At 43.5% G+C, this 265,394-nt stretch overlaps 1 protein-coding gene and 1 long non-coding RNA gene across 3 annotated transcripts; one reads left to right on the top strand and one right to left on the bottom strand.

Moving 5' to 3' along the window:
- Positions 1-10,410: 10,410 nt before the first annotated feature.
- LOC129474620 (uncharacterized) lies at positions 10,411-14,278 on the bottom strand. Its single transcript, XR_008654592.2, has 3 exons — positions 13,988-14,278; positions 13,250-13,359; positions 10,411-10,552 (listed from the first exon to the last, which is right to left on the bottom strand). It is a non-coding gene; the product is annotated as an uncharacterized lncRNA (long non-coding RNA).
- Positions 14,279-84,220: 69,942 nt separating this feature from the next.
- On the top strand, positions 84,221-262,587 carry CTNNBL1 (catenin beta like 1). Of its 2 annotated transcripts, none has more exons than XM_055265460.2 (16): positions 84,221-84,373; positions 122,262-122,450; positions 126,744-126,850; positions 135,800-135,939; positions 146,877-146,974; positions 154,521-154,614; positions 157,257-157,348; positions 167,178-167,250; positions 167,487-167,545; positions 169,028-169,176; positions 192,644-192,825; positions 229,986-230,083; positions 232,942-233,022; positions 250,345-250,482; positions 250,714-250,786; positions 262,394-262,587. In XM_055265460.2, exons 1-16 carry the CDS (start codon positions 84,344-84,346, stop codon positions 262,480-262,482), a joined length of 1,692 nt encoding a protein of 563 aa, XP_055121435.1. In that variant the 5' UTR covers positions 84,221-84,343; the 3' UTR covers positions 262,483-262,587. The 2 variants fall into 2 exon arrangements, with proteins under 2 accessions (XP_055121435.1, XP_063489636.1); XM_063633566.1 differs by lacking the exon at positions 84,221-84,373 and adding an exon at positions 102,232-102,335 and having other exon boundaries at positions 135,800-135,941; positions 146,879-146,974.
- Positions 262,588-265,394: the final 2,807 nt, after the last annotated feature.

The following is a 265,394-nucleotide window of genomic DNA, read 5'->3' as shown; positions in this document are numbered from 1 at the left end:
ACTGAGATGATCACTGCTTGTTGTTTCAGATGCTAAGTCTGGGCTAATTTGTTATGCAGCAATAAATAACCAATGCATCTTACTGGGCTTCCTTCCCTTTCCTGTCCTGCCTCCTGCACTTTCTCGCCAGCCTTCACTGGGAGCACTCTTTTTTTTTTTTTTTTTTTTTTTTTTTGAGATGGAGTTTCACTCTTGTCGTCCAGGCTGGAGTGCAATGGGGTGATCTCGGCTCACTGCAACCTCTGACTCCCAGGTTCAAGTGATTCTCCTGCCTCAGCCTCCTGAGTAGCTGGAATTACAGGCACCTGCCACCATGCCCAGCTAATTTTTTGTATTTTTTTTAGAAGAGATGGGGTTTCTTGGCCAGGCTGGTCTCGAACTCCTGACCTTGTGATCCACCCGCCTTGGCCTCCCGAAGTGCTGGGATTATAGGCGTGAGCCACTGCACCCGGCCTGGAGCACTCTGTTAATACACCACTTGCACAGATATCCTTGTCTGCTTCTGGGGAACCCAACTTAACACACTCCTATAGGCTTGTGCTAATATACATTGTTGGCATTTGGAGGGGGAGGAGCTGTTTTCCCCATGGCTTCACCTACACCATGCACATCAAACTTTTACACGCAAATATAGCCTCGAACTGGACAAGCCAAGATAACTTTAATCCCAACGAGAGTTCCACAGGGAGGTCTGGGTTTGGGGGCTGCAGTCACTGACCCACTGCCCCTGACCCGCCTGCAGCACCTCCTGTACATTCCCACCTCTCTGACTTTGCTTAGCCTGCATCTCACCCTCACTTCACCTGCCTATCTTGTCATCCTTCCCATAAGGCCCAGATCCTAAATACTCGTCCTCCAGAGCATCTCCTGACCTCTCCATCTGGAAGTGATGCTTCCCTCCCCTTGAGCTTCCTTCACCCTCTGTGCTCCTTCTGATGGCTTTCTGATGGGTTTTACCCAACTTATCATTATTTCTGCTCAAGTATTATCTCCCTGCCTGCACGAAGAGCTCTTTGCAGGCTGAGATCCACCTCCCCGGAAAGTGGTTGGTACAGAGAAGTCGTGGAGATACTGTGTGAATGAACACCCAGACTCAGGGATGTCCTGGTGGGCTAGATGGCAGCCATCCTGAACTCCCTAGTCTCTGCCCCACGCCCAGCAGCCCTCCTCACTCATCCTCCTCCCTAGCATCCCTCAACCACTGTATTAGTCTGTTTTCACATTGCTATAAAGAACTACCGGAGACTGGGTAATTTATGAGAAAAAGAGGTTTAATTGACTCACCGTTCTGCAGGCTTCACAGGAGGCGTGACTGGGAGGCCTCAGGAAACTTACCGTCATGGAGGAAGGTGAAGGGGAAGCAAGGGCCTTCTTCACATGGTGGCTGGAGAGAGAAAGAGCGAAGAGGGCAGTGCCACACATTTTTAAACCATCACATCTTGCGAGAACTCACTCACTATCACGAGAACAGCAAGGGGGAAATCTGCCCCCATGATACAGTCACCTCCCGCCAGGCCCCTCTCCCAATTCGAAATGTGATTTGGGCAGGGACACAAATCCAAACCATGTCAACCATGCTCTGGTTGAGACCTCATTACCTGTGCTGACAATCAAGGCCCCCCCGTGCCACTGCTGCTCCCCCTCCCCCCTCACTCTTGCTGCCCGTGCTACCCGCACTGTCTTTTCCAGCCATGCAGAGCTGCCCATAGTTCTCTAGAAACCATACTAGCTGCCATTTTCGGAGCCATGTCTCAGGCCCTGTGCTAAGCATTTTACATCGTCGTGGTTGCTGTGTGGGGGGTACCATTTTCAGCCCCATTTTATAGGCAGGAAAACCAAGGCACAGAGAAGCTAAGTGTACACAGCCGGCAAGAAGCTGAGGCAGCTGCTCTTGGTGCTCTGCTACCTCTTTCATCTTCCCTGGGGATCACCAGTAGACGGCTCTTGGACATGCCTCACCCAAGGGCATTCTTCGGCCTCCTGAAGGTTGCTCAGCCAGCAGGGCAGGCCAGAAGTGACAGAGTTCAAACCTCAGGAGCAGCCCTCAATCAATGGGGAGGAGTCCCGCTTCCTCGTCCCTCGCAGGGACAATGTTGCAAGCAGTTTCTCTGAGTCCTCAGCAGCACGAGCTCCAGTTGCCTGCTCACGAACACATCCGTATTGATCTCTTTCCCTTCCCAGTCTCACATCCCCACTCTTTCAACATGCTGGAAACAACTCCCAGATAAACCATGTGCACCCAAATCCTTGCCTCAAGATCTGTTTTGAGGAAAGCCAACAGGAAGCAACAGCAGAGTGGAATTTGCACCCAGTCTGCCTGCCTGGGGCCACTCTGCTGCCCAGATATCCAGACATGACTGGCTGTGCCAATGGCTTCATGCTCCTGTCCATCTTGCCCCAAACCCCACCCATCTCTGCCCACCCTCCTCTGTTTAAAAGACCCTACTTATATAGATTTTTGTGTTTTCTGGAGACAGAGTCTTGCTCTGTCGCCCAGGCTGGAGTGCGGTGGCATGATCTTGGCTCACTGCAACCTCTGCCTCCTGGGTTCAAGTGATTCTCCTATTTCAGCCTCCAGAGTAGCTGAGATTACAATACAATTTTTTTTATTTTTAGTAGAGATGGGGTTTCGCCATGTTGGCCAGTGTGGTCTCGAACTCCTGACCTCATGTGATCCACCCGCCTTGGCCTCCCAAAACGCTGGGATTACAGGCGTGAGTCACTGCACCTGGCCTTACATAGATATTCATAAGAAAATTTCTCTGACATCCTTTTTCCCACTTAGAATTGACCACTCCCTTAGGATCTCAACAGACAGACTTCTCCCCAGCCCCCATCATATCCCAGTGCCCTTATTTGTGGGCTTTGGGCACAACCTACCAACCTGGGAGGTCCTACTCATGGAGAACTTGCTCTCGTGTCTTCTTCATTATGGAAATACCCAGGTCCACCCAGGACTAAACACAGCAGGTGCTAATCCACCTTTGAATCCACTGTGGCCCCAACCACAGACCTCTCCTCCTCCTTCTGCCCCCCACCCCTTTCCACCCCACCGCCCACTCATTTTACATCATTTCCAAGAGGTACACCACTGTTTCCATCTCTTTGCTGGCCTGTTTGGCCACCCTCAGGGTGTCTCACCCTCTCGTTCTCTGATACATGGTTTCTCTGTCTCTCTTTCTCTCTGCAGACTTCTATCTCACTCTGTCTCACTCATTTATTTTCCTATCTGCCTCCCCAACTGGATTGTGAGTCCTTTGAGGTCCTAATGTATCTTGTTTATCGCTATATCCACACTGTATCCTTAGTGCATTATCTACTACAGAGTGCATGCTAATAAATGTTTGTTGAATGGATGAATTAATTAATTACTTGATACACGTATCCCCGGATCCCTCAATGGAAGGACACAGGAACTGATATAAATTCTTAGGATTGTAAGTGACAGAAACCCAACGCAAGCTAGCTTAAGCAAAAGAAGAAATGTATTGACTTAATTATTAGGAAGTCCAAGTAGACTTCAGGCATGGCTGGATCCAGAAACCAAACAAAATCAACAGTTGACTCTCACTCATCCTCCTTCTCTCTGTGTATGTCTCTTTGCCTCTCTGTATCTTTTATTCATGTTGGCTCTGGTTCTCTTTCAGTTTTGACCACTTTCTCCTCTATCATAGTCAAGTGCAAATGCAAGACTTAGTCCTCTCTCTCTGGGCCTCAATTTCACTCATCTGTAAAGCAAAGAGTCAATTCAACCTCTTGCTCTCTAAGCCTCCTTCATAGCAATGTAGTCTTAAAGGGGATCTAAGATAACTTTCTCATTTTCTAGTTAGGAAAAACTGAGGCCCAGAGAAGCAAGTGATTTGTTCAAGGTTACCCAACAAGTTAGGGGTGGGGCTGACACCATAACCCAAGTCTCAAACCTTCATGGAAAACAAGGACAGTATTATTTTTGACACAGAGAACCCCAGAGAGAAGGGCCTTGATACTGAGTCAGAGCCACCCACCTCCTCTCTGCTTCCATTCTATCCTATCCAAATGCTGAGAATCCTAGACCACTGAAGGTTTTGTATCAAGTGCTTGTACCTCCCATACCCTCAGACCTGGATTTGAAAATCAGCTCCACCACTTGGCAGCTGTGGCTCTGGAAAGTCATTTCTCATCTGAGCCTCTGCTTTTTTCATCTGGAAAATGGGACAATGAGCCCTACCTTCTGGGTTGTTGTGAGGACTCCAGGAGGAGATGAGAGTAAATCTCTTAGCAAGGCCTTGCATGAGGTGGTAGGTCATAACTCATCCCAGTTAGACCGGGATCTTCCCAGTTAGACTGGGATCATCCCAGTTTTAAAACTTAAACTCTTGGCTGGTTGTGGTAGCTCGTGCGTGTTACTCCAGCACTTTGGAAGGCTGAGACAAGAGGATCACCTGTGTCCAGGAGTTCAAGACCAGCCTGGGCAACATAGTGACACCTCATCTCTGCAAATTATTAAAATATTAGCTGGGTATGATGGTGCATGCCTGTAGTCCCAGCCACTCAGGAGGCTGAGGTGGGAGGATCACTTGAGCCTGAGAGGTCAAGGGTGCAGTGAGCCAAGATCTCACTACGGCACTCCAGCCTGGGTGACGGATTGAGACCCTATCTCAACAAACAAACAAAAAACAAACTTAAAGTCTTACATCCCAGGAAGCTATTTGTCCTGGGCAAATCTGATGGTTGGTTACGGATATTGTTTGGATGTGTGTCCCTTCCCAAATCTCATAGTGAACTGTAATCCCCAGTGTTGGAGGTGGGGCCTGGTGGGAGGTGACTGGATCATGGGGGCATATTTCTCATGAATGGTTGAGCGCCATCCCCCTTGGTACTGTCCTTGTGATAGTGAGTGAGTTCTCTTGAGATCTGGTTGTTTAAAAGTGTGTAGTACCTCTCCCTTCACTCTTTTGCTTCTGTAAAGATGCCTGCTTCCGATTTGCCTTCTGCTATGATTGTAAGTTTCCTGAGGTCTCCCAAGAAGCTGAGCAGATGCCAGCATCATGCTTCCTGTACAGCCCTCAGAACTGTGAGCCAATTAAACTTCCTTTCTTTATAAATTACCCAGTCTCAGGTATTTCTTTATAGCAATGTGAGAACAGACTAATACAGCTATCCTCTCAGTCAGGCACCTATACCAGGCAGCAGGGAGGAAGCAGTATTCTCAGAAGATCCCGTAAATCAGGCCTGAACAAAGCCAGATCTCTCAGAAAGTTGGAGGAATCTTGCCCAAGACAATGCTGAGAAGCATCTTTCTGGGCCTTTGGGCCCTTTGAAGTTTGGAGCAATTTGTACAACAAGAAGCCTGAGAGGCTGTTTCTGCCTCCTCCATCTGTCTGTCCCTCCAGCTTCTTGGACATTCAGGGGCTCTCAGAAACTCTGACTCCAAGAACATGTAGCTGGAGAAAACCCTGATTCTCACCCAATCTCACTGGGTACTCTCCCACTGTACAGATGGCAAAACCAAGGCCCAGAGAGGGAAGCCCCTTGCCCAAAGTCTCATGGCAGACTGTCTCCAGCATGGCTGACCGTCTCCAGCATGGCTGACCTTGCAGATATGCTCCTGGATGCTTTCAGTGAAAATTCAGTTTACACCCATGCTGGGAGTAGGGGTTGGGGGAGACAAGTGAGTGATGTCTGTGCGGCAAGGGGAATGAGCACAGGCTCAAAGCCCAGCTCCCCAAGCCACAAACTTGCTGAGTGACTCCCCTGGGCCTCGGTGACTCATCAGTGAAACGAAGGCGATAATCTTGCCTGGGGTGCCCCAGGGGCTGTGGCTAAGTGACAGAAAGCAGTGGGCAGCGTTAGTCCTTGTATGGCTAGCAGAGCAGAAAGAGCCTTCAAAGACTGATTTTAGTGTGTCTGGAATCTTGGGCATTCCCAGATCACCCCTTAGCTACCATCTATACTATTAGTTACTTAATATATTTCTTTAAAATAACTTAAAGTATTTTAAAGGAATATGAAACATTATTTGTTATGATGTACTAGTTATATATATATCTATATATATATATTTTTGAGATGGAGTCTTGCTCTATTGCCCAGGCTGGAGTGCAGTGGTGTGATCTCGGCTCACTGCAACCTCCAACTCCCAGGTCCAAGCGATTCTTCTGCCTCAGCCTGCCAACTAGCTGGGACTACAGGCACACGCCACCACGCCTGGCTAATTTTTGTATTTTTAGTAGAGACAGGGTTTCTCCATGTTGGCCAGGCTGGTCTCGAACTCCTGACCTCAACTGATCTGCTTGCCTCAGCCTCCCAAAGTGCTGAGATTACAGACATGAGCCACCACTCCTGGCCTAGTTATATATTTTTTTTCTAGCACTATTTAAAGTAAATTCAAAGTATTCAAACAAAAAAGTTGGATCCTGGAATGCCTCCAAACCTAGGGCATATCCCCAGGAGCATGCATGTTGTACCTAGTTAAACATTGATTTCATCCTATCCCCACTCCCTGCATCCCATTGTAAACTCAGATCCGGAGAGGAACAAGGACAGAACCAAAGTCACAGAGAGCGTTAGCCACAGGGTGGGTGCTAGAGTCTAGACCCCTCCACTGTTCCCACCATTCCAAGGCAGGAGCCCTTGCTGAAAGGAGCCAGGGCTTTTCCTGCTTCCAGATATTTTCATGTCCTGTGTCCCCACCCGGAAGGCCCTTTCCCCTCAATTGTCCCAGGCCAACTCCCATTCATCCTTCAAAACTCAGTGTAAACAGTCACTTTCTCTGGGGAGCAACCCTGGCAAGCAGAGCAAGCCTGTCTCCCTCATGTGACACCCCACCCCACATTAGAATGACCTGTTTGGGAATCTTTCTCCACACTGAGACAGGGAGACCCAGGTCTGATTCATCTCCGCCCTGAATGTGTTCCCTGGGGCTGGACATCCAGGAGGCTCCAGGCAGCACTGATTAATTAGGGAAATCTGAAAACAGTGGAGCCCAGAGCCCTGGATCAGTCCTGTCTGGGTCCCAAGAGGGACAGGGCCACCAGGCTGGCAGCTTGTCCCAACTGATGAACTAGTTCAGCCAGGGCCCCCATCACTCCACTGGATACATTTCAGCTGCTGAGAAAAAAGTTCAGGGGCTCACCTGGGTCTGTTGCTTAGCAACAGGAGGCTGTAAATGACATCGCTCCTGACACTTTAACTAACCCCTCCATGGCAGGTGGAGGATAATGAAGGCAAAGGCAGACAGCAAGACGGAATTGAAAGCCAGACTCAGGAGTGAACAGAGGCAGGTTCTGGGAAATATGGAAGCCTGCAGCAGGCAGTTGTGGGCCTGGGGATATGGGAGGGGTCTTTGAGACAGTTGGTGGCTGCTCTGTTCCTGGGAGTTCTGTTCAGGTGTCCTGGGCTTATGTGTGCCGGCCTTTAAAGGAGATTTGCTAGGCTTGGTCACTAATAACAGGTTAATAATTCCAGGAGCACTATGCCTGTAATTCCAGCAGTTGCCGCTAGGAGGACAGCAGCAACTTCAAAGGTAGATGACTCAGGGTAGACATAACTATACACCTATCAAATCTATGAGTTGGCAGGGAACCTAGTCTAGGAGGGAGCTTTTATTAAGCACCACCTTACTTTTGTTAACTCACAAGATCTTCATAATACCTCTCCATGATTACAGAGGTATTTCCACGTTAAAGATGAAGAAACTGAAAGCTATTCCTTCAACAAGTATTTGTTGAGCTCCTGTTATAAGGCAGTAACTGTTGTAGGGTCTGCATAGACAGCAGTGACCAAGACAGATGGAAATCCCTGCCCTATGGCATTCTAATCAAGGGATAGATAATAAAGAAGAGAAATAAGTAAAATATATGGTATATTAGAAGATGACAATGGCTGTGGAGAAAAATAAAGCAGAAACAGAGATTGAAAGGGACCCGGGGGAATGGGTACATGGAGTAGTCAGAAAAGGCCTTAGGGAGGGGCATCTGAGCAAAGACCAGAAAGAAGTGAGGAGGAAGTCATGTGACTATTCAGGGGATGTGCATACCAGGCAAAGGTCTTGTGGTAGGTGTAAGCTTGGTATATTTCAGGTTTGGAAGGAGGCCAGCATGGCGGCTGCTGGATTAGAAAGGAGGAAAGCAGAAAGACATGAAGTAGGCCATTGTAAGAACTCTGGGTATTTCTCTGCATGAGATGGGAACCACAGGAGTATGAGTGTTGAATTTGCTAAATAAAAATACAGGATGATGACTAGGCGAGGTGGCTCACGCCTGTAATCGCAGAACTTTGGGAGGCTGAGGTGGGCAGATTGCCTGAGCCCAGGAGTTGAAGATCAACCTTAGCAACATGGCAAAACCCCACCCCTACAGAAAATATGAATGTGGTCGCATGTGCCTGTAGTCCCAGCTACTCAGGAGGCTGCTGTGAGAGAATCACCTAAGCCCAGGAAGTTGAGGCTGCAGGGAGCCTTGATTGCACCACTGCACTCCAGCCTGGGCAATGATGTGAGACCTAATCTCAAACAAAAAAATCCATAAAAGGATATCCAGTTAAATTCGAATTTCAGATAAAGCACACAAAAAAATTTTCGTATAAGTATGTCCCCAATGTCGCATGGGATATGCTTATAATAAAAATTATGTGCTGTTTATCTGAACTTCAAATTTAACTGGGCATCTTGTATTTTATCTGACAAACCAACATGGGAGGGTCTTGAGCAGAGGAGTGACATGGTCTGACTTGGATTTCAAGTGGATCTCTCTGGCCAGTGTGTGGTACACAGTCTGAGGGGTGTTTTGGTGGAAGCTAGAGGCCCCACGAAGAGGTCGTTACAAATGATCCAGGAAAGAGATGATGGAGATTCGGAGCAGGGTGGTGGTGGGGGAGGTGGTGAGAAGAAGTCAGTTTCTAGACACATTTTACAGGTAGAACAAGCAACGCTTCCTGTTGGATTAAACGTGGAGTGTGAAAGAAAGAGGGGTCAAAGCTGACTCTGAGGTTTTGGGCCTGAATGGCTGGAAGGATGAAGGAGTCATTTACTGAGATAAAGAAGGGTAAGGAGGAGTAGATTAGTGGGGAAGAAAGGGGAAAATCAGGGGTTCGGGTTTGGGTATTTTAAGTTTGAAATGTTATGAGGCGTTCCACAGGGAGATGTGGCATGGGATGATGTACTGGTTAAATAGTGTCCCTCTAAAATTTGTTCTTACCCAGAACCTGTGAAGGTTTTTGCAGATATAATAAAATTAACATGAGGTCAGACTGGATTAGGGTGGGTCCTAATCCAATGACTGATGTCCTTATAAGAAGAGGGAAATTTGGGCATAGAGAAATACACAGAGGGAAGATGCTGTGAAGACACTAACACCATGTGAAGATGGAGGCGAAGACTGGAGGGAAACATCAAGCCTAGGGATGCCAAGGGTCGCTGGGGTCTGCTAGGACAGATCTAGAGGTCTGCAGGAGGGGCTTTGGGTGGGGCTATGATTTAGGAGACATCAGGGGACAGATGATATTAATATATTATTTTTTAATTAAAAATTGTTTTTTTTGAGACAGAGTTGCGCTGTGTCACCCAGGCTGGAGTGCTCACTGCAACCTCCGCCTCCTGGGTTCAAGCGATTCGCCTGCCTCAGCCTCCCAAGTGGCTGGGATTACAAGCACATGCCACCACGCTCAGCTAATTTTTTGTATTTTTAGTAGAGACGTGGCTTCACCATATTCGCCAGCTGGTGTTGAACTCCTGGCCTCAAGTGATCCACCCTCCTCAGCCTCCCAAAGTGTTGGGATTACAGGCATGAGCCACTGCACCTGGCCTGACATTAACATTTAAAATCATAGATTGGATAATATCACCAAAGCTGTGAAAGTAGATGAAGAGGAGAGGAGGACCAAGGACTGAGCCCTGGGGCCCCAGACTGAAGAGGTGGGAAGTTAAGGGGTAGCCAAGGAAGGGTACAGAGAAGCAGCTGCTGGTGAGGTGGGAGGAGCACCAGGCAAAGGCAAGTGGAGAAAGTGTTTCCAGAAGAAGAACATGATCAATGTTTTTGTGTCACTGCACTCCAGCCTGGACAACAGGGTGAGACTCTGTCTCAAAATAATAAAAAACAGAGAGAATGGAAGATTCTTCCTCTTCTTTTTCTTCTTCCTCTTATCCTCTTCTCCCCTCTCCTCTCCCTTTCTCCTTTCCCTTTCCTTCCCCTCTCTTGGAGGTGCCAGCATTACCAGGGACTGAGGAGGCAGCAGGACCAAGAAGGCGGCAACCTGGCTGGAGACCGTGGATGTAGGGGGGCCATGGTCATGGTCATCATGGTTGGGGTATTGTTTGCATACAGGAGACTGAGCAAACATTGAGAGTAATGGGAGCCAGCTCCCCCTCCCCATCTAATCAGTACCCCATTCCTGTCAATTGCCCCTCCATAATCTTGTGATCCTCATGCAGTATGCCTCTGCACACGTATTTACTGCAGTTCTATTCATTCATTGATTTAACAAATAGTTTTGAGCCTGCTACTGGCTGCTGGATGGAGATCTTAGGATATAGCAGTGAACAACACACAGTCCCTGCCCTCATGGGACTCACATCCTAGAGGAAAAGATAGACATTAATCCAAGAATCACACAAAGAAATGTCAAATTTCAACAATGATAAGTGCCTTACAGAAGAGGTCCCTTGGGCTTTTAGCACATAATAATGGGAGGTTGACTTGCATTGACCTGAGAAGATAACTTTTGAGTGGAGACCTAGTGGTGGAGGTGGTAGGAGATAACTAGGCAAAGAGCCAGAGAGAGTGGTCCAGGCAGGGGACATAGGTGGCCGAGGTCTATTGGGCGTGGGGGGTTGGGGGTTCAGGGCAAGGAGGAGTGGTGAAGAAGATGAGGGCATGTGCTGGGTGCAGTGGTTCACGTCTGTACTCCCAGCTACTTGGAAGGCCAAGACAGAAGGATTGCGTGAGGCCAGAAGTTTGAGACCAGCCTGGGCAACACAGCGAGACCCTGTCTCTACAAAAATAAATCAATAAATAAGACCAAAGGATGAGCAGAGCCCAGACCATGCAGGACCTCGTAGGCCATGATAAGGAGTTTGGTTTCTTTCTAAGAGCACTAGGAAGCCAGCATAGGGGTTTAACCAGGTGCAACATGGTCTGGTTTGTATTCTTCAAACAATTTTTTTAAACTGACACATAGTAATTGTGCATATTTATGGAGCATTAGTGATGTTTTGATACATATAATGTATAGCAATCAGATCAGAGTAATTAGCATATCCGTCATCTCAAATATTTATCATTTCTTTGTGTTGGGAACATTCAATATCCTTCTTGCAGTTATTTGAAACTAATATATTATTGTTAATCCTAGTCATCCTACACTGGTATAGACCACTAGAACTTGTTCCTGTTATCTAGCTGTAATTTTGTATCCTTTAACAAAAGTCTCCCTATCCCCACCCCCTTAACCCTGCCCAGCCTCTGCTAGCCTGTGTTCTACTTTTTACTTCTATGAGATTCGCATTTTTTAGCTTCCACATATGAGTGATAACACATGGTGTTTAATTTTCTGTTTCTGGCTTGTTCCACTTAAGATAATGCTTGTATTCTTAAAAGATTACTTGGCTGATGTCTGGAAAATGGATTGTAAGAGTGTGAGAGTGGAAGCGGGGAGACCACAGAGGTGGTTTTTGTCGTGTAGGAGAGACAGGATGGTAGCCGGACTAGGGCATCGGATATGGTGGTAGAGAGGAAGTAGGAGATAGAAGTGCTGGGATGAGTGGGATGAATGGTATCTTGACTGGTGGGGAGGGTGTGTTGTGGAGTCAGGCTTTGGGCTTAGTAGCAAGGTGGGTAGTGGGGCTGATCCCCAAGAGCCCAGAAAACAGGGAGAGAAACAGGCTTTGAGGGCTGATAGGGCATTTGGTTTGAGACTTGCTGCAAAATGTCCACACAGTACATTCAAGCAAGCTGTTGGTTGTGCAGATCACAGTTCAGACTAAGGCAGCGACTTCAGCCTCAACTTACCAGCAACAAGCATTTGAACAAGCCTAATTATTACTTATCTCAATGCACAGATGAGAATGAACTGTCCAGGAGAAATGACCTCAGGCTGGATCAATCAGAGAAGGTGTCATGGAGGAGGTGGGACTGGAGCTGGGTCTTGAATGATGGGTAGGATTTGAGGAGGGGAAGGGAGGGTGTACCAGGCAGCATAAACAAAGGTACTGAGGTGAGAATAAGCATGGGGCATGCCGAGGGTCACAGAAAATCATGAACAGCCCATTTTGGGTGATGGCCACTTCTATGGAGGCAGGGAAGGAGGAATGAGTTCCAGGAGGGGGAGATCAGGAGCCCTCAGAGTTCCTCATAATGTTCTAGTGCTTAAGCTGTGTGCTGGGCAGATGAGCATTTGTTATGTGATGAACTCTATTTTCTTGTTCTTAGATAGAGTCTTTCTGTCACCCAGGCAGACTCATTGCAACCTTCTCCTTCCAGACTCAAGTGATCCTCCCATCTCAGCGTCCTGAGTAGCTGGTACTACAGGTGCATGCCACCACGTCTGGCTAATTAAAAAAAATTTCTTTTGTACAGATGAGGTCTCACTATGTTGCCCAGGCTGCTCTCAAACTCCTGGACTCCTACCTCCTTCGGCCTCCTAAAGTGCTGGGATTACAGGCATGAGCCACTGTGCCTGGCCTGATTGACTTTCTCTCTCTCTCTCTCTCTCTCTCTCTCTATATATATATATATATATATATATATATATATATATATATATTTGGTTGTTTGTTTGTTTTGTTTTGTTTTTTGTTTTTGAGATGATCTGTCGCCCAGGCTGGAGTGCAGTGGCGTGATCTTGGCTCACTGCAACCTCCGCCTCCTGGGTTCAAATGATTCTCCTGCCTCAGCCTCCTGAGTAGCTGAGATTACAGGCGCGCACCACCATGCCTGGCTAATTTTTGCATTTTTAGTAGAGACGGGGTTTCACCATGTTGGTCAGGCTGGTCTCGAACTCCTGATCTTGTGATCCACCCACCTTGGCCTCCCAAAGTGTTGAGATTACAGGCGAGAGCCACCGCACCCGGCTGATGGATTATATTTTGTATGGTTCAGATCATTTTTTATAATTCGTGGTCTAGAGGGGCGAATAGAGGGGATAGTAGAGAGAGGTCTCTTAGGCTTGAGTTTACATTGCAGCTTCCTAATGGTGTGACTGTGGGCCTATGGATAAGGGACTTTATGCATTTGAACCTCTTTTCATCTGTAAAATGGGCATGAAGAACTCTTACCTCATCATCTCTCCTTCCCTGTCTCCTTCCCTTTCTTCCTTCTTTACTCCCTCTCTTTCTCTTCCTTCCTTCTGACAAATATTTACTAAATGCCTACAGTGTGGAAGGCCCTGCACAAGGTCCAAGAGATATGCTCCCTTATGGTACTTACAGTCTTTAGAGAGAGACATGAATCAAACAAATACACGAATGCACCACTGCAGACAGTGATAAGAGCTATGAAGACAACAAACGAGAGCTTCCGTGGTGAAGAATAAAAAGATACTGAGACAGGGTGGTCAGGGAAGGTATTTCAGAGGAGATATGAAGGAGTTTGCCTTGGAGGGGGTGAAGAGAGCGGGCAATGTGTCAGTCAGAGGGCACAGCATGAGCAAAGGTCCTGAGGTGGGAAGCACACAAGGAGCTTTGAATGTTGGTGTTAGCAATCCAGCCAGAGAGGGGCAGGCAAGGGGGAGAGAGGCATGGCAGGAGAGGCTGGGAAGACATGTGCATTCAGGAACATGGGCTTGCAGAGCACGTAGCACGGCGCTTGGTGTGCGTGCTCAGGAAATGCTGGTGGCCTTTCTTCCCACCCCTTCTTGGGGGCCATGGCTAGGGTGACAAATGGACGTCTGAGGTCAGAAAGGGGGCTTGGAGGCCCAGGAAGCCTCTAAAGAGCACCTATGGTAGCTATGACAATGAATCCAACTCCTTACTTCCTCTCCAGCATGCCGCCAATTGTATATTCCCATTCTTTACCATGTTACTTTGCAGTGCCCTCCCACTGTGACTTGAGTGGACGTTGCTCGGCCATGGGTCTTGCTCTGGCCAATGGGATGAGAGCAGAGGTGCATCAAGCAGGGGCTTGATAAGCACTTCCGTGGTTGGGCTTGCCTGCTTGTGCCTCAGCTACTGCCACAAGAACATGCCCAGCCTAGCCTGCTGGTCCTGGGAGGAGGAGGGGGCAGAGCTGAGCTACCCCAGCCAAGCCAACCCAGCTGACCCACAGACTTGCAAGTTAATTAAATGCTGCTTGTTGTTTACCACGGGGATTTTTCTGGCTGTTCTGTGTGCAGCACTCAGTTCTTTGCTCCAGTGAGGTCCTTGGATCTGGGTCTTTTCTGCCTTCACCCAAGCTCAGGAATACTAGAAGAGAGATGGTTGGGCCAAGCCCAGGATTCTGACCTTGGACCTGCTGAAGCCTCACTCTAGGCACCAGGAAAGCCCTTCTCCCTATGGGGTCTCAGTTTTACCATCCATTTAATGAAACATCTGGCCCTGATTGCCAAGGCCTTCATAGGGACTAAGAGCTCAGGTTGTCCAAATATGACTATGTCCCTCCCTTACTTAAAACACTCAGTGGCTCTCTATAGCTTTCAGAGAGAAGTCGAAGCTCCCTAGGCTGGCATTCAAGGCTCTGCGTGGTTTTCCTCCTGTCCACATCTGCAGTACAGCTTCTACCACTCACTCTTTGCTTCAGCCATGCCTTATTGGCTCCAGTCTTCTTATCATGCTGTGCCTGTTCATGCCTCTGAGTCTTTGCACCTGCTATTCCCTCTGTTTGCAAAGCCTGACACTGCATTTCTCTGCTTTGTGAATTCCTATGCATGGGCTGTGGCTTGTTTTTAACTAACTTTCATTTCCTAACATTTGCTGAGCTCTTACACTATGCCAGGCACCTTGCTAAGCCCTGTGTTCTAGTTTAGTCTTCCTGGAAACTCTATGAAGTAGGTATTATTATCATCTCTATTTTAAATATGGATAAACAGAAAAGTAAACTGACTGATCCAAGGTTACACAGCTAGTAAGTGGTGAAGCCAGGATACAAATTCATGCATCAACAACAGATTTGAACCTAGGTCTATCTGTTTCCAGAGCCTAGGTCCTGTGGAGTCACCCCTCCGTGATGCTTCTTGCAGAATTCTCATGCAAGTGCATGAACTATATTCATTCAACTCACAGACATTTTCTTGAGTGCCAGGCACTGTGCCAACCTATTCATGAGCAATGACTTCCTTAATCCTCATACCAGCCCTAGGAGGTCATGATTCTTACCAATCCCATTTTGCAGATGAGAACAACTGAGGCCCAGATAGGTAAAGGGACTGGTCTAAGGCCGTGGAACCAGTAAGTGGTGAAGCTGGGACACATACCCAGGCACTCAGATGGATGCCCAGACCCAAACTAGACCTCTTGGCCACAGTGACTTTCAGTTTGCCATAAACTTCAAGATCCAGTTTGGGCACCAACTCCAGGATGCTGAGTGGCTAATTTATGGCTCTGGGGAGCCAGAAGACTCATGGCTCTGGCCTGTCCAGCCTCCCTACCCACCCCCAAGGACTTCAGAGCTGACAACCCAAGATGCAGTATGGTTTGGACAGAAGTCAGATGCTTCACAACACTGTTGGGCATCCCCCATCTCCCCAGTTTTCAGCCTGATGCCTGACCCCAGCCCCCACCCTTCCCCCTGGGCCTCAGGCTCTGAATCCAAACAAACACAAAAAGCCAAATGACTTTCACTCTGTCCCTTCCAATTCAGTGATTTTGGAGGAGAATAAATACCGAAGCCACTGGCATGAATAGAAATTAATATAAAACTGTGCTAACGGCACAGGGATGTTTTTTAAAAAGAAAAAAATTCTCAATTTAAAATCTCTACACAAATAGACTCTTCTAAGGTCAAATGAAAGATAAATGCCTCAGGAAAGCAAAGAAGTCATCATTTAGGCTGAATTTTTTTTCTCTCTCTTTCATTTCCTCTCTCTCTCTTTCATTCTGTCCCCTACCAATATTTCTTTCTATCCCTGTCTTTGCCTCTCTTATCTGACACTCGCTCTTCCTGTCTGCATGTTTGTATGTGTCAATCTGTCACTTTTATTTCAGTGGCAGAATTGCAACTGCAGGTGAGTAGTATGACCTTGGTCAAGTCATTTCCCAGCTTTGTGCTTCTGTTTTCCTATCTTTACACAGGAAGTACAATTACTTTTTGCAGAGGGATATGAAGCAAAGCAGGACCTCATGAAGTAAAATGATGTTTCTAACCAGAGCTGGCAGTCTCACTCACCCTCTAGGTCTGGGCCTGGAGGATGGAAAAGATTAGGAGCAGGCACCATCTGGTCACAAAGTGATGCCAATGAACCAATGGAGTGAATGGCCTTCTGACCTTGGCCTCTTTACTGTCCATCTGATTCAACCTAAAGTTGTCTTAAGAAAATGATTCTGGTTTGAAAAAAGGAGAAGCTGAGAAACATGTAAGGCCAGAGAAGTAGAAACCATTTTAAAGGTGAGATAAGAGTCACCTTGAATGGGAAAACAACCATATGATGAATTTAAATCAAAGCCAGAGGGATTGTAATTAGTAGAAGGAAGATCTCCTTGACAACTGAGGGGGAATAAAGCACTGGGGAAAACCTACCGGAATGGGAGGCACAAGGCTGTGATCTTTTTAGGGCAGAGATCACATCTTTCTCGGTTACCATTATCTCCACAGGGCACAATAGAGGGTCTCGGTCCATAAGTATTAGTTGAGTGGCTGACTTAATGAGTGAGGGTTTCTATTCCTGGAGGCCCCTAGGACAAGGCTAGATACCATTTCCCCAGAACACAGAGCCTTGCTCACCAATGAGCAATACAGTATTGCTCACCAATCATTGGATGAATGTTGAATATGAGAGTTTACTAGCTGCAAGTATTGCGTGTGCAGTATTGCTGCTATTGCACACGCATCTCTTAAGGACTGAGTGGATATTGAAGGGGAGGGGGCATCTCCAGGGTGGAGCAGGAATCAGGGGTTGGGGGGATTACATGAATGACACTTTGTCAAGTAGCCTATGAATTTCTGCCTTGTTAGTTTGAAGTATTCTGCTACCTAGAGGCAGAGTATTGGACTAAAAAAATTCTGACAGCCCAAGTATCATCTCCTTCTGAGACGGACTAAGCCAGTAGATGGAGAGGAGAGACCTAGGACAATGGAAAGACTGGAAGGAATAGCTTTTTGTCCTGGGAAAACCCTTGATTGGGAGTCAGAAATCCTGGTTTCTAAACTCAAATCAATGTAAAACAAGAACACCAGCAAGATACCCCAGAGCCTTCTAACCAGCAGGAACTGCTCTAGTCATATAGCACAGATTGGATTTCCTGGGAGGTGGACTTAGAGATGGAGACTAGCATGTAGGGTGCTTATTATGGCATGCTCTTAGTCGCAATACCTGCAGATGAGAGGGAAGGAAGTGGGACTGAGCAAAGGGAGAAGTAGAGTTGTGATACAAGCTCAGCAGGGACCTTAGCTACCCCTGTAGATGGTTCTGAAGCTAGGATACTTCGGAGTTGTCCAGAGTTGGAGTGGGCCTTTACATTGCCATATCAATCAGTTGTTGGATACAGGCTAACGCAGGAAGAGGTGTTACCTTGAATGAAGCAACTCTCTTCAGCTGAGGCAACTCCTGTAGGGGACTGACAGCTGATGGCTTCCCGCCAGTGATGCTACCAGTAGCTGGTGGAAGAAACTCTTCTATTATGGAGGGGGATCTGGGTGTACATTGCAGTTCCCACCATAGCATGCTACTCCCATTAACACTAATCCTTATTGCAATCCTACAAGTTAGATATTATTATCACAGTGAAAAACTGAATTTTGGAGTGTGTCAACTTGCCCCAAGCCACACAACTGTTAAGTACTAGTTGTGGAGCTAATTCAAACCCATGTCTTCCTGGCTCTTAATTCCTTCCTTTTTTAACTACACCTCATTGCCTTTGATATCTTCACCCCTTCCCCCAACCCAAATTCCACCTATCACTCTCAAGATCTTGACAAATAGCTCCCCTCCCTGAGGCTCAGACTCTTCATCTGTAAAAGAAGGAGATTAAATTATATCTGAGATTCTTAACCAGGGGTCCATGAACCCTATGAAATAGAAGGCTAATTTTGGTATTTATGAGCAAAATTTTGAGTTTTAAATATTTTTCTTAGTAAAAGACCCATGAGATTGTTTATATCCTAAAAGGTTTATGACTCCCCTAAGAGGCTGAGATACAACAGGACCAGATGGTCTAAGGTCCTCTTCAGCACACACATGCTGTGATTTTGCACTCTTACAGCGGAAGCACGACAGACAGCGGCAATACCATTCAGCACCACGGACAGAGCCACGCTCCGACGTCTTCTGCAGAAAAGTCCCATCAACTATTACACTGACCCAAAGAATGAACGATGCAAGACCCCTGAGTGCCCAAAATCAGTGGGATAGGAAGTCAGAATCTGCAACAGACGCAGATGGCTTTCCCTCTCCCCCCTGCCTTTTCTGTAAAAGAGTCCCAAATGTTGCAATTGTCCTCACAGTGACATTTCCCCCATCCTGGGGGCCTCCAGTCCCTCTCCCCACAACAGTTACGAAGAGGGTATCGAGCCGGGCAGTGGAGTACCCTGGTGACAGATTAGCACTGCCAACCACCGACACAAAACCATTTGGTGTGGGGAAATGATAGATGTTAACACTCATTTTAAACACAGGCAACTGAATTCCTGCAGACAGGCGCCACGGCTGGAATTTAGGGCACAGCTGCTAGGTTCAGATAAGGTGCAGAATCAGCCCAGCATACCGCGATGTTACTTAATAATGAAAATGTGGTGATTGATGCTGCTGTCTCGAGAATATAACCTCCCCATTTGGAGGTTTTCAGCTCCCAAATCATCCATTCCACCGTTTTTTTTTTCCTTTCTTTCTTTTTTTGGAAAGGCAATGTGTGTGTGTTGGGGGTGTGGATACAGGGTTGATGGGGCCTGGCAACATGAAGCTCATGATCCTAAAGAATTTTTTTTAAAGTCCAAAGCGCTTAGTTTGAAAGAATTCAATTCTAGCAAGCTCACCTGGGACAGCAAGTTCAACATGAAAAATTGGTTTGGACAAGTTACCTTCCATATTTTTATGGTCAAAGGCTTCTTTTACTACACTACTCCCCATTTCTATGATGTCACAAAGAGCCAATCAGAGTTTTTGATACAGGACCTCAACTCCCACCTCTTCCTGAGCCCCAGGAGAGCTGGACCATTTATCTACTGCCTCCTGAACAGCATCCCCTGGAGAAAACCTCAGATTCTGCATGTCCAAAACTAGTCTAGGTTAGAATATCCAAGCAAGCCCTTTTTGCTCACTATGACAAGTGACACCACTCAAGGCAAACACCTGGGCATTATCCAAGACTCCTCCTTCCCCCTCATCTCCCAAGTCGAGCATCTCAAACCTGCTATTTTTATCTCCCAAACCACTCAGTCTTAAATTCACCTACTTTTTTTTTTAGCCCTATAGCATTAAAATACAACCTCACCCCTTTCCCCTAAATAGCCACTGGGCTCCAGCTCTTTTCTCCAATTCATCTTTCATCCTGATCACCAGAATAATTTTCCTAAATGGAAATATGTCATGTCACTCTTCTGCTTAAAACCCAATATCCTGTAGGCATTCAATGTCCTGTAGGACAAAATCCAGTTTCCTTACCATAGCATCAAAATCTTTAAGGATCTGGTTTCAGTGTATCCCTCAATGTTACTCACAATCTTTACCAAAAGCACCTGAAATATATGCTTATTTCTGCCTCCTTGCCTTTGCACATGCTGTTCCTTCTGTCTTACAAGCCCTTCCTCTCCTTTTTCTACCTGAAAGGCATTCATTCTTCAAGATTCAAGGCTCAAATTGTTTCTCCTTTGAGGAGTCTTCCTTACCATCTTCCCCACTCCTGACAATGTCAATTTCACTTTCTTCTGTGCTGTTACAATTATAGTCACCCTGTATAACAGTGACAGGTTGCCATCATTCCCTCACTTGCTAGAATTGGATTCAAATCCCTGTTCCATTATTTTTCAGCTCTATAACCTTCAGCAAGTCATAGGACTCTCTCTGGCCCTCAGTTTCTTCTTCTATAGCCTGGAGATAATAATAATACCTATCTCATCATTAAATGATAGATGTAAAGTATCCAGTGTGTACCCTGGGACACAGTAGGAGCTTAATAAATATTAATTTCCCAGTAGAGAAAAGTTGTTAATCTAGAGCCCATGGAAGACTTGGGAAGTCCCTATCTCAGGTCAGGGTCCTAGAAGCAGAGCCTCAGAAGAATTCTGTGCAAAGGGTTTATTGAGAAAGTGCTCTCAAGGAAAGGAGAGAGGGAAGCAGGAGAGGGAAGGGGACAAATAAGGATGTTGTTTAGGGTAAAGTCTGTCCTTGGCCTAATCCAAGGGGGGTTTGGAGCATAAGTTACACCACAGAGTTGTCCCTACCTAGAAACAAGGGAGTTGCCATCTGTACCCCCTTGTCAGCCATAGCTGGCTATGGGCTGATGCAGGGTGGGTGGACATGGGTGTAAACTCCCAGAAGAGAGGACCCTCATCAGCCGAGAGTGATGCTACAAAGAAGGGAGCAGCTATTTAGGGGGCATTGAAGCCTACAGCAAGAGGGCAACAGGTGTGCCTGCCAGTGGGAGGGGGTCTGAATGCAGTGTCAACAGAATCTACTAGTCCTGAGAGACAGTTACTGCTTTAAGGAGGCTGAGAGGTTGTTTTGCATGGAATGGAGGCAGAGTCCAGACTTCATAGATATCTCCATTTTCATTCATGCAATAATTCATGTATTCATTCAAAAGATCTTCATTGAACATCTACTCTGTTCCAGAGACTTTAGTAGGCCCTGGAGATACTGGAGAGCAAAAAAATGGCATCTTTAGGGAGCTCATAGTCTAGTAAGGGTGAAGATATTCATCAAATGGTCTGTCTTCAAAGACAAAGGTTTCTGAAGAGAAGGAACTCAGTTCTGGGAGAGCATATAACAGAGGGACTCAGTTCAGCTTGGGGCACTTAGGAGGGCTTCCCAGAGGAGGAGACTTTTGAGTGAAGGTATGAAGGGTAAGAGTTCACGTGAAAGAAGGGGTGATAATTAGGAGGGGAAGGAGAGACGTGTGGCTCTCTTCTTGCTTGCTTTTGGAAGTCCTGCTAAAAAATGGGAGAGAGCATCTCTAAGGCAGGGAGCACTGCCTTAGAGCTGTTGTTGGTCATTTACCCTTGAGTATAAATGACATTTTAGTATTTTTTTTCCTGCAGATAGCTTGTTGAAGGGGAATGAAGAAAAAAGCCTGAGGGGCACTGAATGCTTTGGAGAAATCCATAAAATGGCCCAAAATAAGAGTTGGGGAGAAAAGGGCTTTGAGACAAACTTGCTGATTTTGAATCTTGCAGCCACCTCTCCTCCCTCTCTCAGGGCCTCTCTCCCTGTCTCTCACAGAACTTGGAGCTGGAGGGAAGAAGCTTGGCTTGGAGCCAGCCATGTCCAGCCTCTGCCTTTTTTGAAGCTAGAGGTAGCAGCTGCCTATGCAACATGATCTAAGTGCCCAGCCCTACTCTCTCTCTGCCCAACCCTACTGCCAACAGCCACTGTTCATTGCCTGAAATTCCCATCATTAGCATCTCAAAGCCTAGGCTGGGGGTCCTAGGAGCTCCATTCTCATTCTGGCTGTCTTGTTCTGACCTTGGGCATGTTCCTTCACTTCTCTGGATGCAAGGGCAGGACGGATTCGGCTCCTCTGAGGTCCCTGCAGCCCTAGCTGTCTATGTGTTTTTTCCTCACCACAGTTAACCTATTAAGGTTGCAAACTCAAGGTGGTGTTCTGGAGACCCCCAAGAGAGCTGGGGGATGTCTGAGCACCTGGAATCCAGGCTGGGCACCTTCCTCAGTCTTCTGGCTGGCAGAAGCTGTGGCCCAGGAGTTGGGAGGGAGAAGGGCTCTGGAAGAGGCCCTCAGCCCCTTGTGGCCCTTTAAACGCTGCCAAAATGACTCCTGCTGCCCAGATTGCTGCCTGGAGCTGTCAGACACGCGTCAAGGTCAGGGGTGTGCATCTGCCCCAGACACAGCAATAATGGCTTCTAATGGACTGTAAACAGGTGAAGTTTGCTGCAAAGACATTGCTGCTGCTGGAACAATAAAAGCTTCTTTCTTCTTAACCCTCTCCTGGATTTTGATTATGCCACAACTATGCTGTCTTTAAACAGGGCCTTCTCCAAAGACATTCTTGCCTGGAATCTCATCCACCCTTATCAACAAGAAGGTTATTATTAGTCCACCTTTCAGCTGGGAAAACTGAGGCCCAGAAAGGGAAAGAGACTTGTGTGAGGTCTCAGACCTATGATGAGACACAACCGCAAGTATAACTTAAGGCTTGGTTGGTCTCATAGCCCAAGCTACTAACCACTACGCTACCCTGTCTGCAGCTACTGATGATTTGCGCTGGACTTTGCTAAGAGATGTAAGAGAGATAAAAAGTGACCTTGGAGCTCAGAGGTCCAGAGGGAAAAGTGAAGACCTTCGAATCACACTAACCTGAGTTCTTGATCTCTTTAACTTGCTGCGTGACCTTGGGTCCGTTAATTAACCTCTCTGAGCCTCAGTTTCCTTATTTTTAAAGTGGAGCAATAGGATGATTGTCAGCATTGAAAGAAATTAGATGCATGAAATGCCTGGCACAGAGGTCTCAATAAAGGTTAGTCCCCTCTCCTACACCCACTCCCCTTGAGTAAATCTGGGATATTTGAAACTTCCTAGAGGAGGTGATCTTAGCACTGGGACTGCCAGATGAAAACCAGTGATCCAGGTCCCAAAGTCCAGCCCTCCTCTCGGGGATGCTGTCCCCAAAGTCATCATGTGCCAGGCAGGCAGATAGCAGCCCCCTCTCCCTCCCTCCCAGCCCTGGGCTGGCGGGCAGGAGTGAAGACAGTGAGGACCATAAACAAGGCCAATGAGAACGCGGTAATTCCACGGCGCCACCATTTCCCATCATGCTGCTACTTTTAGTGCCAAGGCAGAGAGGTTGGATGGCTCCTCCCCTGGGCCATTTTTTCTGAGCCTGTTAGACACCAGGTAGGGAGGTAAGGAGAGTGAGGGCAAGGGAGATAGGGGAGGAGGGAGTGGGACTTCACCCTGGCCTCACCCACCCTCCACCCAGCCACTCTGTGACTCTGTCCTTTCACCCGCTGGCTAGAGAGCGCCTCCTCTTCGATCTGCTTCCCTGGTGGACCCCAGAATAGGACCTTCACCCTCTACTGTGAACTGCACCTGAGGACCCCAAAATAGGACCTTCACCCTCTACTGTGGACTCCACCTGAGGCTCACATTCCTGCCCTCATTTCCGTCCCCACTCTATCTCTCTCCAGAGCTCTTGTCACCTTCTGACATGCTTGAAAATTGATTTACTTACTTTTTTGTTGTCTGTTTCTCTCCAGCAGACTGATTCTCCACACTAGCCTCTCTGAGGGCAGAGATTTGTACCTGTTTTGTTTACTGCTCTATTCCTAGCACCTAAAACAGTGCCCAGCACATAGTAGGTGCTCAGTAAAGTACAGAATGTGGTTATCCACTCATCCACTCTTATTATCTAATATTTCATTCAAAACACATTGAGGTGAATAAATGAAGCTACCTGTTCTGGGCATGGGGTTAAGTGCTGGTGGAGTCTAAATGAACCGCACAGCCTCCCCTTTGAAGTGGGGGGATCTTCAGTGAAGTGGTGCAATCATGGAATTACGATTACTGATTGGAGTCAGGATGCCTGGGTTTACTTGGTGTGTGACACTGGGAGAGCTTTCTATACCTCTAAGCCTCTGTTTCTCGATCTGCCAAGTGGGGATGGTGAAAGGGGTTGCAAGGGGGCAAGGAGGCCCTGCATTCAAATGTGCTTTAGCACAGTGCAGGTGACCAGGGGAGCTCCATGGACGATGGCCATGGACCTGCGATCACTACTACAACACAGCCCAGAATGAAAGCAAGTAAGCAAGTGCTCTAATGGAGAAAGAAACCACGTGCCGAGGGTCCGCAGGAAAGGAGGAAGTGATCCTGATGTGGAAGGTCTAGGACACAGTCTCAGAAGCAGCAGTGCAGGAGCTGGGCATCCTGGAGCTCCAACGTTCTTGGTGGAGGAAATGGCAGAAGCAAAGGCACGAGGTGTGGGAGGAGCTGCAGGATCCTTCTGTGTGTGTGGGGGTGGGTGCGGGTAGGAGATGAGGAAGGAGAGGAGATGGAGGGGGTGAGATCAGGGGATCCTTAAATGCTGGAGGGAGGAATTTGAACCCTGTCCCAGAGGTGTGGGTGCCACTGAAGGATTTCGAGCAGGGGTGGGGCATGGCCCACTGGGATTTAACATGTCTGTCTGAGGTGGCTTGGATGTGGGGACAGGAAGCAGAAAGGGTAGCCAAAAGGGGGCTGATATTTCAGGTGGGAGATGCTGAAGCTTATACAGAATGTCAAGGGGGGAACTGGGTGCTGACCATGGCACTCAGACCCACACTCCCTGCTGATGGGCAGAGGCCACCTGTCTTGTTCACCCTCATGCCCACCCCTGGTCTCCAAGAGGGTTCCAGGGAAGAGCAGGGGGAAGAAAACTCAGGGCCTATGTCCCTGGCCCCTCCTGAAATATCTCTGACCCTCAGATCCCCCAGCCATTCACCTATCCTGATGGGTGAAAATCCCAGCTCCTCTATCACCCAACGCTGTGATCTTGGGCAAGTCACTTAACCTTTCTGGGCAGGCTCCTTTACGTAAAACATGGAAAAGGCTGAAATGAGAATAACCCCTGAGTCCCTACTCTGTATCAAGCCCTGCCACTCATCGGGGGAAAAATTCTAAGTGAAACCTCCAGAAGGAGGCTGGTACCCAGAGGGGGTTCAGTCAACATCCTCCCGCCTTTTTTTTCTTAGCACTTCAAGGGGGCCTGCTGTGTTTTCAGTGATGCTCTGGAATATCTGGCCAATGAGAGCAATATCTTATGAACAGGACTTTATAGTTTATGCAGCACCTTCAACCCTATTATCTTACTGGAAGCTCTGTCTTAGAGGAATGTTAGGTTCCATTGTATGGATGAGGAAACTGAAGTTCAGAGAAGTTAAGCAACTCTCCTAAAATCACGTATGGTTTGAACCCAAGACTATTGCGTCCAAGCCCAAAGGGTTTCCCCTCCAGCCTCACCACCTCCCCAGTCGTATGAGTTTCCTGAAGGCAGGACCCTCTTCCGGGATTGGCTTCTCCAAAGTACCTCCCCTAAGTGTATGTGGGAACAGGCAGACAGTGCCCCTAGTATCTTCCTGGGATTGTCAATACCTGCTACGTACCACATTTCTCACGTTCCTTCTCTCTGACCTTCATGTTGGACCTCGTGAGCTGCGACTCGTTACCTCCATTTCACAAATGCAGAAAACAAGGCCCAAAGTTCTGCCAGCTCCAGGGGGCGGGGCTCACATTAAAGCCCAAGCTGCCTGAATTCCCTGACCAAGCTCTTCCTCCGTGGGAGGCTGGTGGCCGAGCTCACCAGGATGCCACAGTCAGTGGGGGAGGAATCGCAGGGCAGAGACAGGCTGTGCACACAGCCCTGTGCTTGGGTAACTGATGGTCAGCATCTCCAAAACTTTCCCATGGCTCACCTTTCAACCCCTGAGCTGACCCCCTCTTTCTGCACATTGCTGGCACAAGTAGGGATGAGACTGGGAGCCTGCCCGAGAGGGTTTGAGGACACCTGAACCACCCATCAGCCTCAGCAGATCTCATGGGAGCTGAGGGTTGGAACTTACCCTCCACTAAGAGATCTTCTGGTGTCGCCTCCTGGTTTTGCAGATGGGGAAACAGTAGCTGGAGCGACTTTACTGGGCACCAGGCATTGTCACACTCATTACTGTTTGAGTTCTCATTATTTTGCAATAATGCACAATTTATGAGTGAGGAAATGGAGGCTCAGAGAAGGAAAATGTCTTGACCTGGACTACAAAACTAATGAATTGTGAGATGAAGACACAAGTTGGCCCAAGCTAGCTGGCTCTTTCCATCACATGAGGACACAATGGGAAGTCAGCAGTCTGCAATCCAGAAGAGGGCTCGCACCAGAACCCAACCACGCTGATACGCTATTCTCAGACATCCAGCCTCCACAACTACGAGAAATTAATGTGGCTGAAGCTACCTAGTCTATGGTACTTTATTACAGCAGCCCAGACTGACTACGGCTGTCAGTCAATAACCTGCTTGTGATACTGTACTATAGTTTTGCAAGACGTTACTAGTCAGAGAACCTGGGTAAAAGGTGCATGGGATCTCAAATCCCAGTTCTGCTCCTTTCTCACTCTATGACCTTGTGCAAGTCACTTCACCCCTTTGACTCTCAGTCTCCTTATTTGTAGGAAATAATATTTGTAGGAGGTAAAATGCTAGCCATTTAGAAGTGAAAGGCAATGAGAGTATGTCATTTCCAAACTGATGGCATGCAGGCAAAGTAGTATTCGGAGGGAAATTTATAGCCTTTGATGCATTTATGAGAAAGCAAGAGAGATTAAATATAAATTAATTAAAATTTCAGTTCAAGATACTAGAAATATAACAAAGTAAATTAAAAGAAAATAGAGAGAAGGAATTTTAAAAGACAAAAGCAGAAATTGATGAATCAGAAAACAAAATGGAGATAATCCCTACAACACAGTTGTGGCAAGAATTAAATAAGATCATTCATTCATTTGCTCACATACTATATTCCAGGCACTCTGCTAAGTACAAGGGGTATAACAGTGAGCAAAACACACAGCCCTGCCCTCATGGAGTTTTCAGTCTAATGACAGAGGCAGATACATGAGTAAATGCAGTACAATGTTCAGTGAAATCAAGGCAAAAGCAGAGGGCACTGTGGGGTCTAGCAGAGGGGTCCTGACCCATCCTGGGGAGAGGGACTGTCCCCCAGAAGGAGGTGTGTAAGGTAAACATGAGGATGAACAAGGTTATTGTGAGAGTGTTCTTGGCGAAGAAAATAGTACATGCCAGTGTTTGATGCAAGGGAAGTTGTGTCAAAGTGGAGGAAATGCAAGCATTCCTGATTTTCGTGAGTACTTCCAACAACCTTGTGAGGTGAGGATGATGATCACCTCCATTTTATAGCTGAGGACACTGAGGCTCAGAGAGGTTCATTAACTTGTCTCAGATCTTTCAGCAAATACGTGATGAAGTTGAGATTGAACCAGGTGGCTTAGCCTGGGTTTCCTAAAACACAAAGTCTGGAGCAAAGTGTACATACTTTATGGGAGGTGCAATTCTTGGGCAGCAAGAATGAGGGGGACGGGGTTGCAGATAGAGAGGAATAGGAAGCAAACACAAAGAGCTATGTTTCTGAGCTGGCCATAGAAACATATCTTTTCGAGCCAATGTAACTGGGTGCTGGGTCACTTGGAGTGGCAGATACACAAGCCACGTGGAACCTCCCATTTTTGGAATAGTCCATTTGTCTGCGGCTCCTTCCTGGCTCATGATTGTCAATGTTCCCGATTTGCTGCAAGGAGTGCTGTTATTCGGCCCCTCCAGAAAGCCACTAGGGAAGCCTGATTCCCTGCCCTAAGCATGGTGCTCTATCTGAATGTGAAAGTGGTGGAAAGAGCCTCCCTCAGATCGAGTTGGACCCAGGGCGTCAGCTGCTGCAGCTTGACAGGCTTGATGGGGTGTCTGCAGAAGGCTAGTCCTCACCTGGGGGAAACTTAGGCAGCTGGACTAGAAGAAGAGCCAAAGACAGCAGCCGGGCTCTTCATTGAGCAAGAGGGGACAGGTGGATCGAGTCAATCTGGGACGATACACGAGACCAGGCCTGTCTGATTCCAGAACTTACACACAAGAGGCCAGACCTAAGGCTGGCAAGGTGGGCAGGGGCCAAAGTCCAGAGGGCTTATTGACAGATGGAAATATGGGGCTCTGTCTGCAGGGTAATGAGAAGCCATGGGAGGATTCTCAGCACCTGGCAGGACGGCTGGCACCAAGGGCAACAACCCAAGAGAAGCTAGATCCCACTGGAGGGTGTGGGTCCAGCAGCCTTATATTGGCAGGGTGTAGGGGGCTGCCCGTCACCCCCCTGCCCTGCCACTTCTCTGAAGCCCAGGTCCAGAGGCTGGCAGCGGGGTGCTGCCCATGACAACTGCAGTGCTCATCCTTCAGCATGACATTGGCACATCACTGGGGGAGTGGAGGGTGACGGAGCACCATTCCGGGCGGTAATGGCTCCAGCGCCTGGAGGAAAATGACATAAATAATATCCCATTAGAGGCACTGAGCGGCTCCGCTGAGTGCCTTGTGTTGCTGGCAACATTATGGGCTTCATAAACAGACTCATTCATTTTCCACTCCCTGCTCTGGTGGATGGGAGATGGGGGGGCTGCCAGGGAAGGTGCAGCTGCAGAGGCAGTGAGGGGCAGGAACAGCACAGTCCACCCCTCCAAGCCTCAACTCTCATGCCTGCAGCTTGGGCCACCAGACTTGCTGGCCCCGCCCACCTCTAGACTTTTGCCCACACGCCCTGCCTCTGCCTGGAACACGCTCTCCCCAGCTCAGTCTTTGGAAACCACACTATTTCTTTCAAGGACTAACTCAGGTTGCTCCTTGGTGCTGAGTTCTCCGTGCAGCCTTCGTAATTCCCAATCCTCATTTTTATTTTATTTTATTATTATTATTTTTTTGAGACGGAGTCTCACTCTGTTGCCCAGGCTGGAGTGCAGTGGTGCGATCTTGGCTCACTGCAAGTTCCGCCTCCCGAGTTCATGCCATTCTCCTGCCTCAGCCTCTCGAGTAGCTGGGACTATAGGTGCCTGCCACCACGCCCGGCTGATTTTTTGTATTTTTAGTAGAGATGGGGTTTCACCGTGTTAGCCAGGATGGTCTCGATCTCCTGACCTCGTGATCTGCCCGTCTCGGCCTCCCAAAGTGCTGGGATTACAGGCGTGAGCCACCGCGCCCGGCCCCCAATCCTTATTTTTTTATTTTCTTTTGAAATGGGGCCTCTATCACTCAGGCTGGAGTGCAGTGATGCAATCACAGCTCACTGCAGCCTCTACCTCCTAGGCTCAGGTGATTCTCCCACCTCAGCCTCCCAAGTAACTGGGACTACAGGCACGTAACACTATGCCTGGCTAATTTTTATATTTTTAGTAGAGCTGGGTTTCATCGTGTTGCCCAGGTTGGTCTCCAACTCCTAGGCTCAAGTGATCCACCCGCCTTGGCCCCGCAAGGTGCTGGGACTACAGACATGAGCCATCGCGCCTGGCCCATTCCCCATGGCCTTGAGGCTCCCTTAGCTCTGGTGAGACAGGCTGGCACACTGGAGGGCATCCTGGAGACAGACAACTCTGGATTCAAATTCTGAGCTGGCAATTGTAAGTCTGGTGACCTACAGCAGAGCCCTTCTGAATCCCTGATCCACAGAAACCACAAGCATCAACAATGATTGTAGTTTTAAGCTACTAGGTTCATTTGTTATACAGCAATAAATAATCAGAACAAGATCTCAGCTCATGTGCCTCATGAGATTGTTAGTCCTCGAATCTCTCTGGGCCTCAGTTTCCTCTTGTGAAAGGATATCTCGTGAGGGTATCTTACAGGCTTGTCATGAAAAGTGTCTTTTAGGCTTGTCTGGAACACAGTTGATTTTCATAATTGCTCTGCTTGTCCGCTTTACTATGTAGACATTTGAGTTTTCCTCTCCCCAAAGGGACCATTGATTTTCTTGTGTCTGTCCCTCCTGGAGTCTAGTCCTGGGCTCCGTGCATGGCAGGCGTTGAAGGCAGGTTTGAGGGTGCACTGGGAGGAGCTCTGGGTAAAGAATGTGGGGCCCTGGGTCTTGTCCCACCTTGAATGTCAATGAGCTGTGTGACCTTGGGCCAGTCCCTTCCCCTCTCTGGGCCTCTTTCTCTGCAAGGGTAAGACAGAAGGTTACATAAAAGGACATCTGTGGCCCTTCTCAGCTACCACTTAGAGGACCTCAGGCTAGTACCCCATCCCTCCACCTGTCAGGAGGTGGGCTCTGGCTTTCAAGTCAGAGAGAATCAGACTAGGATCCTGCTCTGCTGTGTGGCCTTGGGCAAGAAGAGAACATCTCTGAATCTCAGTTTCCTTGTGTGAAAAATGGAGATAATAAAGCCAGCATTACAGGGTGGTTGTAGTAACTTAGTGAAATTATCGAATCAGTGGTATTTGCTGAACACTTATTATGTGCCAGGCACTATTCACTGTTGGGGATACAATGATGAACAAGATAAGGATTCTTCTCCCCCTTCCCAGAGCTTATATTTAAATGAGAGAGAGAGAGAGACAAAAATCAGCCATCACATAAATAACTATGTAATTACCAACTGTGCTATATGTTATAAAGAAAAAGTAGGCTAGGCATGATGGCTCACACCTGTAATTCCAGCACTTTGGGAGGCCAAGGTGGGAGGATCGCTTGAGCCCAGGAGTGCTAGACCAGCACGGGCAACATGGGGAGACCGCGTCTTTACAAAAACTAAAAAATTAGCTGGCCATGGTGGTTTACACCTGAAGTCCCAGTTACTCAGGAGGCTGAGGTGGGAGGATCGCTTAAGTTGGGGACATGGAGGCTGCAGCGAGCTGCGATCATGCCACTGCACTCCAGCCTGGGAAACAGAGTGGGACCCTGTATCTAAATAAAGTAAAATAAAGTAAAATAAAATAAAATGGAAGTACAGGGTCCTGACCTAGTGCTCCTAGTTATGGAGGGCTTCCTAGGGAGGTGGCACATGAGCTGAGATCTTGTTCTGATTATTTACTGCTGTATAACAAATGAACCTAGTAGCTTAAAACTACAATCGTTGTTGATGCTTGTGGTTTCTGTGGATCAGGGATTCAGAAGGGCTCTGCTGTGCAGCTCTAACTCAGGGTCTCTCATGAGGTTTCAGTTAGATGAGGGCTGGAGCTGGAGCAGCTGGAAGCTGCTGGACATCTCTTTCCCTCTCTGTAAGTGATCTCAGGGATTCTCCATGTGGTCTTTCTGCAGAGGCCAGCTTGGGCTTCCTCATAGCATGGCATCCTCAGGACAGTCATGCTGCTTAAATGTAGCTTAGGGCTCCAGAGCCAATGTCCTTGACCTCCTTCCAGAAGTGTCCCGGTGTCACTTACAAGGCATCCTATTGGCCACAAACAAGTCATAGCCTGCCCCAAATCAAGGGCAGGGAACATGGGCCCCACCTCTTCCCAGTATGAGACTGAAGGTCATATTTTATAAAGAACATGTAGGATAAAAGATGCTGTTGTGACTATCTTTGCAAAATATGCCCTGACATAGATCTGAAGGGTGAGTAGGGGTTAAATAGGCAGAGAAGAGAGTTCCAGGCAGAGGGACAGCTGGCACAAAGGCCCTGGGGTGGAAGAGAATGTGTGGTTTTGTACTGAGGAAGCACTCAGGGACACAGTAGTGAGTAAGACAACAACCCATAACGTTTGGAGCTTCCATTCTAGTGGGAGAGATAGACAATAAACACACAAAGAAACAAACAACACAATTTCAGGTTGCAATCAGTCCCAGAAAGGGAATACCCTGGGGGCCGTGACAGAGTGAGATTGGGAACTGGAGTAGTACTTCAGGCTGGCAAGACCTTTCTGAGGGGGTAGCAATTGAGCTGAGAGCTGCAGATGAGAGGGAGCTGGCCAGCCACGCAAAGGGCTGGGGAAGAGTGTTTGCATCTGAGGGAACAGCATGTGCAAAGGCCAAGAGGTGGAAAAGGGATGGGTGGCGTGGTTGAAACTTGGTACACAAGAGGGCTGGCAGGTGTGACATGAGGATGGACAGGGTGGGAGAGGCCAGGTTTTGCAGGGCCCTGGCAAGGAGTTTGGACTTATTTCTAAGTGTGACAGGGAGCTATTAGAGGGTTTTAAGCAGGAGAGTGATGTGATCTCATTTTGTAATAGAGATCCTCTGGCTGCCGTAGCACTGACTTCTGGGCATGACGCCAGACTTCCATTCCTGGCAGTATCATGAATGTGCTGTGTGACCAGAGGCTAGTCACTTAACCTCTCTGAACTGTAAAATGTGAAGAATGGAATATAGTGGGCAGGAAGGAGGGAACCCAGGTAGAAGGCTGTAGCATCATCCAGGCAGAGATGATGGTGGCCTGGACCAGGGTGGTTGCGGTAGGGTTGTTGGTAAGAAATGGGTAGGATCATGACAGACTGGGAGGTAGAATGGACAGAACCTGGTGATTGGATGTGGAGCATGAGAAGGAGGAAAGCACAACCCCCAGGTTTCTGGCAAGGCTTAATCTTATTTTACAGCTCAGAGAGGTTAAGTGACTAGTCTGTGGTCACACAGCACATCCATGGTACCCAGAATTTAGTGCCACCCTCTGGGCCAATCTTGGGCCTGGGGATGGTACTGATACTGAGCCCTTGGCCCTTCTCTCTGTGTCTCCCCTGCCCTACCCCACCCCTCCCATCACCTCCCCTTCTTCCTCCCAGGATGCTGGTGGCTCTGACGCAGTCCCAGAAGGTGTGCCTCGCCAAGCTGTCGGCGTGATGAACAGCTTCCCTTGGCTGAGCAGATAACAGTACACACACAGGTCGGGGGGGCCCATGTAACCCATCCATCAGGCCCGGGAGTGAGCGGAGGGCCAGCACACCCTCATGCCTGTTATTTGCCACAAATGTGTTTTTCCCCCAAGGTTAACAGGAAGAGTGACGGCCAGGCGCCTGACATCAGCAGGGATGGTGCTCGCAGGAGCCAGCCAGACTCTCCCTCCTATTCTCTCCCTTGGCATCTGAAGAGTCCTGGGTGTGGAGACGCTTAGAGCCTCAGAATTGCAGACTTTTCAAGTCTTGAGCGCTGAATCTTCGAAACTTAGATGCGTACAGTCCTCCATTCCTTGAGGCAGGATTGTGCGGTGGTTAAAAGCAGGGACTCTGGATCCCGCCTAACCTGATTGGGTTCAGATCCCAGTTCTGCCACTTACTAGCTGTGTTATCTAAGGCAAACACCTCAGCATCTCTGTGCCTCATTATGAGGGTGGTAATAGTGTAATAGTGTCTAGACCACGGGTGGCTGTGGGGATTATAGGAACTAATCTTTGTATCTAAAGTGCTTAGAACAATGCCTGGCACAGAGCATGTTGCTCATATTGGTAGATATAGAGTTCTTAAAGACACAGAATCTTCAAGTCTAAGTCTTAGAGACACAGAACTTGAAAACCTTTGAATCTTCTTAGGGCCACAGATTTTCAGAATCTTACTATTTTAGGTGATTATAGTCACACCTGCAGTGGTGGCTGCAGGGGCTTTAGCCGTCCATAATCTCTGTCACTTCTTTCTCATTTCTTTCACATGGGCAATAGCTAGTTTCTCAATCTTATGTAAAGTGTTCTTTACATAAGACCATATAAATATGGTGGCAAGCCCACCTTCTAGCCAGATTGCGGGCCCCAAATAGAAATTCTAGAGTGTCTACTGCACAGCATCTCACGGTCTCTATAAATACGTTTATCTAACTATCCACCTCAGTCCATCCATCCATCCATCCATCCATCCATCCATCCATCCATCCATCCCTGCATCCCTTCATCTATCCGTCTTCCCATACATCCATCTATCCACTCATTCCATCCATCACATTCTCACATCTATCAATCAATCTATTGTCTAGCCATCTATATGCATTTCCCATCCTTCCATCCATCCATACATTCTTCTATCTATCCATCTTTTCATCCACCCATTGATCCATACTTTCATCATCCATCTGTCCATCCATCCATCCATATTTGCTCATCCCTCCTCCCCCATCCACTTATCCCTTTTCTCTCTCTCTCCTTCCTTCCTTCTTCCTTTCTTTTTAAAATTTTCTCATCCATCCATTATCTGTCTATCTATTCACCCAACACTTATTCACTTATTGAGTATCTATTGCATACAAGGTACTGGATTGGGCTATAAAAGGAGGTCTGTGCATTGGTGTCAGTTTCTATCTTCCCTGAGCTTCCAGGCCAGCAGGCCATAGAAGACCAAACACAAACCAGATAATGCAAGCTTGGCTCTATTCAGCAGAGATAAAATGCCATGCTGAGTGACAGAAAGGGAATTCTCCTTTCTGCTGGGGCCCCTGGGGCAGCTTCATGGCAGAGGTGGTATTTCATCAGGATCTCCAAAGACCCTGTCTTGATGACATTACAAGTGGCTTCATCTTTCAGGGGACCGGGAGGAGAAGTCTGGGGAGCCTTAAACACCATCTGGTTCACCTGGATGACCACTGCTAGGAGGTTTGCTTCCGTTTTTTTTTCAAATTTAATATTTTTCATTTTGGTTTAGCGAAGGGGACCAAACGAAAGGAGGTTCCCTTTAAATACCATGTGAAGAAATGCTGCAATCCCTCCTCGCACACCTCCAGGGCTGAAAAGCTCACTACCAGACAAGGAGAAAGGTCTCTAGAACTCTACCGTGCTCCAGGAACTGAAAGGCACAAAGGGCTCTGTTTGATCTTCCTGACCCCCAGGAACTGTCCATTACTGTTATCTGGGGGGTGTGGGGTAGGAATAGTGCTCTGGACCCAGTGTATCTGGCTCACATCCCAGCTTCCCATTCATGAACTGTATGACCTGGAACAGGTTACTTCACCTCCATGGAGGTGAAGTTTACTCATCCATAGTACGGGGATGGCAATTAGAATACCTCTCATGGGATTGTTACAAGGATCAAACGAGCTAACACATTCATGATGCTGAGTGAGTGTTTGTGAAATTATTGCTATTACTGTTTTAGGCGATTGTATTAGTCAGTGTTGCATCAGGCAGCTCAGTGGAGAGCACGAATCTAGCAAAATCATGATAGTGGTTTGCAAGAGTTCAAAGTGCAGCGGCTGGAGATTATCAATAGCAGAAAAGATGCTACAGACCATATTCACCATTTATTGAAGGCATCCTCTTTGGACTGGTGAGTGCTGCACAAGTAAACAGGATGCTGTGAGGAACAGCTGGGACTACAGGCATGCACCACCATGCCTGGCTAGTTTTTTGTATTTTTTGTAGAGATGGGGTTTCTCCATATGCCCAGGCTGGTCTCAAACTCCTGGGCTCAAGCAATCCTCCTACCTCGGCCTCCCAAAGTGCTCACAGGCGTGAGCCTCCGTACCTGGCCAAAAGAGGAAGCAGTGTCACAAGAAAGAGCCCAGGAGTTGGGGCTGCCTAGAAGGAGCTGGGACCACAGAGGGAGAGGCTGCCTTTCCAAAGACTAGAAACCAGGGAGGAGATGCAGCTAGTGGAGACCTTGCCCTGAGTAGAGGGAGCAGAAAAATACCCGCTTCTCCCTCCCTCCTGCCCTGCAGTCTCTATGCACCATCATCTAGGGAGACAAATCAGAGACAAGGAGGCCTGCCCTCCCAGCTTGCAGAGCCCAGAGGATCATTTCGTAGGGTATGTTCCTCATGATCCTATTCTGCAAGATACTTCTTTAGAAAAAGGTTGTTAGGCAAATCAGGCTTGGAAATGCTGTAGGGAAGAACTCCGTCCCGCAGATCTGCCAGGCATGTTACTACAGTGAAGATGAGCAGCAACAGAGTTAAAAAGCTCAGGCTCTGTAGTCAGACTCAGTTCCCTCCTCTATCAAATGGGAATAGTAACAACATGTACTTTACAGGGCCATTTATTCATTTGTTAATTTCTTCATTAATTGAGTAGATACAATGTGTCAGTCTCCAGGGATATGCTGGTGAACAAGACAGACATGGTGTCAGTCCTCAAGAAGTTTACATTCTAGAGGAATATAAGCTAATGAGGTAATGAATGTAAACTGCTTAGCACACTGCCTGGAATATAGTAAATGCCCAATAAATGCCACCCTTAAAGGCTCTGAGAAGTCCTGCAATGGATACATCTTAAATCCAAGGCTTTCCAAGCATATCTGGCCATGAAATCTGCCTCTTTTCCCCCCAGTAGTACCCTATTCCTATGCTGCAGCACTCACTGGTCCAAAGAACATAGTTTAGAAATGCTGGGTGGGCCGATATGGTCTTTACACACACTTATACACAAAGACACACAAAGATACAAATATCAACTACTTCTGGTAGCTAATGAAATATTAATAGGGCTTTGAAGAAATGGGAATAGCTCATCTCTTGTTTCATTTTAAAGTGACCACATTTTGTATAAATCTTGTCTTGGAGGGTAGTAAGTGGAATTCACTTTGATGAGTTTGTTCTGAAAAATATGGAGTCATTAATTAATTGATCCACTCAACAAGCATTTACAGCAGCTTCTGTCATTCTGTGCTGCCTGCATGGCACTGGGGACACAGTGATTCTAAGGCAATGTGTAGGATCAAGATACGCCCTGTATATTGTGGCAGCCCCAAAAGAGGCTGCCTATGACCATCTGGGAGGGCTTCCAGGAAGAGGTGCTATCTGAGTTGAGTCTAAAAAGGTGAATGGGAGTTTAGCTTGGAAAGGGAGCCCTATAGGTATGGGTATTCACTGTTCTTGTCCCTGACTCCTTGGGGTCAGAGTCAATTTTAGGTCCAAGAAGGGAGAAGATGGTCTGGCCCTCAGTGGTTTCTCCTCTACTTGTGTTGGGGGCTTGGGGGGTCCTGAAAGGAGCACTGGGCTGGGAGTCAGGCAGCCTGGGGAGCAAGTCCAGTGTCTGTCACCGCCTACCGTGCGAACTTGAGTAACTCACTCCCTCTCTCTGAGCCTCAGCTTTCTCATCAGTGAACTGGGGCTAGCAGAGCTTACCTCACTGGGCTGATGTGAAGAGCAGGGGAGGTGATGGATGAGGAAGTGCTTTGTTAGCTGCTGAGTGCTGTAGACTGCAAAGCTCTATGTATTTGCAACACATTGGCTGCATGTCTTGGCTCAAGACCCGGTTCGCAGTAGGGGCAGAAAGAATTGAACCAAATTCTTCTGCCACCTTTTGGGCTCTGTTCCTCTGGCTCTTGAAATCGTTTTGGTCTTCCTAGGTCCCTTATTAATATACCAACACTCTGAAAGGTGTTAATCCTTATTAGCTAATATCTTAGTGCTGGCACTTTCATTAGCAGTTAACACCTGTAGTTAGCAGCTAACTCCTTAATGGGAATCATCTGGCATTCATCTGCAAGAATAACATTCAGGAATGGAGCCAGGAGGGGCTCTTGGTGGTCTTGGAGCACAAGGGGGCTATGAGAGAAGAAAAGATTGTCCAGGAGAGACATCTCTGACAGAGCTATTTTGCCAAAGGAAAATTCCGTTACCTGTCCACTAGACTGAGACCCCTAGAGAATGGTACCCTGAATCATCTCTACTGCCTTGTCCAGCAGAGAGGCTTTGGGCAAACTACTTAACCATTATAAGCCTCAGGTTCCTCCTCTAATAAATGGCGATACTCAATCATACATTTTTGGGTCACCATGGCTAATGCTATGTTTCTCAAATTTGCTGTATATTTGCAGGTGGTATCTAAAATTTTTATTTTAAGAGTGAAACGTTTTGCATCCATCAACTTAAATAAACTTATGCTGGGTATCAAACGACCTTCCCTTAAATCTCAATGACTTTCAACAATAAGGATTTATTATTTGCACATGCTACTTGGCCATCAGGTAGCTTTGGGTCTGCCTTGATTCTGCTCCACGTTGTCAATCTGGGAACCAATTTGAAGGGGAGGCCCTGCCTAGAACATGCTGGTAACACGGCAGCAGAAGGAACAATGGCGGAACCCCACAATGGCTCTTAAAGCTCCCATTCAGAAGTGGCATCCAACAGTTCTGCTCAATTTCATTGGCCAAAGCAAGTCACATGGCCAGGTCTGATGGTGACGAGGTGGGAAGCATACACCTTTGCAGGGAGGCACCTGGTAAGGAGGGGCCATGAGTATTGTTGAATAATAATACAATCTAGTGCAGTATTGATTTTCATGTATATTAGAAAAATAGGCATGTAATTCCAGAACTTTGGGAGGCCGAGGTGGGTGGATCACCTGAGGTCAGGAGTTTGAGACCAGCCTAGCCAACATGGAGAAACCCGTCTCTACTAAAAATACAAAAATTAGCTGGGTGTGGTGGCGCACACCTGTAATCCCAGCTACTTGGGAGGTTGAGACATGAGAATTGCTTGAACTTGGGAGGCAGACGTTGCAGTGAGTTGAGGTAGAGCCACTGCACTCCAGCCTCGGCAACAGAGTGAGACTCTGTCTAACTATGGAGCATGTTGGCTCATGCCTATAATCCCAGCACTCTGGGAAGCCAAGGTGGGAGGATCATTTGAGTCCAGGAGTTTGAGACCAGCCTGGCCAACATGGTGAAACCCCATCTCTACTAAAAATACAAAAATTAGCTGGGCGTGGTGGCAAACACCTGTAGTTCCAGCTACTTGGGAGGCTGAGACAGGAGAATTGCTTGAACATGGGAGGCAGAGGTTGTAGTGAGCTGAGATTTTGCCACTTTGCTCCAGCCTGGGCAACAGAGTCAGACTCTGTCTCAAAAAAAATTAAAGACTGTACACATATATAGTACAAATATATAGAGAGAGAGCAAGAGAGAGAGAATGATAAAACGAACATGGCAGAATGCATACAATTGGCAGGCCTGGGTAAAGGGGTGTATGGACATTCTTTGCAACTTTCCCATAAAGTTTGAAATCATGTTAAAATAAAAAGTTCCTTGTGGGTAATGAAAATGGAGAAAAAAAATCCCCAATAAATAAAATAAATTAAGTTCCATATATATTTCATATCGAACCATGATGTCATGGATCTGATTTCTTTCTTTCTCTCCTTTTTTTTTTTTTTTTTTTTTTTTTTTTTTGAGACGGGATCTTGCTCTGTCACCCAGGCTGGAGTGCAGTGGCATGATCTCGGCTCACTGCAACCTCCACCTCCTGGGTTTAAGCAATTCTCCTGCCTCAGCCTCCTGAGTAGCTGGGATTACAGGCATGTGCCAACACGCCTGGCTGATTTTTATATTTTTAGTAGAGACGGGGTTTCACCATGTTGGCCAGGCTGGTCTGGAACTCTTGACCTCAGGCGATCTGCCCGCCTCAGCCTCCCAAAGTGCTAGGGTTACAGATGGATCTGATTTCTTAAGGTGAGGCAAAGGTAGAGAGAATAAAAACTAGCTGAGCTAATTTAAAGAATATTAAATAACAGTAGCCAGGTGGGACATTGGCAAAGTGGGACTTGCACCTCCCATGAGGCATTTGATGTTCCTCACACTTCATCAGAGGTCCTCTGGCTGGCAGCCCCCTTCTCATTCATTCATTCCGTATCCCCTTATTGAGCACCTACTGTGTGCTAGGCACCTGTTGGGCACTGAAGAGTCAATAGTGAATGATACAAGGCAGACACAGGTCCTCCCTGGAGAGGCTCACAGCCTCATGGAGGTGTTGGGATAGGAAGACATGCAGTGAGTGGTCTAGGGAGCCCTGTGCCAGCTGCTGTTGTCCCTGTGGGGAAAGACAGGCTGTCTAATGGCTTACCATGGACAGTTCGTGTTGGGGGAACCATCACATGCTATGCTTCCTAACAAGAGACAGTTGTGTCACTGGGTCCACATAACAGTGTCTCTGTGTGAGCAGGGGGTAGGGAGCAGATAGGCGAAGTCACAGTATGCACTGAACACCTTCCTGGATGCTTATTTGTTGCCGAAATTTGTTGTCATGGGGGGTGAAGAACTTATTGTTTTTATATTAAAAGAATCAGAAGGACTGGGAAGGGGCACAAAAGCATGTTTTAGAATGATTAAAATGTTCACTTTTGTAGGCTGGGCACGGTGGCTCATGCCTGTAATTCCAGCACTTTGGGAGGCCAAGGCGCGTAGATCACTTGAGGTCAGGAGTTCAAGACCAGCCTGGGCAACAAGGCGAGACCTTATCTCTATTAAAAATACAAAAATTAGCTGGGCATCGTGGCAGACGCCTGTAATCCCAGCTACTTGGGAGGCTGAGGCAGGAGAATTGCTTGAAACCGGGAGGCAGAGGTTGCAGTGAGCCAAGATTGCACCACTGCACTCCAGCCTGGGTGACAGAGCGAGACTCCGTCTCAAAAACATTTTTAAAAAGCTTATTTTCTTGATCATGGTGGTAGTTACATGGTTGTATAAATTTTAAAACTCACTGAAATGTACACTTTAAATGGATAAGTTTTATCATATGTAAATTATACTCCAATAAAGTCGATTTACAAGAGAATTTTTTACAGGATTATGAAAATTATACATTACTTTAGAGAGGCTCAGAGAAGTTGAGTAACTTGCCCAGGATCACAAAACTACTGACAGGAGGTGCAGGAAAAGAGACCCGGGTATGCCTGACCCCAGGATTAACTACAATTTGTACATGCCTTTCATTCATCCACATAAAAAAAAAAAGCGACTTCCATTTTGAAACGCAACATTCTCAAACAGCATAGAATCTATGCCAGGGATAAAGATTTCAGAATTAGAAGGGAATTAAGCGGCCTCAGAGTTCTGTCTCCTTCCTCCTCTGCCCAGTGACACACATAGATGCCCTGCCCTTGTCTTTGGCCTTGACTGACCTCTGGGTCAAGCCCTTGAAAGTCACCCTGGACACTTCCATCTATTCTTTTTTTTTTTTTTCTTTTTTTGAGGTGGAGTCTTGCTCTGTCTCCCAGGCTGGAGTGCTGGGATTACAGGTGTGAGCCACTGCGCCTAGCCCACTTCCATCTATTCTTGTATTCTTGTACCAGTTAAGCCTCCCTCACAGCTTCTGTCTCCTCTTTTCTGCCCTGGCCCTGGGGTTTTGGAGGCTCGGCCCATCTCGTCCTACCCCAGCTAAACATCTTTGTGTCACCCTTGCTGTTTATTCTTCCACAGTCTGGGACACCAGGAGGGGACCCTTTGATCTGGGTAGGAAGCAGGGACCAGTTGAGAGGGTTTGCCATTGACCTACTTTATAGATGAAGAAAGAAGGTTCAGGGAGGTGGAGGACCCGCCTAAGCTTAAACAGTTTGCACGGGATAGAGCCTGAACCCACCCAGATCTGTCTGATTCCAGATCCCGGGCCCTTATCCAGGAAGACAGGAGGAGGCCAAGTCATGAGGCTGAGGGCTGGGTGGGGGGAATGCAGAGGGTATGAGAAGTCTCTTTCAAACTCCCTTCATTCCAGAATCAGCTCTGTCAACGGCTTAGAAAACCCAAGTCCCTGAAGGGACAGGGCTGCCAGGGCCTCTTGCCGAGTGACTGCGGACCACATTTTTCTTAATCTTAATTGAAAACTGTTCAAGTAGAAAAACCATTTCACTGCTTCATCTCAGAAAGGAAAAGAAGAAGGGAGAAGGGAGGGCTCGGGTTGGGTTGGGGGATGGAGGATTTAGCCAGAGAGGAAAGGCTGTGGCTATCGAGGGCTTGGTCCCTACCTGCCCTGGGCCTGCCTCTAGGCCTTGCCCCATTGGGCGTCCCTGAGCCCCAGGGCCTGGGGGCGGTTGGGTCTGCCTGGCTACTGATGCAGTCAGTCATAAGTACAAGGGTCCCACCAGACACCACGCAGACCCTTGGTCGGGGTCCCAGGACAATGAAACACCGTCAGATGCAGCTCCTAGGGGCTGGGAACTAGAGGCTTCTAGTTCCTCCCCTCCTCCTCTTCCTCTTTCATTCATTCCTTCCCTCCTTCAATATTTATTGAGCATCTGCAATGTGTCTGCTACTGTTTCAGAATATATAAATAGCCCCTGCCCTCCTGGAATGCACTGTCTAGCAGGGAAGGGAAATGATCAGATAAATAGAGAATAACAAACTGAATTTAGCCTCTGAAGAAATGGGGAGGGTGGGGTGTGCAATTATTCTACAGGCACAGGTGGGAATTGTGATTTAGGCTGAGCAGTCAGGGAGGGTCTCCTGGAGGAGGTGGTATTTCAACAAGGCACAAAGGGTGGGTAGGAGTTATCCAGGCAAAGGCAGAGGTGGGGTCAGTGGTGGGAGTGGGATAGCACCCCCAGGACAGAGGGAGGTGCTGGAGAGGCTAGACTCTTAAGCAAGACTGATTGGGTTCAAATTCCAGTTCTGTCACTAGCCAGCTGAGTGATCCCGGAACAAGTTAACTAACCTCTCTGTGCCTTAATTTTCTCATTTGTAAACAGAGGATTATTGTGAGGATTAAGTGGGTTTACATAGATAATATGCTACAATGGTGCCTGGACAGGCTATTTAACTAAGCAAGCAAACAAAAAGCCCCAGCATGTGAAAAGGCACTAGGGCAGGCAACTGCAAAGTGAGTCATCGAAGTCAGCAAAGGAATAGGCTTTATCCCAGGGCAAACACAGACTGGGTACACGCCGTGGAAATCCATGCTGTGCCCCCCAAAAAATGGAGGCTAAAATCCTATGTCTGCCGGGTAGTCAGAGCAAACCTATGTTGGTACCTTCTACCCCTCTTTTCATGGCATCCCTGTAACCTTGGGAAGAATCCTTGGTTATCCTCACTTTACAGATGAGTGAAATGAGGCCCAGAGAGGCCAAGTGACTAGTCCAAGGTCACGCAGCTGGGGCTGAGCCCAGGTTTGGCTACCTCCAGAGCCCAAGTCTCTTACCACTGTTCTCTACTGCCTCAATTCTGAGATGTGACAGAAATGGCATCTTATCTAGGTTTGACTATTTGTTGAGCACACGCTGTGTGTTGCATCTTGGGCTACACGTGCCACACAGGAAGCAATTTATAAGACGCAGCCTAGGTAGGGCAGTCATACAATATTTTCCCTAAACTGAGTCACTTTGGACAGTGAAAGTGGCACTCTTCCAGGATGGCATGTGACAAATGGACCCTAGGGTCACCTAAGACTGGGGCAGGTGATCAAGAGCATGGAATCAGGTAGACCTGGCTGGCTTAGTGCCCTTGGGCAAGTCACTTAACTTCTCTGAACCTGTTTCTCCATATGGGGGTAACAATCCGTAGCTCCTAGAGTTGTGAAGATCAAATGAGACAATGGGATGACAAATACTAAGCCCAGTGCCTGGCATGGAGTAGGCCTTCAGTGAATGGTAGACATTATTACGTAATACGCAATCAGTGGATTTCCCTCTGTCTCTGTCTGTCTCTTTACCCATCTCTCTGTTTCTCAGGTTTTCCCCTCCAATCCCCTTACCCCTTCCAGGACCCAGGTCTAATCCGACTTGCTGTGTGTCCTTGGGCAAAAATCTCTTCCATTCTCTCGGCCTGCTCTCTCCACCCAGCTAGAATGCTTCAACAAGCCTGCTGGGGTCCCACCTCTTCCGCTTTCTCTCTTGGCTGGCCTTGCTGCCCCGCCATCCATCCCCAGGCTCATTTTACAGGTCAGTTCCCTTTAATGAGCAGGGCTCGGAGCCTTTTCCCTCGCAAAATGGAAACTGCGGGTTCATCAAAATCTCATTAACCTCCATTCTCCTGGTGGCCCTGCAGAGGTCAGGCCTGTCTCAGGGTGGGGGTGCCACCTCCCAGTGGGCCAGGGTCCAGGGCTGTCTGGGGCTAGGGGTGGGTGGGGCTACTGGTTTGCTGGTTCCAGACAATATTCAGGCCACAGCGTCCAGTCCTGCCAACCTTGGCCACCTGAAGGGAAGGGGAGAGAGGGGGCCTTCGGCACTTTAATTTGAAAACTTGCCATGGGACTGAGGGATGTTGGGAGCAGAGGAGAACGGCTGGCTTCTAGTGAATTAATGTTTTGCTTGTAACTGGTAATTTTCTCCACTTTCATGTCACCTGGCTCTTTCTTCTTCTTCTTCTTTCATTTGATCTTACTTGGAAGGGTAATGTGGCCCACCACTGTCTCCTCCATTACAGTCCTAATTTTTCATCTAGGACTTGTCTGAGCCTAGCCCTGCTCATGTCCATGGTCTCTGGAGGAGCTTGGTAGTGAGGGTTTCCGGGATCCTCTTACTAACCAGGGGCTTGTGGGAAAGTTGCTTAGGCTCCCTTAGCCTCACTTACCTCCTCTATTCTGAGAATAAAATGAGATAGTATATTTAGTGCCTGGCAACCACTTTGAAAAACATGGTGGCAGTTTCTTCTAACCTTAACTGTGAACTTATTTAGTCAAGAGAAATAAAAACACATGTCTATCAAAGATCTGTGTGCAAATGTTTGCAACAGCTTTATTCTTTTTTTTTTTTTTTTGAGACAGAGTTTCACTCTGTCACCCAGGCTGTGCTGCAGTGGCATGATCTTGGCTCACTGCAACTTCTGTCTCCTGGGTTCAAGTGATTCTCCCGCCTCAGCCTCCCAAAGTGCTGGGATTACAGACATAAGCCACTGTGCACAGCCTAATTTTAAAATTTATTTTGCTTTTTAAATTGAGGTATGTTGTACAAATAGCACACTACACCATAAAGAGCCCCAATCTTGTGTATACATCTTGAAGACTTTTTACATTTTTGTACATCCCATGCAGATCAATGCATGAAACATTTCCAGGTCCTCTCACTCCCTCACTCCCCATCCAAGGCCACAACCCTGAAAGTTAACTAATATTTTGACATCTCTCACCACAGGTTAGTTTTGTGAGATTTTGGATCTCCTATGAATAGTCATTCTGAATGTAATTGTTTGTGTTTGGCTGATGGTGAGGTATTGAAGTCATCTTCTAAAAACACAAATCAGATTGTGTCATGTCTTGATTAAGAGCCTTCCAATGTCTTCTCAGTAAGCTTCAAGTAGAATCCCAAGCACTCTCCCTGCCCGCTAAACTATGCATGTCCTACCCACACCATGGGCCAGCTGCGCTGGAGTCCTCTCCAGCCACACAGAGCTTCCTTCAGTTCTTTGAGCGCTCCCAGCTCTTTCCAGCTGTGAGGTCCTCACCTTTGCCGATTCTTCTACATGCAATGAACTCCTGAGGGCCAGATTTCTCCCTGTCCTTTGGGTTTCTGCTGAGTGGCCTTCCCCAGACTCTACCCCAATGGGTTCCTGACTTCCACTCCTTGGTTATTTGCCATCTCTGCACCTGTTGGTTCCTCTGTAACCCTCATCATGGTTCACAATTGCTCCTTTGTTTGTGGGTCGATTGTCTTTCTCCCTGCTTAGGTTGAGAGTTAGACAAGGCTAGGTCTAACCTGTCTGCATGACCTAGGTGCCCAGTCCGGTGCTAGGCACATGCATGTGCTTAACACGTGTTGGCTGAATCAATACATGAACATCACCATCCAATTCAGAATGTGGCTTCTCATGCACCTTCTCATTTGTTTCTCACAATATCAACAAGGGAGCAAGGTGTCATCAGTGCCCTCCTCAGCTGAAGAACTTGGAGAAGTTGGCCGGGCATGGTGGCTCATGCCTATAATCCCAACAATTTGGGAGGCCGAGGCGGGCGGATCACCTGAGGTCAGGAGTTTGAGACCAGCCTGGCCAATATGGTGAAACCCCATCTCTACTAAAAATACAAAATTAGCTGGGCATGGTGGCACATGCCTGTAGTCCCAGCTACTCAGAAGGCTGAGGCAGGAGAATAGCTTGAACCCGGGAGGCATAGGTTGCAGTGAGCTGAGATCATGCCATTGGCCGCTAACTCCAGCTTGAGCGGCAAGAGTGAAACTCCGTCTCGGGGGAAAATTAAAAAAAAAAAAAAAAAAGAACTTGGAGAAGGAGAAGTTGATCTGGTTGCTCAGGTCACGTACCAATCATGGCTGAGATGGAAACTATCGCTCCCTTTCTTCCCCCTTTTCAACACCCAATGCCAGCAGAGCCTGCCTCTGGCTCTCACGCATCATTCTGTGGTGGTTATTGTTAAATTAGAACTTGAGCACCATAAAATCTCAAGTGCACAGTTTGGTGGATTTTTGCTTAGGTGTACACTCACAGAACACCCACCTAGACCAGGATGTAGAACCTTTCTAGCATCTTAGAAGGGATTCCTCATAATGGACCCCTTCTAGTCAATACCACCCCCCTCCCAAGGGAAACAGTTATTCTCATTTCTATGACCATAGTTTAAAGTTGCCTGGTTTTAAACTTCATATTCAGGGACTCGTTCAGTATGACCTCTTGTGTCTGGCTTCTCTCACTCAACACAAAATCTGGAGAGTCATCATGTTGCTGCATGGAGCAGTAGCTTGTTTTTTAAATGCCACGTAGTATTCCAGTACATGAATATATCACACTTTGTTTATATCCATTCTGTTGATGGGCATTTGAGCAGTTTCCAGGTTTCGGCAATTATGAAAAAACCTTCTGTGAACATTCTTTTGGTAGACATATGCACGTATTTCTCTTGGGCATATACCCAGGACTGAAGTGGTTGTTTCTTTCAGTGGGCATGTGGTTAGCTTTCCTAAATACTGCCAAACAGTTTTCCTAAATGGTTGTACTTCATGCATTCTAGGAACCCAGCAGCCAGAAGGTTCAGTGCTGACTTCCCTGCAGCTCCAGCCTTGATGAGATTGAAGTCACCATGGCCACAGTTCCACCAGGTGCTGGGACGCTGAGCCACCCTGCTCCATTAGCAATCAGAGCAAGGAGAAGGGGCTCAGTAGTCCAACCCTTTCTGCTGAGAGGCTGGCTGGTTTGCTGAGCCCAGCAAAGGTTAGGTCACTTTGCATTTTCCCCTCCAATGATCTCAGATCTTAGGGGCAATTAGCCCTCAGTAGAGCAAGGAGCTCAGAATACTAACCAGATCTGGCCTAGCTGGGAGAGCATTTTTTTCCCTCTGCCTGGACTGAGGCCCTGCCTTGCAGATGGAGAGGCTGAGTGGAGAGCTAGAAGAGGAGAGCATCCTTTACTACTGACCATGTGCACTGTGTTAGTGTTTTGGGTCACCAGATGCTCTTCAGTGGGGAAACGGGAGCAGCATCTGGTGCCACCCTGCTGATGTATGCCTCAAGAGGGGCACCATCACTCCTGGTTGCTGTTTACTTCTTCAGGCAGCTCTGCCCATCACACAATACCCTGTTCAATGTAGTGCTGTTTGTAACAGTCCTAAGGTGAAAATAAGCTAAAAGACTGGGCACGGTGGCTCACGCCTGTAATCCCGGAACTTTGAGAGGCTGAGACGGGCAGATCACTTGAGGTCAGGAGTTCGAGACCAGCCTGGCCAACATGGTGAAACCCCATCTCTACTAAAAATGCAAAAATTAGCTGGGTGTGATTGCACACACCTGTAATCCCAGCTACTTGGGAGGCTGAGGCAGGAGAATCACTTGAACCAGGGAGGTGGAGGTTGCAGTGAGCTGAGATCGTGCCACTGCACTCTAGCCTGGGTGACAGAGTAAGACTCCATCTCAAAAAAAAAAAAAAAAGGAAAGAAAAGAAGCTAAAAGTCCACTGGAAGGGATTGATGAAGTAAATTACATGTTACATCCTATTAAATATACAATGGATGCTCTGCAGCCGTTATGGACAGGAATAAGGCATATTAACATAATGTGTCCCTAATATGACACCCTGAGATGGGAATAATATCACTCTTGGGTTATGCTTGCCAAAAAGGTATAAGCTCAATCTAATTATGAGAAAATCAGACAAACTCAAATTGATGGACACTCTACAAATTAACTGACCAGTACTTTTCAAAAGTGTCAAGGCCATGAAAGACAAGGAAAGTCTGAGGAATTATCACAGATTGGAGGAGAGCATGGAGACATGACAATGAAATGCAGCGCAGGATCCTGAACTGGCTCCTGGAACAGAAAAAGAACAGTTGTGGAAAAACAAGCAAAATTCCAATTAGATCTGAAGATTGCTTAATGATATTGTACCAATGCTAATTTTCTGGCTTTGATGACTATTCGATGGTTATATAACATGTTGACATTAGGGGAAGCTGAGTGAGGAATACATGGGAGCTCTCTGTTTTTTTTTTTTTGCGACAAAGTTTCACTCTTGTCGCCCAGCCTGGTGTGCAATGGCACGATCACGGCTCACTGGTCAACCTCTGCCTCCTGGGTTCAAGCGAATCTTCTGCCTCAGCCTCCCGAGTAGCTGGGATTATAGGTGTTCACCACAACACCCAGCTAATTTTTGTATTTTTAGTAGAGACGGGCATTCACCGTGTTGGCCAGGGTGGTCTTGAACTCCTGACTTCAGGTAATCTGCCCGCCCTGGCCTCCCAAAGTGCTGGGATTATAGGCGTGAGCCAAAGCACCTGGCTGTAGCTTTTCTATAAATTTAAAATTATTTCAAAACAAAAAGTTTAAAGTAAAGGTGATGGTATAGATCAGGACTTCTTAACCTTTGCCGTGCCATGGGCCTTTCGGATGAAGCCCATGAATCTTTTCTCGGAATAATGGTTTTAAACATATAAAATAAGATGTTTAAGATTTCCAAGAAGACCAATTATCTTAAAACACACTTATCAAAATATTTTAAATGTTCTTATGTAGAAATATACATGCACCTTTATTAATATATTCATTAACAAGATGCAGTGGCAGGTGTAAGACCACTGTAATTTCAAAGCAGTGATGAGTGTAAACAGTATTTCGAGATAGCTGCAACAATGATAATTTGGTACAAAAATATCTACAATCACTATGGTAGTGAAGTCACAAATAGTGTTAATGCTACTGTAGCTTGTTGCTTACATTCAAATGGAAGGAAATGAGAAATTTCAGTTAGAAGTTAGTGAAAATAAGGGTATAATTTTGTCCCGTTCAAGTTCACAGACCCCAGAATTCTGTTTGCAGTCTGGCAGTATCTATTACATCCCTGATGTAAATGTATATTTACTGAACTGGAAAAAGGCTCATAATATACTAGTAATGGGGGTGGGGGAAGCAAGTTATCAATCAATATATACAGTAGAATCCCATTTTCGTAAATTAAAAATGTCAGTGTGTGTGTGTTCATTGCGTATTCATTCAACAAGCATTCCATGATCACCTACCATGAGCCAGACTCTGAGAATATAACAACAAAAAGAAAGACACGGTTTTTACCTTCCCAGAGCAGTGCAGCTAGAAACATGAATAACTTACAACAAAATGGTGTGTGATTATTTGTTTTTTTTCTTCTTGTTTTGCTTTTTGAGATGGAGTCTTGCTCTGTCGCCCAGGCTGGAGTGCAGTGGTGCGATTTTGGCTCACTACAACTTCTGCCTCCCCAGTTCAAGAGATTTTTCTGCCTCAGCCTCTAGTAGCTGGGATTACAGGTGCCCACCAACACGCCTGGCTAATTTTTGTATTTTTAGTAGAGATGAGGTTTCACCATGTTGATCAGGCTGGTCTTAAACCCCTGACCTCAAGTGATCCACCAGCCTCGGCCTCTCAAAATGCTGGGATTACAGGCGTGAGCCACTGCGCTTCGCTTGTTTTTTCTTTTTGCTTCTGTGTATTTCCTAATTTTTTATGAACACGTATTTTGGGGAAAATATTTTTTAAAACAAAGGATAAAGCTCATCTTTATCCCAAGCTGCATGCTGTCTGCAGGTAACACTCCCTATTGCCCCTAGGTCTGCCCCCTGGTGTCCCCAAAAAACTCATCCCCACTTCGGTGTCCCACCATAGCCATTAAGATCAGGCAGATGGCAACCTACAGGCCTTCCTTTCTCCAAGCTGACCACCCCCAGATTCTCTGATGGTTTCTCACCCAACATCATTTCAAATCTTTTTACCATCTATCACGGTGACCTTTCTTGGGACCTGCCCTGTTTTTTTTCACATTCCTCTTACAGTGTGGCATTCAGAGCTGAGCTCCAGATGGAGTCTGCCTCACTTAGATTGCAAAGAGACTATCACCTCCACCCTTCCAGACGTCATACTTCCATTTGTGCCGCCTAAGAAAACAATCATTTTTTTAAACAGCTTTATTTACATATAACTCACATACCGTATATATTAGTTTTCTACTGATGCTGCAACAAATTACCACACACTTAGTGGCTTGAAGTAACACAAATTTACTATCTTGTTCCATGGATCAGAAGTGTGACACAAATCTCACTGGACAAAAATCGAGGTATTGGCAGGGCTGAGTTTCTTTCTGAAGGTGCTAGGGGGGAATGGGTTTCCTTGCCCTTCCCAGCTTCTAGAAGCCACCTGCCCTCCTCGGCTCATGGCTCCCTTCCTCCATCTTCAAGGCCAGCAACACTGGGCTGAGTCTTTCTCAAGATGCTGCCTCTCTGGTTCTCTCTTCATATTCTGTCTTCTACTTTTAAAGTCGTTTGTGATTACATTGGGCTTACCTGGGTAATCCAGGCTAAACTTCCTGTCTTAAAGTCAGCTAATTAGCAACTGAATTAATTTCATCTGCAAACTTAATTCTTCTTTGCCATGTATCCTAACATATTCACAGGCTCTGAAGTTTAGGACATAGACATCTTTAAGGGGCCATTATTCTGTCTACCACATCACACAATTCATTCATGTAAAATGTACAATTCAATGATTTTTAGTATATTCACAGGGTTGTTGGCAACCACCACGATCAGGTTTAGAACGTTTTCATCACCTGGAAAAGAGACAGGCAGCGATTAGCAGCCACTCCTATTTCCTCCCACCTCCCCCAGCCTTAGGCAGCTGCTAGTCTACTTTCTACCTCATAGACTTACCTATCCCAGGCATTTCATATGAATGGAATCATACAATATGCAGTTCTTTGTGACTGGCTTCTTTCACTTAGCATAATGTTGTATCATGTAGCAGCACTGTATCCCTTTTTATTGCCAATAATATTCCACTGTATGCATATACCACATTTTATTTATCCATTCATCATTGATAGACAAATGGATTGTTCCCACTTTTTGACTATTGTGAATAATACTCCTATAAACATTTGTGTACAAACTTTTCTGTGAGCATATGTTTTCATTTCTTTTTTTTTCTTTTTCTTTCTTTTTTTTTTTTTTTTTGAGACAGAGTTTCGCTTTTGTCACCTACGCTGGAGTGTAGTGGTGTGATCTCAGCTCACTGCAACCTTTGCCTCCCAGGTTCAAGTGATTCTCCTGTCTCAGCCTCCCGAGTAGCTGGAATTACAGGTGCATGCCATCATGCCTGGCTAATTTTTGCATTTTTAGTAGAGACGGGGTTTCACCATGTCGGCCAGGCTGGTCTCGAACTCCTGACCTCAGATGATCCACCTGCCTCAGCCTCCCAAAGTGCTGGGATTACAGGTGTGAGCCACTGCGCCTTGCCTGTTGTCATTTCTCTTAAGTGTACACCTAGGATTGGAATTGCTGGGTCATATGGTAATGTTATGTTTAATATTTTGAGGAACCACCACGCTATTTTTTAAAGTGGATGCACAATTTTACATTCCCATCAGCAGTGAATGAGGGATCCAATTTCTTCATAACCATGTCAACACTTGCTATCTGTTTTTTTTTTTTTTTTTTTTTACTTATAACCATCCTAGTGGGTGTGAAGTGGTATCTCGTGGTGTCGATTTGTATTTTCCTCATGATTAAGGAAGTTGAGCATCTTTTCATGTGCTTAGTCATTTGCATATCTTCTTTGGAGAACTGCCTATTTAGATCCCTTACCCATTTTAAAAAACTGAGTTGGTTATTTTATTATTGAGTTGTAAGAATTCTTCATCTATTCTGGATATGTTACAGGAAAGGGGTCCCGATCCAGATCCCAAGAGAGGGTTCTTGGATTTCACACAAGAAAGAATCCAGGGCGAGTCTGCTGTGCACAGTGAAAGCAAGTTTATTAAGAAAGTCAAGGAATAAAATAATGGCTATTCTATAGACAGAGCAGCCTCAAGGGCTGCTGCTTGCTCATTTTTATAGTTATTTCTTGATGATATGCTAAACAAGGGGTGGATTATTCATCCCTCCATTTTCAGACCATATAAGGTACTTCCTGATGTTGTCATGGCATTCGTAAACTGTCATGGTGCTGGTGGGAGTGTAGCAGTGAGGACAACCAGCGTTCACTCTCACGGCCATTTTGGTTTTGGAGGGTTTTGGCCGGCTCCTTTACTGAAACCTGTTTTATCAGCAAGGTCTTTATGACCTGTATTTTGTGCTGACTTCCTATCTCATCCTGTGACTTAGAATGCCTTAACCATCTGGGAATGCATCCCATTAGGTTTCAGCCTCATTTTACCCAGCTCCTGTTTAAGATGGAGGTGCTCTGGTTCACACGCTTCTGACAGATACAAGTTCCTTATCAGATGTATGAGTTGCAAATATTTTCCCCCATTCTATGCGGTGTCTTTTCACTTTCTTTTTCTTTTTTTGTTTTTTGAGACGGAGTTGTGCTCTGTCACCCAGGCCAGAATGCAGTGGTGCATCTCAGCTCAACCTCTGCCTCCCAGTTTCAAGCAATTCTCCCTGCCTCATCCTCTCAAGTAGCTGGGATTACAGGTGCCTGCCACCACGCCCGGTTAATTTTTGTACCTTTTAGTAGAGACACGGTTTCACTATGTTGGCCAGGCTGGTCTTAAACTCCTGAGCTCAGGTGATCCACTTGCCTCGGACTCCCAAAGTACTGGTATTACAGGCATGAGCCACTGTGCCTGGCCTTTTTCACTTTCTTGATAATGTGATTTGTATTGCAAATGCTTTTTAGTTTTGATGAAGTTAAATGTATCTATTTTTTCTTTTGTCATTTGTGCTTTTAGGTATCTATGGGATCATTGCTTAACCCAAGGTGAAAAAGATTTATTCCTGTGATTGTTTTCTAAGCGTTTTTATAGTTTAACTTTTACACTTATGGCTATGATCCATTGTATTAGTCTGTTTTCATGCTGCTGATAAAGACATACCCAAAACTGGGCAATTTACTAAAGAAAGAGGTTTAATGGTTTCACATGGCTGAGGAGGCCTCACAATCATGGCAGAAGGCAAGGAGAAGCAAGTGACGTCTTACATGGATGGCAGCAGGCAAAGAGAGAGAACTTATGCAGGGGAACTCCTCTTTATAAAACCGTCAGATCTCATGAGAGTTATTCACTACCACGAGAACAGCATGGGAAAGACTTGTCCCATGATTCAATTATCTCCCATCAGGTCACTCCCACAACACATGGGAATTCAAGATGAGATTTGGGTGGGGACACAGCCAAACCATATTCACTTTGAGTTAATTTTGCATATGATATGAGTTAGGGGTCCAATTTCATTCTTTAGATGTGCATATCCAGTTGTTCCAGCACCCTTCGTGAAAAAGGTGATTATTTCTTCACTGGCACTTTTGTTGAAAATCAATTGATCGTAAAAGTAAGAGTTTATTTCTGGACTATTGATTCTGTTCTGTTAATCTATTATTTGAAATCAGAAGGTGTGAGTTCTCCAATTTTGTTCTTCTTTTTCAAAATTCTTTTGGTGATTTGGGACAATTTGCAATTCCATATGAATTTTAGGATCAGCTTGTCATTTTCTGGAAAAAAAAATCCAGCTGGAATTTTGATAGAAATTGTATTGAATCTGTAGATCCATTTGGAGAATATTACCATCTTAACAATATTAAGTCTTTTGATCCATGAACATGGGATATGTTTCCATTTATACAGGTCTTATTTAATTTTTTTCAACAATATTTTATATTGTTGAAATATAAGTTTTGTAGTTCTACAAGTTTTGTAGTTCTTTTATTAAAGTTATTCCTAAGGATTTTATTCTTTCTGATGCTATTGTAAATGGATTTTTTTAAAATTTCATCTTGTACTGTTCATTGCTAGAGTACAGAAATACAATTGATTTTTTATATTGATTTTGTATCCTGCAACCTTGCTGAATTCATTTATTAGTTCTATTTTTTATTTTTGTAGGGATGAGGTCTTGCTATGATGCCGATCTCAAACTCCTGGCCTCAAGTAATCCTCCTGCCTTGGCCTCCCAAAGTGCTGGGATTACAGGTGTGAGCCACCATCGCTTGGTCCATGTATTAGTTCTAATAGGTTTTTGTTTTTGTTTGTTTTTAGATTTCTTAGGATTTTCTATATACAAGATCATGTCATCTGCAAATAGAGATAGTTTTACTTCTTCCTTTCCAGTCCAGATGCCTTTTCTTTTTCTTGATTGCTATGGCTAGGACCTCCCATACAATCTTCAACAGAAGTGATGAGAGAAACATCCTTGTCTTGTTCCTAATCTTAGGAGAAAAACACCTTTAGTCACATTAAATATGTTGGGTGTGGGTTTTTTTTGAGATAGCCTTTATCAGATCGAGTAAGTGCCCTTCTTTTTTTAATTTGAGACAGAGTCTGGCTCTGTCATCCAGGTTGGAGTGCAGTGACATGATCTTGTCTCATTGCACCTCTGCCCCATGGGTTCAAATGATTTTCCTGCCTCAGCCTCCCAAATAGCTGGGATTACAGGTGCGCACCACCATGCCTGGCTAATTTTTTTATTTTTAATAGAGAAAGTATTTCACCATGTTGGCCAGGCTGGTCTCAAACTCCTGACCTCAGGTGATCTGCCTACCTCGGCCTCCCAAAGTGCTGGAATAACAGGCATGAGCCACCGCACTCGGCCTGGAGTTCCCTTCTGTTCCTAGTTTATTGAATGTTTTTTATCATGAAAGGGTATTAAATTTTGTCAAATGCTTTTCCTTCATTTATTGAGATGATCATGGTTTTTCATCCTTTGTCCTATTGATACGATGTATTACATTAATTGATTTTCATACATTAAGCCAACTTTGCATTCCTGGAATAAATCCCACTTGGTTATAGTGTCTTATCCTTTTTGTATGTTGCTAGATTTGTGTTGTTAGTACTTTGTTGAGGAGTTTTCCATATATTTTCCATCTTTATTTCAATAAAGAAATTAGTCTATAGTTTTCTTTCCTTGCAATGTCTTTAATCATCATTTTTATAAAGCCACATCATACTATCTTTTTTTTACAGTTGATTTTATTTTTGGAAATTTTATTTCATTTCATTTTTTTGGCTGTGAACACATCATACTGTTGATGGCAATTTTGTTTGTTATCTGCAGTTCCCTCCTGCACTGGCCGAGATGTTAGAAGACCTGGAGTGAACCTGAACCTATGTTAACACAATCGCATGGTGCAATTTTGAATTTGTATTCTCTGGACTTCAGTCTCCTCTTCTGTAATTATGAGATTGTAAGCTCTTCAAAATTGTAGTCTTTTTTTTCCTTTCTGTTCTCACAAGCTGTTCTCAATTTATAGAGTTTTATAGCTAGCATGTATTCCCAGTCCAGGGCTCTTTGCCTGGGATCAAGTCTGAAAGGGTCTTCAATGTCCTGCTGATAAATAAGAGAGATCAGTGCTTTTAAAACAGTGCGCACATGAACATGCGTATGAATCACCACGGACTCTTAAATGCAGATGCTCATTCTGTAGATCTAGATTCTGCATCTCTCACAAGCTCTTGGGTAATATTAATGCTGCTGGTCTATGGACCCACTTTGAGTAACAAGGAACCAGAATATTGTTTCCTAAGCTTCATTCACATAAGAGCCAATTTCATATTTTTTTGCCATATTCTTCTTTCATCTATACAATTAAAAATATATTTTTCTTTTAATTAACCAGCAATTAAATCCCATCTTTGGGTAAAAATTAGACTAATTCTAGGCAATAGCATACATCAAACCACAGGTGTTAGATTATATATATATATATTTAGATAGAGTCTCGCTCTGTCATCCAGGCTGAAGTGCAGTGGTGTGATCTCAGCTTACTGCAACCTTTGCCTCCTGGGTTCAAGCAATTCTCCTGCCCCAGCCTCCCAAGTAGATGGGATTACAGGCACCTGCCACCATGCCTGGCTAATATTTTTGTAGTTACATATTTTTAATGCACATTAAAAATGTCTATTCAAATTTAAAAAGACAGTCATCTGGGTACCACCAGAAATGATCCCACATACCACTTGACCACGCATCCCCTGTGGTAAGCATTGCTTTAGAACTTCCTAGGGTCTGAGAACATGGTTCTTGCCCTTTAAACGCCATTACACTTTAATTGGATGCTTTTGACTTGCCTCTCATAATTTTGCCCCCCAACCCTTTTTTTTTTTTTTTTTTGAGACGGAGTCTCGCTGTGTCATCAGGCTGGAGTACAGTGGCATGATCTTGGCTCACTGCAACCTCTGCCTCCCGGGTTCAAGCAATTCTCTTGCCTCAGCCTCTGGAATAGCTGGGACTACAGGCGTGTGCCACCACGCCCCGCTAATTTTTGTATTTTTAGTAGAGACGGGGTTTCACCCTGTTGGCTAGGATAGTCTCGATCTCTTGACCTCATGATCTGCCCACCTCAGCCTCCCAAAGTGCTGGGATTACAGGTGTAAGCCACCGCACCTGGCTGATTTTGCCCCATTTTTCTCTGCTGCAATTTGGCCAGTGATTCCTGTCTTTCCCTCTATTATCCACCCTGATTAACTCAGCTGCACCTGTCAGCCTTTATTCCTGCGAGCGAGAGTGGGTGGAGCGAGGCGTGCTGAAGAAGTCATTAAAATGCATGAGTTTGATCATATTCACTCTTTCCTGTCCGGAGCATAGGGGGCTAAGTCCTTAAGTCCCTGGGTCCCACATCTGAGCTTCATTTGGCAGGCCTGGGGCTCATGGCCTGGGGCGAGGAGGCCTATGGGAACCAGCAGTGGCAACATGCAGGCTTCATCTGGTGGACACTACTGGGGGCTGGGTCTCCGAGATCCTGTGAGTTTCTCCTGGGGTGTCTGACATCATCCACTGCAGGAAGCAGGGATGAGGTTGTTCAGTGAATTTTCCCTGTATTCTCTGGAAGACGTGCTTATAAAGATGGAATAAGGCTGGTTTAGAGAATTTTGATTCCTCTTGCTGCTGCTTGTTTCTTCCAGCCTCTTTGTCTTCTTCTGTAAAATAGGGATAATAATAACTGCCCACATGAGGTGGGAGGTGCAGTAGTGAAGAATTCAGGTTTTGGGCCCGGAGTGGTGGCTCACGCCTATACTCCCAGCACTTTGGGAGGCCAAGGCAGGCAGATCACCTGAGATCATGAGTTCGAGGCCAACCTGACCAACATGGCGAAACCCCGTCTCTACTAAAAATACAAAAATTAGCTGGGCGTGGTGGCTCACACCTGTAGTCCTAGCTATTCGGGAGGCCGAGACAGGAGAATTGCTTGAACCTGGGAGGTGGAGGTTGCAGTGAGCTGACATTGAACCACTGCACTCCAGCCTGGGTGACAGAGCAAGACTCCATCTCAAAAAAAAAAAAAAAAAAAAATCAGGTTTTGATGTCCAACAGGCTGGTTCTGTCATTTATAATGTGTAGGACCTGGAGCAAATCATTTTACCTACAGGAGTCTCAGTTTCCTCCTCTGTAAAGTGGAGATAACACCTACTTTCTAGGGACAGTGCAGGAGGATGAAGGCACGCTGAGCTGGTGGCTAACATAGGCTGAGCACTCAGTGGATGGCAGCAATTGTCATTATCATCATTATCACATCACCATCATCATTACAATATAAAATATTGAGCAAATCTGGGATATTTTGGTACTTAACATTTGTTTCCTCTTCCTTTCTCCTTACCTTTCTCCCTCCTTTTCTTCCTTCCTCCTTTTTCCCTGTCTTCTCACCTTCTTTTATTCCCATTCTTCTCACTTTCTTCTCATCCTTCCTTGGTACATCTGGTTGCAGCTGCAAGGAGCAGCAGGAGCTTACACAGGAAAAGGAGGTGTGGTCAGATCCTTGGGGGACCTGAATGTCAGAGGGAGTCTGATCTTTAGCCTAGGGGCAATAGTGAGTCACTAAAGCCTGCAGTGGAGCAGAAACAAGGTGTGGTGAAAGTGGGGAAGTGAGCCTGGCAGCAGAGATTGGGAAGGGGCTGTGAGGGCAGAAGCTGGAGCCAGAGAGATGAGTTATTCAGGGAGCCTAAAGGTCAAGTGAGAGAGATGGGGAAGCAGAGGCTGCATCTCTGCCTAGAGCTTGCCTGGGAGAAGCAGCCTCATTCTCAACGTTCCCCTTGCCCACAGAACCCAGCCGCTCCGAGCACCCACCTCTGTGTGACCTCAGACAAGTGCTTAACCTCTCTGAGCAGCAGTAAGGCCATCTTAAGTCTCGGTGACACCCCTGGCTTCCCAGCAAAGACACTTCTGGATCCTACAGGCTTCCATCATCTTCCAGGCTGCTCTCTGCTCAGAGATTAATTTGTTTACTCCCTTGCCTGGAGATGAACCGAGGGAACTAATCGTCCATCAGCGCAGGCTCCTCCAACCTCGCCCCGCCCCAAATGTCCATTTTCTGGCAAAATATGTCCTTGCTGCCGACAAGGCTGCTTGGAAAATGCTAATTTTATCCTCGAATTAAAATTGTTCCCTTACCCTCATTTTAATAAAAATGAAGCATCCGGAAACATTGCACGGTGCAGAAGAGAAAGATCTGACATAATTTTTAAAATGCCTTCAATCACGCTGCCTTCTGAAAGGTCTGTCCTCTAACCCTGACCCCCTCCCCATCTCCCAACCCCCTGAGGCAGCATTTACATTTCTTAATAACCCCTCATTAATATTCATCAGAAGGGGCGGGTGATAATGGCTGAGCACACCGCACTAATTCAATTTCCACCCGCCTCAGCGTGTTTACTTAATCACCAAGGGACCCAGGTTACTCAGTACAATTATTTATTCGGAATTAGATCTGGAGGCATCTGGACTGGAAACAGGGAATCAAGAGCAAAATGAAAATCGAATTCTCTTCGTCCTCCCCTCCCAGCCGCCTCTTCCTGACCATGTTCCAACGCTCAGGCAGCCAGCAGGGCTTAGAGGACAAGGCTCCGTGCCTGCCGGGCAGCTCCTGAAGGAACTGGCTCGTGAGGGGCTGAATGTGTTCCAGATGCTCTGGCCCCGGCAGGAATCTCTCTTCAACAGTAGCCTAGGAGTTATCGCAAGGCCCAGCAGTGGGCCAGTTGCACTGTCCCAGCCAAGAGCATGGCCAGCCAGAGTTAGGGTGTTCAGGAGATGCTGGGGTATTAGCCCAACCTGGACATGCAGTGTGGACAGACTCTTGATCACAGGCCCCTGTAGAGGAGAGAGTTTGTGACATGGAGTCTAAATAACACCTGCTCATCCTTGAAGCCCCGCTTAACTGTCACCTCCTCCAAGAAGCCTTTCCTGGTCCCCAAACAAGGTTAGCTTCTATTACACACACCTTCTGTTACAACCAGGATGGGCTTGGTCATAGCACCTTGCCCACTGTGGGTGTTCACACAATGGTTTCTAATTAGTTGTTCAGGGTCTGTTTCTCCCAATAGTCAGTTCTGTGGGAGTAGGTCCCATGGCTGTCCTGGTCATGTGTCCCCAGCATCCAGCAATGCCCAGCACAGCGATGCTCAACAATATTTGTTAACTTCTTGACTGATTGATTCTACTACTGACTCCTGATTCTCAAGCCTCTGTTTCCTTATCTGTAAAATGAAGCTAAGAACATTCATCTTGCAGGATTGCTGTGGGGACTCAGTGTTTTCCGTGTAAAGAGGATGCAGAGGATGTTGGTGTAAAGTGTTGAGCTCAGTCTCTGACCCACGATAAACACCCAGTTCACATAAGATGTTATTATTATTACTGTTATTTCTGATGGTGGCAGAGCACAGACAAGTTAACTGTGGGAGGCCTAGGTAGACCCAGAAGAGGCTGGGCTTGGAGGGAGCTCTTTCAGAGTCTTGAGACTCTGAGATTCAAAGTCTTGAAATGCCTTTCCCAAGTTCACACAGCTAGTAAGGTCAAGCCTCCATCCTGCTTATCCTTTTAAGCATTGGATGACCTTAGCAAGTTGTTTAACTTTTCTGAGCCTCAGTTGCCTCCTCTGTAAAATGAAAATAATAATGGCACCCGCCTATTGGATTGCTAGGGAAGATTCAGTAAGGTCCCTCGTGCAATTTAGCATGGAAGCTGATACATGAACTTAATGAAAAGGGGTACTGGTACGGCAGACGTGGTGAGTCCAGGCAGAGGGAATAGCATGAATGTATTTATCTATTGATTCACTTACTAATGTATTCAGTTATGCATTCAGCATGCATTCATTAGCCCCTACCAGGTGCCTGCCCCAGTGCTAGGCTCTGACAGGGAGCAGAGAGGTGCAGAAAGCACAGCTCGCTCGGACCGGGAGCTCCCGGCTGATAGAAAAAGTGAGTCAGGAAGGCCCTCACTGACACATCAGCAAATGCCAAGGCTGTGAGGGGACACTGGAACCGTGGCTTCCAGCTCTGAGGTTTAGGAACAGGTGACTGAAGGGGTGGCATTTGGGGCAAGAAGAAGGATTTGGGCCAGAGTGAGGGAGCGGAGCATCCTACGAAGAGGAACCAGCAAAGGTATAGGCCTGGCAGTGGGGATCTTCTGTTACAGCCAAAGCATCCTCAATTGATACACCTTTGTGTATGTTACCCCTACTACTTGGACTACACCCTTCTACCTTGATGCTCAGCAAACTCCTGCTTATCCTTCAAAGCCCAGCTCCAAATGACCCGATTGTCCAATATTCTGACATCTCTTGGCAAAGCCGCAGTTCTTTCCTTGTGTTCTCCAGCACTGTGCTCCTACCCAGTCCTCAGACTTCTCATGTAGTATCATCTGCTTACCCACCTATCCCTGGTTCTCACCCTTCTGCCCCTCTGTTCTGTATTCCAGGGGGCTGGGTTTGGCCAATGGGAGGCGCTGGTGGGGGGGCTACAGGGCAGAAGGAAGGGAGAAGTCCAGGTATTTCTCCTCTCCATCTTGGGCAGCATCTCCAGCAGTGGCTGTGTCTCCTCCACGTCTCTAGCTCTCCTGGAGCTACACCGTGGTCCCATATTCCACCAAGTGACCCTCCTCCGGGGCTGGGGTGGTGGCAGCCTCTTGCTATTACTCATCTTTGGGCTGCTTTGCCATGTCCAGTTGTCTTCTCAGACCTTCCGCCACCTTCCATTCCCTGGATTAAAGTTCCTCTTTTGTAAATACTCAAGTGTTTCCTGGTTAGACACTGACCCATACACTTCGCTACCAGGAGACAAGCTTCCTCTTGTATCCCCAGGGCTTGGATACAGAGAAGCTACCCAAAGGTAAATGAATGAATGAATGAATGTCTTTTGATTACACGGCTTGTCTAGCCAGATTCTACTCTTGTTTAGCAAAAGAGAAGAGGCATAAGGGAATGAATTGCTCCCTGGGGTTGACAAATGTTTGTATGAAAACATCAGGCCAGGCGCAGTGGCTCATGCCTATAATCCCAGCACTTTGGGAGGCCGAGGCAGGCGGATCATGAGGTCAGGAGTTTGAGACCAGCCTGGCCAATATGGTGACACCCCATCTCTACTAAAAATACAAAAATTAGCCAGGCGTGATGTCACGCACCTGTAGTCTCAGGAAGGCTGAGGTAGAAGAATCGCTTGAACCTGGGAGGCAGAGGTTGCAGTGGGCCGAGATCGCGCCACTACACTCTAGCCTGGGTGACACAGCAAGACTCCATCTCAAAAAAAAAAAAAAAAAGAAAAAAGAAAGAAAAGAAACAACATCAATAATAATAATACTAAAGAAATGATCCGTAAATAAGAAAATGCTTTCTAAATAATGCTAAGCCTGTAAGCTTCTTTGTAGACTGTAAAATTCAGCATCCACTTTGGACTTCCCTGTTTCAGTCCATATCAGTGTTTCTGCTGAGGTGGCTGCAGAGTGGGAGGCCAAGAGATAAAAGAGACAATAATGGATTGGGGGCCATGTCTCAGCCCAAGAACAAAAGGCAGAGAGGAGCGCAGGGGACAGCAGATGATTTAATCATTACGGACTCGTTTAGAGAGGCCCCTTCCCTCCCTTCCTGCCTCCAAATCATCTGGACCCTCAAGTGCCCAGATAAGTTCCCAGAACTGGGCTGGGTTGGAAGACAGTGAAGGCCTGCCAGCCTGTCTGCCAGAGAAGTTCAGAGGACTGTGGGAGCGGGTATTTCTCTAGAAGTCAAATGGGAACAGCGGGATGGGTGGATTGTGGGATTCAGAGAGGAGAATGAGTGAAAGGGAATTTTAGAGATGCAAGGAACTGGCACAGCCTGTCTTAGGTTGGGTTCCCTGAAAAGCAGAGACTAAAACAAAGACTTGAGTACATGCTTGGGTACATATTTTATTTGGGAGATGCTCATAGGAAGCAGAAGTGAGGGAACCGAGAGAGCAAGACGGGGAAGGAGCTGGTTGCTGCAGTGGATAATTGGGATTCGATTCTGCAAATAGCCTCTGAGTGTTATGCAGAAGGCATCTCAGAATTGTTCACCCAGAGGATAGAAGGCTGGGGCATTTATCCTCTAACTCCTATTCTCCCAAGGGATAAGCATTACCCCAGGTAGGTCATTAACTTTCCACACCTCTGGGCTGTGCCTATGAGTCACAGAACCAGGGACCAGGACTTCCAAGACAGCCTTGAGGCTGCAAAGCTGAGAGACTAGGCAGGCACTTGAGATGGGAATCTGCCAGCATTCATGGGAGCTGTGCAGCCCAGCTGCAGTTGAGGTCAGAGGTGGGGCACAAGGCTGTAGCATGGTGGCACTCACAGCATCTGTCACACTCCACTATCCCTGCTGCACACAGCCTGAGTCCTCAAGCTCCATGGCCATTCTTTCCCTCCTTCATTCACTCAACAAACACTTTCCGAGCACCTACTCTGTGCCAAGAACTGTGCTAGGTGCAGGGAAGAGTGTGTGAGAAAGACAAACATGGCCCCGAAACATACGCTGCTTATATTCAAATTCAGAAGGCAGAAATAAATAAATATATGTGCAAATTAGTAAGATGCCTTCAGAGAGTGATAAGTGTTCTAAAACAAAGAAACAGGGGTGATAATGGTTTGGCTCTGTGTCCCCACCCAAATCTCACCTTGAATAGTAATAATCCCCACTTGTCAAGGATGGGACCAGGTGGAGGTAATTGAATCATGAGGGTGGTTTCCCCCATGCTCTTCTCATAATAATGAGTGAATCTCGTGAGATCTGATGGTTTTATAAACATCTGGCAATTTCCCTGCTTGCTGTCATTTTCTCCTTCCCGCCACCATGTGAAGAAGGACATGTTTGCTTCCCCTTCCACCATGATTGTAAGTTTCCTGAGACCTCCCTAGCCATGCTGAACTGTGAGTCAATTAAACATCTTTCCTTTATAAATTACTCAGTCTAGAATATGTCTTTTTTGTTTTTGTTTGAGAAGGAATTTCACTCTGTCGCCCAGGCTGGAGTGCAATGGTGCGATCTCGGCTAGCTGCAACCTCTGCCTCCTGGGTTCAAGCAATTCTCCTGCCTCAGCCTCTTGAGTAGCTGGCATTACAGGCACGTGCCACCATACCCAGCTAATTTTTGTATTTTTAGTAGAGATGGAGATTCACCATGTTGGTTAGGCTGGTCTCGAACTCCTGGCCTTGTGATCCTCCTGCCTCGGCCTCCCAAAGTGCTGGGAATACAGGTGTGAGCCATCACAACCAGCCTCGAATATGTCTTTATTAGCAGCATGACAGTGGACTAATACGAGGGAGATGGAATAGAAAGAAAACATAGGGAAAAGGAGGGGACCTGCTTTAGGCAGGGCCATCAGGGAGGGCCACTCTTGATCGGTGACCCCTGAGCACAGCCCAAATGTTGAGAAGGAATATACACATCTTCTGCCACCAATGGCTTCTGACTCAGTGGTTCTGAAAATGTGAGGTTTCAGGGAATATACAATATAAAATTTTTTTTTGAGAAGTAATATAGGGTTGCTAACTAGTTTGCCAAATAAAAACAAAAAACAATTCAACTATGAATGGCCATTTACTATCTCCATGATTTCATAAATGAAAGCACATTTAAAACACTCCCAAAGTAGAAAGAACATGACCTCAGAATAAAGACGGTCTTTTAAGTGAAATAAATTTAGCTTTATTAAAAACCCTCTTCTTTTCTTCATTTTGTCCCCAAACTCTTGGAAACTTCTCTCCATCTCAAGGTCTACCTTGAAGGCTCAGGACACGTTGTTATTCTCTTTGTTTTCTTGGCTTGGGGATTTTGGTAATGGGAGATAAAGTGTGAAATTGCATGTATATGCCCATGTCCATCAGTTTTTCCATTTGCAAAGTTGGGTAGTTGCTTGAATTATTTCTGAAGTATAAACTGGAAAGTCCGGAGATCTTAGCCATTCATTCATTTAACAGTCACGGAAACTGCATAGAATTCCTTTCTTCTCACCACCACCTTCTCTGCCGGGGAAACTCCTCTTCTACTCTCAAAACCCAGTTCAAATATCCTGTTCCTGGGCTTCTCTCTGCAATCAGTCAGCCATCCTCCCTGCAGAGAGTCTTGGCCTATATTAAGGACACGGCCCCTATGTGTCCTATGTGATAGGTGATTGTTTCTGGGTGGGGGAAATTGGTCCTGTATCTCTCTTCCAGAAAATCTTTTCATTTCTCAGAACTCCTCAGTATAAATGTGGATAATGTAGAAATGCAGGAAATAGAGATTTGTGAGCAGAAGAGAAGGGGAAGGGAAGTAGCATTTATTAAGTATCTGCAATGCACCTGTCAGGTGCTTCACGTGTGTATTATTTCATTGGAAGCTCTTACTTACTTTAATACAGTCCCTCCTACCATAACTACTGCTCCTTATCCCATTCCTACACACACACTGCTCTTTCCATCTGTGACACCTGTGTTCCCGCCATTTCTCCTGCACAGGAAACCTCGCCTCCTAAGTCCTCCTGGATTCTTCCTGTGTGCTCTTGACTCCACACCTGCGACCTGGCAGCCTGGGGGTTTGTCTGCCGTTTAGAGGAAAATGGTCATTGCATCCAGGCCACATATTTAGGGTCAGAGTTCAGGGAGACAGAAGCTCAAATGAAGAGCCTGCCTGGCCCTTTCTAGCCTGAAAACACTGAGATCCTTTAAACCAGAGACTCCCTTGATCCAAGACTCTAGAGTTGTTCGCAGTTTTGTGTTCATGGCTGGTCCTGGAATGCTGATTCTCACTTCCAAGATTCTAGAACTCTGAGATTCTACAAACAGGGGAGAGAGCCTCTGCTTCAGAACTTGAGCTGTCTCTGCTGCCTCTCCAGGGGCCACCTGGCCTCAGGACCCCAGGCAAGCACCATAGGTTGGGAACCAACCTGGTGGAAAACCAAAATCAGCCCGTCTTCAGGTCTACTGCGGTGGCTGAAGCCTCACGCAGAACAGATACAGTTGCTGGGCAAGCAGGGGCTGCAGGTGTGTGGAGGTGGAGAGGATGTCCCCCGAGAGACCTTTCTCCCCTCTGAGACAGGAGCTGCTGTGCCAGCCTGCAGGCCCTTTCCATGACAACAGTTGCTTAGCGCCTGCCAGTCCTCACACCAACTTCCCTCACCTGCCCCTCTTTTCTTTTTTCCTTTCCTCACTCAAGGAGCTAATTTTCACTCAGTAAACTTTCACCACTTCATCCTGCGTGCCAAGTGCTGGGTTAAGCATTTGGCATCTATCACAGATCGGGCTCTCATAAGCCAAGATTGCGCCACTGCACTCCAGCCTGGGTGACAGAGTGAGACCCTGTTAGAGAGAGAGAGAGAGAGAGAGAGAGAGAGAATGGTCACAGTCCTAATCCCAGGTACTTGTGAATGTGATCTTATTTGGAAATGGGGTCTTTAATGATGTAATTAAGTCGAGAATCTCGAGTTGAAATCATCCTGGATTTAGGATGAGCTCGCAATCCAATGACGGGTGTTCTTATCAGAGGAAGGAGAGAGGGTTGAGACACAGACACAGAGAAAGGCCATGTGAATGTGGGGAGCAGAGGCTGAGGCAGGAGAGATATATCTGCAAGCCAGGGAACACCTAGGCTTGCCCACAGCCACTGGAAGCTGGGAAAGAGGCATGAAACTGATTCTCCCTCAGGGCCTCCAGAAAACCAACCCTGCTGATCTCTTGATTTTAGACTTCTGGCCTGTAGAACTGTGAGAGAATACACGACTGTTGTCTTAGGCCCCCAAGTTTGTGGTAATTTGTGACGGCAGCCCTGGGAAATGAGTCCAGAGGCTTAGTGTATGCTGTTCCATTGCCTGGAACATGATCCTCTTCTCTTTCCCAAACATTTTCTCAACTTTGCCCTTTGGTGCTTGTAAGTGGACAAATATGCAGAGAAGAAAGGAGACCTTTTCAAGGAATTGCTCTTACTGCCTCCTCTTTGTCCTGTGGCTCTCAGCTCAAATGGCACCTCCTCCAAGAAGCCTTCCCTGATTTTCTACCCTTCTCTGTGCTCCCAGTTTCCTGGACTGCCCGTGCCACAGACGTGCTGGCACTGTCTGTTGACATGGCTTGCTCTCTTCTTCCCCACTGGACTGGGCACTCTGCAAGGGCAAAGACTGTGTTTGGCCCCTCTTTGTGGCTGCAGCTGTACCTTGCACAGGTTCAGGCACAGTACGGGCATTCACTAATGTTTGCTGAATGAATTAATGAACAAATGTTTCCTTTCAGTTCTGCTCTACCTCTGGACTCCTGCCCCACAGGGGAGAAACCCTGTTTGAAAGCACCTGTGACATAGGTCAAGATCACCAATGTCGGGCGGGGGTGGGACACGCACCCTGGAGTCCAGCCATACCTCAGCACAGCCCTCCTGCCCACATTGCCGAGGCCCTGTCAGAGGCATGACGAACAGCTTGACTGTTGGCTTATAATGTCAGAGATGATGGAAACAGGGAGGCGACGGCTGAAAGAATGGGTTGGGGACGCTTGTCATAACTTTATTTGTGGGAGGTGAGTTTCTGTCGGCTGGGTGATGGATGGTGGCAGGGCAGACACAATACAGACCCTGCTACTGCTTCTCTCCCCTGTCTCTAAGCCAAATGACTTTGGGGATGAAAAATGACTTTCTTGGGAGAACCCGGGCGAGGGGAACTTCAGGGTGAGGGGGCTGTCTGGTCAGCACGTTGGAGTGACTTTTTTTTTTTTTTTTTTTGCTGAGAGTTGACTTTTTTCTGGGACAGCCTGATCACTTCTTTCCTTCCTTCTTCCTTCCCTTCCTCCCTTGACAATAATCCCAGACACATTGTCTGCCTTGATTCTCCAAACTGCCCTAAAAAGAACATATAGTTTTGCAGAGGAGGAAACCGAAGCTTGAAGAGGAGAAACGACATATCCAAGTTCCCCATGAAGTAAGTGGGAGACCTGGGAGTTGAACCTGGGTCCAGTTGCTCTAAAACCTGAACTCTCTCCACAATCATGTGATAAAAAGGCCACAGGGCCAGGCACGGTGGCTTACGCCTGTAATCCCAGCACTTTGGGAGGCCAAGGCAGGCAGATCACCTGAGGTCAGAAGTTCGAGACCAGCCTGGCCAACATGGTGAAACCCCATCTCTACTGAAAACACAAAATTAGCTGGGCATGGTGGTGCACACCTGTAATCCTAGCTACTCGGGAGGCTGAGGCAGGAAAATCACTTGAACCCGGGAGGCGGAGGTTGCAGTGAGCCGAGATCATGCCATTGCACTCCAGCCTGGGCAAAAAGAGCGAAACTCTATCTCGAAAAAAAAAAAAAAAAAAAAAAAAAGCTACAGAAGTAGCAGCATGTGCCATGTTCCCTGGAAGCACAGTGAAGACAGCAATTAATCCAACAGGAGGAAGTCAGGGAAGGCTGCCTGTCAGAGGTGACATTTGAGTTGGTCCTGAAAGGGGAGTAAAATGTTAAATGATAGAGAAATAAGGCAACAATTTAGGAAGAGAGGGTTTTGGGAGTGAGAAAAGAAATAGAGAGGATTTGCATACATTTTTGTTTGCTTACCCAAAACCAGGCACTGTCCCCTTTCTCCTTTCTATTTTTTTTTCTGTGTGTGACAGTGTGACAGAGTTTTGCTCTTGTCACCCAGGCTGGAGTGCAATGGTGCAGTCTCAGCTCACTGCAACCTCTGCCTCCTAGGCTCAAGTAATTCTCCTGCCTCAGCCTCCCAAGTAGCAGGGATTACAGCTTACAGGCGCCCGCCACCATACCTGGCTAATTTTTGTATTTTTAGTAGAGACAGCGTTTCAACATGTGGCCAAGCTGGTCTCGAGCTCTTGTCCTCAGGCGATCTGCCCCCCTCAACCTCTTAGAATGCTGGGATTACAGGCATAAGCCACTACACCTGGCGTCTCCTTTCTAATAGAGCCACCATTTTGGGGGAGGTGGTAATCTAGACTTCTACAAAGAGCCATGGGCTTTACCAAGCCATTCATGAGGTTCAAATTCCCTTGTGAGTAGCTGGTTTGGAAACAGGAATGAGAACAATTCTGCTGAATGAAATAAGAGGAATGTTTGCTCAGGGGCTTCTGGAAAAGACTTTTTGTTTGTTTGCTTGTTTTCTTTTTTTTTTAACAGGATCTCACTCTGTCACCCAGTGCTGCAGAGGCACAATCACTGTTCACTGTTCACAATCACTGTTCACTGTTCACAATCTCCTGGGTGCAGGTGATGCTCCGCCCTCAGCCTCCTGAGTAGCTGGGACCAAAGGTGTGCACCTCCACACCCAGCAAATTTATTGTATTTTTTTTGTAGAGGGGGGGGTTTTGTCATATTGCCCAGACTGGTCTTAAAATCCTAGTCTGAAGCAATCTGCCTACCTCAGCCTCCCAAAGTGCTGGGATTACAGGCATGAGCCATTGTGCCCAGCTTTTTTGGTTTGTTTTCTGAAAGAGAAAGCCCCTCCTCTTTTGCAGGACATGGTAAGATGCAAGCACGATGCCTGGAAGTGTGGCAGCCGTCTTGTGACTACATGATGGAACTAATACATGGGTGATGACTCAGTGGGAAGACGGGAAGGACATCATTAAGCTTCTGAATGAATGACTGCTACAGCCACTGTACTACAGAACTTAATCTTTGAGTTGATACATTTTTCTCACTGTTAACCAGCTGGATTGGTAGTTTCATTTTTGCAGCCTAAAGTATTCTGGCTGATAGAAGAAATAAAGAGGATGTCAAGACTCCCAAAGGCCCCCACCTCTTAATACCATCACACTGGTGATAAGGTTTCAACATATGAATTTCAGGGGACACAAACATTTGGACCATAGCGGAGGGCATGTGCATCGGTCACATTGCCTTGGTCCGAAATCTGACTACACCTGGCTGTGTGACCCAGACAAGTTACTTAACTCCTCTGAGCCTTGGCCCCATCATCTGTAAAATGGAAATAGAGAGGATGTTAGGATTAAATAAGTGCTGAGCATAGCACCAGCATGTGGAACAACCACCAAAAAATTGAGATTTGAGGCCGGGCGCAGTGGCTCAAACCTGTAATCCCAGCACTTTGGGAGGCTGAGGTGGGTGGATCACAAGGTCAGGAGTTCAAGACCAGCCTGGCCAAGATGGTGAAACCCCGTCTGTACTATAAATACAAAAAATTATCCAGGCATGGTGGCAGGTGCCTGTTATCCCAGCTACTCGGGAGGCTGAGGCAGAGAATTGCTTGAACCTGGGAGGTGGAGTTTGCAGTGAGCTGAGATCAGGTCACCGCACTCCAGCCTGGGCGACAGAATGAGACTCCATTTCAAAAAATAATAATAATAAAATAAATAAATAAATAAATAATTAAGATTCGAGTGTCTAAGGAGTTAGTCAAGGTCACAGAGTCAACCAGTGTGGTGGAAGCAGTCTGCATCTCAGGCCTGAGCTCAGAGCTCTGTGTGTAACCGCTGCATCCTCCTGCCTCTGGAAGGCAGATTCGCGGAGCCAGCACCAAGGCCAGGGCCCAGAGCTCAGGGTTGGATTTCTGGCTGCTGAATTCTTGCTGTACTCCCTGGCGTTGGCTCAGCCAAATGTGGCTAAGAGTTGACTTTGCTTCCCTGCTCTGCGTACCTGCCTTCCACCCCTCTCCTGAACAGTATTTCCCTGGGGCTCCCGTTACCAATTTGCAGAGCAAAGACACGCACAGGCAGTTCAGGGGTGGCACGAGCTCAGCGGCTCTGGTATTGTTTTTAATTCAATATTTTGTCCCTGTGCGCCAGCCTCCTTTATTGGATAGAACACTGTTATTGGATCCTGCCCTGCAGGAGAAAATGCAGGCTTCCCCGGACGATGGCAGCTACGTTGTTCTACAGTCTGATGAGTCAAGGCAGGGCAAGAAGACAGAAGAGAGTTCCAGAAAATCTGGTGGTTACAAGCTGTTCTGTGACACGCACAAAAAAATTAACATATGTATTATTGACCCTTCTCCTTCCCCTCTCTTCTAGGGAGGACAAAAGCCCAGGAGGCAGCTGTCGCATCATCCTCTTCCTTTCCCTGCACATCCGCTACATCCCTTGGTCCTACTGATTTCACCTGCCGTTTCCTCTATGTCCAGTGTTACTCAGTCTAAGTCCCCAAGCATTTCCTACCTCGACAGTTGGTCTACCCCATCCTCCCCTGCTACTCTCAAACTCATCCTTCTTCTTTTTTTTTGAGACAGACTCTTGATGCCCAGGCTGGAGTGCAATGGCGTGATCTCGGCTCACTGCAACCTCTGCCTCCCAGGTTCAAGTGATTCTCTTTCCTCAGCCTCCCAAGTAGCTGGGATTACAGCATGTGCCACCACACCCAGCTAATTTTTGTATACTTAGTAGAGATGGGGTTTCACCATATTGGCCAGGCTGGTCTTGAACTCTTGACCACAGGTGATCTGCCTGCCTTGGCCTCCCAAAGTGCTGGGATTACAGGCTTGAGCCACTGCGCCCAGCAAACTCATTCTTCTTCTTACAGACAGTCTTATGTGAGTTCACCTAAAAGCCTGAGATAAGGAATTGGATGTACAGAATTTATTTGCATGGCCATCCCAGGAAACACTTGGAAGTAGGGGAGTGGGAAGGGAAGACAGGGAGGGATAGGCTGCCAGGAAAAGGGTTATTGAGCAGGTTACACTGTGCATAACGGGGGCTTGATTCCACCAGACCTCTGGGAGCCCATGAATAACACCTCGGAGTTTTCCTGCCTATGGAGTTGGGGAGCAGGATATTTATCTACTAAGTCCTACGGGGTCAGGGGTGTTCATTCTCAGGCACCTCTGACCTGCTTCACAGGCGGGAAGAGTGTTCTCCAGAGTTGTTAAAGAAAGTCTTTAGGTAAAGAGACACAATGGGCTGGGCGCAGTGGCTCATGCCTGTAATCCCAACACTTTGGGAGGCCAAGGCGGGTGAATCACCTGAGGTCAGGAGTTCAAGACCAGCCTGACCAACATGGTGAAACCCCGTCTCTATTAAAAATACAAAAATCAGCTGGGAGGGGTGGCGGGTGCCTGTAATCCCAGCTACTTGGGAGGCTAAGGCAGGAGAATCACCTGAACCAGGGAGGCAGAGGTTGCAGTGAGCTGAGATTGTGCCACTACACTCCAGCCTGGGTGACAGAGTGACACTCTGTCTTAAAAAAAAAAAAAAAAAAGACACAGTGCTGGCAATTTGAAGTCTGCCCAGTGCACACTTAGGTGTGAGGGTCGGGGGTATGGGCGAGGAGGCACTGGCAGCATCTCTTCCATCAGACACAGCCTTTGACTTAAAGCCCGCTAATGGCTTCCCTCTGCTCTTTGGAGTAAAGACCCAACTTATTTGGGTTTTTGTTTGTTTGTTTTGTTTTGTTTTAGAGGGAGTTTCGCTCGTTCACCCAGGCTGGAGTGCAACGGCGCGATCTCGGCTCACTGCAACCTCCACCTCCCAGGTTCAAGCGATTCTCCTGCCTCAGCCTCCTAAGTAGCTGGGATTACAGGCGCCCGCCACCACACCCGGCTGATTTTTGTATATTTAACAGAGATGGGGTTTCGCCATGTTGGCCAGGCTGGTCTTGAACTCCTGACCTCAGGTGATCCGCCCGCCTCGGCCTCCCAAAGTGCTGGGATTACAGGCGTAAGCCACCGCGAAGACCCAAATTATTTGCTCCACTCTACCAGGCCTCAGTGGGCCAGTTCCTGCCTCCTCCCCTCATCCCACTCTCCCCCTCACTCCCTGGGTCCCAGCCTCATGTCTGCTCCACAGAGGTGCTTTCTCTCACCACTCCCTCTTCTTCGTGGGCCCATGGAGAGACTACATTTCCTAACCTTCCTTGTCCTTAGGACTGCTTCCTGGATAACAGGATGAGGGAGTAAAATACACCACTTGCAGGCTATATACCTCTCACATGATCCTCCGTGTGCTCTTTTCCCACCCACAGATTGGAAGCAAAAGTCTTCAAGGTCCTAGAGGATGGTGAAGCCACAAAGTGGGAAGAACCTGGATGCCTGACCCGACATGTGGACGGCCACATGCCAAGCATCTACATCAGACTATTGCATAAACAAGAAATAAACATTGATTTTGCTGTTTATTACAGTAGATGACTCGACTAATACAGTATTTCTATCCACATTTTACAGATGGCGGAAAAGAGGCTCAGAGAGAAAGTGGCTTTCCTAGGTTTGTACAGCTACAGCCTGCAGAGCTGGGATTCTGACTCCAGAATATATGTAAAATGTAGCTGAGGCTGCTTTTCATGTTGTAGGCCTTCCATTAATATTTGTGGAATAAACGCAATTAAAAGTCTTGTTTCCTTAGCCTTTACATTAAGAACCTAGAGGAAAAGTAGTTCAAAAATAAATCACAGTGACCAAAAAATAAAAATTAAAAAAAAAGATGTATTGATCTCCTGCATTAGATGGTAGGTTTCTAGAAGACATATGCTTCTTTTGTACTCATTTTTAAATCTTTCACTCTGCCTAGCACAACACTTGGTACACTTTGGGTGTGCAAATATGGCTGCTCAACTGAATTCTCAGACAGCATGGACTGGGTATTCCTCAGCTTTTTCAGATGGTGGTGAAGAAGTACTTTTTTTTTTTTCTTTTTTGGAGCTAGAGTCTTACTCTATTGCCTAGGCTGGAGTGCAGTGATGTGATCTCAGCTCATTGCAACCTCTGCCTACCGGGTTCAAGTGATTCTCCTGCCTCAGCCTCCTGAGTAGCTGGGATTATAGGCACATGCTACCACGTCCCACTAATTTTTGTATTTTTAGTAGAGACGGGGTTTCACCATGTTGGCCAGGCTGGTCTCGAACTCCTGGCCTCAAGCGATCCACTTGCCTCAGCCTCTCAAAGTGCTGGGATTACAGGCATGAGCTACCATGTCTGGCCAAGAAGTACCTTGACATCATTGTCTGTCTTGCAGAGTACCATGAAATAGTGACAAATTAATGTTAAAATAAGTAAATATATAACTTTATATGAAATCAAATGATATCTTGTACTGGGCTCCACCAAAAAGGTGGAAACAGGTGCGAAAGTTGGGGAAGTGCACTGGAGAATAATCACAAATGAAGGTACTTCTACTTTCCATCCTTCCGTCCCATGAATTGGCCTAAGACCACCAGTTCTCCACTACTGGATTTTAGTGGTAGAATGGCTGGGTTCAGTTCACATAAGTATTCTACAGGCGCATAATTTGAGACCAGTAGATGAGCTGGTTAGAGTAGAAGGGATCAGTTAATTAATAGACAAAGTTCTGTTTTCATATTTGCTCATCAGCAGCTTAAAACCAACTCGTGACCTCCCCAGAGCACACCAACAGGACTCCCTGCAAGCGTTTTTATATTAGCTCCACTTCCGTCTCTGTTTTATGCTCTTCTCTGAGCTTTCCTTTTTTTTTTTTTTTTTTTGAGACAGAGTCTCATTCTGTTGCCTGGGCTGAAATGCAATGGCACAATCTCAGCTCACTGCAACCTCCACTTCCTGGGTTCAAGCGATTCTCCTGCCTTAGGCTCCCAAGTAGCTGGGATTATAGGCGTCTGCCACCATGCCTAGCTAATTTTTTGTATTTTTAGTAGAGACAGGGTTTTGCCATGTTGGCGAGGCTGGTCTCAAACTCCTGACCTCAGGTGATCCACCCGCCTCGGCCTCCCAAAGTGCTGGGATTACAACCATGAGCCACCGTGCCCAGCCTTTTTTTCTTTTTTGATATAGTGTCTCACTCTGTCATCCAGACTGGAGTGCAGTGGCTCAATGTCGGCTCGCTGCAACCTCCGCCTCCCGGGTTCAAGCGATTCTCCTGCCTCAGCCTCCCGAGTAGCTGGGACTATAGGCACCCGCCACCACACCCAGCTAATTTTTGTATTTTTAGTAGAGACGGGGTTTCACCATGTTGGCCAGGCTGGTCTTGAACTCCTGGCCTCAGGTGATCCACCGCCTCGGCCTCCCAAGTGCTTACAGGCGTGAGGCACTGCGCCCGACCAGCTTTTCTTTTTCTTATATCTTGTTTTCATTTATGCCACCTTTTTGTGCTTTATGTATCTTTGTCAGCAATCTTAAATTCTTTCTGGAATAATGTGGTGGTATAAATAAAAACATACGGCCGGGCGCGGTGGCTCACGCTTGTAATCCCAGCACTGTGGGAGGCCGAGGAGGGCGGATCACGAGGTCAGGAGATCGAGACCACGGTGAAACCCCGTCTCTACTAAAAATACAGAAAATTAGCCGGGCGTGGTGGCAGGCGCCTGTAGTCCCAGCTACTCGGAGAGGCTGAGGCAGGAGAATGGCGTGAACCCGGGAGGCGGAGCTTGCAGTGAGCCGAGATTGCGCCACTGCACTCCAGCCTGGGCGACAAAGCGAGACTCCGTCTCAAAAATAAATAAATAAATAAATAAATAAATAAAAAATAAAAACATACAACATAAATATAAATAAATATAAAATGTAACAAGCTTTATAAAAACCTGTTCCTAAAATATCAACAGTGCTTGTTTTTTTGCAGAAAGAAATAAGATGATTAGAGATGTGTTGGGGGGGAATGTGCATCCTGTGGGGGCTGATGTGTGTGATTTTACGAAACCCAAAGTGTAAGCATTACAGATCACTTCAAGAAATACCAGGGAGATTGAAAAAATTATTTTTTTCCTACTTTATTTATTTATTTATTTATCTTGAGGCAGGGTCTCAGACCCATCAGTCAGGCTGGAGTGTAGTGGTGCAATCACGGCTCACTGGAGCCTCAACTTCCTGGACTCAGGTGATCCTCCCACCTTAGCTTCCCCAGTAGCTGGGACTACTGGTGCGTGTCATGACGCCCAGTTAATTTTTTCTGTTTTTAGTAGAGATGAGGTTTTGCCATGTTGCCCAGCCTGGTGTGGAACTGCTGGGCTCAAGCAATCCACCCGCCTTGGCCTCCCAAAGTGTTGGGATTACAGGCATAAACTGCCACATCTGGCCAAAAATTATTTTCATTATTTACTTTTATCGATATAGATTTAATATATTTCTTTTATTATTTATTTCTCTAATACTTGTTCATGGTAGAAATTGAGGAACTGCAAAAAGGAACAAAATAAAAGCCATCTGTATTTCACTAGTCAGAGATCACCACCACTAACTTCTTTAGGTGAAATTTGGATGGGGGTAAAATTTTTGTATTTTTTTTGTAGAGATGGGGTTTTGCTATATTGCCCAGGATGGTAGCGATCCTCCTGCCTCAGCCTCCAAAAATGCTGGGATTACAGGCATGAGCCTTTGCACCCGGCCTTTTCATTTTCTTTACTCAAGATTTGGAGAGGGGTTCCCAGCAGGGCTTGGAGTAGGGCTTGGGGTCTGAGGGATTAATGCTCCCCCGCTAGGTAATAGGAGATGATGAAGAAGAGGAGGAGAAGGAAAAGGAGTACAGGAGGAAGAAGAGGAGGAGGAGGAAGGGAAGGAAGAGGGAGAAGGTAATGATGGGAACAGAAAGAATCTTTGAGGCTTGTGTGTGTGCCTTCGAGGCATCTGAGGGTAAATTGGGAATTGAGAGGACCAGACAGTATCTGCTGCTTGGTCTGATTCAGGGATGAAATCTAACCCTCCTAGGGTGAGATGTTGTGGACAGAAGAGGTGAGAAACAAGATAGAAGCAGAACCGCCTTGGTGCCCAGACAACTGTAACTCAGCACTGAGAATGGCTGCCTGTACCCCATGTTTCTACAGGTTACAGTATGGCTCTGCTGCTAGGGGCACCCAAGCAGAAGGCCATGCCCCTTCAGGGTCCTGCAGCTACTGAAGTGCCTGGGATCAGTGCCCTAAGTTGGGCAGCAGTGGCAGGGGTGAGGCTCCCCTTTCAAGTGACATGGGGGCTGCAGATGTCAATGCAGCGCCTGAGCAGAGGACCCCTGGAGAGGAGTATACATGAGACAGGAGTATACATGAGCTTAAGCACATCAGAAAGAACGCGGTCATTCATGACAGCTGGGCTCAGATTCTTTTACTGGTGCATGTGGAAGCTCTTGAGTCAGAGAAAGTTAATGAACATCAATGTAGCATCATGTATGTGCTCAGAATGTCAGGCTTGGAAAAATTTAGATCTTTTAAATATATACATAGGCATTTAATTAATTACTTTAGAGACAAGGTCTCACTCTGTTGCCCAGGCTGGAGTGCAGTGGCACTGCTAGCTTTAACCTTGACTTTCAGGCTCAAGCCATCCTCCTACTTCAGCCTCCCGAGTAGCTGGGACTACATGTGTGCACCACCACACATGGCTAATTTTTTTCTAAACAAAAACTTGTGATTTCTTTGTTTTCAATGTCAGGTTTATTTTTAAGAAAATGAAAGAACAGGAAAAGATGCGCAATTTTCTGAAACTTCTGAGGTTGAGGTAGATCAGTTTTTCTTAAGGTGTGTCTTTCATAACACTAGTTCCACAGGATGCTAATAGGTGTTAGATGAAAAATGGCTTCTGTTATCAAATGGGCTTGGAAAACATTGGGTGAAACAGTTAAACAGTTTTCTTCCTGCAAGACTGCACAGAGCTTCTCATATATTCATGTGCATAATGAGTCTCCATGAGAAGATGTGAGTTTAACAGCTGCCCCTCTTCCCAATCTGGGGCACAGGAACATTCTTTGCTTTCATTGTTGCTGGTGTTAATTTCACTGATAGCTCCTGGGAATGATTCAGGGCATCTAACTGGTATTTATCAATTGCTCTGTTTATCAATAGGTCACAGAGGCTACCAATAACAGAAATGTCACTTTTTGATACCTAACCTGCTTGGACTTTGTATGTCTCTTGCTGCACAATAAATTGCCTAAAAACGTAGGAGGTTAGAAACAACAAAAAGCATTTATTATCTCACTGTTTCTGTGGATTAGGGATTTAGGGATGGCTTAGATGGGTGATTCTGGTTTCGTTTGTCTCATGAGGTTGCAGTCACCTGAAGGCTTGACTGGAGTTGAAGGCTCCACTTCCAGGATGGTCCCAGTAAATCTCACCTCCTGGTATTCATGCCCTGTGTGGTTCCCTCCCGTAATGAACAGGCCTGAGCTGTGCACTCCATAGGATATCATAGAAATGATGGACTGTGAATTCTGAGGCTAGATCACAAAAGACACTGACTTCTGTCCTGTTCTCTCTTGGATCACTTGCTCTGGAGGAAGTCAGCTGCCACGTGAGAACACTCAGCCAGCCTGGTAAGGAGACCTACGCATCAAGGAATTGAGGTCTCCAGCCAACAACCATTACAACTTGCTTGCCATGTGAATGAGCCATCCTGGAAGTGAATGACATCGTGACTACATCATTATGAGAGACCCTGAGCCAGAACTATCCTGCTAAGCTGCTTCTAAATTCCTGATTCACCAAAATTGTGTAACATAATACATGTTCTTAGTTATTTTAAGCCACTAAATTTTGGGATAACTTGTTACACAGTAATAGATAACTAATACACATACTTAGTGCCAAGGCTGTGTAATAAACAGCCGATTCAGCTCACTAGCTAAGGAATCTGCTTACTTCCCAAGCCAAAAGTGGTCTTGACCAATGTCCTTTGACTGGCCCCAAATGGTAATAGCACAAATAGTTCTCCCTATCCTTTCATACTAAAGCATCTCTGAAAGGTCTGACTCATGAGGGTCATTGGTATGGGGCATTGATGACTGGCATTTCTCAGAATTAGGGGTTTATGAAATTTGTTTGATTCTTATGAGTCATTGTGAGTCTGGTTTCATGGTTTTTCCAGCTCAACATCTTTTTTAAAATTGGCTTTCTCGGGGTTGACAGCCCAACTTTTTTTTTTTTTTTTTTTTTGAGATAGGGTCTCCATTGCCCAGGCTGTAGTGCAGTGGTACAATCACAGCTCACTGCAGCCTCCACCTCCCAGGCTCAAGTGATCCTCCTACTCAGCCTCCCAAGTAGCTAAGATTACAGGTGTGCACCACCACATCCAGCTAATTTTGGTATTTTTTGTAGAGATGGGGTTTTGTCATGCTTCCCAGGCTGCTCTACAGTTCAACATTCTTGGCCATGGAATACTTTCTTTGTGCAATGGACACAGTTGGTCCTTACCAGCATTCCTTCTCCATTCTTTCTAAGAGACAGCCCCAGGAAAAGATGATCTTACTTATTCTTCTTGCTGTTGTTGTTCTTGGAATTGCTGCTGCCATCCTATTTCCAGAATAGCAAAATGAGCTCCGATGTATCTGTCACCCACCTTCAGCAGTTACAACTCACCAATAATTCTTTCATCTATGCTTCTACTCAAATCCATACCTATCCCACCTCTGACAATTTTGAAGCAAATTCTAGTCATCACATTATTTCATACATAAATTTTAGTATGTATCTTTAAAAGTTGAGGTCTCTTAACACAATCACAATTCCTTTATCATACCTCAGACTCTTTTTCCCTCCCACACCAAATAATTCCTTTTCGTTGCATATCCATGACTATTGAGTTTTTACTTGGCTCACAGTCTGTCTAGGAACATAAATTCTCCTTGTGTCTAATTGAGACCTGTGCCTGCTGGGAGAGATAATTACTCGTTAGCAGTCAATAATCTCCTGTGCCTGGATCATAAGTGTCAGTACTATTTGAGAGGTTAACTGAGCCCAAATCCCTACTGTGAAACGTGTAGTCAGACAGACTTGGATTGGAGTCTTGCCAGTTACTATGACTGTGGGCAAGTAGCTAAACTCCAGATCTCAGTTTTCACAATTATTTAAAAATATGACAGTACAGGGGACCCATGGACCTGGATGTTGGGAAAAAGAGGCAGAGGGAAAGACTCTTCCTGAGCCCCAGAAATTGCATTCTGCTCCCCAGAAAACAGGTTCCTCTTTCCATTGCCCACTCTGTAACTCTTCCCCACCCATTCAGGCACTGATTGGAAGAGTGAGGATTTCTTCGGCAGTGTCGTATGTTTCAAATCAACCCAAGATTGTAGGGTAGGAGCTCGATATTGATGACAAATATATTTTATGAGTGTGTTTTTGAGAGTATTTTCTTAAAGGCTGTTCCAATAGATAGTTTATTGGGCAATGAAAAATGGAGAAGGTGACTCTGATTACACTTTGGAGCATCTAAAGCGTGAAGTTTAAGGAATCTAGGCAGCCCATGGCTATTTAAAAGCTTTCTGGAAGGGGTAATTCTTCCACATTTTTTTTAAAGGTTCCAGCCCAGCAGTTGGTCTCCTGAATGGTGCTCTTCTAACTCCCTCCTGGATGCCACTCTGAAATCATTATTGTCACGATTTCATTCTGCTTGGTGCATAGCACATAGCTCTTCTGAGCATTCCTTTTTTTATCTTTAAAATTGGAATAGTCACATTGTTAGGATTTTGGGTGAGAGTAAAAAAAAAATTTTTTTTGAGGCAGGGTCTCGCTCTGTTCCCCAGGCTGGAGTGCAGTGGTTTGATCTTGGCTCGCTGCAGCCCCAATATCATGGGCTCAAGCGATCCTCCCACGTCAGCCTCCTGAGTAGCTGGGATTCCAGGCACATGCCACCCAGCTAATATTTTTATTTTTATTTTGTAGAGACAGGGTCTAACTTTGTTTCTCAGGCTGGTTTCAAACTCCTGGCCTCAAGGGATCCTCCTGTCTTGGTCTCCCGTAGTGCAGGTATTATAGGTAGGAGGCATCACACCTGGACCTTGGATGAGAATTTGAAGGTATCTGAGATTATTATGACCAGGAATTAATGAACCAATCAGTAGATTAATTGGTTCATTTATTAAATCAACAACTATTTAGTGAGTAACAGTTAAGCGCCAGGTACTGTGTTAGGTTCTGAGGTTACTGTGGTAAATGATACAGCAATCTTTGGCCTTCTGGAGCTTAGAATCTGGAAGGGAAAGCAGTCTACAAATGAGTAAAAAGCAAACAAATATAAAAACAAAAACAATAAGTGTTCTGAAGATAATAATGGTCAGGAATACTGATAGAGACTCTTGAAGGGGAGGAATTGTCTTAAATCTTGTGGTCAGGAAAGATTCTCTGATGTGTGCAATTAAGCTGAGACCTGAAGAGTGAGCACCCCAAGTCTCATTCCTGGGGCTTCCCAAAGAATTATTAATGGATGCTCTCATCAAGATAAAATGAAAATATCTTAATCTGGCATTCAAGTTTCTCCAAGATTAGGGTTGCCAGATAAAATAAATAATGCCCATTTAATTCTGAATTTCAGATAGGCAACAAAAAATTTTTAGTATGTTATTAAACACTGCATGAAACAAATTTATGAAAAATTCATTGTTTGTCCGAAATTCAGATTTAACTGGGTGTCCTGTATTTTTATTTTCTAAATCTGTTAACCCTCTTCATGATCTTCTCCAGCCAGCCTCTCTTGCCTACTCTCCACCTTTTCTTCCACACATTTGAAGCTCTGTCCACAAGGAAGGGTCCAATTGCCTTGTCTTTGCTCATGCTGTTCCCTCTGCCTGGGTCACCATTCTCCCACTGTATCTTCTTGGTAAACTTTTCTTTCCCTTTAAACCCCTGTCCAGATGTTACCTCCTCAGGGAAACCTCTAGCAGAGCACATTATCCCCAGTTCAGGGTGTTCACCAAACCTGGTTCTTATAGGATTTTGTCTTATAATTCTATGTTTTAGAACTGGTCTCTACAAAAACAGACAAGACTGAATGCCTAAAAAGGAAAGGTTATAAGGAATTCTCTCATTCTTCCTGCCCTCTGCTTGCCCCCATCCCACTCAACTTCATTTTTTTTTTTTTTTGAGACAAGATCTTGCTCTGTCACCCAGGCTGGAGTGCAGTGGCACAATCTTGGCTCACTGCAACCTCTGCCTCCTGGGCTCAAGTTATTCTCCAGCCTCAACCTCCTGAGTAGCTGAGACTACAGGCACGTGCCACCACATCTGGCTAATTTTTTTTTTCTATTTTTTTGTAGAGACAGGGTCTCACTATGTTGCCTAGGGTGGTCTCGAACCCCTGGGCTCAAGGGATCCACCCACCTTGATCTCCCAAAGCTCTGGGATTACAGATGTGACCCACCATGCCCAGCTGCCAACTCCTTATAATATTAATATAAGACATTCAGCACTTTTCTGTGCCAGGCACTGAGCCAAGTGCTTTGCGTGCAGCATTTCATGTAAACCCTCCATAACCTCATGAGGCAGATTTGATTGAATCTCCACTTTGCAGGTGAGAAAATCAGGCATGTAAAGGTGAAGTTCCTTGCCACTGTTTCCACATCTGTAAAATAAGACTCATATCAACATTTTCTCCATGAAGTTTTCTCCCAAACTAGAATGTAGGTTTCCAGAAGGCAGGAGCTTTGTTTTATAAACTTGTATATATCCTCAGAGCCCAGAATTGTGCCTAGCATCGATTAGGCTCTCAGTAAATACTTGTTAAATGTATGAATGAATGAATGAATGAATGAGTCATGTTACAGATAAGGAAAGTGTAATTTAGAGACAGAGAAAGTAACTTACCCAAGGACCCATAGCTAGATGTGGTGGAACTTCCACTAGAACCAGAATCAGGCTGTGTTGGTAGATGTTTAACAACTGGCTCGGCTGGGTGCAGTAGCTCATGCCTATAATCCCAGCACTTTGGGAGGCCAAGGCAGGAGGATTGCTTGAGCTCATGAGTTTGAGACCAGCCTGGGCAGCATGGTGAAACTCCATTTCTACAACAACAACAACAACAAAATAAGCCAGGCATGGTGGTGCACGCCTGTAGTCCCAGCTATTTGGGAGGCTGAGGTGGGCTTCAGCCCGGGAAGCGTAGGTTGCAGTGAGCTGAGATCCCGCCACTGCACTCCAGCCTGGGTGATAGAGCCCGAGCTTGTCTCAAAAGCAAACAAAGAAACAAAAAAACCCTGCAAGTGGCTCTCTGGAAAAACAACAACATTAACAACCCTGATTTGTAGTATTTGCTGATTTACAGTCTATAAATACTCCTAGCATGGCTGATTTCAAGCTATCAACCTGGTGTCAATCAGCTTGCAAGTTTCCTGCAAATTTAACCATGGGCTTTTGTAAACCTGTCTATGCAAGCTGGCATCAACATACCATGAACTAGAACACAGGAGTCTGGGTCCAAAGGATACACCCTCACTATTACTCTCTCCTGTCTTCCCGAACAAGGCACAGTCTATATTCTATGTTTTTTCTTTTTTTGAGATGTAGTCTTGCTCTGTCGCCAGGCTGGAGTGCAGTGGTGCCATCTCGGCTCACTACAACCTCCACCTCCCTGGTTCAAGTGATTCCCCTGCCTCAGCCTCCCAAGTAGCTGGGACTACAGGCGTGTGCCACCACATCCAGCTAAATTTTTGTATTGTAGTAGAGATGGGTTTTCACCATGTTGGCCAAGAAGATCTCGATCTCCTGACCTTGTGATCTTCCCTCCTCGGCCTCCCAAAGTGCTGGGATTACAGGCGTGAGCCACTGCACCTGGCCCGGCACAGTCTATATTCTTATATAATATAAGTAGAGGGGGAAAGACACCCAAATAAACTGAATTCAATGCAGATTGCACAGGTGATCCTTTAAAAACATAAGCCCAATCACAAAACTACCTTGCTTAAAACTTTCCTTATGCTGTTAGCATAAAATCCAATCTCTTGCTCTCTCTTTTTTTTTTTTTGAGACAGAGTCTTGCTCTGTCACCCAGGCTGGAGTGCAGTGGTAGAATCTCAGCTCACTACAGCCTCTGCCTCCTAGGTTCAAGCGATTCTCCTGCTTCAGCCTCCCAAGTAGAGGCATGTGCCACCATGCCCAGCTAATTTTTGTAATTTTTAGTAGAGACGAGGTTTCACCATGCTGGTCAGGCTGGTCTCAAACTCCTGACTTCAAGTGATCTGCCCGCCTTGGCCTCCTAAAGTGCTGGGATTACAGGCGTGAGCTACCACGCCCGGCCACACCTAGCCAAAATCCAATCTCTTTACCATGGCACACAAGGCCCATTATGAAACCTCTCCCTCTCCCAGGCACTGTACTAGGCTTGGGGGATACAGTGGTGAACATGACACACACGTGTCCTGCTTGCATGGAGCTTGCAGTCCAGTAAATGAGGCTGTCAAGAAACAAATAGTCAACCATTAAGCACAAAATTACGGAATGAGATATATACGTAGTGGAGAAGGTACTTGGAAAAAGAATAATGAGGAGAGAGGTTGATTACTTGGACCGAGGGTGAGTTGAAGAAGCCCTTGTGAGAAAGTGACATTTGAGACCCGAAAGATGAGAGTTGGATGAGGTGTGGTGCTGATGGCCAGGCAGAAGGGGAGAGGATTTGTCATTTTGAGGAATAAGAATAATTTCTGTATAATTGGAGCCAGTGCAGATGGGATGGGGACCAAAATTATAAATATGAAGAGCATATTAATATATAAATATAATTATAGATATAAAGGGCAGGGGCTTATGGAAGGAGGTTTAATTTCCTTTGAAGATGGAGCCTTAAGTCCCAGGTGCATTCTGATCTTGTTTAAGATCAGATGCACTCTGAATGATTCTTTTCCAATTATGGGCAACTTTCTCCTTCAGAAACCTTTTTATATCACCGGGGTAGCAACGGGATCATCTAGTGACCGTTAGACTTCGCATAGATGTACAGACACAAGCCTAGAGAGGGACATGTGATCACCAACAGTTTCTCAGCCAGTAATAGTTGTACAGCCTTGGGACAAGTCACTTTTTGAGCCAGCACTATCTGATAGAAATTAATGGGAACCACAAATAAGAGCCACATGTGTAATTTAAAATTTTCTACTAACCACATTTAAGAAGTAAAGAGAAACAGGTAAAATTCATTTTATAACATATGAATTTGACCCAGTATATCCAAAATATCATTTCAACCTGTAATCAATATAAGTCTTAGAAATCTGGTGTGTATTTTATTTACACTTATGACACATCTCACTTCGGACTAGCCGTATCTCAAGCGCTCGGTAGCCATCCTATGTGGCTAGTAAGTAAAGTATTGGATGGTGCAGTTGGGAGCGTCAGTTTCCTTTTCTGTGAAATAAGGATAAATCACTGGAAGCTCATGAGAGCCCACACGAAGCACCCGGCACTCCGCCCTGGACACTGGGGGCGCGCAATCAAATTTGGTTTCTTCTGGTCCCTGCTCTCCCCTCCCACCCCTCCTCTAAGTCTCCGCCCCCTTTCCCCGCCCCCTCAGGCTCCAGGCGGAAGTAATCCTGTTCCAAATGCAGCGCGCTTTACGGCGGCGCGTCCTTTTACCGCGGTGTGGCCGGCTCGCTTGTCGCGCGCACTTTTGCCCTATTGGCTCTGCGGCCCCGCTCGCCGCACTTCACGGCAGTGTGGCTGGAGCCGCGGCTGACGGGCCCGCGGTCTGGGCGTGAGTGCAGGGAACCGGAGTATTTGCTGGGCCGGGTACCATGGACGTGGGCGAACTTCTGAGCTACCAGGTATGAGGGGCAGGGAGGGCCGAGCGACCGCGTTCTCACCTGGGCAGGGGTCGCAGGAGCCAGAGCCCCTTCATCTCACTTCCTCTCGTCTCACTCCCGGGCCCTCTAACTTCTCATGCCACCCGGGGTCTCAGCCCCTCGTTTTACTTTCCTCTCCGAAGCCCTCCTGGGCCCTTTCGATTCATCCCTTCTCAAGACCTGAGCCCTTCACCTCCTCTTCCTCACCCTGGGGCCTGGCTCCCTGCAACTCCTCTGAAACCCCTGACTATCCTTTTTTTCACAACCATGTCCTCTCAGCTCTCATGTCCCCCCAGTCATTGAGGTGATGGTGGTGGTGGCGGCGGTGGGAGCGCACTGATCTCTCTTGGATTTGATCTCCAGCTTCTCCACTGACTGGCTATGTGGCTTTTGGACAAGTCATTTCCCCCCTCTTTGAACCAAGTTTTTCTATCTACATGGTGGAGACACTAATAACTGCCTTAGTGGGGTTGTTTGAGGACTGTACAACTGATGTGTATGAAAGCTGGTTTTAAAGTGTGGAAAGCTGTGCTTGTGTTTACTGCGATTTGGAGGAGATGTTGGGAATTCTAGCATGGAATGAGTTTCTAGGAATCTTGCTCAGGGTCCCCCTTGCCTAGGATACTTGTGGGGAAACTGTATGGGACCTAGAGAGCAGAAAGGACTTGTCCAAAGTCACTCAGAAACAAGGAGCTGGAATTTGAGCTCAGGCGTACTGACTTCCACCCCAAAGTTTTCCCCCCGCTTTGATTCCATAGGAGAGTCATTGTGAGGAGCCGTAGAGCTGCACTGCCGAATGTGGTAGCCACTAGCCACACAGGCTGTTGATTGCTTGAAATGTGACTAGTCTGAATTGAGAAGTACTGTAAGTGTGAAGTCACATTTGGGTTGGAGACTAGTATGGAAAGAGTGAAATTTTTATATTGATTACATGATCGTACTGATTATATCAATTACATTGGTTATTGGTCATATTGATTAAATGATCATATTTTGGATAATAGGTGAAATAAAATATACTTAATTAATTTTTAAAATTTTATTTTATTGTTATTTAGAGACAGGATCTTGCTCTGTCACCCAGGTTGGAGTGCAGTGGCACAATCATTGCTCACAGTAGCCTCAAACTCCTAGGTCTAAGGTATCCTCCCAAGTAGCTAGGACTGCAGGCGGGCATCACTATGCTTGGCTGATTTTTAAATTTTTCGTAGAGACAGGGTCTTGCTATGTTGCCCAAGATGGTCTCAAACTCCTAGCCTCAAGCAGTCTTCCCACTTGGCTTCCCAAAGTGCTGAGATTACAGGTATGAGCCACCACACACCACACCCAGCCAATAAAATATGTTTAAAACCAATTTTAACTGCTCCTCTTGACATTTTAATGTGTTTACTAGAAAATTCAAAATCACACATGTAGTTCAGCTTATATTTTTGTTAGACAGCTCTGCAGTCAAGAATAGGTCATTAAGAGCCATGAGTCTGGACCCCTAGGTTGCTGGCAATCTCTGTTTTGCTACTAACTGGCTGCTGTAACCTTGAACAAAATACTTAACTTCTCTGTGCCTTGGTTTCCTCATCTGTAAATGGGGGACAATGACGGTACCTGCCTCACAGGGCTGTTGTGAAGCTGTTGAGAAATGTAAAGTGCTTAGACAATGCTTGCCAAAAAGTAAATATTCAGTAAATATTAGCAGTTATTTTCATACCACTCCCTCAGCCAACGTACATACCCTGGACACTTAAGACATCATGGGAAAGAACAATTCAGCAATGGGGAGCTATATAACCAAGAGATTTTTCTTTTAAAGACAGTTTAATTGATAGTGAAAGACGAAGGGAAATAGGCAAGTTATTAAATGAGTGATTGTATGCCTGCTTGGAATTTCTAGAATGGCTAGCCCATTAAAGCTAGAAAAGGTTCATCCATTTGCTCAACAAATATATATTGAACACCTACTGTGTGCAAGGCAGTCTATCCACTGGGTATACAACACTGAATAAAAGACAAGATTCTTGCCTTTGTGGAGCATCTGGTGGGAAGTTACAAGATAATAAGTAAGCAATACATTGGCGTTATGGTAAGTGTTAGGAAGGGAATATAGCAGAGTATGCTATAAAATTGCACTGCTTTGTATAGTAGCCACTAAGCACACGTGATTATTGAACACTTAAAATGTGACTAGTTTCGAATTTAGATCCGCTACAGGTGTCAAATACACACTGGATTTCAAAGATTTAGTATAAAAATAATGTACAATATCTTTTTTTTGTTTTTTGAGATGGAGTTTCGCTCTTGTTGCCCAGGCTGGAGTGCAATGGTGCGATCTCAGCTGACTGCAACCTCTGCCTCTTGGGTTCAAGCGATTCTCCTGCCTCAGCTTCCCGAGTAGCTGTGACTACAGGCGTGTGCCCCATGCCTGGCTAATTTTGTGTTTTTAGTAGAGACGGGGTTTCTCCATGTTGGTCAGGCTGGTCTTGACTCCCAACCTCAGGTGATCTGCCAGCCTTGGCCTCCCAAAGTGCTGTGATTACAGGCGTGAGCCACTGCCCCTGGCCACATGAAAATAATGTACAATATCTTAACTTTTGTGCTGATTACATGTTGAATAAATGATAACACTTAGAATATACTGGATTAAAGAAAATATATTACTAAATTAATGTTGCCTTTTTAAAAACTTTTAAAATGTGGCTACTAGAAAATGTAAAGTGGGCCGGGTGTGGTGGCTCATGCCTGTAATCCCAGCACTTTGGGAGGCCGAGGCGGGTGGGTCACCTGAGGTCAGGAGTTTGAGACTAGCCTGACCAACATGAAGAAACCCCTTCTCTACTAAAAATATAAAAAATTAGCCGGGCGTGGTGGTGCATGCCTGTAATCCCAGCTACTTGGGAGGTTGAGGCAGGAGAATCGCTTAAACCTGGGAGGTGGAGGTTGCAGTGAGCTGAGATCGTCCCATTGCACTCCAGCCTGGGCAACAAGAGCGAAACTCTGTCTCAAAGAAAAAAAAAAAAGAAAATGTAAAGTTAGGTGTTTTGTTTGTGGCTTTTGTTGTATTTTTATTGGACAACAGTCCTGTAGAAAATAACCGCTGGGAGTTGGGGACAGGACCTTTTACTTTATGTAATGTGGTCGAGGAAGGACACAGAGGAATGGACATTAAAGGACTGAAGGTTGAGAGGGAGCCACTCATGTGAAGGAAGCAGAATGATGGAGGCAGCGAGAACAGCAAGTATGGATATAGGCTATTGGTAGAAGCTGGTGCAGCCTTGTAGGGGACCAGAAAGAGGATCTATGTAGCTGAAACATGGGAAGTGAGCAGGGGAATGGTAAGTGGCAAAGCTGAAGATGTAGGCACGTGACAAGACTATGTAGGCTTTCCTTGTGGGCCTTGATAAAGACCTTGACTTTTGAGAGATATGGTAGATACCTTCGTTCAACCCACTTGTTCACGGATGAAAAGTGAACCTTAGTCTGATAAAGGGACTCACCTGAGATTGTGGGCCAAGGTGGTGCCAGAGTTGAAACTAGAATCCTGGTCTCCTTATTATTATTTTTTAATGTTTACACATCTTACCACATTTAATCTTAATGGCAGTACTTAATATGTTAATATAGGAACCTTCATTTTAAAGATGAGGGAATAGGTATAGAGAATAAAAAACGTGTCCAAATTCACACAAGTGAAATGTACCTCAAGGATTCCAATCTAGGTAGCTTTGCTTCATGATCATAAACATTTGTTTATTGTGTTATTCCAAAAGTATTTCACTTTGTCAATCTGACCCCTTTCCCCCTCACCAAGAGCAAATATGCCTAGCGCCTACAGGTAGTTTGGGGTTGCCACAGGCTAATTTTCCTGAACTACAAAATATTACTTGCCTTCCTTATCCTGGATCTTAGCCTTTACATTTTCTTTTATATCTGAGGGTTCAACCTAAGAGTTTTAAAATGCAAATATGTTGGTTGCACAATAAGGAACTACAATAGTAGAACTCATTTAATTCAGGTTGACAACAGTGAACTGAACCGGGTAACAGGGCTGAAACCTCCTAAGTCTGCTACTGGAGAGCACTTTCATCTCGCCAGCCTAGGCAGGCATGCTCATGTCCAGCTGGCCAGCCAGGAGCATCTCCTTTCCCATCACAATTTCCCCACTTTGGCTAATTGGCCGGCCAGAACCATTCGAGAGGTGAGAGGCCCACCCGTTAGGCACCAAAAACCAGCTCTAGGCCTTTTCTCAGCAAAATATCCTCAATTCAAGGCTAAGTTCAGAACCCAAATTCAGAATCATGGTCTAAGGCTTGGAAAGCAGCACCGGTCCCAAAATCCACCGCAGGACCTTATTCAGGCCCTGGCTTCCTTACACCACCTGGCCCTTATCTCAGAATCCTGGTCTCTTTATTTCCAGCTCTGTACATTCCCCATGTGTTCTGTTCATTTAGTTTCCTTTTTGTAAGATCCATGTCCACTCTTCCTGTTCCTAAAAGATGGTAAAGGCTGGAATGTAGTTCATAATCAGTTGCACCCATCCTCTTGGAGAAAGTCATGAGTTTATGGATGCAAAAGTTCTTTGAGGCCAAGCGTGGTCGTTCACCTCTGTAATCCCAGCACTTTGGGGCGGATTGCTTGAGTCCAGGAGTTCTAGACCAGCCTGGGCAACATGGTGAAAACCTGTCTCTACAAAAAGTATAAAAATCAGCAGGGCGTGGTGGTGTGTGTCTGTGGTCCCAGCTACTTAGGAGGCTGAAAAGGGAAGATTACTTGAGCCTGGGAAGCAGAAGTTACGCTGAGCCAAGATCGTGCCACTGTGCTCTAGCCTGCGTGACAGAGCGAGACCTTGTCTCAAAAACAAAAAACAAACAAACTCCTTGAAAACAGTAACATTTTATAGACATGAAAGATGTCTATAACTATTACTAACTATAACTATTATATATATATATATAACATGAAAGATGTCTATAACTATTACTGACTATAACTATTACTAACCCGCATGATCTATCTAAATCCTCATAACAACCGTATGAGGAAGGTACTGTTGTTAATCCCTGTTGTACAGATAAGGAAACTGAGGTACACAAAAAAAGCACCTACCTTAAGGCATCTAGCCAGGTAGAGGCAAGGCCAGGGTACCCGGGCAGTCTTACTTCATAGTTGGAGCTCCTAACCACTGTGCTGTACTGCCTGCCTGCTCTATGCCAGATGCAGAACCAAAGTGTTTGCAGACAAGTTATCACATTTAATTCTCACCATGCCCTCTGAGGTCGGCAGCATGCCTGTATTATAGGAAAGGAAACTCAAGCTAGGGCGGTCAAGCTGCCTACCGAAAGCCAGACAACCAGTAAGGAGCAGGGCTAGAACTGAAACCAGCTGAACACTCAGAGGTAGTTTTCCATTTTGTTTTCAGATTTGAAAACTTTTTAAAGTTGAGGTATAGTCCACATGTCGAAGAATACATACATCTTATGAGCCTTTGGTTATAGTTATCATTTACAAAGTAGACTCAGTACGACCACTGAAGTTTGCTTCTCAGGGACATAAGGGAACAAAATTTTCTGATTTGAACATCCCCATCTCTAGAGTTTGATTCAGTCTCCTATGGGACTTTAGATTCTGCATTTCTAACCAGATCCCAGGTGATGCTGACGCTGTACTTTGTGATCCCCTGGTCTAAAATGATCTACCTTCCTTGAAAAATTTTCCCCAGCTGAGACATTCTCCTCCCCTCTTGTGGGCATTGGTTTGCAGATTTTTGAGCTGAAGTTGTACTTTTTCCCTGCCATTCAAGATATTGAGAGCAAATCACTTAATCTTCCTGGGCCTCAGTTTCCTCATATGCCTAATGAGGGGATTAAGTACGCGACTCTCTCTGAGGCCCCTTCTAGCTTTAAAATTCTGTGGTACTAATTATTTAGACCGGGGCTCCAGAGATTTCAAGGGATAAAAACGCTTCATGTGGTAGACTGAGTGGGGCTGAGAATCTGGGAGATTTGGGTTTTAATCCCACTTTTATCATTACTTATCTGGGTACTCAGGACAAGTCATTTTTCCTTTCTATACATCATTTTTTTCAATCGCTTGTAAAATGAGGAGACTGAGCTATGACTTCTGGTTCTTTTCATTTCCAAAATTCAGAGACTAAGATGGATGCCGTTTCTAAAATTCAGAGACTAAGCCAGGAAAAATATCATGCAGTGTCAAGAAATGTTTATTAAAAGTATTTAACATTTTTTGGGTGCTTACTACATTTCATTTCTGGGGCAACTTGGTGGGAAGATTCCAATTTTCTGCTGAGATTGGTTCTTCTACAAGTAATAGACATAGGCACTAAGCGCCTCAGTATATGCCGTATATCCTTGACATATGTTAACTATTCATTTGAGAAGACAGGAGAATTACAATATGGGCAGGAGGTGGTGGAAAAAGTCTTCAAGAGGAAACCAGTTATGTTCCCAATATGGAAATGTACTTTTTTGGTGCCTTCAGGCTTAGACATCTCATCAAGAAGTGTGCCCAGCAGTGCCTTGGCTGAGAAGTTTCTGCTGGCATAGGCGTGTGTATGAACTCCAGGGCACTCTCATTAAATCTAATTCCACAGATGTCTGGAAAAAGTTCTTACCTCTGAAGTTTTCCAATAAAGAATTCACATTTAGTATGGCTTGTGACATGAGAGGTATTCTTTTTGAGGCAAATTGGGGTCAGGGACCCTTGGTTTTGGTGATATTGCAGACACCCACTCCTCTTGTCCTCTATCAGTAATATCTTAGTATATCTCTTGGATTGCGGGGGCTTACAGAAATATCTAAACTTGCTCCTTTCCCCCTCTTAGTTTTTTCTTTTGAAATAAAATTTTAAATGATAATAAAGTGATAGAAATAGTATTAAAGAAAATACGTGAGAAGAGGAAAACTATTATCCTAATTCAATCAATATTTTTCTGTTCCCACAGTCCTTACGTATTTTGTGAGGCTGGAACCATTGCATATATACTATTTTATGTTCTATGTTTTTAATTTAACATTGCCAGAAATATTTTCTGTGTTTCTACATCTCCTTCATGTTATTTTTAATATTTGCAAAGTTTTTGCTTGAGTGATAGACCATTTTCCCTAAATTGTTCTTCTATAATTGGATATTTAGGTGGTTTTCCGGTTTTTGTTCTTGGAGATAACATTGTAGTGAAGTGCTTTGTTCATGTAGCATTTTTTTCCTTCCCATCTGTCATTAGTAATTACCACGTGCCATCTCCTGTGCCAAGTATTGCATGCACTAAAATTATTATGACATGGACCATGGACATTAAAGAAGAATTCATAATGTAAGGAGCAAGACAGACATTTAGAAAACTAACTGTATGAATAAAAGTATTATGGGAGCACAATGGAAGGAATGATTGGATATGGAAAGGGGATATATTGATAGGGATGGATTTGGTTTGGTCATTGAAGAAAAGGGAGATGACACTGGAATCCTAGCCTTGATGAATGGGTAGGGATTCTGTGGGTGGTAAAGGACACTGGGGACAGTGATTCTTGACTGGGGTTATTAAAAGCAAAAGCAGGGGAGTGAAATGTTCAGAGCATTGGGTAAATGCAGCAATGGGTAAAAAGCAGGGAGTGGCCGGAGACGATGGGGGTCATCTCAGCTGCAAATGTGTGGCGTAATACATCGTACTCACGTGGAATGAATCATTGTTTTACAGTGCTAACAGTATACTGTTTGTGTGTGTTCCAATTTTATTACAATCTTTTTTTAAAAAAATAGGATCAGGGTTTCCCTATGTTGTCCAGGCTGGTCTTGAACTCTTGGACTTGAGCTATCCTCCTGCCTAAGTCTCCCAAAGTGCTGGGATTACAAGCGTGAGCCGCTGTGGCTGGCCCCAGTTTTATTACAATCTTGATGGTACTAGTTGTCATAATTTATTTTTTCCACTAATCTAGTAGGTATATAAAAGACTAGTTCAAGGTTGCTTTAATAAGCTTATTTTTTTCTTGTATGAGTCTATCATTTGTATTATTATGTGCCTCATAAGGTAGTAGTTGTAATTTCATAATTGAGTTTTTCTGTTTTATGGGTTTTTTGGTTGTTGTTGTGTGTATAAGAAACATTACTGAAAATCTGAAAACTGGTACTCAGATACATACTTCATTCTGTGAAGGCCTCATCCCAGTAGCCCTAAGAATATGATTTTAATCATGAAGTCATTTTATATAGGCTCTTTTTGCATGTCAGTTTAGTACATTTTGAAGTTACTTTTTGTTGGAAGTGTGACTATAACAGATAAGGAGGACCAGAACAGATACAGAGCTATTCTCATTGATAACATTTCAGACTGTTTTTCTCTTTCATCTCATGAGTGATTTTTTTCCTTAAGTTCACTTCCTCCCTTTGCATTCTTCTCATCATCTCTTTCTTGTGGCCCATTCTTCTCACACTTACAAAACACATTCTATTTATATGCCTCCTTACACACATTCTTTACTGAACTGTAGACTTAGAGGCAAGGACCAGCACCTAGCAGAGCATCTCAACTGTAGTTAATGTCAAATACATGGTTGTTTAATGATTGAATGAACTGGGACATGCCTTTGTATATGCTCTGGTTGTTGCCCGTTCTGGAAAGCTCTTGCTCTACTATCTTGTTAGCTTGTTGGCCTACATCTTTGTGCTTTCATGTCAGACTTCAAGAAAATTGGGTTCACACCTGATACTTCAGTTGCTTAATCATTTTCCTCTTCTTTATTATCATATCTTGCCACTCTTGCTACAAAACCTATATTCTTTGCTTCTTAACTTTTAATTTTGAATTTTAAACTTATAAAAAATTATAAAAATGGTAGAGTTTCCATATATTCCTCATCCAGCTTCCCCTAAAGGTAACATCTTATATAACCATTATGTAAAGATCAAAACTAGGTTATTAACATTCGTGTAATACTAGTAACTAAACTGCACACTTAATTCAGATGTCATCAGAGATATCTGGTCATTTTTCTGTTTCAGGTTTCTATCCAGGATCCCACATAATGTTTGTCATATTTCCTTAGTCTTCCCTTGTCTTTCAGGTTGAAGAGTACTGGTCAGCTATTTTGTAGAATGTCCAAAACCTACATTCTTGAAGTTGTCAGTGCTGTCTTTTGCCAGAGATTTTCTTGGGCCTCATTAGTCTGGAATCTTCACTAGAATTGGACTCTGTAACCCTCTTCTTCATCATTTTAGAAGAACTCATTCATTCTTTTCCTTTTAGCATCTTTTTGCAGACAGCTCTTAGTTCACCATCCCTGATTAACGTTTCATGTGTGTACTGAACATTCTGGCCAGATGTTCAGATATCACGTAATTCTCTGCTTCCTCCCCTGCCTATCCCCATGGCCAGCTTTGCATTTTAGTCAGGGGTGTCGATGTTCAGCAGACTTGAAAGGAGCCTTGGAGCTGTTTCTCAAAGATGAAAGGGCTCAAAGATGAAAGACAAGGTTCTTTACTTTTTTTTTTTTTTTTTTGAGACAGAGTTTCGCTCTTGTCACCCAGTGCAATGGCACGATCTCGGCTCACTGCAACCTCTGCCTCCTGGGTTCAAGCAGTTCTCCTGCCTCAGCCTCCCGAATCGCTAGGATTACAGGCATGCGCCACCACGCCTGGCTAATTTTGTATTTTTAGTAGAGACGGGGTTTCTCCATGTTGGTCAGGTTGGTCTCGAACTCCCGACCTCAGGTAATCTGCCTGCCTCGACCTCCCAAAGTGCTGGGATTACAGGCATGAGCCACCGTGCCCAGCTGTGGTTCTTTTCTTCATGGGTTGTACAGGCTTATGAGCACAGAGCCTGCCTCTCTCTCAGAGTAAAGAAGATGTTAGGATATGAAAATGATTAACTCACAGTTTTTGCTCTTCTGGAGCTTGCAGTCTAATGAGGGTATACCCCAGATATGAAATCCAAGTACAGAGTGTCAGTGCTGTCAGGGCTGTTATGGTGCCACGAACAAGATGTGGTGGCACAAAGACCCAAGCAGCTCTACTGCTGGGAAGTTGGGAAAGGCTTTATGAAGGGAGCGCTGCGCCTTCAGGAGTCTTCTCTCCATCCCTTCCTTTCTGTTCCAACCACCACCACCTTAGTTTAGACTCTTAAAACTTTGTTGACAGAGTGTAGTGGTTCACACCTATAATCCCAGCACTTTGGGAGGCTGAGGTGGGAGGATCTCTTGAGCTCGGGAGTTTGAGACCAGCCTGGGCAACACAGTGAGACCTCGTCTCTAAAAAAAAAAAAAAAAAAAAAATTAGCTGGGCTTGGAGGTGTGTGCTTATAATCCCAGCTACTGGGGATGCTGAAGTGGGAGGATTGCTTGAGACCAGGAGATTGATGTTGCAATAAGCGGTGATCACACCACTGCACTCCAGCCTGGGTGACAGAGCTAGATCCTGTCTCAAAAAAAAAAAAAAAATAGAGAAGACTTTGTCAAATAAGTAGCCTCCTGGGTGGTCTTACTTTTATCATTGTGGATCTCATATTGGCATGGTGAGATCCAACAGAGGCCAACAGAGAACACTGTTCTTCAGTCATAGACTTCAGTCCTACCTAGTTCAGCTTCCTTGGAGACAGGTCTTCTTACTAAGTTGCCTTGCTAATTTTGAAGGTGAATTTGATGAAGACAGCCATGCCTTTCTGCAGTCTCTCAGTAGTTGTCATTGTTTAAATTGAGGGATTGAATTTATAAAGTTTAACCGATTAGAGAAGTTTTCCTGTATAAAAATGACTTCATTGGAGAATGTGGATGGTTCACAATAGCTTGTCAGCACTGTCAGAGAAAATACTTCAAAGCCTGTTAGGCATCCCTTAATGTTTAGCGTAGTGAGTGAACATGAACCCTTGGTCAGACGGCCTGCATTGGAATCTCAGCTGTGCTACTTGCTAGCTATGTGACCTTGGGTCCGTTAATTAACCTCTTTAAGCCTCGGGTCTTCATCTTTAAAATAGAGATTGTATAATAGTGTCTATCTCTGCCCAACCATCTTTAAAAAAATTTCTGCTTTACCATCTTTCTTAAAAATAAAGGATTAAATGAGACAATTTGGATAGTGCTAAGTAGTACAGTGCCTGACACATAGTGAGTGCTCAGTGAGTGTTAGCCATTAATTTTCATTATTTATCTCATTACTAACAACACACATGCTACAGCAACATGGCAAAAAAAAAATTTTTTTTTTAATTCTAGAGAACTGCCTCAGTATTCCCAAGGTCATTGGTCCGTTGGAGATTAAGGTTCAGAATCCTATACAAAGAAATGAGAACAGTTTGTTACCTACACATGCCACCGTATAGAAATGTTCACAGTAGGTTAAAATACAACCTTATTCCACCACAGTTAGCAGTGATTGATATCAAGAATTATGTCATCACCACAGTAATTATTTTCCCCCAGTCTCTTTAATATTACTAAGATATCTCAGTTTTCCTATTTTCTAGCGCCAAGAATCTCATTTACGAATTACTCCTTCCTTTGTCTTTTTTTCCCCTTAGTGTACTAAAGGAAGTGGTTGGGTTTGGTCTGAGTCTTGTGTAGCTGTAGAGAAATTGGAATCAGGAGAAGATGTAGTAGGAACTCTGATACTGCTTTTACCTTCTCTAAGGTGAGCCATTTAGCTCTTTAGTATTTCAGCTGAATATTGGCATCCCTTGGAGATATTAAGGGTTTGGTTCCAAACCACTCCAGTAAAGCAAGTCACACGAATCTTTTGGTTTCCCAGTGCATATTAAAGTTCTGTTTATACTATACTGCAGCCTAATAAGTGTGCAATAGTATTATGTCTAAACAATGTACATACTTTAATTAAAAATGCTTTGTTGTTAAAAACTGCTAACCACCATCTGAGCCTTCAGCAAGTTATCTTTTTGCTGGTGGATGGAGGATCTTGCCTCCTTTTGCTGGCTGCTGACTGATTAGGGTGGTGTTTGCTGAAGGTTGGGGTGGCTGTGGCAATTTCTTAAGACAACAAAGAAGTCTGCTCCATCTGTTGGCTCTTCCTTTCATGAGATTTCTCTGTAGCAAGCTGTGCTGTCTCATAGCGTTTTACCCACAGTAGAACTTTTTTCAGAATTAGAGTCAGTTCTCTTAAACCGTGCTGCCAATTTATCATCTAAGTTCATGTAATATTCTAAATCCTTTGTTGTCATTTTAACAATGTCCACAGCATCTTCACTAGGAGTAGAGTTTATCTCTAGAAGCCACTTTCTTTGCTCATCCTTAGGAAACATTCCATTCAAGTCTGATCATGAGATTGCAGCAATTCAGTCACATCTTCAGGCTCTGCTTCGAATCCTAGTTATCTAACTGTTTCCACCACATCTGCAGTTACTTCTTCCACTGAAATCTTGAACCCCTCAAAGACATCCACGAGGATTGGAATCAACTTCTTCTAAGCTCTGTTAATGTTAATATATTGTCCTCCTCCCATGAATCATGAATGTTCTTGATGGCATCTAGAATGATAAATCTTTTCCAGAAAGTCTTCAATTTATTTTGCCCAGATCCATCAGAAGAATCACTATCCATGGCAGTTATAGACTTCCGAATGCATTTCTTAAATATTAAATAATAATACTTGAAAGTTGAAATTACTCTTTGATCCATGGGCTGCAGAATGGATGCTGTGTGTGCAGGCATATAATTAACATTCATCTCCTTGTACATCTCCATCAGAGCTCTTGGGTGACCAGATGCATTGGCAATGAACAGTAATATTTTGGAAGAAATTTTTTTTTTTTTCTGAGCAGTAGGTCTTAAGAGTGGGCTTAAAATATTCAGTAAACAATGCTGTAAACAGATATGCTGTCATCCAGGCTTTGTTATTCCATTTCTAGAACACTGGCAGGGTAGATTTAGCATAATTCCCAAGGGCCCTAGGATTTCAAAATGCTAAATGAGCATTGGCTTCAATTTAAAAGTCACCTGCTGCATTAGCCCCTAACAAGAGCATCAGCCTGTCCTTTGAAGCTTTGAGGCCAGGCATTGACTTCTCTCTAGCTGTGAAAATCCTAGATGGCCTCTTCTTCCAACAGAAGGCTGTTGTGTCTACATTGAAAATCTGTTGTTTAGCGTAGCCACCTTCATCAATGATCTTAGCTAATTCTTCTAATTAACTTGCTGCAGCTTCTGTATCAGCACTTCTGGGTTCACCTTGCGCTTTCATGTTGTAGAAGTGGCTTCTTTCCTTAAGCCTTATGAATAAGCCTCTGCTAGCTTCAAACTTCGTGTGCAGCTTCCTCACCTCTCTTAGCCTTCATGGAACTGAAGAGAGTTAGGGCCTTGCTCTGGATTAGGCTTGGCTCAAGAGAATGTTGTGACTGGTTTGATCTTCTGTCCAGAGCACTAAGACTTTCTCCATATAAGCAGTAAGGCTCTTTAGCTCTTTTACTATTCATGTATTTACTGGAGTAGCACTTTTAATATCCTTCAAGAGCTTTTCCTTTGCATTCACACTTTTCTGTCTGGTATAACAGGCCTCGCTTTCGGCCCATTGGCGCTTTCAACATCCTTTCCTCACTAAAGCTTAATCTTGTATAGCTTTTGATTTAAAGTGAGAGATGTGAGACTCTTTCTTTCACTTGAACACTTAGGGCCATTGTAGGGTTATTAACTACTTAATTGCAGTATTGTTGTGTCTCAGAGAATAGGGAGACCTGAGGAGAGAGAGAGAGAGAGAGAAAGAGGAAAGGCTGGTTGAGGCACTCAGAACGCACACATTTATTCATTAAGTTCGCTGTCTCACATGGGTGTGTTTGTAGTGCCTGAAAACAAAGTAGTAATATTAAAGATCACCCATCACAGATTACCATAGCAGATATGATAATAATGAAAAAGTTTGAAACATTGCAATAATTATCAAAATGTGACACAGACATGAAGTGAACACATGATTTTGGAAAAATGGCAGCGATAGACTTTCTTTTCTTTTTCTTTCTTTTTTTTTTTTTTTTTTTTTTTTGGAGACAGAGTCTTGCTCTATTGCCCAGGCTGGAGTGCAGCAGCGGGATCATAGCTCATTGCAGCCTTGACCTCATGGGCTCGAGCAATCCCAGGGTAGCTGGGACTACAGGTGTGTGCCACCATGCCCAGCTAATTTTTGTATTTTTTGTAGAGATGGGGTTTTGGCATGTTGCCCAGTCTGGTCTCAAACTCTTGGGCTCAAGTGATCTGCCCGCCCCAGCCTCCCAAAATGTTGGGATTACAGGTGTGAGCCACCGTGCCCGGCTGATAGACTTTCTTGATGCGGGGTTTCCTTTTTTGAGACGGAGTCTCGCTCTTTCACCCAGGCTGGAGTGCAGTGGCGCGATCTCGGCTCACTGCAGGCTCCGCCCCCCAAGGTTCACGCCATTCTCCTGCCTCAGCCTCCCGCGTAGCTGGGACTACAGGCGCCTGCCACCTCGCCCGGCTAATTTTTTGTATTTTTAGTAGAGACGGGGTTTCACCGTGTTAGCCAGGATGGTCTCGATCTCCTGACCTCGTGATCCTCCCGCCTCGGCCTCCCAAAGTGCTGGGATTACAGGCGTGAGCCACTGCGCCCGGCCGCGGGGTTTCTATAAATCTTCAATTTGTAAAAAACACAGTATCTGCAAAGGGGGAAAAAATGAGGTATGCTTGTAGTTCAGAACTGGTTTCTTTTCCATAGAATTCCAGCAGTGACTGATCTGAAAATGTTTTAGCCTAAACTTTAGAATTCCAGCTCCGTTGTGGGTTGGTAAATGGAAATTAGCTTTTCTTCATCCTGGAGTTCAGTGAAGGATCTAGTGAGACTACTGCAGTGCCTTTCCATCTTTTAACTCACTTTGGATTATCAGCTGCTTGTAAGCAGATTATGTGCACTGGCTCTTTGAACGTCCTTTTAACAGCTACTCAGCAATATCTAGAGTCACTGAACTAAGAAGGAGTTGAAACTGGCCCGGCGCGGTGGCTCACACCTGTAATCCCAGCACTTTGGGAGGCCAAGGTGGGCGGATTATGAGGTCAAGAGATCGAGACCATCCTGGCCAACATGGTGAAACCCCATCTCTACTGATAATACAAAAATTAGCTGGGCGTAGTATCATGCACCTGTAGTCCCAGCTACTCAGGAGGCTGAGGCAGGAGAATTGCTTGAACCCAGGAGGTGGAGGTTGCAGTGAGTCGAGATCGCGCCACTGCACTCCAGCCTGGCAACAGAGTGAGACTCCGTCTAAAAAAACGAACAAACAAAAAAAAAAAAAAAAAAAAAAAGAGGGAGTTGAAACCAAGCAGAGTATCATGATGCTTCTCTCTGAATATATCTGACTTTATTCCGAAAGCAGGCATGATTGATTATTGAACAGTTTTGTTGGCATTATTATTTTTAGTGCACGTTCTAGCTTCATGTTTGGCATTATTCATGTGCTCATTCTCTTAATACATAAAATTGAGGGTTGATGACATTTCTTTATTTGAATGCCCTATTTCCAGTTAAGAGCATCGCAGTTTAAAATTTCTTTTGGGATCCTTGATAGAGTTAAACATTAGCAGCACATCAGTCCTCTGCTGGTACATAATGTTGGAATGTGATTTTCTTTGCAGCTTTGCATAAAAAGAAACAAATTTTAGCTATAGTTTGTCGTGTTATCTTTTAGCAGACGCTCTCAACATCAATGCTTCCATAATAGGATTAATGATGGGGGAAACTTTTGAGCATCTCAGGCTTGCATAGTTATTCACAGAGAAGCTGAAACATGGAATGGAGGCTCTGGCCAGGAGTACCTCTATTGGGCAAGGGAAGGTAGAGATGCTGAAGAACTAACAGAATAGTGAAACTTGACAGTAAAGGAGGACACGAAAAAGACATTGCGATTGATTGAGGGTTGTAACTGAAACCCATAATGAGATTCCTTTTTTAAAAAAGGTGGCACAGGTTGTATTGAATTGTACTAACTTCTTGTTTCTCTGGTGTCTTTGGAAAATGTGATGCCCTTCAGAAACAGACTTTCCAGGTAACTGAAGCTTTTAAGCGGTGAGATGATCGATTCCAGCTTCTTCTTTGTATACATGGGTAAACCAGAGAGCCCAGAGAGGGAAATAACTTTAGGACCCCAATGACTTGGTGACAAAATGGGGGTCAGGCAGTGCTGTGTCCATGATGATGCTTCCTCTTTTCCATGTGCAAAACATGTATTTTTCATCATTTTGTATGGAGATCTTTCTAAAACATAAACATTCTTGCCTTTCTCAGTAGGACACACTGTGATCTCAGGAGCATCATTATGTAATACATGTTAGTTGTGCCTGAATTCTCTCATGACCTTTTGAAATGTGGAAAGCTTTTACTCCTGCACTGTGGAATAGTAGGGATTTTGAGTTCTTGTGCCTACTTTGTGTAGTTTGCATTCTTTTCCTTGGTGTCAGCTGTCACTCCTTAGTGTTATTGTTTGTTCGATATGATATCTAACCTCTAAGGCCTCTTTTGCCCATTCTTTTAATGGTGTTTTGAAAAGTTGAGGGTGTTGGATGAATGAAGCATTAGTATTCTTAGTCATTTTTGGATGAACTGCAAAACTTTTTAGAGCTCTGTTGCTAGATTCCAAAGTCTGTGAGATACTAGAAATCATTTTAGCCTGACTAGTCTTTATTTTCCGTGTAGCTTTTCCTGTAGCATCTCTTTGCCCCCCCACTGCCATCCTGGGAACTAGAGAACATCTGAGCAATTACTGTTGTCCACTAATCATGACTCTTTCAAGAGAAACTACCACTCACAAATAGGGGCTTAACCTGGCCTTCTATGGGGTGCTCCTTTCTTTCATGATTGCTTATCTTTCTGGAGGGTAGCCATTTACCTGTCTGATTGCCTTAACCCTGTATCTTTTAGTCAGCCTTATATCCAAATACATACACCCACAGGCCCATGAAATCTAATTGTATCAATCACCTGAGACCCTGTATGCTTGTTCTTCACCAGTTTATGCCTCTGCTCACTTCTTGTCTTGTGCCTGACTCTTGGCTCTCTGTCATGTCCTACCTCTCCTTTCCTCTCCTCTCCAACACACACACCAGTTTCTTTAGGCTTGGTATGTACATGTGCTCTGTGGCTCCCAACCCAGAGTCTATTATTAAGGGCTCTGCATGGTTGGGATGGGAGCTGCCATATACAGTGTGCCTCATATGGTGTACCCTACCCTAGCTGGACCTTTAAGACCCAACTTTTGGCCCTAGCCCATTATCTGGCCCATCTGATCCTCCTGTGAAAGGACAGTTTGAGCAAAACCCTGCTTGAGAAGCTTACAGACTTTCCAGTTCTGCAACTTTGACAGTCTGTGAGTTCTCCATCTCTGTCTTATCTCCCTTTGCCATAGTTTCCTAGTCATTCACCAGGCGTTGGTAAGGAAATAGGATGTTGTTTACCATTCTTTCTAGGGCATTGTGACATATGCTGCTAGTCAGGCTGTGAGACCATCCAGATTTTGGGGGGGGTTAGCAAATTTCATTTGGATTAGTGCTCCATATTGAACCTGTCATTCTTTAATCATTCCACACATATTTATTAAATGCCTACTAAATGTAAGGTATTATACTAGACATTGGGAATAAAGTGCTAAACAGGACAGTTATAGTCCCTGTCTTTATGGAACTTACATCCAGGGAGGCAAGACAGACAATGAATAACAATACCTAAACAAGCAAACACATACTAGATAAATAAAAACAAGATAATTTCAAATAGGAATATGAAGGAAAAAAATAGGCTGATGTAATAGAGTGTTGGGGGAGCAGTGGCTGTTTATTTTGGAAGGTTCTAGAAGGCCTCTTTGAGAGGTGACATTTGAGCTGTGAACTAAACGATGAGAAAGATCCAGACAGATGAAAAGCTATGGGACTAGCAGTAAAGATCAAGGGAAAAGCCAAAACAAAAACTCTGAGGTGGGAACAGACTTGTCATGTATGGCCAGAGCTTGGTGAGTGAAGAGGGGACAGTTGATAAGGACAGAGGGGTCAGCTTCGGGGAGGAGGGAGAATCCTACCATTTTTTAACTTTATTCCTAGCACCGCGGGAAGCCATTAGGGGTTTTAAGCTGTGGAGTGACACAATTTGGTTTACGTTTTAAAAGATGGCTGCATCTACAGAATGGAGAATTGTAGAGGAGCATTCTGGCCAGCTTAGCTGTTGAAGGGTGTGGAATTCACCTTTGTGCTGCAGAGGGCCTCAGCTGAAGCCGTGCTGTCCCTGGGATAATTGCTTTCCTGCCTAGGTTGTTTTCACAATCTCTGCTTCTAAACATTTAATCTGTGTTCTGGCTTAATCAAGAAGCAGCGCTCTCCTTGTGCCAGGCTTGGCTCAGAAAATGTGGGCATGGTGCCTTTTGTTGAGCGCCCTGGCCTGGAGAGAATGAAGAAAGCAGCCCCTCGTAGCCTGAGGACAATGCAGCTGACCTTCAGCACCTGGTAACTTGTAGGAAGCTTTAGAATCTATAAACTTGATGTGCTTCTGCAAAACAGTTGCAGATGGTCTGAAGTGATGATTAAATATCACTGCCACTTTGCCCAGATCTGCTGTGGCCATCCTCTCCATGTCTGGTTTTACATTACAGTGGGTAATTAAGGGGGCACAACCATTTCTAGTTACTTCCAGGCTATCTTTTTCAGTTGGCTTATGGGGAAATTATAGTTGCTGTCAGTTGTGTAAGTGACTGCATTGAGCAGCAATTGTGAATGGCTACTTTTTGTGTTCAAAATAATACTAATACAAAACACCCAAACTTAAAAAGAACTGTCCCTAATGAATGGGAATAATTGCCTGCCTCTGCTGTCTCTGCTGGATCTCCAGTGGGAGTTCTGCCATCAGACTTGTCAGAGTTGGTTGGCAGGGACTTTTTATCCTGAGTTAGCACATAGAGATCTGAACGGGCAGAGATAACACAAATTAGCAAAGATACAAGCATATCTGCAGAGGAACAGATTTCCTTCCTACCAGAGGTGCTGTTGGTGGGCACCACCCTAATTTTCAATGCATCTCTTAGTGCTGATGACAGGACTTTTCAGCAAATTTAAAAAAAAATGGCGTAAGCACCACCTGAGCTGGGCAGTTTTTATAAGATTTTAGAGTTTCAAAGGGCTGCTAAGCCTGCCAATGTAAAGTCACTGAATATTATCTCCCCGGCTGCTCACTGGGGATCCTTACACCTCACTCAGCATAATGAACTTGGAGACAGAAATTCGTAAGCTTCTGCCCCATTTTTTTTGACTGAAGATTTCTTCTTCCATTCCCACAAAACTTGCAAGGACACAGAAGGCTCAGTGGGGGAAAAAGATGGCGTGTGCCTCTGGCTGACATGACTTGTGCCAGTGGTCACGTGGGGATTCCATAATGAAGATTGCAAATCACTTCCCATCCTCTTGGAGCCTGTCCCATAATTAGAAGATTAAACATTTTGTTTAAATTGGTAATTTTTTTCCCCACCCCTCTCTGAGTGCTTAAAACCACCATTAGAGCAGGATGGAGACTGGTTAACTGATTCTTGGCTCCATGTTCTAGTTGTGATTGTCAGCAGGCGGTTGAGGAAGTCTTATTTTAATTAAAAAAGCAATTTTTAGCTGTGCTTCACCTTGTGTGAGGCAGAGGCACCTCTGACCATGTGAACTTTCTGATTGCTGAATGTACTGAGCATAGCTTTTCTCAGGGGCATGACACCAAGCCTAGCCAGATAATATCATGGGGTGGGTGTGCAGCTGGCCTTGAGGTATTGCCTCTGCACTAATGGCAGATTTGCCCTTCATTTGACAGATTGACTTTGTGTTTATGGGAAGGGCGTCACTTACAGGGATGGCATGTTCCTGAATTGAAGTGAATGCAAAACAGCTCACAGAGGAGCATGGAAATTTTCCTGCTTTTAATGAAATAAAAGAATATACGTTTTCTCCTTCCCATGAAACCAAGCCAAAAGAACAAAACAAAGGGCTGGGGACTACTCGGTATCAAAGCCCACTGAGAGCCAGGCTTTGTGCTGTTCGACTTATGTGTGTTACCCCATCTCATCCTAAAGGCAGCCCTGGGAAGTCAATATCCTTAGTTCCATCTTGCAGATGAGAAAAGGAAGGTCACAGAGGTTTAGTAACTTGCCCAAAGATACCCAGTAAGTAGATGGTGGAATCTTCTTCCTAGAAGAGGGCTCCAATGGATGAACGTAGGTTAAAAAAAACAAGAAGAAGAAGAAAGACCTTCGAGAATAAACTGCCACAGAATCCTACCATTACTCTACCTTGTACTTGCCTCCAAGTCTACTCTGCCTGCCACTTTCTATTGGAATTTCTTGATTACATACTTTTCTTATTGGACTTTGAGTTGCTCAAGGACAGTGACCAGATCATCGCCTGCCATTGAGTAAATGCTCAATAAATATCTCTTGACTAAAGAAAGGATGAGGATGAATGAATGAAGCAGTGAATCAATGATTAGGTCACTGAATTTGAGTCTTCTCTAGGTATCTTTTTATACTGAGGCTTAGCACCTCCCCAGTTGCCTTTTTTCTTGCCTTTTCCTTGATGGGAGCAGATTAAGGTGTTTTTGTGAATGATAGTAGCCCTGGTCATAGAAAACTTGGGGTTGAGTGAATCTTGCTTTAAGTAACAGTAGATGATCTTCATAAAAGCCTGATTCTATTATTTTGTAATCTGAGAGTTGACTGGCATTTCTTTTAAAGGCTATTGTTGTCTCTGACTCTAAAGCAGGAGATTGATTGATTCATTTATTTGCCAGAGATTTGTTGCAAGTCTACTGTGGGCCATGATTGCTGTTTTCTCTTTACCCAGCCTTATAGGCAAAAAATAAGAGGTTGTACAGAACAACCAAATTAGGTTTTATTTTGTGTTGGTTGGATCTGGCCTATCCATTTCCATTTGATATTTTTCTTTCTTTCTTTAAACATTTATTGAGTGCTGTTTTTGAGTTAGGTACTTCCACAACACTACTACCCCACATCAGTAGGATGGCTTTTTCCAAGGATGAAACTAAGGCTGAAACGGTGGTTATTTGTCCAGGGTCACACACTAGTGACAACAAACCCAGGGGTTTTGACTACCAAAATCCATTCTCTTTTCACTGCACCACACCCCCTGTTCATGGGACTAGTTTAGCATCAATTTCTTATGTGTTTTATGTTTCTTACAGACCTAGGACAAACATGGGTTTCTAAAACAGAAAGTACTAGAGCCGCTAACAGTTCACTTGAGTTAAAGGAGCCTCAGGAAACAGAGCTGTAGTAATCACAGAAACCAGTTACAGCAAGATGATTTCTTAATCTCATGGTGGTAGTATGATGTCTTAGAAAGAGCCTTAGGCTTAGACTGACGGGCAGCATTTGAGTCCCATCTCCACTATTTTCTAGCTCTTTGGTCTTTGGCAGTTCGCTAAGCAAGCCACCGCACTCTGGCTTCCTTACTTGTAGAAATGAGGAATGGTATCACCTACCTAGAAGAGTTGTGTTAAGGTTAAAAAGATAATGAAGATGTTAAGTTCCTGGTACAGAGTAGGCACATCGTTAATGGTAACTGTTGAATAGTTTGGATAATCGTTTGGTGAGGAAGCTGTAGGAGGAATTCTTTATGGTTTCTGTAAACCCCACAATGCTGTGACCTCGGTGCCTCCTAAGAAGTTATTTGTGAGATTTATATCTGACTTTGCTTTGTGAGGCCCATTTTGGCTCACTTATGCAGCTTTATTTAAAAGAAGTGGCCGAATTCCCTTGTGTACAGGGTTTTTCAGGCCGTGCATCTTTGTGTTTTTTTGGTATGTTTACTGGAATTCTCGGGTTTCTAAGTAATTTCAGTCTGAGACAAGTGAGTAGAATTGATGTCAGGCTGCTTTAACACAGGTGTTATAAACAAGATTAAGAGGTTGTTGAAAAGGTATCAGTGGAGCTCTGAGGCTAGCTCTCTGAAGTCATTCTAAATTGACAGCTAATGGGTAGTTTGCCTTGATGGCTCTCTTTGAGTTGGTTGTAACTGACTGGAGATTCACCCACAGAGGAAACTTGCTTATGAAAATTCACTTTACATTCCTTTATCAGAAACTAAAGCCATAGTAATATGTAGTATTGTCTGTGCACTGTTTTTGGGTATTTTTTTTTTTTTTTAAAGGCAACCGGTTCTTAAGTATTTTTGATACCTTAAGCCTGCCAAGCTTCAAAAAAAACTTTAAATAGGGGAAGATGGGTCAAAATAATTATTTTATTCTACTGTTTATTTTTATGTATAAGACACTTATTTTCTTATTTATATTACCTTTGGTAGAGCTTCTTCCTGCCCAGCAAGGTATGCGTTTTGCCTATTTGGTCTACTAAATGCGCTTGCTAGGAAATTGAGTATCTTAAAATGTTCTTGAAGTGAGCAAGTATTAATTAAAAATCACTTTGAAATCAACTTTATAGGTTCCTTGAGAGAAAGTTGTGATGGTGTGGATAGAGCTTGTAGGGAGAATTTGTAGGTGGCCAAGACGCATTTGCCCAGGCTGCCAGAGGATTCCTTTTGATCATCCACATGGCCAGGAGGTCAGGTTTCTCTTTGTTTTTTTTCCGGGTGGGGAAGTATTTCTGACCCTGAATTGTCTTATCTAAGAATAACTCATTCACCATCCTTGTCTTTATTGGAAATGGAGGTATTTTACTGACTTTAGTGGTTTGTAAAGCTTCTAGAAATAGTAAAACCTTTGAGTTGAGGAAAATAAAGTTCTTCTTACACAAAAGCAGACATGAAACCATATCTTTTCGTTGTCTTCGATGGACCCATCAACAGGCATGTTTTGAGGCCGTAACACCAGATACTTAATTCAAGCTGAGAGGGATAGGTAAATCAGCACTCAAGTGCTGGAAAGTATATTGTATAATCTTGCTACATTTTCAGACTCTAAAGTGTTGCCCATAATGTTGAAAAATATTCTTCTTTAACAAGATACTCAAGGGAAAGTTCCATGTGCGTTCTATCTTCCTTGAAATAAATGTGGCAGCTACTGAATAACAGACTTAGATGGATAAGTTTTAAGTTTTTGAAGAAACAATGGCAATGTCTAAGGTCCCAAGCCTTCTGATACCAAAACCATATAAGAAGTCTTAAGGAATGAATGAGCAGGTGTTTGTAAGTGAATAAAATGGTTAGTTTCTCACACATAATCCGGTTCTCACTCATTCAGTCCTGGATCATTTATTCCCCCCTTCCCATTTTTCCAAAACATCTTCTCTTTTTTTCCTGTCCCTACTCCTGGTAGTATACACTCTTTTCCCCCGACCACTCCTATTTGAAAAGGGAATGCAGCTTTACGTTTTTAGTCTTGGCAGTGACCTCAGAGACAACTTGTAGAAAAAATAATTAAATATTTCTTTGCCCACTTTGGTCTTAATAAAATCATGCATTGCTAGAGGCAGTATTCCACTGGCTGGAGACTTCTATGTTAATAGGTATGTCTTGTAACCTGCAGAACCATTGTGTGAGTTCACTGGTTGTAGAATGCATACTCCACCCTCCTCTCTTAGAAACTTACAAAGTATCAGCATTTGTGTCATCCTAAATAGCAAAGTAAATTTATTGTATCTGAGCCTTGGTTTAAACCTGTAAATAATTTTAAATAGCTTTCCCATATTAATTTGTTATTTAATGTATAAAGGTTCAGAATGGACTGGCGTCAATAGTAGGTGACCCAGTGCTCAGTGTGGGTTCCTCCAAGTGATATGGGGGAGGAATTTCTTACTGAAATCTCCATTTAGACAGATGACACTAGTCTCTTCTGGATAGCAAAATTGCAAATAGGCAAGGAAAAACTGCAGAAGGAACTCACCTGACTAAAAGCATGGGCAGAAAAGCAGCAAAGGGATTTTAGTGTTGGCTGAAAGATGATGGCAGCAGGGAGAGCTGATGCAAAGTATGCCTTGAAGATGATAATTTCTGAGGTCTTGACTGAGGAAAGGAGTCTGGAGGTTGTGTAATACTGCTCCTCCTAAGATGAGAGTTAGATTCCAGGCCCAGTTCTGTGGCTTCGGGCTCAAGTATTGTCATTAATTTGAGTCTCAGTTTACTCATCTGTAAATTACAGGGTTAGACTAGTATTCTTTGTCTGAACCTGAGTTTTACTATACTTACTTAGCCTCTGAATATCCTTGATGCCACCACTGGAAAATTTACCAGATTATATATAGATATGGCCCAGTGTGGTATAAAGTAAGTCGACAGGTAGATGCAGAAGAGATGAATTCTGCTTGGAGAATTTACCCTAATGGCCCAAGGAACTTGGATGAATTCTGCTTGGCTGCAGTCACCCTAATGGCCCAAGGAAATTGGAGAATTTGCATACATTTGCTAATAGTAAATTATGATTCCTGGTGAGTTCATTGGTTTAACTTGTCCTCTCCCCTTGAATTATGCCACCTTCCTTGATCTCCAGTCTGATACAGATGCCCCATCCATGGTCTCTTTGTTCTCTATGCCTTCTCAGCCACAGCGCTAACCAGAAGGTTCAATAATCCTCCATTGACTTGTCAGTGTTGTGGTTCTCACAAGATTGAAAGCGCCTTGAAGGAAAGAACATGCCTTTTTTGTTTCTTTGTTTCTTAAACCTTGTACTCCTGGCATGGAGCTGGGTAGGTGCTTAGTAAGGGTGCCCTGTAAAGCTCAGTGAGGACAGTTCCTTTCTCATCTCCATGTTCACAAGGGCCCGTATACATGACACTCATTGGCTATCAAGTGGGATTTATCTTACTTTTTAAATGTAATAACCTTAGAAAAATGTTAGAAGATATTTTATTTTATTTGAAATGAGATATAATCTGTAGGCAGAAAGATTTTGTTTTGTTTTCATCCTGCATTTGTTCATGGCTGACATTTATACAACTTGTTTTTCTTTTTTTCTTTTTTTTTTTTTTTGAGATAGGGTCTTGCTTGGTTGCCCAGGCTGGAGTGCAGTGATGTGATCTCGGCTCACTGCTGCCTTGATCTCCTGGGCTCAAGCAGTCCTCCCATCTCAGCCTTTTGAGTAGCTGGGACTACAGGCATGTGCGTGTATCACTGTGCCTGGCTAATTTTTTAAAAATTTATTTTTTATTTTTATTTATTTATTTTTGAGACGGAGTCTCACTCTGTTGCCCAGGCTGGAGTGCAGTGGTGTGATCTCGGCTTACTACAAGCTCCACCTTCCAGGTTCACGCCATTCTTCTGCCTCAGCCTACCTAGTAGCTGGGACCATAGGTGCCTGCCACCATGCCCAGCTAATTTTTTTGTATTTTTAGTAGAGAGGGGGTTTCACCGTGTTAGCCAGGATGGTCTTGATCTCCTGACCTCGTGATCCACCCATCTCAGCCTCCTAAAGTGCTGGGATTACAGGCATGAGCCACTGCGTGCAACCTGAATTTATTTTGTGTAGACACAGGGTCTCACTGTTTCCCAGGCTGGTCTTGAACTCCTAGGCTGAAGCAATCCTCTTGCTTTGGCCTGCCAAATTGCTAAGATTACTGGTGTGAGCCACATTGCATGGCCTATACAACTTAAAAACTTTTTCAACAGGATGAATAAAATAAATTATTTTTCAAATTAAAAAATGGTGGTGGTAAATTATTGTTTTGAAAAACAGAAAAATAGTTTTCATTTAAGCTGGGTTAAGGCCCAGACATTGACTACGAGAATCTTAGAGGTCTAAAGAGTCCAGCCAGGAGGGCCTGTTGACAGCAGCATGACATATAATTTGGACTCTATTGGGACACTTTCAGTGAATGTGTCTTTTTCTTTTTCACTTTAGTGAGTATATATATGCTAATATGTATGGAGCCAAAAATCTGTCTCTCATTGATTTAGGATTAAGTGCCTGCTATGAACAAGTCACTCTTAGGTGCTGAGATACTTGTTAGGAGCAAGGGTCAAATCCTAGGATCCCTACTCTTGAAGACCTAGCTCATGATTTAGTAGAGGAAATAGAGACTTATTCACACATACATTGTGTGCCGGAAGAGATCTGACACACTGCCGAGGAAGCTCACAAGTCTTACTGGAGTATGTGGAGGACTCTCAAGGGAGGTGACATTTGAGTGAGGGCTTAAGACTGAGTAGGACTTCTCTAGCTGCAGTGAAGGGGGATGGAAGGTGATCTGCCATTTTTTGTAGCACTGTTTGCACTTACTGTATTCTAAGGCATCCATTAATAACTGATGGTGATTCACTCCTGGGTCCCTTCATGAATCTTCTTGGATTCCTTTATTGATTTTTCCTATAGCAAGGCTTCCAGACCCTCTGCTATCCTGCTCATATATTCTCCTGTTGGTAGTGTGTCTTTTAATGCACAGTAGTTAACTCACTGCTGTTGAGCTAAGGTGAATTGAGTTTTATACTTCTAAAAGTGCACACTTAATATGCATTAGCTTTAAAAATAATTAAAGCTGGTTATCCTGTTGACTCATTGAATAACTCTGTGAGAGATCTTGTTGACTTTAAGGTACCCTGTGAGTATTATAAACCCTTAATCTTAATCAACAGTAACAATATCAAAGAAGCACAGCCAGTTGGGCATGACTTGGTCTGCATGATCCCTGCTAGCTTCTGGTGGTACCCCCCAACCTTTTTCCTCTTCAGTGTGTGTATAATCACACCATTTTGCCAAATTTACTTCAGATCTTACTTTAAGAAATAAAACATTGTAAATACAGATAAAGTCTCCTTTGCACCCTTCCCTAATCTCATTTCAACGCATACTCCTCCCTAATCCACTTTCTCTCTTAGCCTCCTTTAGAAGCAATCAGTATCCTGAATTTGGGGATTATTATTCTCATGTACTTTTTTCTTACTGTCACTATTTATGCATGCATCCATGGATCATTTAACTTTGTTTCTTATTGTCCAGTGATCATTCTTTAAATAACTCCTTGTGTATATGTGTGAGCATTTCTCTAGTGTCTATGTCCCTAGGAGTAGAACTACTGGGATAGTCGTAGAATATATGCATCAGTGGTATCAGGCCTCACCAATTTGCTCTGTACTCATTTATACTCCTCTGTCAGCAAGTATCAACAGTTCTTGTTTCCCCATATCCTCACCAACACTTGGTATTACCAGATTTTTTATTTTTTCATTTTTGTCAATCCAATGATAACTAATGGTTTTTATGTACATTTCCCTGATTTCTAATGAGGTTGGGCTACTTTTTATATGCGTATGGGCTACTCATTATTTTTTCTTCTACGATCATCTTATGTTCTTTGTCAAAAGCTGGCTTTAAGTGATTTTAAGTCTGGTCAGGCATGGTTGCTCATGCCTGTAATCCCAGCACTTTTGGAGGCCAAGGCGGGCGGATTATTTGAGGTCAGGAGTTTGAGACCAGCCTGGCCAACATGGCAAAACCCCATCTCTACTAAAAATACAAAAATTAGCCAGGTGTGGTAGTGCACGCCTGTAGTCCCAGCCACTTGGGAGGCTGAGGCAGGAGAATCGCTTGAACCTGGGAAGTGGAGGTTTCAGTGAGCCAAGATCACGCCACTGCACTCCATCCAGGGAGACAGAGTGAGACCGTCTTAAATAGATAAATAAATAAATAAATAAAGTCTGTTGTATATACAGGGCTTTGCAGTCATTAAGAGAAATTGAATTCCGTGCTTTCTTTTCAAAGTCCTGTATTTTTATCTCATTTTAATCTTCTTATCCCTTAGCTTACTTTAAAGTAAAGTTAGTTTTGTGAGATAGCGAAGCAAGAGCTTAGCATTTTTTTATAAATGCAGCGTTGATAAGTCTAATGACTTATCCAAGGTCACGTGGCTCTTAAGTGATTTACCACTAGAACCCAGATTTTTCTGATTTTTGGTTTGCTGCTGTTTGCATTGTACCACCTTACTTCTTTTAGATCAGTGCTGTTTTGTTGTTAAATTGATGTCTAATAGTCCCTCCAGCACCTAATAGAGTGATGTTCAGATTCTTTTATCTCAGTAAATACTTCCTTAATGAATGAATGGATGCTGATGGTTCTGGTGTAGCTAACAAAACAGATTCATAAGTGTGCTAAAATGGAGATAGTTTGCCTTCCAGTAACTTTACAAGTAATCTGCCTATGTTAGTTTTGATAAACTGAATCAACATTCAGCTTTCTGATGTAGCTGTAGAATCAATCAGAGCAGATGTCAAAGTAAACCATGGACATTAAAGTATAGTTTGTACTTCTGAAAAAGAAATCTATACACCTTTATGGCGGTGAGATGAATATATATTCAGGCTTTAACAAGGAATAAGAATTTTTTGGTAGGAAAAGTGGATTAAGTAGTCTTTATGGCTAGTGATTTAAATCGTAAATCACATCCATCTTAGCTGTCAGCCAATCAGATTACAGATCATAAGTGAGACTGTTTGTAATTTTGATTTTTGATACATTGATATTTTCCCCTTCATTGTGAACATTGATAAAGACCATAGTCTCCAGTAATTACTGTGGTCTTGCTGCCTGTAATTTTTTTTTAATTGGGAATAAATGGTGCTTCTCTTTTATATTTTGCAAAGGCTCTGCTTTGGGATTTTGAGAAGCTCTTGATACCTATTTTTTCCTCCAAAAAAAAGGTAGCAGGTTGACATAATTCATTGATCTTTTTTTTGAAGCTAGTCTTGCAAATTTGCAGAGGTGTAATATGTATTTATATACGAATATCTGGCATTTTCACTCAGACATTTCCTAAAAATGTGATGATGATAACACCTTTCATTGGTATAGCAATTTATAGTTTACCTAGGGCACCTTTGTAAGGTGTATTGTTTAATCATCACAACAACCCTTTGAGGTGGGTGGAATTTTCTGTCTCTGATTACTTTGATCTCTAATTATGAACTTTGGCTGATGATAGTTGCAGCATTAGAGTGTGAGCTTTTTCATTTGTGGTGCCTTAAGCAAATTTGCAAGGGAGCCCTGATGTTAACTTTGGCAGGTTTCATGCTTGCAAATATTGACTGAGCCAGAAGTCCTAGTTGTAAAATGTCACCAGTGAATGTGCAGCCAGTAAAGGAAAGGGAAAACTCATTACTGCAACTCATCTGTAACTTCTGGGTCAGGCCACTCACTACCATCTGGTACAAATGAATGTTTGAAAACTCCCTTTTATTCTGACAAAAGGTAATCAGAAGAGGTTAACAGCAGATGATTTCTGAGCATTTCAATTTGGTTAGACCAATGCATCCACAAGCGGATTTGTGACATTCCGTATGTCTAATTATTCCAAGAGGTATTAGAAAGCTTTAAAATTATGAAATTCCAAAATAATGCTAGGAAGGAATGTAATTATGTGTATACCCCCCTCCTCTCCTCTGTTGCCCCCCTGCCCGACCTTCTTATTGAAAGTGTTTATTCTGAAAAAGAAAAGGCAATTGGGAAGGAAGAAATAAGAAGAATTGCTGTCTTGAAAAATGTAATTTTTTTTTTAAATGTGAGTGAGACTAGACATGTTTTACATTTCCTTAAGGGGGGAAGTATTAGAAGTATTAGGAACCATGGAAGGGGAGTGTAAGTGGAAAGGTTTCTCTTCAATTGAATGAGCTTCCTAACTGAGTGATTCAAAGTGGAGGGGGCACAGTTTAGGGAGGAGATGAGTATCTGGTCACTGGAGGTGTTAGGAAAGCCCTGGCATATGCCTGGGCAGAGATATGTTAAAAAGGATTCAAACCTAAGATAGATGACTGGGTGAGATCAAGGGTGCCTGATGCCAGAACTGTCTCTAGAGCCTCAGAATTATTGCAAGAAGTTGTGGATCCAGATGTACACAAGCATTTTCTGAGAAATGAGTACATAATCTCTCTCTCCCCTCTTTCTTTGTCAATGTGGACATTAAAAACACAAATTCAATGAAAAGTATTACCAAATAATAGTAATTTATTTATTTGTCGTCATTGTGTCTTAATCATTGGGTACCAAAAAATGGAAGTCCGAAGGTGGGTGGTCCTGTCAATTTTTTTTTTTTTTTGAGACAGAGTCTCTCTGTGTCACCCAGACTGGAGTACAGTGGCACAACCTTGGCTCACTGCAGCCTCCTGGGCTCAAGTGATCCTCTCACCTCAGCTTCCTGAGTAGTTGGGACTACAGGTGCATGCCATTATGCTCGGCTAATTTTTTAAATTTTTTGTAGAGACAGGTTCTCACTATGTTGCTCAGGCTGGTCTTGAACTCCTGGGCCCAAGTGAGCCTCCCGCCTCTGCCTCCCAAATTGTTGAGATTACAGGCGTGCGCGACTGCACCCGGTTGGTCTTGTCAAATATTTTGACATTAAAAAGGGGACCCACATTTAAAAACCTAACTATTAATGGTCAGAGTTCTTTCCAACCTTGAGCCTCTTTGATTTTTTTTTTTTTTTTTGAGGCGGAGTTTCGCTCTTGTTGCCCAGGCAGGAGTGCAATGGCACGATCTCGGCTCACCGCAACCTCCGCCTCCCCTGTTCAAGCAATTCTCCTGCCTCAGCCTCCCCAGTAGCTGGGATTACAGGCACGTGCCACCACACCTGGCTAATTTTTTATTTTTAGTAGACATGGGGTTTCCCCGTGTTAGTCAAGATGGTCTTGAACTCCCGAACTCAGGTGATCCACCCGCCTCAGCCTCCCAAAGTGCTGGGATTACAGGCGTGAGTCACTGCGCCCAGCCTGCCTCTTTGATTTTTTAATCAAGTATGTCAGGAGAGAGAGAGAGCTCAGTGTGTTGTTTTCTATGGCCAAACTGCTCTGTACTTTAGGAACACAGGCCTTTAGGCTGGGCGCAGTGGCTCATGCCTGTAATTTCAGCACTCTGGGAGGCCGAGGCAGGCTGATCATTTGAGGTCAGACATTCGAGACCAGCCTCGTCAACATGGTGACACCCCATCCCTACCAGAAATTAAAAAAATTAGCTGGGTGTGCTGGCACGTGCCTGTAGTCCCAGCTACTTAGGAGGTTGAGACAGGAGAATCGCTTGAACCCTGGAAGCGGAGATTGCAGTGAGCCGAGATCGCACCACTGCATTCCAGCCTGGGTGACAGAGTGAAGCTCCGACTCTAAAAAACAAAAGAAAAGAAACATAGGCCTTTATGTACATGCATACATATATGCATAAATGTCTGTGTGAAAGAGGTGATTGTTCCCAGCTTATAGACTGAGAAAACTGAAGCGTAGAGGGAGTAACTTACTTTCCAGGGCTGCTGAGTAGAGGTGCTAGGATTTGAATTGAGGAAAAACTGACTTCAAAACTCATTCTCCATACAGGATATCACCATTGCAAACAGGTTAGGAATCATTAACCCTAGCAATAATGAATTGAAAGCTTTTCCTGTTGATGGTGGTTTCTAGTTATATCCTGTCTAAAATAGCCACTAGTCTGTGTTCTTATATTTTAATAGTAGCTTTGTTTACTTATTTACTAGTGAGTTCTTCAGGGTCCTCTTATTTTCTTTCCAACCAGTTTTAAGTTAACATGGAGAAAAAGGAAAAGCACTATATTGGGATTTAGAAGCCTTGTGGTCTTGCTCACCATAGGCAAGTTGCTTAAACTCACTGGCCTCAGATTTCCCTATTCTATTAATATATAGAGAGAGAGAGACTAGATTATCTCTTTCTCCTAGCTCAAATTACTAAGTCTTTCCTGTTGTTTGATATCTAGGAAACAGTACTTCATGCCCCATTTGGAAGATCATTTTCTGAAGTTAGCCAAGCTCCTAAGTTCTAGATGAAGAATTCTTGGTTTATTACAAGGTTTAGAAGTTTCCTTTGACTTTTTCCATTTTCTTATTAGAATTGGACATCTTTTTTCATAAAAGTACCTTTTACAAATTATCCCCTTTCTTAGCCAGGGAACTTGGAATGTTGAGCTATATTTAGACACACACACATGCACACATTTACACTTTTATATTCTGATACAAATGCGCTCTTCACATTAATAATTGCATTGTGTGTTTTCATAATTTATCATAATGATACCATTATTGCTCATTATAGAAGTTCTCTTTTTCCCCCACTGCCCCCAAGCCTAATTGAGGTCGAGACAGCCCATAAATGTGATAATATAGATTGCATGCTCAGAGGAAATGGGGTTGCTTTCATAGTGGAGTTTTAATTTAGGATTTGTTCTGGTGATGTGGCCTCTTCCTATGGTACATTACTTTGAGCTCAATATAACTGCATGTTCCCACAGCCCCTCATTATAGCTACAGCTTCTCACTGCTTTTTAATTAAAAAAAAAAAAGAGGGAAAAATGAAACCCAAAGCTTAGGTTGGATATTGTCTGGGTACGCAGGGAGTCTCCTAGGCAGATTGATTATTTAATTTTTTTAACTCCTTCGAAGCTTTCCTGAAGATGTCTTGATTTCTGTTTTCAGGGGCATGGAGGGAGACACACACACACACACACACACACACACACACACGCAATAGGCCTCAAGATTATTGGCGAGTAAAGGCATCTATCTATTATCGTGAAGCCTACTCTGAGCTTTGAGTGAGTGGGAATCCTTTATCCTAGAAAGGCTGCCAGCTGTGTGGTTGGATGGTGGGAAATGCTTAGCTTTTATACCACTCACCACCTATTGGGAGTAAGGCAGGGAATTGTAGAAGATTGTAAAAACCCTTAAAGGCCGATGTTCAGAAGTTAAGAGTTAAATCATTTTTTCTCTAGTCCTGTGGGCAGCAGAGGCAGAGAAATGACTTTATTAAGAACAGTTGCTTTTGTCATTCCTTCATCTTGAGGGATTCCAAATACCTTTCAGATACCAAAACAAATTAATCTCCAAAGGTGACTGGTAAGAATGGCTTAAGCCTCTGGGGTTTGGTTGTGTAAGACACAGGGAGAGCACAGCCTGAACTGTTGACCTCTGTGACAGGCTGTGAGTGTTACATTCTTTTTGTGGATCAAGAGCCCTTTGGCTTCCCTTTGGTGAAATCAGTTTGACAGCTCTTTCTTCCCTGCTTACAATTCTTGTTTTGTTTTGTATAAGCAGTCACTCTCTCAGTGGTGAATATTGGGTAAATATAAATTAGGAAGTTTATTTGTTGGTCAGGGTGTTGAGTTAGCTTCATAATTTTTAGTGTGAATCTTTCACAAACAAACAAGACTTCAACTTTTTGAGTCCATATTTCATTCAATGTTGCTGGAAAGGCAAATCCATTTTAGCTTGTATCAGGGAGCTGGAACCCCTCAGATGGAAATCCCCTAGGCCTGTGCTGTTCAGTACTATAGCCACTGGCCTCATATGGCTGTTGAGCACATGAAATTGGGCCAGTCTGTATTGAGATACACCATAAGTGTAAAATACATACCAGATTCCGAGGACCTAGTGTGAAAAAAAGAACGTAAAATAACAAATGAGTAATTTTTAAATAGAGATGACATGTTGAAATGATACTATTTTGGGTATGTTAGATTAAATAAACATATTACCTGTGTCTTTTTAAATGTGGCTACTAAAAAATTTAAATTACATCTGTGGCCTGTACTATATTTCAGTTGAACACTGTTCTAGATTGTTAAGCTCTGATAACAAGGCAATGTTTGTTTTGTTCACACTTACGTGCCCAGTACTCATCACAGTACCTCATACGGTTGGCACTTTGTTGAAGAAATGAATCCTAACTCTGATTATTCAGAGTGGTCAAATCTCTGGAATGATTCAAAACTTCCCTATTTGCAGTGTTAGTGTTTGAAAAAGAGATGTTTGAGGGTTAAGAAGAGAAATGAAGAGAAGTTGTTACAATTTTTGCCTTTAGAAGAGAAATGTGGAAATAAAACATATCAGGGCCTTTGCATGGCTTATTCTCTGTTGGAGGGGGAGGTGGGAGCTGCTGAGTTGCCGAGGGAGCTGTAGCAGAGCATTGTAATGGGTTCAGCTCTGCCATAGAGTTGTCATGAGGAGCTAAAGCTAAAGCTGAATACTGTGTGTGAGGGAGAAGGTTGGAGAAACAGTTGGTGAACTTAAAGGTAGCCCTATCAGGGATGGTATACTTACACTATCGATAAAAGTTAACAGTTATTCTTGTCTCAAGAATCCACACTGGCCCTATTAATCCCTGTGTCCCTATTTATACATGACCCTGTTGGAAGCCTGTGACTGGCAGCTGATTACTTGAAGACCCTTCAAGCCTTTTAACTCTTCAGTAAGTTATTTGTTGAATTAATGATTTAAAAAGTATTGTTTTAACTTAACCAGGGTCTTATATGACATATTTGTAGGTGGGTGTTTTTGCCTGAAAGTTCCTCAGATCTGTCTCAGTTAGGGTCCTGGAATCTTGGTAGATTAGCAGTTTTCCAGAGATCAGATTCAACTTTGAGAAGGGACCAGGTTGTCTTTGCAAGAGTTTATTAAATGATCTTAGGCATCCTGTCTCCCTGCTTATGAAATAGAGCTGTTAACTACTTCTCATTGCCAGAGATGTGGTGAAGATTGAAGTTCTGTAGAAGGAAAGTGCTATTTTAATGGGAATTTAATAAATGAAACTCCTCCTCTGACTTCTGAAATGTTTGTTTTAAAGAAGAGGATTGGAAGATGTGTTCAAAAGAGACATAGCTACTGTTTTTTTTTCTATTTTGCATTTCTTAACTGTGGCAATATTTAGCTTTCTCCTTTTAATTGGGGCCCACTGCCTTTTCTTTCTCTCCTTGGAGATAAACAGTCTAGAAATCTCCTTTCCGTGGAGAACTATGGAGCTCATGCCTTGACTTGGCTGCTGCAGTAGGCTCACGCTAATCAGAATCGCAGCAGGGCTTATTTTATGAGCTTGAAAGAATTAGTGTTCCCAGAGGGCTGAAGTTCCTTACCTGCTGAGGAGCTACAGATTTCCAGTTGGAAGCCTGCCATCCTTTAGGATGAATCTACCTTCACTTCCTCTTCTTACATGAAAACCACCACCTCCTTTTTTATTATAGCCTGTTTGTGGTTACTGGCATGTTGCTTTCCTTTTTATTTTTCTTAGGGTAGAGCAGTAATGATGATAGTACATTTTTGTAATTTTTGTCCTTATGGAAAATAGAGTGTGTTCATATGAAATTATCATCTAGCTCAGGGAGACGAGGAAGAGAGTGAAAAATAGCAGGTGGTACCCTACAAACTAAATTGTCGAATGTGAGTTTTCTAAGCAATGTCATATGCTCAGACTTACTAAAGCACCTGGTATGTGGAGCAAGCAGGAAACATGAATAAAGAGGGTAATGACTTTCTACCACTGGCAGAGTACTGTTCAATACAAGTCAAAAGGGGAGATGTGTAACATGTATAATAGAAAATTTGCTCTTATTACCAAACAACTTAGCAGGCTGGCAGTGAAGGTGGCATTTTCTTTTGTTTGGTAGTAACATACCACATTGCACCAAGCATATCGCTGGTGGGCGTGATTACTATATCAGATGAAGAAATCTCATTGAAGAATCTAACACAAATGTTTTGTTGGAGAAGACAGAATCATGTGGATTACCTCACAGTGATTTTATGTATGGTTGAGTTCTTTCACTTGAAGTTCACAGAGAAAAGAATTATAATGTCCATTTACAGATGAGGAAACTAAGGTTTAGAGAGGTAGGCGACGGGCCCAAAGTTGAGCCAGGAGTAAGTTGAGCTGAATGGAGACACTGGGCTGTTTGGTGTCTGTGCAGTGCTGTGTCTCTTCAGCTCTGAAGCCCCTTTCACTACTGCTCTGTTTTATTCTAATTTAATGGAAAACAGCAGTAAGAACTTCTTCATGGATTGCATTGTAAAAGGCAAAATGAGCTGGCTGCAGTGGCACACACCTGTAGTCTCAGCTATTCAGAAGGCTGAGGCAGGAGGATTGCTGGAGCCCAGAAGTTCAGGTCCAGCCTAGGCAACATAGTAAAACCTCATCTCTAAAAAGTAAACAACAACAACAAAAGGCACAATGAGGTCCTAACAGAGTACGGTAGAAAGGTCCTTGGACTAGGAGTCTGGAAGTGCCAGTTCTATTTTCAGTGGTGCAGTAATGGTTTTGTGATCTTACGTAATACTTGGCTTCTGGGCTTTTATTATTATTATTATATTTGATTTTAAAAACTTTTATTTTTAATTAGCAAATAATTGTATATATTTATAGGGTACAAGGTGATATTTTGACATGTTTACAGTGTGGAATGATTACATCAGGCTAATTAACAAATCATCTTTAATACTTTTTCTGTGGTGAAAATATTTAAAATCTGTTTTATCAATTTTTAAATGTACAGTTCATTATTATTTATTATATTCAGCATTCAGGGCAATAGCTCACTAAAGCTTATCTTCCTGTTTAACTGAAACTTTTTTTTTTTATGAGATGGAGTTTCACTCTTGTTGCCCAGGCTGGAGTGCAGTGGCACGATCTTGGCTCACCACAACCTCCGCCTCCTGGGTTAAAGCGATTCTCCTGCCTCAGCCTCCTGAGTAGCTGGGATTACAGGCATGCACCACCACGCCTGGCTAATTTTGTATTTTTAGCAGAGACGGGGTTTCTCCATGTTGATCAGGCTGGTCTTGAACTCTTGACCTCAGGTGATCTGCCCACCTCTGCCTCCCAAAGTGCTGGGATTACAGGTGTGAGCCACCGCATCCGGCCTTACTGAAACTTTATACTCTTTAGTCAACATTTCCCTCCATCTCCCTTCCTCCTCAGCCTCTGGTGACGATCATTCTACTCTCTACTTCTATGAGTTCAGCTTTTTTAGATTCCACATGCAAGTGAGATTACGAGGTATTCGTCTTTCTGTGCCTGGCTTATTTCACTTAGCTTAATGTCTTCCAGGTTTATCCAGGTTGTCTCAAATGACAGAATTTCCCCACTTTTTAGGGCTGAGTAGAGTTCTATTGTGTATATGTACATTTTTTTATCCATTCATCTAGTGGTGGACACATAGGTTGCTTCCATATCTTAGCTATTGTGAATAGTGCTACAATAAACAGGGCAGATATCTTCTCAGCGTACTGAATTCAATTCTGTTGGTTACATACCCAAAAATGGGATTGCTGGATCATATGATAATTCCATTTTTAATTTGTTGAGGAACCTCCATCTGTTTTCCATCATGGCTGTATTAATTTGTGTTTCCACCAACAGTGCACAGGGTTCTCTTTTCTGCACACCCTCAACAACACTTTATCTTCTGTCTTTTTCATGATAGCCATTCTGATAGGTATGACATGATAACTTAGTGTGGTCTTTCTTTGCATTTCCCTGATGATTAGTGATGGTAAGCATTTTTTTCTCATGTATCTTCTGGCCATTTGTACATCTTCTTTTGAGAAGTGTCTATTTAGGTCCTTTGCCCAGGCTCTGGGCCTTACTCAACTCTTCTGTAAAATAGAATTGGGAGTGCAGTAGACATTCAGAAGTTACATATGTAATATTTTATGTTTGTACTATTTGTGAGTAACTGTAAAAAAGGCTTTGTAATCTTTTGTAGATGTGAATTAAAACCAGGTGCTAAGAGGCTGGCATAGGGAGTTATATCTTGACTAGTACATGAGCTTAACCCAGTGTCCCCATCTTAAGATAGCTTTGTTGCTATTTCTGTATACATAGGAACTTTTGTGAAATGGCAAAACTGCATATAAAAATATTCCCACTGACTTTCATGGTATATTTATAGAATCATTAAGGATCTGAAAAATGACCACATAGAGCTTTACCCCATGTGGTGGGAGAAATTGTATGCTGGATGCTTTTGAGTCAGATAATTCTTGAAAGTTTTTAGGATATTTGCTGTCTGTGCCTTGCAAAGCCTTTTTTTGTAGAGTCAGGGTTTTACCATGTTGCCTCAGGCTGGTCTCAAACTCCTGGGCTCAAGAGGTCGGCCTGCCTTGGCCTCCCGAAGTGCTGGGATTATAGGTGTGAGCCACCACGCCCGGCTTCTATGTTGTATCCAGCTCTAAAATCCTGTGTTTCTTTTCTCTCAGCCCAATAGGGGCACAAAACGTCCCCGAGATGATGAAGAGGAGGAGCAGAAGATGCGTCGGAAACAAACTGGTACTCGAGAACGTGGCCGCTATCGGGAAGAAGAAATGACTGTGGTGGAGGAAGCGGATGATGACAAAAAAAGGCTGCTTCAGATTATTGACAGAGATGGGGAAGAGGAAGAGGAAGAGGTAATGTGGCAGCGCTGGGTGGGAGCTGAGATGGCTGGCCATATAAAACGTAATTTTGGGCCAAATACTCAGCTTGTCTGAGCTTCCCATCTTCATCTGTAAAATGGGGTTAAGAATTCATATTTCATTGCATTAATGTGAAGGTTAAATGGGCTAGTGCAGTTGGGAAAGCATCTTACGAGATGTAAAGAACGTGACAGAGTTTTAAAGTTATTCCATATTATGTACTGTAGGGGAGGATCAGGGCAGGCTTCCTGGATCTTACTGAGGACACATAGAAGACACTTGCATTATTATCTTTGAAAGAGGGGTCAAATTTCACCAAGTGGAAGGAAGGGCTTTTTGGGCAGAGAAAATGGTATTAACAAAGCAACAAAAGTGGAGAAGTTTAAGGGGGTGCCACAGTATTAGGTATTTAGGTGTGACTGCAAAAGTACAGCTTAGGGAAGGAGATTCCTCAGGGCCTTTCTCTTTGCTGTTCCTCAAGATGCCTTGGGGGCCTTTCCACTCATTCCTGCCTCTGGACCTTTGGACTTCTGTGTCCTCTGTTGGAATGCTCTTCTCCTTAATGCTTTGTATGACTGGTTTCTTCACATTCAGGTCTCAGTTCAGATGTTTCCTCCTCCAAGAAGTCTTTCCTGTGTAGCCCTGCAAGCCGTTCTCTCATTCCCTCATCACTGTATTCTGTATATTGTCTGCACAGCACGTATCATGATTTGAAATTCTAGTTGTTTATTTTGCTCATTGCTGTCCTCCTCCCAACCTCCCATGAAAACAGAGACTGGCTCTGTTCTGTTCACAGCTCTATCTTTGGCACCCAGAGCAATACCTAGCTCTTGGTAGGCCCTTAATAAATATTTATTGAATGAATGAAGCTGGGAAGAGTAGAGGTAAAATATCAGTGATTAAAAACAAAATGACCTTACCTCTGTGTCTTTTTAAATCTTTAAGTGTTAACTTGTGTGTTATTTCACTCTGGCATTTTGTTCAATATGAATTATGGAAATAGAGTCTTAAGAGCCAGCTGTTTTTTGGTTCTCTCAAAGACACGATGCTAAGTTTGGATTTAAAAAATGAGGCTGGCGTGTGAATCTGAGAAGAAGAAAAAATGGATTCATATTCCAAAAAGGTCTTTACTGTGTTGTGACAATAGCTCTGTCCTTATTAGGATTTGTACTAGTGCTAATTTGGGGGTCTGCCCCTAAAAGATGATGGCACTTTAGAAATACATGGTGGGAGACAGTCCTGAATTTTTGAATTTCCTCTCTGAGGGCAGCAGCCTTGCCAGGGCTTAGACAAACAGTGTGTGTAGCACATCCTCCCTCCCTTCCCTCCTCACCAGCTTCTGCTCAATCTGTTAGCCCTGCAGCAGCAGTTAATTGGCAGGTATAATTCCCATGTAGGGCAAGGCTGGTACTGGAGGATTAGGATAGTAGCTGTCATGGGTAAGTGGTTTCTAGCCTGAGAGACAGAAATGTAATGTGGGACCAGCCCTTCTGTTAAGGGACAGGGAAAAAGAGATCACTTTGTAAAAATGACACATGGAAGGCTACAAGTCCAGGAGTTATTTTCTCACTGCCACCAAAGTCCCATTTGATGAAAAACAAGTGATGTTTGCCCCTGTAAAGTCACATGAACTTGTAAAATATTATTGTCCTTTTTGTGCTACATCACCAGCATTCATCTTTCTGAAATCTCCCTCTGGTTTCTGACATTGAGCTATTGGAGATACTGCTGTGGCTGATGACTAAGACTGATAATTCAGTTTTCCCCCAGTGTTGGAGAGAAATTAAAGGAGGGAAGGCCAAACCCTGGAGAGGCTAGGACTTCGGAAATCCCGTGAGAGCTGTGTTAACACTAATGTGGTTTTTCTCCAGAGTGGGGCAAGATGTTAGCTAAGAAAAAAAAAAGTAGCAGATATTGAGCTTGCTTGAAAGTGATTTAACCCTTTCCTAGAAATGTTTTGATTATTTTAGTCAAATTCTAGTGGTATGTTGGGTACATTGTGCCTGTTGCTAATAATAACCATAACAGCTTGTATTCATGTAGTTTACAAAGTAGTTTTATGTACATCCTTTCTTCAGGTCATCTCTATGACCTTGAGAGATAACAGGTAACATTTTCATTCATCCCCTCCCTTCCCCTCCTCCCTTCCTCTGTTCCTCAGATCTTCACTGAGTACCTGCTGTGTGCCAGACACTGGAGAGTCTACTTATGCCAGAGAACAAGTAGACATGGGCTAGCAGTGGGAGTCTTTGCCCTGGTTTGGGATTGGAGAGATTATCTGGGCAGATCCTGCCAGATCCTTACATAGATCATGTGAGGGATTTGGGATTTTATTCTAAGTGTGTAGTGGATGAATTCAGGAAAGACCTAGGAGATAGAATTAGCTGGACTTGTTGAAACTTTGAGGAATATATTCAGCAGAGTAACATTGTCACATGGCTAGTAAGTAGTGAAGCTAGGCTCTGAGTCTTGACTGAGCCAGGACTCTGACTTGTTTTTACCATGTCAGGGAACCTCTCTTTAAGCTGTAGACCCTGGGGAGGAGTTAGGGGTTCAATAGAGAACCTTGGGATCTAGGAGTCATTGGTATAATCTAAGAAATGTGTCATGCTGAAAATGAATTTATGGGTAGCTCCCACTCAAAGTCCCATATGTGGAAATAGAAATTTAATAATAGAATAATAGCTAACATTTTTGAGTACTTATAAAATTATGGGATGATTCAGTGCTTTCCAAAAGGATCTATTTCAGGTTCTCTTAATAGCAGTTTCTTTATTGCTTTTAGGTGTGAGTTATGGTCAATGACTACAAAGCTGTGAAGCTTTGAGTTGGGATAGTGTTAAGAGAAGCAGGGTGCATTGCAGCATGTTAATTTAAACTGGAAGGGAAACTGAAGATAAAACGTGTGAAATTTCGGTGTAGATTTTTTGGAGAAAAATGATTTAGTTTTCAAATATTCATTTTATTTGCTTTCATAGGTATTATTCCAATGTATGAAGCCAGAAAATTCTGTACGGTCTACTAGCTTTTTTCTGCATTCTCTAGGCAAGGTTACTAAATTCTTGATGCTACTTCAGGATTCAAAGTACCTGTCTGAATTCCTTCTGAGCATCTAGTAAGGACCAGGCAAAGTAATATATAAGAAATGCTAAGCAGTGACTATAGCTAATTAACAACCGTTCTTAGTTTACGCACTGTGCAAAAACAGGCAGTAGGTTGGATTTGGCTCATGGGCTGCAGTTTGCCAACTTCTGCTGTAGGAAAAGATTAAGGGTCACTGTCACTGACTCAGAGTTTGACCTTAAACAATTCTGTTAAACCTGTCAGTCTTATCTTACATGTATAGCAAAGGATGACAAGGTAAATGTATAATAATATCATCTAATATTATTGCTTACTCTGTGCCATACAGTATGCTCAAGAAATATTTGTTGAATGAGTGAGTCTTTAACACCTTTTCTTTTTTTTTTTGAGACAGAGTCTCCCTCTCTCACCCAGGCTGGAGTGCAATGGCACAATCTCAGCTCACTGCAGCCTCCGCTTCCCAGGTTCAAGTGATTCTCATGCCTCAACCTCCCGAGTAGCTGGGACTATAGGCATGTGCCTGTATTTTTAGTAGGGATGGGGTTTTGCCATGTTGGCCAGGCTGATCTTGAACTCCTGACCTCAAGTGATCCGCCCACCTTGGCCTCCTGAAGTGCTGAAGTGCCCAGTCTTTAACACCTCAAACTGAATTTCCTATGTTACAGATAGTGGGCATTATGTGAGACACCCAATGTGATATACCCGAAAAGAATCATGTGATTACAGGCCCTTACTGCTCATTGTAATTGGAGAGATAAAGTGTGTACTGTGGCCGGGCACAGTGGCTCACACCTGTAATCCCAGCACTTTGGGAGGCCAAGGTGGGTGGATCACGAGGTCAGGAGATCGAGACCATCCTGGCTAACACGGTGAAACCCTGTCTCTACTAAAAATACAAAAAAATTAGCCGGGCATGGTGGCATGTGCCTGTAGTCCCAGCTACTCGGTAAGCTGAGGCAGGAGAATCTCTTGAACCTGAGAGGCAGAGGTTGCAGTGAGCCGAGATTATACCACTGCACTCCAGCCTGGGCGACAGAGCAAGACTCCATCTCAAAAAAAAAAAAAAAAAAAAAGTGTACCGTACATTTAACCCAGAAAGGTCAATGGCAGAGCGAGATGGGGTATAAGAGCCACAAGAAAGTAGTGACAATGAATGTGAAACCCCTGTGGACTGAAGTTTTTGCATTTGTCTCTTTGTACCAGGAGGAGCCATTGGATGAAAGCTCAGTGAAGAAAATGATCCTCACATTTGAAAAGAGATCATATAAAAACCAAGAATTGCGGATTAAGTTTCCAGACAATCCGGAGAAGTAAGATTCTGTTCTACTGATACCCTGTCTCCTCTGTGGCGTTTCGTTGGCTAATTTTGTTTTGGTTTTGGTTTGTTTTGGCTTTTGTGATTTGGGCCAGGAATCCCAGGATGACCCCCATGTTTGGGAAGTCACTAGAAGGACTCCCAGGACTCAAAGTCAGTGATACTCAGGGCTGTGGTTTATTACACAGGGCACACACCAGGATGAGCAAGGGAAAAAGACACATCAGGTGGCATCTGGAGAAATTCAGATACAGGCTTCCTATGTTTTCTCCTTCCCAGTGGGTGGGATTATACAAACATGCTTCTTTCTTCAGCAATGAAATGCATCAAGCAACATGTGTGCAGTGATGCTGTCCAGGGAAGCCCATTTCAGACTCTGAGTTCAGGGTTTTTATGGAGGACTGGTCATGTAGGCATTCTCTGCCTGTAATAACAACTAAAATTGTAGGCTCCTGGAAGGAAAGCAGCTGTTCAGTGCCCTGGGCTGACAAAGCAGCAACCTTATCACTTAGGGAACATTTCAAAAGCCGAGTTCCTGGCTGCCAGCCTAGGGCCAGCCCTGTAAGCCAGCCCTTTTCAAGGTCAGCCCTGCTATTAACTCTCCTGCATTATTCTTTTCAATGCCCAAAGAAGACTGATCATCCCTGCCATTAGCGATAGCTTTACTGTGGAGATCATGTCAGAGGCTCTGAAGTTAGACAGATATTGGTGTGATATGCACATGCCTTTGAATAAGTTACTTCCCTTTTTTTAGCCTTGAGTGTCTCATCTGTATAAGGAAATAATGCCTTCCTCACAGGGTTGTATGAAGATTAAAGGAGAATAATGGTAAGTGTTTAGCTTAGTACCTGGCACATAGTAGGTGCCCATGAGATGATAGTTAATGTGACTTTTGCTACACTGGCACCTCGGTGCACTATGAAGTGCTATATGAGGAATCTGGCATCTTTCAGTCAGTCTTGAATCCTAACCAAGGGGACTTTCACATTTATACGATTTTAATGTTCTAAACCTCTCTTTCTCTCCCTATCTTTGTCCCTCCCAGGACATACAATTTTAATGAATCAATATGCCCAAGGCCCCCAGGCAATTAACAGTTGAGTAGTACAGGCTTTGCACTGAAGTTCATAGGTTACTAGGGAGACTGACTATAAAGGCAAGGTAGAAGGAAACACACTTTAAAAGAGATATAAGCAGAGTTCTGTGGGTGCTTAGGAGAAGAAACAGTAAATACCAAGTTGGGGGCTATTGAAGATGTCACAGAAAAGATAGTAGTTGAGCTTGGCCTTCAAGATTCATTTGTATTAGGCAGAAAAGAACACAGGAAGGCATGCCAGGCAATATGAGAAGCATGAACAAAGGCACAGAGGTGTCAGAGGGCACAGAGTCTTCATGGCAACCTAGAGAGGCCAGTGTGGTCAACTATGTTGTCCCTGTGCTGTGGATGAGAAGGCAGAGTGGGGAGAATGTGGTTACTGGGCCTAGGGCCACAGCCCTCTTTGATAGTAGGAGTAGCTATTAATAGATCAGGGCCCAGCTTACCCAGCACCAGAGTCCTATCAGGTTTTGTACTGATCTCCACCATACAGGAGCACTGTGTGTGTGTGTGTAATTACACAAGTAATGCATGAATAGATTGTCATTCTGAAAATACCAGTGGTACATGAGTAGAGTGAAAAATGAAAGTTCTCCTTCACTACTCTGATCCCTTTCCATTCCTCTGCCTAGAGGAACCTTGTGAACAGTTAATTATGCAAATGTATTTGTTTCTACTTAAATCATACTGTACATATTCTACACCTTGATTTTTTGGGTCATCTAACAGATCTGTCCATAGTGGTACATGCATATCTACCTTGTGTTTTTTTAATTGGTACATAGTATTTCATGGTTTGGAAATACCATGACCTATTTAATTACTTTCTATTAATGGACATTTGATTATTTTAAATATTGGCTTTTATGGAAAATGCTATAGTGAACCTACTTGTAGATGTGTCTTTGTGTGCATGTGTTTCCATAGGATAGATACCTAAATTTTGAATTCCCAGATTGAAGGGTATGTACATTTTAATGATAGCTACTGCTAATTTTCTCACTATTTTTAAATTCTCCCTCCAGCAGCAGCATCTCTTTTCTTGTGTTCTTGCCCACAGTGCATGTGATCAGTATTTAACATCTTTGCCATTTGTTTTGTTGTTATTTCTGTACTCAGTGGTTCCTGCATTAGACTCTGTTCCTTTTAGGAGATGGACTGTGTCTTGTTTGTCTCTAGTGCCTACCACAGTACTTGCCTTGCTGTAGGTGCTCAATAAACATGAGAGAGCTTATGTAGTCCCTGTCATCTTTATTACGTCCTCATTGCCTGAACCTAAGGATACGTTATGAGGAAGCTATGCTGCGGGTTAATGACACTGGAAATTTAAGAAATTCAGTTTACTTCTTTGAACACCAATATTTCCTTCGCCCACTTGGTAGATATACGTCTCTCAATTTGGAGTAGAGTTTCTGCAGGTTATGTTCACCATCTACATCTTAGGTACCTTAGTGTTATGGTTCATTAACTGGTTTTAAGACAATGTGATTTTATTTAGTGTTTTCCATTCAGACAAAATGTATATACTATTTTAGTTTTAAAATCTGAGCATATGAAAATTGAAATTATGTACAAAGAACTTTTTTTCATGTCAAAAAGCAGTTAGGAAACTACATTGTGTTTTAACCTTGAGTTCTTGAATTCTTAATGGTGCAGTGTCTTTCATAATTCTCTAGATCAGCAAGGTGCAATTAAGATGAAAATTGCTAGAGTGTATTCGGATGAAACTTTCCGGTTGAGATCAGAAACATTCAAATTTATTTTCCCATATATCTAATTGTCATTTTGATCGCATACCCAAAAATGCCTCTATTCATTTGACTACATTTGAGATTCAGTTGACAGTTCTCCTTATGCAGCCTCCAATTTGCACTGCGTGATCTTTCTCCTAAACACCACATTGATTAGAGTGTGCTGTTTCCTTAGAAAGTCCTTTAATAGTTCTTCTCTTCATTTTTGCAGGGACAAAATTACTTCGTTTACTGATTTTCAACCTTTTTGGTCTCAGGATCTCCTTGTACTCAAATTGTTGAATATCCCAAAGTGCTTAGAAAATTCTGGAAAATACAAGAATAGACAAGCACACATTTCATTAGCCATCAGGACAATGATGTCATCATATCATGGAGCCCTTCAGAAAATCCCATTGTACACTCCTGAGAGAATGAGAGTAAAAAAGGCAAATGGTGTCTTAGATTTATTATAAAATAGTTTTGATCTTATAGTTCCCTGAAAGGATCTCCAACCACCCCGCTACCCCATCCTAGGGTCCTAGGACTACACTTTGAGAACTGCTGATTTAGTTGGATAGAGGGAGCATCATGTTCCCCCAGCAGTGATTGCATTTAGGACTTATCAATTTCCGTGGCTTTCCCAGTGTTTTTGAGCTTTGCTGGTCATTTGCTGATATTCACCCTTGTGGTTGAAGGAGAATATCCTGCTGGTCTGAAGCAAATGCACATGGGCAGCCTAGGAAAATATTCTCTGTCATATTAGATGGAATCGATGACCCCATCTCAGCCTGGGTTACTGTTTTAATATGTTACTCTATTGCTTTCCCGTCACCTCTAACTTGATCCTTTCCCCCAGCTGTGAGTCATCTATTGCTGAAGATATGCCTAATTCCTAAAGACAGTTCTCTGCAAATAGTAGTGTGTGCTTTAAATGAGTAGGCTCATGAGTAGGCTGTGCTTGGTCAGGCAAAACAGAAGATGACTGTTATAGCATAACAAACTTGAGGGTACATAGATTCATTGAGTACTTACTATGTGCCAGCTATTATTAGGCACTGTATATATATATTATCTCTTTTAATCCTCACTATAGGAAGATAAGGAAATCAGGGTCTAGCAATAAGTTAGTTAATATTCTGTGTCTTGCTTGATCAGTTTGGGACACCGCGCTCTGTGTTCCAGTGACACTTCTCTTGGGTAGTACCAGGCACGCTTATAATTAATGGTTTGTGATAGATTATTTATATTTAATGGAGGCCAGAAACTGGGATTATTTTATCTGTTATATCCTAAGAGCCTAACACAGTGACTGGCACCCAGTATGTGCCTAGTAAATATTTGTTAATTCACTGTTCATGGCCACACATCTAGTAGACAGCATGGCTGGGAGTATGACCCAAGTCAATCTCATTCCCAAATCCAGCATTTCTCGCGATATCTTGTTACTCACGTAACACTGGACCCAGTATATTTTTGTAATATTTCCCTGCTTGCAGTTTTATTCTGTGCTTGTTTTGTTTTGATAATTTTCTGACTTCCTAAACTTAAAAGCATTGGGTTAAGACCATATTTGGAAGAAGAATCTCAAAGTTGGAAGGAACTGAGAAGCACAGTCTATTCTACCATCTAACTCTTGGTATTTTTTTTGTAATATCATCCTTTATTAACTATCCCAGTGAGAAGGATCTAACTTTCCAAAGGAAGCTATTCCATCATTTGGCAGCTTTGACTCTTAAAATTTCAACTCAGAATGAGAAAGCATTTCAACAAATTCTTATATGAGATGTGTCTAGACTCCTTAGAATCTTGGTTGTTTCCCTGAATTGGTTTCCACATCCCTTCTAAAAGATGGTTCCTTGAACAGATGTCACAAAGTTTTAGGGTCGTTGAATCAGCATAACTCTGTATTGTCCTCTTTTAAGTACCCTAAAACCACCGTAGCACTTGTGGCAGCTGTTTTCATCTGTGCCCCCATTTACAGGCATCTCCCAAGTTTCTGTGTTGGACCAAGGCCTGCGTCAGGTGCTGGATGTCCAGAGATGAATAAGAAATTGTCTCTGGCAGAACTGTCTCATGTTCTGATTTGTATTACAGTTATGGTTCACTAAAGCCATCAAGTTCAGAAAGAAACACATGTGCCCTTATGAAACTGTATCTCTCCCAGCCTTCACATTTGTACTTGACTTTTTGGTTCATTAGTTTTCTGTGTGGATCCCAGGTAATTTTGGTTAGATTTGGCACATCATTATTGCCTGTCAGGAACTTTTGAATTGATTCTGTCAGCTGCTGTGCTTACTGTCTCTTTAAGCTTTGTGTCATATAACATTTTTTCATTTTGCCTTTTATATATCTTTGCTCATGTTATTGATTAAAAAATAATAATAAAGTACTTGATCTAAACAGGCCTAAGGACAGACCCCTCCAGGTAACTAACAATCGTTCACTTTATTTATTTATTTTTTTTGAGACAGAGTGTCACTGCATTGCCCAGGCTGGAGTTTAGTGGCACGATCTTAGCTCACTGCAACCTCCACCTGCCAGGTTCAAGCAATTCTGCTGCCTCAGCTTCTCGAGTAGCTGGGATTACAAGTGTGCGCCACCACACCTAGCTAGTTTTTGTGTTTTTAGTAGAGACGGGGTTTCACTGTGTTGGCCAGGCAGGTCTCAAACTCCCGACCTCAAGCGACCCGCCCACCTTGGCCTCCCAAAGTGCTGGGATTACAGGCATGAGCCACCACATTTGCTGTCGATCACCTAAATCACCAGATCTTATACTGCACTCAGCACAATTTTTCTTTTTTTTTACTGTTTAGGGCCCAGTCTCCCTTGCCAGTTCTTCCAAGTGAACTGGAAAAACCTCTTGTCAGGTTGTTGTCCAGAAATCTTGTATACACACACTCACATAAGGCAAATAAGCCTTAGAGGTTTGTTGAGGTCTTTGAGTTCAAGGATTATGTAGATCTCCTGGCCCATGGAATATTTGAATCCTTCTGCACCAGCCTTACTGAGTCATGATTCTGATTTAGCTTCCACACTTCAAGTGATCTAAAAAATTAATCTATTTGCAAGCAGAGAAGGAAGTCTTTTAAAAAAAAGGTATTGGGGGAAGATCTTGCTAAAATAATTATGAAATTTACTTGGAATAATAAGTGAGAACAGGCAAGGAAACACTGAAAAATAAAAACAAGGGAGTTTTTTGCAGTAACAGACATAAAACATACTATAAAGCTATAACAATGTGGAAGTGTGGTCCTGACTCAGGAATTTACAGACGAATCAATGAAACGGAGTGAAAAGCCCAGAAACAGAATAAAGTACACATTAAAGTTTAGTGTATGATAGATGACATTTCTTTAAATCTCTGGGGAAAGATAGATTATGGTATTGGAGCACTTGGCCAAACATTTGTAGAAAATAAAGTTAGATTTGTGCCCTATATCAACACACTAAAATAAATTTCAGATAGATTAAATATTTAAATATATAAACATAAAAGTACATCTTAAAATATATCTTCTTTTAGCACAGAAAATATTTTGCTCAGGATACATGTAAAATAGAGTTCATAAAGGCAAAGATTTTGCTACTTGAACTTTTTAAAACCTTTATGTCAAAAGGAAAAAAAAAACCCTTTATGTCAAAAAGCACAATGTCCAAATTAAAGGGCAAACACTTTTCTCTGATTTATTTTTTTGCAGCATAGTATAGAGATTAATTTCCTTAATATACGGTGTTTATAAATCTATAAACAAAATGAGCATCCTAATAAGAATGGGCAAAGAAGAAATACAAATAGTAAACATTAGAAGAATGTTAACCATCTTACTATCAGAAATGCAAAATACAAAATGAGTTGTCTTTTCTATCTCAAATTGGAGGAAATACTGTTTGTGAAAACGGTAAGGGGAAATAGGCACTTCATGCACTATTTGTACTTTTCTGGCAAAATATATCAAAATCTATTTAAGTCATGCTTACTCTTCGACTTGTCCCTTTCCTTCCTGGGAATTTATCCTAACACAATAATTAGGAATGCATATATCTTAGTGTCATTTGTTAAAGGGAAAAAAATGGGAATTATCTGAATGCCTGACAAAGGGGGATTGGTTAATTAAATCACAGTGCGTCTACTCAAGGGAATATTGTGTGGCCATTAATCTATGATTTAGAACAGGGATTGTAGATAAGCTTAATCTGCCACACCCAGCCTTTGATTCATTCATAGTCTCTTCTTGGAACACTGTGTTGAGAAGGATTCTGAGGCCAGCCATGTCGGCTCAGCGGGGAAGAGTGCTGTGGTGAGTGAGGGATTTTGCCATGGAGAAGGAGAAAGACCCATAGCAGTTTGTCAGGTATTGGCTTCTCCTATTGTAGTAGAATAATGATAAGGGGAATTATTTAGCCTATATTAACAACAACAGCAAAAATTGAATATAGAACTATATACTATATATATAGGCTTACTTTTTGGGGGGAAAGTCTGTGAGTTGAGAAGAATGACTTAAACATACAGGCAAACATACATGGTATTGAAGCAGTTGGTCAAACATTCACAGAAAATAAAGTTAGACCTTTGCCTTATATCATACACTGAAATAGAATTTAAGAGTCTGTGAGTTGAGAAAAAGGCTTAAACATACAGAGTATTATCAATGGTTATTTTTGGTTAGTAGGCTTATGGATGGTTTGTTTACATTTTTGAGGGATTGCTTTTCTTTCCCTGGTTTTCTACAAAAAGTATTCTGTAATTGGGAAAAAATATATAAGCCTGTAATTAAAAATATTAATGGAGAAGAACAGTAATAGATATTGTTTAAAATATGGGCATGTTTTAAAGAATTCTAAGTCTCTAGAGTTTGTTCCTTACCGAATCCAGATTTTTGGAGAAGCTGTATCTACCCAGCCCCACAGCATCTGAAAGTTGATGAGTGCTGTGTGACTTCAAGAGTCCCTGCTTGTGTTCCTTTTCTTTGTGCCCTCAATTTAATTCAGTAGGCATCTGTGGATATAAGAGACAAAGATATATTTCCTGTCTTTAAGAAGTTTACTTTCTAGAAGAGAAGATAGACATATTACAGTAATAGTAGCAGCAATAGTAATGAGAACAAATACATACATCGTGCTTTTTATATGCTAGACATTGTTTTCAGTGCTTTATATGTCCTTACTCATTTACTCTTTACAGTGGCCCTGTGAAACAGATAACCTTATTGTCCCTATTTACAGAAGAAACTGAGGCATAGAGAGGCTAAGTAGGTGGCTAAGCCAGGTTCAAACCCAGATAGTCTGACGCCAGAGTCAGTTTAACCACTGCTTCCTCTCAGTCACTCTGTGTCAGGTATTGTTCAATTGCCTTACACCAGATTAGCTCATTTCCATCTCAGAACAAACCTTCCTGTCTTGTTCATCCAAGGCTTAATCAGCATTTCTTATATGTCAAACACCGGGGGAGGGCATGCAGCGTGAATGCAAAATAGTTCTGTTCTTAGTGCCTGGGCATAGGTTTGTTGAAAGGTTCAGGTATAGAGATGTGAGTAAAGTATCATGCTGTGTAAAGTTGGTGGTGATTGTAAGATGCCAGAGACTAGGTCTGCTTTTCTTAGGTATCTGCCTCTGAATCAGCTCCAAAGAGGAGGAAGAGGGAGGGTATTTTTGGATACAGAAAATCTTATCTTCCTTTGGGTAAGGAGAATAACTGGCCCTTGATCTGAAGTGGGAAGTAAGAGAAACCCTTTTTTGGATGGGTAGTAGGATAACTATGTTCAGGGCAACAGAGTGAATTGCCACACCAAGGGGTAATGGTAGCTAATCTATAAGACTGGTGGGCAGATCGTTTAGTGCTGCAAAATGCTTTGGGAGCCTCTGAAAGGCAGCTTGTGACTGCAAGAGTAAGGGAACCCTGTAATGAGATCTGAATCTAAGATTGATTTTTGTAATGAGGAAATCGATTTCCCAAGGAAATTGTGTGACAGTATGATGTTTGGATGAGTGTACTTCTTGGTTGGTCTGTTGTAGACACTTTGACAGATTGTCTTGATGTCTAGATTGTTGCTATTTGCTCCTCATTGCTGATAGTGCCCCTTTCCTTCTAATGATATCTTGTTTTCCCTCCTAGGTTCATGGAATCTGAGCTGGACCTAAATGACATCATTCAGGAGATGCATGTGGTGGCCACCATGCCAGACCTGTACCACCTTCTGGTGGAGCTGAATGCTGTACAGTCGCTTCTCGGCTTGCTTGGACATGATAATACAGATATCCTTTCAGATCTGACCTCAGTAGGAGAGATGACATGGTGGGGAAGTGCTATTACTCTCTCTCCTGTCTCTCTTTGTAGATGTGTGCTATAAAATCTGATGTTCTGTTTCCATTCTAATTATCTTCTATCTTGAAACACACAATGCTTTTTACTCATTTAAAAATCTGGTTTTTCTCTATTAACAAATCTTGCAAATCTTGGGCAATCCTTAATTGTCCTATTTGCTCTTATTAGTACTAGAATTCATCATGATATATCTGTTCATACATTAACAGCTTTACTTTTCAGGATCTGGATTGGAAGGCCCCTTTTGGGGGCAAAGCCAGACAGATTTGAATCTGTAAATCTAGGCATCTTTCTGCTAACTGATGGTCCAGTGGACTTGAGACTAGAGGAGGTGGTGAACCATGGTAGAAAGCACATTTGGATGTATAGGAGGACAGGGGAGGTGTTCTGTTTTGTTCGTTCCTGTATTTCAAGTTCTTAAAAACAAGGCTGGGTGCGGTGGCTTGTGCCTGTAATCCCAAGACTTTGGAAGGCCAAGGTGGTTGGATTACTTAAGGTCAGCAGTTGGAGACCACCCTGGCCAACATGGCGAAACCCTGTCTCTAAAAATATAAAAATTAGCTGGACGTGGTGGTGCACACCTGTAGTTCCAGCTACTTGGGAGGCTGAGGCAGGAAAAGCTCTTGAACCTTGGAGGCAGAGGTCGCAGTGAGCTGAGATCGTGCCACTGTATGCTACCCTGGGCAACAGAGTGAGTGGGACTCCATCTCAAAAAAAAAAAGAGACTGAGTACACAATAAATAGCATTTAATATTTGTTGAGTGCATGTTAGACCTAAACAGACAATCTAGGTTTGACTCTCAGCTGCATTTTTGTGTGAAAGACGGTGCCCCTCCACAGCTTGTATTCTTCTTTGCACAGGTAGAGTTAATAACTTTTGTCTTTCAGTGTTATTTTTATTTTTATTTGTTTTTAGAGACAGGGTCTTGCTTTGTCACCCTGACTGAAGTGCAGTGGCATAATCGTAGCTCACTACAGCCTCAAACACCTAGGCTTAAGTGATCCTACTCCTTAGCCTCCTGAGGAGGGACTACAGGTGCATACCACCATGCCTAGCTAATTTTTTTTTATTTAATTTTTTTGTAGATGGATCTTGCAATGTTCCCCAGGCTGGACTCAAACTCCTGGCCTCGAGTGACTTTGCCTCAGCCTCTGGAGTAGCTTTCTGTGTTACCGAGAGGATCAAAGGAGTGTATAAGTGCTGAGCACAGTTCCTGATACATAGTAGGCACTTGGTAAATGTTACTTGTCACTGAATCTGATTCGTGACTTCCAAAACCATTTTATACTTTATCTTGGCTATCAGGTGTGCAGTAGCTTTATTGCAAAGGCTTTTGATGTGCCTATGGACAGGGTTATGTTCATTAAACCAAATTCTCTTCTAGTAGTTGTTCTGTTTGAATCCAGATTTCCAAAGGTAAGAGACAAATGTAGTTAGTCTGCTTGAGTGATATTCACAGGGAATCTGCTGTTGCTTCATGTTATTTTCATCTTTCTGATAATCTCTCTCCTGAGAGCGTGTCTGACTTAAGTTCTTGCCTGGCTGATAATTCTCATAGAAATAAATCAGTGAATAATTTTAATGCAGGCTTCTTGAAGGGCAGTCTTATGACATTTCTGATACTTCATGTAATGTTAGATAGCATCAAGAATTGATCTGTTAGCTCCCAGATTTATGACTTTGTTCACCAGGGTTTGCTGTGGGGTTCTGGGTTGTATAAGAACCCTAGTTAGCTTGTTGCTGAGTGAGCTCAGTGTATGGTCTCATGAAATTCATTCAGTAGACCTGCTGTGAGTGCTCGTGATGTACCAGGCACTGTGCTAGGCCCTTAGGAACCATAAGCTGTGCTGGTTGCTCAAGCAGCATCAGTCAGTAAGTATATATTGGGTATTGTCTTGGTCTGTTTGGGCTGTTATAACAAAATACTATAAACTGGGTGGCTCATAAATAACAAAAATTTATTTCTCACAGCTCTAGAGGCTGGGAAGTTCAAGACCAAGGCACCAGCAGTTTTGGTGTCTGGTGAGGGTCTGCTTCCAGATTTGTAGATAGCTGTTTTCTCACTGCGTCCTCACATGGTGGAAGGAGTGAGGGAGCTTGCTGGGTCTCTTTTTAGAAGGACACTAATCCCAAGGGCCCCACCTCCAGGTACCATCACACTGGGGATAGGCTTCAACATATGAATCTGTGGGGGGGTATAAACATTCCGTCTTTGGCAGGTAACTGCCATATGCCTAGCTGTATTCAGGGCACTAATGGTCTTCACAGACTCAGTGACTACGAGTTCTAGTTGTTACTTCACATTTCAGTTTACCTACAGAAGGGTAGATTTCAGAATCTGATCAGACTTTAGAGAGGACTTAGCTCAGTACCTTGTTTGTTTCTACTTAGTGACAAGCGTGAGGTCCAGATGTTGGACAGCTAACCTGAGGTTAAGACAGGCACTCCAGGTCTGTGATTTTCAGTCCGGTGTTCCTCCAGTGCACCTCGGGTCTTCCTGTGGGATTTACAACATTGCTGACAGAGTCGCATGGTCACCTGTTACCCTGTATATTAGTGCAGAAATGACTTATTTTCTTTCTGGAAACACCACTGTCATTCTTTTTTCTATTCCTGCTAACTCAAAATAATAGTAACAGCTTTTGGAAGATACTGACATTTTGCTGATTCACCAGCCTGGCTCCTGCTGGGGAGAAGACTGACACAAAAAACGCTGCTCGACATCGGCATATTTGGGAAAGGCAAGGGCACAGATGTTCCAAGTTGTTAAGTTCTGGTCTTTAAAAAGGGAAAAAACACATCCCCCTATAATAACTTTGACAGATTGCCATTTCCCTCCTGTTTTCTGAGAGCTGAACTGTTTTTTTTTCCCTCTTGTATGCCAACCTGCACCCAACTGCCCTAATGATATTTTTTAAAATCTGATTTTTTATTATGTCTTACATCAAATTTAAAGTGCATTTGAAATTTTTTAAATTACCTTAATTTTAATTAGAGGCAGTAATTAGGGTAAATGTCATCCTCCTCAAAGTACGATTTTTCTTGAAAGTGATTTCAGGAAAGGATAGGTCCTCTTGACTTGCATCTGCCACATCCTCTGTTGGTTGGAATATTGCTCTCCCTGCAACATTGCACTCTGCTGCTTGTCTTATCTGTGATCTATAATGGAAATTTTTCTTCAGGAAACGGTTGTTAACAATTTACTGTTGTACAGCTGTAACTGCCCAAAACACCTTACCATGAATAAACAATTTCATGGCAGTCATGACTTAAATTTTTAATCTTTTTTAACTCTTCATTTATCAACCAAGACCATACATGGTTGGTTATGTTCCTAGCAAGCACAGGTCATCTTTGCTTTGTCCTCCTCTGTGAAAACATAAACTGCAGGGATTTTAATTGGATCAGAGCCTGGTTTGTTGTAACCTTAAGAGGCAGAGGATGTGAGAAAACAGCTTGTGCCTCATCCTTTCAACCGTGAGAAGCAGCTTCAGAGTTTATTCTGGCGCTCTGCATCACTGCTGCTGGTGAAGGCTTGTCAGCGCTTCTGTGCCTCATCTGCCCCCTTGAGAGGCTGGAGCCCAGCCATCGGTTGGCTGCAGAATGGATTCTGATCTGTGGAGAGCATATCTTGGGGGTGGGGAGCACACACCTCACATGGTTTTGGAGGGTTATTCTAAATGCAGTCAGAGGGAGCAGAAGGTGGAATCCAGCAGCTGCTGCCTTTCCAAAATATGCTTTTTAAACAGTTTTTCCTTTAAAGTAAATCATTAAACGTGTTTAGAGCTCCTTTCTTGTGAACCTTTTAGAGTGTTTCTATGGAAAAATAAAACCAAAGTTACACTTAAAGATATTTTCTTAAGGTATTGCTAAAAAATCCATTTTTGTGGACTGCTTTAAGCCAGATTTACTCAGTTGGCCCAAAGGAACAAGGAGGAATAAAAGGGAAAAAAACAAACCACAACAACAATCACATGGCACCAAATTGATAAATATTCTGTTTTTGTATGTCTTTTGCCATGTTCTTAATTTGAGTGGTCAGTTGAGTCCTTTCTAAAGTTTTTTTGGTAGATCACTGTTATTTACTGATCCATATGTGTTGGATGCTAATAAAAAAATAACAACTCCAGTTTAAAGCAAAAGCTCTCAAGTTACCACCCTCCCCAACCATGGTGTGCGTGGAAGGTGCCTTTGGAACAGTATGCTCAGGAAACGCCACTGATTGGAGCCCTGAGAAGGTGTGGGTCATCTCTGGCTTGGGGGTGTGGGGAGTGGAGATGGGTAAGCTTTTGACAGACATAGAGATTAGCATGCATTTCAGGTTTATTTTTGTAGTCTCTCCCTTTGCAATGGAAATTGCCATTCCTCATACTCCGGATAGAAGCTGATGTGGTCTTGCTGGCTGCCCATGTAGTCACTTCAAATTTATCAAGGTATCGGGTCCATGGCTTAATTAAAAAAAAAAAATCATGACTACTGCTTCCCAGCTAAATGCCTTTATTCTTTAATAATAATAATAATCCAGTAATCTAAACCCAATTTATTCAAAGTCAGCTTTCTCTCCACCCCTTTGTGAGACAGAAAAATGAGGTCTCATTGTAATGTTAACTTAAGGCACCAATACATTGGGTTGCATGCTAATATTTAAGCAGGGAAAAATTTTTAAGTGGCAGAGTAGATCATTATGCTGATGGGGCAGCCCTTTTTGGTGTGGAATAATTTAGGGAGTGGTCATTAACACTGTTCTTTTCCAAATGACTGTTTAGTTTTCTTCTGATTCTAGAAAACCTGGAGAACTTACAGAGTTGTCAAGTGAGTTTTGTGTACTGTGGGAATTTGGAAAATAAGGAGGAGGCAGGTTTTTTAGACCAACAGGGATCAAGATCTGAACTTGAGTAGTGTGGGTCTGAGAATACTAAAGTGGAACAAACTGACTGAGACTCACCGTGTTATCCCAGAAGGTATGTACAATAGTCAAGGGTGCCTTGTGTTACAGACCCAGTGCTAATGAGCAAGAATAGGGCTGGGAAGGGTTTGAGCCTCCTAAGGGGCTTTCTTCTAATTGGACTGGGAGGGAGTTGGTATTTGCTCCATTGCTTTCCTGTAAGCACTGTCTAACAAGACTTACATATTTTGAGCTGTTATTTTGCTAGGAGCTATATTTGTCTTGATATTTCCAGAATTAAAATTACATTTAGAATAATTTACTTCTTTTTCTCATCTGTCATCTGACTTCTTGATATGTATTGATAAGCCACTTATTTTTTTGGAACCAATTAAATGTGCTCTGAAGATAAACACCTTAGGTTAAAAGTGCCAAAATGGCAATGTAGAAGAAGGATCTTTTAATGTAACTTGAAACAAACGGACAAACTAACAAAACCTGGTACCAGATTAATGTAACTTTTGGTCTTGTTTATGGGTTTTAGGTGAAATCTATGTCCCTGGAAGATGAGGGTGGTTGTAGCCTGCTTTGGACATTTCCCCTGTGGCATATTACACCCCACTGGCATTTAGTAAGGACTTACTAAATGTTGAATGAGTACATTTTCTCCTTCATATTAGTTTGATCTAGGATTGGGATAAGAGTCCAGGTTCATTCTAGGTAGCTTTGTGCCAGCTGCTTTAAAAGGAGAAAAAGACCATTTTGTCTGTTTTGAAATTCGTCTGCATTAATTGAGCTATATCTAATTACTGTCCTAGTCTAGAAATTAAAGAAAATATATTTTTTAACTCACATTTATTGCATTAATCAGTTATATTCTCTGAATCTATAATGGTTTATTTGTCTTAAGAAAGCCTTTTTGAAATGACTTTTAAAAAGCCATCTGCTTAATACATCTTATTTCCCTGTCTTTGTTGTTGTTGTTTTTTTTTAATAACTTTGTTCCTTGTGGACTCATCTCATTGGAGATTAATGAGATTAATGCTTAATTTCTGTACCAAGAACTCTAAGTGGGATATGGCTCCAAAACAAATATCCACAGCCAAAAAATAGAAGTAAACACCACTCTTTTTTTCCAAGAGTCATTGTGTTATGGACCATTTCGTGCCCAGCTGGTCTTTTCTGGTTTACCTATTATTACACTAACTTATTGCCCCAGTAGTGGACAGGTACAGAGGGAGTGTGTGGGTGGCCTTTCTACTCGACATGACAAAATAGGCTATCAAAAACTGTGTTTTAGTAATTCGCAGGGAGACAGGCTCTCTCTTTTCCTATTATACTTGGACAGAAGAGCCTTTTACCTTGTGAAATGAAATTGTAACTACAGTGGAAAAACCTATCACCCATGCCCAGAGTCTGCTTGTGAAGAAATGCTGGAGGGATGGCCAACCATGCTGAATTTTCTCATCAAGATTGAGAGTTTGTCTGTCTTTAGTTTTGATTCTCATTCTGCTTTCTGGTCTTCAAATGACCTCTGTCTTCTGGGTCATATTATGTTACACAGGAGTTGATGATGACAATTACAGACTGATTACTGCCTTGCTGAAATGCTATTTTGTGAAAGTTGGGAATTTATATAAAATCAGTTAGTGGTAGGATTGATGAGATGTTTAGCAGGCCTGGTAGGTAGCTGATTTCTTGTTTGACTTCTCAACTGAGGCAGGAAAGTAGGCAAGGAGATATCCACTGAAATATGATAAGAAACAAGTTTTCCTGGAAAAGCCATTTATGCTCTTCTATAAAATCACTTTTGTCTAAAATGTTTCTTATTTTTTAAGTTTCTAGGTTTCATGTGACACATTTGTGAGCATGGTATAAGACTAATCAAAGAAAAATGTGATATCTGGCCCACAAGACCTTAGAGGCTGAAAAAGGACTTGATCAATCTGAATCTCTGTGGCATAGCTGAAATATAAAATTAGATCTTCCAGCCCATTGTGACCCAGAAAGGGGGGACCATGCTCTTGTTAGCTTAAACTTTAGATTTTAGAGGCTTTTGGAAAAATGAAGGCAATAGTGAGGGCTTTGGGCATTCTGTGGGAAGACAATCTGTATTATAGTGCTTTCATATTTCTTGAGTATTTTAACTTCATTGGCCTTTGACATACCTGATCTCATTTATTCCTTATAGCTACTCAGTGGAAGAGGCTGGGCAGAGACTATTACCCCAGTTTTACAGATGAGGAAATTAAGCTGTAGGGAAATAAAGGGGCTTGCACAAGATTACATGGCTGGTGATAATTTTGGGACCATTCAGGTCACTAAAGATGGGAGGCAAAGATGGATATGACATGACCCCAGTTTTACAGATGAGGAAATTAAGCTGTAGGGAAATAAAGGGGCTTGCACAAGATTACATGGCTGGTGATAATTTGGGGACCATGTGAGGCAAAGATGAATATGACATGACCCTTGTCCTCAAGCGTGCATTGACTCTTCATCTGTTGGTCTTTCAGATGTACTCCACTTGTCTTTTTGAGGCTATTGTTTAATAATCATCCCGTACTAGTTAAGAAGTATTTAATCATGCATGGTGTTATTCAAGGGATGTAATGATAACACTACTTATAGCATTATTGCATGCTGATTTAGATCCTTGTTCTATGGACATCTTATTTATGTATTATTTATTTGCTTTTTTTTTTTTTTTTTTTTTTTTTGAGAGACTGGGTCTCACTATGTTTCCCAGGCTGGTTTCAAACTCCTGGACTCAGGCAATCCTCCTGCCTTGGCCTCCCAAAGTGCTGGGATTACAGGTGTAAGCCACCGTGCCCAGCCCAGTTGTCCTGTAGACATCTGACTCCACAGTGGGTGGATGGGTGGATGGATGGATTTAGGTGAATGTTGCCATGCATATTAAATAAGCATTTGAATGGATTATGAACTTTTCAAGAGAATAAATATGGGAGTTTCTTGCAAGAGTGGGGAGGTGTTAACATTTTTATTCTTTTCCCTGAGTCTTTTACTAATTTATGGTGGAATTAAATGATAGTTCTTTTCTCTGTGGTTACAGCAGGGTCAATAGCTAGAATTAACCTGAATGTAGCCGTGTTTAAACTGAGTGTATATCCCCTTATGCATTAATATGAAGTATAGTTGGCAATAGCATTGTTATTGAAATCAGATGGACCTAACATTCTCCCTTACTATTGCAGTGACCTTTAGATAACTTTTTTTTTTTTTTTTGAGGCAGGGTCTCGCTTTATCACCCAGGCTGGAGTGCAGTGGCACAATCTCAGCTCATTGCAGCCTCCACCTCCTGGGTTCAAACAATTCTCCTGCCTCAGCCTCCCAAGTAGCTGGGATTACAGGCATGTGCCACCATACCTGTCTAATTTTTGTATTTTTAGTAGAGACAGGTTTCACCATATTGTCCAGGCTGGTCTTGAACTCCTGACCTCAAGTAATCCGCCCACCTCGGCCTCCCAAAGTGCTAGAATTATAGGCGTGAGCCACCACAGGCCAGAGATCTTAACCACTACTAGCTTTACCTTTCCTATCTGTTAAGTAGTGCTTACACCGAATCTTATAATGCTGGTGAAAGAATTCCAGTAGCATAGCACCAGACATGATGCTGTGACTTTTAAAAATGGCGGCTATTATTATGACAACTATTTTAATTTTAGAGAGGGAGAACTACTAATTCCTACTAGTCAAGGGTAGCTCTAGGATTTCTAGGGGTGGTTATTTTTGCTGTTTTTTTATTATAATTGATTCAAATAATTTGTGTGTTTCGGTTTACTCTATATCAGGCATATATGTTGACTCAGTCAACAGCTTTCTGATTATTTTTTAGATGAAGATGCTAAGCATGAAGGATTTTTGTCCAAAGACCTTTAAGCTCTTTACTCATATTAAGTTTTGGGTAAATATCACCTTTAAGAGTGAAGGAGTAAGACACAGAAAGCGTAATTACTTATTCGTGATGGTCAGCTGGTCAGTTAGAGATGAGTAAAGCAAACCTTCAAGTATTTTTTCTTTCAGCAAAAGACCTGCATGTAATACCCAGAACATCAGTCATCAGCTAGCAAGTCCAGTCATTCTTGTTCGTATGTTCTGCATCTTTTATTTTTTCTTTTGAGTGAAACTGCCCTGATTCTGACCTTTGTTGAATCTTCTGGATTCTGTTGTATGTAGTAGCTTTGGAATAGGTCTTTCTCCTTCAGGCCTGGGTCCCACAACTACCCACACATGCTGTCCACATGGTGGCTCCTGTGTGCCACCCCCATCCCTCACGCTCACCATGCTTTAGTGCATCCTGCACACAGCTTTTAGCTTATTCTTTCAAAATATTGTTTTCTTCAGCTAGTTACAATTTTCTCTCCCCTTTCCACTTCCTTCCCCCTCCTCCAATCCTCTCTTCTCTTCAAATGCCTTTGTACATTCCAGTCTCTCTGCTTTTATTCCTGTGGTTTTGCTTTCTAGTCTGCCTGTCCTCATTTTTAGTTGCCTGTTTTCTGAGCAGTCTTCTTCTAGCAAGTCATTACTAATTCCCCAGCTCCATCTGATTGCTCCTTTTCAGGACGTGTGCAGTTCATATTGTCTGTGTGTATTCTTCATTTGTTACATGCTGGTTATGGCCTGTGGTGTATGGTTTTTAAAATTGTTTTAGATTATCTGTCTTTTCTCATTTTACAGATGAGGAAACTGAGGCCCAGAATTAAGAATGGATTGGCCTTTATCATGTTCAGTGTTTTAGTCATCATGGGCATTCAATAAATGCAGTTTGCTGGAGCAAGGTGTCTGTTTCTCTCTCTCTCTCTCTCTCCCCCCCCCCGTTGTGTGTGTGTGCACCCGTGTGTGTGTGTGTGTGTGTGTGTGAGAGAGAGAGAGACAGACAGACAGACAGACAGAGAGAGAAAGAGGGAGTTTTAAGGTGAGGGAAAGGAAGCTTAGTTATAAGTTTAGTTCTGCCACCCAGTTTCCAAATATAACTCTTTCTGTCCTTCATGTTTCCCTTTCTTTATACTTCCCTTTCTTTTCTTTTCTCTCTCTCTCTCTTTCTTTTTTTTCCTTTGAGACAGGGTCTCACTCTGTTTCCCAGGCTGGAGTGCAGTGACGCGATCATAGCTCACTGCAGCCTCGATCTCCTGAACTCAAGCAAGCCTCCCACCTTAGCCTCCCAAGTTTCTGGGACTACAGGCATGTGCCACCACGCCTGGCTGATTTTTTTTTTCCTAACTGTTTAGTAGAGACAAGGTCTTACTATGTTGCCCAGGCTGGTTTCAAACTCCTGAGCTCAAGCAGTCCTCCTGCCTTGGCGTCCCAAAGTGCTGGGTGTTATTACAGGCATGAGCCCACTGTGCCTGGCCCTGTACTTCCCTTTCCTTTTCCTATTTTTGCACAGTTTTAAATTCTGTCTTCTTCCTTTTATATTCACAGCAGTGTGACATTTGAAGGGACAGAGGTTGGTGGGGACTAGCCCAATTCCATATAAATTTTTCCCTTTGTTTTCAACCAATTATATCAAGTCCTGATCTCTGAAGACTCCTTGGTGAACATCAGCCACCTCTTCTCAGAAATTATTACTGCCTTCAAAGGTGAACTGTACAAAGTAGTTAAGATTATACTGAGTTTCAAGAATTTAAATTATGAGATGAGGTTGAGGGTGTTGGCCTATTTCTCACTGGAAAGTGACTTCCCAGGTGATCTATTTAAAATTTTGAAATCTGTGAAAATTCAGTGAACCTGTGGACTAGGCAGCCAGGAAGGCAGCATAAGGCAAGAGACTGAGTGAGTCAGTTAACATTTAATGAACACCCACTGTGGGTAGAACCTTGTTGAAGAGATGTTAATAAAACCGGAGTCTATTAAAGGTAGATGGTGATGAAGCAATTAATAAGGAAACGGAAGGGAATCAAGGATTAAGAAAAATACCGGTACCGTTTCAGTGTGTGTGTTATACCCTTAACATTTTTCACATGTGTCCATAGCCGTGGTCGATTTGCTTCAGGAATTAACAGATATAGACACCCTCCATGAGAGTGAAGAGGGAGCAGAAGTGCTCATTGATGCTCTGGTAAGTTGCACATCCTCTGGGGTTTTGCAGGTTTGTATAAGTTGTTGGCATTACCACCACCATCGTCTCGGAGAGTGGGCACCAGGTGGAACTCCACGGCAAGGCTGGAGTGTGGTGAGGCTGGAGCGAATAAGGAGAGTAAAAAAGTAGAGATGTGACTGGGGCAGTGCTTTATGCTTTGGAACTGTGTCAGGTAGAGGCCTCACCCTTATTAAGTCTCTGCCGTGGGCAGGGCCATTTCTCATTCTTCTCACCACATCCTCTCACATGGGCATTATTGCTATTATTCCCATTTACAGCCATGAAGCTGTGGCTTAGAGAGGCCAAACAAATGGCCCATGGTCACACAGCCAGGATTTGAACCTGTGGTCTCCTAGACGCTATATTTTCTGCCCCTTTCTTTCCTCCTCTCTTTTGTTGCTACTGACCATTTTACAAAGAGCTTTCACAAATGTTTTTCTCATCTGGACTTTCTAATCCCAAGTGCCAGTGAGAACAGGTATTATTATTATTACTTATTTTACAGATAGGTCATCAGAGAGGAATTGGAGAATGTTAAAAATAAGAACAAACTTTATAGATCATTGAGGCCAGAATGGCATTCCCTGCCTGTAGACAAGGCAGTTGATTTCTGCCGTCTTTTGAGGAGCCCGGGCAAGGCCTCAGAAGTTCCTCAGCTATTGATCCACACAGCAGCCAACCCAGAGGAGTTGGTCTGTGAGGTGCAGCTGTGGCCAGGTGCCAGCTAGTCAAACTGCCTTACATATGAGGAAACCCAGCTGCAGAAGTGAAGCCTCCCGCTGGGTCGCTCAGCCCGTCCTCTGACAGCTGATAAAAGAGCCTGCATGTTCTGATCCCTAACACAATTCTGTTTCCACTGCCCCAGATTCCCTGGTTCACTGGTGATCAGAAAGGGCCACAAAGCTCAAAGGCACCCCAGCTGGCCAGCGGCAGAAGTGCATCTAGTCCAGCCCGTACCCTGGTACCACCCTGTGGAGGAGCTCTGTCCACCTGCAGAGCTGTATCCCTCCTCAAGGCTCTGTGGATTGTTCTTCCTTCTGTTGTTTCTCTTGTCTTTTCTCTCTGGTAAGAATGTTAGTATTGGTTTTGACTCAGTTAGCAGTTGATCAAAGATCACTCCAGCCACTTGTATTAGAAGCACCTGGGCTGCTTGTTTGGCTACTTTCTAGTCCTACCCAAGACCCACTGAATCAGAATGGCTGAGCCTGGAGTCCCAGATGATCCCGAAACCGCACTGCTACACTGCCCACCTCCTCCTCACCCTTTCTCATAATGTTCTCGACATTAGAAATTTCCCATGTGCCGTGCTCGCTGCTGGCATTTGGTGTGAATGAAGGGGTTGTGAACCCACTGATTATGAAGAACTGGCTCTCACAGAGAGTGAGGCTGGAGTCCAGCAGGGCCATTTATGACCAAGTATAATGAAAATTTCTATGGCCATTTTTCTTTCAGGCTCCTTTAGAGAGCAAACTGCTACTTTTGTAGAATTCAGGGCCTTTATTTTTCCTTTGAACCACTGTGCAGAAAGAAAAGGATGATGTTGGGATATCCTTTTGTTTTGAGGGGTGTCTGAGGAAAGACTGTGGCACTTGCTCCTACTCTGTGTCCCCGCAGTGTCGTTTGTGCAGTCTTACCTTCCGGAGGTTAATTACATGGCCCTGAATGAGGCTTCCTGCCTGGTCCCTCGGCTGATTTTAATTACCATCCTTTGCCTGTCTGAGTAGGGAAGACGAGAGAGGAACAGCTAGCCTGGCTGTTGCATGTAAAATGTACCCAGAAACAGCAATTCACACAAAAACCCCCTTTGTTTTTTCCATGTTGCCAAGCCTACCGACAAAAGATGCATCTTGGCAGATTTTATTGTTTGTTTGGAAAGAAACAGTTCACCCTCAGTCTGGGGAGCCATTAGGTAACTGCTATACAGGATGTTCTGTTTGTTTAGCTTGGTTTTTATTTTTATTATTATTATATTAGTTTAAGATTTTGACTCTTACAGGTTTATCCTGGTGGGGCTGGTAGGAATCACAAGCATTGAACATTCCTGGACTCCAGTAGATTATTTGCTTGTCTGCAACCAGTTAGAAGTCATCAGTAAATATCAGAGAACAGAACCAGCAGTGGTCTTCCATTTACTTTTTTTACTCTTGGCTGCATTCAGGAAGAAATTTGATAAGTACTCTCATATTACAAGGGTTGAGTTGTCTTTGTAGTTTTAATTTGGGGCCAATATCTGAGGCCTAGAATTGCATGAGCAGAGGCTAGAGGGCATGTGGCAGAATTTATTGTGGTGTGCAGTTTGCAGTTATTGCTTTGGTCTTTTTCCCAGTTGGAAGTCCTAAGCAATAGGATAGCACATTTGTGGGGAAAGAATGCTGTCCTGGCATTCTCAGGGGTCTTCAGGGTTTTAAAATTTGATTCATATCTGCTGCTGTTACTTACGCAAAAGGCAAATATTTGTGCTTTGTAACAAGTTGATCTGGTAGCCTGGAAAATGGACTCTTTTCTGAAGAGTGGTAAACGAGAGGGTATATTGCTTTGATGGCAATTCCCTGGCCATCAAAGTCCACAGATGACTTTGGACTTCTTGAGAATGATGATTAAATTACAGTCATTTTTCTACTTGCCAGTCCCCAAACTTGCCATGAGCTAGGTAGTCCCATGCCTTCGCTCATGCTTTGCCTTCCATTTGCCTAGCCTTGCTTCTCTGGGGCTACCTGGAATACCACCTCTCATCCCTTTATCTCTTCCCTTTTGAGTTTTTTCCAGACTTATCACCTCAGCAGGATGTGTTGTTCTAGCACTTTGTACATTCTGGCACTTGTCACATTGGATTATAGATGTCTGTTTATAAGTTTGTCCTTCCTGAGGTGTGATCCCCGTCAGGGGAGTGGTCAGAGCAGTGACTTTGTCATTTACCAATTCTGTGTCCTTGGGAAAGTTACCAACCTCTCCATACTGTTTCTTTTTCTGTAAAATGGAGATAACAGTAGTGCCTATCATACAGTACCAAAGTGATGAACAAGTGAGATATTTAATAAGTCTTTAGAACAGTCTGGCACAGAGTAAACACCTGATAAATGTTGGCCATTATCATTATAAAGGTACTATGCCTGGCAGATATTAAGCACTTAGCAAATGTCAGGTTAAAATTGTATGTGTCATCTACCACACAGTAAGATGTCTGTGAATATTGAGTTCACAAGTATTTTTTTCAGTTTAAAAAATATTTCAAAAACATTTTGAACAAACACTCAATAAAACCACATTTAGATGGGGTGGGCCTAAATAAGAAATGGGAGTATAGAGCTTTAGTTTAAAAAAAAAAAAAAAAAGGAAGAAGTAAGTAATGATAATACAAGGCAGAACATTGAAAACAGCTATGAGAGAGGCAGGCTTCTGTGGACATGAAGAGAGAGCACTCGCTTCTGATGGAATAATCAGGAAGGTCTGCAGAGATGCAGGCATCGGCGATGGCCTCTGAAAGGGGGCTTTAATATGAGAGCATATGGAGGTGTCCCAGCCAACGGAGATGGAAGTGTGGCTGGTTGGTGTAGCTGGCCAGTGTTTAGGAGCCAGCATTTGCTTTATAGAAACGCTTTATAGAGTTCCACAAAAAGTGGCTTTGATGTGGACTGCCAGGGGACTACCCTCCATACCCCTTCCTGCACTCAATTAACTCTACTGAAATGTTAAACTTTGAAGCCCTATCTCGGTTTGCCTTGGACTTGGTTGGCAATGGATTTGTGCCGCCCAGGTGAGGCTGAGGTTGGCCAGGTTTATGTTGCTATAAGGGTACTTACTACGAAAATTCCTGGATCCTATTCCTTCCCATTTCCATTCATGTTCTCACCTTCATCTGTATTTGTTCCAAAGCAAAATTCATTTGTTCATTTGTTCACTAAATGTTTATTGAGTGCTTGATGTGTTCCTGATTGTAGGAACCAGGTATATAGCTGTGAGCAAGCCTGACAAAGCCTCTGCTTTTGTGGCGCTCACATGGTATGAGTGTAGGGAGAAACAGTAGATACATAAACAAGAAAACTATCAGAGAGTGGTTCTCTGTTTAAGAGAATTAAAATAGAGTGATGTGATGTAGAGTAGCTGGAAAGTCAGGTTGGATTAAATAGTCGGGCAAGGCCTGAGTTCTGGAAGAAACCAGCCATTCAGAATGATCAAGAGCAGGATGGGAAACGGGCAAAAGACCTAAGGCAAGACTGAGGTTGACATATTCAAGGAACAGAGAAGGGGCCAGTCTTGGTAATGTGCAGCTGAGGTGAGGGGAGAAAGCAGAGTCAGGGCCAGACCACGTTGGGCTCTGTGGGCCTTGATGAAGAGGTTGGGTGGCATTGCCAGGGTGAAGGGAAGTAATTAGAGGATGTAACCAGGGGAGTGCTGTCGTGGCCTGACCAGCGTTTTAAACAGAGCATCTAGCCGCTGTGTGGATAATGGACTGGAGGGGCAAGAATGGAAGCTAAAAAGTTACAGCTAGGATACAACAGGCCTGAGTTTTGCATTATGACCATGTTACCATATTATTCTCAAAACTTGTTTGATCAAGATTCAGTGGGTGTGGGGTTTTATTGTTATTACTGTTTTTTAAATATGAAATTCCTGAAACTCCTAGTAGGCAGAAAAATCCCAATCTAACTCTTGAGAAAGCTTACCGGCAGATCGTACCAGATAGAAAAAGAAGCCTCCTTCAAACCCTCTCATCTGTCTCTTTTTTATTTCCTCCTCCTCTCTTGTATCCATCCTCTTTGGTCAAGTGGAAGATGATGTGTGATCATGTCCTTGAACTTTACCTCCCAGAATATTGTTTGGGATGCCTGCTAACAATCAGAAATAACAAATGACTTAGCAGAAAACATCACACCCAAGACAGCCCTGATTTCCAAGGCAAGGGTTGCTCCGGCTGATGCTTTAATCCCTAAGCAGGATTTGTTTTTAGTTTCAGACTTTGTCACAGGTCCAGAAAATTGAAGGTAGACCCAAGGGGTTAGAGGGAATAGAATAGAATGCTAATATGTACTTTTCCTGAGCGATATCCAGATATGCATAATATAAATATTTTTCGAAGGGTTTTCTGAGCTAAATGTATTTTGACTGCTTTTGGCCTTCCTGCAATCAGATAAAATTGCATTTAACCCAACTAAACATAAAATTTCACAGTTTGCAAGCTTAAAAAGGGCTGCCTGTTAGAAGTTGGATTTCCGTATCAAGAAAAAAGATTTTCCTCCAGCCAGAGGCCCATTATCCTAACCATTCAGCTCTAGGACTTAAATGCATTGCTCACTGACAGTGTCCCCACTACCTTCTAGACAGCAGAGATGGGAAACATAATTAAGAATCAAAGAAAGGGGAAAAAATAATGCAGGTAGAGCGGCAATAAGCAATTGAAGTTGGTGTAGCAGTTTGCACAACTGGCAAGCAGTGTGATACCCAGTGGAGTGGCGGTGTCTGCTGCTTTAGGATTCAGGGAGATTATAAGTCAATCAGGGTGATTTAGGGAAAAACATACTGTGACATGGTTCATATTTTCCCCCCAGATGTTTTTCTGTTTTCTCTCACGTACTCAAAATGTCCAGTTAATTAAGGAAAAACACTGTAGTAGATTTCTTTAGTGAAGCTTTTGCTGGCTGTGAGATTTGAGAGCAAGATTGTATAGCTCTTGGCACAAGATGGGAAAACAGCACCTTCCTGTATTTACAGGCTCCCAAATCTGGCATCAGTGTTTCTTCAAATGGCATCCCCTCCTTTTTCCTCATACCAGGGCATAAAGGAGAGCCTAGAAAAATCTAATTCATTTGTGATTCAGGTATCACAAATTAGTCAATAATTTCACCTTTGCCTTGTCCATATATTTCCCTTAAGCCTTACCCAGACAGAGTAAAGAGTCCATGTTTCAAGATCTATGCCGCCTACCATTGCCTGCCTCCTCAAGCTCCGTTTGAATTGTGTCTATAGAATACCTTACACGCAAGTGCTCTGGAAGTACTGGTTGGATGAGATCATTTCCTTCTTTTTTCTCCCTCCATTCTCTCCCATCATTGAATTAATGGGGGATTATGGGAAAAAGTAGAGTTGGAGTTGGGTACTTCTGCCACCAGCTTTGTGACTTCAGTCAGGCTAATTAACCTCTCAGAGCCTTTACTTTCTCGCCTGTGAAGGATGTGAGAATTACATGAGGATAAATGGAGCAATTACAGTGCACAAACTATGTGTTCCATCAGTTTATTTAAATCTAGCAAGATTTACTGAGTATCTGCCGTATATGGCATTGTAGTAGACTTGGGGTATACAAAGATGAATGAAGCAAGATGCCTGCCTTTCAGGAACTTGGCTTTTTCTTAGCCAGTGGAAGAGAGGAACAGTGAATAATCAGGTATCAACAGGGTAAAGGGCTAGATTCAAACCTTCTGCTTGATTCTTTGAGCAGCTGCTGTGAACTAGACCTAAGGTAAGGCCTGTTACATATTTTCATTTACTCTTTAGCACTTATCCCCATTTCATAAGTGAGGAAACCGAAACACTGAGAGGGAGGATAACACAAATATGCAGCAGACCGTGTCTTCAGATGTGTCTTTACTTATTGGCTGTGCTTAAGAATCCATTACCAGATGGATCATCCCTTCTTGATGATAGAAAACTAGGTGTTTCCTTAGTTATCTTCCTTGGTGTGCCTCAGGGCTACCTTAGGGCAGTCTCCCTAGAACACAGATTGTGCACAGGAGGTAGCATGAAGTAGTAAAAGCATTATTTCACCCAAGGAGAAGGAAGCCTGGTTTTTGCCTTTGCCTCCACTGCTCCATAGCTGTGTGGTCTTGGCTGAGTCACTAATGTCTTGAACATCAGCTGTATCATGTGGCTACTGAAAGTTTCCTATCTGTTTCAACATGTGTGACTCCATTAAGAGAAATACAGTAGCTTTCTGTGCATTCAATGTCATACAAATAGAAGATATTTTATTGTGTTGATTATTCCTTTTAAGAGGGAACTGTAATTCTTCATAAGTAGTAGTTTCATAAAAGCTTAGCAAGGAAACAGGAATGTTTTGAGGTCAACATAAAATGTGACTGGTGCACATTCCAGTGAAACATCTTTTGGTGCATTGGCCTAAAAATGTGTTTTGGCTTGAATGAACCGTTGACCTGACTTAAGATGGCATTCTCGTAAGGTAGTACCACAGAGAAGGAGAAAGAGCACAGGGCTTGGTTTCAGATGGTCTGTGTTCAAGTGCTAACACTGTCACTCACCAACCTTTTAACCTTGAATTTTACTTTGTCTCACTGAGCTCCAGTTGACTCATCTGAAGTTAGAGATAATGATGCCTGCCTTTTACTTACCTCTGGGTCACTTTAAGACTTAAGAGAGATAATGGGATGGGAGAGCACCTTGTAAACCATAGATTGCTGCTTATTTACTTACTTTGTTTATTCAAATAGTGGAGAAGTAAGTGTGCAAATGGGAACATTTTGGGGACCATTTTGTGACATCCCTCTCTCCTTTTGCTTCGCTATTCTTGCAGGTGGATGGGCAGGTGGTAGCACTGCTGGTACAGAATCTGGAGCGCCTGGATGAGTCTGTGAAAGAGGAGGCAGATGGCGTCCACAACACTCTGGGTGAGAGGAAGGGTGCTTGCCATTGCCTGAGTTGCTTCGTGTTTGTTTTGGGACTCTGCGCTCATTTCCCTTCCTTCTTCATAATAGAGTGAATAGCAGGAGTATTTTCCTTCCTTCTGCTCCCAAACTGCCTTCTCAGAAATGAAGACCTTCGTGTAAATTTCATATAACTGCAGCTTTGGTTTGGCTTGTAGGTAATAAAAGCAGAAATCCACTAAGTAGGTAACCTTCCTAGACAAAAACCGCTGGCTCTGGTTAGCAGGCCTTTGCCTCCAAAAGTTAGGATGAAGCCTATGCTGGTTAGTTTTGTTTCCTTTGGAATGTGTATATTTAAAATTTTAAATCCTTTCAAGTCGGTTTTTCTTATCACTTTCCTTTAATGGAATTGCAAACTTTTGGACCATTCTGTACCTTTGTAGGACATTTTATTTGAAAAAAAGTTTTTCTTTCTCTTCTTAGGTATAGACTACCACGTGAACTGTGATTTGAAATATTGCTACTACTTGGCTGTCCCTACATCAGATTTTTATTTAAGTGGATTCCTCTGTAGTATTTCTCCTCTTCCTTCTCTTCCTTGAATCTCCCCAGTCTTTCCTTTTGTAAAGTTGTTGAACCAGTATCCTATTTAAAATTGTGTTTTCGGGGTAGCTCTTTTTATTACTGGTCACTGTCTTATAAAACCAGAGATGACATATCTGTAAACAGAGCTTGAGAAATGAATGAGGCCCAGTGGAAGCAGAAAATTTGATGAGATAATAGATTTTTTTTTTTTTAGCTTCTTTGTGTACCACGGATTTCTATTGTAGTTCTGGACTCTGTTCCATGAGGATTATCATAAAGAAGGGGAAACATGGGCACCTGGGGGGAAGAGGAGGAACACAACACTGTAATTTGGGTTGGCTGTAGTCTAGAGCCAGAATTTGGCATTGCCATTTGTTAGCAGAGTGCTGGATTTTGCGGTATCAAAAGTCTGTTAACTGACTGTTAATAAAAAGTACCAGCCTCCCAGTCTACAGAGATCTATTTGCAGCTCTGTCAACTACTAACAGCTCAGGAGAGTCTTCCCTCTCTCTCACTTATTGAGTGCCTGGTGTTTGTCAGGCACTGTGCTAGGTACTAGGGTAGATTATGGTGAAGTAGGTATGGTTCTGCTCCTGACAGGGCAGACAGATAGGTAAGTCTTGAAAAAGGAAAGTCAATGCTGGGTGACAGATGGTATCATAGGAGTCAGTGAAAAGCACTGTGGGAATGAAGAGGAAGAGCCTCCAAATTGCTGGATAGGAGCAGCTAGCTCCTGTGCATGACTGTGGCTGAATATGAAGACAGGTGCATTTTGACAGGTGGAGGAGTGGGAGAAGGGCCTTCATGAGGGGAGTATCATTTGCAAAGTCATGAATGGGGCTGGGATTTGAGGAAAGACTAGAAATGGCCTGTGACAGTCAGAGGTGGGAGATGGAACTGGAGGAGTAAGTTTGTCCAGACAATGGAAGACCTTGTAAACCATGGCAGGAAGCTTGGATTTTGTTCGAGTGAACAATAGGAAGCCATCTAAAATATAAGCAGAAGAATAGGATAAAGTCATGGAAGATTAAAACGAATGAGTTGATTTTTGTAGGAAATGGCAGAAAGTAATTCAGGGTGTCATTGTACTCTTCATCTCTTAGGGTTTCATTGCTTCTCTGCTCCCACAGCTTCGTGCTTCCCCTGCCTGGTCATCCTTTAACTTGCCACTGGGGAGGCTGATGTGGGCAAAGGAGTAAGAAAGAAGATAGGAGGTGTGGTGATTTCTTCAGCCCTTTCTCCTTCAAAATTCACACCCAGTGTGTTCTGGGTATTGTGTTTAGGGAACACAGAAGTGTATCTGTTTCATGATCGTAACATATTCCAGGATACGGAGTGGAAGGGGGGCTGAAAGAAATGAGACCATTTGATATTAAGGACTCTAGGTGATTAAAAAAAAGGTCTCGTTTTTCGTACATAGTCATGCAGTAACTTTTTTTCCTCCTAATTTTTGATTTTTCTATTAAGCAACACTTTGGCTGTTGTAGGAGATAGCAGGACCAATTATATTTGCTTCCTAGTACCTGGGAGTTACCTCTGCCAGCATGGCCTTTTCTCTCTGTGCATGTTATTTTGTTCAATTAAAAAGACCATGCTTGCCTGCTTTGCAATATTCTTGCTTCCACCTGATGCAGGGAAATAGAACTGCAAATGGATGAATCAGGAAAGGAAGAGACTCTGAGTTCACCAGCCCCTGATTTTTCCCTAAGGCTTTTGCCCAGCTCCCTATCTGTTTGGTTATGGGTTTCTGGGACTCATTCGGGACTGGGTGGGACTTCTTAGGCAGATACCCACCCTTTTGTGTGTTCTGCTCTAGTGTTGTTCCCTATTAGCATGGAAAATCTATCACTTAGCTCTTTTGTGAGTTCCATCATTTTCAGTTATAAGTTTTACCTGTAGCATAACTGGAAGAAGAAAACCATAGCAACTCCCTGGTTAATCTGAAAATGACAACCCAGCATCTGGCTGGGAGGAATGCAGGGAAGTGGGGAGAGGAATAACATGCCTGTCATGGGAAGCAAGCTTGTTGCAGATGGAAACAAAGTTGTCCTCCCAAATGACTGGTGTCTGTCTCCCTTCAGCTATTGTGGAAAACATGGCTGAGTTCCGGCCTGAGATGTGTACAGAGGGTGCCCAGCAGGGTCTTCTACAGTGGCTGTTGAAGAGGCTGAAGGTGAGTTTGGCTGTGGGGAACTGCAGCTCACACCTGTCTTTGCTCTGGGCGTAATTGATGCTGGGTTATTAGCATAGACTGTTATGCTGGGCTGTATGATCTAGTTTGGGAAGCTTCTGGTACCTCTTGCTTCTTTCTTCTCCATTTTTCTTTGTTTTAAAACAAGAGGCTTTAAAAATAGTCTTTAGTACCTCTGAAAATACAAACATGTTATAAATACAAATTCATGAGATACAGAAGGTATAAAACTGAAAGATCCCCTCTGCTGATCCCTTGTAGTTCCACTTCCCAGAGGCAGTCACTGTTAACAATATTATATGCTGCTATAAAGACACATGCACATGTATGTTTATTGCAGCACTATTCACAATAGCAAGACTTGGAACCAACCCAAATGTCTAACAACGATAGACTGAATTAAGAAAATGTGGCACATATACACCATGGAATACTATGCAGCCATAAAAAACGATGAGTTCATGTCCTTTGTAGGGACATGGATGAAGCTGGAAACCATCATTCTTAGTAAACTATCGCAAGGACAAAAAACCAAACACCGCATGTTCTCACTCATAGGTGGGAATTGAACAATGAGAACAGATGGACACAGGAAGGGGAACATCACACACCGGGGACTGTTGTGGGGTGGGGGGAGGGGGGAGGGATAGCATTAGGAGATATACCTAATGCTAAATGACGAGTTAATGGGTGCAGCACACCAACATGGCACATGTATACATATGTAACAAACCTGCACGTTGTGCACATGCACCCTAAAACTTAAAGTATAATAATAATAAAAAGGACAATATTACATCCATTCTCTCAGAAATTTTCTGTGTATATGAGAGAGTGTATGTTTCACAAACAGAATTATATAATATTTTCTTATGCAGGTTGATTTTCTCACTGAACTAATTATTGCCTAGTTAGTATTCCACTATACTGATGTACCAAAATTAATCTCATCATTCCCACTGGTAAGTTTATACTGTTATAAACAGTGCGGCTGTGAATACAGTAGTCCCCTCTTATCTGTGGTTTTGCTTTTTGCGTTTTAGTTACTCACAGTTAACCATGGTCTGAAAACAGGTAAGTATAGTACTAAAAGGTATTTTGAGAGAGAGAGACCACATTCACAAAACTTTTATTACAGTATATTGTTATATTAGTTCTATTTTTTATTGTTGTTAATTTCTTACTGTGCCTAATTTATAAATTAAACTTTTTTTTTTTTTAAACTGAGTCTCACTCACTCTGTTGCCCAGGGTGGAGTACAGTGGCATGACCTTGGCTCACTGCAACCTCCACCTCCCGGGTTAAGGTGATTCTCCTGCCTCAGCCTCCCGAGTAGCTGGGATTACAGGTGTGCGCCACCACGCCTGGCTAATTTTTGTATTTTTAGTAGAGACGGGGTTTCACCATGTTGGCCAGGCTAGTCTCAAACTCCTGATCTCAAGTGATCCACCCGCCTCGGTCTCCCAGAGTGCTGGGATTACAGATGTGAAACACTGTGCCTGGCCTATAAATTAAACTTTATTATAGGTACATATATAGGAAAAAACATAGTAAATATAGAATTTATCTGTAGTTTCAGGCATCCACTGGGGGCCTTGGATCCTATCCCCCACAGATAAGGGGAGACTGCTATATACAGACTTTTTAAAATACACATTTGTCTCAGTTTATCTGTACGATAAATTCATAGAAGTAGAATTGATAGGCCAAAGGCTATGCACATTAACATTTTTTGTAGTATTGCAAAATTATTCCCACTGATAAATCAGCTGCCCCACTGATTTAGCGTTATCTGTTTCCCTCTGCTTCTAGTTAATCTGATAGTGAAAACTGGTATTAGTTTAATTTGTAATTTTAAAATCAAGTGAAGTGTGTTGGCTTCTTGTTGTTGATTAGCCATTTGTATTCATGTCTTTTAGCTTCATATTTGTGTTCTTTGTCCATATTTCTATTGAATTGTTCATTCTCTTTTCTTCTTAGCATAGTCCTTGTGATTGTCTTAACAGTTAGTATTGTCTAATAGAGTAAATGAGAAAAAGAAGAGGCAAGAGCTCCTCTCACAACAGTTTGAACCAAAGGTGTGATGGGAGGCAGTTTGGAACTGCTTATATGCTATTGAAATGGCCCTTGGGCAGGCAAGGATCCCAGCTTCTTGGTGAGAAGGAGGCACTTGTTTGTAGCTAAAGTATGCTCTAAGTAATGGCCTTGCTCTGCTTCAGAATGTCATAAACATCCAGAAAGTCTGGGGTGTATCAGGTCAGATTTGTCCTCCACTGTCTTGGCAGGGCTAAAGGAGAAGGTTCTGCCTAAGATATCTTATGCTGCATGGTTTTCTCCATTTCTGACACTCTAGTCTTCTCCAATCCTACTTATTCAACCATTTGTTCTCATTAAATCTGTAACCTTGATTTACATAACATATTGGCCCAAGGATGCTCAGGTAGCCCAGCTGCTACCATCAGTGGGTATGGGCACATTTGCCTAGCGGAGGTCAGTAAACTCTAACTCCCTCCAAACTCCATCCCTCTTGCCTTTCAGTCTTGCATCCTGCAAGTAGTTAATTCATGCATTGTCATTTGCAACTTCCTTTTGACCTCCTCTCTTGAATCTAAATATCCTTTGGTTTTAGAACTAGACTTGTTTCTCATTTAATTTCCTTTACATCTCTCTAAACTCAGTTTCTTCTTTCCTCAGTATTCTACACGTTTTTATTCTCCAAAGCCTTGAGAAATTTTGGGAACAGAGTGGAAGAGAGGAAAGTAGAGCACCGAGTTTTAAGGGGATGGCATAGATGTCAGGGACCTGAGTTGTTGGGGGAGTAGCCACAGGTTAGGGATGCAACCTTGAAATATACAAAATAATTCAATAGTTTTTTTGTCTCTGTTACGTCAGGACAGATTTTTCCAAGTTACTTGAGACTTAGTACTGATTCAGGGATCTTCATTAAACTAGAATGTCAGACCTTCTGCCTTTTGTTGAAACTTGCCAGTCTTTTTTTTTTTTTTTTTTTAATTGGTAACATAGGAAGGGAGGTTGACTTTTGAGTGTTTGGCTTGGATGCCATTACCCTTATGATCATAATGAAGGGGCCCATTTGATAGTTTAGCAAGCTATTGACTCTTGCCACATAGGCACTGCATTGATGTAATCCTCGGGGCATAAATAGCCATGTTGCTGTGTCTGAAACAGTTTTCAGGCTTTTAAGGGATATTTAAACATCAAAATGCTATTTGGGTTTTTACTGGTAAGCAAGTGCTTTTAGAAGAAAACTGTGCTGCCCAGGCTTAATTAATTCTTTCATTAATTAGTTAATGAAATAAAGTCCTGCTTAAGGGTGAGGCCAGCAAGAGGGCATGTCCTTCACAGCAATGCCTTGCTCTTATTTCTCATAATCCGGGGAATGTTATAATCTTCATTCTCTTCAACGTCATGGTGACTCTTAGTGAGTACTGGACCCAGATCCTGACTTTCCCTTATTAGCTGTGTAATTGTGAGTAACAGCCTCTTAACTGTTCTGGCCTGTTTTCTCCTTTGAAAAATGGGGGTCATACCCCCTGCCCTTCCAATCTCACAAGGTTATTGCGAAATCAAATATGATAATGCTTTTAAATTGTAAAGATGTTATAGCAATGGGTTTCAGCTGAGGGGTTGTATTAAGATCACCAGTGGAACTGAACAAAAACAGATTCCCACACTGTACCCTAGACCTACTGTCTCAGTCTCTGTCTTTGGTATATTTTAGAAAGGTTCCAAACACATGTGATTCTAATGTACAACTCTCACTAAGATCCACTTGTCTCTGGAAATGTAGACCTTCTTGTTAACCATTTTACTCTGGAGACTAATTTAAAACTCCATTTTCGTTATGCCATTACCCGTTCAGAAACTTACCTGGAGTGATGCTGTGTCTTCTACAGCAGATCCCACCTTCTCTGCCTCTTACCCTGGCCCAGTTTGACCTTTTCATTTTTCAGTTTTGAAACATTGGCCTTTGTTACCTTTTAGATACCTTTTTTTTTTTTTAACCTATCTCCTGCTCTGCAAAGGTCAAAGTTATCTTGACCTCTGTGTCTGGCTTTGTTCACACTCCTGACTCTACCAGGAATGACTGGCTCCTCTCTTCCATTCGTATTTCTAAATTATACACACCCTTCATAAAACAGCTTAAATCCCTAATCTTCTGTGTAGCCTCCATCACTTTTAGAACTGAAAGGAAATCTGTAAGTTCTGTTGTAGATAAAAAATTTAAAATTGGGACCTATCGATATTAAGTGCCTTGCCCAAACCCCTATAGCTAGTTAGAGATAGAGCTAGGATTAAGACCCAAGCCTCCAGAATTTTCTTCATGCCCCCTTCCCATAGTACTTTGCCTCCAGCCTATACTGCCCACTTTCTTTTATAAAAAATCAACCCCTTCATCTTTTTCCAATGGGTTCTCTTGCGAGAGTTGGCCTATCTGGGTTCTAGCATCTACCCATAACTGTGTGATGCTCACCCTCATGGAGCACCTTCTCTCCATCTGTAAAGTGGAGATGACTCCATCACCTGGCCAACTTGAATATTCTTATGTGTGCTGATTTTCTTTCTCCAAATATCTCTAAATTTTATAATTACAAGGACCGTGTCTCTGTCATATCTGTATCTCCTCCCAGCTGTTCTCAAACTGTGGTTCCCAGCCAGGAGCATCAGCATCACCTAGTGCCTTGTTAGAAATGCAAATTCTTGGGTCCACCCAGACCCACTGAGTCTGCAAAGTTGGAGTGGAGCCTGGTAGTCTGTGTTTATTGTTGTTGTTGTTGTTGTTGTTGTTGTTGTTTTTGAGATGGAGTCTCACTCTGTCGCCCAGGCTGGAGTGCAGTGGCGATCTTGGCTCACTGCAAGCTCCGCCTCCCGGGTTCATGCCATTCTCCTGCCTCAGCCTCCTGGGTAGCTGGGACTACAGGTGCCAGCCACCACACCCAGCTAATATTTTGTATTTTTATTAGAGACGGGGTTTCACCGTATTAGCCAGGATAGTATCAATCTCCTGACCTCGTGATCTGCCTGCCTTGGCCTCCCAAAGTGCTGGGATTACAGGCGTGAGCCACCGCGCCAGGCCCAGTCTGTGTTTTAATAAGCCCTCAAGGTGATTCTGTTGTAAGCTGAAGTCTGAGAACCAAGGTTCTAGAGTAATTATGTCTAGATTGCTTGATAAAACCTTGCGATTTGACTGATCATCTCATATTTATTCAGTAATCCTTGAGTAATTCTTAAGCGAGTGGCACATTGGTGACAGCATTCCAGTGTTGGATTTCTCCTTTTTGTACTGTTAGCCTAGCAGTATATAGAGATATTCATGGATCTCTTCATCCAACAAATCAAACCTCACTAATTTATTCTAATGAGGATAAAAACCACTGCAGATGATTGCATTAAATGGATTAACAGGTAAGTAGGTAACAGTAGTGTGAGAGATGCTGTATCACAATGTTTTTAATGGGGAATACAAGCTTATTAGGATATTACGTACTATTGAAAAATAACAGCAAAACCAAGTTTTATTTTTCTTTTCTAAAGAAACAAAATTAAGATTCCCTCGTTACCCAGTTAAATCAATGCTTCAGAAACAGTTGCAGCGTTCAGTTAAGTTATATTACATGTATAACTGGTTGATGCTAAAGTTCTTAGCCTCTGTGACCAGAGGTTGGGATTTTGTAGGGCACAATCTGCTTTGACAACTGTACAGGGCTGTAGATATGTCTGAACCTGCCCCATGTGTTCCAGGTACCAGAGGTGAGCTACAGATATAACCTGCAGCTTCTGGCTGTGGGTGGTAGCATAATTGTTTTGTACTTTCCAGAAAAGCAGCAGCTCCCAAAAAGGTGAAGTTTAATTTTATTCAAGGCTAGTACATGCTGAGTACAAACCTATGCATGACTCTATAATTACTCTGACAGCTGAAAGATTTAAGAGAGCCAGGCTCCTGGATAGAAGAGAGCCCTACAAGTTCCAAGTCCTGCTGATTAACTTTGCAGAATCCAAGAGACTGTACCTGCTAAGTAAAATCTCCTTTCTCTTGATTTTGATTAAATGTCTTTGCAATTTGGCAGTTTGGTATTGTACAATCTCTGGCTGAGATTTAAACAGAAATAAAATATCCTTTGTAAGTTTTGTCTTTGGCTAGACATGAAAGATTACTTTCCCTTCTTCCCACCTGGCCTAATTTCTTCTATTTCTCTTCTACCAGATTAAAACATTTGGTTGTCATCATCATCATCATCATCATCATCATCACCACTAAGTTTTCACCATCTGATATGAGTTTCATGTATTGACTGCTCACTACATGCTAAAGTGTTTTTCTAGAACCTTCTTTCCTTCCTGTCTTTTTCTTCTTTTCCTTTCTTTCTCTTCTTTTTTTTTTTTTTTTTTTTTGAGGTAGGATCTCATGCTGTTGGCCAGGTTGGAGTGCGTTGGTGCCATCACTGCTCACTGCAGCCTCAACCTCCCAGGCTCAAGTGATTTTCCAACCTCAGCCTCCCAAGTAGCTGGGACTTCAGGTGCACACCAGCACACCCAGCTAATGTTTGTATTTTTTTGTAAAGATGAGGTCTCACTATGTTGCCTAGGCTGGTCTTGAACTTCTGGGCTCAAGTGATCCTCCCACCTCAGCGTCCCAAAGTGCTGGGAGTACAGGTGTGAGCCACTGCCCCTGGCCACATACATTATTTCTAATCCTCACAAACAGCCCTGCCAAGACGGTGCAGCTATCCCCAATTTACAGATAAAGAAATCCCAGAGAGAGGAAATGGTGTTGCCCAAACCACATGGGAACCACATGGGAGAGCCTGTGAGCAATGGGCCTTGGCATCTCTGAAGCCACCTCCTCTTGCCAAGCTGCTTCCCAGCTGGCACTGCTTTTAGGTTCTGAAGCTTTGCAGAGCTCAGTGTTGGGGAGTTACCAGGCCTCATCATTTTGGTTTCCTGATTAGATTCTTCCTTCATGCCAATTTCTCAATCAGAACTTATATTTTAATTAAAAATGATGAAGTTATCAGTCTGTTTTTTAAAAACTTAGTTTGGGTAAATTGGAAACTCTTAGTAGTGTCTTACAGCAAAAGGTGGAGATTTCCTGCAGAACCAGGAATTCTCAATAGCAAGAAACTCAGCTGGTCGGTGCCTGTTATGTATACACTAGTTCCCTTAGTACAGCCACTTCATGAGGAAGATATTAATTTGGCCAGTCTCACAGCTGGTAACTGTTAGAGCTGAGATTCTAATGCAGATATTTCTGGTTATGGTTGTCAGAAAAACTTGTGGTACCTACTGTGTGTTAGGTACTTTCATATTATGTTTTTAAATTCTCATAGTAACTCTCCAAATAAATGGGATTTTTTTCTATTTCTTTTTTCTTTCTTCATGTCAGTGCCCTTAATCAAAAAAGTGCTATTTTTTATTTTCATTTTACAGATGAGGAAACTGAGACTGAGAATGTTCCTTGGGTCGTAGATTCCCATTGTCAGTTCACGGCATTCTTAGTGTCTCAGTAATTCTGTTTTTACAGCACCGCTATGCCAAAAAGTACCTAATAGTCTCATTTATTAAGTAGTTATGTCCAAACCATTTAATATATATTTATGTCCTTACAACTTATTAGCTATTTGAGAAGATAATACACACAAATTGAAAGAAAAAAATACCTTTATTTCATTCTTAAATACCATAGTTACTTCCTAATGGTATGTGTGCCTTTTGGTACTGCTCAAATCCTCAAACCTTAGGATCAGATTGAATGCCATGACCATCATTCTGATTTCACATCGATTTTCACAGTTATTTTTGTCAGAGCAGCTATCCAAACGCAGCTCCACAAAGATATGATGCCACCAGAAGAAGTGTAACTTGAGCTCCTAGTTAATGCAGTGTTCAACAGATGTCACATTTCACTGTGTTCTCCTTGGTGAATTCAATATGGCACCCCAGTTGCCACAGCACAAAGTTGGAGAACTGCAGATTTGAGTCAACCTTAGGTGTGTCTAATGCCAGATCCGTGTTTTTTTTTTCTTTTTTAAAATTTGATATTTCTACAAAATTAATTTTAATTCAGTGTAAGGTTTTTAAATGCCACAACAGTGGACAGAGTTCAGATCTAAGTCACCCCTGTTTGTTCTCTTGCTTAATTCTGTGTCTTCCCTATAGCAGGTGCCTAATAAGTATTTATTGAAAGGAAGAAAAACTCCCCCCAACTTGAAAACAGGAGCTTACAAAATTGAATAAAGGACAAGAGGCATTAGATCCACAGAAAGGCCATGGCTCTACTGACCTATTGTCTTTTGGCTTCTTTCAGTTAAGTGTCTTGTTTTAAACAAGAACCATGGCCCTTGCAAAGCTAATGTATAAGCTGGTGTGGCTTAAATCTTTTAAAATATAATAGCAGCACTTGGAACTTATATAATTTGAGTGGGAAATTTTATTTGCAAATCCTTGATTTTGATAGAGATGCTTACTTCTTGGCTTTTCACCTTCATGTTTTGATTTTCGTTAATATGAAACCATTTTTCTTAAAGTGAAACATACCACAGGTTGCATTAAGCCCTGACTATTATGCTGAATTTCTTAAAACAAGGCTTCAAGCTTGCCCAGGGAGCATACCTTACATTTAGCACATGTAAGACCTTGCATTTATAGATCTTTTAACCTAAGATGGTCATACTTGGTCGACCTCCTGAAGCCCTGTAGGCTGCACTTAGCTTGATGAGGAAGACGTGCACAGAAAACTGAAATGATGCTGAATATTGCTTGATTAGGTACAACTCTTCCTCTTTAAGTATAAAACCAATGTCTAAACAGATCTGTAAATGGCGGTAAGGTGACGGAAGTGTTAGTTGCAAGATAAACACTTCGCTTGTCTTTTCCAAGTACAGAAATTCTTTGTCATTTCAAAAACACAGATAGGTAGCAAAGGTTGCTGCTGATTAATAGTTATTGTTTACGTGCCTGCATTTTAAGGATCATGGGCACCATAAATAAAAACACATCACTGAGACTCACTCCTCTCTATGCACCTTTATCCAAGGGGCAGTGATAATGGTGAGATATTTAAGTCTCACTACCAAAGCAACACTGAGGACAGCCATGAAAGATAGTCTGTGCAGTAGATGTGTCCCCTCTGAAACTTCCAAATAGCAGAGCATGCAGCGGGGAAAGAATTGTGGGTAGTAATTTGGGTGTTAAAATATTAACACATTTTTGCATATTTAATATGGTTTCCTTTTTAAATAGTAGGCAGATTATGGCATGCAAGCAGATAGGTTTATGATTTTAAATTAAATTTTAAGCATTAAAAAAATTCAGAAGGAACTACTTTGTGATAAATACATTCAGTTAATCAAGAATTGCTTTCTTTTCAACTTCTCTGCTCATATATTAACTAATTTATAGCCTAATTTCATGATTGTAACTTGTGAATTAAGCTTCATGGTGAGTTTTAATCTTAAAAGCTCAAAACTCTCATTCATCTCGTTCACATTTGAGTACTATGGGCTAGACATATATAATCTCTGGACTCAAAATGGGAAATCTTGGAAGTCCTCACCGAGGAGGTAACCTTAATACCTGGGCATTAAGAGTGTGAGAGCCATTATTTCAATCTGTCACTTTACTTGGTTCTGGTCTCTTGAGAGCAGAGGCAGACATTTTTACCCTTAACTGCCTTTTCCCTTTCTAACTTCTGCTTCTCTCTAACTCAGACCGTAGTACTCGTGAAAAATTTGTCCTGGGGAAGGAAGCAAAACCCCTTAACATTTTTCTCATTTCTCCTATTTCCCCATAGGCAAAGATGCCTTTCGATGCCAACAAACTGTATTGCAGTGAAGTGCTGGCCATATTGCTCCAGGACAACGATGGTGAGGCGCCCTCTCAGTATTGATATTCTGTTAGGATAGGAGCCAGGCTTGTTTCAGATCATGACAGCAAGCTCTCTTGCCTTTGGCATCCCCTTGCTCTCCCTCTCACTCCCTGTGCTGCTTTTGTACTCTGTCAAGCTGTATTGATTTTGTTTGCTGATGTATCAGTGTTAGACGGCTGTAAAATCTGACAGTTAGGTTCATTTTTTTTCTTCCTCTATTTTTTTCCCTTTTAGAAAACAGGGAATTGCTTGGGGAGCTGGATGGAATCGATGTGCTTCTTCAGCAGTTATCCGTGAGTAATTCTTATGCTTCCTGTCTGCTGTAAGATACATGGTCTGCTTTGAATGGGAGGTGGAGCTGGAAATTGTGGGAAGGAATAAGCCATGTGCTGCAAGCCATATGGAGCATGTTGGCAGGTTTGAGGGTTATATGGAGGGACATGGTTTGCCTCCTTTTCTTAGTCATTTGCTCTTTATGGCCAGACATGACTGTGTATCAGATATGAACTTTCTTCATCTTCTGACATGATATTGTCAACTCAAAAAAGATGTGCCTCCTGCTTGAGCGTGTATCTTCTGGGCCAAGCATGCCAAATTATTTTCATTTGACCTACTCCCAAGATTATTCACCAACCTTCCTTTCAATCTGCTGTGAAAAAGGAGTATGTTCATTTAGGATCTGAATAAGCTCAAGGAGTACAAGTTCCACTGCAGTGGGATGGGGGTCAAGGGGAGGATAGGGGAGGATGTGGTGCTGAAGGCTGGAGTGAGAACTTGGAAACTGCCATTTTCTCACTGTAAGAAATGTAAATCCGGTTGAAATGTTATTCTGCTGGCATTCTGAAAATACTGTTAAGATTTCCTCTTACAAGTTTCAGCTGTGTTATTCTAAAAACAGGACTGAAAATAGATCATTTAGATAAAATCTTAAGAGTGTTGGGAGAGTCTGAGATGTCAGTTTGCATACAGCTTCCATCTTGGTGCCAGCAGCCTGAGTGGCTTGGCCTCCACCCCAAAAATAGAGCTTTGAAATGTGAATCTATTTCTAGTTCTGGGAAGGTGCTTAGTCCTTTTCCTGTGAGATTATTGATCTTCTCGTAGTAGACTGTATGGGTATGCATATACCGTTTAAAGGCTTCTCTTAACATGCCTTACGTCTCTGGCAAAAAGAAAACTAATGCTGTAAGCCCTTCCCATGAATTAAAGCCCCAGCTCCCCTGTGAGGGAATTAAGTAGCCTTGATTGTCCGGAAATGCTTCCTTATATTGAGCCACAATTCACCCCTCTGGATTGCGATTGCTTTTAGAAGGGAAAGAAATGAGATATGGTTGGGTTGGGCAAGTGGAGGGCTTCGAGGGTAGTTGGCAAAGTTGTTTCTCATCCTAGATAATGATTTCAGGGATGTTCACTTCATTCATTTAGTTTTACATGTCCTTTATGGAGTTTTTCTGTATCTGTGTTATATTTCACAATAAAAAGGTTTTGTTTTTTATTTGGGTTTTGGTTTTTAAAAAAATCTGCTTGCCTGGAACTGTCAATTACTGATGGACCCAGTGGTCAGTTGAGTGTTTTGGCTTTTTTTTTTTTTTCATTTATTTAATATATGTGAATTATTTGGTTTCTCTAAAATGAAAACTGATGAGAATTTTGTTTGGTGAGCTTCTGTTTCCTCAACCGTAGAGTTATGACCCACAGGTTTTAGGAATTGTTGGATGGAGGCTCATGAAAAGACATTCTCTTATAGCTCTGTGCTTTGTGCTGTTTTTGCTTGACAGGTGTTTAAAAGACACAATCCCAGCACGGCTGAGGAGCAGGAGATGATGGAGAATCTGTTTGATTCCCTCTGCTCCTGTCTAATGCTTAGTTCCAATCGTGAGCGCTTCCTGAAGGGCGAGGGTCTTCAGCTGATGAATCTCATGCTCAGGTATGTTTCGAATGCCCTAGTTCTCCCACGTTTTTTGCCTGACTTTTCACTGTTAACCTGAATTCAAGAGCATGTAGCTATGGTCATTTATTCTGTTGGGTTTCCTAGACTTTACCCTGAAGAGTCAAGTCTTCAGGCATGGGAGTGTGTTTGTGTAGGTATGTCGTCTTTCCTAAAGTTAGAGTAGATGAATAAAAAGTATATTGTGTTCTGTTTGTGCCCTATTGTGGTGGTTGCTAATATGTCCACTCCATTGAAGGACATTGGTGTTTTTCCTCTCCTTCCCATAGTGTGTTAGTTTTGGGGAAATCTAGCCATTACTTCTAAACTTGGACTAATTTTCTGTATATATCACATAGACGTATCTATGCCATATGTTTGTCTGTATTTTTATTGAAAGCAGTATATCATTGGTATTTTTCACTCCTCATTAAGTAATGAGTTGTACATGTGCTGTATGCCTAGCTTAGGAAATATGAAAATGTGCAAGACAGTTCTAGAAACTTTTATTTATAGTACTTTCCTTGTGTGTCTTATTATTTATACTCTAATTCCTGAAAGTGGATCTTATATTAGTTTCACAGTTATTTTATGGAATCCTAAAGTTAGAAGCAAAAAGGGGAGAGGAAGCTTATATTGATAACTCTTGAGACCCCGTCTAGGAAGGGGAGTAGAGAAGTGTGTGGGCTGGCCGGGCACGGTGGCTCACGCTTGTAATCCCAGCACTTTGGGAGGCCGAGGCGGGCGGATCACGAGGTCAGGAGATCGAGACCACGGTGAAACCCCGTCTCTACTAAAAATACAAAAAATTAGCCGGGCGTGGTGGCGGGCGCCTGTAGTCCCAGCTACTCGGAGAGGCTGAGGCAGGAGAATGGCGTGAACCCGGGAGGCGGAGCTTGCAGTGAGCTGAGATTGCGCCACTGCACTCCAGCCTGGGCGACAGAGCGAGACTCCGTCTCAAAAAAAAAAAAAAAAAAAAAAGAGAAGTGTGTGGGCGAAGGCTGAGGGGATAACCAGGGTGTGGTACAGGGTCAAGGGACTTTAAAAAAAAAAATTGAGCATGTTTATGTGGTTGGAAGATTCTAGTCATTATGAAATTGTGCCCTACAGAAGGAGCAAGTTGAGATTTAAAAAAAACAAGAAAAAAAGAAATGGAGCCAGAGTCTACTGTCTTAAAACTTCAAGTATACTGAAAGTTCTGTTGAACTAAGATATTTCTTTAGAAAGGTTTTTCAGAAATGTGATATATATTTGTTAAATAGAATTTAGAATACTAACATACAAAACTGCTATAAAACATTGACAAGGTACTATGTTAAGTACTGGGCATACACAGAAATACCTAAGACAGAATTTCTGTCTCCACAAAGTTGGGAAAACAGTTCTGTGACCTAAACATAGCCTGTCTTTGGGTGTATATTTTCTTCTAGTCTTTTTTTCTATAATTTTTAACAATTTTTAAGCCTGCCACACATACGATTTTCTATATTGCTACATTTCAAACATAACATGCTGTTTCCCATGCTGTGAACAATCTTCATGAGAGTTTTCAGTAACTGCATCATGGCCTCTAAGGGACTGTAGCTTACTTAGTATTCTTCTGTTGTTGGCATTGAGGATATTTCCAATGTTTTGCCGTTATAACAAATTCTACAGTGACCATTTTTGTGTTTAAAATGATGTTAGGATTATCCAGGTACAGTAAGTCCTCACTTAACACCATCAGTAACATTCTTGGAAACCACAACTTTAAGTGAAATGATGTGTAATGAAACCAGTTTTTCTGATCATTGTTATAACGATGTTATTTGAGGATCTGACCTCCTATATCCCGTTTTACTTAAAGTTGCCATTTCCAAGTCTATCTATGATGTTAAGTGATGACTTACTGTGTATATTTCTAAAATACCTTATCTTTAAAGGCTTCTGGAGGACTGGAGGCACGGTAGACCTCTTCATTTGTCCAGTGCGTACCAGACCTTGCATTGACCAAAAGTCTTCCTTTGAGGAATTGCTTTTAAAAACAATTTAAAAAAAAAAATGCAGAGAGGAGCATGAGAAATTACTCAGAGGCCTTTTGTGTTTAGCTGATTTTTGCTAGCTTTACTCTCTTGAGTCTTTTGTTTATCTCCCTTACCCTTCTAATTGCTTGTCCTTTTGTTGAAATGACCCACCTTCTCTCAAGTAAATAGCATAAATAGAAGATGCATTTGGCTTCTTGGGTCTTCTACCCTTAACACAATGTTCTGAAGGGACTTTTCCTTAAGCTTCTTAAAGGTCTGAATTGCCAGTGTCTTTGGATGGTTGAGTGCAAATATGAAGTGATGTATTTCTGCAGCATATGGCTTGGTATTGCGTAGCAGTGGGGAGCTGAATAAATAACCAGAAATATGGATTATTCAAACAGGAATGCTGAGATTCAGGGAGGCTAATTAAAGGAGAGCTCCAAAAAACTTAGAAATTGTACCTCTCTAGATCTCCTAACTTTTCATTTTTGAATGCTGAAGTTGCTGTTACATTCATTCTTTTGTATTAATTAGCTATATTAGCAGATTCAGCATTTCCTTTTTTCTCTTTCCCGTACTCTTTGTTCTGTGTTATTTTTCTTCAGACTCCCAAATGGAAAGTTTAATTGGGATGGAATTTTTTTTCCATACTATAGTCATCCTTTCTGATCTTCTAGTAAGAGCTGCCAGGTGGCTCTTTGTCTAGAGAGAGCCTATTCAAGACTATGAAGCTGTAACACTGGAAGTTCAGGAAAGTTTCTGTGGTTCCATTGCCCCTAAATACAAATCTTTACTTTGACTCAGTCATTCATCAGATACAGTTGTGAAATGCCCATGTGGAGAGGTGGCAGTATGGAGCAGGGTGGAAGAATGGGCCTGGGACTTGTCAATGTGGGTTTGGAACATGCTCTTTTACTTACTAGCTCTGGATATTTGGTGAGTTACTTTAACCTTTGTGACCTTCTCACCCTCAGTTTTTCATCTGAAAACTGGCACTAATAATACCAAATTTACAGGGATTTTGACAGAATTAAACTATTATAAAGTATCTGGGAGAATTCTCCAGTTGCAAAACACTGCTAAGGTACGATGTTAACTTTCTATGTTAAGTGCTAGGTTTATACAGAGATGAACAAAACAGGGTTCCTGCCTCCAAGAAGCTCAAAGGCTAGTGAGGGATGCACACATTAAATAACTATAACATAATTTAATATGGTGACTCTTCAGGAGAACAGTTACTTTTGCATGTATATACTCAGTGAATTTTTTTCCTCTCTGATTATTGATGAGGAAAGATCACAAGCAAGATACTCATTGATACATACTCCCTCCTTCCCACACATATGTGCACACACACACAAGCATGTATTCACTACCAATTTAACATTTTTATCTACTTTATTGAGGCATAATTTTTATACAACAAAATGTATGCATTTTAAGTGTACAGTTTTGACAGATGTTTCCACCACCACAGTGAAGATGTAGAACAGCACTATCCAGTCGAAATGTAATGTGAGATAGGTAATTTTACATTTTTTGGTAGCTACCACATTTAACGGGTTAAAAGAAACAAAAATAATTTTAATAATGTATTTTATTTAACACAGTAAGTCAAAAATTATTTCAACACGTAATCAGTATGACAAAATTGTTAGTGAGCCATTTCACATTCATTTTTTTGAGACTAAGTTTTCAAAATCCAGTGAACATTTTACATTTACATCCCAATTCAGATGCTAAATTTTCATCAGCATACTTGATTTGTATTTAGATTTCATAAAATTTAGAGTTGAAAACATAGATTCTCATACTTAAGTTTGTCCAAAGATACTTAAACGTTTTCCAATAAGTCCAGTATCAATTTTTAAATTTAAACTTACATTTATTTAAATTGTATTTAAAATTTAGTTTCTCAGTTACAATAGCCACATTTCAGATGCTCAGTAGCTACACAGTGTCTACATATAGGATGATGTATATACAGATCCTTTTTGTCACTCCCAAAAGTTCCCTTGCATGCTGCCAGGCCCGGCTAATTTTTTAAAAATATTTTTGGCAGAGACGGGATTTCACCATGTTGCCCAGGCTGATCTTGAACTCCTGAGCTCAAGCTGTCCACCTTTCTTGGCCTCCCAAAGTGCTGGAATTACATGTGTGAGCCGTTGCACCTGGCCAAATGCCTCCTTTTTCATTTCTGTTTTTATTTATTTGATCTTCTCTCTTTTTTTCTTAGTCTGGCTAAAGGTTTAATGATTTTGTTTATCTTTTGAAACCTAACTTTTTCATTTTGTTGATCTTTTATATCTTTTTTTGTTTCATTTATTTCTGCTCTGATCTTTATTATTTCCCTTCGTCTACTAATTATGGGTTTGGTTTGCTCTTGCTTTTCTAATTCTTTAAGATGTATTGTTAGGTTGTTTATTTGAAGTTTTTCTACTTTTTTGTCTTAGGTGCTTATTGCTATAAACTTTCCTCTTAATACTGCTTTTGCTGTATCCCATAAGTTTTGGTATGTTGTGTTTCCATTTTCATTTGCTTCAGACTGTTTTAATTTCTTTCTTAATTTCTTCATTGACCCGCTGGTTATTCAAGAGCATATTGTTTATTTTCTGTTTGAATAGTTTCTGGAATTCCTCTTGTTATTGATTTCTAGTTTTTTTCCATTGTGGTCAGAGAAGATACTTGATAGAATTTCAATTTTCTTGAATTTTTAAAGAATTGTTTTGTGGCCTAACATATGAACTATTCTTGAAAATGACCCATGTGCTAAGGAGAATAATGTGTATTCTGCAGCTTTTGGATGATATGGTTTGTCAGTATCTACTAAGTCTATTTAGTCTGTAGTGCAGATGAAGTTTGATATTTGTTGATTTTCTGTCTGGATGTTTGATCTAGTGCTGAAAGTGGGATGTTGAAGTCTCCAGCTTTTATTTTATTGGGATCTATCTCTCCCTTTAGCTCTAATAATATTTGCTTTATCTATCTGGGTGCTCCAGTGTTGGGTGCATATATATTTACAATTGTTATATTCTTTTGCTGAATGGGCCCCTTTACCATTATATAATGACCTTCTTTGTCTCTTTGTCTAATTTTTGTCTTGCTATCTATTTTGTCTGATTTAAGTCCAGTTCCTCTTGCTCTTTTTTGGTTTTCATTTGCATAGAATATCTTTTTCCATCCTTTTATTTTAAGCCTATATGTGTCTTTATAGGTGAAGTGTGTTTCTTGTAGGCAATGGATTGTTGAGTCCCATTTTTTTAATCCATTCAGCCACTCTGTATCTTGTGATTGGAGAGTTTCGTCCGTTTATATTCCATATTATTGTTGATAAGTAAAGACTTACTCCTGCCGTTTTGTTATTTGTTTTCTGGTTGTTTTGTGGTCTTTCCTTCTCTTTGTGAAGGTGATTTTCTCATATGGTATGCTTTAATTTCTTGCATTTTATTGTTTGTGTATCTGTTGCATGTCTCTTGACTTGACATTACCATGAGGCTTGCAAATACTATTTAATAACCCATTATTTTAAACTGATGACAGGCTTAACACTGATTGCAGAAACAAACTGACAAGCAAAGAGAAAACTAATAAAAACTCTACACTTTAACTTCACCCCTCCACTTTTTAACTTTTTGTTGTTTCTGTTTATATCTTATTATACAGTCTATGTCTTGAAAAGTTGTTGTAATTATTTTAATAGGTTCATCTTTTAGTCTTTCTCAAGGTATGCGTAGTTTATACACCACAATTACAGTGTTATAATATTCTGTGTTTTTCTGTGTACTTATGGTTACCAGTGAGTTTTGTACCTTCAGATGATTTCTTATTGCTCACTGGCATCCTTTTCTTTCAGATTGAAGAGCTACCTTTAGCATTTCTTGTAGGATGGGTCTGGTGTTGATGAAATCCCTCAGCTTTTGTTTGTCTGGGAAAGTCTTTATTTCTCCCTCACGTTTGAAGGATATTTTCACTGGATATACTATTCTAGGGTAAAATATAGTTCCTTCAGCACTTTAAATATGTCAGGCCGCTCTTCCCCTTTAAATATGTCATGCCACTCTTCCCTGGCCTGTAAGGTTTCCACTGAGAAGTCTGCTGCCAGACATATTGGAACTCCATTGTATATATTGTTTCTTTTCTCTTGCTGCTTTTAGGATCCTTTGTTTATCCTTGACATTTGGGAGTTTGGTTATTAAATGCCTTGAGGAAGTCTTCTTTGGGTTAAATCTGCTTGGTGGGGTTCTGTAACCTTTTATTCTTGAATATTGATATCTTTCTCTAAGTTTAGGAAGTTCTCTCTGATTATCCCTTGGAATAGACTTTCTACCCCAATATCTCTATCTCCTTTTTAAGGCCAATAACTATTTGATTTGCCCTTTTGAGGCTATTGTCTAGATCTTGTAGGTGTGCTTCATTCTTTCTTATTCTTTTTTTCTTTTGTCTTTGACTGTATTTTCAAATAGCCTGTCTTCAAACTTACTAATTCTTTCTTCTCCTTTATCAGTTCTGCTGTTAAGAGACTCTGATGCATTCTTCAGTATGTTGCATTTTTCTGCTTGATTCTTTTTAACTATTTCAATATCTGTAAAATGTAATAGGATTCTGCGTTCCTTCTGTGTTATCTCAAATTTCATAAAGCTTCCTCAAAACAGCTATTTTGAATTTTTTATCTGAAAGCTCACATATCTCTGTCTTGCTGGCATTGTTCACTGGTCTCTTATTTAGTTCATTTGGTGAGGTCATGTTTTCTTGGACGGTCTTGATGCTTATGGATCTTTGTCGGTGTCTGGGCATTGAAGAGTTAGGTATTTATTGTAGTCTTTGCAGTCTGGGCTTGTTTGTATTCATCCTTCTTGGGAAGGCTTTCCAGGTATTTAGAGAGTCTTGGGTGTTGTGATTTAAGTCTTTGGTCACTGCAGCTGTGTCTGCATTAGGGGGCACCCCAAGCCCAGTAACGCTCTGGCCCTTGCAGACTTGTAGAGGTACCACCTTGGTGGTGTTGGGTAAAATCGAAGAGAATTCCCTGGATTACTAGGCAGAAACTCTTGTTCTCTTCCCTGACTTTTCCCCAAACACATGGAGTCTCTCTCTCTCTCTCTCTGTACTGAGCTGCCTGGTGCTGGGGGAGGGGTGACACAAGCAAGCACCACTGTGGCCACCACTGGGACTGTGCTGGGTCATTCCTGAGGCCAGCACAGCACTTGGTTTCACCCAAGGCTCACATTGACCACTGCCTGGCTGCTGCCTGTGTTCATTTATGGCCCAAAGGCTCTACAGTTAACAGGTGGCAAGTCCAGCCAGGCTCGTGTCCTTCCCTTCAGGACAGCAAGTTCCCCCCAGCTCCAGGCAGCTCTAGAGATGCCATCTGAGAGCCAGAGCCTGGAGTTGGGAACCTTAGAAATCTACCTGATGCTTTACTGTATTGCGACTGAGCTGGCACCAATTGGATTTGTTTTTTTGGAGGGCATCTTTTTTTTAGAGAACCAACTCTTGATTTTGATATAAATATGCATATGTGTGTGTGTATATATATATATATTTTTTTGTGGTCTACAATGCTTATAGCATTTTGTATATTTGTATACCTTTCCCCCGCCTTTAGTTCTTTTTTCTACTTTTTTATTTATTCTGTTGCCCTTCTTCCAAGTTTCTGAGTTAAATGCTTAATGCTTTAAAAATAATTCTCTTATTTAAAAATAAAAACATTTCAGGTTAAAAAATTTCCTGTTAATATTGCTTAGTTTTATTCTCTATTCCCAGGTGATTAAGTCTTATTTTCTTATTACATTAACAGAAAATAGAGGCTGTAAAATGCATTTCTGAATTTGAGATTTTGTTTGCGGCCTTATACTTGGGTAGTTTTTATAAATATTCCGTGAACATTTGAATAGAATTTGTGTTTCTAGGGTATAAAGTACTATAATTATATCGTAAGTCAACTTTATAAACCTATTTCGTTCTTTTCTGTCCTTTTTATCCCCTAATTTGTTTAGTCTCTAATTATGGTTGTGGATTTTTTTTTTCTGTTTCTTCTGATGCTTCCCATATCTTTAGCATTTTTTTTTTTTTTAAGAGACAGGATTCCACTATGTTGCCCAGGCTGAAGTGCAGTGGCTGTTCACAGGAGGCAAATCACAGTGCACTACAGCGTTGAAGTCTTGGGATATGATGATCCTTCCAAGTAGCTGAGACTATAGGCACCTGCTGCCACACACCTTTACTTTTTATGTCATTTTGTGTTACATGTAACTCTTGTTAAAGACACATAACTGTTTTTTAATCCAGTGTGAAAGTTTGTCTCTTGGTAGATGAATTTAACTATTTGATTTTATTGTAATTATGTTTAGCCCTTTTCCTGTTTATTTTGTTTTATGGTTTCCTTGGTGGTTTTATTGTGTTTTGTCTTATCTTTTTTCACTTCCATTATTTTCCTTCTTCTGTGGAGATTTGGAAAATACTATTCTTTCTATTAGTGATTACCTTTAGCTTTTTAGAAATGTGGCTTTATTTGTCTATGAACGTTTGAAATTGTTTCTAGTCCCTTCGGGATCTGGCCTCTGCCTCCTCCTCCTACTGCCATCTCTCTCTTTCCTTTCTGCACATTTACATTCCACTCTCTAAACCAAACTGTTTGAGATCCCTTGACACATTTTATTATTATTATTATTTTGATGACTCACCTTTGATGTTTAGGCTTAAACTTCTCTAAGCAGCCATTTTCTTCCATGTCACTTCCCCCACGTCTGTCCTTACATCCCCACCCCTAAGTTTTGAAGGTTGGGTGCTAGCATCCTTTGCTTCCTCTGTCGGAGCACTTTCCGCACCATGCATGGTAAGTTGTACGGCTGTGTCTTCAATTGTACTGTAATACTTTTCAGAGTAGAGAAAGAGTCTTCTTCCTCTTTGTGTCTCCAGTACCTAGCAAAAGATACACCTTTGGTTTTCTGTGGACATTTTCTAAATTAATGAGAAACATTGTGCTGTTTAGGATCATTGGCCCAAAGAATTTTTGGCAAACCCTGTTCATAGACCCAAAGAAAGAGGAGTTAAAAAGGCTGTTGCCGAGAACGCAGTCTCTTGCCTGAACATATTTAGTTCTGTTTTCCCTGTCAAATTTTTCAGTGCATGGAGAGCACAAAACGGGGCCATAGTGTGGTTGTAATCCTGGTCTTGAGGCTCAGGGGAGGCTAGGAGTCCACTCGAGTCCTGGGCTTGCTGCCCTGTTTGGCCTGTGCCCATGCTGGGCTTCAGAACAGAAGCTGCACAAGCTCCACAAATGAGCTTATTCTCCTTTGCCTCTCAACTCTCTTCTTCTGTTATCCTCCCAGGTATTTAGGGTTGTATTAGGTTTTCAGTTCTTATCACCTTTCTTCTCAAGGTTCAAAGAAGTCCTTCATTCAGATTTGTAGTCTCTGAGCTTTCGTTTCCAGGAGCTGTTTGTGAAGCACTAATACCTGCTCGCCCTTACCTCACAGCCCTCTCTTCTCTGGTTTCCCCTGTCACCCAGGTGACTTTTCTCCATTCCTGTGTTCAGACTATCTGGATTTCACAGTGCTTGACAGAATCAATAAGAAGAAAAGCTTTCTTGTTTTTCTCTCTTTGCCAAAGGACAGATGAAGACATCTTGGAAAAGAAGAAAAGATTGTTGAGGTGATGTTTAAAAGTGGAACTCTGTGAAGAAAGCAGCGGGTAGCCATCTTAGAGTACAGGAACCAAAAAAAGAAAATGAATTTCTCATTTGCTCATGTTAGTGTTTTGATAAATGAAAAGAAAAGATGAGGTAAGGGTGGAAGACGCAGAACCTCTCAACCGGTGGACATCGGTGTACTGAAAGGCAGAAAGGACCAGAGTCTCTAATGTAGAAGGAAATGTTCCTTTGTGCATCGGGCAGCTCAGCCTCCTTCTTTCAGTTTGATAGTCAACAGTTAGGCTACAGTAAGGATGTTTGGATGGTCTTCGGCGAGCAGCAGAAGAATTAACATATGAATGTGAACCAAGTGGTAGTTTTATAGTCTGTGATGTTTGAGAGTAAAATAAAATTCAGAAAAGTCACAATTTATTGTGCTATTTAACAAAGTGATCAGATTCAGAGGTTCCAATCCACAAAAATAAGACAAAATTATACTTACTTGGGGTGGCCATTTTAGAATTAGTCAGGAAATGAGGATGGAACTGTAACAGTGCCCTCATTGTCCCTGGAGGGAGACTGGTTTGCCATTTCCGTTTCTTCGTTACAGATACCTTTCTTTGGTAAGATGGTTGCTACAAATAGAAGATTCCAATATATCAGGTTTAATTATAGCCTGCACTCTAAATCATTTGCTTCTTGCCACCACAAAGCGCTTTTTAACAGTATGTCCTTGTATCAGAATACTTCAGTGTTCTGTAAGGAGCAACAGAGCCAGTGGGAGACAAAAGAATTATATTGTCAGTTTCCTTGAAAATGTTGACATGAAGCTTATTACTTCTGCTGTAAAACCCTGTTCCAGTTAGAAAGAGAAGAGACCACTGTGATCCCAGGGGATGTGTACAAATGCAGCTTTGGGTTATGTAGCATAAATACAGTGAACCCATCTTGGTTATTAACTGTAAAGGCAAAAAGAGAAATAGGAGGATACACAGCCACATCTGCTCCAGGAACCACTAGTTTTTGTTGTTGTTGTTGTTGTTGTTGTTCTAAGGTTTTCAATAAGATTTTCCTTACCCTAAAGAAAAATGTCTCTGATAAAGAAAACAAATAAAATGGCAATGGTATAATATGTGCAGAGTAAGTTTTTGCAGGCCCAATTCTGGACTGTGGCAAAGCATGTAGATAGGCCAGCCTGGGGAACTTTGGATTTTTATTCCCTTGTTCTTTTCCTTACTCTACTTTGCTTTTGTTCCTAATGAGCATCTGAAGGTCCAAACAATATTGCATTTTATTCTTGTCATCCTTTACAGTTTTTCAAGAGCTAGTCTTTTCTTCTAACCTCCAGTCTCCCAGGATTCAAGTGCAAAAGCAAAATAATAATGGAAATCTTTTAGAAGTCAGCTGTGCTTCTTGATGGGGCCGTATACAGGTTGTGTTCCAAGCTGCACACGCAGATCTTGCTTGTTTGTCTAACAAGGAGCATTCTCTTTCCTCTTCAAGCTTAATATTACCATTCTCTCTTAGATGGATAATAGTAGTTTGCACCTGTTCTCTAGTAACCAGAAAAATACTCCAAAACACAAAGTAATCCTTCCAACAGTCCTCCAGGCTGGTGTTACCTTTTAATAAATGGGAAAGTGCTGTGGCAAAGAAGGTAGATAAACTGAATCAAGATTACCTGGCAGGAAGTGGTGTAAGGCCTGTCTGAGCCCTGCCATCAGACCTCATAGCTATTCATCATTCCAGTGTAGTTTAAATTGCACATATTTGAAGTATACAATTTGGCGAGTTTTGCAATATGTATAGACCCATCATACCCCCACTGCAAGCATGACAGTGAACATATTTGTCACACCCAGATGTTTCTTTGTGCCCCTTTGTAATCCTCTCCCCCTACCTCAGTGTCTTCAGGCAACCATTGATTTGCCTTCTGTCCATTATGTATTAGTTTGCATTTTCTAGAATTTTATGTAAATGGAGTCATACAGTATATTCTTTTTTTGTCTGACCTATTTCACTCACTGTAATTATTTTGAGATTCGTCCATGTTGCATATCAATAATTAGTTCCTTTTTCACTGCTGAGTAGCATTCCATTATATGGATATATTGCAGTTTGTTTATTCACTTGTTGAAGTATATTTGGGTTTTCAGTTTTTTGCTCTTATGAATAATTCTGCAGTGAGCTTTCATGTGCAAATCTTTGAGCAGACATTTTAAATTGCTCTTAGGTAAATACTTAGTTAAATTGCTGGGTCATATGTTAGGTATGCAGTTAACTTTTTAAGGTGCTGCCATACTGTTTACAAATTGGTTATAGCATTTTAAAATTCCACAGCAGTGTGTGAGAGTTCCAGTTGCTCCACATGGAGCAGTATAGTCAGTCTTTTTTGTCTTAGCCATAGTTTTAATTTGCTTTTCCCTCACGACTAATGATGTCAGTGTTCTTCATGTCCAAATTTGCCATCCATATGTCTTTTTTGGTGGTATCTCTTCAAATCTTTTGCCCATTTTGGGGGTAAGGGGTTATTTGTCTTATTGAATTTTAATAGTTCTTTATATATTATATGATTTATATCAGAGGTTACCCCCTCACCCCCAGAATGCACAGCAGAAGGTGAGTGGCAGGTGAATGAGCATTGCTGCCTGAGATCTGCCTCCAGTAAGGTCAGCAGTGGCATTAGATTCTCATAGGAGTGCAAATCCCATTGTGAACTGCGTGTGTGAGGGATCTAAGTTGTGCACCCCTTATGAGAATCTAATGCCTTATGATCTGAGATGGAACAGTTTCATCCTGAAATCATCCCCTGCCCCTGTGGAAAAACTGTCTTCCACTAAACTGGTCCCTGGTGCCAAAAAGGTTGGGGAACACTGATTTATATCATGTAAGACCTACACGTTTTACAGATATTTTCTCCCAGTTCATGTCTTGCTTTTCATAACAGTCTTTTGAAAATTTTTCAGTTTTGATGAAGTATGATTTTTTATTTGTTCCAGTAGTCTTTTTCTGTTGGTGTCATTGAAGACATTTATTCATTTTGTCTGTTGTCAAACTTACTGGCAAAAAGATGTTCATAAATATTCTCTTATTATCCTTTTAAAATCAGTAGAATCTGTATTTGATGTGCTCTTTTTTATTTTTGATGTTGGTAATCTGTGCCTTTTTTTTCCTGATCAGTGTGGCTAGAGGTTTATCAGTTTTATTGATCTCAAAATATCAGTTTTTGTTTTCATTGTTTTTCTGCTTCCAATTTCATTGATTTCTGCTGTCGTCAGTATTTTTTTTCCCTCTCTTTCTCTCTATGTGTTTGTGTATGTGTGTTTGAGATGGGTTCTCGCTACATTGCCCAGGCTGACCTCTAACTCCTGGGCTCAAAAGATCCTCCTGCCTCAGCCTCCTAAGTAGCTGGGACTATAGGAACGCACCATGATGCTGGGCTTTTAATCTTCATTCTTTCTTTTCTTTACATTACTCAGTGTTTAATTTGCTATTCTTTTTCCTACAAACTGCTCCAAAATCTGAAACTTTTTGAACATCAACATGATCTTCAAAGGAAATGCTCGTTGGAGCATTTTGAATTTTAGATTTTCTGATTAGGGATGCTCAACCAGTATAATGCAAATATTGCAAAACTGGAAAAAAAAATCAAAATTTGGAACACTACTTGTTCCAAGCATTTTGGATAAGGGATGATCAACCTGTAGGTGTTTACTGCTTTAAATTTCCCTCTAATTGCTACTTTAGCTGTGTCATATAGATTTTGATATGCTGTATTTTTATCTTTATTCAGTTCAAAATACTAATTTCTCTTCTGATTCATCTTTGACCAATGAGTTATTTGGAAGTATGTTGTTTAGTTTCCAAGTATTTGGGAATTTTCTGAGTATCTTTCTGTCACTGATTTCTACTTTCATATCATTCATTGTGGTCAGAGAACATACTTTGATTTGAACCTGTCAAAATTTATTAAGACTTGTTTTTGGCCCAGAATACATTCTTATGTTGCTAAATATTGTATACCTGAATATGTATTCACTGTTGTTGGGTGGAATGCTTTATAAATGTCAAATAGGTTAAGTTGCTGATCATGTCGTTCAAATCGTCTATATTCTTACAGATTTCCTGTCTTATTCTATCGATTATTGAGAGAACAATATTGAAACCTCTGACTATAATTCTCGATATGTCTATTTTTCCTTTCAGTTCTATCAGCTTTTGCTTCATGTATTTTGAGTTCTTTTAGCTGCTTAAACTTTTAGGATTATATGTTCTTTTGTTTAATCAACCCTTTTATTATGATGAAAATAACTTTCTTTATCCCTGGTAATGTTCTTTGATCTGAAATCTACTTTGTTTTATATTAATATAGCCACTACAGCTTTCTCTTAATTAGTGCTAACGCATGGTATCTTTTACCTTCTGTTATGAACTAAACTGTGACCCTCTGCCCACCAAAATTCATTTGTTGAATTTGGAGATAGGGCCTTTAAGAAGGTAATTAAGGTTAAATGAGACCATAAGAGTGGGCCTAATCCAAAAAAAGGCACCAGAAGTGCATCCACACACCTGTGAGGTAAAACCTTATAGGAGTGAACTTCTATTTCTCACTCCAGGTTTTTATGCTTCTATTGTCATACATTTTTATTTCAAAATGTTACTAGCCCTGTTATACATTACTGTTATTTTTGTTTAAGTGGTCAAGTGGTCAGTTATCTTTTTTTTTTTTTTTTTTTGAGACAGAGTCTCACTCTGTTGCCCAGACTGGAGTGCAGTGGCGCGATCCCAGCTCACTGCAACCTCTGCCTTCAGGGTTCAAGCGATTATCCTGCCTCAGCCTCCCGAGTAGCTGGGACTACAGGCGTGCACCACCACGCCCAGCTAATTTTTGTATTTTTAGTAGAGACAGGATTTCACCATATTGGCCAGACGGGTCTTGAACTCCTGACTTTGTAATCCACCTGCCTTGGCCTCCCAAACTGCTGGGATTACAGGCATGAGCCACCACACTCGGCCAACTGGTCAGTTATCTTTTTAAAAGAGATTTTTGAAAATAAAGAGAAAAAGTCTTTTATATTCACCCACTTATTTGCCATTTTCCTTGCTCTTCATTCCTTTGTGTAGATCCAGATTTCCATCCGGGGTCAGTTTCCTTCTGCCTAAATGACTTCCTTTAACATATCTGGTAGTGCTGGTCTATTGGTGATGACTTCTGTCAGCTGTGTATGACTGAAAAAATATTTGCCTTCATCTTTTCTTTTCTTTTCTTTTGAGACACAGTCTTGCTCTGTCACCCAGGCTGGAGTGCAGTGGCACAATCTCAGCTCACTGCAACCTCCACCTCCCGGGTTCAAGCGATTCCTGGGCCTCAGCCTCCTGAGTAGCTGGGATTACAGGCATGCACCCCTGGCTATTTGTTTTTCTTTTTGTTTGTGTTTTTTTGAGATAGTCTCGCTCTATCACTCAAGCTGGAGTGCGGTGGTGCGATCTTGGCTCACTACAACCTCTTCCTCCCAGGTTCAAGCGATTCTTCTACCTCAGCTTCTTGAGTAGCTGGGATTACAGGTACCCACCACCACGCCTGGCTAATTTTTTTTTTTTTTTTATACTTTAAGTAGAGACAGGGTCTTGCCGTGTTGGCCAGGGCGGTCTTGAACTCCTGGCTTCAAGTGATCTTCCTGCCTCAGTCTCCCAAAATGCTGGGATTACAGGCGTGAGCCACCGTGCCTGACTGCCTTCATCTTTGAAATATATTTTCACCAGGTATAGCTTTCTAAGTTGATAGAGTTTTTCTGGGAGTTTTTTTGTTTTTTTCCTTTCAGTACTCTCAGTTGCTCCACTGGCTTCTGGCTTTCTTGGTTTTCAATGAGAAGTCTCCCATCATTCATATATGTGTTACTCTATTTATAATTTGTCCCTTTTTTCTGGCTGTCTTTAGGATATTCTCTTTATCATTGGTTTTGAGTTGATGATGTGCCTTGGTGTAGTTTTTTTCACGTCTCTGGTGTTTGAGGTTTGTTGAGCTTCTTGGGTCTCTGGGTTTATAGTTTTCATCACAGGTGGAAATTTTTCAGTTATAATTTTTTTTTTTTTTTTGAGACAAGGTCCCACTCTGTTGCCCAGGCTGGTGTGCAGTGATGCAGTCTCAGCTCACTGAAGCCTCTGCCTCCTCCTCTACCTCTTAGGCACAAATGATCCTCCCACCTTAGCCTTCCAATTAGCTGGGACTACACAGGCATGCACCACTGTGCCCAGCTAATTTTTAAAAATATCTTTAGTAGAAATATGGTTTTCCCATGTTGCCCAGTTGGACAGTTAGAGTTTTCAAACATTTTTCCTGCCCCCATCCACGTTTAAGGGCGTATAATAATATGTATATGATATAATTATAAATTGTGTATTATAAAATAGGATTCCATGTATATTAGGCTATTTGAAATTTTCCGACCACAGTTCACTGATGATTTGTTCATTTTTTCCTGTATTCTTTTTGCTTTGTGTTTTATTTTGGACAGTTTCTGTCATTATGTCCTCAAGCTCAGTCTTTTGTTTCTTCTGCAGTGTTAATCTCATCTACTGTATTTTTCCTCTGTAGCTGCTCAGTTTGGTCTTTTCTTCTGTGTTTTTAGTTAACATGCCGAAGCTTTTCTCGACCTTCTTCATTTTACATATCAATTGTAGTTATAATTATGCTTTTACTGTCTTTGTCTTCTAATTCTGTCACCTGTGTTATTTTTACTGATGTTTTTTTCTCCTCTCTGCGGGTTATATGTTCCTTCTTTGAATCCCTAGTAATTTTTTATGGAAATTCAAATATTGTGAATTTTACCTTGTTAGATGTTGAATTTTTTTTTTTTTGGAGGGGTATTTCTGTAAATATTCTGGAGCTTTGTTCTAAAATACAAAGTTACTTGGAGATAGTTTGGTTCTTTTGAGACTGACTTTTAAGCTGTGTTAGGCAGGACTAGATTAGTCTTTGGCTAATAATGCCTCGCTACTGAAGCACTACCCATCTTAGTACTCCGCCAGGTGCACTGTGAATTAATAAGATTTTTCTACCGTAACTGGTGGGAATAGTAACTATTCCTGGCCCTCTGTGAGCTCTGGGATTGTCTTTTCCTACTTCTCTTAGGCAGCTTCTCTCTGCAGCAGTGATTAGTTTCCTCACATGCTTGCACTTGTCAGTACTGGAGACTAGAAGGGGCCTCTGCAGATCTCTATGCAGCTCCCTGCTGTGCTCCTCTGCCCTGTGAACTCTAGCTGCATTGGTCTGCCCGGACTCCTAGCTCTGTCTCCTCCCTTCTCCGAGGCCTGGAAACTCTCCAGGCAGTCAGCTGGGCTCATTGCATGTGTTATCCTCCTGATGTCAAGTGTCTATAAAAACCATTGTTTTGTTCATCTTTTTTTTTTTTTTTTTAACGTTCAGGGTTAGGGAGGATGTAAATCCAGTCCTTGTTACCCCATTTTGGCCCAGAGTGGAAGTCCAGCAGTATATGACACTTTTTAAACTACATTTTCTTATTCTTTATTCCTGGTGGATAGTAATGCAATTAACTTTTGTGTATTGATCTTATATTTAGCAACTTTGCTCTATCATATATTAGGCCTCAGTCATAACATGGTTATTTGTTAGAATAACAAGCCCAAAATTTCAAGGACTTTCAATGATAGGTGTTTATTTTTCACTCATGGTTCATTCATCACTGGCCATCAGAAGCTCAGCTCTACACCTTCTTTATTTCAGGACTTAGGCTGAAGGAGCAGTGCTTCATGGTACATGCCTGTCTCATGGTAGAGGGAAGAGACCGCATAATGCAATAAATCTTAAAATTTCCCCTCTGAAGTGCACATGTTACTTACATTCACGGTTTATTGGCCGTGCACAGTCACATGGCCAAGTGTGAGGTCTGTGGTGGGCGGTGGGGGTGATATGAGTGGTGATGTGTTGGAACTGGCTCATATGGGTTCATGAGAGCTGATGGTGCACATCTCTTCCTATCACTGCATTTAGTGACATCATATTAGTAACTTGAAATTGCCTGTGGTCGTATTTATTATTTATTTATTTTTTGTTTCTGTTTTTCTTTTTCCACCCACCCCACCCTCTGGCTGTCTTCCTATTGATCTTACTGTCTAATTCATAGAAATCCTGGATCCTGTAAAGTGATTTTATATTTCAGACTCTAATGTAAGTGAACTTTATCATGTACATTGTAAAACACACAAAATATGATCTCATGTGGCATTATCCAGATTTCTTGCCAGGATTAGTTTATGGTTCACAGAATATTTTAAAGAACACCTTGTTGCTTTTTTTTTTTTTTTTTTTTTATTCAGTCTCCCTTGTCCAGGAAAGGAGAGGATTTTACCTCTTTCATTTGTCCTTCAAATAAGTTTCCTTCAAGGTCCTAGTCTTCTTTTCTGAATACTTTCTGTACCCTCCCAGGGTAATCTTACTCACACCATGGATTAATTACTGCACATAGATTTGATGACTCTTTCAAAATTTTCCCTATTGGTGACTTCATTATTGGACTTCAGACATAGAAGTTCAAGCTGGACATCACTGCCATGTTCCACAGGCATCTCAGGTTCAATCAGAACTCAACCCTTTGTATCCCCGCCTTTCCTACCAGTCTTTCTGCCTCTAATATTGTTTCTCGCTTCCTTCTGCTCCCCCATCCCCATTACTGTCCAACACACTGTAGCAAGCATAATCTTTCTTATACACAAAAGTCAGCCTGTCTTCTATATTGCTGCTGCCCCTCTTCTTACTCTTTATATTCTAGCAGTACCATGCTCCACTTCCCTGAATGTCCCATGCTTACGCCTGTCTTTGCACGTGCTCTTGTTTCCTTCTGCATGAAATACCCTCCCCCTCTTTGCGTATCCAAGAAAAACATCCCCTGAAGCTTGGTTCAGGCATCATCTCCTTTGTGAGTCCTCCCTGACTCAGACACAGTCAGCCCTCCTTCCTGCGTTCACTCTCTGCTTTGTATATACCTCCACCAAAGGACTTAGCTTTTCTCAGTCTGCCCATTCTCTGCATGTCTGTCTCCCCTGTGGACCAGACTCCTTGGGACCAATGAGCTGTGCCTTGTCTCTGCATCCTGGACTTAATATCTGGCACCTGCCAGGTACCTCATAAATATTTCATGAGGGAACAAATGAACAAAGAAAATCATACTCAGAATCTGTGTTTATAGCAAAAGTGTTTTTGCATAATAAAGAAGGATAAGCTAATTAAAACTACAACAGAAAACGTTTTCTCCCACATCAGAGGCTCACTGTTAGCAGAATAGGGAGCAGTGGATGACTCTTCGCCGTTTCCCACAACCCCCCCAGTTTTATAGAGGCTAGCGTTCACATTGGTCCTAGCGTGATCGACAGCCTGATGAACCCAGACAAGACTAAGATAAACTACTTGTCTTCCAGTAGAATAAATATTTCAAATAAAGTCAACCCAAGAAAGTCAGGCCAAACAGCTATTGACTGGTAAAAGCCTGAACTCAAGCCCAGTGAATATTCCAAAGTTCACCTCCATGCTGCTTGTCTAAGTGGTGATCAATATGCAATTACTGCCCCCTCTAAACGTGTCTTACACTGCCTACCTGAAGAAGGGTTTTACTTTTGAAATCTTTTGTTTGTTGAATTTGCTTAGGCAGGAAAAAAAAGAGAGGCTTGGCTACACCAGAGTCTTTTGAATTGTATTTCAAACAGTTCTGTGTTATTTGTGAAATGGTTTGAGTGTATGCTGAATGGTAACTGAAGGTGCCCTATTTTATAACTGCCATACATTTCAAGAGGCCTTTTCCTGAGTGACTAAACAATACAGATATTATATCTCAATTTCCTAAATTTTGCTCACATGGTTATCTGCCCTAGTCATGACCTTTATAAATTCAAGCTTGTAAGATGCTAAAGTCCAGCTGCACTGAAAACAAGTTTCTGTTAGAATTTTCATTTTAATACAAAAAATCCCTTCCTACTGAATTTGGAGCCTTGTTTACCTGGCTCCTCATATTTAAGATTTCATGCTTCTCTCAAATAGGCCTTTTTCATACCATTGCCGTAGTCAGAACCTTTGGTCATTTCTCATTTTCGTTGTTGCCAGAGTCTCCTAATTGTCCTCCCTTACCCCCAAGCGCTGTCATTCCCATTGCTTCTTCACACTGCTGCCAGATTAAGCCTTCTGAAATGTATCTGTCCAGGGCCCTCCCTTGTTTGAAATTCTCACGCCTTCTCGACATCTACAGGATGGAGCCTGGGTTCCCTGACAGCACGTGTGGAGCCTGTCATGACCATGTTCCTCACCACCTCTCCTCAGTCATCTTCCACCACTGGCCATTCAGAACTACCTCTAGATCCCTGGCTGGTGTGCTCCTACAGGCTGCACACACCTTTGCACGTGCTGTACACCCACTGCTCCCAACAGTGTCCTTGCTCTTCCTTCTCTGCCTGGAAAATACTCATTCCTTAGACTCGGTGCAGAAGTCACCTGCCATTTGACACCTTCACTAACTTCTCTCAGATAAGGCAAATTATCTCCTCCTCTCATCATCTTGGACTTAATTTCCATTGCTTCAGACTTTTGAAAGCATTTTTATTTACCTCTTCTTAAATTGCTTAAAGACAAAGACCTTATAATTCCTAGCAGCTAGCATAATGCCTGCTGCATAAAGACATATGCTCAATAGTATATGCCTTTTTTTCTTTGAAACTCAGTAGTTGGATTGACGGGCATTTGTGAATCTTTGTATTGTTTGATTGATCCACAAGGACAATAAAGATAGGAATAGGTTAGCATGAAGTAGGATGGCCAGCTCTCTCTCTTTGCCCAGGACTGAGGAGTCCTGGGCTGTGTTACTTTCAGTGGAACAGTCCTAAGTAAACCAGGATGGCCTGTAGCTCCAAGGGGCACTGTCAGCAAGCTTTGTACCTACTCTCCTTTCCTCCACTACTGGGACCCAGTCCTGGCTGGCTAGTCTGACCCAGGATAGCACTCTTTGTGACCAGTAGCCCTTTTAATAGTGCAGTGTTTTAATAGTGTTGTGTCTACAAAAGACTATCCAAAGGGGATATTATTTCTGATTCCTTTTCTTCGGCTTTCACACGAGAAATTGGATGAAAGGCTCAGGGTTATTACCCTGTTTTTGATGAGTACTGCCTTCTCTTGCAAGACCAGTCACCTCTCTCCAGCTGTTTATTTCTCCCTTGTTTATCTTTGGTCTCCTCATCACCATTGGCTTTTCTTAAAAATAGTAGTTTAAAAAAATCTTGACCCGGCTTCCCTCTCTTGGGGTTCCTCCTCCAGGCTTTACTAAGGCGTAACCTACACTCACCCCTCTTACTTTCTCACCTCCTTTTACTTTTCACTCCACTTCTGCCCTACCACTGCTTTCTGGAAGGTTGCTAGTGGCTTCCTGATGGTGGAATCTGGCGGCCGTTTATTTTGCTTTTTTAACAGCCTGGAATCTCTTCAGAAACTGCCTCCTTCCTCTAACTAAAGTATTCCCTGCTTGTGTGCCCACTGTACTTAACTTATCATTTTGTTACCTAGTTATTTGTTCATTTATTTTAAATATTTACATATATATTATTCTTTCCCCACACTCTCCCAAATACATGTAATTTGTCTCTCTCACTTTAATGTAACACATGACAATCTCAGAACCAGCATGTTGAATTGCATCCACTTTACTCCTGGAATCACTTCTTCACTTGGATGCCTTGTGGCCTTTGATACAGCCCATGTTTCCCTCCCTGATCGAAGCTAGGAACACTCTGCTCCTTGGTGTACCTCAAACACACCAGTCGCCTGTCTATAGCTCATTTCTATTTCAGGACCTCTGTGCTTGCTGTTCCTCCTGTCTTGAATGTTGTTTTGCCCCTAAAATTTACATGACTGATTCATTTTATCACTCAGTTCTCAACACAATGTTACTCCTTAGGAGGCTTTCCTTAATAACTGAATCTAAGAGATCCAGGCCAGTCATTCCTTCACATGGCCTTGTTTTACTTCCTTGACACTAACCATTATCAGGTATCTCAATTTCTCTTTGTCTCCTGCCGTGAGAATGTAAATTGCTTGAGAACTGGGACGCAATCTTTCCCAATCATGTGAGAGTTATCCAGCAAATATTTGTAGATTGAATAATACCTGGGGAAAATTATATGCTGATTTATACTTTTCTCTGATCCTTTTATATTACTTTGGTCTCCCCAGATTTAGCTTTTTTTTTGGAAGCAGAACCCATTTCTTACTGTTTTCTCTTGTGTCTACCACAGTGCTAAGTAGGTGCCCAGTAAATATTGCATATTGGTTTGGTTGGTTTATTTACCAGCTGTAGCAAGATAGGAAATGACTGACTTGCTTCTCTCTACTTCAGAGTATTTAAAAAAATAATATAAGATTGTAGAAAAATTATGCTCCCTAGGGAAGTATCTGCAAGAATAGCAGCCAGTGGCACTATTATTCTATGACCTTTTGCTTCAAGAGGGAAAAACACCTTTATTTTTTTTTCTTGAAAATAGTTTATCTTTTTTAATTCTATATGTTCATTATGGAAAAATGAGAAACTGAGGTATAGAAAAAGGAAAAATAAGATGCAGAAAAAGCATCTGACACAACCCAACATTCTTTCATACCAATAGTTCAACTAGGAATAGAAGAGAACTTCTTCAACCATTGATAAAGAGCTTCTACAAAAACCCATAACTGACATCATACTTCATGGTGAAAGAGTGGATGTTTTCCCCCTAAGACAAGGACTAGGATTTTCACCCTCATCACTGCTATTGGGCATTGTCCTGGAGGTTCTAGCCAGGGCAATTAGGCAATAAAATGAAATAAGAAGCATCTATATTAGAAAGGAAGAAGTAAAACTATCTGTTTGCAGATAACATAATGTATATAGAAAATCCTGAGGAATCTACTAAAAGATTATTAGAACTAGCAAACGAGTTTAGCAAGGTTGCAGGAAATAAAACCAGTTGTATTTCTATACGCTTGCAATGAGCAATCCAAAAATGAAACTAAGGAAACAATGTTGATAGCAGCATTAATCATAATAGCCAAAGGGTGGAAACAAACCAAATGTCCTTCAACTGATAAATGGACCAATTGTGGCATGTGTTATTCAGCAATAAAAAGGAATGAAGTACTGATACATGCTACAACATGGATGAACCTTGAAAACATTGCCAAGTGAAAGAAGCCAGTCATAAGAGAACACATAACATATGGTATCTACTTACATGAAATGTCTAGAATAGGCAAATCTATAAGACAGAACATAGATCAGTGGTTGCTTAGGGCCAGGATGGGATGAAGAGGGTAGGGGGTGATAAGAGTATGTAGTTTCTTCTCAGGGTAATGAAAATGTTTTATAATTGACTGTGGTGGTAGCTGACATATCTGTGAATATTCTAAAACCCCTTGAGTTGTACATTTTAAATGGTAGAAATTGTATAGTATGTGAATTGTCTCAATAAAGCTGTTAAAAAGAAAGAAAAAAGAATAATGAAATGTCTATAATCTCAATACCCTGAAATAATCTAATTTTAATCTCTTTCTTTCCAATCACTTTTAATGTACATTTTTCATGTGTAATTGTGGTAATGCTTCATAAAGAATTTTGAGTATTGCCTTTTGTGTTTATCATTCTGACTGTAAGAATTTGTCCACCCTATTGTAGACGTCTTCTCCTAATTGTTAACAAGTATGTAATATTTCCATTTAGATATATAATGTGTACGGCAGCAAATACCCTTTTTTTTTAAGCACTATAATTTCCCCATGAAATACCTTATCTGAAACCTCTTTTGTTCACAGGGAAAAGAAGATCTCCCGGAGCAGTGCCCTGAAAGTGCTGGACCATGCCATGATTGGCCCCGAAGGCACAGACAACTGCCATAAGTTTGTTGACATTCTTGGCTTACGAACCATCTTTCCCCTCTTTATGAAATCTCCCAGGAAGATCAAGAAAGTGGGAACCACTGAGAAGGAACATGAAGGTAGGGGTCACTGGAGGAGTCAGCCTAATTTAGGTGCATTAGGAGAAATAGGGAAATGTGAACTACTTTGAAAAATTCTGACGTGTTTGGGGGATAGAGAGGAAGAGTGCTACCTTTTTCTTACTATTTTCTTATTTTTCATGAATGAAAAAGAGACCCCAGGGCACTGATAGCCTTTGTTGCACCAGTTCTCTGCTTGTTTGAATCCTGGTTGTTCCATTTCCTTCTGGACTGTTAATAAGTCTGTGTGTGAGGGTTTTGTTTTCTTCACTATTATTTGTAGCGAGGTGTCTCTCTGATGGAAGACCCTTTTGAAAAGAGTAATGAGGTGGCAACACATGTCACCTCCAGAGTGGTGCTTTCATGTATTTCTGTACTAAAGTATGATTCAGCCAACATTAGGAATTGCCAAAATAAACTATTTATAGCCCAAATTCCCCTTTTTATGTTTCTCCTCCCTGATGGTGCACACTCCCAGCAAAATGCTGCCATGAATTGCGACGCTGTGACCAGAGTAGTTATTGCTAGGCTAGTCTCTTCCTGCTGTTGTCTAGTGGCCTGCTGCAGCCCTCTCCCCAATAAATAGCCACAGTGCAATCTGGAAGGCCAGGGATTTGTGAGCATTGACAGTTCTGCTGGAGGCTGGCAGACACTTGCACCAGGGAATTTACATGGTTGGATGGTTATTTTAAAGTGTGGGGAGCGGGTGGAGAGGAGTGGGGAGGTAGTGTGTTGAGAGAGGAGGAGAAGCTGAGCTGACTGGCTCATTTGGCTGTCTTCTCAGAAGCAATGTTCGTCCCATGGTTTAGGAGGCTTTTTTTTTTTTGTCAGTGCTTGGTGAAATTGGCATGAGTATCTGCAGGATCTTTTGCATTCCTCATCCTCGTAGACGAAAGTTTGAGAACTCCCGCCTGTCTCTTTTCCAATTGACTTGGCTTGGTCTCTCCCAACTTGGAGTTGCTAAAGGGAAGGTGGTGTGACCTACCTTCAGTAGTTATCTTCAGTGATATCTTCTCTATCAAATCAACTCTCCAGAGACAACAGGAAATCTGGCTGGAGCAACGGAGGAACTGGCCTTGCAAATACTGTGGCCTAGAGACCTGAGAACAAGTAGAGACTTCATTTTAGCTCATTTTGACCAAACACTCGCTGTAAATATGTTAACCCCGTGCTAGATTTTCCCCACTGAAAATTCAGCAAAATGAGTCCCTGGGAGAGGGAATGGAGGAGGTCCTGGAGATCTAGGAGATAAACTTTTCAGACAGTCACCATTTAGTGAAAGCCTGCCACTTCCCTGGCCCGGCTGCACTATTTGCTATCATATTTAAAACTCACAACCTATGAAGTATTAGTGGCATCATTTTTTTTTTTTAGAGGAGATGAACTGGGAAAGCAACCGAGCTATGGGTTCTACAACTAACTAGGTGTGCGACTTTAGAACCTTGGCTTAACTTCCCTGCACTGCGTTTTGCTTTCTGGTCTGTAAGATGAGGGAAGTGGACTAGTGAACTAGAAACTCTGATAGCTGCACCTTCAGATTCTCAGCAACAAGCTCTGGTTGTCAGGATTGCCTATGACCCAGGAAGCTCCTCAGGGTGGATGCTGTGGCTGACCTGCTGGGTTCCACTGAGAGACCTGAGGCTGCATCTTGAGTGTGCTGGAAGAGAGTGTGAAGGAAAACAGCCCTTAGCAGGCTCCTGCTCTGTGGGCATGGCACTGAGAAGAGGAGGAAGTGACAGATTCAGTGAGCAGCTGCTTTTCTTCTGAAAAATATGCCCGGTGGCATGCTGGTAACAGTACATTTGCTTTAGAGTACCTGCATTAGGAATGTGATAACATTATGTTAGTGTGGGCAATGGCTTGGTAAGACATCTCCTAGAAGGCATGTTTGGGCTGTAATGGCTGGGGAGGATGAGCTCTGCATCCTGAGTGGACCAGCACCCAGAGAGCAGAAGTGAACCACAAGGAGAAAGCACAGCCCTGCACTCCTGCCACCTCTGCCAGCTGCTGCCACTCCTGCAAACCGGCCTTTGGCCATGAATGGCAGAGTGAGAATGGAGACAGCAGAGCAGTGCACACTGTGCAGGGTTTCTTTGTCCTGTCCTCTGAGTAAGACTGTGCTCTTCGTTGGCCTCTTGTGTGCCAGCCCTTCTCACGTAAGTGGGCCAGATTTGTATGCTAAGCTAGAGCACAGTGGCCTCAGACCATCAGGAATACTGGTGGGCATGCCCAGCTCATTCCTGCCCCTGGGCTTCCACTGTGCTCTTCCCTCCATGTGCAGTGATTTTTCTCCAACCTGTCTGCCTGGCTATCTTTGTTGTCCTTGGTCCTTGGTTTTGTTTTTTGTTTTTTTTTTTCCTTTTTTTCCTGGCCTGTTGCCCAGGCTGGAGTGCAGTAATGCGATCTCGGCTCACTGCAGCCTCTGCCTCCCAGGTTCAACCGATTCTCCTGCCTCAGCCTCCTGAGTAGCTGGGACTACAGGCACACACCACCACACCCAGCTACTTTTTGTATTTTTAGTAGAGATGGGGTTTCACCATGTTGGCCAGGCTGGTCTCAAACTCCTGACTTCAAGTGATCCGCCCACCTTGGCCTCCCAAATTGCTGGGATTATAGACATGAACCACTGTGTCCGGCCTGGTCCTTAGTTTTGATGTCTGTTTCTCAGGGAAGCACGTCATGAACCCCTAGACTAGGACAGAATCTTCAGGACTTTGCCTTCATGGCCCTTGAAATTATGGAACCAATGGCCTTGTTCCCTCTAGATCCCATTGCCTGGTCCCGTGGTGCTTGGCATGTGGTATAGATGCACAGTAAATGTTTCTTGACTGTGTGAATGAACAACCATTTCCCTGAAAGGCTCGTTGAGGACAAACGTGGGTTTGGGACTTTCCTCAGAAACCTACAAGGTTGAAGTCAATACAGTTGATTTCAGTTCAGATTGATGGTTGTCAGTCAGTCATACACCTAGAGTGAATGGTCTTTCACCCAGCTTTTTTGGATGCTAAAATGAGTGGGTTGCTAGCCCTAAGTTTTAACTTTGTCACATTGGCTTGGAGATTATGGCAGAACCCCCACTTTAGAGCCACACCCTCAAGAGCTTTGCTCTACACAGACCTTTCCTATAGGCAAGGCCACCCTATGACAAGCACCTAGGAGTAGCCCAGCTCCTAGGTGGAACACTGAGGCCTGGGAATCAGCTCGCCAGAAGCCCTAGGCAGCTACCCCACACTCTTCTCTTTCTTTCTTGTGAAGCTTCAGGGGCTTGTCACTGTTGTCCACAAGAGCACCAGGATGGCTAACTAGTAGAAAGGAGAGGTTTGTTGATGATACGAGTTTGTAAACTAGGAAGAGACAGTCTGTGGTGTGTACCAAAGGTGCTCTGTCTTCAAAAAACGAAAGGGCAGGTTGGGTTTTAGGCCTCACAAGGTCTGTATTAGTCAATAGAGTCATACACATTCAGCAGGTTTTGGGAGAAAGCTACACATATTTATGAGGGGAGTCAAGTGCATGCGCAATGGGTAAACATATGTAACACATCCCGTGTTCACTCTGGGGCAGGGTTTTAGCATTAAAATGAGGTAGGATTTGGCTCTTTATGTCAAAAGGTGAACTGTAAGACACAAAGTTTGTGTACAGTCTCTCTGAGCTTGTTGAAACTGGCTGGAAGTCTGCAGTTGCTTATCGGAAAAGAATGTTTGCAAGGCCAGTCCTCTGTCCAATCAGAGTTAAGAGGGGTCTGATAATTTGCCTGATATTGTTAGGGAGTTTCACAAGAGTGTGTTTTTTTCTTGTAGCCATGGGAATTCAGGGAGTTGCTATGCCAGCTGAGCCCTGAACCCTCCACCTGTAGGTGACATTTATTTCCTGAACCTTAGGGTCCATCTTAGTTGATAAAGGGGCATCTATTTTGGTCCCTCAAATGATATCACACATCCTGGTTTGCCTCTTTTAGACCATCCTGGTCCAGTCATAGCCCCTGTCACCTCTTAGGGCCTTCCCGTGACTCCCAAAGTCACAGTGCAGCCTGAGGTGGTACAGATGGATCTGCTGCTTATCAATTGTACCATCTTGGGCAAATTCCTAAGCTCCCTGGGCCGCACTTGTCCTATCTGTAAAATAATGAGGCTAGAATCCACCATGAAGGGTGTTTGCGAGAGTCAGATGAGATGACATGTAGATGCTTAGCATAGACCCCAGAATAAAGCAGGCACCATAAGAGACCTTAAGCTGTCTCCGCCTCTGCCCACCCTGGCTTTAGTCACACATACCCATGGGGATGGCCAGGCAGAGAAAATGCCCACACCTCTACTGTGGGAGGGCCAGGAGAGGGTAGGTTGGTTTTACTGGCCTGTGGTCTAATTGCTCCATGATAACTGTGGGCAAATGGGCAAATCCATTCTTGATGGGAATGTCAGGAGTCAAGCTATGCTAAGTAGTGAGTGACATAAAAACAGCTGTGTTCCCAAGCCAACAGAAGGGCTTGAGAGATGGGAGTTTCTAGATTAAGGTGACTCTAAATAGGGGAGTAAAAGCAAAACTGCGCTTACAACCTAGAATGCTGGTAATTTAGTTCCTTTTTTGTGACTTGGGGTGGGGAAGGAAAAGAATTATTATAATTGAAATCCATTCAGGTTTGCATAATAAAACCTTCAGAAATAGATCAGGGGAGGCATTAAGCTTGGGGGATGGGTTGGAAAGAAATGATTTGCCCTTGGGTGCACTAGCATGATTGGCTGCCTCCTTGGTTTTAAAAGAATAGCACAGTATATATTGTCTCCTTGGTATTAACTGCTTCAGAATAGGAGGGAAGAAGAAAAGAGGTGGGATCCAGAAATGGCATCTGACCTTTACTTCTTGTCTCTTTTAAAAATTCTTATTAAAATAGGTCCAGTTTTCCTCGTATTGCTTCATTAGGTATGTGAGTTATTGAGTTTGTAGCAGTTCTAGTTAATTGCACTGTTTTAACACAGTTCCCCTGGAGGCTGTTAAGAGCTTTAAGGGAGTGAGCCACCGAGCAGCATGTAGGTGTGTGGTGTGCATGCTAGGTATATACACGCATTTTTACCTTTTCAGCAGTGACAGCAGTTGATGATAGGTCAGTGCTTTAAAGAATACTTTTCTGTCATCAGCAAAGAATTGTAAGTGATTCTGGTGGACTCCACATGTCAGGAAGCATACAGCTGCCTTGTGTATCTTCCTAACAGTGAGGAAGTCAGGTCAGAGCTCCCACACCGCCTCCTAGGATTAGAAGAAGGAAACGGCAAAACCTTTCCTGCAGTCAGAAAAGAAGGGAGGTTAGCCAACACAGACAAAAAAAACATTTTTAAAAGTCTTCGTGCTGGGCTGTAATGACATGGCATTGTTTGAGGCCAGCTTTTACTGGGGCTCCTGCTAAGTTCAAAATATAGCAAAGACCTAGTATGTGACAGATCCAGTGGAGACAAGGAACAGAATACAATGCTTGTCCTGGGGGAGACTGCTGTTCCTAGTATTCTGTCTCCAGATCCTTTTCCTCTGCCTGGCCCTCAGGCATTCGTTTTTGAATAGATCGGCAGTGTCTTCCCCTAGTTCCCCTTTTTTCCTTCCATGCATTCCCCTTGGGTGATCTCATCTACTCCTGCAGCTTTAACCTTCATCTATCTGCCGTTGACTCCCAGATCTTCAATCTAGTTCTCACTCCCAACCTCTGGTTGACACAGCTAATAATCAGCAGACAGCACCAGATATTCAAACTCAGCTTATTCAAAACCATATCCATTCCTTCACTGCTGTCATCTTTTCTGCTTGGTAAATGGCACCAGCCTCCTCCCCACCACCCACTGTGGAAATCAACATGCCATGCTTTAATCTAATATTCACCACGTGTAATTGATCATCAGCCCTATGAATTCACCTTAGAAAATCTCTTGAACCAGTCCTTTTCGTTGCCACTGGCTCTGCCCTCATCATCTCTCCTGAACTTCATTGCAACCTTAATAAGTCTCTGCTTTAGTCTCCCAATTCTCATGTCCTCTCAAAGTTACCACCCAGGTAGGAGAGACTCCCAGCCCTCAGCAAATTTACAGTTTGAAGAAGTAGGAAAATAGACATGGGGGAAAAAGCAATTTTATTGATATTTACCACAAAACTATATTACAATTACAAAGACATACTAGACAAGAATATTTCATTGTTAAAGGGAACACAAGAACAGAAATGCTTACAGAGGAAGACACTTCTGGTGGGAGGTAGATGATGGTACAGACTGAAACAAAAGGCATTAGAATTTCAGCCAATATGTTCATTTGTTATTCCCTATATTCAGCACCTGTAGGAGAGTCTTTACACATCTAATCATGTTTGAGCCTTACAACAGCCCCTCAAGCTTGGTGTTATTTCTCATTCTGAAGATGCGGTCATTGTGAGACTCATTGAAATCATGGCTTTAGGTCATATAGTGGGTAAGTGGCTAAACTGAGAGACCGTTCCTCAGCTCCTGATCACAAATGTCACACTCATTTCACGAAGTCATTGCCATTGTTATTTGTTGTCCTGGGTCCAGACTAGCCTGCTCTTCTCTGAATTGCTGATAGTCAAGAGTTCTTGATCAGAAGACCTTGGTGCTTTGACAAGTCATCATAGTGGTAGGGACTCTTACTGTTTCAAATTATAGAAGTTATTAGGGGCAGATGGCAAAATAACTTGATGAAATTGTTGTTTGGCATTTGTACTGCCTATCATAGTGCTTGGTGCATGGTAGGTGCTCAGTAAATATTGAGTGAATGAATAAATGAATTTATTTAACACCTTTGTATCATATACTGGCTGTAATCAACATGAGACACATGCTGGTCGTTAAGAGCATTATGAAAGAGTGTTGTTAATGAGTTAACCAATTTATGGTTGTACCATAAGGCTGCTCAGCATCTGTCCTGTAGTAGTTTTCAATACATGTTTGTTTGTTTTTTTATCTTTAAGATCAGAATTAATACCTACCTTCTTGGGTAAGAATTAATTGAAGTAACTTATGCAAATCTAACACAATGTCGGGGGTATCTTAGTCCATTTTTGCGTTGCTATAACAGAATACCTGAGACTGCATAATGTATAAAGAAAAGTAGTTCATTTGGCTCACAATTCTGGAGGCTGGGAAGTCCAAGATCAGGTAGCCCATCTGGTGAGGGCCTCATGCTGCATCTACTCACAGTGGAAGGCAAAAAGGGAAATGATCATGTGCAGAGAACAGACACAAGAGACAGCCTTGCTTTATAACAACCTTCTCACAGTAACTAATCTAGTCCAGCAAGAGCAAGACTTGCTTCATTCTCACCAGACTACATTAATCCCTTTGTGAGGGTGGATCTCGCATAGCCCCGATGCCTTGTAAAGGTCTCACCACCTCTCAATACCATTACATTGTCAGTTAAATTTCAACATGAGTTTTGGTGGGGATAAACCACATCTAGACCATAACAGGTGGGTTGATAAATGTTGATTTAGATCATTTTAATACTGACTGCAGACATCACACTATAATAAATGTTCCATTAGTGGTTGAAGAAGCCCAGAGAAAGGAGTATCCTTAGGGATTCTGGGAAGGCTTAAGAGATGAGATAACATTTGAGTACTCTTCGAAGGATACATAGTATTTCATTATTATGCCAGTGAAGGAAATGGCAGAGGGGTCAGTGGGCACTAGGCATGTATAGCTAGTTATTGTGATATGGCTGATGAAGAACATGGGTTTTGGATTAAGACAGGACTTAGGTTGGTTTCCTGGTTCTGTCATTTACCAGCTTTGTGACTTTGGAAAAGTTGCTTAACCTCTCTGAGCCTGTAATTTCTTCTGTTGTAAAATTGGGATACTCTTAGGATCTATCTCATAAGGGTAACAAGTGAAGATTAAATGAAATAATACAGAAATCAAGTGCTTAGCACAGACCCTGTTTCATTAGTATTAGTGGCTGGAATGAGGATGAGTTTCCAGTTTGTATTCCTCCTCCTTCTATGTTGGTAATTTTAGAGGTACTTGCCAGAAGAACTTCTTTTCCTTCCTGAATCTACCAGTCTTAGAGGCGGGCTGTAAACGTGCCAGTTCTGTGTGGAATATGAGATAAAAACCTTCCCCGAGAGGATATGCCAAGGAACCTCAGGTCCCTATTTCTCCTCTGGCTAAGCTATAAACAGAGGATTCAGAGGCTGCTGCCACCACCCCGGTGCCCATATTTGTATTCTCCAAGCTTGACAATGACAGAGTTGGTTATAGTGGTCAGAACAATAAGCCAGTGAAGAGTGAACAGTATTTAAGAATGGCATTAAGCCATGTACTAGCAGCAGTTTATGTTAAATAAGGATGAAAATGTCTTGCTGTTGTTTTTTGTTGCTATTTGAAAATCTTATAATTGAATAGTTTCTGGATCAATTCCTTTCCTTCCAGCTGCATGTCTCATTCCTGACCTCGGATGACAAAATGTAGGGATGCTGAAATAAACAATGTGTTTGGATTTGGGGTTCCTTTCATCAGGCTTGAGGGGATGATTTTGAGTGGTGCACATCTGGTTTGTTAACTGGTTCAAGTCATATTAAAGATTTACCCACAGGTCTTTCCCAAGTAGAGCACAGCATAGCTGTTTGCCATTGAAGAAGACAGTGAGACAGGATGAATTTGCCATTCTGGAAGCAACTGTTCTCTTTCGAGGGAGTGGGGAAAACTGATGAATGGTCACCTCACATTTATCAGGCATCTGTCTACTAAGCCTCAGGGCTTTACAGGTGCATATAAAGTACCTTTATGAATTAGGCATTTCTGTCATCTTTTCACAGGTGAGTTTCAGAGAGTTTGTCAGTTACCAAAATACCGTTTAGCACATTAGTGACAAAGCAACATTTGAGCCTAAGTCTACTTCTAAAGCTTCTTCCAACACCAGGGTGGCTCCAGTGGTCTTCTGGTTGGTAATCCAGAGGCAGCACAAAGTCATAGAAGGCAGATTGCTTTTGTAGGCAGATAGGCCTGATTTCAAACCCAGCTCTATCTGCAAGCTAGCTAGTGGCCTTGGGCAAGTTATTTCTTCTCTCTGGACCTTGAATTCCTCCTCAGTCAGATAAGCCTTTCTTAGAATGTTTTGTTACAAATAATGATCATGAGTGTCTGACGTAGTCTCCAGCAGGTAGCATTCAATATGGTAATATAGTTATTGCACATTTGCCTTCTTTCAAAAATAGAATGGGTCCCTACCTCTTCCAGTTTTCATGTTTACATATAGGATATAAACCTCTTGCCTTTTGTGGTTGTGAAGCCTAGCTGTGACCCAGGACTTTATATGTGGGTAGGCTGGGTCATAACAGGAGCTTCCTGGGAAATGGGACAGCCACTGTTTTTCATGATGGCATATTACCGTGGACCCTCAGTTACGATCCTGGTTATGCTAGCACTTTTCAAATTCATTACGTCTTCAAACAGGTACCAGATTCTTCTGTTTCAGTTTGAAGCTCCCATTCTAGACTGCCCTTGCAGAGGGTCTATTTCTATGGATAGATGCCCCAAAGGTAGGTCAGTGAGGCTTCATTCATTCTTATATTAAACAAACCACTAGTCCCTGCTTTGTGTCAGGCTTGGTGCTGTAGCTAGAAGCTGAACAGGCTCACACAGCCCAGCTAGGGAGACATAGAAACCTGCATTTCTATTATGAGGTATAAATGTAAGGTGAATGAACTGGCAGCTCAGCTAGGGAGACAGACACAGAAACCTGCATTTATGTTACAAGGTAAAGATGTAGAAGGAAGTGTGAGGCACTGTGGGAGCACAGGGGGGGCGCCCCGTCCAACGTGGGTAGTGAGAGAACCGGTGATTAGAAACAGCCCCCTCCCCACCAGGAATGTGGCCCCCTGAGCCAAACCTTTGGTAAAAGTTAGCCAGGTAAAGGAAAGTCAATGGAAAAAGCAGCATGTATTAAAAAAAAAAAAAAAAGTTGGGAGGGACAAACTGCAGTGAGCCTTAAACCTAGCTGACCATCAGAATCATCTGGAATCTCATTGAGAATGTTGGGGACATGTTCTCAGAGTTTCTAATTCCAGCAGTCTGCATAAAGTCAATGGATCTGTATTTTTACCAAGTTCCACAGGAGCATTCTCTGAGACCAGTCTGGTGCCAGTCCTTGCTGAGGAGAGTATGGAGATTAGACAGCTAAGCAGAAGCCAGACCTGGAAGGACCTATAGAGCTGTTGCAAGGATTGACTTAGTTAATCTCTGGACAGTGTTGAGGACGGTACTGGTGCCCTAGTACCTAGTAAGTATTCATTAGGTGTTAGTAGTCATTGCTGTTAGGCTAGTTATTTTAACTCTGCTCTGCTGACAGAGGACTCTCCCAAAGTTTTACAGGTCGTAGGTATAGTACTAATTTCAGTTATTTTGATAGTTTCAGGTAATTAGCCCAAATTCAGTTTTGATATTGAGGGCTTGGTTGGGGAGGATGAAGGAGAAATACTTATCACTCCTGTTTTTCTTTTGTGTTTTTCATTTTGCCAGGTGGAAACTTGGCTCTTTAGGGGCAGCATTACCAGAATTCTTATTTTAGAAATAGAATTTTCCATTGATGCTCTGTTATTGTGTCAGTAGGACTCTGTTAGTTTTCATTTATAATCTTGATGAAGTTTTATAGAAATAGTTTAGGGTGTAGTATATCTATATAGATAAAACAAATGCCAGCAATGTAGAAACAAAAGTAGAGAAATAGCCAGACTCCTTTAGTTATTTCTCCAGCATTTGTAGGTGGTGCCAAAATGGGGAAATAACTTAGGAGCTAGGCAGTAATTAACTGTGGGATCTGGTTTATTAAAATTGAACACTTAATCTTTACTGGGATATGCTTCCTAATGTTGCCATTTGGGGGCCTTTTTTGTTCTTTGTCCGCTAATAGGCTTTTAATATATTAGCTCATTTTACCTAATCCTCACAATAACCCTATGAGCTGTGTATTATTACCCATAGTTTACAGGTGAGAACACTGAGGCCCAGATAACTTGTCATTTTCTGAAGGTCACACAGCCAGTACCTGGCCTTCCTAGGAACTGAACCTAGGATTTTCCTGCAGCTTCCAAAAACTGAATCACAAGCAGCGCTCTTCTGTTTTTGGTTTGTTTTGGTGTTTTAAATCATAAATTAAGGTTGCTAACCAGTAGTGGGACTAATTTAAACTGTTTGGTGTCTTTTCTCTTCAGTCTCTTAAGCTGTCAGTAGTCTTGGCCCAAGTACTGCATAAATAACCTTCATCTCTCAGTCCCAGACATTTCGCCCTGCCTCACTTTTTGTGCCTCTTGTTGGCCTTCAGACCTATCTATCTACCCACTGTATCCACTCTACTCGTGGTCTTCCATACCTGATGCCCAGCACTGCCCAACCTTCAGTTTCTGTTCCTAACCATTCCCTGCATGGTTACCTTGCAAAGTTACGTGCCTTTAGGTAAACACTTTCCTTAGCATTCTGGCCTTTTTCCCTGTTGTCCCCCTCTTGAGAATGAGACATAAATATGTAGTTTCTACCCTGACTGATCAATATCACCTAAAGAGTTTTGATAAAATACATGTCCCTCCTCCAGCAATTCTGAGGACTGGGGCTCCAAGCAGCTATATTTTTAAAAAGCTCCAGATCCTTCTATAAAAAGAGAATAATGAAAGAAAAAAAAGGGGGTGGGGGTCTAGATTCTGTTGCCCAGCTAGTGTTGAGAGCTACTGGCCAGAATTCTCACAGCACAAGCCTTGGTAAGCAGCCCTTTTACTTTCTCTCTGTGCCACTAGAAGATTTTTGAATGGTGGGTCTTTGGGGAAGGCTTGTTCAATGCAGCTTTATTGCTTTATCTGAGTATGAATAAAATAAACTCATGTAGAAATTTTTAAATTGTGAAAAAAGATGAAGGGAAAGTAAAAATCACCCCCAATCCTACCAGCCAGAGTTAATTACTGAAAACATCATGGACGCCATCCATTCAAACACCATGTTAGGGACTGTGTGTGTGTATGTGTGTGTGTGTGTGTGTGTGTGTGTGTGTGTGTGTGTAATTTTGTATAAAGGGAATCATGATGGATATACTGTTTTTACTCACTGCATCTTGGGCATTTTTTAGCAGCGGTGGACCTTTTAATACAGTTACGAGCTAGACTATATTTTTAGAAGGCAGGATAAACTTCAGGTTAAATGATTAGGTTGTGGAGGTAATAGCAGTTTGGGGAGGTGAGCTGGGCTTGGATGGTGACATTGGCTCCTCCTTTTTTTTTTTTCTGAGATGGAGTTTCGCTGTTGTTGCCCAGGCTGGAGTACAGTGGCGCCATCTCAGCTCACTGCAACCTCTGCCTCCTGGGTTCAAGCGATTCTCCTGCCTCAGCCTCCCAAGTAGCTGGGATTACAGGCATGTACCACCATGCCCTGCTAATTTTTGTATTTTTAGTAGAGACAGGGTTTCACCATGTTGGTCAGGCTGGTCTGGAACTCCTGACTTCAGATGATCTGCCCCCCTCGGCCTCCCAAAGTGCTGGGATTACAGGCATGAGCCACCATGCCTGGCCCACACTGGCTCTTCTAAGTGTTGTGAATGTGTTGGGACTTCAGGGTAGTAAGACAGTGAGTTGTAGACTGAAGGCTAATGCATCTAGGTTCATTTGGTTATAGCATAAGAAGGGGAAGTGAAGATGCCTTTCAAATGGTATTTTTTTAAATGTGTGAATACTTGAATGTGTTAGACATGTTGGCATCTAACAGAAGATATAATGTGGAAGAGAGTAAACTGAAAATAAACTTGTATACATTTCACTGCTCATAAAGAATACAATTACGTGTGTGAGATGTTTGTTGGTGTCTACCTTCCTGGACTCTTGTAATATTGGATGTGATTTTTATATGCAGCAGCCTGCAGGTTGCTGGGGAAATGTTCTGTGTATTTAATCATCTTGCAGTCTTACTTGTTTGTTTTTTTTATGGTAAGAAAATGTTGTTGGCTTGCTTTTGTAGCCAGATTGATTTTGCTTGTGGGTGTCCAGATGCTGATGAGCTGTAATTAGCATAAGAAGGAGGTTGAAAAGATGTTGAACATTGTTTCCAGGTAGCCAAACAAAGGATCCCCAAACAGAAATTATTCTCAAGTATCAAGTTCAAGAGAAGCAGCCCTTTTCTCTTTTAGGAGCAGTCTATGAAAGGATGTGTATGTTAGGCTAGGCTGGGTAGGTCACCACTGCGGATGGGGCTGTAGAAACTTGCTGGGAACTGGTCCTGGGGGTGATTTTCTGACGCTGAACATCTCTCTTTGTGAGAGTAGTAAATTTAAATCACTTGGGTAGTCTAGTAGAAAGTAGCCCTGGGCTGGGTTCAGAAGACTTGGGTTTGTGTTTCTGCCACAACTGTTGTGCTTAGGTTCTGTGACTTGAGTGTCGTTTGTTCTCTGAACCTCAGTTTCCTCACCTTTAAGATGGAGACAATGTTTCACAGTATGTGAGAATCAGATAAGATAATATACGAGAAAGTGCTTTATATACTATAAAATTATGCACATGTATGACATGGTAGTGTTGTGGTGTGTATTACATTCATTGTTTTTCCCTTGTCTCTTCTACATTCCTTATACTTTTTCTAAGTAACACTTTCCTTCCTTGTCCCTGGCTCCAAAGTAGAAAGAAAAGTATGGTTAATTTGGTCCCTAATTGCTGCAGGGTTATCATAAAATAAATTAAGCATGTCATTTTGATAATCACTAAAAAAGCCTATAACTTTCTTAAATGTATTGATTACTAATAAATCATGTCTATGTTAAGTATGCCTGCTGGCTGGCAAACTTCTGGAATAACAATGTTTGCTAGCCTGGTTAACTGGGTGATTTTCCTGATGATGTGTCATCTGGTCTGAGGCTACTGTAGATACTGATGATGGCGATAGTGTGATAGTGTCTCACGTTACTGAGTATTTGCTGTGTTCCAGTGTATACGTGATGTCATTATCCCTAACATCAACTCCATGTGGGTGATTGTTAGCCTGCTTTATTACTGAGAAAACAGCGCCAAAGAAGTTAAGTACTTTTTCAAATTGTGCAGACAGTTTAATGTCTGCTAGGACCCCCCAAGGCCTGTAATCTTGATCCCGGGCTTCAGTCTCTCAAGGAGACATTGGAGAACCAAGAAGTTACATGAATTTTAATCACCAAGGCAACAATCCAGTACCTTTAGCTGTTTTAGAAATAAACTAGAAAGATTTTTAATTCTGACATGCCAAGGCAAGAAACCTCTATGACCAGGATTTTTTGTATTTGGTAATGTGGGATGTGAACTTTTTAAAATAACTTTATTCTTCAATTTTGAAATAATGAACCATGCTATAATAAAGTTTTTAAAATATATTTCATACAAAGTTAGATGTGTTTTTCTAAGCTACAAGCTTGGCATGAGTGTCAGTAGCAGTGTGGTGGGAAATACACAGCCTTTTAGAAAATGCAGACATGAGTTCAAATCCCAGCTCACACCAGCTGTGTAACCTTTGGCATGTTAATTACCTTCATTGATCCCAGATTCCTCATCTATAACAGTGTTTCTTAAAGTTTATATCACAGACGAATCACCTGGAGATCTTGTTAAAATGCAGATTGTGCTTCAGTAGGTCTGGGGTGAGGCCTAACACTGTGTATTTCTAACCAGCCCCCAGGTAACACTGAGGCTGCTGCTTCTCTGACCACACTTTAAGTAGCAAGAATCCATAAAATGGGATATTGGTATCTGCCTCACAAGTTTATTGTGGCATGTAGTAGATGCTTAAGAAATGTAAGTCCTCTTCCCTTCTCACATACCTGGGAGACTCTTGGGGATGGCCTTTATTTAAGAAGTGGATCTGGAAATATCTATTTCTAGCATGTCTTATCTCTGTCAAAAGTCCCAGATAACAGAAAGCATTTGGAAAGTAATGAGCTCAGGATTAAGCTTTAAGATGAAAGAAGCCCACATCTGATTCAGAGGCTCATCTTAAGGAGTTAGCCCAGAACTGGAGTCATTTAGGAAGTCTCTGTGCAAACCTTCATAAGGTGGCTCAAAGGAAACCTCAACTGACTTCTTCCATGAGTTCATCATTCTTCAGTTCTTCAGACAATACCTGTTGAACACTTAATGATTCCAGGCAAGGTTTAGATCCTGGGAGACACAGTGACCCACCTCAGACCCACCCTAGAAGCACTTACCTTTCTGTGGGGAGACAGCATGCAAATAATGATTATAATACATACATTAGAGGTTATTAAGTTGTCATTGGAAGCACTGAAGGAGGAAATAGACTTCCAGTCAACTTTGGGAGATCCTCCAGTCTCCTGAGGAGATTAGAAAGATTGAAAGTAGGTAGAAATTTCCCAAGTGGACAAGAAACAGAAGAGCCTTTAGGCCAGGGAATAGCGTATACAAAGGCACAGAGAATGTGTTGGGACTCTGGGAAAGGCAAGTATTCCAGCCTTGCGGTCTTGGGGTTTGACCTAGAAGCTCAGTGAGCCAGACTACTGTCTTTGTCAAGACTTAATAGAAGTAACCAGGCAGGCAGAGGACCTGGACGAGGACAGCCTTCTCCTAAATGGGTTGGATCATAATCCCAAAAGATACAGTCCCAAATGCCATAATCCTGGATGTTGAAATCCTTGAACTCTAAAATCCTCAAAATCAGAATCACAGGAATCAGAATAACTTCAAAAAGAGCAGCACCAGAGAAAATGAATGTGAATGTATTCTCCAAGGAGAGCCATGTCCTAAAAGAAAAAATTAGCAATTTATTGTGACACAAGACTTGAAAATATAGTTAATGATCGTGAAAGTCGACCACCTCTTATGGACTAGCTTTGTGTAACTGCCCATAATCTGTCTCTGTAATATACTTTTCATATGTCAAATTTTCTTTCTGTTGTTTTTTTCCTTTTTTAGGCTCCTCCCACCACTATTTTAAATTGTTAGCATTGTTTCTTACAATTCACTTTGCTGTATATTTCATCTTTGCATCATTTCCAATACTGCAGGTATAAATTGTGTAGGGACTTTTAGAGAGTTCTAATTCATTTTATGCATTTTTTGCAAATTTGACTTGACAAAAGTGCATTATCACAACATCACCTTTGTGTATAAGCATTGTGTGTGTATGTAAAAATGTTGAAACTTCCCCCATAAATGAAGAGATGTCTTTTTGTGTATCTGCATTTGTTCAATGTAAAATTTCTCAAGATCTAGGCTCTTTGGGTGACTGCTTATGTGCAGTGGTGACCCATCATTATTTTTGATTGATCTCATCAAGACTTAGGTTATTCATCACAATATTTCAGGTGACTGAAATTATAAAGCTGGGTGCACACCATCACCAACCCTAATGATATTCACCTGTACATTTTCCTTTTTACGTATCTGCCTCATTATGAATAGGGTTTGTCTGCTCCTAATTGTCATACCCATACCACTGTCATTGGTATACCTGAGTGTTTATGCTTGCAAAAATACATATGTAATTATTGCCTATTTTATTGTGGAAAGTGGCCTATGAAGTATTCTGTCATGTTTTTATATGTTTCTAAAATAAGCCCCTTTTAAAAATATAAATAAGTATCTTTAAAGAATTTTTTAAAGTATTTTTTTCCAGAATTACATTTTTGGGATTTTAACATTCAGAATTATGATTGGCTTCCCTCCTACACCAGCCTGAGCAGACACTTCTAGCCACAGTGTCATAGCTTTTGTATAAGCCTAAAATTTTCAGAAATGGAGAGTCAAGAAGGAGCCATAGCCCACATATTATTGTCTTCCTTGAGTATCATCTTTAAAATCTACTAAATTCATTTTATCTTTTAAGATCTTTTTTTTTTTTTTTTTTGAGACATAGTTTCTCTCTGTCGCCCAGGCTGGAGTGCACTGGCGTGATCTCGGCTCACTGCAACCTCCGCATCCCGGGTTCAAGCGATTCTCCTGCCTCAGCTTCCTGAGTAGCCGGGACTATAGGCACGCACCACCACAGCCGGTTAATTTTTTTGTATTTTTAGTAGAGTCAGGGTTTCAGCATATTGGCCAGGCTGGTCTTGAACTCTTGACCTCAGGTGATCCACCCGTCTCAGCCTCCCAAAGTGCTGGGATTACAGGCATGAGCCACCGCACCCTGCCCTTTTAAGATCTTTTGTAGATTCTTCTGTGTTGATCCTGGTTTCGGTTTCCTTAAGGCAAATATTTCTTTCTGTCTCTGCTTTGGAGTTCATTTAATGACATCAGTTAGGAATAACATAATAACATAAGTACCTCTTGAATTTAATCTCCTTGCAATTCATACCATCTCCAGTAGGAACTCTGCTCCCCTTAGTTCCTCTCTCAGATAACGACAACCTTCTTCTCCTTACTATTGGAATTCTTGCCACTCTCCAGTCTATCCTATGCTCCTCCCAGTGTCCCAGAAGACACAGATTGATATGGTTTGGCTCCGTGTCTCAACCCAAATCTCATCTCAAATTGTAATTCCCACATATCCAGAAAGGGACTTGGTGGAAGGTGATTGGATCTTGGGGCCAGTTTCCCCCAATCTCTTCTCGTGATAATGAGGGAGTTCCCACGAAATCCAGTGGTTTAAAAGTGGCGGTTCCCCCATGCGCTCTCTCTATCTCTCCTGCCACCTTGTGAAGAAGGTGCTTGCTTCCCCTTCACCTTCTGCCATGATTGTAAGTTTCCTGAGGCCTCCCCAGCCAGGCAGAACGTCAGTCAATTAAACCTCCTTTCTTTGTAAATTGCCCAGTCTCAGGTAGTATCTTTATAGTAGTGTGAACGTGAACTAATACACAAATGAACTGCCTCTGGTGGCTGTAAAGTATGAATAAGATCGTGTGATTTTGCTGCTTAATCCTTTCAGGTCTTAATACAGGTCTAGGATAAAATCTAGACTTTCGCATGACAGAAGACCTGCCCCTTTGGCCTTCTCTTGCCGGTACCCCGTTGCTCATCCCCTGCCGTTTCCACCTAGCCTAAACTAGGGAAGCCCCTCCCGGCGTTACTCTTTTCTCTCCTCCACATCTTGACATTGGATGCGTCCCCTGACTGAGATGATCTTTTACCCACATCTCTGTAAGACTGATTACTTATTCTTTGAAATCTCCCTCATCCTACTTCCTCCTTGAAGCCTCTACTGATTTTCCATTTCTGTTTCTGAGACTGCTCCCTTTCTTATGCTCCCGACAGCATCCGTTTTGTATAGTGGTGGTTGGCTTGCTAGTTTCCACTCAGCTGTGAGCTCCGCTAGGCAAGGACTATGCCTTACGCGTGGGGGTGGATAGTAATCCCTTTTGTCCTTTATATCCCTTTAAGTAGACTTAATCAAAAGGAAAAAATAAACCTTTTTATTAGGGAAAATTTCAGAAATATACAAAGGTAGAGAAAATTATATATTGAATCCTTATGTACCCATCACTCAGCTTCAGTGAATAACGTTTTGCCAATCTTGTTTATTCGCCTCCCCTCTTTTTTTCCTGTAATATTTTAAGGCAACCTTAGACATCATGTAATTTTACCTTTTGTGGAATTTTTAATTTATAAAATCAATGACTGATATGAGCAAGAGCCTTGGATTTAGGCATTTTCCTAGCTGGAATATATATGTTAGCAATAGACTCTATTGATAGTTCAGCTGTATACCATTAGATGCCAGAAGTAACTTAGATCAGGGTTTCTTACCCTTGGCACTATTGACACTTTGAACCAGATAATTTTTTGTTGTGGGGGCTCTCCTTTGCATAGTAGAGTGTTCAGCAGCATCCCTGGCCTCTTGCCACAGCTGGATGCCAGTAGCAACCCGCAGTCAGTCATCATGAACATACACATAAAAATTGCAGAATATCTCAAACAGTGGAATCCTCCCACCCCTCGCCCTGCACAACCCCCGACTGAGAACCACTGTCATAGAGAAAGGGAAGAATTTTATAGCTGTTGAGATCTTCCAGATCTCAGGACTGTTCAATAGACAGTTGGGGAAACTGAGTCCCAGAAAGGAAGTGTGCCTTTCTGATTATTACTGTGCTTATTAGAGAATAAAATCTGTATTTTCTGCTTCCTGTGCCAGCGTGTGTCTAACTCTACCACACGTAGTTTCTAGGGGCTACCAGGGTGATGTCAGAGGCTGCCTAGGAGCAGGAAGAATTCCTGTGGCCCTGGTGTGGGTGTCTTCCCTGAACAGAGAAGATGACATGGCCAGGCTGAGGGGAGTTATAGAATACTGCTGCCAGCGAGGACGCACTGCTGCTGATTTGCAACCATGCCCAGCATCTGCCTTGGCTGCCCGTCATTCCCTTTTACCAAGTATTTATGATGAAGTGGGCTGGGGAGCTCCTTCCTTGGGAATGCATCTTGGATTCCATAGTGGTAGACAAATAGAATTTGTTTCACAGAAATTACTTTGAAGTTAGTTTTTGCCAGAAACCATCTGTTTTATATAAAGCAAAGGGACATTGGAGTTTCAGTTTATAGCTTTGTTCAAAATGGACTCTCTGCTTATTTCTCACAACTCATTCTGCTAAGCAGCACCCTGGAAAGTTGGGTGCTAGTAAATTTAGTTTACCACTAGGAAGGCAGATTTAGGGTGGTAGGGAGATAGCTGGCTCATGAAGTGAGATCAAAGACTCTCTGGCTTTCAGTAGCTCTGAAAACTTGGGTAAGGCTCATAACCTCTCTGGGCCTTATTTTTTCACATCTGTACAATGGGGAGAATAATTCACTCCAGGGGTGGTCATGAATATTAAGTGAGAAAGAGTATATGAAGCACCCAGCATGTGAATCCAGCACACAGTACTAATAAATGGTTTTTCGCTCCTCAGAAAGACCTGTCTGGAAAGGCACGCAGATTTTGCAGGCCCTTAGTTCTTTATTTGTACAATTCTAAAATGGTTGCACTGGGTGTATAGAAAGATTAACTTTGGAGAAAATGATGATGGCAATAAAGTACTTAATATATTTACGAATATATATTGTTGATTGTACCCGGTTAATAAAACAGCATGGACTCATTCTTCACAAATACAGTATGTTCTTGAGGATTCACTGGGTTATTTTATCTCCTCTCGGTGATGAGTCTGATCCCTGTTAGAATGTGGTCCTGAAGCATTTTCACTACAGAGATGACTGCCTGTTTTTCCAGTAGTCTCTGAGCATGAAAGATTATAGGATGGTTTCATTTGTTAGTCTGAGACTAGAAAAGAAAGAGCTATGTTAGTGCAGTGCTGAAATTCCTCCTGTCCTCTAACTGCCGCCTGACTGGCTAAAGGAAGAAGGGTCAAGAAGTCAGACTTCAAGAAAATGAACATAAGGCTGCCTTGGGTCTGCAGCAAGTTTTTCTGGTTTCTGTGGAAATCAGCTGAAGCCCTGGAGCCTGGAGGGAGTGTGAGTGTGTGTGGAGCTCAACAGTTGGTGAGGCTGCAGCAGCTTCAAGGAGGACTTTGCTGCTTAATGTGGGAAGAATAGGAGGAGGAGGGAGCGGCTGTTTGAAGAGCAGAAAGGCAGGACTGTCGCGTAAGATGAAAGCAGTGAAGAGGTAGGTTTAGATCATTCGTGGAAGGCCCTGGAAACAGGCCCCCTCCTCCACCAACTGAATTTCTGTCTAAAGCAGGCATCCAGGGAAGATTTTCAGAGGAGTGTGAACACCTTCTTTGCACTGGGACTGCGGTGTTCGGCTCTCCTGCACCAGGGTAGGTTGATGCTTGGACAGTGGGGAAATGGAAGAACAAAGACATTGCTGATGAGGGAGAATGTGGGGAAGTTCCCAGTTGAGCCTTTGTGCTCAGCCTTGGGTGTGTGGCTCCAGGCCCTGGCATGCTGTCCAGGACTAGTTGAGAAGACAGTGAGCAAACCACTGAAAAGGACTCGTTACAAAAGACCAAAGTCTCATTTTAGGATCTAAAGATTTTTCTACGTGTTTAGTTGGGTGGGGGTAGGGAGAGAAGCGGTAACTATATAATATACTTTTCAAATCCTGGAAGAGATTCCAGGGCACAAAGTCAGTTTAAATTACTTTAGATGAGCTATTGCTAAAAGTGATGCGCTGCAAGAAACCAAAGTGAACCAGCTGCGCTGACGTATAGCTATCTTCATTAGAGGACTCGGGCTGAAGCTCAGAAGCCAGTCTCATAGCACTTCCTCAGCATACTGCCAGGTGTAGGTGCTGCTAAGGTGAGTAAATGTGGAATACAAAGATAAAATAAAGGTGCTGAAACTCCAGGCATTTATTAATATTTCTGCCATTACAAGGATGTGAGTTAATGATAAAAAACTGTGTCGCTGCTTCCGGCCAGGTTCTTCGGAGTCCATATGTAATAATGGGAAAGTGTTCTGAGGAGACCCTTGACAGTGAGGCGAAAAGAAGGGAATGCACCTTTTCACCAGTGGTTGCGTTTGGCACTAGGACCTTCCCCACTGGATTGTGTGGCTGCTTCCAAAAATGACTACGGCCATGCACTCAGCTTTGCTTGGGGTAAACGCCTGAATTCTCAGGACTCTCTGGCTCTCTTTTGGCCCTACTTAGAAATTCCTAGAAAGAACCTACTGGATTAGTGTATCAGGAATTGCAATTGATTGTTAGTAACAGAGACTGGAAATAACAATGATTTAAACAAAATAGATCACATAAAGGTTTATTTCTCTCTCAGGTAAAACAAGTCCAGAGGTCAGCAGGACTTTGGAATGGCAGCTTCGTGGTGTCATTGGGAGCCCAGGTTCCTTCTGTCATTCTATTCTGCCATTTTTATCACAAGGCCAGGGATGTTTGTTTGCTTTTTAATGTGTCCCAAGCACCTATAAAAGTGCCTGGCTTCTATTTTCAAGATTGCCTCATGGTCCCAGATGGCTACTAGAGCTCCAGTTATTACGTCTATATTCCAAACAGCGGGAAAGCAAAAAGGGGAGAAGGAAGGGCAGAAGGACACGTGTCCCCTCCGGGAAATCCCAAATACCAGTTCAACCTGAATCTCTGACCTCACATTAATCACATGATCATACCTAACTATAAGGGAAGTTGTAATTGTTGTGTGTGTGCTTTTTAAGCTGGTCACAGTATCCCTCCAAATAAAATGGGTTCTATGACTAAGAAATAAGAGAATGGACTGGGTGTGGTGGCTCACGCCTATAATCCCAAAGCACTTTTAGAGACCAAGGCGGGCAGATCACCTGAGGTTGGGAGTTTGAGACCAGCCTGGTCAACATGGTGAAACCCCATCCCTACTAAAAATACAAAAATTAGTCGGGCATGGTGGCAGGCACCTGTAATCCCAGCTACTAGGGAGGCTGAGACAGGAGAATCGCCTGAACCTGGGAGGTGGAAGTTGTAGTGAGCTGAGATCACGTCACTGTACTCCAGCCTGGGCGGCAGAGTGAGACTCCATCTCAAAAAATAAAAATAAGAAATTAAATAAAAAGAGAAACTGAGGCTGGGCGTGATGGCTCACGCCTGTAATCCCAGGACTTTGGGAGGCCGAGGTGGGCGAATCACTTGAAGTCAGGAGTTCAAGACAAGCCTGGCCAACATGGTGAAACCCCATCCCTACTAAAAATACAAAAATTAGCTGAGCGTGGTGGCAGGCGCCTGTAATCTCAATTGCTTGGGATGCTGAGGCAGGAGAATTGCTTGAACCCAAGAAGTGGAGATTGCAGGGAGCCGAGATTGTGCCATTGCACTTCAGTCTGGCGACAAGAGCAAAACTCCATCTCAAAAAAAAAAAAAGTAGTAAGAGAATGGATATTAGGCAACTGGCAGTCTCAGCCAGTCTGATTGCTGCCCCTTGGTGTATAGAGCATCTCTCTTGGGCAGAGTTTAGCCAGGCCTTCTCTGAGTTCCTCAAGTCACTGGTGCCCAGCTCATACTTCATGGTGCTCCCCAGAATTAGCATTTTTCCTCAGTCCACACTGCTGCCACTGTAGCGATGGGGTTGGTTTCACTGACAAAGCCCGTTGCAGGAGCCATGGAAAATGAGAAAGGAAACTACAGGCTGGAGTCTCCTTTTCCACAGGAGGCAGCTGGTACACACATCGCAAGCACTTAAGGCTTCGTGGACCTCTCCTTCAACCCATCTGAGATATGGGCCTTCCCTAATATACAAACACTTGACCTAGGAAACTTCATGCCTTCCGCCCAAGCTCTGAAAGGTGATGTCAGATGCCACGTCATTCCGGTCTGTTCCCTCTGCGTTCATAGAGAGAAGTAATGTAGCACAGAAAAGCATTTCCTGAGCATACATACTCACTTCTTGCTGCAAGGCACATTTTCCCACAGATACAGTGCTGTAAATTAGTTAAGGTAACACTTAAACACTTTTAAAATCCATAATGCGCTGGAATATTCTGAAGAAGAGAATGGAATCCCATGGGAACAGTGAAAACAAGTGAGTTAACCAAAGGCAACAGCTATCATATTGCTTTGCACCCAGTAGGTGCTTAGACAATGCTTGTGGAGCCTCATCACAAATGAAAGATGAGACTACTGAGTTAATTTTGGCAATATTTCACATTAAATGGGTTTCAATGGACCTATTTCAATGGAAAAGGCATTCAGAATTTCAAACAACAGACATAAAAACTGCTTTCTGGAAAAATAGCCTTTGGATATCTCATCATTCATATTCCAAGTGCACACTTTTTCTTGCCTCCTTCTCAACATTTTCTTAAGATAATTTTCAAACATACAGAAAAGTTGGATGAGCTGTACGGCAAATACTTATGTACCTGCCACCCAGATTCTACAATTAACATTTTGCTGTATTTGCCTCACCACATGTTTATCCATGTCTGTCTCAGTCATCCATCCATGTTATTTTTTGATGTAGAAAGTAAGTTGCAGACAGCATTACACTTCATCCTTAGACACTTTAGCATGCTTATAAATTAACTGAGTTTCGTATGTATAATACGTATTTTTAAATAAAAGTAAAATGCACGGATCTGGAGTGCACCATTTGAGTGATGATAAATACAAACTATGTCAAGATACAGAACGTTCCCACCACCCCAGAGCATTCTCTCATGCCTCTTCCTGGGCAGATCCCTCCCTGTGCCTCACAGAGGTAACCACTATTCTGAGTTTTGACCGTAGAGTAGGTTAGCCTCACGTAGAGCCTCCTATCAATGGACTCATACAGTGTATATTCTTTTTGGGTTAGGCTCTCACTTAGCATACTGTTTTTGAGATTCACCATAGGTTGTTACATCCATTGGTAATTTGTTCCTTTTTACTGCTGGGTAGTATTCCAGTGTGTGGATATATTTTTCCATTCTTCCTATTGACAGGCCATTATGAACAGAGCTGCTATAAACATTTTTTATACAAGTTTTATTGTGGTAATATGTTTTTATGATCTCTTGGGTAAATATCTAGGAGTGGAATTGCCAGGTCATTGGGTAGCTATTCATATCTCTTTTGATAACTAAGATCTTATAATTGAACTGAGAGAGGACCTTATAAATCATCCAGGCCACCTCATTTTATAGACAAAGATGTTGAGACCCTGAGAATAGGTGGAAAAGAGACCTGTTCAGAGTTACAGAGAAGATTTTTCTCAAAGTATGGACTAGAAATCCTTGTCCCCTAACTCTAGCGTTCTCTATAGCAGACTTTCCTTCTTTCTCAGGGGAAGAATCAGGATTCTTTCCAGAAGATCATTAACTATTTCCATTGTTGCTTGGGGAGAATTAACTGTTAGATACACCTGGGTGCAGGAGATTGTGCTTGATGCCTGTGCTTCTGTAGTATCTGGATCTGACCCTGCTTCTCCTCCAGTGTACATCCCTGCAGCTGTTCCAGGATGGTCTTCGTGGAACACAGACCTGGTCATGCAGCTTATCTTCATCATCCATCCTGCAGGGCCTGTGGGAGAAAGTCCACACTCTGTAGTTGAGTGTGCAGGCCTCCTGCTTCCCTTGCCTCACCTTCCACCTTATTGCCCATCCCCTGCAGCCCACCCCATGCCATGTTCCTTCATATCTCCGGGCCTCTAAATCTTTTGTGTTTGGTCTGGAATGCGTTTCCCCCTTTGTTTCCCTGATAAATTCCATACTCTTTCTTCATGATTTGGTTCATCCAGACCCTCTCAGGGAGTCAGTTACTCCCTTTTTATGCATACGTACCTCTTCAAGCTAACTTACCATGGTGGTTTGTTATGATATCACAGTCAGCATTCGTTGAACTCACAGCACAGGACTAGACACTGAAGGTACAGATACGACTGAGATGCGGGCCTGGCGTTTCAGGCTTGAGGAGTTTACCGTCTATTGAGATTCCTGTAACAGGGTAGTTCCAGTACAACACAATAAGCTCTCACATGTGTTGCAGAGAATGAGAGCTCATCTCTACACATCCTTCCAAGTGTTAGGTGTTTGAAAGCTTCACCACACAAAACTATCTCATGACTTTACTTGCATTACTAGTGAGGTTGAATGCTTTTTTTTTTTTAATATGCCTATTGGATATATTTTAACTCTTGAGGAAAACAATCAAGTTGTATTGTGGTGGAACTAACTAGGTCACTTCCTAGCTGTGAGACCCTGGAAGGCAAATTTCTTTTCCCAACTGAGTCTCTAGTTCCTTGTCTGTGAAATGGGGAGACTAATAAAATGTGTTTCATAGGATTGTTGTGAGAATTAAATGAGATAACATGTGTAAAGCACACACAGGCACATAGTAGGTTTGCAATCGATATGGCCTCTTGAAGTTCCTGGCCCCTAGCCCAGTGCCTGCCACCTATGCAATATTCAGTGTTTGTGAAGGATAGGAATATATGTACCCTGTGTATGTGTTAAAAGGGGCTATATATAGATGCTCACACAGATCCATCTGTCTTGAGAAGGGTATCAATATTCAGCCGGAGTGGCTGAGCACACACGCGTGACTCTTCTTGGGCTGCCACATCCCCTGCTAGGCAAATGTCCATTATAATGAAATGTAAGAAGGGAAAAAATAATAATAAAGGCAGAGGAGTGTAATGTTATGGCTTGATTTGACAGGGCCTCCTGCTACTTCAGCTGCCAGTGCCAGACATGGAACAGATTAATCTGTATTCCAACACACCACTGCTGAAGTCAAGATCGATCTAATTAGGGTATTTTAAACATCCTGTTTGCATCTAGAGTCTTATCAGAAGCCAGGATGTCTGTCCATCTGGGGGGCAGGGGGCAGGGGCAGGTGGGTGGCAAGGTTCAACAATAAAACAGACACAGGCTGTAATTTTGGAAGTGAGAGAAGAACACTGCTGTTTGATTTCCTTAAAACAAAAGAGCTAATGGCCTTAGATGTTCTGTGGAAACAAAGGCAGCTCTGCAGCATGGCCTTGAATTTTAAAGTGGCCCTGCAAGATCTTGCCAAGATATGGGCCTGATAGGTTGGAGTGCAGGGACCATTTCCATCCTAAGAATAGAACTCTGGCTGACCCATGTGTGTCTTTCTTAACCATTTGGGCTGTGGAAGGCAGGTGCAGGTTCTGAAGCTGGGTGGGCAGAGCGACCAACTAGGCTGGGCCAGTAGGTAAATGCCAGGCCATTGGGGTGATGGTGAGGGTCTGCTTTTCATAGTCCAACATTCATATTTATCTCTGATCTGCACCCCATCTTTCCAGCCTCATTACTTTTCATACTTCCTTCCCTCCTGTGACATTGATCTCTTTCCAGTTCTTTGTCCATATCCTGTGCTTTCTAATTTAATTCTTTACTTCATGTTGGTCTGTCCACTTGGAATATTCTTGCTGTCATTTCCCCCTCTTCCCTATACCTGTCCTTCAAGTCTTAACTCTGATGCTACCTTTCCTACCATTTGTAGCTCCTCTGGCTGGGAGAGCATTTTCTCCATCATTAGTTTCTGCCCCTGTCCCATTTGCTGTCATTTTCTATAATGTAATTTTATGTATTTATTTAGGAGACAGGGTCTTGCTCTGTCACCCAGGCTGGAGTGCAGTAGTGCGATCATGGCTCACTGCAGCCTTGACTTCCTGGGCTCACATGATCCTCCCACTTTAGCCCCCCAAGTAGTTGGGACCACAGGAGTGTACCACCATGCCTAGCTAATTTTGGTATTTTTAGTAGGAGACAGAGTTTCACTGTGTTGCCCAGGCTGGTCTCAAACTCCTAGGTTCAAGCAATCTAACCAGCCTTGACCTCCCAAAGTGCTGGGATTACAAGCATGAGCCCAATTGTAATTTTTTGTTTTTAATTTTAACAGCTTTATTGAGACTGACGTGAAAAATTTATATATTTAAGGTATACCACTTTTTGTTTTGATATATGAATAGTATATATTATAAAACGATGACCACAATCAAGCAAATTAACATATCCTTCATCTCGCATAGCATTTTCTGTCATGAATCATAACACATTGTAGGATTCTTATACCTATTTTGTGAGTAAATGAATGAGTCCTGTGCCAAAGATTCCTAAAAGCCTCCTCCCGTGACCCAGCTCCGCTTGCTAGGGCCTCCTCTTCCTTTCTGGTGAACGGAGCCTTCCCCTGCCCCGCCATATTAAAATTTCAACAGAGGTTCCAGCAGGACCCCTCTAGAATCTGGAGGCATCTCTCTTGGCACAGAAGGTTAAGAAAGTCAAATTTAGGGATTGTTAGTGTGCACCTTGTCACTTTTTTCCTTCTACCACTCCCTCCTTGGGTGACTTGTTAATATACATAGGACTCATGCTCCTCAATGTACCATGGGGTTATGTCCCAAAAAACCCATCGTGAGTTGAAAATATGGTAAGTCAGAAATGCATTTAACACACCTAACCTACCAAATATCATAACTCAGCCTCACCTACCTTAAACATGCACAGAACCCTTACGTTAGCCTACAGCTGGGCAAAATCATTTAACACAAAACCTATTTTATTTTTTTTAAAAAGTATTGACTATATCACATAATTTATTGAATATTGTACTGAAAGTGAAAAAATGGTTGCATGGGTACTTGATGTATGTTTTCTACTGAATGCATATTGCATTTGCACTATCGTAAAGACAAAAAATAAGTCAAGCCATCATAAATCAGGAACCATCTGTATTCCATTTATCCCTGACTCCAAGAATGTGGCCCAGTTCTAGGCTTCAAAAACTAAGTGTGCCCATAGAACCCCAAATCCTGGTTTCTGTCCACCAACTTTACCACTGAAAACATGAAGCTGCTAGCGCACGGCCACTCACCTGCCAGTGTAATACATCCAGCCCTGCATCTCTCCCAGAGTCTCGGAGGAAAATGTTTTTCTTCTGTCTCAGTTCTGACCTCTTAACTTCCAGTGTGTAGCCACTCCTACTCAGGCCCTCCTCTTTCCTACCCCAACTGAATTAGGGGCCCTTCACATATGGGCTGAGTATTTTTCATGCATGCCAGTTAATTGTGTACTCTATTGTAGTTATTTCTTTCTTTCTTTTTTTTTTTTTTTTTTTTTGAGACGGAGTCCTGCTCTGTCACCCAGACTAGAGTGCAGTGGCACGATCTCGGCTTACTGCAAGCTCCACCTCCTGGGTTCACGCCATTCTCCTGCCTCAGTCTCCCGAGTAGCTGGGACTACAGGCGCCCACCACCATGCCCAGCTAATTTTTTTTATTTTTTAGTAGAGACGGGGTTTCACCATGTTAGCCAGGGTGGTCTCGATCTCCTGGCCTTGTGATCTGCCCACCTCGGCCTCCCAAAATGCTGGGATTACAGTCATGAGCCACCGCACCCGGCTGTAGTTGTTTATTTCTTAGCGTTAATCATAAAATGATGAGCTTCTCTAGAGTGGGCTAGCTTTCATCGCTGTTGTCTTAGTACTTGCTACATTGCCTGGCACATAGTTGGTACTCAGAATTTTGAGTAAAGGGAGGGCTAGTGACGTACCACTTCATGCGCTGTAATTATCCTAAGATTATAAAACTCTAGAAGGAGAAGCTAATCTTCATTTCTTTACAGATCACACATTGTATTTTCAGTTCTTGCAGGAAGACCAAAAGGCAAATAATTATCACGGCCAAGTACATTTCTTTTTATTAAAAGGTAGGACCATCTCTACTTAGATGTGCTGTGTCCTTCAACTTACTAGTAAACAGTCACTACCTGCCTTAGTGCTGTCTGCAGGTCTCCCAGAATCTTGTATTATTTGGCTTTATAGCCAACGACACACAAGCACTTTATTTTAATTTATTGTGGGATTAGAGAGTCTGAGCGAAGTTGGCCTTGCTCCATTTTAGGGTTAGAACAAATCTTGAGTTAGAGAAAATAGCCCTGCCAGCTGAGAGAGCCAAGCAATCTAGGTTTCTGTTTTTCTCTGCAGGAAGTAGTTAGGATGACCAGGGCTGACTGAAACATGTTCAGTGACAGACATGTGATCAGGTTGCAATATGGAAGGAGTTACCTGGTGATCTACGACAGGTGCGTAGGTGAGCGAATCCCTTGTGATTCTCTTTTTCAGTACAACAGATCTCAAACTGCTGTCTGTTGAGTGGCTACTATACACATTTGAAAGAATGGGTTTAATAGATGGGAGGGACAGCCCCAGCTTACAAATAAGAAAACTGAGAGTCAGAGGCTAAGCTCCATGCTTGTGGCTTAACCAGCTAGTGAGTGCCAGAGATAAGATTTGAATCCATGTCCCTGTGATCCTGAGTCCCCACATAAGGTTAATTAATTCACTTGTTGGCATGTCTGGAGCAGATCCCAGGAGTTAGTGTTCTCCATGTACCTGTGTGTCTTTTTCAGCAGTGGAACCATAATAGGCCTACTCATAAGCAGTCCTGTCTATGGATAAATCTCTCTCCTCATACAGAATGGGTAATGTTAACCAAACACCTACTGGAATGTGGATCATACTTTTTTTTTTTTTTAAGAGTAAGCATGAGACATGCCCGTCCCTTCCATTCTTCACAAAAATGGTGCACACTATAAATGGCTGGTTGGAGCGACTGCCACAGTCTGTGCTGTTCTGGAAAGACCTCTCATTTGGGTGTACTAGATCAAGGGTTCTTAACTAAAGAGCCATCACTAAGAGATGTGAATGATCTGAAACTCCATGGAAAATGTTACATTCGTGTATGTGTTTTGGGAGGGGTAGCATGCCTCCGTGTTTATCAGTCTCAAATGTCTGTCATGATTTGGAGGGAAAAAAATGCAGATCTAGATTCCAGTGGCCCACAAAGGTACTTTAGACCTGAGGCAAATCACATTCCTTCTCAGGGCTATTGTTTCCATACTCAGAACCCCATAATCAGATAAGAGATTTCTAACCCTCCTTCCATCTCTGAAAATTATAAAACTCGAACTGCCCCCTGGAAAATCAAACTTTTAGCCCTCTCACATAGAAACAGGCATCTAACCCTTTGCTAATCATCCTTGAGAAGCCCTGAAGAGAGCTGAGCTGGGGGAAGGGTGGACCAGAGCCTCCCTCCAGGAGGTTTCAGTAATTAGTGTCTGAGGCAGCCAGTTGTCTGACTGTTGAACGTTAAGTAGGGTATGACTGTTGAGCAGGGAACCCAGCAGGCAGGGACTCTCGCTGGCACAATTTCAATCCTGGCTCTGTACCGCTCCACCTAGATGCCAGGCTGCCTACCTCCCTAACTAGTGATTTGAAAATGTAGATTTGCCTGGCCTTCCCCTTGGTGGAGCCTTGTTGCTTCCGTATGTGTGTATGTGTGTGTACACGCGTGTGGGTTTTCTGCACTTCCTGGGCCCTCCCTTAGAGGCTGTTCTCTGCAGTGGGAACTACCACATCCACCCCATCTGCATTGACAGCTCCATAACCATCCTTCACCTCCATTTTATTCTGTCGAAATGACGGAGCAGCTGAGCAGTGTTGGCCAGCAGATAAGCCTGTTATCTCCCCTGCTCCCTGTGCCAGCAGCTCTCGCTGTCTCCTTGGTGCATGAAAAATTGACACCACCTTGGGCTGAAATCTGTTCTTAGGGAAGCTACATTTATTAGTAGCTAATGAAACTCAGTGTGTGTATATATGTGTAAATTTGGGGTGGCTGAAGTGTTTCCCTATCTGGCCGGCACCAGTAGCCTGTGGCGTGCCTCAGCATCCAGATAGAGAGGTAGAAGGGCATAGGCATCAATTGGCAACCTATCCTTCACTTAAAATCCTAAATAGGTAAATGTCATTTATTCTTAGTAGACCATTGCAATTGATCATGGTATACCTTGCTCCAGACTGGGGTGGGCTGTGGAAATGCATGCCAGTGTCATCTGCTGCCAAGGAAGATGGTTATTCTATTTATTACACTTTTCTCTTTGAAAATTACAGCTCCTGATACCCTCTCTGCGCCACCAGCACCCAGCCCTCCCGCCCCCATCTTGTTGAGGTATATAAAGAACATTCTCTTGCAACTCTTTCTCATCCATCTTAATCAGCAAGATTAAAAGGGAAAATTATTGAGAAGTTCTGGTTCAGTGTTTTTGTGGAACTGCCTGAAACTCAAAGTCTCTTCTTTATTTAGACTGTGGTGGAAATTGCTTCTGCAAAGACTAATTCTGTAAAATAGAGAAAGAGGGTTGTTATTCATGTCTTATTCCATATGGCCTTTTACTTCATTTTACTCTTGTTAAAACTGTTAATTTTTTAATCCACATTTACATAGTGTCTGTCTTTTGGGCACAGTGAGCCCAAATATGAGGCATATTTTCAGGCTTTGCATGGTCTTATTTACCTTCCTTCTTTAATAGCATTGATGATTGCCTTTTATATGTGGGAAGCATAACATGGTAGGAAAAGCTTATAGTTTGGAATCAGGCGACTTAGATTCAGATCTAAGATCCAGCCACCTACTCAAGCACATGACCTTAAGTCAGTTAATCTCGCTGAGCCTTGGGTTCCACATTTATAAAATGGAAATGTGGATAGTACCTTTTCCACAGCTTAGTTGTGAGGATTCAGTGAAAAAATTGTGTACAGACTCAAGCCTACTGGCATAGATAAACAGTAAAAATGATGACAGTTATTATTATACCCTACTTACGTTCAAATAGGAATTTGAAGGAGCTTTCACCAAAACAACATGGTGGCACTAAATCTTAGCTTTGAATAAGAATTTGTCAAAACACAAATGTTAAATTAGGGAACCTATTTGCAACATGTGGAAAAGGGTAATATGCTTAATTTATAAAGAGTTCATAGAAGTCAAAATTGAGCAAAGGATAAGGGCAGGCAGTTCAAGAAAAAGCAATACAAGTGGCCAATAAACATAGTGTGGTGGTTAATTTTACGTTAAGTTGACTGGGCTGTGGGATACCCAAATCGTTGGCAAAACATTATTCCTTTGGGCTTGGGTTGGTACTACTCCATTGGCTTTCCTGGGCCTCCAGCCTGCAGATAACAGATCACGGGCCTTCTCAGTCTCCATAATTGCACAAGCCCATCCCTCATAATAAATCTTTTTCTGTACATTTTTATATTTCCTATTCTGTTTCTCTGGAGAACCCTAATACACATAGGAAAAGATGTTTAACTTCATTCGTAACAAGAACAAAAACATGCTAATCAAAAGAAGATCTCATTTTTCACCTACTGGGCTGTCACAATTACTAAGTTGGATAATATGCAATCTGAGCGAGGATATGAGAAGACAGATGCTCATATATATACTAATAGTGGGTATGTCATTGGTACAGCCATTTTGGAAGACAGTTTGTCAGTATCTTTCAACATTTCGTATGTAAATTTCTTTTGATGCTCTAATTCCACTACTAGGAATATGCTTTAAGAATATTTGTGCAAAAGTAAGCCAAAATATGTGGACTTGTATACTCATTGCAGCATTGCTTCTAATAGAAAGAATAAAATAACACAAAACTGGAAACTACCTAAAATACCAATGAATGGGGCGCTAGTTAAAATTGTGATAAATAAGCTCAGTGGAATTCTAGATAGCCATTTTTAAAAAATGAAGTGTGGGTGCTGATATGGAAAGATATATTAGGGAATATTTATATATATGAAATGCAAAATTTTCCCCCTGAAAATATACACAAGGTACTTTGTAGTTTTTCTTGGGAGAGAAGAATGGGTTCGTGGAAGGAATATGGGAAAAGAAATATATTAGTATAGATGCTCAATAAATATCAAGTACATGTTGTACCTTTTCATGTAGTTTGATTTTTACCTCATACATCCATTGCTTTTATTTTAAACTCCATTGGTAGGGGGTAAAGGGAATCAGTAACAACAGAACAATAAAAGAAATTACTTTCTGTGGTTGAGTATAAATTCATCTTTGAGCTTCCTAATAGCCCAGGCAAAGAAGGAACATTGATAAGGAAATACAAAAAATTTATCAGGAAGGAGAAACATTTTCTTGATCTTGATCTCTGAAAAGACTGTGGCTACCGAGGAGATTGGTGTAAACTCAGACCCAGTGCTGTCTCTCCCCAGCTTAAAATTCACTGGTAGGTCCTTGCCCCCTGTTCTGCATGGTCAGCCTTTGCCCCCCTCACTGGCCTCCCCTCTCCGACATGGACATGGCACTCCATTCAAACTGACCTTTGCATATATTGTTCCTTCTGCCTGGAATGTTCTCTCCTTTTCTCTGCCTTGTTGTTGGCTATGGCTTTTCTTTGTTTTTTAAGATGTTCAGTTGTTGGTTATGTCCAGTGGGAATCCTTGGAAGAAGTTAGTTGTCCCTCCTCTATGTTGCCCATGTCCCGTTTGCCTCCCTCAGTAATGGAACTTGTTACACGGTGCTATAACTGTTTTGTTTTCTTCACTAAATGAGGAGCTCCTTCAGGTTAGGGGGCTGTGTTGTTTGTTTTTGGCCCTGAACACTCAGCACTTGCTAGGCACAGAGGTAAACTGGTCAGTGAATGAGGGAGTGGGTAATCTGAAGTTTGAGTTCTACCTCCTCCACCAGTTAGCTCTGTGGACAAGTCACTTCTCTCTGGGCCTCAGTTTTTCCATCATACAATGAGAAATTTGGCTCAAATAATCGATGAGAACTTTGGCTCTGATTTTTTTTTCTTCCTCTATGGTTGTCAGATTGTCATATATATAATACCAGGATGTTGTCACCAGCTGTCATACTAAGTAATTCCAAAGTTTTAGAACTGATCTTGTTAGAATTCACTGCATTTATTATGGCCTGTCCCATATCTGTTCACCAGCTGAAGAGATCACAGCTATTTCCAACTTGGTTGGCACAAGATTACAGAGTTGATTCTGTCCCTCATTCTTCCTGCCCCTAACCTTCTCTCCTTGGCATACACAAAGGTCAGAGTACTTTTCCTCAAGTGCATCTTCACAGATGTTCCTTTCTTATCCTACTTTCTCACCCTGAGCTGAGCTCTGTTAGCTCACCGTCCTTACCCTGGGTTCATGGGGTTTTTTGCCTTCCTGTGAAGGCAGGGCCCGTTCTGTCCACTACTTTCTACCCTCACCCCACCCCAGTGAGTGACTACGGCAGACGGAGGTTATACCACCTCAATCCCAGCTTTACATAAAAGTTGAAAGGAAGATACTGGGGGAGCCTGGGGTCTTGAGAAGGTATATAGTACCTCTGTCCACAGCATATTTTAAGAAAAATGTTATATTTTCAATACCTAAAAAAATGGATTCTACCAATTAGAAATATGTTATTGAAATTGATGGCGCCCTCGGAAAAAGCCGTTTACCTACTCCCACGTATAAAAACTCTTTAAGGACCATCTTGTAACTGAACAATTTGAAAGCATATTAGCAATGCAAAGGTAGTATTGCTCTGAATTTGGGATAGGCATTATATATAAAAGTGCAAAAGGTATTTGAAGGCATTTGAAACATATCCAGAATTCAAAAGTGGCCTGTTTGCCCCCACGGCCACCACCACCACTGAAAACTTTTATATTGATAGTCTGCTTTCTTCCCATTCATTCAGCAAGTATTCCCAAAACACCTACCATGTGCCGGACATTGTTTTAGAACCAGGGATATGGCAATGAACAGAACACACTTAAAATATCTGCCTTCAGGGAATTTGTATTCTAATTGAAGGGAGATGGTGAACAGAATAAATAAATAAATGATACAGTATTTTGGAAAGTAACACATGACGAAGAGAAACATAAAGCAGATAAGACTTGAGAATCGCAATGTGAGGCATTGCATTTTTCAATAGGGTGGTCAAAGGAAAGCCTCGCTGAGAGGATGACAGTGGAGTAAAACCAGATTTAAAGAGTAAGCCATGCAGATAATCTGCCGAGGAACATTTCAGGCAGAGGAAACAGCAAGTGCAGAAGCCCCAAGGCGGGAACAGCCTGACGTTAGATGCAGCATTTAGTCTGAGTTGGGGAGTCACTGGAGTGTTTTAAACAGACCTGACTTTGGGTGTTAACCTAAGGAATTATGCTGGCTGCCCTATGGAGATTAGGCCAAAGGGGACAAGGGTGGAAGCAGAGGGACTCACTAGTAGGCTATTGACTATTCCAAGCAAGAAATGATGGTGATGTGGACAAGGATAGTGTAGTAGCAGTGGTGGTAAGTAGTCAGAAGAGTTGGGATACTGGATGTGATTTGAAGGTAAAGCTGATGAGGCTTCTCATGGGACGTGAGAAAGAAGAGAATCAAGAGCATTTTCACTGGTTTGGGCTGGAGAAACTGGAGATTCTGGTTGCCGTTAGTTAATTGGAAACAACTGTGGAAAACAGGTTTCGGGAGGAAAATCAGGAGCTTATTTTTGGACATGTTAAGTTTAAAAGAATCAGCCAGGCACAGTGGCTCACACCTGTAATCCCAGCACTTTGGAAGGCCAAGGCAGGTGGATTGCTTGAGGCCACGAGTTCAACGCCAGCCTGGATAACATGGCTAAACCCCATCTCTGCAGAAAATACAAAATTAGCCAGACATGGTGTTGTGTACCTGTAGTCCCAGCTACTCAGGAGGCTGAGGCAGGACGATTGATTGAGCCTCAGAGGTCGAGGCTGCAGTGAGCCCTGATCGTGCCGCTGCACTCCAGCCTGGGTGACAGAATGAGACCCTGTCTCAAAATAAAAATTAAGGAAAAAAAGTTGATAGGATGTTAGGCAGCCAAGTGGAGAGGGCAGGTAGACAGTTGAATATATGAGTCAGCATTCAGAGGACAGGACTGACCTATAGGTTCAAATTTGTGAGTTGTCAGCATGTAATGGTTTTCAAAGCCATAGGACAAGATGGGATCACCAGAGAAGTGAATATAGATAGAAAATAGAAATCTAAGGACTGAATAACTCCAACATTAAGAAATTAGGGAAACGAGGGGGTGGGGAATGCTTATTAAGTGAAGAAAAACACACTGGCACAAAATTATATCCGTGCTATAATCAGAGAAGTAAGAATGTTTCCTTGTGACCTCAGTAGTCAGGTGACATTCTTGGGAACCCAAGGTAACTTTGGCATAGGAAGATGCTCCTCAGTTTTCAAATAAACTGTTTGTTGTTCACACTGTGAGCATTTTATTTCAAAATAAACTTTGTTCTGCCATTTCTCCACGAGTAGACTTTTGTCACCTCCTTTTCAAGGTCATTATTCTTGATTTTTTGAAAGTTCTTTTTAAAGAAAAGAATCTCTTTACACCTGAATCCTATAATATACCCTTCAATTACCCTCTTCTTCCAAGAGTAGAAGAATAGTATTTCATAATAGAAGCCGCTGGGTTGTTGAACTCAGAAAGCCCTGTTAACTGTTTTGAAGTGCTTACAGTACAGCCACCTTTAAACTTGAAGCAGGGGTGTTAGGTGCACCAGAATGTAAGTGATAGCACTGGGTCCCTGTCATATTTCATATTTAATTCCAGGCTGTTTACTTGGGAGAGTTATAAGGTAATTTGAGAATTCGATACAACATGTCTTATCCATTATTTGTTCATGTCATGGCTGGTGTTCATATTCTATTCACAGGTTATTTCTGTAAAGGTGGGATTAGTTTGAGATTCTGTTGTGGACAATAGAAATCAATTAATTCCAGACAGAAAAGGAATTCTAACTTAGTTTTGATTCACTTGCTCAAGTTGTCCTTGAGGATATCATCCCTTTTGAATATGTTTTTTGTCAGTTTTTTTGAGATCGGTGCAGTTTTTTAGTGACACAATTTAGGTTCTTGTCTTATTAATCAATAGCAGCAGTCAGAGAGGCCTACTTATTCTGCCCTCGATAGAACCAGACGAGGCTTGAAGAGAGGTAATAATTACTGCTCTGATCTCAGCATGTTCTCTTTTCTCTTTCCCAACCCAGAGCATGTCTGTTCGATCCTGGCTTCCCTCCTGCGGAACCTGAGAGGGCAGCAGCGAACCCGGCTTCTGAATAAATTCACTGAAAATGACAGCGAGAAGGTGGGTGACTGTTGGACTGTAAAGATGGGACGGGGACTGATAGAAAGGCTCTTTACCTGATGTGATCTGAGGGATACTGGGTTGAGTGGTCCTACCCTAAAATTCTCTTTTCTGGCACCTGGGCCCTGTTGCTTTGCATGTCAAAGGCTTTTCTGGTTATTCTGCTTTTCATCTCCAAATGTATTCTCCTGGGAGTAGTAACACCTGAGGATGATACCACTAGTACTTGAGGGGGATTTTTAGACCCAAAGAGCATGGATTAGACTAGGATTTTTGTTGAGGGCTGCTGCACAGCATAGCAAAGTGATTAAGAGCATTGGCTTTGGATACAGGCTTGAGATTTGAACCTGTTTTCGCTGCTTTTGAGATGTGTGCCACTCTGAACCTCAGTTTCCCCAGCTTCAACATGGAGACGTCAATACTCATCTTGAAGGGTCAGTGGGAAGTGAATTAGATAAGGTCTTACTAAGGTGGTGGTAATAAAATGAAGATAATGATAAGGAAATGGTAGAGCCTGCCCTAAATGGGCTATGGAAGCTGGGAATGCTGTTACATGAGATTAGATGGAATGGGCTATGGAAGCTGGGAACCCAATTACATGAGATTAGATGGATTGGGCTATGGAAGCTGGGAACGCAATTACATGAGATTAGATGGATTGGACTATGGAAGCTGGGAACACAGTTATATGAGATTAGATGGATTGGACTATGGAAGCTGGGAACACAGTTACATGAGATTAGATGGATCGGGCTATGGAAGCTGGGAACGCAATTACATGAGATTAGATGGATTGGACTATGGAAGCTGGGAACACAGTTACATGAGATTAGATGGATCGGGCTATGGAAGCTGGGAACGCAATTACATGAGATTAGATGGATCGGACTATGGAAGCTGGGAACACAGTTATATGAGATTAGATGGATTGGACTATGGAAGCTGGGAACACAGTTACATGAGATTAGATGGATCGGGCTATGGAAGCTGGGAACGCAATTACATGAGATTAGATGGATTGGACTATGGAAGCTGGGAACACAGTTATATGAGATTAGATGGATTGGACTATGGAAGCTGGGAACACAGTTACATGAGATTAGATGGATCGGGCTATGGAAGCTGGGAACGCAATTACATGAGATTAGATGGATTGGACTATGGAAGCTGGGAACACAGTTATATGAGATTAGATGGATCGGGCTATGGAAGCTGGGAACGCAATTACATGAGATTAGATGGATTGGACTATGGAAGCTGGGAACGCAGTTACATGAGATTAGATGGATCGGACTATGGAAGCTGGGAACGCAGTTACATGAGATTAGATGGATCGGGCTATGGAAGCTGGGAACACAGTTACATGAGATTAGATGGGTTGGGCTATGGAAGCTGGGAACACAGTTACATGAGGTTAGATGGATCGGGCTATGGAAGCTGGGAACGCAATTACATGAGATTAGATGGATTGGGCTATGGAAGCTGGGAACGCAGTGGCATGAGATTAGATGGATATTTTGTATCTTTAGTGTGCCAGACGGTAGGATTTTTAACAGTAATAAGAGCTACCATTTATTGAGTGACTACTATGGATTGGATAATAGAGCAGATGACTTTCATCGTTGCATATATTCTCATAACAGTGTGGTTTATTTATCCTTGTATAGTTATTATTCGCATTGACAGGCAAGGCAGTTGAAGCTTAGAGACATTATGTAACTTACCCAAGAAAGGTTTAGGACTGTCTCTTTGAGCTACCTCTGACCATTTTTTCTACCCTCACCAGGAGTATAGCATGATGAAGAGGTCACCAAGTTAGGACACGGAGATCTTAGTAGTCACGTCACCCTAGTGACATCATTTAACATCTGTGCTTTGGTTTCCTCATCTTTAAAATGGGGTTTGCTACCTGTCTTCCCTGCACACCTTGTCAGGTTTTTTTTTAAGGTTTAAGGAAATAATTGTCATGAAAATACTTTATAAGCTGAAACATTAAGGTCTTAGGGTCATCAGTGTTGGCTAGAGAAGGTTTGACCACAGTCTTCTCAGACTGTCTGATGGCGTGTTGCAGGAACATCACCTATTAACCAACCAGTATCAGCTCCTGGGTAAATGAATGCCAGAGTTGCCAAGGGCTGTGGTGGTGCCAGCCTGATAAAAAGATAAGTCAGGAGTCTGGGCTGGCTTCACAGTGCTTCTTCAGTCATTTTGGAGTCTTGGGGAAAAAAACAAAACTTTTTCAAATCCACTGAGTGTTCCTCAAGCCATGTTTGAAGCATGACTTTTCTCAAAACTGATTTTTAAGTTATTGCCAAGCAAAAGTCAGGGCCTTTTTTAAAGTTGCTGAAGGAGGTTTTCTTGCTCTCTCTTCTGACTCAAAAGCAACTAAAAAGATTTTACTCAGGCATTTTTAAAAAAAGATCAGCTCTGGGGCAGAATCTGAACATGAAAGGTTTCAGTTTGAAAAAAGAAATTTCTGTAAAGTTCTAAGTGAATATCAAGTGTGTAACTTCAAGCTCCTTCTCTTGGCAAGAAGAGACTTGAATTTTTATTTATTTATTTGTTTTTAACAACATGCATTCCTGGGAGTTCTAGAAGGGCTGAGAATGCATAGCCTCCTTTCGGGAATGGGCCTGGTTCAAACTGCATTCATCCTAAGTGTTTGCTTTGTTCTGCCCCAGCCCTTTGATCCATTCCTGATGTGTCCCTAAGCAAAGCTTCTCTCATCCGCTGTAAGGAGTGCTGGAGTGGGTCTCCCTTGGTAAGGAGCGACAGTGAGATGAATAGGAGTGCCACTGTTCTCTTGCTGTGCGTTGTCTTTCCATTTCACTCAAGCCTGTGAAATCTCTCTCTTTCAGGTTGACAGACTAATGGAGTTGCATTTTAAATATCTGGGTGCAATGCAGGTGGCGGACAAGAAGATCGAAGGGGAAAAACACGTATGTATCCCTGCCTCACTTTTGCCAGCTATTGACTTGCCCTCTATTTGGGTCCCTTGTGTTCCTCCTGTCTCCCCACAGGATAGGTAAGGGCAGCAGTGACATCTAACATGTTTTAGAAGTAGAGCAGATGATGGTCTACCAAGTGGTTATGACTGCTCTTCTGACACGAGTGACAGCCTTTCAGGAAGAAGTATGTGTAGCATCCATCCAGGTATGACCTGGGAGTCTGGGTGGACAGCACAGGCACCCTTGACAAGAGCTTCTCTTCGAAAATCTGGCCAAAGTACAAGGCTATGACCTGGTACCAGGTTGGCAGAGCATGTCTTAGTACTCACACTTGCTGGCTTCTGAAATCCTGAAGGAGGCATGCTGAGAAAGGGTGATCACAGCGTAGAGGAGCTGGAAGGAAACTGAATGGTCCTGGAATCCAGTTACCTCATTTACAGATGGAAAACTGGAGGCCTAGAGAACGGAAGCTCAGATGCATTGCAGCCAAGCCAAACCGCAGGTTCTGAAGGGCTGACCCTTGTTTTCTCATGTTGATGGTTGCTGAGAGAAGTGACACCTGCTAGACGTTTTTTCTTGAGGGGCTGTGCTTACTATGGTGTTATACCACCCTCTGTGTTTTTCACCTCCTTCATTTTGTTCTCCGCCATCTCTGGCCACTGTAGCTTTCCATCTGTATTCCTTAATCAGGGTAAGTTTTCCTGTCACTGTTTAATGTCCGATTTGTATTCGCTCCCCTACAAGACACTTCTCAAGTCTTCAGTCACATTATCAAATGACGCCTGGCTTACTTTTTTCCAAGTCTGCAGGAGACCTCATTTTCCTTGTGATGTTGTTTTGCCATGTCACTCCATCCTTCTTTTCAGTCTTGTCTTAAAGATACACTTGAGGCTTTTGAGCTTCACTCGTGGAAGGACTAATTTTAGTATAGTCCTCCCCTCCCCTGTGTTGGGACCATCCAGTTAAGGCTAGCATGTGCATTGGGAATTACACCAGCATTTTCCCTCAGGGCATGCCTCAGGCCAGAGTGAGAGACTAGAGCTGGGGGGATGTGGGGAGACAGTGACCTTGTTATCTGTGTCCTGTTTCTCTTTGCCACTTCTTATCCACCTCTCCCCTTTCATAAAATGTACCTTCATTCATGAACGCCAGCAGAGGTAGCTGTGCTTTTCATTCTTGTGATTTCTCTATGATCCCTAAACTGAGTAAGTCCTCAGAAGTTTGTGGATTGATTGAATTGATTAACTGGGGCTTTCTTCTTTTATACAGTGATACTACTGCAAGATAAAAGGCAGAGACTCTAAATTCTGAGGCTGCACTTTAGATACTAGCATGTTCCACCACAATTCTTTCATTCCAATTCACCCCAACCCCTTTGTTCTTTAATTAAACTTTCCGTTTCCATCTTTTCTTCCCTATACAGTAACTTGGACATGAAGGACACTCAGTGGTTGTTAAATTGCGAGAATGATGTACTCCTTCTCTTTATCTGAATGATAATTAGAAACAACTTGAAATTCCCTGGACTTTTGTAAGGAAGCAGCCATGAGACAGTTAGAACTCCAGCACTGCCGGAATCCCCGATGTTATCTGCTAGGGAGGTTTTGAGGGGTGGCAAAAGGAAGACCTGGGAGTCAGGGAACCTAGGATTTAAAAGCAAGCACCACCTTTAAATCACTGCCAGCTATGGCCTGTCACTATGCCTCATGTAGCCTCAGTTTCTGGGCTATAAAGTGATACTAGCCAAGGTGATCCAACCCCTCAAGCTTCATGTTTTCCCTCATTCCCTCAGGTTAAGTTAAACATTCTTTGGTAACTCTGCCATTTTTGGACGATGGAATGAATTAAAAGCGCAGTGATGGGTTGGTCAGTGACTGACTGGTCTTCTAGATAGAGGTGCAGCAGTCTAGTAGAAAAGGTAATCTTGCCACTTCTAGCTCTGAGATCTTGGATAATCGAGGTGACCTTCCTAAGTTTTGTTTTCTCATCTGTAAAATTAGAATAAAAACACCTCCCTTTTGGGCCAGACACAGTGGCTCATGCCTGAACTTTGGGAGGCCAGACATCCCTACCGTTTTAGGGTAGGCCAAAAACTTTGGGAGGCCAAGGCGGGCAGATCACTTGAGGTCAGAAATTTGAGACCAGTCTGGCCGACAAAGCAAAACCCCCATTTCTACTAAAAATACAAAAATTAGCTGGGCATGATGGCGCACGCCTGTAATCCCAGCTACTCGGGGGGCTAAGGCACAAGAGTCACTTGAGCCTGAGAGGTAAGGGTTGCAACAAGCCGAGATTGTGCCACTGCACTCCAGCCTGGGTGACAGAGCGAGACCCTGTCTCAAAAAATAAAAACAAAACACCTCCCGTTAAAGGTTATTATGAAGACTAAGCATAAAGTATAGAAAGTACTTTGCTCAGTAAGTAGAAGCTGCCGCTGCTGCTGCTGCTAGAATTTCCTAGCTTCCTTTGGAATTCTTGTGTAATTTTTTAGTAAGCCTTTTAGTAAGCCTTTTTAGTAGCCTTTTTAGTAAGCAGTCCTTTTCCTGAGAGCATCCTCCTTGCCAGAAGGAGTTGCCTAGCAGAAGAGAGCGTTGGCACCATCAGATGCTTTATTTGAGGTGCAGCTTAGACTTTTTTTGAGGGAGACTGAGTAAGCGGCTAGGTGTCAGGGAGCAGTTTGCACATAGCTGTTAGGAAACTTGGCCTGCTTCCCAAAAGATTATCTATTATCAGCATTGAAGAGGGTGTGAAATTGATTAGCACTGACGGAGAGTAATCGCTGCAGCCACTCTCCCGGCATTCACAGAGCTGCTGTGTGCCACAGGCACCAAGGCCGTGCTGTTCCCTGACAAACATCTGTCTCCTTGATGCCAAGGCCGTTTTGCTGGGCACTGGCAAACATTCCAAGGCCATTAGTGCTCAGCAGCCTCAGTGTTATGCAGAGAGCCAGGGCGGGTAGGGGTGAGGGATGCGTTTGTGAGCGGTGTTTGCTGCCAGCACTCAGGCGCCATCCTAGCAGATGAAGCCGCCTCACAGGTGTAAAGTGACTTAGAACAACACGACCTCCTTTTCACCTCTGCCTCATGCCGTCTTCTCTCTGAAGTTGCAGACAGTTTGTCTCCTCGCCCCCATTAAATTTGAATGTCCTATACCAGTTGGGAGCTCAGCAAATATTTGTCGACTTGAATTGGATGCTTATTTTTCAGGCATTTTGAAGACATTGACTATCAGATCAGTAGTGAATAATCTCTCACATACCTCACCAAGTCTGCAACCAAAAAACCTAAGATAACAGGCTCAAGTATTGGTATTTTTATTGTCTCAGCCATCACCTTCCCTGTGAACTTCAGACTTCTCTGGGCACAGTGCAAGTGCCCATGGTTTGCAGTTGACCAGGTCACTAGAGAGAATCTAGTCATTTGGCAAATGTTGATGAGGTGCCCACTCTGGGAATGTGCAAGGCCAGGCACCGGCTGGGGGTGAGAAGCGAAAGTGCTAAGAAAAGAATGGGCCTAGGGATGGTGTCGCAGACGAAGGCTGGAGGATCCAGGGAATGGGGAGAGGTCATCTAAGGCTAGAGTCACCCTAAACTCTAGGGGGGCTAGTTTTGTGGCTGAGCATTTGTGCTGAACCTAAAAAGGTAGGGATGTCTAAGACATTGTCAGCCTGGAGTGAAACAGCAAAGAGCAGCAGTGGGAAGCCAAGTGAAGGGGGAGAGGAGGGGGTACCTTCCATGAGTGGAGGATGTGAGAGGAAGAGCATGGGCTTTATAGCCAGGCTTCTTCCTGGTTCTCCGACTGTGGGCAAACAGTTGAACTGCCTTATCCTTATTTTCTTCCTGGATGGTGTTTGTTTTGTGTTTAAGGTGTATGTCCCAGTTTGTGTACTTTGAGAAGTTATGTATGTAGGGATATGGTGTCGGTGAATGTATTATGCACGAAAGCTGCTTGCACAGGGCCTGGCACACAGAAGGTGGTCAGAGAACCCTTAGCTTTCTTTTGTCTACAAGGACTGTTTGTGTCCCCCTACCCCGCCCCCGCACACGTGTACACACCCACTGTCCTGAGTCCCTGCTACTGCAAGGTTTTGCATGACTTGACTCTTCCCTGCTTCTCCAACCCCTTCTCCTGCCACTAGGCCCCTCCTGCCACACAGCCTTTCTTTCCTTCTTTACATTTGCCACTCCCTTCTGCCCTGAGCCTCCTCTCTGCTATCAGGTCTCAGTAAAATGTCGCCTCCTCAGAGAGGCTTTCAGTGATTACCATTTGTAAGAGAGCCCTCTCTCCCCAGCTGCTTCAGAACCTGTAATTATTTCATTTATTTGTTTACTTTCTGTCTCTGGGACTGTAATCTCTCTTGTTCATCGTTTTCTCAGGACATCATGCCTGACATTCAGTAAATGAAAGACCACTGCTCATTAGGTGAAATTAATATCTGTCTGTGAGTATTAAGGAAGATAGGGCGAGTCACCCTGCGCTTTCCGCATTATTCCTTAACACTAATTTTTAACCCTGATTTTTGTTTTCTCTGTGATTAGACCTGTCACCAAAAATATTTAAGTACAGTTCTGTGGATTCTGTGGCATAACTATAGCAATATTTCATAAGGAAAAATACTTCTACTTCGAAGAATCAACAGGCCTGATAGTTAATCCTATATATATTCAGTTCAAATCACGTTTTACAATAATCTGTAACTAGCAAAGACTTCCATGTCTTCGGCAGTGGCCTTCTGCTTTTATGTTGTATTCAAAGTCTGTGAGATTCCGGGGCCATAATGTCTCTGGACATACCCTAGGGTTTTCTGGTGAAAAAGATTTGACCTGAACTTTTCAAGGGCATGTAATTCTTGAGACCCATCTAGTGAGCAGCAGTTCTTGTGATCTGTAAATATCCAGGGTTCTTGTCTCAGCAGATTTCACCTGACTCTCCGAACGACTTGAAGCCCAGAAAATACTAAGATGCCTGTTGTTGGGAAGGCATCCTGACTTCTTGTTCATTCCTTCCCGTTTCCATTGGCTAAGTGTACAGAGCATGCCTGGCTTTTGACTGTCAGAAAGAAGACATAATTATATAGGTACTAGCAGGAATTTTTCTAAAAGAGGGAGGAGAGCCTTGGAGAGAGGTTTTCTCTTTTTTAGTTATACTCAGCAGGTTTGTTCAATAAAGTGTTCTTACCACATACTTTGCACCGTAATGACTTACAAATTGCATGCTAATTTTGTCACAGTTAAATCATTCCAGGCTTTACCTGAAAAGAAAAAGATGGACTCCTTGTAATGAAACAGTATCCACAGGACTTGATGTCTTAAACAGACTTTGTCCTTTGCATTTGAAGCTCATTTAAAGATTTATATGGAAGGGGGTGAAGTGCAGGAGTGAATGTGTGGGGTACGTGCGCCTAACACACTGGGTGAGATGGTAGACAGTGAAAGTGTGAGGCTGCCATCGATTCTTCTGCTAACTTGCTGGAAGATTCTGGGGCAAGCTTTGAAAAAGAATCCTGCTGAGAGTTCCTCCCAGCTCCCTTCCCATTGCCAGCTTTTTTTTTTTTGAGACAGGATCTCATTCTGTCACCCAGGCTGGAGTGCAGTGGCATGGCTTGATCACAGCTCACTGCAGCCTCAAACTCCCGGGCTCAAGTAATCCTCCCGCCCCAGCCTCCCGAGTAGCTGAGACCTCAGGTGCGTGCCACCACGCCCAGCTAATGTTTGCATTTTTTTGTAGAGACGAGGTCTTGCTATGTTGCCCAGGGTGTTCTCAAGCTCCTGTGCTCAAGCAAACCTCATGCCTCAGCCTCCCAAAGTGCTGGAGTTTCAGACCTGAGTCACTGCACCTAGCCTAGGCTCTTCTTTAAACCTGTGGTTCCCAAACTTTCTCAGTCCATAGATTTGCCAAAACACAGCTTACAGCCAGTAAAAGCTAGTGACAAGGGGGCTGGGGGCGGAGGATTACTAATACCCAGTTTCGACCATTTGCTCATTCACCCTCTACTGCCTCCCTGCCTGCCCCCTTGCCAATCACAATCATCCTTTTTACTCTTGGAAGAGAAGTCAGAGGACCTGAATTCTGGTCCCACACCTCTGCCACTTACCTTGCAGTATGACCTTGGGCACTGTTTTGCCTTCCTGATCCTCTCTGTCCTCATTCAGTGGTGCTCATAGGCTCTCTCTCCCTCTATCAAGCTCATAGGCTTGTTGCAAGGTCTGATGAGATTGGGGCTAAGTGCCAGGGCCTCCCGAATCTCTGCAGACTCATGTAGCCAGCTGCCACCTGGACATCACCCATAGGCTCTTCTGACTTAGCGAGTCCAAAACCAGGCTTGTGGCCCTAGCCCTATATAATCTCTTCCCCTACTCCCATATTAGGGCAGTTTACCGGTTTGACCAGATCAAAAACCTAGGCATCATCTGTTTGCTCCTCTCCCTCCACCTCCTACCTCTCATAGTCTGGTCAACTTTACCTCTGATATCTCCGCAGCCTATCCGCTTTTCTCTGTCTGTACTACCAATACTTAACATTCAGGCTACCATCATTTGTTTTCTTCCATTAGTGCAGCACCCGCCTAACTAACTAGTCTGCCTATCTGTAGGTTTGGGCCCTCCAGTTCATTTTCTACACAGCAACCAGAGATTTTTCTAAAATGAAAATTCACGTATGCACTTCTCCACCCAAACACAGTAAACAGTGGCCTTGCATCGCCCTCGGGATGCAGTCTAACCTCCTGCACTGGCCTCATGGTGTCTCGCCCGGTTTGGCCCCTGCTGGCTGCTCTAGCTACATCCCTCACCCTTGTGATGTGCGAAAGCCATTCTGTACCACTTGTGCTTCCTGACCTTGTGCTTTCTCAAACCTTCTAGATATTGGCCCATTGCTCTGAACTCTGCCCAGAATACCTCTCTGTGCCATCTTTTCCACATCCCTTTCATGAAGCTGGCTAATGTATTACTCTGTATCCTTCAGAATTTTGGCAAACAAATTAGTCAATAAACATGTATTGAGTGTCTGTCATATACTAAGCATTCTGCTTAGCGTTTCCCTGACCGTTTCTGCAGAAAGTCTTCCCTGAGAGCACCTGGAGCCCCTCCTGTGTGCCCCAAGTGCACCCTTGCACTGCAGCCTCAGGCTGAAAATCAGGGACTCTGGAGCCAGACTGTGTCGACATAAATCCTGGCTCTGACTCCTACCAGCTGACTCCTACAAGCAAGTTACTTAAACTCTCTGCTTCAGTTTCTTCATCAGTGAAAGGATGAGAATAATAGTACCTATCATGTAGGATTGTGGGGAGGATTAAGTAAATGTAGTGTATGTAAATCACTTGGAATATTTCCTGGCACAGGGAAGTATGCCCTAAGTGGTAGCTATTATTACAAGTGTTTTGGGCCTGCATGCTTATCTGTCTCTGCCTCTAAACTAACTCTAAGTCTTCACAAATAGGGACCAATCTTATTCACTTTCTCCTTTTCTCCAGTAAGGTTGTCATTTTCAGCTTTGTATTATTGCATTGCTATCACAGAAGTACTGATTCTCTCAAGACCAGAGTATAAGTTGTCAAAATTCAAATGAGCAGTCTGGGTTTTTTTTTAGGGGGGGATGTAAATTTAGAAACTGACTGAATTTAAGTAAATTTAGAATTTGCATCACACTTGTGTTGGTGGCATCATGGTAATATGGAAGGAACATGAGTATGGCGTCATGCAAGCCCAAGGTTAAATCCCAGCTCTGCCACAGGTGATCTCTGTTCACTTGGGAACTGCCTTGCCCTGTGTGTGTGTGTGTGTGTGTGTGTGTGTGTGTGTGTCCATTTTCATGATAGCTTTATTATAGGGTCATTTTGAAGATTAATGAGATTGTTTGTAAAAGCCTGCCACATGCTTTTGTGCTGAGACAGAGCTAACATGTAGCCAGTCACTTGTTTGTGGGCAAAGCTGTGGCCTGAGAGCCTTGGATTCTTACCAAAACTGCCATCAGTTAGCTGTGCATTTTTGAAAGAATTTTCTTTTACTGATTCTCCAGCCTCAATTTCCCCAGCTAAAAGACTTGCAGTTTCTAGGATTCTTCTCTAATAGTCTGCCCTATTTTAGAAGCTTTTGGAGGAAGATTTGTTTTGCTGGTGTTGATGCTTCTCTCATCTCTGGTTACTTCCCTTTCCCGTGGTTCAGGTTTCTCCCCTTGCTTTGGAAGAAAGCAACTAGCATTTTCCGAATGGTGAGGCAGTTCCCACCCATGACTAGAGACCGAGTGGAGGCTTCAGGTTTCAGCTCTGAGTCATGTCCCATGTTATTAAGGCAAGAGAGGTTCATGTTGGCTTCATAGCAGCCTCTTTTATGACTGTCTCCTTTTATCAGCAAGGGGCAGCTCACTGCCTGTCAGGGGCAGATTAGAAATGACATCCGCATGCTTATTTGGAGGGCTTGCGACTTGACTGCTGAAAGAGGTGGAGGCGTGTGGAAGGATGGTGATTTGGTAGTGCTCCCGAGGACAGATTAACATTTAAAGTGAGTATGTGGCTGGAAGAGGGGGAAATACACACACACAACCCTGCAGAAATGGCACCTTGGCGCTACACGTACCACCTCCTTGTGTATCTTTGGAGATGAATCTGTTTATTTTAGCAGCCCCCAAACAGGCTTATGCTGCTGTGAATTGCAATCTGTTCTACTTAATGCGCCATTCACTGAATTACCATCTAAGTTTTTATTCTAGCCCTCTCTTATGGAATGAACAAAACAAAACCTATCAGAGTATCTCTCTCTCTTTTTTTTTTTTTTTTTTTTTTTAGCTCTCTCAGATTGCATGTGGAATTTGCGGTGTAGCTATAGATTTTTGTTTCCCTTTTAAAAGTTTCTTGAATTTATAGGGAAACTATAGGCCAAGAAGCTAGGTGACCTTACATTTTAATGCTACTGGTTTGCGTCAGTCTCCAGATATGGCATAAAGAAAAATATCCCATCTATTTGTTTATATGCTAATACTATGAAAAGTCCATAAAACACAGACTTTTTCCTTTTTTGGACTATGAAAGTGAACACAGCCTTGGAGCCAAATTTGCATGGGTTTCTGTCCTGTTTCTGTTGTTTCCTGTTCCCCGTGAGCTTTTTGGCCTTAGGAGAGATTCATCTCTTTAAGCCTCAGTTTCCCATTTGAAAAGTAGAAATAGTAATAGTTTTTACCTCTTGGAATTCTTGCGAGGAAAAATGAGAAATCCGTGAAAGTGCTTAGCACGGTGCCTGGCACTCAGTAAGGACTCGAGAAATTTCACTATTGTTAGGATTCGGTTTTTGCTGTCATCTCTTGCCAGCATGAAAGAACTAATAGAGAAGGCCTAGGACTATGGAATCACATTCCACTCAAGTCTCCAACTGAAACCCAATGGTAGTCATTTGGCATCTGTCTCAATTTTTCCATCTGTGAAATCTGAAAATGGTATTTGTTGTACATACTCAACACGGCATGTACAGCAGGTAAGATTAATGCAGGTGCCCTGCTTTGCACAGTAAAAAATGCAGCATGAATGCTGAGTTGTCATTGCTTCACAGAGAAGGCAGTCACCTTCAGACTCTTCAAAGGTGAGAGTTGAGTGAATTGATTTGTGGAAGACTCTCTTTAAATCTTAACTCTCCTGTCTTGTTCAGATATAGTCCAACGTACGTATAGATTTTCACTCTGAAGTTTTGTAAAGTGAGAAATATTTACGACACTTAAGGAAGTTACTGGATTCTTGGAACGTCCCTTTAATCTCTGTTCATCATATTCCCATTTGAAGGGTGCGTGATTTGCATGCCCCTGTTGTCTTAAAATGGCCGAATGTCACAGCAGATCCAGGGGTTGTGTCTTTGTCACAGAGAAGATGAATTTATTGATGAAAGGATGAGCTAATCATCAGTGTTGGCCATCATGTCCTGTTGCGGTGGGTGATATGTGTCTCCAGCTTGAGGCATTTCTCGTAGCGGCTCCTCTCTCTGGGAACGCCACCAGCCAACATCCTAAATCCATCCACATACCCATATGCAGGTAGAAATCCGTTACAGCTGGCTAGACATGCCACAGATGATCAAAGCCAAAAGGACCTTCAAGAGCACCAGATCAGGGAAACAGGGGTGAGGCACGCTGCCACTCTCCCCTCCTGCAGTCAGGGTGGGCATTGCTAATGATTTCAGGGCTGTTTCCCACTGAGCTTCGCCTCGGCTTCACGACGGTTTTTTGTATCATACTCTGTACTCACTGCAGTGGGTTGAGTTGGCACTTGGGATGAACCCTGTTTGCCTTCCCTGATCTAGTGCAGGCTTCCTGTTTCCAAGTAAGAAGCTGAGGCCAAGAAAAGTTAAATGACTCGCCTAAGGACACTAGTAAATTCGTATTTGAGCTGGGATCTGATCCCATCTTCTTAGTACTCTGTTCCACCTTGGCAGAGGAACTTATTTGTAGAATTTATAATATATATCATAGTTCAGAGGAGTTCCAGTATCTAATTTGAATGCTTCCTGCACTCACACAAGGTCTCTTGAGGGAGAAAGGAGGCAAGGGGAAGCTGAGTGCCTTCTTTAGAATGGGATATTTGTAACCTGTTAGTTCAGTCTCCATGTGCTAAGGAGGTTGGGCTGCAGGTATGATCCCCCACACGGGCCAGCTAACTTCCCTCTGTCCTTTGTCTAGCCATTTTTAAAACATGTCTCATTGTCAGTGGGGCATAATTCAGTTTTTCCCTACCACTAGAGAAACAAGTCCACTTGTTTATCTTTAGTGCATAATGGTCAGAGTATTATAGATCAAACTCCTTCACTTCCTCCAGGACCTTTGATGAGGGAAGGTATAAGGCAGGGAGAAGCTTGTGATGATAATTTTTTTCTAGAACTTTTACATTGCTTCTCCAGAGACTGAATCCTAGCCATCCGATCATGAGTGGAGTTGACAACAGCCATTTTGGAGTTTCAGGCACCCTTCGAAGTTCTTTCAGATGGCCAGCTCTACCTCATCATGCACAGATAGCCAAGGAATCATCTCAAGTCTTTATCTCAAGATCAGCTTTTTATGTGGCATCTTGGGGACCCATAAAACAAGTCAGAAGTGTATTAATCCATTTAGAAGTTGACACTGTCTGTATGGAGTAAAATGGGCAGAGAATAAAGGTGATGCCATCTTCTTTTTAAAACACACCAAAACTTGAGAAGATAGAGAACTGTGCCCACACTTTCTCACTTTCTTGTTTTCCGTAATCATTCTGATTATTTTATTTCCTTTTAAACACTGAGTACACATTTATGTTTGGCTTCCCTGAATCCATTCAGCAGTAAATATTCCATGCCACAGAGTTGTAACAGGCTAGATAAGGTGCTATTCTGACAACAGTCAACTTCACTGCATGCTGGTTTCTATGGCACTTCTAAAACTGTCAGGGCAGAAACTTCGTCTTCAGAAGCCAATCTCTGTTTCATCTCTGTGCATGTTCAATGCAGCAATGATGATGCCTTTCTTGGAGATGAGCTATAGTCGTATCTCAGATCTACATTTGAAAATTTCACTTTCAAATCATGTGGCCATATGGCTAAAAGTAGAATGTCGAATTGAACATTGTCAGAGTCTTGAAGTTCTGAGGAAAGAGAAGAAAGTGGAGTTTGGCATTGCTCTCTTGAGTTTGTCCTTTCTAAATGACAATATAGAGAAACTAGAAGGTGCAGTGTGTACCTGCCTGGTTAAAAGAAGATCAGATGATGGAGAAAAGTACGAAAACGGAAAAAGTCACCAGGGATACTTCTGACCTAATTAGAGAAACTTAATTTTGCTAAGCTCCGTTCTTGAGCCTCCCTATTACTCTAATATTTAACGTCTTCCTTTGTTCTCCAGACAGCTCTGAAATCTATACCCACACAAACATGGTAGCATGAAAAGAACATGGACTAGGGTTTGAGTCCCAGTTCTGCCACCCACTAGCCTTGAGGAGCTTGTTCTGCCTGAGCCAGCTTCCTCATCTAAAATGGGGGTAAGAATCCCTGCCTCTCAATATTATTATTATTATTATTATTATTTGAGACGGAGTTTTGCTCTGTCCCCCAGGCTGAGTGCAGTGGCGCGATCTTGGCTCCCTGCAACTTCTGCCTCCAAGGTTCAAGTGGTTCTCCTGCCTCAGCCTCCTGAGTACCTGGGGTTACAGGTGTGCACCACCACTCCTGGTTAATTTTTGTATTTTTAGTAGAAACAGGTTTCACCATGTTGGCCAGGCTGCTGTCAAACTCCTGGCCTCAAATGATTCGCCCGCCTCAGCCTCCCAAAGTGCTAGGATTACGCGTGTGAGCCACAGCGCCTGGCCCTTGCTTCTCAATATTTCAAGAAGTAAAGGAGTTAATATACAGAAAGCCCTTGGCACTATCCTGACACATAGTAAGTCCTCAGTAACACTAGCTGCTGCTCTCTGGTAGGTGGGTAATGATAGCAGTAGTTATTATCCAGACTGCTTCACGCAATGCCTAGTATGTAATAATCAATCAAAAGTAATATGATCTACCGAAAGCTGTGATCTAATAAGCCAAAAAAAAAAAAAAAGCCTCCCCTTACCCCTTTCTAATGTTTGCATTAGTGATACTGATGTCCCACTGTTGTTCTCTCCAAGTTGACTTTTCTGTGCCTTTGTGCATGCTCTTATCTCCTCTGCTTGGAATGTCCCTTTCAGCCTGTCAAACTGCTTCAAAATCCAGCTCAGATGTTACATTTTCTTTAAGCACTCCTGACCCCACCCCCCAAATAGACTTAGTCCAGCCTTCTTCTGGGTTCCCACAGCACTCAGTACAGTTTGAAAGGTCCTTTATAATAGTCATTATTACATTTTTCAAAAATAATTTCATATTCATTAACCTCATTAGATTATAAGCACCTCGATTATGTAGACTGTTTTATCTTTGCTGTCCCAGCATAGCATCTGGCACAGTTAGCTGTTCAAGACATCTCTATTGAGTGGGTAAATGAATGAGTTCCACTCCAGGTTCCTGTGTTTGTGACCTCCAGGGGCCTCTTCTCTTCCCTTCCCCTTCTCACACAGGCTGATGCCCTATGTGCATGCCACATAGGCTATGCACTCTACCTGCCTCTCGATACTCTAAGCCGATGTGTCCATCATTTGGCTGTTTGCATATTCTGATTCATGACATTTTCCTGCACAGTGCTGGCTGACACTCTGTAGCGCATCATATCTGACTTCTCTGGCTGGCCTGTATGCCTGCCATCAGCTCGCCCTCCAAGGCACAGTCCTTCCCTATTTCCTGATGTTTTCACTTCTGCCCCAGCCATGCAAGTCTCAGCACACACAGCTCATTAAATAGCTTTGAACCTCTCCCTTCTTTTTTTTCAATACTATTTGGCAAATGCTTTCCAAGAGCCTACTAAGGGCTGGGCACAACGCCTCACGCCTGTAATCCCAACACTTTGGGAGGCCGAGGCGGTTAGATCACCTGAGGTCAGAGATTGGAGACCAGCCTGACCAACATGGTGAAACCACATCTCTACTAAAAATACAAAAATTAGCTGGGTGTGGTGGCAGGCACCTGTAATCCCAGCTACTTGGGAGGCTGAGGCAGGAGAGTCGCTTGAACCTGGCACTCCAGCCTGGGTGACGAGCAAAACTCCTCAAAAAAAAAAAAAAGAGCCTACTAAGCAAAAAAAGTGCTGCACAAGGTGCTTCCTAGGGTACAAAGATGAGCACAGTACAGCTCTTCCTTTCAAGGAATGCACACAAGGAAGAGGCACAGATCCGAATGGCTAGTTCAAGGCAGGCTGTGGGAAGTACCACAACAGAGGTACAAATCCAGAGTGTAGGGGGTTGAAGGACTGAAAAATCATATCTGCTTGGGGTTCTTAGGGAACATTTTGTGGGGCACATCACATTGTAGACTTTCAATATATGATTATCATAGAGACTGAGGAGTGGGCGGTACCAACATGAGGAGCAAGGCGAGGAGACCAGGAAGGGAACGCAGGCCTGTCTGGGCTGGGCTGGGGTGAGGGGGAGTGAGCAGAGAGTATGGACAACACAAGTCATTTCTTGTAGGGCCCTCACAGAACGCAAAGACCATACATCTAAGGTGCTCCATTCCGTGGTTTCTGCCCATCATGCGCCCTGAAACCTTACCCAAAAGTCTCTTCTTCCAAGACACCCTTACATTTCACCCAACCCCGATCAGCACCTATCACTTACAATTTTTTTAACATGTGGGCATGCTATACTTACTTTCTGGCCATTTCCTAGAAGTTTGTGACTTCCACCGACCTCTTCAGTGGTTAAAACCAGGGCTTCCCTTACCTTCATTTTCCTTATTTTTCTGCCTTAATTCAGTGCTTAGGGTAGTGTTCTTGCCATTAGGCACTTAGTAGGGCCAGAGTTCTCAACACTGTACCAAGTTACTCATTTCCACATCAAAGATGAATCAGACAAGATTCCTATCCCTGGGGAATCCGTTTTCTAGCAACTGGTAATTATGAGCAACTTAACCTCTGTGTGCTTTGGTTTCTAATTCATACAGTGGGATGAATAATCCCTTCTCTGCCCTTTTAAATTTTGGTAGTAACTGCTGAACACTTCAGAGTTCTGGAGCAGGAAGTCATGATTATGAGCAAATGAGAAACTAAAGAGAATGTTCTATTTTTAAACTCGTCGGACATGAGTCCAGTGCTCCATGACTACCTCGTGAACATTAATGCTATTACCAGATTACCAATGAATTTGCTACTAAATGAAGCTAGGAATTAGTGTTAGTGATTTGCCAGGCAGTGCAGGGCCTAGCAGTCTGCAGGCCAAAGAGGGTTCAGGTTTTGTCAGGGGCGCATGCTGCATTTCACACATCCAACACCCCCCAGGCCAAAGCTCTAATAAGTCACAGGAGTCTCCTTTGTAACCCTAGACCTCTCAGACTTGCTGTCCTCATATCCAGTCCTCCCAAGTACATTCACTCATTTACACATCAAGGATAGAGGCCTCATAGGAGCCGAGATGAAAAGTAGCCTTGTGTTGCTACAGGCTGGCCCCCCGGGCAAATAAAGAAGTGCATTATCTGTGTCTAAATAGTCTCTGAAGGATCCTTGGTGGAGATTGATGACCACAGTGGTGAGTTCTTCAAATGTGGAAGAGTGGAAGGCAGGATCCCAAGGGCTTCCATCAGTGACAGGAGTCTGGGTTGTCAGAAGGAACGGTGGCCATAAAGCTACCAACAGAGTTATGAAATGGACTGTTGCCATCAGAAGCATGTATTGAGCACCTGCCTTCTTAGGCCCATGTGCTAGTCATGCAGAACAAGTCCCCACACTGAGTTCTCACTCCTGAGAGCTCATAGCCCAAACCAGATGTCTGACTGGATGCAATCGTTCACACCTGTAATCCCATCACTTTGGGAGGCCAAGGCAGGAGGATCACTTGAACCTAGGAGCTCAAAGAACAGCCAAGGCAACATAGTGAGACCCTGTCTCTACACACACAAAAAAGTTTTAATTAGCTGAGTGTGGTGGCATGCACCTCTAGTTCTAGCTATTTGAGAGGCTAAGGTGGGAGGATCATTGGAGCCCAGGAAGTCAAGGCTACAATGAACTGTCATCATGCCACTGCACTCCAGACTGGATGACAGTAAGACCCTGTCTCAAACAAACAAAACAAAAAAAACAGAGATGTCTTTTTTCCTCTCATTGTCTCATTGGCTGCATAGATGTGTACTGAGCTAGGGCCCTACCTTCACAGAGCTCACAGTCCACTCTCACGAAATAAAGGCTGCAGACAGAGATAGCTGGTGGGGACTGAAGTCAGCGTGAAGATGATGGGGAGGAGAGGAGGTCATGTTGCAGAGTGGTTTGTCAAGGTGCTCTCAGCAATTTTAGAAAGGAGCAGTTGTTAGCCTTAAAATCAGGAAAGCTTTTGTTATGGACGTAGCTGAAAAATGATGTGAGCTTGAACCATACCCCAGAATCCCAAGGAGGGAAAGCAGTAGGGCCCTGAGCTGTCTTGGCAGAAGTGTTCACAGTGCCCAGGATGAGGGGTGAGAGGATTGGGGTTGGGGGATGGTAAAGATGTTAAAAATTGATTGCACAACTCAATATATAAAAGCTGTTAGATTGTACACTTTCAATGGATGAATTGTATAGTATGTGAATTATATTTCAATAAAGCTGGGTTTTTTTTTTTTTTTTTTAAGGAATCTACCGGGGAGGACTGGATATGAGGACAGCAAGTCTGAGAGGTCTAGGGTTACAAAGGAGACTCCTGTGACTTAGTTAGGGCTTTGGCCTGGGGAGTGTTGGACGTGGGAAATGCAACATGCCCTCTGACAAAACACCTAAGCCAGAGGGCATATTTACGCAAGTTGGGTGCCTGTGCCGTTGGTTTCAGAGTTGTGGAGAAAGGGGACCTTTCTCCCCTGTGTTTAACTTGATTTGGAAGGGAGATTTAAGTATACATATGCTCCTCGGCTTACGATAACATTGCATCCTGATAAACCCACCATAAATTGAAAATATCATTAGTTGAAAATGCATGGCTGCCAGGTGTGGTGGCTCACACCTGTAATCCTAGCACTTTGGGAGGCCAAGGTCAGGAGTTCGAGACCAGCCTGGCCAACATGGGGAAATCTCGTCTCTACTAAAAATACAAAAATTAGCTGGGCGTGGTGGCACGTGCCTGTAATCCCAGCTACTCAGGAGGCTGAGGCAGGAGAATTGCATGAACCAGGGAGGCGGAGGTTGCAGTGTGCCGAGATCACACCATTGCACTCCAGCCTGGGGGACAAGAGCAAAACTCCATCTCAAAAAAAAAAAAGAAAAGAAAATGCATGGCTGACTGGGACCTGAGGCTCATTGCCACTACCAGCCTTGCAGGAGAAGTACAGTTTCTACTGCATGCCTGTCACTCTTACCTCATCATAAAGTCGATCCGTGGTAGGTCAGGGGCCAACTGTATCTTACAGAGAGATTATTTACGGAGGCCCAAACCAAAGAGTGAAAAATGAGTGGAAGCAGATAAATAGCTTAGGTTTGTGTCCCTTCAGCTTTTTTTTTTTTTTAGCTTTTTTTATATGTGGATGAGATCATTTTGGCCCTGATTCGTCAGACAGGAAAAAATAGGCTTTAAGCTCGCCTCCTGGGGCCTCTATAGTCCATTAAGAATGAAGAATATGAAAGATACTTTAGAGTAAAGGGAGATGTAGACAAATCAAAAAGATGAGGTGGTTTTCTTTTGCTGTTGTTATAGTTGCTATTGTTATGTATATTATGGCCAGACTAGGAGTCCATTCTTTCCTCCCATTCACTGTCCAGCTTTTATTCCTAAACGTTCATTTGTTTCTAGGACATGGTCCGGCGAGGAGAGATCATCGACAATGACACCGAGGAGGAGTTCTACCTCCGGCGCCTGGATGCGGGGCTCTTTGTTCTCCAGCACATCTGCTACATCATGGCCGAGATCTGCAATGCCAATGTCCCCCAGGTAGGAGGGTCTTCCCCTGGATGAGCTTATCCATCCCTGCCTCCTTCCTCGCCAGCTGCTTAGGTGAACTCTCAGGGAAAGAAGGGGGTCACACTGTCCTTGAATTCCTTTACTCTACATCAGCCTTCTGTTTCAGGGATGGGGTGAAGTAAATCATTTCAGGGTGATACATTCTGGTGTGTCAGGACAAATGGTTGTCTTTCTTTCTCTATCCATTTTTTCCCTTATTAGATTCGCCAGAGGGTTCACCAGATCCTAAACATGCGAGGAAGCTCCATCAAAATTGTCCGGCATATCATCAAGGGTGAGTTGGATACTACTCATGTCTGGGGCTCCAGAGGATTAGATGATGCTTACTTTCTGAGCCTCTGTCAGTATCCCTGGTATTTGGTGCAGAGCATTTTCTGCAGAGCATTTTCTGCACTGAAAGCTTAGGTTGTTGTCCATTTCACTGTGTGTCCAGGTTGTCTTTGTCAGAATACTGAAGACTAGCCTCGTTGTTCTCTGCCTCTGACCCTCCAGTTCCAGAACTTACATCCATAAACAAGAGGCACAAGGGCTTGAAACAGTTGTTAAATTTTTTTAAAAAAGCAAAACAAAAAATTCAATTCCAAACTACACATAGTGGAAGGAAATTGCTTTCTTAGGGAAAAAAGCAAGGAAATGACAAGAAATACAATAGTCCTTTCTTATCCACAGTTTTGCTTTCAGTTACACACAGTCAACTGTCCAGAAATACATGAGTACAGTACAATAAGATATTTTGAGAGAGAGCGGCCACATTCATATAACTTTTTTATGGTATATTGTTATAATTGTTCTGTTTTATTTAGTTATTGTTGTTAATCTCTTACTGTGCCTAATTTATAAATAAACCTTTGTCATGGTTGTGTAGTTATCATAGGTGTGTATCTATAGGGAAAAACATAGTGTACATAGGTTTCAGTACTGTGTGCAGTTTCAGGCATCCATCGGGGGTCTTGGAACATCTGTAGGGATGCAGGGGACTACTGTAACTGGAATTCTGCAGTGAATTGAAGCAATGTGGAGTGGTGGAGAGTATGCCTGCCTTCTGGGCCTAGCTCTGCCTCCCCTAGCTGCGAGCCTGATCACAGCTAGGAGAAATTTTGCAAAGGTTACAGGAGGTACTACAGCGTCCAGTCTGTACCTGGCATACAGTGGGTGCTCAGTCAGTGTGGGTTTCCCTCCACCTCACCCACCCCATTGAGTTCCCCAAATGCTGTTGGATCTTTGACTGGACCTGACTCAGCTGGAGAGGCCTCCAGTCGGTGAGCAAGCCCCCAGTCACAAGGCAGGGCCCCTGTTTTGAGCTCTGAATGCAGCCCCACCGTCAGCCACTTAGGCACTAACTGGGGAGCACTGCCTGGTACGTGTGGCGGTGGAGGCCTATGTGGGAATTTCCAGTACCGACGACGCCAGAGTTCAGGGAGTGTCCAGATGGACTGGGTAACTGCAGACAAATCAGTATTCCCCTCGGGCCCTCATTCTGCCCATTTCTAAGATGAAGGACTAGGCTAGATTTACTCAGAGAGATTGCCTTTAAGTTGCTTTTAGCTCCCATTCCAGGTGGCAGATGAAATGTGAAGACAAATGTAGTCCACACAGTGAAGTGAAGCAAGGTTAAGAGTGTGGGCTCTAGGGTCAGAAGCTTCTGGATCCAAATCTTGGCTCTGTTGTTTACTCTGTTACCTCAAGCAAGATACCAGTTGCTTTGTGACCTAGAAAGTGCAAGGGGATTGAATGAGATGACACAAGTTAACAGTGAACGTTAGTGTCAGTATTATAAAATACCAGGAAGATCATTGTCATCATGATTTTAAGTGAGGCATGGCCAAAATCCTGTGGGAAGCCTTGTGAGAGAGGTGGCATTGAGCTGGTCTGAGAGGCTAGGACAAAGACAGTCCAGAAAGAAACAGCAGTGCGAGTGAAGGCACAGGGGCTGGAAATCTTTTATCTGCTCAGCCCTCCCCATCGGGGAATGGTAAATCCATTGCACCCATTTTGTAGATGGAGAGTATGAGGCATTGGAATCTGTTGTTTTCTCCTCAGAGAAAAAGACAGTAAAGGGGTCTGATGGACACACTTAGCCCCACTCATGCCTTCCGGGGTGACACCCTGGGGGCTCCTTCTCATTCTTAGTGTCAGATTCGCGTGAATTACTGCTCAGAGCCTCATTTCGCCTCCTCCCTAAGGTGTAGCTGTGGTGATTTGCAACTCCAGCCTTTAAATGGCATTTACTTCTAACGCCCACATGTTCAATTAGAACTTCTTATTACCCTCAGCTCTACTATCTTGCATTGAGCCTTCTCCCTGCACCTCCATCCTTGTAATCAAAACAGTGATCTTCCAAGAAAGGAAAAGTATTTTTAACGGGTGCTGACATGTAGTAGTAGTTGGATGTTTTTCTTTCTCAAACCCTGCCACACGCACCCTAAGTGATTCACAGTTTTCCATTATTGTGAGCCCTAGCCTCTGTCTCCCTCGGATCCTGGTTTATTTCCCTAGTGCCTTTTAAGGTGCTGACCCCATACTGGATACTGAGTGGATGATTGTTGAGTGAGTGCCTGGGCAAGCGAGCAGGTGAGCGAACTGGTGAAGGGTCCGCACAGGCGCCATCTTCATTCTCACCCCTCTGTTTTTCTCCCCCGCTGCTTTCTGCCCACCCTCACCTCCCCCACCTCCATGCATACCCTCGCAGCCATCCTTCCAGGCCTGGGCTCAGCCCTTCGTTTCTCTCCCCGTCACCCTTCATAGCCAGCTCCTTAGTCCATCCCACCTCTTCTGTCTCCAAACTCAACCTTGAATCCATCCACTTCTCTGCATCCATTATTCCCATCATAGCACCCTTTTTCTTTCCATCCGAGCCCTTATCGCAACCTATGATTGTTTTTATTTATGTGTTTGTTTACTCCTTTTGTCTGTCTCATACATTAAAATATAAGCTCCGTGATGGACACTGTCTGCCTTGTTCACTGTGTCTCCTCAGCACCCAGAGCAATGCCAAGCAAATAATGGAAACCAGTAACAACTGCAGACATTGTGGAATGAAACCCTACCCTTGTATGAATTTAATGTAGCAAACATTGACTGTGACTCTCCTCGGGACTAGCTGGGCACAGTGCTAAGTGCTGTACTACGGAGGTGTCACACGGCAGCTGCCCTCATGGAGTTTACAGCCTTCCGGGGACATAGAGTATAAATGATTGACCATAATCCAAGCCCAGTGAAACGCACACTCCAGGAACTACTCAGCTGGCCCTGCTCAGTGCCAGGCTCCGTGTCTAGTCCTAGAGATACTAAAGGAATAAGCGAGATCCCTATCCTTCAGGCGTTCACAGTCTAGGGGGAGAGGCTCAAAACTAATTAGAACGTGCTAAGCACCCGTCAAGTTGTGAGCAGTGTGCTGAGGGAGGGAGTGGCACGGAGGCAGTTATGTAAGCAGGGAGGGAGCCGCTTCTCCTCCTCAGGACTAGGACTGCTGCCCAAACCAGGCAGAGGGAGCAGAGGCCTGGAGGAGGACAGGGCAGGATGCAGTGGCCTTGGGGAGGACTGTAGCCCCATCAGGGGAGGCCAAGCAGAGGTGCAGGAGGCTGGAGTGTTGGGTGGGGTGTGGCTGGGCAGGGCTCCTGAGTTCTCCTAGGGGCACAGTGAGTTTGGGGTACAAGGGGTGACTGCATCCCTTGATTGGCTAGCAGACAGCAGACATTCTCATTAGTGCCTGGGGAATCATTTGGGAAGTTTGAGGTCATCAGTGTGGAAGTGATATTTAGAGCCTGGGAATTGAATGCCATTGCTCAGGTCGAAGAGGCCCCAAACATCACGCTGGCAATTAAGAGTTCTCTCTAGATGGAAGGTTGTCATAAAGAGTTCTCAGCCCTCCCGCTGGTGTGCCCCTGTTCTGCCTCACCCACAGCAGGGGAAGCCAGTCTGCAGCAGGGTGTGGAGCCTGTGCAGTGTGGCCTGCCTCTGGGAGCACCCCCTGAACAGGGTGCTGCAAGGACCCTGAGGAGCCCTCACTTGGGTGGAGAGGGTGGTGCTGAGGTTGACAGGGTTGAGGCTCCCATGGAGGTGGGAGGGGTGGGAGGCTGGGCTCTTCTGGGACCCCCGTCCAAAAAGCCCATCTGGTTCTCCTTTTTATACCACCCCCCCTCCCTCCCACCCTTCCTTCAATCAAAAGCCCAAGAAAACAAAGCCTCATAAAGAAAACCAGCTCATCAGTCTGTCCTCTTTGATTTTAATTTTGTTTTTCAGTTTGGGTTGCTTCCTTTTTTTCTTTAACATACTAATTAGATGCAAGCTTTTTTCTTTGATTTTATGGCCTACATATTTCCTAAGTTTTGCTGGCAGGATGACAGCTGATGTATCCCTTGAGGTCTCAGGAAAACGCTGATGAGGCAAGCCCAGCGGGGGACTTTTCCCGTTATTTTTCAGCCCCCACTCTCACAATTTTCTCCCTCCTCTGTTGGGGGTGCCAAGAGTACAGGGAATAATTGATGGCTCATTAAAGCCCCTCTCTCTGCACACTGCTCACTCGGTGCTCCCGACGTCCAGCCTTCCCCAGAACCAGCAGCAGCTCTGGCCTGAGGACTGTGGGCCCTCCTAGGGAACCGTGGTCTGAGGACTGAGATGCCCACAAAGAGAAGGGCAAATAGGGCCATGTGCTCCATGAAAACAGCAGAAGACTTACTGCCATTTATTTCTGTGGTGCTCGGCACCCCAAGTGGCAGAGAGGAGGAGTCAGTTACTGCTGACTGGGGTGTGTGCTGAGGTGGTGCTGTAGGCTTCTTTGTTCTATTCCAGAAATCCAGACCAAGTAGTGGTCACTTACTGAGCTCCTACCTCCTCTGGGTCAGGCCTTTGGGGTACAGTGTCATTACCTCTGGTCCTCACAACAGGCCTAGAAAGTGGGGTAACAAGGAAACTGAGACTCACTGAGCTTAGTGGGGGTACCTGGGTCTCTGGCGATGTAAACTGGATCCAGACTCGGAAGGAGCTATGCACAGCAGTATAAGGAATGTGCCAACTGCTGACTGGCCCATGTGCTCTTATGGGCTTTTAGGAGAGAAGAAAAATGCAGGGCACTCACCTTTAGAGAGCACCAATTTGACATCACAGGGTGCTAGGCAGGCTTCTAAGATAAGGGAGACACTCAGGAGACCCTGTCCCCAACAGGCATACGTCCCTCACAAGTGAGATGACTGACCGTAGCGCAAAGCAGAATGGAGCCAGTGCTGGGATGCAGAGGTACAGGGGGAATGAAGACGGCACAGTTAACTCACAGTTAATCCAGCTGGACATGAAAAGGAGCCCAAAGATCCAGGGAGGCTGAACGGAAGGCGTGGCTTCTTTTGTTTTTTATTATTGTAGTAATAATTTATCATTTTGACCATTACTACCATCACTACCATCTATCCACAGGCCTTTTTTTTTCATCTTGCAAAACTGGAACTCCCCGTTCCTCCCTCCCCCCAGCCCCTGGCAGCCACCATTCTGCATTCTCTCTCTGTGGCTGCCTGCATGGGAAAGGTTTCCATAGGCAGCTGTGCATGGGCATTGTTGAGCAGTCATCGCCTTAGCTGTGGCATAGGAGCTGTGACCTGAGAATGCTTCGAAATATAAATATTTGTGCCAATGGTTGCAGTGGAAGCCACTGGCCAGTCTTGTTGATGTTTTAGTCTCCTGGTGAAAGTTGTTGGAGGATCACACAGATGCCCGGGAGCAGCCACGGCTACTGCACAGCGGCTGGTTTGCAGAGGAAAGCTTAGAGGATTACTGGCTCAAAACTCTCTCACTGCTGGGCAAAAAGAATGAGCCAGAAACTTAAATGCTTTTAGAATTTGGCCCATGGCCCTTTGATTTGCAAGTATTCTTTATGGTTTAAAATCTCCTCTTAGTAGCTCATAAACATGTATTTCCATATTGATTTGGGGATCTTGGTAACCCAGTTTGTCTGTGTGATTTAAAGCTGCAGAGGCTGATAGGATTTATCTTTGGATGACATGTTGGCATGTGTGTGGCTTGCACCTGGTCATGGATACGGTGTCCTGCAGGGTATTTGGAGGCAAGAAAGGATCATGGAGAGAGGCCTGTATGTTAGCCCTGTAGCCAGCGGCCTTGACAGGGCTCAGAGGCGTCTTAAGGACACCTCGAGAGCTTTTTAGCAAATATGTCACATTTGCCTTAGGATTGCAGCCCCCAGGCCTCACACCCAGTTCACCCAAGAGGGCTCTCGGGAAGCGCTGCCCGGGGTAGTGTGGTGGTGGTATGCGGAGAGGCGGGGGGAAGCACTCTTGGAGAACCAACTGTGCTAACACCATGCAGCCTGCAGTGAGTTGCCCAGGTTCACAAGCAAGCTCTGCCGCTTTCTAGTGTCTGACCTCAGGCAGCTCCTCCCCTCTCCAAGCCATAACTCCTGCATCTGTAAGATGGGGAGAACCTGTGTCAGAAGGCTGCTGTGAGAATGGGGTGAAGTGCTGTGTGTACACATGCTCACATGGTGGCTGGCACCTAGAAGAAAGTGCCTGTTACATGTTAGCTGTCTTTATTGTTATGATTAGTGTCCAAGCTCACCCAGGAACGGAGACGCTCAGATGAGCATAAATTCTGGATCTCTGTGTAACTCTGGGCAAGTTAGTAGGTAACATATTTAAGTCTTGGTTTCCTCCTCTGTAAAAAATCCAAACAAAAAAACACCTAAAATAAATATTGCCTCTCTCAGGAAGCCTCCAAGGTTAAAATGCAGTTGGGTGCCTGGGACCAAGTTACATACTCAGTAAATGGAAGGTCCTTCCTTCCTTGACCTAATCCTTTCGCCTGAAGTTAAGCAGCAGCTTGGACTGAGATGCCACCAGGAAAAGCAGGGACCAGCACACAGGCTCGACTTCCCCGGGGCCTTGTGGGGGTGGGTGGGTGTCAGTGGGTGCTTTTCCAAGCAGGTTAAAACATCCGTGGGACTCTGAGAACGTGACCATTGGCATTGTAAGCAAGAGCAAGGGTCTTTCTCTGTAAGTGGGTTTCATTTGAATGGCATCCCTGATGAAATGAGAACCTACAGCCTAGCAAAATACACTGCTCCTGGAGAAGCGCAGCTTTCAACCTTCCAAGTTCGTTGCTGTTGTCAAGGAATCTCTGTTAGACCTGAAGGATTTTCCTTTCTCGGTTTCTATTTTGTGGTTATATGTACATCTTCAAGAGTTTTCAATGTGAAAATATTGGGCATTCCTCCTCCCTCTTCCTCCTGCATTTTTAAAAAGGTGAACATTTAAGGCTTAAGGTTCATGGATCTGAACCAGGCTTGTGAATACTCGTCCAGGTCTCCGCCCTGGAAGATGACTTTTCCCCATCCACCAGCCCCGGTGCCCCCTCCCTCTCCCTCTCAACATAAACAGAACAGCTTGTATTCCATGTCTGAATAGTAAACCTGCTGTCTAAAGTTTGCGTTAATATTTATGCGTTCAGCACTGCTGCCCATTTCTGAGTTCCATCAAAGCCTTTATTATAAGAGCATTTGAAAATGTGGGGGAAGTAGAGAAAGGAGTTGGCATGTATGCCGTCTTTCTCACTCTCCACTGACTTAGCCTCTTCCCCCTCTCCCCTCATCCTTTTCTCCCTCTCCCCTCATCCTGCAGTCTCTTTTCCTCTTACATACACATGCACACATGCACACACGCACACACACATGCAGCAGAGAGAACTCTTTCCCAAGACCTCTGGGAGGACTCTGTTCAATATTTATAAACTGCTGCAGCAGCTGTAATAACCAGAGGTAGCTGGCACCACCAAGATTTGCTCTAAATAGGACTCTGCCATAGAAACAAAGAATGAGCAAGGGCAAAGGGTGAGGGTGAGGTGCCTGAGGGTGCAGCTTCCCCGGACAGTGGAGGAGCACTAGGCCAGGTCGTCGGACCTGGTTCTGGGCCTGGCTCCGTGGCCGGCTCGCTGTGGGACCCTGGCCATTCACCTGTCCCCTCAGGGCTGCAATAAATTTCTGAGAACCCTTCCAGCTCTGATATTTGGTAACTTGGCATAAGACAGTGTGACCCCAGCCAGTCTACCCACATCTGTCCTGGCCACCGAGGCCCCTGTACATAAGACATTCCTGTTTTGGAACGCTCACAGAGCAGGGTTTTTTTCCACAAAGACCAGGGGCCAGGCAGGGTAGCCTGTTGCTTAGGTAACAGGGTGCTGCTGTGAGGACCGGCCCACTCCCAGTGGCTTTTTAGGGGCCTTTTTTTACTATCCACACATTTCAAGGTTTGAATTCCGGCTCCTCTACATCCTAGACTTGGGCAGGTTGCTTCAGTTCTCTGATAGCCTCTGTTTCCCCCGGGTAAGTAGGGCTGGTGTTCTTTACCTTGTGAGATTGCTGCAAAGGTTACATGTGAGACAACATAGATAATGCAGGCACATAGCAGTGCACAGCACATGTTAGTTCCACTCCGCTCTGTATGGGACAGGCCCTCTTCCAGGCAACACTGAGCAATTCACTGCCTGTGGGTCAGTCAGATATCCCCTTTCCAGAGAATGGGTGATGTGACTCTGTTTGCTTCTTAGCACAGTTGGAGTGACAGAGGAGACTTGCGCATGGGATGGGTGCTCTGTGTACCATCGGCATGTGTAAGTGAGGCCTCGGCACAGGTGATTCGGCAAAGGGATTGATGCAGGTGTGGGTTCCCTCTGCTTCGTACATCCCTAGAAAGAACTCAGGGAAGCCGGCTTTACTGTTGGAAAATCACTGCCCCAAAGCATCGGACTGTTTCTCCACTTCCCTCCCTCCTGGGTCTGAGAAGACATTAGGAGAGCAAAGTGTTAGCTCAATCCATTAAGACTCCTGCTTCCAGACCATGCCTCCGGGGATATTAGATGCCATAATGGTCGTTTCTCTCTCTCCTGGGGCAGCAACTGTATCATTCACATATGAGTAAGAGATACCACTTACACGCAGCCCCAGAGCCTTCTCCGGAAGCTCAGTTCCTGTCTCCATCATCCCAGCCCTCTCTCTAAGGGGCCTTAATAGGAGGCATCACAACCATTTGCTGTTGGAGGTGATGGATGGGCCTAACAGAATAGGATGATTTCCGGGGGGAGCCTCACAGCTGGCACATGCCTGAATCCCAAATCCCATTTTCCAGCATGCATCCAAAGTAATAAAGAGGAACGGGGCAACATAAAGAGGTAGCAGGAGCAAAATTACTTCCCCAGCATTGGCAGGGGTGGGGCTGACAGGGGAGGGGTGAGAGGTCACACGCTTTGTTTTCTCTCCCCAGTCTGTGTCTGGTTTGGATCAGCAGGTGTTTCATTATGCAAAAGCCTCTTACTAGAGAGTTCTCTCCATTTTCTTTCTCAAGCCAGGCGCCAGTAAGGGACCAGGGGGCAGAAGTGCAAGCAGCCATCCTAGTCACCCACTGCAGGAGATCCTTCAGCACGACACTCTGCTGGGGGGGCCCTCAACCAGGCTTAGCTGGGAAGAAGGCGAAAGCCCCTGCCTTCATGCAGCTCTCCGTCTAGGGAGAGAGGGGCTGGGTGGAGGATGGTCTAGCAGTCAGGCTCGCATGAACTGGAGGCAGTGGCCTGGGGCCGGGTGCGGGAGTGAGAGGTGACCAGGCAGGCAGGCTTTCACAGGGAGGACATCTCAGGAGGGGACCCGGAGGGGGTGTGGGACTTCCCCAGTGCCATTACTGGCCTGAGCAAAGGAGGCTCAGGGAGGGAACTAATGTTCCCTGGACTTTTGTTATTTGAACATTTTCAGAGGGGACCACCCAAGGGCACAGTTGTGAGTCAGAGCTAGGATTCGATCGCAGCCCGACGTTGCGCCTTTTCCTCTCTGGCTATGGGCAGGGGACAGTCAGAGGACAGTGAGGGGTTGGACCACCCCATCCTCCCCCTTCCCCTCCCACCAGATCCCCTACACTTGCTCCAGGAGCCACCGCAGGAAGTCCAGAGTCACCAAATCACCCCTCGCCATCTCCTAAAAAAAAACCAGAGTGACCATGCTATTTTGGGGGACCAGGACACTTTGAAAAAAAAGAAATGGAGTCTTAAGGATCACTGTGCTGGGACAACAAGGGAGACGAGAACACAAGTCTGCCCACCATGACACTCTCTATGGCATCCTCTACCGATCTGTTGCCTCAACTGTGCCCGGAGCCTCACCCTCCTCAGGAATGTTTCCTTTCTCTTCCTGGTCTCTCTGAAACCTGGCGCCCCTGCACCCCTCCTACCACTGGAGACATGGGAGGGGTCTTCCATGCTCCAGTACTTCTAGACTATTCTTTCTCCCTCCCTTCCCTGAATACACCCAGCTGTCAAAGTTTGTGTCGGGGGACTGCACCCCCTGACAGCCCCTCCCTGTTGTTGGCACCAGCACCTGTGCCCCCAGTCCTTGGGGGGATTCTGGGCTCACTGTCAGCCTCCCCAATGCTCTTGTCATATTTCTTGGTGATTGCAACATCCACATCTCGTTCTCACACCCCATTTCCGGTCTATCTGTAAATCTTATTGGAGCCACCCTCAGAAAACATCAAGAAGCTGAAGACGTTGCCTCACCTCCACCATTACCTGCCCGATCCAGGCCACTGTCACGTCACATCTCCTTTCCCTGCCTTTGCTTCCCCCATGGTGTCCCCCACACAGCATTGAGAGGGATCTGGCAAAAGTCAAATCACATCACTCCTTTCTGCTCAGGACCCACCCCACAGAAAGGCCACAGCCCTTACCGTGGTGCACAGACCCACACCATCTGGGTATGGCCCCCTCCCGTGGCTCCAGGCTGTGGCCACACTGACCTCTTTGCTGACCCTCAGATAAACCAAAGAAGTGCCCCCCCTTAGATCCTCTGCCCTGGCTGCCCTGCCATTCGATCCCAGACCTTTCCACACTCATCTCCTTCTGACCTTTAAGCAGATACTCCCTGCTGACAGCTACCTGTGTATTTTGTTCACTTTTTGGGTTGTGACCCTCACTAGAAAGTAGGCTCCACACAAGCAGAAATTTGCATCTGTTTCGATCACTCCTTTATTCCCATTCCCAAAAAGAGGTTCTTGAACTGGAGCATACATCAGCATCACCTGGAGACTCAATAAAACCCAGATCACTGGGCCCCACCCGTTTCCTGTTAAGTGGGTCTAGGGTGGTCCCAAGAATTTGTGTTTCTAGTAAGTTTCCATGCAGTGCTGCTGCTGCTGCTGCTGCTGCTACTGCTGCTCAGGTCCACACTCAGAACCACTAGCCCAGAGCAGTGCCTGCCCAGCGGGTGTCTGTCTTAGTCTGTTCGTGCTGCTGTAACAAAATCCCTGAGACTGGGTAATTTATGAAGAACAGAAATGTACTTCCTCACAATTCTGGAGGCGGGGGGTCCAAGACCACCGTGCCAACCTTTGGTGTTTGCTGAGGGCCTTCCTGTTGCATCCTCACATTGCAGAAGGGGGAAGGGCAAAGGGTCTTGAGAGTTCCCTGGAGTCCTTTTGCAAGGGTCTAATCCCCCTAGATTAGACCTAATCTAGACCTAATCTAATCTTATAATTAGATGGTAAGAACCTAATCACCCCATAAAGACCTTTGCTGCGTTGAGGATGAGGTTTCAGCATGAATTTTGGAGGGGACACAAACATTCAGACCTTAGTAGCATCCATGCCGTGTGTGTTGAGTGAATAAATTCATGAGGGCGGAAGTGAAGGGTGTGGCTAGGAGGGGAATCCCAGCATGGAAAGGTAAGTTGGGACCTTTCCACTGAGGGCCTCAAAGGCAAGACCCCAAGGAATTTGGCTACAATGGGGGCATTAGGGCGGCTTGCACCTCTGGGAGTTGGGGTTCTGGGAAAGGTATGAAGCGACGTAGCCACGGTGGACGCCATGCCTGGGATCCACTCCTGACTCTATCTTTGTCCCCCTAGAGTATGCAGAGAACATCGGGGACGGCCGGAGCCCGGAGTTCCGGGAGAACGAGCAAAAGCGCATCCTGGGCTTGCTGGAGAACTTCTAGAGGCACCTTGGCCCTGCGCATCGTGGACTCTCTCAGCTTCCCTCCCAGGATCAGTTTCTACACAACTCTGTGTGGCTTTTGGACAAATTAAAGCTAGTTTTGGTATCCCCGGGCCAGTTTTCTTTGTAGTTAAGCTTCGCCTGCTGACCCTCCCTTCCCCTCTCCCCACAGCAGCTACTTCAGGACTCCCCCAGGGAAGGCACGTGGGCAGCCTCACTCTGCCTGCGAGAAAGCTGAGGCTTAGAGGGCGTAGCAGTGACAACTTCACCACCGAGCTACGCAGGTGGTGCTGCTGTAAGGCTGGACTGGGGACCCACCTAGAGTCTAGATGTGGGACCCAAGGCCCCGGGCCTCATGCTCCAGCTCCCTGGGGAGGCCGGCCACACAGCACAGCCCTCAGAGCATGCAGAGCCCTGCCGCGCATCAGACCACAGCCCTCAGAGCATGCAGAGCTCCGCCGCATGTCAGACCACTCGGATGGGGGCTGCATGAAGGATTACCAGATCCCAACGTGGGCCCCACTGCAAAAATAGCATCAAATCTCTCAGTGAGGCCCTGGCATTTGGGCTGTTTAAAGCTCCCGATGGTTCTGTGCATCAGGGTGAGAGCCACTGCTTTAGAGTGGACAGGTTTGGGTCCATATCCCCACTGCGTCATTACCAGCTGTATATTTTGTTCTGGTTTGGGTTTTTTTTTTTTTTTTTTTGAGATAGGGTCTCACTCTGTTGCCCAGGCTGGAGTGCAGTGTCGTGATCTCGGCTCACTGCAAGCTCTGCATCCCAGGTTCATGCCATTCTTCCGCCTCAGCCTCCTGAGTAGCTGGGACTACAGGCGCCCGCCACCACACCCAGCTAATTTTTTTGTATTTTTAGTAGAGACAGGATTTCACTGTGTTAGCCAGGATAGTCTTGATCTCCTGACCTCATGATCTGCCCGCCTCGGCCTCCCAAAGTACTGGGATTACAGGCGTGGGCCACCGCACCCGGCCTGTTTTTTTTTTTTTTTTTTTTAAGACACAGGGTCTTACTCTTTGGCCCAGGCTGGAGTGGAGTGGTGCAACCACGGCTCACCGCATCCTTGACTTCCTGAGTAGCTGAGAGGGAGGTGCCACCACATCTGGCTGATTTAGCTGTACATTTGGATAAGTGAGTTTCACCTTTCTGAATCTCACTTCTTCAACTGCACAGTGGGGCCAATAATACCCATTCGCTGCAGAGGATGGCATGCTTAGCGTAGTGATGAAGGCACAGTCACGGCTTTGTAGCTGTCGCTTCCTTTGGTTCTTCCCGCACACATTTGTGACTTCAGAATTGTGATTTCAGGCCAGATGTGATGGCTCTCGCCTGTAATCCCAGCACTTTGGGAGGCCAAGGCAGGGAGGATCTTTGAGCTCGGGAGTTTGAGACCATCCTGGCTAACACAGTGAAATCCTGTCTCTACTAAAAATACAAAAAAATTAGCTGGGTGTGGTGGTGGGCGCCTGTAGTCCCAGCCTGGGCAACATGGTGAAACCCCATCTCTACAAAAAATAGAAAAATTAGCCAGGCATGGTGACACATACCTATGATCTCGGCCACACGGGAGGCTGAGGTGGGAGGATTGCTTGAGCCCAGGAGGTCAAGGCTGTCTTGCGGTCCGGCCGCAGGGGTTATTCAGGGATGCACCGAGAAGTAGTGAGAAAGAATGGTGAAAGAAAGACACAGAAAAGCGGGATTAGGAGGGACGGTTCCCTGATAGGGAAACGCCAACAGCTCTGGTTTATTCAGTACTTTTATACATGCCAGGGGTTAAAAAGTCCAGACAATAATTATTTTTGTCTTCCTTTGATGCGGCCTCTGCAGTCTGTCCTATGCTAACTATTAACTATGAGAAGCCATTCACAACGCTTCACTGATCTGGGAAGAACAGGAAGGTACCCATAACAGGATCTTCGGTGGGGGTCTTTGCCATCCCACCTACTTCCCTGTCTGCAGGCTTTGCCAATGCATGGGAATGTGAATTTGGCTCTCCACAAGGCTGCAGTGAGCTATGATCATTCCACTGTACTACAGCCTGGGCAACAGAGCAAGAAGACCCTGTCTCAAAAAATAAAAAAACTGTGATTCTACTCATTCGACATAGGTGATGAGAAAGTTGGTTTCCCCCTCAGAAGTCAGCAGTGCTTTAGCATGTTTTTAATCAATCCTCAAAGGACAGAGTCCCCATGAGTGAGGAGGCAGACGAGTGGCCAGATGAAGAAAGCAGCATTTCATTCCAATGCATTGTGCAGCCCAGGGTCACAGACAGGCTGCTGGGGACGCCACACGCCTCGAACTATGTCCCTGCCGCTCTTGCTGTTCCCTAGACCCTGAGGGACAGGGCTCCAAGCGGCCACTGCCATCTGGCCAGAGTTGACGTGCTGGGTGAAACCTGTTTGCCATCCCAGGAAGCCACCTAGAGGTCCCCGAAGAAGAAGGCACCTGCTCTGTGTCCAGCTTTGGGCTGGTGACGGAACAGTGAGTAAGGCAGGCCCTGCCGGCTGGTGCTCACTCGCAGCCTGGCGGGAGGACAGTGCATAACCGTAAGCGTCCCTGCAGAGAGGGGCAGGAGAGCACAACAGGGCCTATCACAGGATCAGATGGTGGCGCTGTCACTTTGGGTCTAGTTCCTTGACTTTTCTGTAACTGTAGTAGCTAGCACGTATCGAATGCCCAGTGGCATTGTTATCCCCGATTTATGCAAGCGGAGGCTGAGGGCTCAGAGAGGTTAAGTAGCTGCACAAGGCCCTGTGGCCAACAAGCATCAGAAGGCACATTCTAGCCAGGCCTGTCCAGCAGCGCAGTCCACACCCTCTCCTGCCGAGCTCCTCTACCTGGAAGAGTCACACCATACCGGCTGACGCCGTGCTCCAATCCTTTCATCTGTTGTGTGGT

The sequence above is a fragment of the Symphalangus syndactylus genome, chromosome 24 (genome assembly GCF_028878055.3).
Source record: "Symphalangus syndactylus isolate Jambi chromosome 24, NHGRI_mSymSyn1-v2.1_pri, whole genome shotgun sequence".
Classification (NCBI taxonomy): domain Eukaryota; kingdom Metazoa; phylum Chordata; class Mammalia; order Primates; family Hylobatidae; genus Symphalangus; species Symphalangus syndactylus.
The sequence above is the reverse complement of the archived record's forward strand: the minus strand, read 5'-3'. Positions and strand labels throughout refer to the sequence as shown.

Excerpts from the sequence above, each read along its gene's own strand:
- CTNNBL1 (XM_055265460.2), top strand. The coding sequence starts at position 84,344 with ATGGACGTGGGCGAACTTCTGAGCTACCAG. Across the intron at positions 84,374-122,261 it reads GCGAACTTCTGAGCTACCAG|CCCAATAGGGGCACAAAACG; the intron begins GTATGAGGGGCA and ends CTTTTCTCTCAG. Across the intron at positions 169,177-192,643 it reads CTGATGAATCTCATGCTCAG|GGAAAAGAAGATCTCCCGGA; the intron begins GTATGTTTCGAA and ends TTTTGTTCACAG.